This window comes from Malania oleifera, chromosome 1 (assembly GCF_029873635.1).
Source record: "Malania oleifera isolate guangnan ecotype guangnan chromosome 1, ASM2987363v1, whole genome shotgun sequence".
NCBI classification, from domain to species: Eukaryota; Viridiplantae; Streptophyta; class Magnoliopsida; order Santalales; family Ximeniaceae; genus Malania; species Malania oleifera.
Genome location: NC_080417.1, coordinates 150,004,241 through 150,292,598, shown reverse-complemented (window position 1 = coordinate 150,292,598; position 288,358 = coordinate 150,004,241). Strand labels below are relative to the sequence as shown.

At 35.5% G+C, this 288,358-nt stretch overlaps 10 protein-coding genes and 1 long non-coding RNA gene across 24 annotated transcripts; 5 read left to right on the top strand and 6 right to left on the bottom strand.

Moving 5' to 3' along the window:
• The first annotated feature begins 762 nt into the window (after positions 1 to 762).
• LOC131164612 (uncharacterized) lies at positions 763 to 18,927 on the top strand. Of its 2 annotated transcripts, XR_009139296.1 has the most exons (8): positions 763 to 985; positions 1,121 to 1,597; positions 2,894 to 3,275; positions 3,735 to 5,161; positions 5,414 to 5,527; positions 12,223 to 12,377; positions 17,830 to 17,957; positions 18,424 to 18,927. XR_009139296.1 is itself a non-coding variant. In XM_058121925.1 (7 exons), the coding sequence occupies exons 2-7, from the start codon at positions 1,169 to 1,171 to the stop codon at positions 17,876 to 17,878; spliced, it is 2,556 nt and encodes an 851-aa protein (XP_057977908.1). In that variant the 5' UTR covers positions 808 to 985; positions 1,121 to 1,168; the 3' UTR covers positions 17,879 to 18,060. The 2 variants fall into 2 exon arrangements, 1 of the variants encoding a protein (XP_057977908.1); XM_058121925.1 differs by lacking the exon at positions 18,424 to 18,927 and having other exon boundaries at positions 808 to 985; positions 17,830 to 18,060.
• A 32,333-nt stretch (positions 18,928 to 51,260) lies between these two features.
• Positions 51,261 to 54,822, top strand: LOC131164708 (indole-3-acetate O-methyltransferase 1). The gene is made up of 4 exons (XM_058122120.1): positions 51,261 to 51,377; positions 51,825 to 52,238; positions 53,673 to 53,948; positions 54,295 to 54,822. The coding sequence occupies exons 1-4, from the start codon at positions 51,261 to 51,263 to the stop codon at positions 54,646 to 54,648; spliced, it is 1,161 nt and encodes a 386-aa protein (XP_057978103.1). The 3' UTR covers positions 54,649 to 54,822.
• A 41,838-nt stretch (positions 54,823 to 96,660) lies between these two features.
• LOC131164741 (uncharacterized) lies at positions 96,661 to 97,260 on the top strand. Its single transcript, XM_058122176.1, has 2 exons — positions 96,661 to 96,947; positions 97,050 to 97,260. The coding sequence occupies exons 1-2, from the start codon at positions 96,674 to 96,676 to the stop codon at positions 97,226 to 97,228; spliced, it is 453 nt and encodes a 150-aa protein (XP_057978159.1). The 5' UTR covers positions 96,661 to 96,673; the 3' UTR covers positions 97,229 to 97,260.
• Positions 97,261 to 100,099: 2,839 nt separating this feature from the next.
• On the bottom strand, positions 100,100 to 101,900 carry LOC131164776 (uncharacterized). Of its 2 annotated transcripts, XR_009139344.1 has the most exons (3): positions 101,343 to 101,900; positions 100,585 to 100,908; positions 100,100 to 100,419 (listed from the first exon to the last, which is right to left on the bottom strand). It is a non-coding gene; the product is annotated as an uncharacterized LOC131164776 (long non-coding RNA). The 2 variants fall into 2 exon arrangements; XR_009139347.1 differs by lacking the exon at positions 100,585 to 100,908.
• A 2,555-nt stretch (positions 101,901 to 104,455) lies between these two features.
• Positions 104,456 to 186,344, bottom strand: LOC131164696 (protein HOMOLOG OF MAMMALIAN LYST-INTERACTING PROTEIN 5). Of its 2 annotated transcripts, XM_058122108.1 has the most exons (7): positions 186,334 to 186,344; positions 117,534 to 117,654; positions 117,302 to 117,402; positions 116,197 to 116,306; positions 107,300 to 107,375; positions 106,998 to 107,135; positions 104,456 to 105,432 (listed from the first exon to the last, which is right to left on the bottom strand). In XM_058122108.1, the coding sequence occupies exons 2-7, from the start codon at positions 117,625 to 117,627 to the stop codon at positions 104,701 to 104,703; spliced, it is 1,251 nt and encodes a 416-aa protein (XP_057978091.1). In that variant the 5' UTR covers positions 117,628 to 117,654; positions 186,334 to 186,344; the 3' UTR covers positions 104,456 to 104,700. The 2 variants fall into 2 exon arrangements, with proteins under 2 accessions (XP_057978091.1, XP_057978082.1); XM_058122099.1 differs by lacking the exon at positions 186,334 to 186,344 and having other exon boundaries at positions 117,534 to 117,714.
• Positions 119,037 to 124,843, bottom strand: LOC131164641 (65-kDa microtubule-associated protein 1-like). Of its 5 annotated transcripts, none has more exons than XM_058121990.1 (11): positions 124,669 to 124,819; positions 123,514 to 123,614; positions 123,203 to 123,406; positions 122,784 to 123,032; positions 122,306 to 122,521; positions 121,336 to 121,491; positions 120,907 to 121,218; positions 120,574 to 120,661; positions 119,774 to 119,922; positions 119,317 to 119,660; positions 119,037 to 119,119 (listed from the first exon to the last, which is right to left on the bottom strand). In XM_058121990.1, exons 2-10 carry the CDS (start codon positions 123,583 to 123,585, stop codon positions 119,358 to 119,360), a joined length of 1,749 nt encoding a protein of 582 aa, XP_057977973.1. In that variant the 5' UTR covers positions 123,586 to 123,614; positions 124,669 to 124,819; the 3' UTR covers positions 119,037 to 119,119; positions 119,317 to 119,357. The 5 variants fall into 5 exon arrangements, with proteins under 5 accessions (XP_057977973.1, XP_057977982.1, XP_057977991.1 ...); XM_058121999.1 differs by having other exon boundaries at positions 124,449 to 124,681; XM_058122008.1 differs by lacking the exon at positions 124,669 to 124,819 and adding exons at positions 123,781 to 123,846; positions 124,449 to 124,666 and having other exon boundaries at positions 119,037 to 119,660.
• LOC131164671 (phosphatidate cytidylyltransferase 1-like) lies at positions 178,442 to 214,287 on the top strand. Of its 4 annotated transcripts, XM_058122055.1 has the most exons (13): positions 178,672 to 178,761; positions 178,991 to 179,031; positions 183,495 to 183,630; positions 184,046 to 184,299; positions 184,456 to 184,607; positions 184,886 to 185,027; positions 186,849 to 187,005; positions 197,627 to 197,674; positions 197,773 to 197,859; positions 208,198 to 208,326; positions 208,412 to 208,468; positions 213,624 to 213,707; positions 213,878 to 214,287. In XM_058122055.1, exons 3-13 carry the CDS (start codon positions 183,556 to 183,558, stop codon positions 213,965 to 213,967), a joined length of 1,275 nt encoding a protein of 424 aa, XP_057978038.1. In that variant the 5' UTR covers positions 178,672 to 178,761; positions 178,991 to 179,031; positions 183,495 to 183,555; the 3' UTR covers positions 213,968 to 214,287. The 4 variants fall into 4 exon arrangements, with proteins under 4 accessions (XP_057978047.1, XP_057978030.1, XP_057978038.1 ...); XM_058122064.1 differs by lacking the exon at positions 183,495 to 183,630 and having other exon boundaries at positions 178,442 to 178,761; positions 213,861 to 214,287; XM_058122047.1 differs by lacking the exon at positions 183,495 to 183,630 and having other exon boundaries at positions 178,444 to 178,761.
• A 629-nt stretch (positions 214,288 to 214,916) lies between these two features.
• LOC131164619 (trigger factor-like protein TIG, Chloroplastic) lies at positions 214,917 to 238,873 on the bottom strand. 2 transcript variants are annotated; one of them, XM_058121939.1, is made up of 15 exons: positions 238,434 to 238,873; positions 232,814 to 232,897; positions 232,056 to 232,184; positions 231,588 to 231,671; positions 223,147 to 223,272; positions 223,004 to 223,059; positions 220,432 to 220,615; positions 219,503 to 219,593; positions 217,947 to 218,101; positions 217,415 to 217,507; positions 217,237 to 217,329; positions 216,707 to 216,787; positions 216,433 to 216,582; positions 216,088 to 216,183; positions 214,917 to 215,260 (listed from the first exon to the last, which is right to left on the bottom strand). In XM_058121939.1, exons 1-15 carry the CDS (start codon positions 238,734 to 238,736, stop codon positions 215,183 to 215,185), a joined length of 1,803 nt encoding a protein of 600 aa, XP_057977922.1. In that variant the 5' UTR covers positions 238,737 to 238,873; the 3' UTR covers positions 214,917 to 215,182. The 2 variants fall into 2 exon arrangements, with proteins under 2 accessions (XP_057977922.1, XP_057977932.1); XM_058121949.1 differs by lacking the exons at positions 223,004 to 223,059; positions 223,147 to 223,272 and having other exon boundaries at positions 231,583 to 231,671; positions 238,434 to 238,867.
• Positions 238,874 to 240,246: 1,373 nt separating this feature from the next.
• Positions 240,247 to 244,050, top strand: LOC131164601 (uncharacterized). The gene is made up of 3 exons (XM_058121909.1): positions 240,247 to 240,648; positions 241,504 to 241,662; positions 243,588 to 244,050. Exons 1-3 carry the CDS (start codon positions 240,367 to 240,369, stop codon positions 243,717 to 243,719), a joined length of 573 nt encoding a protein of 190 aa, XP_057977892.1. The 5' UTR covers positions 240,247 to 240,366; the 3' UTR covers positions 243,720 to 244,050.
• A 1,831-nt stretch (positions 244,051 to 245,881) lies between these two features.
• Positions 245,882 to 250,942, bottom strand: LOC131164591 (grpE protein homolog 2, mitochondrial-like). 2 transcript variants are annotated; one of them, XM_058121899.1, is made up of 6 exons: positions 250,538 to 250,942; positions 247,464 to 247,716; positions 247,204 to 247,391; positions 246,922 to 247,089; positions 246,678 to 246,806; positions 245,882 to 246,312 (listed from the first exon to the last, which is right to left on the bottom strand). In XM_058121899.1, exons 1-6 carry the CDS (start codon positions 250,679 to 250,681, stop codon positions 246,229 to 246,231), a joined length of 966 nt encoding a protein of 321 aa, XP_057977882.1. In that variant the 5' UTR covers positions 250,682 to 250,942; the 3' UTR covers positions 245,882 to 246,228. The 2 variants fall into 2 exon arrangements, with proteins under 2 accessions (XP_057977882.1, XP_057977875.1); XM_058121892.1 differs by having other exon boundaries at positions 247,204 to 247,716; positions 250,538 to 250,930.
• Positions 250,943 to 257,267: 6,325 nt separating this feature from the next.
• LOC131164576 (mitochondrial pyruvate carrier 4-like) lies at positions 257,268 to 266,169 on the bottom strand. Of its 2 annotated transcripts, none has more exons than XM_058121880.1 (5): positions 265,752 to 266,169; positions 265,030 to 265,128; positions 264,815 to 264,867; positions 257,784 to 257,857; positions 257,268 to 257,533 (listed from the first exon to the last, which is right to left on the bottom strand). In XM_058121880.1, the coding sequence occupies exons 1-5, from the start codon at positions 265,804 to 265,806 to the stop codon at positions 257,488 to 257,490; spliced, it is 327 nt and encodes a 108-aa protein (XP_057977863.1). In that variant the 5' UTR covers positions 265,807 to 266,169; the 3' UTR covers positions 257,268 to 257,487. The 2 variants fall into 2 exon arrangements, with proteins under 2 accessions (XP_057977863.1, XP_057977856.1); XM_058121873.1 differs by having other exon boundaries at positions 265,030 to 265,102; positions 265,752 to 265,986.
• Between the last annotated feature and the right edge of the window lie 22,189 nt (positions 266,170 to 288,358).

Genomic DNA, 288,358 nt, shown 5'->3' with positions numbered 1-288,358 from the left:
GAATCTATATTTTTATATTTGGTTATTAAGGAAAGTGAGAAAGAAAATAAAAAAATATATCAAATTTATAAACAAAAATTTGATTTTATGTATCATTAATATTTAAAATTTTTCTAAATTTATTCATATTAAAATAAAGTTTCATTTTTGATAATATTTAACGGTGAACAAAAATTATGAGGGAAAATGAGTTTCCTCATTGTTTTTCTTTCCTTTTCTTTTTTCAAGCAAAATCCTTAACCAACGAACCATGAAAGAGAAATGAAAAAAAAAGAAAGGAAAAAAATATGAAAATTCAAGATATGCACAATTTTATTATTTATTTAAAATTTTAATAATTATAAAATACCATTTTAAAAGTTTTTTAAACAAATATAGCAAAATAAAAATAATAACAGATGTTTTTTAATTTTACTATATAAATGTGCAAAAAGTGAAAAATAATGTGACAATTTTATCATAATTTAAAATAAAAAAATGATTTGTTTTCTTTACAATTAAATATATCCTTATTATTTTCTCTACTTATTTGCAAAAAGATAAAAACAAAAAACAAAATTCAGACACGTTGCGATTTTTAATTTTTTATTAAAAAAATATTTCTCCTCTTTTCCTTGTTTGTGAATTGTGAACTTAGGGAAGATGAAGAAGGAAGTCGTATTTCCCCCGTGAAACAGTCGAAAGACAACAACCAAGAGATTGGAATCGAAATTCCCATCCATAGCCCGCGTTCCAAACACCAGAGAAGGGAAATTCAAAGTCAAGTCCTTTCCTTTTTCTTTTCCGTCCAGTCCAAAACCCCTTCCCAAACAGACCTTTAAATCCCCCCGCCCCTCTCTCTCTTATACTCCGTCTGCTCAGTCGCGGCCACACCCTCCCCCTCTCTCCCCTCTCTCTTTCTCTAAATCTCTCTCCCACGAACCTCACCGCACACATCACTCACTTATTCTACAAAGCTCCTTCGCTCCAATTACCCGCCAAAAAGGTATATTTTTAACTCATCAAAATTTCATATTTTCAAATTTTCAAACGCTCCTCCCTTCCCTCTCTCTCTCTCCTCTCTCTTCTCTCCCTCTCTAGGGTTCTCTCCCATGGCGCCTGACCCCTCCCCCCCTTGCAGGTCTCCACCGACGCGACGACGTTCATGTGATTTTCTCCGCCAAGGGAGATGGATCCGACGGCTGGCGTTGAAGCCGCGGGGTCCCCGGGGCCGAGATCGGAGGATTTCGAGGGTTCCGAGAAGCGGCCGGCGGAGAACGGCAACGACGGGGACGGTCCCGCCCGTAAGAAGGCTCGCGGGGGTTCGGGCACGGCCGGGAGCATGAAGAGGGTTGCGGAGATCGTGTTGGTGCTCTCGGCCATGGCGGAGATGCGCGGCGGGAGGAGCCCGACGGCGGAAGAGATGGCAATGATGGCGGAGGCGAGGGCGAAGGCGGTGGAGCTGTGCGGAGGGCTCGCTCCGAAGGATGTTGTGCCTAGGGATGCCATTGGGGCGGTTATTGAAGATCTTGGGTTGAATAAGGCTAGGGATCAGAGGCTAGGGTTTCGGCCTCCCAAGATATCTATTGCTGAGAAGTTGTTACTTACCAAGAGAAAGGTGAGGTTTGAATTGAATCTTGTGCTACCCTTGTATATAAATCACATCTTTTTAAGCGTGCTATTTATTTGACACTACTGATTTTGAAACTGTTGATGTACTGTAATGAATGCTCACTCTGATGCTACAATTTGTATTTTAGTTGTGAGCACTTATTCTGAATTTTTATTTAAACTGAAAGAATTAGAATCTGCCAAATACATATTTTATTAGACTGCAAATCTTGTTGCTATAATTTTTGTTTTAGCAACGCAGATTTGTTTCTGAATGCTATTTTGGTTTTACAAATCAAAATGGAAGAAAAGATGACTGTACAAGTGGTCATTGATGCTTGTATGCAATGAAAATGATGATAATTTAATTTGGGTCCAGGAACGTGTTGCTTATTTTACAATATTTTGGTTGACATCATTGTCAGCAGTCAGGTAGGAGAGTAGTGTGTGGCAGTATGCCAACTGCTCTGTGGAATAATGTGTTTTAATGGAAGTTTATAAGAGGCCTGTTGATAAAAAGAAGAAGGATTTTGAACAATTATTAACTCTAAAATCAGTGCAGCCAATCTGGAATTTCTGGATAGTCACCGGGCTACTTGTCAGTAACTTTAGGAAAAAAACCGGGTGAAAGGATTAATTCCTGCTACTTTAAAATATCTGCATATATTAGTGCACTTGAAATTTCCAGTACATCGCTGTTTTTGTTTATTTATTTTTGAGTGGGTTAGGTGAAGATAGTTCTTGTAAATTTAAGCTGCCATTATTACAAGATTGTGTGGGCCATGTCATGGATGCCTAGAAAACAATTCCTAGGATTTTGGCTGAAGTTCTTTGCAAGATTGCTTTCTACTGACAAATGTGAGAGATTTTAACTGCTGTATTATAATGTTGTTTCTTGGACATCAAAGGTTTCCATGTTTGTCAGTTTTAATGAAGCTCCTAAGGGTTTGTTTCTCTGGCTATCAGTCTCTTCGGAAGCTTGTTAGTGTGCTTGTTCTCTGGCGAAGAACATAACTGCACTGTCCAGATATAAGCTTCTGACCAGCAGAGCTCCCTTGCATGTTGATCTTATGTTATCTTTTGATTTCTATGTAAAGTGATGAGACCTCCATAAGAGCATGCTCATTCTGGAACTATTGCATGTGTACTGACGGATGTGTTTTGTCCTGTCCTTTATCAACTGATGTGCGTACTTTATGTAGCATTATTTAAATAAATAATAAAATAAAAAGCAGTATTTGTGTTTGTTTAGATTCTTTTTGTTATTTTTTTTTCTCCTGATCCCCAGAGCTTTTTATTTTAGATGGAAGAATCCAAGGGATTTGGTACACATTCTACTACATATACATCTCAGCGGCCTCAGACAAGCTTTAGTGCATTGGCGGAAAATCGTGGCACATCACAGACTGTTCGCATGTTTCCCTCAGATAAACCAAGTCATCCACCAATCCCTTCTGGAGGCTTACAGCCTGCTTTGCCTTTAGGTCAAGTTTCTGCTGCCACTTCTACATCATTACCACATCAGCTGTCCTCCAATGGATTAAAATCATCAACAGTTTCTAGTGGGTTGCCTAGCAGTCAGCCAGGGAAAGATCCATCTTCGTTGGTGTTACCTAAAGCTGACAAGCCAAATTTCAGGTTGGAGGGAGGATTGAATGGAACATCTTATGCATTGCAATTTCGAGGTAACATTTGCTCCTTATGTTTTAAATAGCGATTAAACAGTTGTTTCAATAAAATTATCCAAAAATTGCCAAGTATGTTTTGTTTGATATAGTTATACAGTATGGATGAGGTTCAGTATATGCTATCTAGTTAATATATTATAAATTATTATGTATAATTTACTTCCATAGGTGTGCAAAATGTTGGAAACCATTGTCAGCTAAGTATCTGCTGAGAGTGGTTTTTTTTTGGTTCCGCTGTTGAAATCATAATTTCTTTAATGACCAAATATGCTAGTTGTTGCATGTTCCTGTCTGTCTGGAAGGTCAGAAAGAATTCCAGCTGTATTTAGTATAATTCAGTTGCAACTTGCAACAATTCCCCATGGACTCCTTCTGCCTTAAATTTGTTCCTTAAATTCCCTTATGCATGTGTGTTTTAAAATATGTAAAGAGTCATCATACATCATATTTCTGCAGCAAATTCTTCTACTGACCACCCACCGGCAAAAGCTCCCATGTGGTCTCTACAACCTCAATCTGCTCCAGCAGGTAGAAGTGGACAAGAAACCAAGATGCCGGATCATACTTCTGCTAAGGTTGAGGTAACTGCTGACAGAAGTGCATCACGAGTGGGTTCTCAAGCATCTAGAGATCAGACCACTACAGCATTTATCACCCAAGCCACGTCTGGAAGTCTACCTCATCAATCTTTGCAGAGCATGAACTATGCTCATACCTCTTCACCTTTTACCAGCCACAGTGAGATTGTTAGATTTGTGCAGAAGTTGCTACAACCACAGCTTCCTGAGCACCCAACATGGACCCCTCCTTCAAGGGATTACATGAATAAGGCATTGACTTGCCTAATATGCAAGCTTACCATTAATGAGGTGGAAAGTGTACTTGTTTGTGATGCATGTGAGAAAGGTTTTCACCTAAAGTGTATTCAGCCAGGCAATCTAAAGGGAATTCCTAGAGGTGAGTGGCACTGTCCCAGGTGTTTGATGTTAAGTAATGGGAAGGCTTTACCTCCTAAATATGGTCGTGTCATGAGAAATATTACCCCACCAAAAATTTCTTCAAGTACAGCTGGAGTCCAGTCTCCTTCAGAGAAGAAATTGGTTACTTCAGAGCAGAAGGTCAATCAGCAGAAAATAATAGCAAATGGAAACTCTGCTCTACATTGTCCTCTTCCTGGTACTGTGGGCAGTAACTGTACTGAGCTGGCATCTGATATAAAGATGCCAAATGCAAGTGAAATGCAGAATGACATTTTTTTATCAAACAGACAGAAAATGGATGACATGCTATTGCCTAGTTCTGAAACTTGCCCAAATAATTTAGTGAGTACCTCAGGGGCAGATTTGCCCCCAAGCGGCACATCTGATGAAAGTTCTAGTCAGCAAATTCAAATTTCCGATTCATCTACACATGAAAAGAGATTAGTTTTTGAAACAAAATCACAGCCTCCAGTAAAGGTAACTGACTCAGTTGTTAATACGTTAGATCATTCTCAAGCTGCACATGGTTTGCAGCATGTTGACCAGAAAGAACTGCCAAACTGTGATGAGGTTCCATTGAAGCAATGTCATGACAACAATCCTATAGCTAAAGATCTAGATAAATCTTATGTAAGAGGAACCATTGATTGTAAGACAACGTGTGGCCAAGACATTGTACAGCCAAGTGTTGTTGGGACTGCTGATGTGGACACTGGGACTAGAGAGGATGCTAGGTTGTCAGTAGATGGGTTGCATACTGTTGATTGGATTGGCAATGCAGTTCAAGTTGTGGGTGAGAAGACATTTTACCAGTCTTGTTTCATCGATGGAGTTACATATAAATTGCAGGATCATGCTCTTTTACGTTCTAGCAATGCTAAATTGACACCTTCTAAACTCCAGGCAAGTTATTTTTTTTTTCTTTCAAAAATTGAGCATACTTATGATTTCACTAATGTTTGGTTTTGTTTATGATGCGAAGCGAATGTTCTTTCAGCCACCCCTTATAGCAGTGAAAATCATGGTCTTGTTCCTTTAGTTGCTTATAGTATTTACATGTCCATTAACTCTGTTGTCTCTGGGAAAAGCAGTTTGCCCATGTTAATGATTATTATTATGTTGTTTCTAATTTAGAGTCCTTTGTTTTCACTGCAGGCCATGTGGGAGGATAGCAAAGCTAGGTCAAAGTGGATTAATGTTAAGCAGTGTTATTTTCCGGGTGATTTGCCGGAGGTTGTTGGCCACCCATGCACCCCTGAAAGCGACGAGGTGAACTGTTATTTTTCTTTTCATTTGGAAGTCTATTGTATTTCTATTATTTATGTGCTTCAGACCTTGGGTCTTTAATGGCAAAAGTTGGACTTGTTTGACCAACTCCTTTTTTACTTGTTGATTTTGGCAACTGTACTGTTTAAAATTTTCTTTTAAAACTAGAAGGATATCATTTTAAATGAAATAGTAACATAAAAAGTTCAGCTTCAACAAGGGTTCGAGACATCTAGTTCAACTACATAACCTAGGCTCTTGAACTTAAGGGGAGAAAATATAACAGAATTTGAAGATAAATTAATAAAATATATTGATTGGATTGTAGAAGATAATGAAGACAAACCCTTTATGGAATAAAATTATTAGTTCTATAAGAAATATAGCAAGAGTGGATTTAGGTAAACGGAAGAGGTATAATTGTTAAGGAGAGTTGGCTGTGGGATCAGGCTCTGTCCAAGAGCAGTTAAAATAAAAAGGAAGTGGCATAAGACATGGCAAAAATGTATTAGGTAGGAAAATCTTTTAAAAATCCGAGGCTAGTAAAGATGTAAGAACAATTGTTAGTGAAGCTAAACTTAAGAGCATTTAATAAATTGTATGCTAGACTAAGCACTGAAGATGGAGGGAGAGATTAAAAAGATGTACAAACTTGATAGGGTTAGAAAAAGAAGAAGTAGAGACGTAGCTAATATCAAATAAATAAAAATGAAGATAATAATGTTAGTTATATAAGAATATATAAAAGAAGACGGCACAATTAAATTTAATTGCCATTTACTTGTTTGTTGAAAACCAAGTATAAGGCATAAACTTAGAATTGCCTAATGAGGAAAGGAAAGGCTTAAAATTTGGGATATATTCTAAAAATTAGACTATGAGAAGTTAAATGCACATTTAAAAAGTTAAACAATGAAAATTATATGACATAATGGCTAATAAAAAGGTCAAGCTAGATGAAAACAACAAATGATCTCGCTCTTGCAAATGAGCTCTCTCTTTCTCTCTCGTGTTTGCATGTAAATCCTCACCCTTTCTTGTCTCTTTTGCAAAAGTGCATTATGGAGGTGGTGGAAGATGAATCAAGTGGCTCACAAATGGTCAATCCAGATCGAAGTTTTCATGTTGGAAGCATGAGTTATTGGATGGTGATTTTAATAATAAAGGTGGGAAAGTTTTTAAGTTAGGGCTTAGATGGAAAGGAAAAAGATTTCTGGTATTTGTTTTAGGCTGATGATCCAAAGGAGAGGGTGGCATTGTTTTGGGTAATTTGGGAAGAATTTTGTGCGTTCGTTAGAGATCTTCTTCATAGTGCTGGTGATGGCAAATGAAAGGAGGGAGGCATTCAATTATGGAGCCAAAATTTGGAAGAGAATGAAGATACAAGTGGTGGAAGATGCCAACAAAACAGCTTGTGGAATAACAATGTGGTGACTGAGAAGAAGCAATATTGTGCTCATTGTGGTGGAAAGATGCAAGTGGAGGGTCTGGGGAAGTCGTCACTGGAGGACTATAATGTTTTGGGGATTAGATCTCTCACAATCTAGGCCGCTAGGGTTTTGGATAGGATGCTTTAGGGTGCTAGAGGCAGCTTGAGTTTCTCTCGTGGAAGATAGGGCGATGAAAGTTGGGTGGAGTGGCCTTGGATATTTGGTAGTTGTCTTGAAGTAGTGGGTTCAGATCTGGGCCAGTACTATAAACAAGCCCAAGACGAGGTTGTTGTGGGTTTGGATCTGGGCTAGGCTATGGATATTGGAAAGGAAGGTCATTCGGATTAATTCTTAGTTGGGCCATATAGGTCAACAAGCTCAAATTCCTAACGTTATTTTTAGAGTCTAAGAGGCTTTTAAGTTAGCTCATGTATCCATGGTTTTAAATAATGGTCATCACATAATGGAATTTCAAGGCCCCAATTCCAATTTGTACCGCTGTAGTGGTGAGGAAAAAAATCATGGCTGTAACAGCCATTACAGTTCTGTAATGGGCTGTAACAGGCATTACACTTCCTTTACAGGCTGTTATGCCCCGTTATGCCACTGTTTCCTGCCGACAACCCTATATTCAAGAAAATACGCCATTTTCCCTGATTTTTTTGAGTTCTGATGCATTTCTCCCTCTCTCCCAGGTCATTAAGCTTACCTACTGGTCTATGGCTGCTAAAAGTCACCATCTGAAGGTGATTTATGGCTTTCCCTTCCCTTTTTCTGAAATTTTATCCATTTGGGAAGAAATTTTTTGTTGTTTGGAATTGATTTGGGTAGATCTGAGTATGAAATCAAGCTAGAAACTTGGGATTTGGGTATTGAAGAGGGTTTGAGGCTTTGAATTTGGAAGAGGGTTTGAAAGTGGGAGGTGCTTCGTGTTCATGAGTTCCTGAGTCCTGACTTTCTGGACTGTCAGCCAGTATGATTAATTCCCTGTACCACCTCTCCATTTTCTCTTTTTCCCACTAAAGCAAGTTAAGTAGCTTATTAGCTTAATTAATTAATTTGCTACTTACAGCTTAAGCTTATGCAATGCTTATAGCTTAATTATTTCCACATAGTACGTAGTTACTTATATTTTTTAATTTGCTAATTTTATATGCTTATAGCTTAACTAATTAATTTGCTTAATGGGCCTAAATTGCCTTAACCCCTAATGGCCTAAATTGCTATGCTTAGTCATTGATATTTTTAATATTAAAATTTGAAAATTTAAACTGTTACAAAATACAAAATAATATGTAACTATTAAGAATTAAGTATTAACTATCAAGTATTTAATACAATGTAACTATTATCTATTTAGTATTAATTTGCTTAATGGGACTCAATTGCCTAACCCCTAATGGCCTAAATTTTTATGCTTGCTTTGTCATTGAATTATTGTTAATGTGAATAGTAAATTTTAAAATTAAATTTCCTAGAGAATATAAATTATATGTAATTATTAAATACAATGATTAGGAATACTATAATCTATTTAGTAGTAATGGCAAAATGATGTGACATGAGTTTATTAGATATGTATTTCCATAGGGGTGGGGAGATGATTGTCAATCCCAATCTTGAACCCAAGGTGGCACTCGAGAGACTATGAAGAGCCTCCATGTCATTTTATATGGTGGTGACCTATGTTGTAATATTGTATTCATGTATTGATTCTGGTAAATTTCATGTGTGTGTGTAATTGTATATTGATTCATTTTTTTATCTCTAATTAATTGGTTCTCAATTTCAGTTACATTTCTAATTTTTTAGTCATTAAGTAGTGAAAAGTATAAAAATTATGACTTTTTCTGTAAACAGCGAACTAAAATTAATATAAAAATCATGTTGCCTATTAAAAAGTGTTTTGGTTGAATAGAAGCAGTTAAAATTCAATAAAATCATGCTTTAAAGGATTCCATGCTTGTTCTTTAGTTTTGGCATGGTTGTGCATGCATGAAAAAAATTCACAGCTGCTGCAGCCGCTTCCTGCTTCTCCGATGTCTTGCCACACCCACAACCATTATGTGATGTTACCTGCAATCACAATTTAAAGCCCATGCATAGATCTAATCAAATGCATAATTTGGGCTCAATTGGAGGTCATGAAGCGTATGGATCTAACCAGAAGGCTAGCCAAGCTCATGGGGGTCTCGATGCTCATGTTCCTGGCCAAAGGATTCATAACAAGGATCATCACAGTTTCCATTGTGCTTCTAATGTTGGGAAGACGTCTCTTACAGAAAAGAATGGGGTAAGAGCAACAGGTTAGCTGGGTCTGACTTTAACTCTGTCAGGTTGGTGTGAGAGATTTCTGTGGAGGAGGCTAAAGGTGGAAGAACCCAAGTAGAGCAGCAGCTTCTTGTTGGAGGGCAGGGTGAGAAGCAAATCTGTAGTGGATTGCGTATGGAGGTGGTTTATTCATTTGTGGGTAGCAAGGATGTTAAGGGATGTAACAAGGCTGAGGATGTCAAGGTGTAAAAGTGTCAGCCAGAGGGGCCAGGTATTGTCAAGGACTTAAAATTTGATTTTGATGGAAATTTTGATGAAAATTTTGATATTGATATAAAGGAATGATGGAAATTTATAGTAATTGATGGAATTTTACAATGGAACTTTAGGAAACATTAAAAACATGCTTATGCAAAATTTGGAGACAAAATAAATTTAGTAAATGCATACATGACAACCTTTTAGTGTGTAGGGTATATAAATTACATATCGTGAAGTAAAAAAAAAACTTTTATAATAATAAGGGTGTATGCTTAGTTTAGGGCTTCAAAACAAGAGTGAGGTGATGACATATGCTTTGTTTAGGGCTTCAAAATTCATTTTTCCTTTCTAGTTATTTTCCATCAAAATAATTGAGTTAGTTATTGTTTTTGGCATGACAAGGGGTAGGGGTAGACCTAAAATAACTTGGAATGAGATAATGAGGAAGAATTTATTAGCACTTAATCTAATAGAGGAAAATGCTCTCGATCAGGTGAATTGGCAGTAAAGGATTTATGTAGCCGACTCCACCTAGTGGGACTTACGGCTGGTTTTTTTTTTTGTTGTTGTAATTATTTTCCATCAAAATTGAGCTACAATGCTGAATTTAACTGAAAATTTGAAATTTCCATTGAAATTTACTGAAAATTTGAATTTTCATAAAAAAATTTTCCAAAATTTTCGTAGTTTCAATTGAAATTTATCAAAACGTAAAAAGTTCTAGTCAAAACTTTGCAAAAACAAATTTGGCATTGAGTTTCGATTCAATATTCTTTGAAACTCGAAATTTCAACCAAAATTTAAGCCCTTGGATTGCAGATATTGTAAAAGAGATTCTGCAGGGAATTTTTTTGTTGAAGAATCTCTAAACTTTTCTTAGTCTTAGAGAAGGATATAGGAAAAAATCATTTTGAAAGGGAAAAGAAATAGGGTGATTTTTCAGCCAATGATTGTGAGCTTAAGAAAGTGGATTATTATTGGATGAACTCAACAGTTACTTTGGTCATGATTCCAACCGTTCTAAAGTTCTTGGGGATCTTTCTTATGTACCTCTCCTCCACTGGAAGGTTTGAAGGATGTTTGTATGGCATGTGATAGGGAGTAATCAATATAGGGTTGGAATTCTCTCTAATCTTATTAAGGAGTTACTGTGAAGGATGTAGAAGCTCAAAAGTTATTGGATTATATGGATTTGGGTTTGGTTGATTCTAGTGGTAATGAAGCTTGCGCTGCAAAAGTAAAAATGAAGAAAGTGTGAATTGACAAATTTATGGAGTTCTTACTTGGAGTTTTTAGGTTCGGTTTTGGTTTTATTTTACTTCATAGAAGTAATAGATTTTGCTATGTTTGATTGATTATGTAGATGAGGGGAAATTGAAAATTGAGAAATGCATAAGGATGGTTAAAATGGAGGAGCTCTTGTAGTGTGGTATGTAAATTTAAAAAAGGGCAGCCTGGTGCGCAAAGCTCCCATGTATGCAAGGTCCAGAGATGGGGCGGGTCACAATGGGTCTATAGTACGCGGCCTTAACTTGAATTTTTACAAGAGGCTGTTTCCCTGCCTTGAACCCGTGACTGGTCACATGGTGACAGCTACCATTGCGCCAAGGCTCCCCTTCTTGTAGTTTGATATGTGATTGTAAAATACTGCTAAAACTGGGAGGAAAATTTGTGGGAATGGTGTAAGATATGTTATACGGATCTAAATATTAGACAACTTTAAAACAATGTATCCAATAAATTTTCATTGTGGAATACTTTGTTTTCCTGCAGTGGTGAGGAATGGGTGGCTCCAAATATTTCATGAATTCATTTCTATACAGTTATGGGGCTTCAGAAGCAAGAGGAAAAAGAAAAGATTTTGGATTTGTGTTGTTTTTACTACATTGTGGACTCTTTGTTGAAAGGAACGCCTGGATTTTTAGAGGCCAGAAGACTTCCATAAATTTGATTTGGGAGAAACCTATGTTTTTGGCTTCCTTTTAGGCTCTCACTCTTTTGGGGTTTTTAAGGGTATTTTGCAGTCTGATATCCAGAGGGATTGGAAGGAAGCATTGATGTAAATCTAATGTTTATTTTATCTTTTGTTTTTGTGAAGGATGTTGCCTTGTTCTATTTTTTCTGTAACTATTTCCTTCTTCTTGCATTAATGAAAATTTTGTTAACCTAGAAAAATAAAAGAATCAAACACATCTGTTGTAAGTTAGTTCTGAAAGAGTAATGCTTGAAGATAATGGAAGGGCAACAGGGATGATGTGGGCGCTTGCAATGTAGATGGGATACTGCTCCAGTAAGAAAAAGCAATTTAGTTGATGTTAGAGGTTATAGGTTGGGGGAGGGTAGACCTGGCTTGCCTGATACAGGAGGAAAAGATTGGCAACACCAACTTTTAGAGGATGTTGCCCTGGACCATGCACAATGGCAGAAAGGGTGCTGATAGTTATCAACACTCAGGGGTACCTAAGGCCTTCTTGTTGTTGTTGTTTTCCTTCTTCTTCTTCTTCTTCGTTGTTGTTGTTGTTTTCCTTCTTCTTTTTCTTCTTCCGATATGACCCATTATATATCCAAATTGGACTGTTTCCATTCCAGTTGATTAGTTGAACAGACATATTCTTAAAAATATTTTTTTCTTTACATAGTTGGATTCAAATTCCTTCCTCTTCGGATTGAAATATAAGTGAAAATACTATGTTAGACATGTTAAAGTTATATGAATTTCTTGTTGCCCTGTTGTAGGTCTACGAATCTAATCGTGATAGAACTGTGATGGCTGGCTTGATTCAAGGTCCTTGTGGAGTTCTTCCTCCAGATAAGTTCAAGGAAGAGTTTGAAAGGAGAACTCAGTTAGGCACTGAGGCAACTGATGTTCTATGTCCTATTTACCTGTGCAAGTATGCCATTCTTTTCTTATATTCCATTTATTTATTGTTATTTGCAAGTGCTTTTCTGGGAAGATTCTTGATATGGAAATGTTCAAGATCTGTGCTTGATGGTGTTTGCTACTAGTATAAAGCACAATGCTGGCAAAATTTTGATTAATTTTATAATTTTATGAATGATTTTGAAAATATTTATTAGTTGAAAATGCACCTGTAAGCTCTTGTACCATCTGTTAAAATGTGTGTATGGATAAATATGCACACAACCTAAAACCACAGACACAACTTCCCTTGTGTGAGGAGTCACAAGACAAGCCACTGGGCCACACTCCCATGCTTACCAAGGGTTATGAATATTACTATATTTTCATTTTTTGATTAGTAAAGTGAGATTTCATTATATGGCACCAAGGGGGTGCCACCCATGTAAAACCAAAGAAAACCGAAAGAATCAAAAGTGTTGAATCAACTATATCAGGGTATCCAATTATTAGAATTGTCTGTGTCTAGCATGTACAGCCCAAGAAACCAACCTGTAAGTTGTAAGCGATCTATTCTTGTGGATTGTGGGAGAAGCAGTTGTTCTTTTAAAAGAGCATTTCTCTATCTCAACGAAAAAAAATAGTGAGTGGGATCAAAGACAAGGCCTTTTACCTTTCTCTGTTCGTAGCTATGCCCTTCCATGCATTTTCTTGTAATTTTATTTTTTTATAACAAAAGAAGATATCATTAATGGAAAGAGAATTTACAAGAGGGAGAATGAGAAATCTTCCGAGAGAAACTGACTCTCCAATACTGAACAAAAAAAATCATCTAGTCAACGTGTTCCTCTAATCTCTTTGCACCTCCTGAAAACTTGCCTCTTTAAAAAATCCATGCCCAACACACCACAGAGGCCCAATATTTTATTTTTTCCCAAACCAACATCTGATTTAATTTTTTCCCAGAAGATATCCTAGAATTACATTTCATCAATGAACCCCATAATATTGAGAAAAAGCCACACTTCCATAAAGTTGCCCTGTTCTTTCTTCTGCCAAAGCCTGCGAAGGATATAACTAGAAGGTGTTCCACTGAGGGAGGACAAACCCAGCTTTCTCCCACAATGCCAAAAATCATATTCCAAATACTCCAAGCAAATTCACAATGCAAAAGAAGGTGAGAAGTTGTCTCAGAGTTCTTGTAACAAAGCACACATACATCGGGAGAGAGAGCCTTCATAGGTCTCCTAATTTGCAACAAGTTATTGGTATTTATCTTATTAAGCACAATCAGCCAAGTAAAGTCCTTTATTTTTGGAGGAACCTTAGCTTTCCAAATAGTGGAGTATAGCAAGAAAGAAGAGTTGGAACCAATCAAAAATTCAAAAAAAGATTTGCAAGAAAACACAACTGACTGGTCCAAAGACCAAGAGTGAACGTCCCTCCCTGAAGACAAATTGCTTCCGTTCAATAAAGATAACAACCATGCCCAGATTTCCTTTCCACAGTTTCAGCAGTGACCCAGTACTGGCCTGTTAGAGCAGTATCTGGATTCCAAAAAATAATGGTTCCTGGAGCTGTGGAGCAGTGAACTTTCCACTGCTTCAGCATCTTCTTTGCATATAAAGCATCTATTGATCGAAGTGAAACCACTGTTTTGAAGATTGTTAAAGTCAGGATCTACCCTGAAGTTGCCTCCAAGCCAAAAAAAAAAAAAGGTAAAAGGTAAAAAAAAAGCCTATGGTTGGCGCATAAGTTTTCTAAATAGCTTTCCAGTGGAAGCCAGATTTCATAGGAAATGTCCAGCTGCCTTGTGGAAGGAACTACTATTTTTGTCGAGTTTCCATGTAGGCACATACAAATTGGTCCAGCTGGGGGCATTTCTGAACCCATAGAAATCAGAAAAAGAGTCAAAGGAGATGTTCCAAACTGTCAATTGACAGAGTGGTCAGCATGCATACTCACCAAAGTATCTTTATTGCATGCTAGATTGAAAATCGTAGGAAATGGGGAACTAAAAGGGCATGAGGAACACGAACTTTCATGCCAAAAGAAAATTTTGCCCCCATTTCCAGCATGGGAGTAGATGAGAGTTGCTTTTGCTTCCCTCTTATGATCCCCCCCCCCCCCTCTCATCATTAGTACATGGATACAGGAAAGGAGAATAGATTGAACATTTAGTCAGCTTTATCAGCTATTCAATTTAATGTGATGGTAATTTTCACAATTTTAGTCCTCACCTTGAAGATATCATGGTAGATAAGAATGTCTGCATAGTCGATTCTGGCTCAGGATAGGGAGGTGTTCATTGCAATTCCAGAAGTAATAGTCTAGTTTTGTGTGTGTGTTTGGAGCCTTTTTTTGGGGTAGAAGGTCCTACTGTTCAGCACAAATGTTTTTTGATAGCAGTTGTTCAGCACAAATGTACTGACTGAAAGCATTGGGTTAGATCGTCCCTTGAGGATTTAGAAAATGGTGATCTTGTTACTTGGCTATTAAGCACCCCTCTGCTGCTTTCCAAGTTTCTCTTCAAGTTTGGATGGTGGTTTTGTGTAGAAGTTTGAATGGTGGATTAAATTATTGGTAGAAAATGGGTTATTCCATATGGATGCTGTACCTGCAAAGAAGGATCAAAGCTGTGGAACCACCCACCTTCAACAACCCCCCCCCCCCCCCCCCCCCAAATTTTGATTTAGCTCTGTAGTTGGGAGATTGCATTATTGCAATGGATGTCTGGGCTTATATATTTTGCATTTTGGAGTTTCTTGCACAATACCTCAGTCCTTGAAGGTCCTTGTGCACTTGCAGGATGAAGGTTTTCTGGCCAAACGTATAACGGTTATGTGGAGATGTGTTTCTTTATGCCTTCTTTTATGGTATATGTAAAATGAAATTGATGGACCTTTGAGGATGATGAATTGTCTGTTTGATAAATTGAGTAGGGGTTACCTTGTGTAAACTGTATGGGCTGTGTTGCCCAATGAATTTGATAATGTATTTGTCTCATCATTCCTAGATTCTCTGAATTTGTAATGGCTGTTGTTTCAGTGCTTCCTCATGCCCTCCTTGTTTTTGGAGAATGGCACTATGGCTTCCATGTACATGACTTATTAGCCTCTCTGCTCATGAGTGGAACTTTTATAATTGCTTCATGAAAACATGAGACCAGGGTACAAGAGATAAAATTAGATATTGAGATTAACATCTGGCACAATGATTTTTTGATATTTAGAGGGGGCTTGGTTTCCCAACCCTTCTACAGAAACTGAACAGAAATAAAAAATCAACAATCAAAAAAGAGAAGTTGAGCCAGTCAGCAAGTGTTGGTGTAAAATTTCCGGAGCTCCCAAAAAAAAATAAAGAAAAAAAAACCAGTGTGGGGCTGTCCTTGTGATCGTCTTCTATTTCTGTCTCCAAATGTTCCACAAAACGTAATTAGGGATTTTCATCTAAACTTTTCTCTGCCACAAAGTCCACTTCTTTCCATCTTCCGAACACATAAGTAGGGTCCCCTACTTTCCATCTCCCAATCAATGTTGAACTATTTCCATAGCCCCCACAGATCTATAGCAAAAAATTTTGTGAATTAAAACATTGTTGGGGATTTCCTCTTTTTGACGTACACATTTAACAACAATCAATATGACCATCTCTTCCATAAGACATCTCCTGTTAGCAATGTTCTAGAAGGCACTATCTAAGCTTGCTCAAGACAAGGTGCGTCGAGGCGCAAAGGGTACTTGGAGCCTAGGCCCAAGGTAAAGGCATGCACTTCATGAAGGTGAGGGCCACATTTATTAAAATTGTGTGTGCAATGCCCTATTTGATGGGTAATTGATATATTATTAGTAATTTTAAAATACCAAAATATTCAATACCAAAACATAAATGCATAGGAATTATGACTACCTAGTACAAGTTCCAAGTGAAACAAGCATAGTTCAACATAAACACACAAGAGTTTAAGCTTCAAACTACAACGGAAATGAATTGTTAACCTAAGGTCCAAAAGCATCAACAAAGTATTTCAATATCAAAAGAGAAGAGTTAAAAAAAGATTCCGAAGCCTGACACCTAATAGTCCTCATCAGTCGTCGTTAACTGAATGTCATTGTCATTAGAAATTTCTTCTCTAACATCTACTTCCTCTCAAATCTCCTCTGCACTAGCCTCTTGGATCTCATCCTCCTCCATAAGTTCAATATTGTTGCCCTAGCAGTGCTAGGTGAAGCTGATCCTCTTGAAGATGATGTCATGTATGCACTTGATTCTTGATCTGGTGCGATGCAGGGATTCATTTTCTCCAGCAGCTCTGGCAACAGCACCCCATCTCAAAGAATTGTCTTCAAACACATGCATTGTCCTCATTGGAATCACTATCCATTCTACCAATCAACAACTCATTACTATCATCAATGTCCTTTAGAAGGATGTGATCAATGGCATCATTATTGTTGTATCGACACCTCAATTTTTGATTATATTTCATAAAAACACCAAATCATTCAAGCATTGTTGGGCAACCTATTGCTCCTTTTGCTATGAAGTTGCAAGATCTAAAAAATAAAATAGTAAATAATGATTTTAGCAAGTGGTAATAAACCAAATATTCTATATTCTTTATCCACAATATTCTCTAGTGACTCACATGTTGGAATATGCTCCAATTTCTTTTGCAACCAGTTGTACTACATGCAAGGCTAAGAATTCTCACTACTAACTTCTGCAAGTTTGGAATTGACGACCTAAATGAGATCCACCATTCTGCTGTTTTTTAAATAAATTTCATACAAATACCTTGTAGCCAAGTAGCTAAATTTATTTTAAGGAGAATGAGGTGCTGACAATGCATAGCATCCATGTGATTTTCAATTTTCAAAGTGTCACTGATGATGTTTTATTTGAACAATTTTACAGAGGAATTGAATGATGCCTGCTAATGTAAATAAAGATTACGAAGATTTGGTGGAATATTGAATTTCGGTGGTAAATACGATTAGAATATTGGTGGACTCAAAGGCCTAGCTTTAAATCTCTTGGGGAGATTTTTTTTGCTATCCAAAAAAAAAAAAAAAATCTTTCGAGGAGATTGTCATTTGTCACTACCAAATTGTCCTTGGATTTGAACGAGAAAAATGTTGCATTTTAGAGTTAACTTCTAGGATCATATCTTTTGGATTGACGACTCTCTCATTGCATGTTTGGTACATAGCAATGGAATTGATGAAATATAATTGAATTTATAACTCGATTTCTTCATTTTCCCTGCTCAAATTTTCATTCGATTCCATTCTGCAAACCAAATGTGATGTCAATGTGCACTCAGGGTTGCGTGTATTGCTTTTGCTTGCGTCCTTGTGGGTTGTTCCTAACACAGCATGCACGCTCAAGTTCATGTTTTTATAATCTATTTTTGATAGTGGATAATTGCTATTGTTATTTTTAGTTATTAATCATGAGAAATACCTTTATTTTTTTTGCAGGTGGTTGTATGATGAATCTAAAGGGGGTTTTGTGTCTGTTTCAAGTTAACTGCAGTCATGCATATATTTTAGGTGACATGATGTTTTCTAGGACTTTGTTGCAGAAATTCCATGCTCTCTTTAATCAGGTATAATTACCTCTTCCAGTTATTTTTTTCCCCTTTAACGATCGAGGGATCTGGATATTTGGACAATGAGAACCATATTTTTAATAATGTGTTTAGGTAGAAATGTCCTCTGACCTCATTCATATAGGTTTAAATTTTGCCTGGTTATTTAGTATAGAATTGTGGTAAAACATCTCGTCATTTTCAATTTGCTGTAGTTTTGTGCAGTTGAATGCTGAAACCTTGCACTCAGCATGTATATTTTCTTGACACAAACCACCTCTTGCCCCCTCCAGCATAACCCCCACTCCCTGACCCACTCAAAAGAAAAGGAAAAAATGAAAGAAAAACTTGGAGAACCAAAATATTTCTTGCCTGGATCAATAAACAAAAAAACAAACATTTAATTTGCTGTTTCTTTTTGGAAGTGTCTTTCATGTTTGTGAATCATTAAAAAAGAATTTATCGTATCTTATGTTCCGAGCAGGTAACATATTCATTGTATTCAAGGTGAGACCACCAGGAGAAGTTTTAAGGAAGTTTAAGCACTCATGTCTTGTACAATATGTTGCTGTAGTCTCAGTCTGTAACATCAGCCTAATAGTAACCAAATGGAATTCTTTCATGCGCCTTATTTGGCTGCTTCAAGCCCATCGTTATATTATCGGCAAGTGAAGTATAGAAAGAATATATACTTTTCTGAAATGTTTGAATTATTCCTCTGACAGGAAAACCAACTTGTTAATTACAGTTGTTCGGATATTGATATCTGTACCTTACTTGGTTTCATAAGCAGAGTAGGATTCCTTGGGGTAACTATAATGTGGAAGTTAATTGTAATAAGGAGGGGAGGGGAGCAACCTGAGGTGCATTGCCTGCTTGCAGGTTTCAGCATCATCTAGGATTTCAGTGGTATTTAAATTGTTGATCTTTGTAAAGTGGATTATTGAGCATTCATCGCCCTTAAAGAATGACCGTTGGTCCTTCCCCATGTATTATTATCGGTGCTTGCTTCTCTATGTTCAAATCGATCAATGTGTTCTAATTCTTCATGATGAGGAATTATTCAGGTATTTTGGTGAACTCTCTCTACCTCCCTGCTTGGATTGCATTTTGAGTTTTGTCTATCTGCATAATTTTCCTTTTTTCCTATTTTACGTGATTCTAATCCGTTCCATTTGTCCCAAGTTCTGAGCATACTAAAGAACAAACCAAATTAAGATGCTGTTGGGATTTTTTTTTCTCTGTTCATTTGGTGCCCCAAGTGTGAGGATTCAGATCTGTTGGGATTTATTATAGAAATTCTTGTTTCTTATTTGAACTCTTCAAACACAGATCTGTTTAACCAAGGATGCCTTTATGGTTTTGTGCAGCAACATATTTTAGAAGACGAGATTATGGATTGTGCATTTTGTGCAGCTCCATCATCTAGGCCTAGTTCTATTGAAAACCCTCTTTGAATTGTCTTGAGAATTACATTACCGGACCTTTTATTGGGAAATTACATGCTTGAGAATTGTTTGCCTCAAAATAATCATTTTCTTAGAAACATCAGAAATGTAAATTTGAAATAATTGAGAGCATGGTAGATATTCAAGAAATTTAATTTAGGTGTTTGCAGTGTAGTTTGCTTGTAATGAAGCATTTCAAGAAATTTTAGATTTTCAATCTCCATTTCCATGAATCATAAAAAAAAAATAAAAAATTATTTCAATTAAAATGACATTAGTTAAGGTGTCAAGAATTGACAATTTCAGTTCCTGTGAAGTAGCAGATGCAAAGCAATCCGATTTCCCCCTTTTCAAATAAGCTAAATGTCAACAGGATTAAGTTGAAGTCTAGTTCTAGATTTGATTAAGGTTGCATGGATTCTTCATGTTTTGTTTAAATTTATACAAATTTAAATTCAAAATTTGAAATGGATAATTGGAGCAGTTTTCTTTGCATAGAATTTGAGCTTTAAATTTAAAGTTGTGTAAAATTTTGATGAAAACCTAATAGTTTATACTTCACTTTCTAAATTAAAAGAATTTCAAATCTAAATTTTGAAATTTATGGTTTCATATCTCATCTTGTTTGAATCCGATAATTCTTATTATGTTAATTTTGTATTTGTGTGGTAATATTTTTGTGTGGTTATAAGTTGAAATCATAAACATATTGCTATCACAATTTTTTGTTCTGGATAAAATATTCACCTCTTCCATGATTTTCAAAAAAGATAGAAACTTTATTTAACGTTTAAATATGATAATATATACACCTTATTTCATTAGTTGATCATCTCTTATAAAGCCCTAAATGTTACTTGATCGTCTAAATTGTGAGAAGATTTGAAGAAACAAGTATATTTGCAAATACTCGGTTAGCTTTTTTTAGTATGTTTTCTTCCCCAAAGGTAGATCTTTTAATGAGGCAACTTTGCATTGATCAATACTTACATTTTCATTAAAACTCATCCAGAAATTGCTCATACTTAAATCTTAGCCTTCTATGCATGAAATTATGACAACATATTCTTCTAACTAGAAAGCATTGCAGGAGGATAATGATTAGGAAGATTTGGAAGGCATTATAGCATCAAGATTTCTAAGGTCTTAAGGCTAAGCTTACGATTCCACTACTTGTATTTGGATTGATATTGTCAACATTTGCCTTAAAGAATCATGATGATACTACTAAGGAATGTCCTTAATAGTATTTCTTACTTCACACCATACAATTAGGGATAATTTTTTGGCAAATTTTTGAAAATATTTTTCGTGTAGCTTGGTAAAGAAATGAGTCATGGGTACATGAACCTTTACATGTGAGAACTTTTGGAGGGATGGGGGTTGGGACTTGGGCATAAGGGTCCTTTTCTTTTTAAGGAAAGGAAATATTAATTAAAAGGCTAGAGGCCATATGTTAAGCCCATATTGTTCTTACAAGTAAACAAAGGTGAGGGATTAAAATCTACAAAGTTTGGAAGGATCTTAGAAGTTGTCTTCGCAATGTAATGTAATGTATAAGGTCAAACTTTTTCGAAATAAACAAATAGAGAATTTGACAAAAGGCTACTCAAATATTTGCCATAATATCCGCAACTTCTCAATATTCCTTGGCCCAATTAAAGATGCCCAAGATATATTTTTTTTAGCATCAGAACATACGAGAATGAAAGCAACCTTACTGTCTCAAACCACATATAAGACCTCTCTTGGAACAAGAGTGCTTATTATACAATAAGTTAGTTAATTTATTTTCAATTAAGCTTGCTTTAGTATTGTTAATTGGTTCTTATATCTTTGCTAGGTCATTGTGCTTTTCTTTTCACCCATGTGTTTAAAGCACAAGATTTTACTAGTTGCTATATATAATACATCATCAATACATTATATGATTCATCATTATATGACTCGCGTGAGCTTTTACTTATGAAATATTATATATATATATATATTATATTGTTAAGAGTTGCCATTTGGAACAATAAAGAATTATAACATCTTATTTATATTGGGGCATCTTATTTTTATGTTTCATACTTTGGGACATTATGTTCGTAATAATATCAAGCTTGCCTTTGGTACCTGGAAATAAAAGATCTTAATTGAACCTACAACAAGGATAAATTTGAAATAAAACATTTAAAAGTTATTTATTTGTTGTATGTTGAATTTATTCTTTTAAGTTTTGTAAATAGACGAGGCTATCTAATTTACTATGGTTAAAAAAGGAAAGAAGAGGAAACAGTGAACAATATATATATATAAACACACACACTAAAATGAGAGGATGATCACGTTTAAAGAAAAAAGAAATATTATGTTCCCACAAGATTGTTTATATAATGTTAAAATCATTGAGACCACCATATATATATATATATATATATATATATATATATATATATATATATATATTCTGAAATTACTAACATTTTATTTTATACATTTTTTAAAAAATGGTAGAGAGTTTAAGGAAGTAATTTGCATCTTTATGTTTGTATGCACATGTTTGTCTATTTATGTATATATGAACAAAGTTTCGGCATACAATTTTAATACTCATATGTGAAAATAGTAATTCAATATTCTTAACAATAAGCTTTAAATGTTTTTTTGTTCAACATGATATTATATTAGGGTTTGTTTGGTATTGTTACTGTTTTCTGTTTTTTGTTTCTCCATAGTGAAGGAATAAATTACAAAAACGCGTTTGTTTATGTTGTCAGTTTTTATTTCTATTATTGATTTTTAATTACTTGCCAAAAATTTGAAAACTAGATTTTATGATTTTCAATTATTTTGACAACTTATTAGAAATTTTAATATCTAGAAATAATTTTATTGGATTAAATTATTCATTTTATGCACTTCTAAATTAAAATCAAAATTAAATGATCATATGAATTTAAATATAATTAAAATAAAAATATACATAAATTTTAAAAAATAATAATAAAGTCAATTACAAAATACTTTCACTATTTTTCAATTGTCATGTCCAATAAAATTTTTATAGTAAAGTAAAGTTTGAAAGTAGAAATATTAAGTAAAATAATTACATTAAATTTTATTTTTATTATAGTAATTTTCTTCTTGGGCAGGAATGGTTAATATTCCATGTTTTGTCCTCAAGGAGGTTGAAAAGAAGTTTACATGTTTCTTCTCGAAGGGCAATGATTTGAACTCCAAGGTATATAAAGTGAGCTAGGTCAATGTTTGTAAACCTGTAACAGAAGGAGGTCTTGGTTTAAAATCTCTTTCAGATTGGAAAACAACCGCGGTTATGAAGTTTTGTTGGTTTATTTATAACTCTAAAACTTTCTTATTGGTGATATGGATACACACATAAAATCAAGGGAGATTTTTTTTTGAGAGTTGCAGATTAGGCCATATGACTCTTGTTGCTAGAAAGAAATCTTGAACCACAGGAAAGACATTTTTAATAAAATCAAATGGTATGTGGGAAATGGTAGCTTCATTTAGATTCTTTTTGATAATTGACACCTTTGTAGCCCTTTAATTGATCACAATGGCTGCCCGCTACAGTACTATGACCTGGAGGTCCAAAGATACACTACCTTACAACACATTATCTCTAGGCCCTCTTGGACCTGGAGAATGAGATCTGGGGGTTGCACTTGATTCAGAAGGTAAGATTTCACCTTCTCAGTAGTACTTTAGGTAAACTAATATAGGAAGGGTGTTTGAATGATGAGTTTAGTTTTAGATCATCTTGGGAAGCCATAAGACAGAGGGGGCAGATTGTGAGCTAGAGCAAAGTAGTTTGGTTTAAGCAAGTTCAACCGAGACATTCTTTTATTTTCTGGTTGGCAACTTTGAGTAGGCTTTCCACCAAGGACAAAATCCTTTCTTAGGGCAACATAATTGACGTAAATTGTGTTCTATATAAGAACCACAAGGAGAATAAAGATCATCTATTCTTCCAATGTTCAGTTAGGAGGACTATTTTGAAAATTCTTTGGAGGAAATACCTCGAATACCACGAGCCATAATTAGGAGGATGTTCTAAAATGGATTGAACGGATGCGTGACAATGTGAGATAAAAGGTCAACACAATATGGACAACCACTATATATTTTATATGAAAACTCAAGAATGAGGTAGTCTTTAGAAGTAATGAGAGTTTAGATAGTTGAATTAACAAGACTATTATAGAGATTAGAAGATATATGGTAGAATAGTGGTGATGTAAAGTTTTGGGTTTGTGTCTGTATAGTTTCCCATTTTGTTTATATGATACTTAACTTTTTCCAAAAAAAAAAAAATCTAATGTGTATTATTGTAATTTTATTATTTTAATCATTTTTTATAATATTTTTTTGATTTAAATATGAAAATAAGCATTTTTTAATTAAGTTTTAAATTTATATTAGTTTTATAAATGTTAATCAAATAGGTTGCTGGTTTCTAGTTTCTAGTTTTCATTTTTAGTTTTTGGTTGTCGCTTCTAACTTTTGTTTCTCTAATTTTTTATAATGATATACCAAACAACCCTTGAATTTATATACAACTATATTAATATTATAGCAAAAGGTGCTTTAGATGCATAATTCCAAACTAACATTCAATAAAAAAAATGATTATAGTTTTTTTTTTGTTAGGATGGGTGATGCTAACTTTTGTTGGCGTTTGAATAACATCAAACATTTTACAATTTAATGGGTCTTCTTTTTAATTTTGAATTTGTTTATTTAATGGTAATTGCACTAAGAAAAGAGAGAGAAAGATACATATAATACAAAATGGAATTAATACATGGAAGTAGAAGGGCGATAAAAGTTATGTCCCCACAAGTTTACAATATATATATATAAAACATAGACACATGTAAATGCAGGTGTACATATTGCTCCCTCAATGCTTTTCTATAATGTTTCAAGAGAAAAGTTATGTCCCCACAAATTTACAATATATATAAAGGCTTTGCCTGCAAGCTTCTTTTTAGTTCAACATGCTGTTGTTCTATGTTTACATACTATATTATGTATATTGTTTTAGTAAAAGGTGCTTTAAATGCACATAATTCCAAGATAAGGTTACATTAAAAGGAAGAAAATTTGAGTTATAGCTTTTTTTTGCATTCTAGGACAGGGTGGTACTTGTCATATCTAGGTTTGGAATTACATTTTATTTGACAGTTTTCTCATCGTTAAATGACATCGCATTATGCTAGGGTAATATTTTAAAAAATAATAGACCTATTTTTTTAAGTTTTAATTTTAATTTTTTAGCCAATTGCGAATTCTCACTGGATTTGAGCTGGATAATAAAACGTCTCATCTTTATTTTATGGCTTTTTTTTTTAATACTTTCAAGTTTATAGAAATTTCAAACTTTAACCACTAAAATGTCCACTAGGAGGAAAATTTTCTATATATTTTTTTAAAAATGGTTAGGAAATTATCTATGGTTTTGAATTCTTTGCATCTTGTTAATGAATATAATATTTTCCGTGTAAATAGTTTATCAATCTGGATATGGATGTTCTTATTCGTGTTATTGGGTTTATGTTTTTAATTTCTTCTCATAAATTGCACAATAAACACTTTCAATTTTTTGGGTGGAGGGGACACTCAGTCACTAGTTGTGACTGAAACTCAGTGAAAATCAATTGCACAATAAACATTTTCAATTTATTTCAAACTGAATTACAGAGGAGAATTAAAATCACTCTCGCTCATTGGTTATTCACCCTCTTTACACCACATAATACATTACATAAACACACATATATTTATAACAAATCATAGAATAGTATAATCAACAATGGTGGGAATTATTCTTCAATGGAGGTGGGTTGGTAGGTGGAGTAGGTTGCCTACCAACTCTAGAAAAATCAATAGCAGAGGGCTTCCAGCCATCTCCAGCAACATCCCCCTTTAAACTTGACTCTCTTGGTTTTGTCATTCCAAGCATTGTCTTCAGTCTTACAAAAATATTATGCCTGAGTGACTTTGTAAAAATGTCAGCATTTTGATCATATGTTTTGCAAGATATCAACTCCACTTCTTTCTTCCTGTAGCCCTTGGAGACAAGTCTTGCTTTGTATCTCTAGACTTCTCCTTGAGTGTTCTTCTTAGTCTTGTAGACCCATTTTACACCAATAGTTTTGCGGCCCTTTGAGAGATTCGTCAGCTCCCAAGTCTTGTTCTTCTCGATGCATTGAATCTCTTCATCTATCGTTTTTCTCCATCTGTTTTCTTCTTTAGCCTCCTCAAAGCTAATCGGGTCGCTAGTCAGCAATAAACAGTATAGAGTAACATACTCTTTTATAGGTTCTGTAGTTTCATATAGATCAGCTAGATTACAGGCTCCTCTAGACCTCATGTTTGAGATTTCATGCTCAATTGGTGATGGAGATTTATTCCTTTGTGGTGAACCGTGTGGAGGTGTTTGCAGCTTAGGAACTTGTGACTTGATAGCCACTTCTCTTGTCTGTGTGGATTCTTTTCCTTCAAGTGTCAATTCCACATCTTTGGAAGATTCAGCCTGGTCTTGAGTCGAGCTGTATGCCATTAGCAACAATGACTCTCCATCTGTCTGTTAGTTTCGACAAGGTTAGCCTCCTCGCTAACCTTTTCTTATTGTCGCCCTAACACTCATTGCTATAGTGTCCGTACTTATGACAGTTGTAGCACTGAATGTTTCTTTTGTCTACGTTCAGGCGGTTATTATATCCCCTTCTTCTTCCTTGTCCTCTACCTTGTGGAATATAGTTTTGTTGATTGGGTCCTCCTCTAGTGGGACCTCTTCCGCCTCTGCGACCTTCTCTGGATTTAAAATTTCTAGAATTTCTTCCACGAGATCCTCGGTCTCATCCTCTTCCTCACTGTGACGTCCCCCCTTTGTCGTATCTATCTGTAGTGAGGGACAACTTCGTTTGGAGGGCTTGCTCTAGTGCTTTATCATCACTCATTCTGTTGACTTTCTACTCATGGGCTTGGAGTGAGCCCACAAGTTTTTCTATGGACATGGTTTCCAGATCTTTTTTTTCTTCCATGGTCACAACTATATAATTAAATTTTGGATCCAAAGAACGCAAAATTTTTTCACAAATTCTTTCATCATTGAGAGTCTCTCCATTTCTTCTTTATTGATTTGATACTACCATAACTCGTGTATAGTAATCAACAATAGATTCAATAGATTTCATTCTTAAAGATTCGAAATCACCTCGCAATGTTTGAAGAAAGATCTTCTTCACTTTGTCTGCACCTTTGTGTGTTCGATGGAGAGAGTCTCAAACTTCTTTAGATGTCTTGGCGGAGGTGATGATTTTGAACGTGGCCTCATCAAGGCCTTGGTAGATTATGGACTTTGCCTTGTAATCCTTCTTTTGATCAGCTTATGAGGTCGTTCTTTGAGCGTCAGAAATAGCTACTTTGGTTTCTTTTGATGAGCTTTCTTTGTACCAATATTCAATGATGTCCATGACATTCTGAGTACCTAGAAGGGCTCTCATTTGAATAAACTAGTTGTCATAATTCTCTCAAGTCAACTTTGGAATGAATGCTTGGGTAGCACTGTTCGCCATTGAATTTAATATATAAAAAAATAGAGAGATGGGGATTGATTTTGGAAAATTTGATGCCACCAATGTGTTTAGAAGGATGAAAAACCTTAGGAATCAGTTTTGGGTTGTAAAGAACCATTCCAAAAGTCATTGAATCAGCCAAAAATTCTGAATCGATTTAAAAAAAAAAAAACGGTTGGACTTAATAGAGATAACGACGTTAAGATTTATTGTTATGGCCACGTGGCGGCATCTGCACGTGCTACGTGTCGGCGACAGGAGGTGGGTTAGATAGCCGGGTTCATACACGCAGGTCTGGAATCGGGTTGCGGGTCGGGTTTCCGAGTCGGATCACGTCAGCTGGGTGTAGAAGACGCATGCGGGCGCGTGACGTCGTTGCTCAATAAAATCGCCGACGTGTGAGGCACGTGTCTTTGACACTGAATTCGTTGGCGGCGCATGGGAGCGCATGCAGGGCCTTCCAAACTCTGTTTGAGACACAATTTTCACCTTTGGAATCGTCTTGACCTGATTTCACAATAGTATGCTCAATTTGGGATTTTGAGCAACCTCCAATCTAGGAAGAAAATTGAATTTCTCCTCTGTTCGCCTCTATTTGGTGAATTCCGGCGTAACTGGACGCTCTGATGCCACTGATGGGTGGAGGGGACACTCAGTCACTGGTTGTGACTGAAACTCAATGAGAATTAATTGCACAATAAATACTTTCAATTTATTTCAAACTGAATTAGAGAGGAGAATTAAAATTACTCTTACTCACTGGTTATTCACACTCTCTACACCATATAATACATTGCACACACACACACATCTATTTATAGAAAATCATAGAACAGTATAATCAACAATGGTGGGAATTAATCTTCAATGGAGGTAGGTTGGTAGGTGGAGTAGGTTGCTTGCAGACTCCAGAAAAATCAACAGCGGTGGGCTACCGGCCATCTCTAGTCAAGTTTAATTTTCAACAGTTTTTAATTTCTTCTTATAAATATTAGCATAAATTGATTGAAACTTTTACTTGGAGCTTGTGAGGGCATGCCTTTTTTGGTTAATTTTTTGAAAGAAGGTAAGAAGAATATGTTAATAATATGAAGAAAAGTATAAGATAAAGGCAAAAGTTCTAAGAAAAAAACAATAAATCAAGTAAGAACAGGCCTATTACAAGAAAGTAAGTGCATATAACTAGTCTTGATGTTTTTTTTTTTTTTAAAAAAAAAAAAAACAATCTTAGAGACTATTGAGTCAACCATATATGAAGGTGGATTCTTACAAAAAAGAAAAAGAAAAAAGAAGTGCATTTATGGCTTATATAAAAGAAGTCCTGATGTGCCCAAAATCTATCAGCTAATAAGAGGAAGTCAACGCCTAGTCATCACTCCCCAAGTCAGACCTTCTGGTGAGAGCAATCAACTCCAACCCAAAAAAGAGGATGAGAGATCCATGCCGGTGCCTTAAATGGTCGGAGTAAGGCACGCTGACACTTTATGACTTGGGAGCGATTCACGCCCCCGCGCCATAAAGATAAATCAACTCAAGGGTCAACTCTAGCCCCTATAAGAAGGGACGCAGGGAAGAGGCCAAGGTAAGTCATTCGACACCCATTCTTACTGTTGCATTTAACCTCTCTAAAGCATTTCCCTTACTTAGGCATCGGAGCGATCCCCCGTAGTACACCCCGAGTCCTCCAAGCCTTTCTTCCTTTCCTTTTTTTAGGTCAACGGAAGTCAAAAGAGCAGTCCTACTGATTTTATCCCGCAATAGTTGGCAGCGTCTATGGGAAACTACTTCGGAGAGGTGATCATCTTGCTCTCAACCTCCGACATTCTAACAATGCCAACCACACGCAGTTCTAGCTCTAATTCTGTCACCGAAAAAGAGTCGCCCCAATCCATTCACTCCACACCCACACAACCATCGGGGGTCATCAGAGAAGAATTCCTTGCTTTTCAAAAGAAAATAAAGGATATGTTCAACTTGCTCTTATAGCAAAAGAGTCAGGAAGGTTATGTCCCCCAACAGCAATAGATGAGTCCCGACGCAACCAAGAAAGTAGATAAGCCAAAGGAGGGTGAGGATAAAACCTACCTCACCAAGAAGGTAGAAGACACGAATAATGTAGGAGTCAACCAACAAAGATCCACGGAGTTGGAAGAAAGGATTAAGAAAATAGACTAAATAGAGAAAATTATGAAAGAAGTCAAGACCAACGCCTTCTACGGGGAAGCATCTCTAAGATCCTTGGAGCCGTCATTCACCAAAGAAGTCATGGAGGTTCCACTACCAAGCAAATTCAAGATGCCAACCTTTGAAAGGTACAAGGGTCTGTCCGATCCAACCGACCATTTGACCACCTTCAGAGTGTTGATGCAGTTGCAAGGCACTTTTGACGCCATCATGTGCCGAGCTTTTGCAGCAACCCTTAAAGTAGTGCCAGGGATTGGTATCGGACCCTACAACCTGGATCGATTGGTTCCTTTTCGGAGATGGAACAACTGTTCATCAGCCACTTCCTCAGTAGTCGAAGAATCATCAGAACATCAGCTCATCTAATAAGCATGGTTCAGGGAGAAAGGGAGACGCTAAAGAAGTTCATGCATCGCTTCAACACTGCGACCCTGGAAATCTGCAATCTAGACATGGGGGTGGCTTTGGCAGCTTTAACCACAATCCTTCAACTCGAAAACTTCTTGTAGTCTCTAGGGAAGAAACTGCCAGCTGATATGGGAAAATTGATGGCTTGAGCACATAAGTACATCAACCTCGAAGAAATGATGGACACTAGGGGAAATCGCATCGAGCTAAAAAGGAAAGGTAATAGTCGGGAGATGGGAGAACCCTCTAGACCCACAAAGAGACAAGAGACTAGTACGCTGCTCGCCAGCTCTAGGTCAAGAGGGTAGTCCAATAAGTTCTCCAACTATACACCTCTAAAAGCACTACGGTCCGATGTGTCGATGCATCTAAGGAAGAAGGACTATATCTCATGGCCCAAACCTATGCGAACCCCTTCATACAAACACAACATGTCCAAGTTCTGTCAATTCCATAGGGACCATGGACATGATACAGAGGAGTGTATTTAGCTAAAGAATGAGATTGAAGCCTTGATCAAAAGAGGATACTTGTCAAGATTCATAAAGAAGGAGGATCAGTATGGGGAACCTTGCAAACAGAAGAGACCCAATGAGGACGAGAAGGAAGAATAAATCATAGGGGAAATCACGGTGATCTTTGGAGGATCCACTAGTGATGGAGATAGCGGAGGTGCTCACAAAAGATATGCTAAGTAGGTACACTCAATGGAGAAAGGGGAACCAAGTAGCAAAAGGAATAAACAAGATGAGGTTATCATATTTGATAGCGGAGATGAAGAAAGAGTGCAGCAACCACACGACGACACACTTGTACTCTGCCTACTGGTGGCAAATTACAAAGTAAGACGTGTATTGATAGATAACGATAGCTCGGCCAACGTTATGTTCTGGTTGGTACTCGAAGGAATGAAGATCAGTAAGGAACGACTCAAACCAATCTCAACCCCCTGGAAGGATTCTGTGGGGACGAAGTTCATCCCATGGGAACAATCACACTACCAGTAACAATGGGGACGACCCCACAACAAGTTACTTCACTAATGGAATTCCTGGTGGTTGACAGGCCATCAGTATACAACATCATACCAGGCTGCCCCTTGCTTAATGTGGTCCAGGCCGTAACATCAACATACCACCTCAAGATAAAATTCCCTACCCCGCACGGGACTGGGATGGTCAAGGGAGATCAAGCGACAGCTTGGAACTACTATGTAATGGCCCTAAAAGGGAAAACTAAAGCCTAGGAGACCTTAACCGTAGAAGACCTGGAGGTGAGGGGGGAATACCCTCAAATAAGCGCGGTGGATGAAGACATCACACGTATACCCCTAAAAGGCAACCAAGAGAGGTGCGTACAGATCGGGAGCCACCTACTTGACACCTTGAGAACAGAATTGGGTTAGCCGAACCGGGTTGGGGTTACCCAGCCGAGCAACAGATACTTCAAAAAAAAAATTCTGATGATAAGGGAGGAACAACTAGTATGTATGAGAAGAGGACACGACAACTTTCAAAATTTCTTCTAGAAATTTGAAACTAAAGGGGAGACAACTGATGTGCCCAAAATATATCAGCTAATAAGAATAAGTCAACGCCTAGTCATCACTCCCAAAGTCAGACCTTTTGACGAGAACAATCAACTCCAACCCAATAAAGAGGAGGAGAGATCCACGTCGGCGCCTTAAACGGTCAGAGTGATGCACGCGGACACTTTATGACCCGGGAGTGATTCACGCCTCCGCGTCATAAAGACAAATCAACTCAAGGGTCAAGTTTGCATATTATTGCACAAACATTGTTTTCTAGAGAAGAAATCCATTGCAACTCATCATCTCAAATAACTTGAGTTTTAGGAAAGGTGCCTAATTAAGGAACTTGTAGCCTTCATGTATGCTTCCCCTATGGAATTACAATAAAAGAACATGTAATTCCACATAGATTGTATGGGGCAAAGATTAGAATCTATCGTATTATCTATCCCTAAGAGTGGATTTTATAAAAAGCAAGAGTCCATCTAGGATTTTTAGCCAACAAATGAAAGATTGTCTACGCATACAGTGTTTGAACCAATAACCAAATGTCAATAGAGAATTCATCATTTTTTGATATGACACAGCTACTTGTTGAATTAGAAGAGAAAAGAATAGAAGATGAGAGAGGTTTCAAATACCTATATCATCAAGAAAATATTATGAGAGAAATCAGGAGAGTTTTAATAGCCACAACTTTAGTGGGTACTCTCCTAGAAAAAGTATCATTCTTGATCGTATTAGCAACAATTTGCAACAAAAGTGGGAGCCCAAACTCAATAACAATACTAGGACGACCATAATGCTATATTAAATGATTATGAGGAAGCTAATTGTCATAAAACATAGAAATTATTATCCTTATTATCAACAATAGTCCAGAAGCAAGAATAAGCGCAATCTCCTTACCTTTCACCATTTTGAGTGGTGGAAAGATAAGTTAGTGATGCTTTTCATTGTGTAAATAAGATTAGTTGGATTACCCACTTTTAATTTTTTAAGTTAATTTGCAGGTTTCTTTATTGTTTTGATAGGTCAAATAGTATCACACTGTGTTCTAGAGCATGAAATTTAAACTTTATAACTAAAATTATATTTATCAATTTTGTATTATATTTTTCAAATCCATATACTTAATTTCAAATCAACTCATGAAATTTATGCTCTCAAATTACATCAGTTCATTGAATTGTTTGTGTCATACAATTCATATAACTTTAGTTTACATTTTTGTGATCGTACTCTAGTAATGTTGCGTAACTATAATTTCAAATCCAACAATATGAACATGGTGCTACCTTAGTGTCCAAGTTTTATTTTTATTTCTTCTTCTTCCTCCTTCCATTTCACTACCACATTGGGAGATGCATGAACTCTGCCCATGTGACCCAATAAACCCTACCACAAGTTTCCTTACTTAATTTAGTGGTAAATTACATGAAAAGTCAGTAGTTAATAAAATAAAACAGAAGGTACAAATAAATATGAATGACATATGAGGCTATCATAAACCCTAGCTAGCTAGTTTTTTAAGTTGTATAAAAATTGGTGTCTCAATCTGAAGCAGTGCAGAAGCCAACTCCCTTCTTGACAAATCCAAAGCCAAGCAGTTTGCAAAATTAGAGGAATGCTGTTTCTGTCTAGGGTTACATGAGAACCCTTATTTTGGGTAAGGTGCCCTCCATCTCACAAAAATGCATATTCTAATATTAGCTATTGTCCTTCTTTAAAAGGTTTAGTATCTAGCGCAAGCAAAAATGAAGAGCAAATAAATAAATAATTTCTCTAATTTTTTTTCTTGTGATGAGAGTTATGTCGTATGCATCAAGAGTCTTTCACGAGTGAATGAATTATGACTTAAACTAAGAGATTAAATGATCGATCTTTAAAACGAGTCATTATATAAATTACTTATCCTTCACTATACTTTCTAATTAATGTAAGATAAATTCTCAAGTAAACTTTCATAACAATTCATTTTAATTGAATTACGTAATTTTTTTTTTATTGAAATGGTATGCATGTGTTGTGCAAAATCAACACGCAGCGAAAAACCCGGATCAGATCGTGCGATACAGCAACCAACGATGAACAACATGCAAAAATGACACAAGAATTAACAATGTGCCTACGTCCATGGGAGCAAGCGGCGGTTGATATTCACTATCACCTCAAAAACCAAGGTTACAACATTGTATATATGCTAACCCTATGATTAGTAAGTTCCCAAAGTACTCCTGTATCAATCCTTGAAGGATTTTCCTCTGAATCCTCAACCTACTGATATTCCCAATTCAAAATTCAAAACCAGCGCCGAGCAAAACCATCGACGTTTTCAGCAAATTGTTGACAGTTTCAGACAAAATGTCGACGGTTTCTTCTCGAGGCTAAACCATTGATGTAACTGTCGACCAAACCGTCGATTATTTCTTCTTGCAGCCCAACTTCCTTGTTTTTCTTTAGCATGCTTTCCTAGTGCATATGTTCCTCTCAATATGAGCCACATGCTCCAACAATATGTTTGTTAGTTTAATCAAATTCTTTTTACGTTATTGGTGAGATTGATTGTTAGTGGATATTTAGTTGACAACATATTTTAACATTTCTAAAAATGTAATGTTTATAACATATCTCATTTTCACATGTATATTTTCTTGTGAATAAATTTCATGAAAATCATATCCCCTTGGGGATGTACCTTATTTTGGTAGAATATTATTGCATATTATTACATTTATAATATTAAATTACTATAATAAAAGTAGAAATCAAGAAAAGAACAATATTTTATGTTATAATAAGAAAACGTAATGGTTGAAAATTTGAACCCAACTCTTCATTACCTTAGTTAATTGGATTATTAACTATTAATTTTTTTCACGGTTGAATTTTTTTTTGGAAATGGATTCAATTTGCTACACATTCAATATACGTTATGGGGCTAAAAATGTAGTTATTCTTTATATTATATATATATACACACACACACACAGGGGTTAGCAGTTATAACGATAATCTCTTTGAAATGCCTTTTAGGACTCCTATAAGCGTTGAACTAAACATTAACATATTTTTAAAAATGTTACAGCGTAAATTAAGCAAAAAAAATTCCAACAATACGAGCATCTCATTCCTAAAAATACAATTTACCAAAAATATCATTACATAAAATATTTTTTATTTCATAAATCAAGCATGATCTTTAGACATGTCCTAAAGATATGCATTGTTAGAAGTCAAATTTAGAATGAGCTACTAAGAAAAAAAAATGGTCTTTTAAAGGATCGGTGCAACTTTCTTGTCCAATTCTCCGTTAAATGAAATTACTATAAATAATGATCTTGTATAAGAGGTCCACATGTAGGCTAATACACCATTTTCTTTAAAGTGAGAGACCCGATAAAGAAATTATGTTAATTGTGACTTTTTAATTTCTTACATTAATTACAACAGAATGGAATGAACCTAATTTTAAATGAATTTTGATTTCAATGAGATTACTATCTATACAGACAATGTCTTTTTTCACCCTTTTTAAGATCCCCCTCAATAACGTTTTAATAAACCATAGTACTTAAATGCAATGCTAGGTCAATCCTTGTCATTGTAGACTAGGCACATGCTATGTGATGATGCACAAAAAATAATGCTAGATTGGCCAATCAGTGGGAGACATTGGACCAATATTAATGGATGTTTATGGAATCAAAGATAACCTTAATGCAGTATTAAATGCAACTTTTGAAATTTTAAGATGTGTTTGGATAAATTATTTTATTTGAAAAAAAAAAAGAAAAAAAATAATGAGGAATTCTTTTATTATATTTTTATTTTATATTAAATTTTATTTAAGATGATAGTTTAATTTTATTTTTTTATATTTTTAAAAATTAAGAAAAATTAAATATTGATGATGTGTAAAATTAAAATTTTATTCATGACATTGGTATATTTTTTATTTTCCTTTTTTAATTTTCTCGATAACCAAGTATGAAAACATGAATTTTTCAATTTTTTTCTTTTCTTTTTCTAATTCTTTCTAAATTTCAAATGGGTCCTGAAGGTTTTTGATATGAGAAATGAGAGGAAAAATATGTTGACGACATATTTTATGTATGGTTGGAATGTGAGATTTATTTGAACACTTAATTAATTATATTATAAATTTTTTCATATGCCCCACTCTCCCCTTTAACCTTTATTTTTATTTCTCTCTCCCATTATTCCTCATCATTCCCTTCCAGCTACCTTACCTTATTCAAACTAATCACACTCAACTATGTTAGGATTTAGCACCTACCAATGTATCAAAACTTTAGTCGAACATCAACCATTTTCTTGTACATGGCAACACAAAGTCACACATGTTGCGGGTGGACCCGAAGAGTTTAAATGCACCAACGGAATGAGTTATCTAACGTTGATATCATGAACTTAGATGATACCATTATTCGAAAACTTGAGTTGAAAATCAACTATCTCCTTATACATGACGGCCCAAAGTCACATATGTTGCAAGTGGACCTAAGGAGTTTAAATGTGCCAGTAGGATGGACCAATTGTCAGCACTAATACCATGGACTTACACGATACCACTATACCAAAACTTGAGCTGAAGATAAACTATTTCCTTATACATGGCAAAATAACATCACATATGTTGCAAGTGGACTTGACGAGTTTACATGCATCAGTAGGACAGATTGTCAAGCACAGATACCATGGACTTACACGATTATAAGATCACTAACATTCCATAAATGTCAACAAATTAATTCCCTACTCACTACGACCCACTACTAGGATAGTGGGTCCATCTTTAACTCCTACTCTTCTCAATTGTTGTAAATCAAATATGAGCATTTGATATCTCCAACATCACATTCCTGAGGATATTCAAGAATTCTGCAAACCAAACACTTTTTATGGATTTTTTTTTTATAGAAATTAACTAGATTAAATTTTCATTTTTCTAAAAATGTAAATTTTTATTGCAATCACTGTTTACATTTATTATTGAATTTGAAAAAACAAACTACAATTAAGGAAGGGAATTAGCTAATTTTTGAGAAAACTTATAACATTACTATAAAGGGGCATGTAGTTGGCAACATCTTTCAAGATTCCTGAAAATATGATGCTCATGACATCTCATTTCCACGATTGTTTGAGTATATGAATCTTACATAATAGGCACGTCGACATTCCTAAAAATGAAAGAATTTGGATGAAACACGAGCATCCTATTCCCACATCCATGATGAATAAGTTTCATTTGAATTTTATTCCTATCGGGATACTACTTTTTAGACCAAACTACCATTATTATCTTTGGTTTTGGACAACAATACCCTTATATAATATAATGTACCACACTCGATTATTATTTAAAATAATAAATTATTACTAATGCAATAACCACAAAAAAGACTATACAAGATTAGTAGGGTGAATCCAAAAAAAAATAAAAATAAATAATTAATTAATTAATTGGATTAAAAAAAAAAGGAAAAAAAATAATTAAAATTTATTTTTATTTTTATTAATAAAATATATTATTATTAATATTAATTAAATTTATTATTATTATTATTATTATTATTATTATTATTATTATTATTATTATCCCTCTTGAAGTAGAAGCTTCGGGAGGTTTCAAAAGTTAAAAAAAGAAGAAGAAGAAGAAGATCCAGAAGCCTGCGCAGCCCCTGAACTCTCTTTCTCTCCCCTCTCATTCTCTCTCCCTCTCTCCTCAATTTCGTGGTGGATTTTCACTCGATCAAAAATCGGAAGATACCGCTGGACTCTATTCTCCACTGCTGTCATTTCTATCAGAACGGATCAGTGGTAGGAGTGACGTAGACATATCCCCTAGGGTAAGTAAATTTCTCCTTTTTCTTTGATTTCTTTCAAATTATAAATTCAATCAATGAACGGACACCACCACGAGAATCTAGGGATGATTCTCTACAAGTCTAGCAGGACGGAATTTTCGTGAGGCCGTCGTGGGCAAAAACCCAAATTTGGGGTACGAGGGTTATTAAATGGCTTATTTTTAATTAATTAGATTTAATTTAAAAATGCTAAAATGTTGAGTATCTAGGGTTGAAGTAGGATTTCTGAAATTTAGGGTCTGCGTGAGTGCCGCGGGTGTAATTTTGGGATCCGCAAGCAAAATTCAAAAAATTAAGTGGGACTGTTAAATAATAGTTTAAATATTAATTTGAAGTATATGGAGCTTAGGGAAGGTTAGATGAGTATTATTTTGAAAAAATAAATTAATTAATATGGGAAAAATGCAAATTGCAAGAGTTGAATTTCAGATGCCAAGGACATAGGATTTTGGGTTCTAGCGAAACTCTCAGTAAGTCAAGTAAGGGGAATAAATTATAACAGTTTTTTTTTTAATTACTATTTAAATTAATATGTGAAAATGAGCATATGATATTTTGTTTGAAAATTATTATGATATAAATATCAGATAGATTGTGTGACATTTGAGTAATTTTAAATTGTAATATTTTGGAGTGTGAAATATAACGATGAGTAATTTTTGAAAAAATATTGAAATGAGAATTATTGATGTGATTAGTGAAAGATAATGAAATATGGTATTTATATGTGAGTATAAATGTTTTACCTGAAAAATGAGATTTTGTGAATTACTGATATTGAAAAATAATGAAATGTAGTATTTATTTGTGAGTGAAAATTATTTGCATGAGAAATGAGTTTGAACAAATTATTGGTATGATTATTTTGGGAAAATGTGAAAATACGTGAAATACAATATATATTATTACGAGATGATGAAATGTGCACAGAAAATGATGAGAATATTTATATTGGACTGAATTATGATATTCTGGAATATGATTGATGAAATGTCAATACCGCATAATGATTGCAAGTATGTGGTAGTAAACCCTATTGGATGGTTATGATATTGAGCACGGTGCCGTTGCTAGTGGTGTTAGTGCAACCACACGGACTCTTAGAGCGTGTGGTGTGATAGTCGACTGTGCCATTTTGTAAGGGCTGTTGGGCCCCCTGAGTCTGGATAAGGGTTTTAGGTTGGCCAATCATACTACAGACGCGATATGTGATATGATATTTGATCTAATCGGGTCGGCCAACCGCGGTTAGATCCAGCCTTCGGGCCGCACAACCTTGACCATAGGGGGAAACATGGCGTAGATAGAAAAATCCTTAGGGTGACCATGAGTTACAAATGCTATGTTGGTATTTGATACCAAAGATACTCAAGAGCCGAAAAGTAAAATGGAAATGAAAAAGTGAAAGAATGAAAAAATTGGTTTAAATGAGAAATGAAAGAATGAATGGAAATTAAGAAATAAAGAATGTTAAATATGAGAAATGAACCGTGTGAGTTAATGACATAAATAATGGAGGCGAAGTCAAACTCTCCGCCTGAGAGCTTACTGAGTAAGATGAGTGCCCTGATGGGTATCAGATGTGACTATACCTGACTACATAACGTGTTTGGGCAGAGGGAAGCTACCTGTATGGGCGGGTAAACTTTCCTATTCTCAGGAACTTTGCGAATAATTATGTGTTGGAAATCGTTAAATTTGATAAATGATTTGAAATCGTTGAATTGTTGATGAAGAATGATTATTTATTTATTATAAAAAAAATTTGTATGAAAATCGGGGCCTCACAACTAAAATAAAAGTAAACATTCTAAATTAGTATAGTTATTAATTATCTTTAAGTAAAAATATACACAAAATAATAATTAAATATATAGATTATTTTAAAGCATTTATTAAAAGTGTAAATATTTATATTAATAAAATTTTAATTGACATTTGCAATTTATCAAATAAAAATATTATTAATGTCTTATTAAATTTTAATCTAATATCTAATATTTAAATGCTATATATATCCTCAATTAAAATGTTAAGTGTTAAGTGTTTTAAATTTATAATTGTAAAAAAATTTAGTATATAGATTTAATTAAGTATGTATTTTTGGTAGATTTTGGGTTAAAAATATAATTATTTTTTCATATATTAGATCCACGTGTAAATGGTAATCCCGGTTTCATAAGCATATTTGAGAATAAGGCCAATTCTTTTAGCGGCCCCACTCTCATGCTCACATAGGTAAAATTTGTCAAGGGTGCTCCTGTAATTCTAACACCCAACTTATAAGAGATACAAATTGTCATTAAGAGTTTTTAAAAAAATCTCAACCTCCTCATTTATAAGATAAATGCACTTACATCATATATAGGGATGTGTTAAAAAATAAGAGTGCATTTCTTACGACCACCATATGATTTGTTCTTCCCATTGAACCCAATTACAGGATCTGTGGTCCTTGAATTGGGTATCCTTATACGTGGTTCATGATTTTACGGGCTTTAGACCCATCCTCCTTGATATATCCTAGACCCTTTCTCTTGCTAAGGCCTTAGTTAATGGATCTGCAAGATTTTCAGAAGATTTTGTATATATAACTCACATTAATGATGCCACTACTCAAATATGATTTTACATTACTGTGTTTTTTTCGTATGGGTCTAGATTTACTGTTATAATAATGGTTATTCACTCTACCAATTGCAGCAGTACTCTCACAATTAATTAGGATAAGTGGTATTGATTTTTTCCAAAATGGAATTCCATACAACATATGTAGTGACCTGAAGAATAATAACATTTTAATAATAAGAGGGAGAGAAAATAGATATAGAAACAGAAGGAGGTCGTAGACTTAGCATTCGTCGACGACATTGCATTTTGGAGATAATATTATGTAGTGACCTAGAAAATAATAGAATTTAAATAATAAGAGGGAGAGAAATAAATACAGAAATAGAAGGAGGTCGTAAACTTAGCGTTCGTCGATGACATTGCATTTTGGAGATAATATTAAATAATCAAAATTTCAGAAAATTGCCCAGCTTTGTCGATGAACATAGGGTCTCGTCGACGAAGGTCTTTAGAATTTCGTTGACGAACATAGGGCTTCGTCAACGAGAAAATACCGAGAGACGGTTCGGGTTGCTCTGAATTTCGTCGACGAGACCCTCGTTGACGAATACAGGGTCTCGTCGATGAATTTTGTGAAGGGCTCGTCAACGAGGTGACGTGTCTCGTCGACGAACCTGGCCCTATAAATAGTGGAAACCCGAGATTTTTACCATTTCTCTCACCGCTCTCTCTCTCCCCTCTCTCTCTCTCTCCTACGACTCCCTCTCCCTTCTCTCTTCGATTCCTGCCCCACCAGTCGCTGGATCGACGATTCGAAGCTACAACGACGCTCATCGGAAAAATAGAGTTGGAATTCATCCCAAATTTAGGGTAAGGACTTTTATCCAGTTTTTGACTTCCTGGTAGTTATAGGAAATGATGTAGGCAGAAAAATACTGATGTTTAGTTCTGACAAATACTATTTTCAGGCTATTGTAAAGGAGGCCCTGCGGGTATCGGGTTAGAGTACAGTAAGGGTTTTTTAAAGTTAAGGTAAGGGAAATATGCTATTTTAGGAAATTTCTAAATATTATACAGTTTATTTATTTACTAAAATTATGTATTTTAGTATGATGTGACTTGTGATTATGTATATGGTACAGGGATATGTTTACGAATTTAGTTTCCTGATTTTATGAATTTCAGTATTATGATTATACGAACTTCAGTATCATGATCTTATGGATTTCAGTACCATGATTTTACGATATTTCAGTACCATGATTTTATGAATCTCAGTACCATGATTTTATGAATTCTAGTATTATGAATATGCAGTTTCATGTTATGATTATTCAAATTTCAGTACGTTATGCAGCATCATGGTTATTTCAGTACTTCAGAATCATGGTAAATCAGTTAGTTATGTATAGAAATATATTATATGATATCAGACCCTGTTAGACTTACAGCTACAGAGCATGATATCGTTGCTACAGATACTATGTTACTTTACGAGTGCAACCACCTATTCAGATATACGTGGTAAAGTCGACTACCTAGGCCCTTGAAGAGGTTAGGCTCCCCATCCAGATATGGGTTGAGGTGGGCAGGTCAACTGATGGAATTCAGTCCTGATTGGCCAGTCAGGGTAAATCCAATCTACAAGCCGCACAACCTTATCATGAGGGGGGCATGTCATGACACAAATAGCCACAGGGAACAGTTTTAGTTATTATTACATACATATGGATTTACGGGTCCGGGGACCCTACTTATGTACACTAGAAGTATTTTGAGTTATAACTTACAATACTGTTATGTTAAGCAACATGGAAAGGGGATGCATTTTCTTACTTACACTGTACTTAACATATCCAGTTATACATGTTTATATGAAATCAGATTTAGCATAATATTGTTAGCTCATTTGTCACACACTAGTAATAGCATATTTCTTCTTACTGAACGTTGGCTCATTCTAGTGTTGAAATATTTTTCAGGTGATCCAGGTAAGCGAGCAGACTAGGCTCGCAAATAGAGGGGCATTTGTAGTGCCCTGTCAAAGAGTAAGTATCATTTTGGGAACGTTTTTGTAAACCCTAGCTAGTTGAGGGTATTTTTGGGAAACAAATACATGTACATATATTGAAAACATGTAGTACTCTGGTATTATATGATATTGTATATAAGGGTTTATGGTTGTGTTTGTATGATTTCTGCTTCCTGCTACTTAGGTGAATACTATGGTACCAGAGTATGTTATTTGCTATTATGGAAAAAAAAAAATCAATTTAATAAGTAGGTCGTTGCATATTAAATAACCATAATTTCAAGAAAATTGCCAAGCTTCGTTGACGAACACAGGGTTTTGTTGACGAAGGTCTTCAGAATTTCGTCGACGAACACAAGGCTTCGTCGACGAGAAAATACCGAGAGACAGTTCAGGCTGCTATGAATTTCGACAACGAACATAGGGCCTCATCAACGAATTTTGTGAAGGGCTCGTCGACGAGGTGACGTGTCTCATCGACAAACCTGGCCCTATAAACAGTGGAAATCCAGGATTTTTACCATTTTTCACCGAGCTCTCTCTCTCCTCTCTCTCTCTCTCTCTCTCTCTCTCTCTCTCTCTCTCTCTCTCTCTACGTCTCCCTCTCCCTTCTCTTTTTGTTTCCAGCCCCACCAGTCGCCGGATCGATGATCCAAAACTACCACGACGCTCCTAGTGGAATTCTTTACAAGTTTGCCGGAGCAGATCGTCGAGAAAACGAAGTTGGATTTCATCCCAAATTCAGGGTAATGTCTTTTATTGAGTTTTTGACTTTCTGACAGTTATAGGAAATGATGTAGACTAGGAAATACTGATATTTTGTTCTGGGATATTGTGTTTTCAGGATGTTGAGTTACGAATCCTGTGGGTATAGAGCCAGATTTTTATAGGGACTTTTCAAAGTTGAGGTAAGAGAAATATGTTATGTTAGGAGTTTTTGTAATGATATTAGAGATTTTATAGATGCATAACTCCACCATTTTACTACATAGAATTTTCAGAATATGAGTTTGAAATAGTATTTATTTTAGAATATAAGTTTAAATGATTGTGTGGCCTAAGTGATTTTCATGAGATGAAGCAATTTATATAACTTTAATAATATATATATATATATATATATATCATACTATACGGAATGCATGGAAGTAGACAGTATGTAAAGTTTATATGGTTTTTCTCAATATATGAAATTATATAGAATATACAGATGTAGATATATATATATATATATATATATATATATATATATATATATATATTCACAGAGATTATATAGAGAATGTACATGCATTTACAGTTTTATAAGAATAGTTTCTTAAAACAGAGATACACACACACACACACACACACACACACACACACACATATATATATATATATATATATATATATATATATATATACACATATACATATACATGTATACAGTATTATTCAGATCGGTATTTATACCACAACTTTATACAGAATTTAGTATACCATGTTTCCTATTACTGTAATGTACAGACAGAGATACAAAGGTAGCATCAAGATGCTACAGATGCAGTATACAGTCTTACAGTATATATATATATATATATAGTACATAAAGATAGCGTTACGGTAATTTTGGAAACATGATGAAACAGTAAAAGAGTATATATGTATATATATAGTATTAGATCCCTAAGGAAAGATACATAGACAGATACAGATTACAGAGCACGGTACCGTTGCTAGATACAGATAGAGTGCAACCACATATCTCAGATAGTATGTGGGTATCGTCAACTGCGCTCGGAGAGTATGCAGCTCCCCAGTACATTGGGTTGAGGGGGCAGATTTGACTAGGTAGTAGCTAGTCCTGAGCTTAGGAGAGGATGCAGTTTGGCCAGGTTGAGGTAGTGTAGAGTATGATGACTTATCTGGAGGGCCGACCAGATAGAGTCCCGCCAACGGGCCGCACAACCCTGTCATGAGGGGTCAAATCATGACGTATAGAGTCCCAGGGATAAAAGCACAGTTATATATATATATATATATATATATATATATATATATATATATGTTTACAATTTTACAGTATATGATGAGTATAGTATGATATTACCAATATGAAAAGTAGAAAAATAGACGATACAATATGTTTTAAATTGTGAAAGAAAGATATGTTTTACAGATGATTTATTACATTGTAGTTCAATTATTATTTTTAAAAGTATCCTTAACTTAGTTGCCACACACTAGTGATAGTATATTTCCACTTACTGAGCGTCAACTCACCCCATTACTCTAACATTTTTCAGGTGAGCCAGTGAGGCGAGCATATCAGGCTCGCAAATAGAGTGTAGCTCAGATCATTGTGGTTATAGGGTGAGTTTTTGTCAGAGTGGTGTATGTTTTTGGATAGATGACACTAGAGGAATATTTTTGTATGGTCTGTATATTCTGGATTCTAGTATTGTACAGTTTATGTATAAATGATTTTATGATTTGTGTTTCCACTACGTAGGAATGTTTATTGTATATATTATATATAAAAAAAAATGATAAGAATTTTGAGGTCGTTACAACATATCTTTCAACCAACTTGCTTCTTCACTAGCTATACTAAAGAAATAAACTCAACTTCCATAGTTGAGGTAGCAATTATTGTTTTTTTTTTAGATTTCCAGCAAATAGCACCACCATCTGAAGTAAAAATATAACTAGTGGTGGAGAGAAAATCACTTGACAAAGTATTTCAATTAACATCACAAAAACTTTCAAGTACAACACTTAGTAAAAAACAAGCCATATTTTTTTGTACCAACTAAATATTGCTTTACACGTTCAAGAACATGTCAATGTTCTTTACCCAACTTGCTCGAAAATTTACTAAGTATTCTTACTCCATATGCAACGCCAAGTCTAGTTAAATCAATTTCATATCTCAAGCCACCAATAATGCTATTATATTTCTTTTAATTAACCACTCCATTTTCATTCTCAATAGGAAATAAGCGATTACCAGAATCAAAAGGAGTAGAAACATGTTTACACTTATCATAGCCATATTTATTTAAAAAATTTTCCAATGTAAACCAATTGATCAAGAAATATACCATCACACGATCTTGTAATTTTTATACCTAAAATAACATTAGTCTCACTTAAATCTCAAAATATTTTTTAAGCATAGTTTTGTTTTATTTATGACATGCAAGTTTGAACCAAAAATGAGCAAATCATCCACATAGAGGCTACTAATAACATGTGAATCTCCTAGTATAATAGTTCTGGGTTCCTTAAAAGGAGTGTTCTCCTTCAACCAAGACTTATCATAACAGACATTTCTATTAGCATCTGAGTTTGAGGACCATATTTATATAAATAAGCATTGCCACAAATGGTTCCTCAGCTATATTAGATTAAGGAATATGTCCATGTTTTCGAAATTTGCAAACTCAAGCATTATGTCCACTTTTGCCACAAACATAACAAACATTGTTATTTTGCTTGTTTTGATTATAAGGGGGCCCTTGGTTCAAATTCTTTAGATTAGGGTTGCCCCTATTCATTTTCTAAGGTCTACTATTATTTTTCATATTTCTCCTTTTAGGTTTTAATTAAGGGATTTTAGGGAAAAAAAAAACCTTTGGACAAAGTATTATATTCAAAAACAATTAAATTTACCTTTGTGGTATTACCATTATTAGTATTACTATTTTATTGCATCTTGCTCTCTTTCCTCCTCGGTGTCATTCAAAAACCTTCTTGCCTTTCCATCTCTTGAAGTGGGCTCCTTTAAATCGAAAAGGCTTGTTGAGATCTCCAACATTTTCATTCGGTTTCTCAACTATAGGCTCTATATTTTGAATCTCCTTAAAATTGTTCGGAAATTTAATAAAATAAAAATAAAAAATATTCAAATTAATTACAAATAAAAATAAAAATATAAACACGATTCACAAATAGGTCAAGACACAGATATCTCGCTCTCTTTAAGGAGATTCAAGTCCTCTGCAGTTATTTGGCTTAACCCACGAACCGGTGCAGTAGAATTCTTCAAGACTTGTCTCCCACAAGATACAACAACTCGATTTGAATTGTACGACTCTCACCAATTCTGCACAAGCAGAGGAGTCCAAAGCTCCACAAAAAACACCTTTCTTTATTTGTCAAACTCTGTAGACTCAAAAGAATGATGATATGATAAGAATGAAGAGAAGAGATTGGTGTGTTGTGCTAATGTCTCAAGGGTCTATTTATAGGTACAAAATGAGCCTTCATTCTCCATGTACTTAATAAATAAGATGTGTATATCAATCTCATATCTCATTTTAGGCATTGGACTCAAAAGATTTCCAGATGAATTTGTTTCTTTATCCAAACTTTGTTTCTTGTGTTACTGTTCAATGCCTCATTAGAATATATTAGACAACATTGTCTCATAGGATTGATAAATATTTGCTCTTGCTTTTATAAGGTAACCCCTTCATTTTGTAAAAAAGAAAAAGAAAAAAGATGCGTATATATTAAATAGATACAAATCTAAATTTAAAGTACATTCATATAATTAATCTTATGCATTTATGAAATACACGAATGAATGACCTAAAGATACATAACTCAATCCAAGATACATACCCCTTTCCAAGATAATAAATAAAATAATAATATTAAAATACACCAACACATAATAATAATAATAATAATAATAATAATAATAATAATAATAATAATAATAATAATAATAACATTCCTTTATATTACAAACTCAATAATAAATCCTAAACAAGAAAGAAGAGCAAAATTTGCAATTCCCATAATCAGCCTACTACCTAATCAGGCCTTACGGGTCACCTATAAATACACCATTCATAATTTGGCAGAGTTACATCAGCAAATCATCTTTCATTCATTCATATCGATCAATTATCAGGTAATGCTTTCTTCTCTTAATTTCTTTCTTTTATTCATACCCATATTAGGATTCTTCATTTGTTTATGTTTTCAGCAGGGCGATTTGGATATCGTTTCTTAAAGGAACCCTGGAGAAATTAATTTCAACGAGATAAGAATTAATCCAATAAATGTTAATATGAAACGTTTGTTTCTACTTCTAACACTTTGATCTCAAATAGTTGCTATTTACTGTTCTTGAAACGATTATACTTGCTCAATTCTTCTTGATCTTCATACTTGTAAATAGTTCATCAACAATTTTTCTTTTCTTTTCTTTTTGCCAATTGCACGCTTTATTAATTATCTTTATTTGTTTTTGTAATTTGTGTTGGGGTTATCCAACATTGGTTATGGAAGGGGCTAATGGTCAGTGATTAAATGTGAGGAAAAGCCTCACCCCATAAGCTAGCATTTGGGGTTGAGAAGGCCCTTGACCGCCCATCATTAGTATCAGAACCATGGTTCAACATTCTCCCCGAGATGCCGGATACGTGGTGCCACCGATTTGGAGCCCAATGTTGTGAGGGGGAGATTATTGGGATTATCCCACATCAGTTGTGGAATGGGCTGATGGTCAGTTATTAAGTGTGAGGGAAAGCTTCACCCTATGAGCTATCTTTTGGAATTGAGAAGACCAAGCCGCCCAACAATTTGTATCATGAGAATCGTTGGTTTGCACTCATATTTAACATGCTTAGTTGATATTTGCTAATTGTTTATCAATTATTTTCTTTTTCTTCTTTTATCCCAACTTGTTTATGTATTCTTATTTCTTAGTTCACTTGGACTCTGATAATACAAACAACCATAATCAATTCTATCAATTATATACTTTCTTTGTTTTGAGTACCACTTTTTCAATCTTTTCTAGAATTAGATTTTTCCATATATTATTTTTTTTTCATTATATTAATTCTATAAGGTTAGGTTTGACATTCCCAAGGAAATTAAAACAAAATTTACTATTTAAAAAAGCTTAACGATCAAGGTGAGTAATTTCGTTGTCCTTTTCAAGACAACGATAGACATTTAACTTTTAGAAAACATAATCATAATTAAATACATATATGCTTATATGTATATATGCGTGGGTGCGCGCGCGTGCGCGTGTGTGTATGTGAGAGACTGTGTTTTTTTATATATATAAGGTGAGGAAAAAAAGAGAGGGAGGGCTCCATCTCCCAATAAAAATCTAAATGGAGGCCATAATAAAGTGGACAAAAAATCCATGACTGCACTTCATTCTTTTTTGACCACTTTCACTTTACCTATTTTTTACTTTCAAGCCCCTTTTCGTTTGAAAAATTTGCACTTCATTCTTTGGTTCGACATTTGACCAATGTCACATTCCACCCATATTCTAAATCTGCAGATCCTACGGCCAGGATCATTCTCAATGGGGCCACCTTCTCCATTTCTTAGGTGAAAATCAAAAGACCACCCCAAAAGTCTCTTTTTTCCTTCTTTCTTGATTAATTTCTTACCTTTGCTTAACCTAATTAGACTACAATTTCTTAATTGTATGAATGATTATATATTTAGTCTGTATTAATGCTCGCAACTAATTTTAGAAATAGATTTTTCACCGGTGATTCATAAGTTTTTCTTAAAACAATTAAAATGTTTTTTTAATTAAAATCAATAATTTTTTTTAAAAAATACACTATTATAAAGTTGGATTTGAGATTATATTTGGGTATTTAAATGGAGAAGAATAGGAGTTAGGACGGCCCATTGTCTTAGTGAATAGTGAATTAGTTAATTTGTCGACATTTATGAGATATAAGTACATAGTGTCGGTGCTCGATGGTCTATCTTGTTAGCACATTTATATGTGCACTGCAAAACTCTTTAGGTCCACTTTTTTACAACATGTGTGACCGGTGCTTGACAACCCATCCTCCTTGCACATCTATATCTGCGCACTGCGAAACTCCTCAGGTCCACCTGCAACATGTGTGACTTTGTGTTGCCACGTATAAGGAATTAAAAATCTAAATGGGGGCCATAAGAACAATGGAGAAGGGTAGAAGTTAAGATGGAACCCATTATACTAGTGAGTAGTGAATTAATTTGTTGACATTTATGGAATGTTAGTGATCTTATTATCGTGTAAGCCCATGGTATTTGTGCTTAAAAGTCCATCCTACTGGCACATTTAAACTCGTCAAGGGTGACTCTATGTTGCCATGTATAAGGAAATAGGTTATCTTCAACTCAAGTTTTGGTATAATGGTATCGGGTAAGTCCATGGTATTGGTGCACACAGTCTGTCCATCTTACTGACACATTTAAACTCCTTAGGTCCACTTACAACATATGTGACTTTGTGTTGTCATAAATAAGGAGATAATTTTTTTTTTTTTTTTAACTCGGGGACTTCAATCACCATTGCACAACTTTGGATACTATAGTGCAGCCCCAAATCCGGATGAGTGAAAATCGTCTGTCCATTGACGTATCCCTGTTAATTCACCGAGATAAACCCATGATGTCATGTAAGTTTAGCTTAAGTTTTGATATAGTGGTATCATGTAAGCCTATGATATCGGCACTAGTCAGCCCATCCTGTTGGCACATTTAAACTCCTCATGTCCACCTGGTGTGACGTTGTGTTGCCATGCGGAAGAAAATGGTTTTCAACTCAAGTTTTGGCAGTGGTAGGTGCTAAACCCTAACATTGATAAGTGTGATTAGTTTGAATAAGGTAAGGTAGTTGAAAGGGAATGATGAGAAAGAATGGGAGAGATAGAAATAAAAATAAAGGTTAAAGGGGAGAGCGGGGCATATGCATGGGAATCGATGATGGGGACGTCGGACGACATGATATCACGGGAAGCGGCGACTATCACGGGGCGTGGGCTCGCCGGCCGGGGCCGGGAGTCCGCCATGAAAGAAAGAGAAACAAACTACGTTCCGGATCTTTGGACTTCAATATTTTTTATCTCTTCTGCTTTGAAATTCTTATGTCATGCATTAAATTTTGGGACCTTGATTAATTGCTCTCAGACACTGAGCCAACACACCCTAGTACTCTACTCAAATTCCTACTTATTAATTAACCTTGAATTGTGGGATAATTTGGCATTTAGTTAATGGGCATCGATCCTTTTCTTCTTCTTCTTCTTCTTCAATATCATTTCCCATGCATTCGATATGAAGAAGAATAAAATTTAACATATATATACAAAAACAGTGTTCCATGGTCATGTGCTTACCCATCTTTTAAGAATTTATATCCATACTAATAGTGGTTATCTAGCTACCTAGCTATACAGCTAATTTAATTTATAGGTCAAATGACATAATATTAATTTACATGGGTAAGGATAATTTTGATATATATATATATATATATATATATTCTTATTTTAAATGTGTTTAATTAGGATTTGTATATATTGCTCAATAAGTATATCCCTTAAAATATATGAATAAATATATCATTTCCTTATTTTCCAAGCTTATTGAGCAATATATACAAATCCTAATTAAACACATTTAAAATTAAGAATATATATATATATATATATATATTTCAAAATTGTCATTACCCATGTAAATTAATATTATGTCATTTGACCTCTAAATTAAATTAGCTTTATATAAGGAAATGGTATCTTTATTCATATATTTTTAAGGATATATAAATAATGTAAGTATGTTGTTTAGTGATATTTTGTTCTCAAAGTTTTGGTAACTTAACATAGTCTCTTATTAACTTTTAATTCTTTGTTTAGGCATGCATTTATAGACTTTGCACTTGTTTAATAAGATTCCCGATTTCACTAGCATCCCTTCATATTAAAATTAAAAATTTTTTTTATAATAATACTAACTAAATATGCTTATACTGTGTTTGAATGAATTTAAATTTGGGTGAATGTGAATAAATTTTAATATAGTTTTATATAATATTTTATCTAAATTCAAAGACTTCTCGGATTAACATTAATTGGCCCCTTAATAATAAAAAAGTATTTTTTGATATCCAATTATTAAATATTTTGCATTTTTCTTTTTCTTCTCTTTCTCATTTGGGCGACTTAAATTGCAAGAACACCATCAAGTTGATTAATTAAAAATTAGAACTAAAGACATATATATATATATATATATATATATATATATATATATTACACACAAATTCATATCACTGTAAATTTCTTTTTGCAGTGTGTGAATAGATGGGGTAAATTGGTGAGGGGGTGGGCAACATAATGATTATGCATAGCCGCAATTAGGGTACAAAAATGGGCCCCAATTAATTTAATTGGCCTGGGATTTTAGGGGTAGGGGTAGGGGTAGGGGTAGGGATGGAAAATAACATGGAATTGTGGCCGGCGGGCCGGCGTCAATCTAGGGCCTTCCCCTCCCTCTTTATCAGTTAGCTGCATGTGAGTCCCATTAATTTGCATGTACTGTGATTTATTTGTACTATGTGAGTTCCCAGGCGCACCCCCCCCCCCCCGGCGGGCCCCATGCATATACCTTTCTCTACATATATATATATATATATATATATATATATATATTAGAGTTTTATTATTGTTATTAATATTCTTCTCCTCTCTTCTTCTTCTTCTTCTTTGAATAATAATAGTATATTAATTCCTTTAATTATAAATTTAAATAATTAATTCATGAAATCTTTGTGGCCTGTGTAGACTGTAGGTATATATAAATTGATAGATAGATAGAAGCTACTATTATTATTTGCAAAGGCTTAATGGCGCCCCAAGGAGACAACGCTACTGTTGCTGTCTCAGACCTTAAGCTTGAGAAGATGTTCGCCATGAAAGGAGGCAGTGGAGAGTCCAGCTACGCCAATAACTCTCAAGCCCAGGTTCATTTATTACTTATTTACTTTACTTTTATATATATTAGTAATTCTATATCAATCTTCCCCTGATAATCATTAATTTCTTCTAAATTTATCCCTTAAGAAGAAGAAGTATTAACTAGTAATTAATTAATTTGCATTCAAAAAAATTATTCACCGCCCTCTACTTTCAAAGATATGTATGTGTGGCCCGTGTTCTATATATATATATATATATAAAACTCCCGGAACCCATTATTGAGACTATCATTAATTATTGATAACTAATTATTTAATCATGCTTAATGATATAATCCTTTACTTATCAAATATAAGCTTGTATGTAAATATTACACCCATTCAGCTTTATTATTATTTTAGTAACCCTTAATTGAGATAATATATTTAGGAATTGATTATCTTTAATTACACTACTAAATTTTATATGCATATGTGTGTATTATAATGCAGGCAAGGCATGCTCGATCGGTGCATCACCTGCTGGAAGAAACCCTAGACCGTGTACGGCTGGAGTCGGCGGCGGGTGGCCCCTTCGTCGTCGCCGACTTGGGGTGTTCCTCCGGCAAGAACACCATCTCCATCGTCGACTCGATCATCAAATACTTGACGAAGCGGTACGAGGCCTCCGGCTACGACAAGCCACCGGAGTTCTCTGCCTTTTTCTCCGACCTCCCTTCCAACGATTTCAACACCCTCTTCCAGATCCTCCCTCCCCACGGCGGCACCATGGAGGAGTGCCTCGCGGCCGACGGCCACCGCTCCTACTTCGCTGCCGCCGTGCCTGGCTCTTTCCACCGCCGCCTCTTCCCCTCCAGATTCGTCCACGTTTTCCACTCTGCGTTCTCACTGCACTGGCTCTCTCAGGTACTGCTACAGTTCTACTGCATGCATGCCCCATGATTGCATGATCGAAAGCCACGTCGACATGTGATATAGGGATGTTCCTTCCACGTGGGTCCCATATCGTGGGGGTCCATTTGTGGGATTCACGGGTAATTAAGTGGATCCTACTATTTAGAGTTACTTAAGTGGATGGAGAGTTTTGATAGTAGCCAACATCGGTGCATGAAAGATCGATATTCCTGTCACGAGGGTCTCATTTATGTCCCAAATGTAGAACTCATCCGTAATTTAGTAGATCTTATTGTTTAAAATGATTTCATGAACGAAAAACTTGACAAAGGACCATACTAGTCTTCTCGAACAATGGTATGGGACCTACATAAAGTTCAATGGAATAAAATTTTAGAAATAAAACGACTTTTAATTTGGAAAATCAAGGGATTGCTCCGACTAATAATACCACTTTGCCTTCGCTCTTAAAAACAACCAAAATGAAAGATTTAGGATTTTCAAGCAATTTAAATAAAATAGGATAACAATTAATTTCTGATATGGAAGAATTTATATGATTTTTTTTTGTAAATAGATATTATTTAAAATAGTTATTACTATTGTTAAATGTGAATGTGTTTGCATTTTAATTACTATTGTTATTACTATTGTTTAGGAAACATGAACAAATTATATTTTATTATTTCTAGTTCCTTTGTTCTCACTAGAGAAAATTTTTAAGTCCATCAGTACTAGTTTTGGAAGACCAAATTTTTTTCTCATGGTAAGTAGTTGTCATAGTCCCACATTCACTGTATATTAAGAAAAATTTGAACTTATAAGGATGGTTGTGTTTCAACTATGTGAGACGTTTTTTATAAGATAAACCTATGAAACTGGTAGACCAAAGCAGACAATTCCTAATTGGAGTTGGCCCAAAGTGTTAGATTAATAATCTACCCTTGATTAAAGTTGAAACCTATCACTTATAAAATATTATACTTGTAGTGGAGGGACAGGTTATAATTCTTTCTCCTAACTTCATAATAAAAGTTTATACAAGAATATATGTTCATATTGTCCATGTTGTTTTTTTGTTTATAACTCGGGTACTTTAATTGCATCATCGCACTACTTCGGACACTATGATGTGACACCAAACTCAAAAAGGTGAAAGTTGTCTTTCCATTGATGGATTCCTGATAATTTACCGGAATAAATTCTTAAGAGAAAATCAAACTCATGACATTGGGGTCACCAAAGTCACATATGGTTCATGAATTTAATAATAAATACGCTCATTTATAGAGGAATATACTTTTTATAAATTCTCATAATTTGTAAAAATATTTTTATATTGTCTTAAATATTTTTCTTGTGTCAAAAAAGTAGGCAAATATTTTTTTTCTTTTCTTTTTGTTCTTTTTCAGTATTTAAAAAATTTATTCTTTGGGTGGGACCCAGGTGCCGGGGAGCGTGGGGGATAAGAGATCGACGGCGTACAACAAAGGGAGGGTGTTCATCCACGGCGCAGGGGAGAGCACGGCAAATGCGTACAGGAGGCAGTTCCAGGATGACGTGGCGGGGTTCCTAAGATCGCGTTCGCAGGAAATGAAGAGCGGTGGGTCCATGTTCCTGGTCTTCCTGGGGCGAACTTCTGTGGACCCCAACGACCAAGGTGGGGTCGGCTATCTCTTCGGGACCCACTTTCAGGACGCCTGGGATGATCTTGTCCAAGAGGTGATCTTCTTTCCTTTATTTATTTATATATTAATTATCTGCAAACTACTGGTTTCTGATTTTCAATATTTACAATCTATAAATTAATTAATATATATATGTATATATATAAATCTGCAAATTATAAAATTAATTTCAATTTTAAAATTTTTTTAAAAATTTTTATCACCCTCACATTTTTAGTTTTAAAATTTTGACTTCTTTTAAAATAAGTAAAAAATGCAATTAATAAAATTAAGAAAGGAGGTGCCGCTCTCTTTTACAAAAAAAAAAGTAAAAAAATAAGAATGCCAAATGTATGCATAACTAATATAATACTTAATAATAATAATTAATTATATTATAGGGGTTGATAACAAGTGAGAAGCGTGACAACTTTAACATCCCATTATATGCATCGAGTCTGCAAGATTTCAAAGAGGTTGTTGAAGCTCACAGCTCATTCATCATCAACAAGCTAGATGTCGTGAAGGGTGGAAGCCCGCTCGTGGTGAGCCGACCCGACGACCCAATTGAGGTGGGTCAGGCCCTAGCCACCACTTGTCGGGTTGTGACTGGGGTCCTCGTGGATGCACACCTTGGAGACCAGCTCAGCAACGAGTTGTTTTCACGAGTCGAGCGTCGAGCCACTAGCCGTGCCAAGGAGTTGCTTGAGAAGTTAGAGTTCTACCATATAGTCGCATCTCTCTCTCTTCCGTAAATTTAAAATATGTTTATACATATTGGGGGGTTATGTCCATAATTCAAGTGCACAGAAACACAAAAGAAGAGAAGAGAAAAAAAGGGTAAAGAAAGAAAATAAAATTAGACGAATAAGGAAGAAAAGGTCATGAAGGAGGAGGAGTGCAGTCTCATTCTCTTATTTTTGCTCGTTTCCTGGGGTTGGTTTTGGGTTTTTAATTAGTTTAGGGTTTTGGGTTGCGTGTAATTTTCTTTCAATCCAAACAAGGTGAATAAGGGTAAAGAAAATCCCATTCATTTCACCAACTTACTTTACACTTTATAGGTAATTATTGTGTCGGGGGGGCATATGTATTTGTATGGATATATGTGATACAGTTCATATAAATTTCTCTCATCATTATGAAATATGAAATGGCCACCTTTTCTTTTTCCCATACTTTTTTTCTTTTCTTTTTGTTGGATATGGAAAGGCTCGTGTCTGGTCAACATTGGTAATTTTCGTTGCTATTTTTTTTTCTTGTATCTCTTAAGTTCAATCTTTCGAAGCTTTCTCAATAAGATTAATTTTAATCTCTTTAAAACAGAATATTTAATAAATAAAATGAAAAATTATACGAGTAGAACAATTAAAACTAATTTTAATCATTAGTGATTCGGATTCGAGTTTTTATTTATAAAAAAAAAAAAGTGAATGTAAATCTGGAACATAAAGTCAACTATCTCTGGTTCTAGAACTCAAATTTACTGGCCATTCAGGTAAAAATATATAACCATTAAAAGAAACTTTGAATTTTAAAACCATTGTTAATGGTTACAAATTGCCAACTCTCTTTAATTGATTAAATTGATAATACAGTAAAATTATAAGTTAGCCCATGTACTATTAAGTAAAATTTATTTTACTCTCAATACTTTTAATTAGTACAATTAAAGATGTGTACTTTTTGATTCCAATTATTTTTACCATCCTAATTAAATCTAAAAATATCAATGAATCTTGATAAATTATTTACATATTGAATTGATATTACATGTTGCATCACTATTATTCTTAAAAAAATTTACTTGTCATTGAGTAATTATGACTTTAAATATATAATTAGTATAAAATAATTCAAAAATATATTTTTTTTTTCGTAACTAATAATATTTGGGTCCCAAATGAGTTGATTTATCTACATAGATGGAAAGGCCTTCCATTAATTTCAACTTTCTAAGTCATAGTCATTACATTAGTTTAAACGATAAATTTAATTGAATAATATTGAAATGCCACATTAAGTTTGATACGCTATATAAGATAAGATTACAAGTTGAAGAATGAATGGAATTTCCCTTCGGACTAAATGATGAAAATTTTTGTAAATTGGAACACAATTTGCAAGCAAGGGTAAATTATTCTATAGGTCTAAAAGTTAAGTAAATTGTACTTAATTAATTATTTAATGTCTTATTTTTAACAATTAGCTCGTATAAGTTTGACATTTAGGTGTGCATAAAAGTTAATTTTAAAACTTTATCGTGGATTTTTGAATTTGAACCAAGAGGAGAAGGATTGAAATTCAATCAACTATCTAATTAACAAAATCAACATATTAAAAAGGGTAATGAGTTTTCATATATTTATTTATTTATTTTCATTATTTTATTTTATTTTATTTTATTGCTGTTTTGAGTCTTTATTTGCCCACAGTGAATAAACCATGACATTGCAGCCATGGTTCAAAGTAAGTTCAGAGATTGGACCTAACTAATGGGGGTAATTCAACTTGAGTCCCTAATGTTTAATGTAATTTCACTTAATTCTTTCTTTTACATTTTATTTTTAACAATCAACTCTTTGAAGTTATTACATTATCTTTAATAAATGGTTCTCACAATGCAAATTGAAATTTTTTTTTGGTGTCAAGGTAGAATATGAGATCATTATGTCAGTTCCCATAAAAGGTTTTTGGATTAAATGTCCTAATTTACAAAGAGTATTCTATAAAATATTGATTGTGAGAAGGGGATCATAAAAGTCAAAGGAATATCGTAGGAGAAGGGAGAAAATTAAGAGGAAGGTGAATAGGCTTAAACTAGAAAAGGGAGAAAGAGATAGGATAAAGGGTAGTTCTGAATGTGTCACATAAGTAACCAGGTCTTCTAGAGCCATAATCACTCCATTTCATTCCTGCAACTCTTCTCCTAGACCCTCATATATGTTCAACCTAGATCGGCTTGACTACGTGTATGAGTAGATATGTAACGACCCGAATATTTAAATGAAATTTAAAAAATCAAGAAAGGAAAATTTGAAAAAGGGAAAAGAATGGAAGCTGCCAAGTTTCGTCGATGAACACAGGGTTTCGTCGACGAAGGCTTTAAAGATTTCGTCGACGAACACAAGGTTTCGTCGACGAGAAAATACCGAGAAGAGTTCTGAGACAGCTTGAATTTCGTCGACGAATACAGGGTCTCGTCGACGAAATTTATGAAGAACTCGTCAACCAAGATCGGGCTCGTTGACGAATTCCGCCGCCTATAAATATGAAAAATCTGATTTTTTATTCATTTTTCATGCTCCTCTCTCTCTCCTCTCTCTCATCTTCGGCCCTCTCACTCTCTCTCTTCGATTTTGGGCTGGTTTTACGCCGGATCGAAGATTTGAGGCTACCACGATGCTCCTGGCGAAGTTCCCTACAAGTTTGCCGGAACGGATCGTTGGGGAAACGAAATTGGAAATCATCCCAAAGTTGAGGTAAGGCTTTTTAAGCCAAATTAGACTTTATGGTAATTATAGAAATTGATGTATGCATGAAAATACAGATGTTTAATACTGGAAATTTTGAGTTTCAAGGTATTGAATAGAAAATCCTACGGGGGTTAGCTTAGGATATTTTGGGGGCTTTCTCAGTAGCCAGGTAAGGGAATAAATTAAAGCAGTAATTTTCCATGCATATTATTATTAATTATTAGCACATTTATTTTCAGAAAAGCCTATGCTATCTTTGTATATTATATCTAAAATGTATGATTGGAAAATACTGCTATTGTGATGAAAATGTATATGTATGTATAAGATGCTAGAAATGATGATTTTAAAATATGAAGTAAGACTTAACAGCACATGTGTGGCATGAACATTATTTTTATGTGAAGCGAATCATGATATGAATGATTTTACGAGCAAAGCATATTTTCAGGTATTTTGAAAGGACGAATTATGCTATACTGAGTTTGATGAATATATATGATAAATGAGTTGTTTTCAGAATATAAATACCTGAAATGATTTTTGGCGCAAGGCCACATGTATGTTATTGGCACGAGGCCTTATTTATGTTTCGACGCGAGGCTGTATTTATTATGTTATCAGCGCGAGGTCGTATTTATTATGATTTTGGCACGAGGCCATATGTATGATTTCGGCACAAGGTCGTATCTATGTTTTTGGCACGAGGCCGTGATGATATTATGTATGTTCATGTATTATATGTTATTACAGTCAGGATGTTAGTTTAGTTCAGTTCAGGGCTCGGTACCGTAGCTATATGTGTAGATCAAATATCTACTTCAAATTAGTTCTAACCGTCCCACGAGGGGATGGGAGATAGATAGTCTATGTGGCTTTCAGTAGAGTGTGGACGTCCACCTGACAGTCTGGACCAGGGTGTGGCGGGCCCATCGTACTTACAGACATATTTGATTCGGTAGTGGTCGGCCAACCATTGTCGAGTCCCGCCTTCGGGCTGCACAATCCGTCATGGGGGGTAATATATGACATTAGCTAACTATTCATCCTGGGTATATTTTCAGTACTACAGTTACAATAGATGTTTTATGTATGTAATTACAATGATAACAGATGCTTATGTATGTTATGATTTATTAACAAATATGAAAGTACATGATCATCCAGTATAATACTATGATTATTTCTAGAGTTATGAAATGTACTGTATATGTATAAGCACTTTAAATATTCATGTTGCCACACAGCTGTATTTAGTTTATTTTCCCTTACTGAGAAGTGTCTCACCCTCAACATTAACATATTTTTCGGGAAACCCAGAGAAACCGGCGGATCAAGGCCACCGTTGAGTGAGTAAAGCTTCCCTACTAGAAGGGTAAGCGTTGAACTATGACTAGGAGATTTTTGTTGTATGGTCCTAGTGTTGTTTTTTATTTTTGGAGATTGTACATATAAACAGTATATTGATGATATAGTAAACTCTGGTATTATGTTTTATGATTGGATGTTGAGATTTATGTTTACTGCTGCTAGGTTTTCCGCTGTGTTTGACAGATATCCCCGCAATCCACGGGTTCGGGTCGACCATTTCATTTATTATGTGATATTTTATATTAAGAAATTGAGGGACGTTACAAGATAGATTATGTCCCTGAAGATAGTGTAATCTCAAATCCAAAATTCCCATATCATAAATTCATACTGTGTCTATGACAAAACCAAGTATCAAAAGAAAGTAAGAGAAGGATAAAGAAGTACTAAACGAGTAGCACTAGAAGAGTTGTGTTATGTGTAAATTTGGTTGAAGGATTCCTCATAATAAAACCCAAACATTAGACCCTCTCCAAGTTAAACTTGGGATTACAAGAAATCCCTTGAAACGAGCTTTTAAATGAGATAAAACTTAAAATGTTCAATAGTTTGCACATAATCCTAACAAAAAATAGACACTCTTTGATTGTTGGCTCTTTATTATAATTAACTTTTACTTCTTTTCTTCTTCTCACGCAAGGCATATTTGGGATATTCATGTGGGAGATCTAAGTGATGCATTTTTGTGCATTTTGAGGTGAGAGATGCATTGCTCATTATAGTCTTTTACCATCTCTGGGTGTTAGGTTCCATTTAATGCATGATGTGTGTCCTATTGGATTTTCTTTGTGTGATTTTTTTTTTTTACTAAAATAGGGCGGCACCTCCATTTATTTATTAATATACCCTCACTTTTGGTGGAGGAATACCGTGATTACATGATAAGCAAAAGGTAGATTACAGAAAAACCCTCCCAAAAAAACAACACCAGCAACCAACCAAACTAGGATAACAAAACTAAACATAACTAACAAAGAAGATAAAAACATAAATACAACCAAAATTAAATCGAAAATACACCAAACAAAACTCTAAAGTTGAACTAACGACAAACGGAAACGAGACCCCACCTATCCATCCGAAGAATACCTTTCAGATAACGTGATAGAAAGTGTTGTTCTTCGTAGATTATATTGTTTCTCATTTCTCCTTCTTTAGTAAGAAAATCAGTCGCACTATTGCCTTCCCTATATTGATGCATCACCATGATGTTCACTCCTTCTAGCTCCACCACGAGCTCCTCCCAAAAATCTCAAAGATTCCACAAAGTACATCTGCCTTTACGAAGTCAATCAACTACAATTCGCAAGTCACTTTCAATAATCACATTAAAATAATGCAAACGTTTACACAAACGAATTCCTTCCCCGATTGCTTTTAATTCCGCACTATTATTCGTACCATTGCCAAAATAACTTGAAAAGTCCGCTTTTACCATGTCATGGCAATCCCGAATAATTCATCCACCTCCTGAAGTACTCGGATTGCCCCTACAACTCCCATCACAATTAAGTTTTATCCACCCTACTGGAGGTTTAACCCACAAAATAATTTTTCCAGACCTGTCGCAAACTCCCTGATGCTTAATTTGAAACTTATTTAAAATCTTAATGTCTGACTTCTTCAATTTTTGAAAAGAATTGGTGCTCTCAGTACTAAAACTAACCCAGAATCAAATACTTCTCCACATCTGATCTACACTTTGATAAACTCCTTTCATTCTTGCTTTACATTTTCGATTCCAGAGGCACCTCATAATCAAACATGGAATCAGGCTGATTAAAATATCTTTAATAGATGATTTTTTAGCATAGTCGAACCAATTTGCCATTTTATTTGTCTAGGGAAGGGATCGTTTGAAAGGAATCCCCAACGCCACACTAGCCTGATGTCAAACCTCTGAAACCACCTCACCTAAAGAAAGAATATGATTAATGTTTTCCTGACTTCTCTGAATGCAGCAATCACAAGTCGAAGCCATTGATATTCCTTTAGTCTAAATTCTATCATCTACAGCCAAGCATCTAAACCAGGCTCTGTATAAATACATTGAGATTCTTCTGGGCAATAAAGAATGTCAAAACCAATCATTCCACACAAAATTATCACTTCTGCTCCTCACTACCTCCGAAGCCGTTTTTGTAGAAAAATTACCGTCTGGAGCAGGTGTAATAACCTAAAAAATGGCTATATAAGATTAGTGGGGTGATTGAAAAAAAAATTTTAATTAAAAAAAATAAAAATTATTAATTAAATTAAATTTATAAATATATATAATAATTAAAATTTATTTTTATTTTTATTAATAATATATATTATTATCAGTATTATTATTATTATTATTATTATTATTATTATTATTATTATATATATATATATGTAAGCTGCCTGAAGCTTCTGGCAAATTGCAGAGAGCCCCACCCCTCTCCCTCTAAATTTCTCTCTCTCACCCCTCATTCTCTCTCCCTCTCTCCATATTTTCGTGACAGATACTCGTCTGATCGGGAATCGGAAGATACCGTTGGACTCCATTTTTCGCTGCCGTCATTTCTACCGGAGCGGATTGGTTGTGGGAGTGGCATAGGTGTATCTCCTAGGGTAAGTTAAATTTTTGCTTTTACCTCAATTTCTTACAAATTTTAAGCTCAATCGACGATCGGACACCACCATGAGAATCTAGGGATAATTCTCTACAAGTCTAGCGAAGCGAATTTCTCGTGGGGTCGTCGTGGACATAACCTCAAATTTGGGATAAGGGGGTTATTAAGGGGCTAATTGTTATTTAAATAATGTTGATTTAGAAACACTAAAATATTGAGCATCTGAGGTTGAAGTAGGATTTTCGAAATCTAGGGCTCGGGTGAGGGTCGCGGGTGTAATTTCAAGACCCGTAGGCATAGTTCAAAAAATTAAGTGAGGGTGTTAAATATTAGTTTAAATGTTAATTTGGGGTATATGGAGCTTAGGGAAGGTTATATGGGTATTATTTTGGGGAAATGAGTTAATTAATCTGGGGAAAATGCGAATTGCAGGATTTGAATTTTGGGCATCAAGGGCGTAGGATTTGGGTTTTAATGAGACTCTCAGTAAGTCAGGTAAGGGGAATAAATTATAGCAGTATTTTTAGAGTTACTGTTTGAATTGATATGTGAAAATGAGCATATGATATTTTACCTGAAAATTATTATGATATAAATATCAGATAAATTGTGTGACATTTGAGTAATATTAAATTATGATATTTTGGAACATGAAATATGATTATAGAAATATTGTCTAAAATAAATGGGGAAATATGAGAATATGATTTGTATTATTGAAAAGTGTGGAAATTCATATATATATATATATATATATATATATATATATATATATATTATTTTAAGGTTGAAATGTGTATATTGAGGTGGGGAATTCTGAAATTGTGAATATTGGAAATGTGAAAATTGTATTGAGAATTCTACAAAGTAAATACTGAAATGTGAAAATGGGAAATATGAATATTGTAATGTAAATGCTGCAATATGAATAGTTAAAACATGAATATTAAAATGGGTATACTGAAATGTAAATATGGCATTGTGAATATTGAGTTGAAATGTAATTATTGAATTGGATATACTGACTGTGAATATTGGGAAAACGTGAACGTTGTAAAGTGCAACTATAAGAACCTGAACCAAGATATATGGATTGAATGTATGAAAGAAGGATAAAGTAGTAATTTGGGCAAGCTTCGTCGACGAAGCCAGAACTCGTCGATGAAGTCCCTTCTGTCCTCGTCAACGAAATTCAGAGGCTCGTCGACGAGGAGAAGCCGCAAGGTTTTGGGAAATTCAAAATATCAGGCTCGTCGATGAGGCCACCATCTCGTCGACGAGGACGTCATCTCTTCGACGAGGTCGACCGAGTCAAAGGCCCTACAAATATCATTTTGGGTTTCTTCTTGGCTAAGATTTGGATATTCTCTCTCTCTCTCTCTCTCTCTCTTCGATTTCTTCACCGTTCGTCGCCTGATTTGTAAATCCAACGAGGATCAGGGAAGGATTGTAATGCCCTAGACCTGCCACGGGGCCTGGAGTGTTATAAGACTGACACGCGTCTCAAATACCATTCTTGTAGCGGAAAATAATAAATAACTTTAACAGAACATATCAGACTGTTGTATTTACATACATCGGTCCACAATAATTACATCCTAATTCTTCATATTACAAAACCAAAATTAATATATTAAACATAAACTAAATACATATCCGATCTGCTATATTTAACTCACAAAAACTACCTCGTCTTGGAGCTAACTAAGCTCGATCACCTGGATAACCTGAAAAGAGTTAACATATGACGAGGTGAGACACCTCTCAGTAAGAAAGAAACAGTTTATTGTTGTGTGTGGCTGAAGTGTTTAATATATATTTAAAAATATTCATCTAAATGCAATCACAATCCATAAACAGCCCAAAATATCATGTTCATAACCGCAGTGAAATCATTGTCTTTATCATTCAATCACATGCCTGCAACCACAAATGTTTTACCAATAATTCCCGAGAATAAGGAATTCTACCCGCTCATACAAATAGATTCCCTCTGCTCTGGTGCTAGCATCAAGGCACTCACCTTTCTTAGTAAGCCCTCAGGTATGTATCCAGGTAAAGTCACCGAGAATAGGGAAGGTCACCCGCCCATACAAGTGGCTTCCCTCTACCCTGGTATCCATAAGTGATTACCAGAGTACTCGCCTTTCTCAGCAAGCCCTTGGGTGGAGTGATATACTTTACCCTAAATACTTAATTAATTATAGTCTCACATAGTCAACCATATACGTTTCAATCATACCCACATAGGGTTCACATCCACAAATCACATAATCGTCCACATAGGACTGGTCCTCACAAGACTGTCAAATACAACATGGTCACACAAGACTATCATTCACACAGCATAAATGTCCACACAGGACAAACCAATCACACAGCATATAGGTCCACACAGGACTGGTCCACACAGAACAAACCAATCAACCTGTTCATAGTAAATAGGTAAACAACCTCCTCATACCACTACCAATGTTTACCTCCCAGCAAAAATGTCCATATAATGACCTCCTCATACCACTGCCAACATTATATGACAGTTATACTAGGTACGATATAACGACCTCCTCATACAACTGCCAATGTTATATCATCATTTACATGAACCATACCACAGATCAATTACACACCTGTCCAATCAACCATGTCCACACAACTACCATAGTATACTCAACCATCCAGTATTTTCAACCAAACAAAGTTCACAATCCAACCAGTGTATCCAACCAGACAAGAATTACAGCCAAATAACATTCACAATCTCAATGATTTCATCATTTCGTTAAGCTCATAATCATTTAATTATCAAAATGGTCTCAACCACACAATTTTTCCCAATATAATACATACATAATTAAAACAGTATTTTCAATACCAGTTTGGTTTAAAAAAATTATACCTGTATATGTAGGATTTTACCCAAAAATAGTCGTTTTAAAATTACGAAAAAGCTATTATAAAATATTTCCCCTTACCTGCTCCTCGAAATTCGACCCAAAACCAACAAAATGAGACGTTGCAATCCAAAATTCCAAATTCCACAAATCTTAATAAAATATCCTTATAATATTCCCTAAGCTCCAAATACCAAGTTTTGTTAAAGAAAATCTGAAATAACTCACTTACCTTGGTTTTGGGATGTTTCCCAAACTTCTTAAATCAAAGATCCACTCCACCTATATTGCAGAGAATCTTCCCAGGAGTCTCGTGGTAGCTTCCGATTGTCGAACCGAGCTAAATCCATCCCGGAATCAAAGAAAGAAGGTGGTAGGGCCGAATTTTAGTGAGAGAAAGAGAAAGCATGCAAGAATTTCATGCTGAAATGAAAGAAATCCCCTATTTATATGCAGGGATTCGTTGACAAGACACGTGGACTCGTTGACGAACCCTGTACAAAACTCGACAATGAAACAGCCAACTCGTCAACGAATTTCAGTCGTGAAAAAAAACCCCTCTCAATAATTCCTTGTCGATGAGACACGTACTGTCACGACCTGCTCCTTTTTCACATTTTTTTTTTTTATCAACATCATAAGATCTATACTACATATCCCACAATCCAGCTCAGCAGGTCACCATCCACTTGGACCCGTGGGTACCAGTGATATAACAAAACATACAGCAGAAGCCTACGTAACCGAAAGTATAAAATTATATACATCTCATCATAATGTGCCCAATACATACCAGAGTACTACAACCACTAACTCTCAGTATATACATCCCAAAAATAAATCTAGGGACAGTTCCCTCAAAAATCTTACTGTCCCTACCAAGACTTACCCTTCGCAGAGGGCAGATAAACAACACTAATTCTGTGGGGCTTTTCCCGCTCTCCTATCCGGGGCTCCTAAAAAGTTAATGAAATTTAGGGGTGAGACACCTCTCAGTAAGGGAAATGAACTAATACTAGTGTATGGCAACATGAGTAATTCGTGTTCAACATATATCATATATATAACACATTTAATACTGTTTCATCAAATCTGGGAAAACATATATATATATATATATATATATATATATATATATAAACCAACATGGCAGAACATACTGCATTTTCATAACATATTTCAACTCATGTCATAATAATAATAATAACAAAAAACAATCCTGGTAGGTTAGCTAGCTGTTGTCATGTATTACCCCCACATGACTCGGTTGTGTGGCCAAAAGGCGGGACTTGACAATGGTTGGCCGACCACTGCCAAGTCAATAGTCTAGTCTGTAGGTCTGATGAGTCTACCCAAACTAGTCGGTACACCAGGGGCAATAACAGCACACTTCTCGAAAATAACCACATCGACCATCCAATCTCACACCACTCCGTACAGTGGCGTTAACACAGATATCATGATCACGAGGATCATGGACACATAGCAACGGTACCGTGCAAGTGCTAACCTAAACCAAGCCAACCAGGTTCTGATATCATATACATATACTGAAACCGTGATACATAAATATCTCATTTCATTTATTTTCATATCAATCATATCATTTCACATATATACATGTATCATAAAAATCATCGGCCCGTACGCCGGTATTTCACATTTTATCATAGCTCGGCTTGTACGCCAACTACACATAGCACAGCCCGTACGCTGGCAAACAGTAATCACATAGCATAGCCAGTACGCCAGCAAATCACATCTCATAGCACGGCCCGTACGCCGGCAATCACAGTCACATAGCACGGCCCGTACGCCGGAAAATCACATAAAAATCTCGGCCCGTACGCCGATTTTCTATCATAAAAATTTCATATCATCCGCATCCCCAAAAAAACATTATTTCACAACATTTTTACTCATGCCACACAATAGATTTTTCCACATATTCAACATACGATCATTTTCACAGTATTTTGTAAATATAAAACATATATATATATATATATATATATATATATATATATATATAAGCATTTTCTCAAAAAGGAAACTAGCTTAGTTTATCCCCTTACCTGATTCGTGGAAAGCTCCTAATAAAACTGCCCCGCACCCGCAGGGTTCCTAACTCAACACCCTGAAAATGAAAAATCCCCAGAATTAAAGTTCAGTATTTCTAAGCGTACAATATTTTCCTCAACTGTCAAAAACCCACATATTGAGTAGAAAGTTTTTACCCAAAAGTATTCAAGTTTAACACCTGAGGGATTTCCTGACCAATACTCCGAAACTGAAAACCCCTAGTATTAAACTTCAGTATTTTCATGCGCACAACATTTCTTATAACTAGCGCAAGACCAAATATGGCTTAAAAAGTCTTACCTCAACTCTGGGATGATTTCCAACTAGCTTTCTCCCACGATCCGCTCCAGCAGATTTGGAGAGAACTCCACCAGGAGCGTCGTGGTGGCTTTGGATCGTTGATCCGATGACCGGTGGGGCCGAAAACGAAGAGAGAAGGGAGAGAGAGTCGTAGAGAGAGAGAGAGGAGAGAGAGAGGCTTCTTAAAAATGATATTTTCCCCGGATTTTTCATACTTATAAAACAGAGGATTTCGTCGACGATGCCGACATTTGTCGATGAGTCCTTCACAAATTTCATCGACGAGACCCTGTATTCGTCGACGAAATTCAGGCTGCCTCAGAACCCCTCTCGGTATTTTCTCTTCGACGAAGCCCTGTGTTCGTCGACGAAATCTTTAAAGCCTTCGTCGACAAAACCCTATGTTCGTCGACGAAACCCTGTGTTCGTCGACGAAACCCTACTGACCCTCCCCTTTTTCCTTTAGTCCTTCCAAAGTTCAATGTCATCGACGAACGCTTTCGATGGCCTCCTTCTGTTTCCGGTCTCTATTTCCCTCTCTTTATTATTTGAATACCATTTTATTCGGGTCATTACACGTACCCTCGTCGACGAGGCCAGTTTGTTCGTTGACGAATGACTGCTGCTCCCCTTTTTTCCAATTTATTCTTCTTTCCCTTTTATCTTCCTTATAATTTCAAATAGTTTAAAATTTCCTGGGTTGTTACAAGGATTATCTATGTTTTTAGCAGATCGGAATCTTGTTTCGAGTATTTTCGGGTTCCAACTCAAAATCGAGGTAAGGCTCGGTTTTCGTTTTTGTTTTGAAATATAAGAAGTAGTAAGGATTGTAAGCATGTTGTGTACTGGGGTTTATAGGTTTTGGAGTCTCGGTTCGTAGTTTTGGGGGCCGTAGAGTTCGTAGTTGGAATTCGGGTTAAGGTAAGGGAATTCTGTAAAAACCCCAAAAAGAGATATAAAAAATTAGTGGATTGATTTCCAAAAAAAAAAAAATTATTATTATTATTATTAATTAATTAATCGGATTTAAAAGAAAAAGGAAAAAAATTATTTAAATTAATTTTTATTTTTATTAATAAAATATATTATTATATTAATTAAATATATTATTATTATTATTATTATTATTATTATTATTATTATTATTATTATTATTATTATTCCTGAAGCTAGAAGCTTCAGGAATTTGGCAGCAGGCCCCCCCCCCCCTTCTTCCTTTCTTCTTCTTTATCTTCTTTTCTTTTCTTTTCTTTTCTTGCACTTTTCCTGCGCGGCCTCTGAACACTCTCTCTCTCTCTCTCCTCTCATTCTCTCTCCCTCTCTCCTTGATTTAGTGATGGATTTTCGCCCGATCGAAAATCCGAAAATACCACTGGACTCCATTCCCCGCTGCTGTCATTTCTACCGGAGCGGATCGGTGGTAGGAGCGACGTAGGCATATGCCCTAGGGTAAGTCATTTTTCCCTTTTTCTTTAATTTCTTAATAAATATAAGTCCAATTGACGAACGGACACCACCACGAGAATCTAGGGATGATTCTCTACAAGTCTAGCAGGACGAAATTCTCGTGGGAGTGTTAAGCCAAAACCCCAAATTTGGGGTGCAGGGGTTATTAAGGGGCTTTTTTTTTAATTAATTAGAATTAATTTAGAAATGCTAAAATATTGAGGATTTGGAGCTGAAATTGGATTTCTAAAATTCAGGAACCGGGTGAGCGCCACGGGTGTAATTTTAGGACCCGCAAGAAAAATTTAGAAAATTAAGTTGGTATTTTAAATAATAGTTTAAATATTAATTTGAGGTATATGGGGCCTAAGGAAGGCTAGATGGGTATTATTTTGGAGAAATAGATTAATTAATTTGGAAAAAATACAAATTGCAGGAGTTAAATTTCGGGCGCCAAGGGTGTGAAATTTTGGAATTCTAGCGAGACTCTCAGTAAGGCAAGTAAGGGGAATAAATTATAGCAGTGTTTTTAGAATTATTATTTGAATGAATATGTGAAACTGAGCATATGATATTTTGTCTGAAAATTATTATGATATAAATATCAGATAAATTGTGTGGCATTTGAGTAATTGTAAATTGTGATATTTTGGAGTGTAAAATATAATAATGTGTAATTTCTGAGAAAATATTGAAATGAGGATTACTGATCTGATTAGTGAAAAATAATGTAATATGGTATTATTATATGAGTAGAAATGTTTTGCCTAGAAAATGGGATTTTGTGAATTATTGATATTGAAAAATAATGAAATGTGGTATTTATTTGTGAGTGGAAATTATTTGCATGAGAAATGAGTATTTTGGGAAAATGTGAAAAATACATGAAATATGATATATGATATTACGAGATGATGAAATGTGCACAGAAAATGATGAAAATATTTATATTGAACTGAATTGTGATATACTGGAATATAATTGATGAAATGTCAATACTACATAATGATTGTGGGTATGTGGTGGTAAACCCTGTTGGATGGTTATGATATTTCGTACGGTACCGTTGCGAGTGGTGTTAGTGCAACCACACGGACTCTTAGAGCGTGTGGCGTGACAGTCGACTGTGCCATTGTGTAGGGTTGTTGGGCCCCCTGAGTCCGGATCAGGGTATTAGGCCGGCCAGTCGTACTACAGACGCGATATGTGATATGATATTTGATCTAACCGGGTCGGCCAACCTCGGTTAGATCCAGCCTTGGGCCGCACAACCTTGACCATGGGGGGAAGCATGGCGTGTATAGAAAGATCCTCAGGGTGGCCATGAGTTACAGACGCGATGTTGGTATTTGATACCAAGGATACTCATGAGCCGGAAAGTAAAGTGGAAATGAAAAGTGAAAGAATGATTAAATTGGCTAAAATGAGGAATGAAAGAAAGAATGAAAATTGAGAAATAAAGAATGATAAAATTGAGAAATGGAATAGTGTGAGTTAATAATATAAATAATTAAGGCGAAGTGAAACTCTTCGCCTGAGGGCTTATTGAGTAAGATGAGTGCCCTGATAGGTATCAGATGTGGCTATACCCGGCTACATAACTTGTTAGGGCAGAGGGAAGCTACCTATATGGGCGGGTAACCTTCCCTATTCTCAGGAACTTCTCGAGTAAATATGTGTTGGAAATCATTGAATTTGATAAATGATTTCAAAGCTTATAAAAGCTTGTGTTGTATATCTATATGATTATGTGTATGTGAATATCAGTATATTTTCTCAGATGAAATGGTGATTTGAAAAGTAAAGTGTATTATAATTGTACTCATTTGGCCACACACTGTAAATAATTTATTCCTTCTTACTGAGATATGTCTCACCTATATTATCTAAATTTTTCAGGGAACAGAGATAGGCCGGGTGATAGAGCTCCGTGATAGTAAGGAGCTGAGACCCTGATACACAGGGTGAGTTTTTGGACTAGGGGAGATGTAATTTCCCTAGAGTTGAGTAGTTATTTTTAGTATGGGAAGGTAGTGTGAATATTTATATGTATGTTGATACTCTGGGTATTGTATTCTAACTGATATGTATATATTGTCTTCCGCTGTTAGGTTAAATATAATAAAATACCTTTTACCCGGTACCCAATGATGGTCGGGTTGTATAAATGGTAGTAGGATTGTTGACGTGGCCGATTTGTGGATGTTGTGGATTTATGACGTGATTATTTATTTATTATAAAAAAAATTGTATGAAAATCAGGGCGTCACAAATTCTGTTTATATCAGTTTTATTTTCAAAATCAGGATCAGTAAGCTTGTAGGCTACAATATTATGTATGTTTTAACTGCTTATTTGGAAAAATCTATCAAATGAAATACGGGATTTTTGGGTTACAATTTTCGGGAAAATTTGGGGATTTTGGGTATCATCTGTGACGCCCCGATTTTTCGTACAATTTTTTTTTTCTCGATAATAAATAATTGCTCACACATCATCCATAACATTTACAAATCGGCCACGTCAACAATCCTACTATCATTTGTATGACCCGACCCGCGTTGGGTACCGGGTAAAAAGTTATTTTATTATACAACCTAACAGTAGAAGACAATATATACATATCAATCAAAATACAATACCCAGAGTATCAATTTACACATATACACAATACTATCTCATATCCAAAAACAATACAACCTTAGGGAATCACACCTCCCTGGTCCAAACTCACCTTGTATATCAGGGTCCCAGCTCCCTATGATCACGGAGCTCTACCACCTGACATATCTCTGTCCCTTGAAAAATTTAGATAATTTGGGTGAGACACATCTCAGTAAGAAGGAATAAATTATTTATGGTGTGTGGCCATATGAGTACAATTATAATACACTTTACTTTTCAAATCACCATTTCATCTGAGAGAATACATTGATATACACATTCTCATAATCGTATAGATATACAACACAAGCTTTTATAAGTTTTAAAACCATTTATCAAATTCAATAATATCCAACACATAATTATCCGCAAAGTTCCTGAGAATAAGGAAGATTACCCGCCCATACAGGTAGCTTCCCTCTACCATAACAAGTCATGTAGCCTGGTATGGCCACATCTGATACCTATCAGGGCACTCACCTTACTCAGTAAACCCTCAGGTGGAGAGTTTCATGTCGCCTTGATTATTTATATTATTAACTCACACAGTTCCATTTCTCAATTTTATCATTCTTTAACTTTTCGTTTCCATTTTACTTTCCGGCTCATGAGTATCCTCAGTATTTAATACCAACATCGCGTCTGTAACTCATGGCCACCCTGAGGATCTTTCTATACACGTCATGCTTCCCCCCATGGTCAAGGTTGTGCTGCCCGAAGGATGGATCTAACCGCGGTTGGCCGACTTGGTTAGATCAAATATCATATCACATATCGTGTCTGTAGTACGACTGGCCGGCCTATAACCCTAATCCGGACTCAGGGGGCCCAACAACCCTACATAATGGCAGAGTCGACTGTCACGCCACACGCTCCAAGAGTCCGTGTGGTTGCACTAACATCACTAGCAACGGTACCGTACTCAATATCATATCCAACAGGGTTTACCACCACATACCCGCAATCATTATTTCTCAAAACACATTTCCATATTTCACATTTCTTCATTTTCTTAGAGAATACATTTCTCGCACATTTCACTTTCATCATTTTCCCACATTTCAATTCTCATATTAAAACACATTTCAATATCACATATTTCACAGGGTAAATCATCTAACTCAATTTAAACATTTCACAATATAAATCATATGCCACATAAATTTAATCTGATATTTATATCGTAATAAATTTCAGGTAAAACAGCATACATCATTTTCACATATTTCTCAACCCATAATTTTCATAAAAAGACTGTTATAATTTATTCCCTTTACCTGACTTACTGAGAGTCTCGCTAGAACCCAAAATCTCACGCCTTGGCGCCCGAAATTTAACTCCTGCAATTTATATTGTCCCTAGATTAATTAATCTATTTCTCTAAAATAATATTCATCTAGTCTTCCCTAGGCTCCATATACCTCAAATTAATATTTAAACTATTATTTAACACCCCCACTTAATTTTCTAAATTTTGCCTGCGGATCCCAAAATTACACCCGCGGTGCTTACCCGGACCCTAAATTTCAGAAATCCTATTTCAGCCCCAGATGCTCAATATTTTAGCATTTTTAAATTAATGCTAATTAATTAAAAATAAGTCTCTTAATAACCCCCGTACCCCAAATTTGAGGTTTTACCCACTACGATCCCACGAGAATTCCGTCCTACTAAACTTGTAGAGAATCATCCCTAGATTCTCATGGTGGTGTCTGTTCGTCAATTAGACTTATATTTTGCAAGAAATTAAAGAAAAAGAGAAAAATGGCTTACCTCAGGGAATACGCCGCTCCTACCACCGATTCGCTCCGATAAAAATGACGACAGCGGCGAATGGAGTCCGGTGGTATCTTCAGATTTTCGATCGGGCGAAAATGAGAGGAGAGAGAAGGAGAAAACTTGCAGAGTTGCGCAGGAGGGAAGAAAAAGAAAAGAAAAGAAAAGAAGAAGAAGAAGAAAAAGGTGGGGGGGGTATCTTGAACCTTCTAGTATATAATAATAATAATAATAATAATTATAACAATAATAATAATAATAATAATAGTTAATTAATATTAATAATAATATATTTTATTAATAAAAATAAAAATAAATTTTTTTTTCTTTTCTTTTTTTTATAAATTCGATTAATTAATTATTTTATTTTATTTTATTTTTTATTTTTATTTTTTTATTTTTGTAATCACTCTACTAATCTTCTATAACCCTTTTTAGGGTTATTACATCATCTCTGCTTTGGTTGGAAAACCGTTTGTTTTGTTTAAACTATATTATTAGATGATTGTTATCCATATTTGTATAAAATTGTATGCTTGAATTGGAAAATGATATGATTTGTCGTAAACCAAATAAGTGTGGAATGTATGGTTGTATGTAATTGTTCCAAGTATTTTGTAAAACAGCTAGTGGTGGCTAATTACCGTACGCTGAAATGTATAGGAGTGTGAGCTCCAAAATGATTCCAGGTTTTGTGAAATCGGCTAGTGGTGGCTAATTACCGTACGCCGAAATAGTTATGTGGCGGCTAATTACTGTACGCTGCGCCATGTATCGGTGTCAAAAATTGTGGGCGAGAGTATCCGACTCTATATCCGAGGGAGTGAAATATTATCTGTGTGTTCCGGCTAGTCACCGATGGGTGTGCGCTACACCGTAGTGGCAACGGTATCGCTATGGGGCTTCGGTTTCCGTAGGGTACTGGGTGCTCGTATTGGCAACGTAATCCTGCGAAGCTTCGAGTTTCATAGAGTAGTTGTGTATTAGTGTGATGATACTGACCGCATGTTTGGGTATCGTATGTACTATAATGGATTTGTGAAAATACTGGAACTGTATAGAATTATATGGAAATGTTTTCGAACTGTATCGTATTGTATGATGTTATGTTTTACGTAAAATAACACTGGTATGCCACACGCCGATATAACTTGCTTTCTTCCTTACTGAGAGGTGTCTCACCCCGAATGTATATACAAATGTTTTTAGATCCTTCAGGTAGCCAAAATTAGCATCCTAGCATCCTAAAGCGAGGGGTGTCATTTAACTGCTTCTAGTTCCTGATTAGGTACGAGTTTTGTAACCGGGTTATCGTAATGGTTTTTGTAGACACCCGGAGTACGTATTGTATTTATGGGGACGTATATCCTAGTATTGTATAGACTTTAGTATGGTGTGTATATGGAAAGTTTAACTAGTTTTTTCGCTGCATATTTGATGAGTATAGATGTATATGTGTACATATATAGGGTTTCTGTATACCCCACGGGGTCGAACCCTCTTCCAGTATTGTATCATGTATGTTTAAATTGATACAGAGACATGTTAGGTTAATAAATTCACACCTGGGACCCATCTGCAGGTTCGAGGCGTGATAGCTTGGTATCAGAGCTAACCAGGTTGTTAGATCTTGTAGACTTGGTTAGGTGTATTTATGTGTACATACTAGAGTATAAGATGTAGAAAATGGGTAAAGTAGGTCGAGGATTGTGTTGTTGCTAGGTAGGGACTCGTTGACGGTGTTTAGTTTTCTTCCTGGAATGACAATTTCAGAAAGATCACGCCAAACCATTGATGGATTCGTGTGCCTAGGAATGTTTATATAGTTATGTATATGTGAAAGTGAACGAATGGAAGTGAAAAGGAATTTTCTAAGGAATTAAGTAAGTAATGAAATGTATTTTCAGTATATCAATGTTAATCATGGGCTGGCTTGTTTTGTAAGAAATATGTATGAATTCTACTGCTAAAATTGTGTGGCATAAGATTCTGTGCAAATATATGTTAGATGTATAAGATGCAGGTTAAGTAAGTAAAACTTATGAATTGAATATGATATAGACAATGTTGCTTGTGTATGTTAAATGTAACCATGTAAATATAAGACAGCTGAAAGACAGCCATGTTAGCAGATTCTAGCGCATTTATATGTGGAAACTAACTATTAGCATATTCTAGCGCATATCTATGTGGAAACTAACTGATGATGGCTAAAGACCAGCTGTAGTACGAAGGAATGAAATAAAAATGTTATGCAACGAAATGACAAAGGAATAACAATGCAATGAAATGAAATGTGAAACGTGAACGATACAAATGGGAAAGAGTCACTTAAAGTGAAACTAAATGCAAAGTTAAGTTATGAACAGGAATGAATGTACATGAATGTATAATGACAAAAAAGAATGATGTATTATGATATTAAAAGTATGTATGTATGTAGAACATGTTATGATTGGGCAAGGCAAACTCTTCGCCTAAGGGCTTACTGAGAAAGGCGAGTGCACTAGTAGCTTCAGATGTGGCAGTAGCTGCATAACCTACTAGGGCAGAGGGAACCTATTTGTATGGGCGGATAGATTTCCCTATCCTTAGGGCCTTTGCCGATAAACTATTTTTGAATGTGTGAGTACGAGATTAATCTAACACTTAAGGGGGCTTACTGAGTAAGGTAAGTGTCCTGGTATGCTTTAGTTGTGACCTTAGGGTTACCTATGTATCAGAGCAGAGGGGTGCTACTTGTATGTGCGGGTAATCACCCATATCCTTAAGTAATCTCATGGGTTAAAACTTTGCATGTGATTGTTTAGGTTTAGAAAACGATTTCAAAGTTATGTTAATGACTTGCAAAAGTTAATAAAATGATATCTATATACCTCATGTTAGCCACACGCTATTTTAATATGTATATTTCTTCCCTTACTGAGATGTGTCTCACTCGAATATGAATATTTCTTTTTCAGAACATCCTCAAGATCGGGCTTGAGGAGCTTGAGGGTATTATTAGCGTTTTTTAGGACTATAAGAAACAGGGTATATGTTGATAATATTTTGGGAATGGAAATGTTTATGTTTTATGTTATTACGTTTTTAGGTTTATTGAGAACGGAATGGTTGTGAACATATTGAATGTTTTGGAGATGTATGAATATATAGAGATTATGATGGTTGGTTTTTATGGATTTCTAGTTAGGATATAGTAAACTCTGGTATATTACGGTATTATGGAATGTTGGTATTATGGTCTATGTTTTATGGAGATTTTGTTTATGTTTTCCGTTGCGTATGTATGTTAATGATTTATGATTTAACAAGATAATATCAGGTATAACGCACTGGACCTGGGTTTAGGGGTTCGGGGCGTTACACCGCATCCCAAGAATCTGCTTTACAGGACCTAAGTCTTTCATATCAAATTCCTCTGACAATTGCTGCTTCAATTTTCTGATCTTTTCTATATCTGATCCTGCGATTAGCATATCGTCAACATATAACAATAGAATAATATAGCTAGTACGATACCTCTTGAAGTAGCAACAGTGGTCGGCATTACACTTCTGAAAATTGTTCATCTACATACAACTATCAAATTTCTTGTACCATTGCCTAGGAGCTTGATTGAGACCATACAAACTCTTCTTCAATTTACATACAAGATTCTCTTTACCTTTAACTGAGAAACCTTCTGGTTGTTGCATATAAATTTCCTCATCAAGATCACCGTGAAGAAATGTCGTCTTCATGTCCAACTGCTCAAGATTTAAACCCTCTAAGGTAACAATACTCAAAACAAATCTGATGGTTGTCAGCTTCACAACTAGTGCAAAAATATCAGCGTAGTCAATTCCTTCCTTCTGTTCGAAACCTTTGACTACTAATCGGGCTTTATACCTCTTGGTTTCATCATGCTCTTCTTTGATCTTGTACACTCATTTGTTGTGAAGAGCCTTCTACCATTGGGCAACTTAGCTAGTTCCCATGTTTTATTGGAGTTAAGAGACTTCATCTCGTCTTTCATTGCAAGCTCTCACTTGCTCGAATCTCCTGCCTGACATGCTTCAACATAGCATTCAGGTTCTCCTCCATCTGTAAGAAGTAAACGATTCACATACCTCCTATTTGGTACATGCTGCCAAGAAGATCTCCTAAGCTCTAGTGCTAGAGTAGGAGGTGGTGGTGCAACAATCTGCTCCATAGGTTCCTCTACCTGAGGATTCTCGGTGTTTCGCTAAGGATTCTTGGTGTTTCGCTGATGTATCCTTACACCTTCTAGAACATCATTCACATCTACAAAGGTTGCTTCAGATTCTGTAGATTCTGTTGTGTGTCTATCTTTGTACATCACCTTTTCATCAAAAATCACATCTCTGCTTCTAATCACCTTTTTGTTTTCATCATCCCAAATGTAATACCCATATTCATCTCCACCATAACCGATGAAAGTGCATTTCCGGGATTTCGAATCCAGCTGCTTATTCCTGACATGATCATTGATATGTACATATGCAACACAACCAAAAACTTTCAAATGTAAAAGTCTTACCTCTTTATTGCTTCATACTTCTTCTGGTATATTATAGTCCAATGATACTGATGGACTCCTGTTAATCAAATAAGCTGCTATGTTGACTGCTTCTGCCCAAAACATCTTTGGCAAGTCTAACTGCATACACATGCTTTTGGCTTTTTCTGTCAACGTTATATTCATTCGCTCAGCTACGTCGTTGTGTTGAGGCATACCTAGTACAGTTCTTTTCTTTCTGATACCATGCTCATAGCAGAATTTTTTAAACTTGGTGTCAACATACTCACCACCGTTATCTGTTCTCAGCTTCTTGATTTTTAAACCAGTTTCATTTTCTACCATTGCTTTCCAAATTTTAAAAGCATCAAAAACATCCGATTTATATTTCAGGAAGTAAACCCATACCTTACGTGAATGATTGTCAATAAATGTTACGAAGTAATGCTTCCCACCTATAGATGAAATGGTTGTTAGTCCTCATACATCTTAATGGACTAACTCAAGTCTCTTTTTCTTTGAGATACTGATGTTTGTCTGGAAACTGACCCTCTTCTTTTTCCCAAATATGCAATCCTCACATGTGTCAATCTTTACCGACTGTAAATCACTCAACATACCCTTTGAGTGCATCTATAATGACTTGCTTATCTTAACATAAAATAAAACATAATAAATAAAATAGTCAATTCGAACCCGTGGGTAGCGAGGGGACCTGTCATACACAGCGGAATCTAGGCAGCAGTAAATGTAAATCATCAACGTCATTACCACAAAATACATAATACCAGAGTTAACTGTAATCCCAAAGCGCAGTATTTATATACAGTCTCCAAAATTTTCCAAAAATACACTCATGTCTAGGGACCTACAATATGACTTTCCCGCCCCTAGATTAGAACTTACCCTCCTAATGGGGTAGTACCACTCTTTCTCAACGGCAGCCTCAATCCGCCGATCTTTCTGGGTTCCCTGAAAATCATTTAATGTTCAAGGGTGAGACACTTCTCAGTAAGGGAAAATAAACTAAATACAGTTGTGTGGCAACATGAATACTTAATGATAATATAGATATACAGTACAATCATCATACTAGAAAACATTCATCATTTAATAACTACAAAAACATATACTTTCATATTTCTAATAAATTATACTAATCATAACTGTCTAGTATAGCTAATAATACTGAAAACATACCCAGGATGAATAGCTAGCCGATGTCATGTAATACCCCTCATGACGGGTTGTGCAGCCTGAAGGTGGGACTCGACAATGGTTAGCCGACCACTGTCGAGTCAAAAATGTCTGTAAGTACGATGGGCCCGCCACACCCTGGTCCGGACTGTTAGGTGAACGTCTACAACTCTACACTGAAAGCCACATCTACTATCCATCTCCCATCCCCTCGTGGGGTGCTTAGCACCAATTTGAACATAGATATCTGATCTATAAGCTACGGTACCATGCTCCTGAACTGAATTAAACTAACATCCGGGTTCTAATAACATATAATACATGATAATATAACATTTAACATAAATGGATTGATAGCATTGTCTATAATTTCATAAATACGGTCTCGTGCCGAATATTTCATAAATATGGTCTCGTTCCAAACATTTCATAAATACGGTCTCGCGCCAAAATCATGCATAAAACATGGCCTCGCGCAGGCTATCAATCACGATCTTGCGCCGAATATCTCATACATATCATTTTGAATAATAAATCATTATCATGTACTTTAAAATCATAATGTATTACATTCTTTCATAATCTCTGAAAAACATACTTCATTCATAACATTGTCATATCATAATACTTCTCACGTAAAGTAATATTCATGTCACACATTTTTTGTATAAAACCGTACATTATATTCTAAAATCATAATTTATGGCATCTCATACATATGTATACATTTCAACATAATAGCAGTATTTTCCCCAAATGTGTATTTCCTTCATAATATACAGATATAATACATGCTTTCCTGAAAATAAATTTACTAATAAATAATAATAATTTGCATGGAAAATAGCTGCTTTAGTTTATTCCCTTACCTGACACTGAAAGAAACCCCCTAAAATTTCTGGTCCTACATTCGCAGGGTTCCTCGTTCAACTCCCTGAAAATAATAATTCTCAGAACTAAATTTTGGTATTTTCACGTGAATATCATTTCCTATAACTATAGTAAGACCAAATTTAGCATAAAAAATCTTACCTCAACTCATGGATGATTTTCAAATCGCTTTCACCAACGATCCGCTCTGACAGATTTGAAGAGAACTTCCCCAGGAGCGTCGTGGTGGCCTCAGCTTGTCGATCTGACGAACGACGGAACTGAAATTGAAGAGAGAAAGGAGAGGAACCGAAGGGAGAGAGAGAGAGAGAGAGAGAGAGAGAGAGAGAGAGAGAGAGAATGATTTTTCTTATTTTCTGCGTTTAAATCCGGGTTTTGGTTTATTTATAGGACTGGATTCGTCGACGAGTCCTATAGAAAGTTCGTCGATGAAACTTGTTCTTCGTCGACGAGGCCCTCTTATACCCTCGTCGACAAATCCCCTGTGTTCGTCGACAAGGACCTGATAAATTTTCTTGGTCATTGCATCCCAAAGTGCAACGTCGTCGACGAACGCTACTGCCAACTTCTGTTCCTGTTTTCATTTCCCTTTCTCTCTATTATTTAAATATCATTATTCTTTGGGTCATTACAACATCACCATGAGTTCCTTCTCACTCAGGTGTCCTAGTCGTTGATGCCACATGTTGCTATCATCATTTCCTGTAACAATTATAATAGACATGCGTGCATTAGGAGTTACATAAAGAGTGCCACTTTTCTTACCTCGTGCAATTGTCAATGCACCCTTCGAAATCTTCCATTCATCACCAATGAAAGTTGTGTTATATCCTTCATCTGCCAGTTGACCAACTAAGATCAAATTCTTCCTCAAGTTTGGAATATATCTAACATCTCTCGGCTTCCATACTGACCCATTCATCTCGATCTTCACTATCCCCTTGCCGACAATGTCTCAAGGTTGATCATTGCCAAGATATACTTTACCAAAATTACCTAATGTATACTCCTCTAGGCAATCTCTGCTGCAAGTGGTATGGAATGAAGCTCTAGAATCTAACACCCAAGACTCCTTTTTGGTCTCCAAAGAGTAGATCAACATATCATCACTTTCTAAAACAACATTTGCTTTTGTCTTCGCCCTCGTCTCATATTCTTTTTTCAAACTTTTGCACTGGTTCTTGTAATGACCAGTTTTTCCACAGTTCTAGCACTCAATAATTTTTGTGCCCTGCGAACCTGTGTCCTGAGAACCTCTGGGATTTCTGGATTTAGACCGCCTGGGCCTAGATTTTTCGTGGTTGTTTAATCATCCATGCATGTTTCATCTGCCTCGACTTTCCATGTTCAAGGCTAAACTCAAAGTGGAGCCATAGTTTGACTGCATTTTGATTTCTTCCATTAAAATCATGTTGGCGATCTCATCGTATATAAGCTTTGATTTCCCTACGAAGCTACTGATTGCAGTAACAACACTATTCCAACTTTCGCTGACTGAGAATCAGTAGGGCACGAATCTCACCCCGACTAAGGCGAGTTGATCCGACAACTCGTTGAAATTATTCAAATATCTGCTAAAACTTTCACCTGCAGATATGATCATAGTAAATAACTTTTTCATAAGATGCACCTTATTAGCGGCTAACGGCTGCTCGTACATATTAGAAAGTGCATCCATTAGAGACTTGGTGAATGATATATGCTTGATATTGAGTGCCACAGACTTTGACAACGTCATTCTGATGGCTCCGAGAGCTTTTCGATCAAGCAACTCCCACTCGTCCTTGTTCATAGATGCTGACTTACCCTTCAATGGTAAGTGCAACTCCTTTCCAAACAAATAATCTTCAATCTGCATCTTTTAGAAATTGAAATTGTTGGCATTGAACATTTCGATCTTTGAGCTCTTTTTGTTCGATATTTCAATTTTCTGATCTAAAGATATAATTAGCTCAAATGGATAGCATAGTTGGATTTGGAACGGTCAAAAACCTAAGAAATGGTTCAAGTCATTCAAAAAACGGACCCAAAACGACTCCGAAAAACTCGGTCAAAGATTGGTCAAAATTGGTCAAATCTAGTCAACGGTGCCGACGTGGCAGTGCTGGCGTGGCAGATGTGGGGCCCACTACTGACGTGGCACTTGTGGGCCCACCTGCTGATTGATGATGTAGGTCCCACTACTGATGCGATGGCTGACGTGTTGCTGGCTCGCTAACGTGGACGGGCCGAGTATGGATCCGGGTTGGGGTTTGGAGCGGGTTTCTAGGTCAGTTCGAGGGTTGCCGAGTCAAGTTGAGGGTTGCTGGGCCGGGTCGAGGGTTGCTGGGACGAGTCGAGGCGGTTGGGCGATGAAGATGCGTGACGCACATGCAGGGCACGTGGCCAGCAAGTCATCGGCGCGTGACGACGCGTGGGAACATGAACCACTCCGTCGAAGCGCGTTTTGGCGCGTGTGCTTCCGTCCGAACTCCTTTCAAGCTTCGACTTGCGCTATTGGCTTCCTATTGGCGAGGTGATCGTGATGATGGCCTCAAAATTTAATTTTGAGCCACTAGACAAAGCTCTGATTTCGGTGAAAAACTTCAATCTGGCCTTTCTGCTTCAACCGAGCTCTGATACCACTTGTTAGGACCCTATGAGCAACCAGAAAAAATTCAGACACCAGAAATTTACGTGGTTCGATCAAGATCGACCTACGTCCACGAAGCACACCACAATTCACTTAAACCGCTAGGAAAGAAATACAATTCTCTCAGACCTCTCTTCTCTCTTCCTCACACTCTCTTCTTCCTCTCTTTTCTTCTCTGTACTTTTCATCTATCCACAACTCCTCTATTTATAGGTAGCTGGTAATCAATCACAATAAATTACAATAAATCAAATTTGAGGAATTACATTCATCTAAATTAAATGGCCACGAATAACATCTCCAGCTTGCAGCTCACGCGTCTCCAGCTCAACTCACGCGTCTCCTAACTCCAACACAACAATCCTCCCACATTCCCTAACTTTGGCATCTAAGTAATGTCCCGAAGTACACATCGGACCCTCCAAGCCTCTCTTGTTTGATTTCTCACAAGTGACCATGATTTGATCAGTCCACATTCTCCCACCAATTTTTTACAACAACAATTTATTTGTATTATTGCGTTGGTCTTAAGAATATAAAAAGATATTGAAAAGAGATTACAAAATAAAGATATTGAAAAGAGATTGCATTGGTCTCACGCATCACTTTAAATCACTTTTCTTTAAAAAAGAAAATAAAATAATTTATTAAAATTAAAAAATCCCCTATTCATCTTCTAAGAAACAAAGTCTCTCTCACATAAAGACAAGGGGTATCTCTCACATAGAGACAAGGGAGCTTTTCTCTTAGAAGAAAATGCACATATAGGTCTCTCTCTTTCTCTCTTTCTTGGGGCGAGCCTCTCGATCTCTATCATTGTGTCTCCTTAAAATTGTTAATCTATTTTCACTTTTCTAAATTTTAAGGACATCTTGGAAATGAGATAAAATCGTTCCCATTATGCATTGCTTAGCTTGCAAAGGTGACTCATAATAAGCATAATAAGCCTAAAATATCATATAGTATGTAAAATTTGATATTCACTTTAATATGAGCTTTTATAAGACTGAAGATAATTCATATAACTCTAATTATGTCCTATACATGTGATAAGCCATCTTTATAAGTCACGTGTGATGCAAATTTTTGTCACTATAAAATTTTCAACTAAAGAAAACTCAAGTTCACTACAAACGATAAATCGACAAGAGGTTTTGATTTTATTTTTTGACCGCTTTACACAATAAAAGATTGCATTCTATAATTGATCATATTTTCCTTTTCTTGGCTAGTTAAATTAATTTGCTTGATTTCCATTCTTATAGTTTGCATTTAAAGAATACATTTTCTATGGTTTAGGTTATTGCATTCACAATGAGACAAGTTTCTTTCACTTGAAATGATGCAAAGTGGGTCAGCAAGTCATTTTAAATATTTTATTTGTCCTTATTTTCATCGATAGGAAATAACATGAAAGGATGAACATTATCCAATCTATATATATATCAATTTTCAATTTTCTCTTGATTAAAGTAGTAAGATTAAAATATCATTGCTGATTTTACATAATACGTGGATTTGTCAGCCTTGACTTCTTTAAGTTTTTTATTTCTTCCTTGCTAAAATAACTTTATTTTTCATATCTAATGTTGAATTTTGGTCACTGTCTCTGGTAATGGCATCACTTGAAAGTGATTGTTACAGTGACTTTGGAGAATATTACTTTCCTAATTAAATAAATGTTCCATAAGTCAGTAGCATCATAAAAAAATAGCTTGAATGAAATTTCCTCTCAGGGAATCTTTAAAAAGGTCTATTTGTGGAAACTAAGCATTTTGAATTTTGCAGAAAGGATATTAAAGCATAAACAAAGCAAATAGGGTTTTGCTTGGGTTTTACTAATTGGGATGTGTTTGGCAATAAATTATTTATAACGAGGGATATAGTAGGACAAAGGCAGAAGGATTGTTCTAGGCTGTATGAATTCTTTGTGCTTTGATTTTTCAATTTTTTAAACTATTTTTTTTTTATTTTTGATAAAATAAACATATTAAAATACTTAGAACTAGAAATAAAATATCTTAGGTATTATGGTATTGATTTGGTCTCTACTTGTTTGATATATTTAGTGTCCTAAATTTGATTCATAGCTAATTTTTCAACAATTTAGCCATAAAATTATGTAATTTAATTTTGAGCAAAGACACAAACCTCCCCAAAACAAATAGAAATGGATCCATCTAAGGTTTCAAAATTTTCATAAACCTCCCTTGAGATTTGTGAAGTGACAAACTTATTGACGTGTATAAGTGTCCCAAAAATCTAATGTCAAAGAAAGTTTGTGAAAGTTTTGAAACCTCGGGGGAGGTGTGAGACATTTCTGAAATGTCGATAAAAGTCCTTATCTTTTTGTCAAATTTCAAGGGACGTAAATATTTTTACCCTTCAAATTTATATGGAATATGAATAAGAAGAGCTATAGGTTTTGAATTTCACTTTATTTTTTTATTATTTTTTTTTATGATTCATTTCCTTTATCATTTCTCATGTGTCAATGAGTCTCCACCAAGAGGTGACACTAATAATTGGTTCGAAGTTTTAGTCTTGATAATCTAGAAGTACGTAATTGAGAGAGGAGAAGTGTCGAGATGCTATGAAAGTCCTAGATATTGCATCAAAAAATGTTATTTTCACCGCCTTCTTTAGGATTTAGTATAGGTTTGCAATTAATGTGGAATATTTTAATCTTATCGAGTAATTTGACTTATATGACTTAGAACATAATTTAACTTTAAAATTTAAATTTATGTGAATTCGAATAAAAGATGCATAAAATTATATTGAATTTAAAAAAAAATCCATACAAACTAAATTCAAGTCCTAAGACTCATAATCCAAAACATTACCTTTAGCCTATGTTTGATCTTTGAAAATGACAAAGAAAATGAAAAGGAAAAGGAAAGGAAAAACAAAGAAAACTAAAATCTCAATATTGTTTGGTTGTTGAGGAAAAGAAGATGGAAAAACAAAAGGGTTCCTAAAAGAAAAAAGAAAAAAAATTTTGGTATTAAGGGAAAAATAAATAGAAATGATATTATTTACTAATGTTATTTATGTCAATTGTGAGTCTTCTTTACAAAATTCATTACTTAATTAAATCCTTAGCGCATGCTAACAACAAAATGCATATATACTATTATATAAAATTAATTACAAAATAAAATACATATACACAACATTATTTTAAAATTTTCACATTTTCAATTAAATAATTATAGTTAACAATAATTATATGCATATCAATTTCAATTAGAAAATTATATTAAAAAATGAAATGCATATACTAAATACTTAAAATTTTCACAATTTCAATAAAAAATCATAGTAATATTTATTTGTAAAGTAATGAAGTTTAATCAGTATTATATGACAAGAATAGTTCACAAACTATCACTCTGTAGAAAGAAAAGAGATGCTCAATTCAACTTATTTACAAAAAAGAATTGGTCTAAAAGATATCACATTATAGGGTAATCCAATAATAAAAGGGGAAACAAAATCATCCTTCCTGTGTTGTGCAAATACTAGGCCTCAAAGAAAGAAGACCCAAATTTTATCGATACCCAAAGATTATGATACTCAATTAGACAAGTTAAGAATGCCCAAGCAGAGATATGTCACTCGTGCCATCAATTTTTACAATCTCATTGAACAATTGTTCTTCATATAGTTTCAAGGATCCAGTGTTGCGGCAACTACATCCAGACTTGCCTTGATTGTCTTCATCTCTTCACTCACAACATCAACAAATCTTAATTTTTTTCTCTTGATCCTTTTACCCAATTTCTATATAGATTTAGAAACAACTCTAGATGAAGATGTAGCATTAGCATTTAAGTCATCCTAAGTGTCAACTCCAATGAAAACCTCTTGCTGTTCACATGACTGGACATGAGTACTATTTACACCAACTCCATTTTATTCCTTAGTCCTCTGAAGTTGCCTTTATTTTGAACCCACAGCGTGACTTCTAATAGCTCTATCTTTCCCAAATATGTCATCCAGTAGTTTAAAATTTCTAGTTATTGCATATGGAAACTGAAAAGCCTTTGGCTTAGCTTGCTAAGAAAAGTATAAAAAATAGCAGTTAATATTGCTGAAATTAATCCTTATTAATTGCATAAAATTAAGCTATAGTTAACATTGCATACGCAATATTAAATTTTTTAAATATAAAGAGAACTCATCGAGGAACATATATGCCTAGGCCAAAAGAAAGAAATGATGATATAATCATGTAACGTTGCATCACTCAGCAATAAAATTTCAATAAATTACATAATGTAGAATGTTAAGAAATTACATATTAAAAAGTTTAAAGTGCTTATCAAAATTTCATGAACTAGTTAGATCATTTCCTATTCGTCCACTGTTAAGCTCGTTATCAACAGCTGCAGCTGCAATTAGTTTTCATTAGGATCAACAACTATAAGATAAATGTGCAAAATGCAGCCAACTAACACAATATCAGCCTGAATATTAGCATCTCAACGTGTCTCTGTCCCACTTGCCAATATAGGAAACCTCTTCTTTAACACCCCAAATGTTCTTTCAATAGCATTTCGTAAAGAAGAATGTCAGAGATTGAAAAGCTTCAGTATTTTCAGGTTGATGAAGACTACTCTTTCAAATGGTAAAGGCTGCTTCGATATGGAGCAAGAAATCTTGTTCTCAAATGAAACCCATCATCAACTAAATAATATTTTCCTACAGACAATAAAAAATCATGTAACTAAAAGTAAGAACTATAATATATGAAAAAAAAATGATAATGACTTATAAATAAATACCCATTACTTCAACAACAATAAGTTGATCAATGTCCCTTGTTAAAACATCATTCAAAATCCTCGAGTCAAACACAAATCCTTCCCAACCAGGAAGAACAAATGTGAATCTTAGATCAAATGAAAGCACAACCAAAACATTTTGAGCTTGGTAACATTTTTGTCCTCGATATCTTTGCATGTCAACATTTGAAAACTTTAACTCGAAAATGTGACCCATCAATTGCACCCAACTTTTTATTTTGATTGCAACTATTTGAATGCATTTGATGTTAACGAGCTTATCATGAAATAAGCAAAATACTTTTGAGTTATTCCTAATATCGAGAGGGGGGCATTCCATTTCATTTGGCTGCTTTAGAAAAATATCATCTAATGATATAATGGTCCTAAGAACTTGATGGAAATGTCCACTAAGCAAAAATGATAGTGATCCAAAAGATTATAAAAATTTGCATTTAACAACACCAAACCCCAAAAAAAGGGGCCAGATACAAAGTTGCCATTCAATACAGTTAATATAGATGCATGGGAAATTTTTAAGAATGCTCAATAATAGAAAAATCTAAAAGATTCTGCAAAGACTTGTATTGCAGAAAATCGTGTAAATAAAAGAGTGCCCTTCTAATGCAAATATCCAAGAAGAGATAGAAAAAAGAATGACAAACATCTGCTTGTACAAAAAGCATGTTCACAATATAAACTACAACTTATTTTGTTGATTTGTGAGTTGTGACTTATATAGTTACATGCAGAAGCTAAAATAATTCTCATGGTAAAACATAGAAAGTTAAAAATAACAAAATCCACTCTAGCCAACAAAAACCTACAAGAGGGGTGATGCACTTCACTACTTCCATGGAGACTTGGCCATATGAAAGATTTAAAACATATTTTGTAGAGGCCTAGTTATATATAAGGTTAAAAACTGATATTGACATCTTACTTACAATACATAAAATGCAAAGTAAACTATTAAAATGCTAAAAATATTCATAATATTCAGCAACTTCCCGATGGCTTCGTAAAGCACACATTCTATTTCTAGCTCAGATGTTTGCTAACTTCACCCAATTCATGAAAATTGCAGTAGTATTGTACTCTCCTTTATAAAGACAGCAACTGTTAATTCAAATAAATCTTTATTAAAAGGACCAGTTAAATTTCTTGGACTTGAGGCATCAATAAATAGATTAGAGCTAGCAAAAGAGATAAAACAAAGTGCTGGCAATATGGATATATTGAAGGTTTTTTCAAAACGAAGAAAGGGATTAGGCAGGGTGATCCTATTTCCCCTTATTTGTTTCTAATGGCAATGGAAGTCTTGTCCAGAATCCTTCGAAGGGCTGCTATGAAAGCAGAATTTAGATTTCATAGTAAATGTAAAGGAATAAATCTTACAAACTAATGTTTTGCAGATGATCTTTTCATTTTATCTCATGGAGATACTAGACATACCAATATCATCAGGAATGCTTTCACCCTTTTTTACTTGCTATCAGAGCTTCAAATCAACACATCTAAACTCTGAACTTTTCTGTTCCACTGTACGAAGTTCTGTAAAATCAAAAATTATTTAGATCCTTGGTTGTTTACCTATAAAGTACTTGGGTCTCCCGTAACCAAAAAGGTCAATAAAGTGGATTGTATAATGCTGCTCAAAAAGACTTTTGCTAGAATCAACAGCTGGACATGTAAATTTCAATCATTTTCCAGAAGAGCACAACTTATTAGATCTGTTTTGCTAAATATTCAAGCCTGTTGGGTTCTATTTTTTGTTTGCAAAAATCTGTTATGGAGGATTTAAATCAAAAGTTGAAGGCCTTCTTATGGAAAGGGAATCACGGCAAAAACACAAGTTGCAAAGTAAAATGGGAAAATGCCCGTCAACCTTACTCCGAAAGAGGAATGTATATACATATATTATAGCTGTATGGGTTGTTATCGTTTATATTAAGTAAAACGGAATGAATTTGGGTCTCTTGCTTATTTGCATAATAAGGTGCTTACTCCTGAGGAATGCGTAAAATCATTAGTTATAGCATTAAATTTTAAAAAATACATAATGTTAAAGAAGACTGATTCAAATGTCAGAACATGCCAAAGGAACTTCTACTATATAAATATACAAAGCTAACTTTGCCTATATATATATATATATATATATATATAAATCCAAAAGCATATGCCACTTATAGGCTAAGCAAGAAATTGCATGCTAAGCATGAAGAAGATGGCAGCCAACACAAGTACTTGCATGCATTGCCCTCTTGGCTATGGCTGCAGATGCCACTTCATCATCTGATTCTTTGAGTAAAGGTCCTCTCTTGGGTACTCAATATCCAATTTCTTCCTTTCTACAACAACAATAACAAGAAGACCAAGCCTTAAGTCCCACTAGGTGCGTTCAATTATATGAATCCTTTTTCGCCAATTTATGTGATCATGGACCATTTTTTTTTAACAGATTCAAGGATATTAAATTCTTACTATCTCCTCTCAAGTTATTTTAGGTCTACCTCTACCCCTTCTACTACCCCCAACAGTAACTAACCCACTCTTCTTCACTAGTGCACTATGCGGCCTACGTTGCAAGTGTTCATACCATCTGAGTTGTCCCTCCCTTATCTTATCTTCTACAAGAGTTACACCTAACTTACCGCAAATATGTTCATTCTTTAATTTATCTTTCAATGTTATACCACTCATCTATCTATAAGCATTCTCATCTCAACAACTTTTATTTTTTGGATATTATGTTTCTTCGTCACCTAACATTTCGATCCATATAGTATAGATGGTCTTGTAACTGTCCTATAAAACTTCCCTTTTAATTTTAAGGGTATTCTACGATCACATAACACACTTGAGGCACTTCTCCATTTTACCCAACCTGTTTTAACTCTATGCATTACATCATCTTCAATTTCTCCTTCAGCTTGTATAATAGATTCAAAATATCGAAATCTATAAGTGCTATTTATTTCTTCATCATCAAGTTTAACTTTGTCTCCAATATTCCTCCTATCATTACTAAAATTACATTTCATATATTGTGTCTTATTTCTACTTATCCTAAAACTTCTACATTTCAAAGCTTCTCTCTATAATTCTAACTCAGTCTCTACTTCGTCCCTAATTTCATCAATTAATACAATATCATTTGCAAACAACATATACCATAGAACCTTCTTTTGAATACTCTTAGTCAATTGGTCCATCACTAAAGCAAAAAAAATAAGGACTCAAAGCAGATCCTTGATGTACACCTATGATGATTGGAAATTCTCTAATATCTCCATCTATAGTCCTTGCACTAGTCATTACTCCATCGTACATATCCTTAATGACATCAGTATAACTACTACATACACCCTTTTTTTCTATAACCCAGTATAGAACTTCCCTAAGTATCCCATCATATGCTTTCTCAAGATCAATAAATATCATATGCAAGTCCTTTTTCTTTTCCCTAAACTTTTCCATTAATCTTCTTAAAAGATATATAGCTTCTGTGGTAGATCTCCCAAGCATAAACCCAAATTAAATTTCTGAAATCTTCTTTTCTAACCTTAATCTTTGTTCAACTACCATTTCTCATTGTTTCATCGTATGACTCATAAGTTTAATTCCACGATAATTATTACAATTTTGAATATCTCCTTTATTTATGTATATAGGTATTAAAGTGTTTTTCCTCCATTCATCTGGCATTCTTAATTTTTATAATTGTATTAAATAAATTAATTAACCATATAATTCCGTTATCACCTAAGCATTTCTAAACTTCAATTGGGATGTTATCTGGTCCCATAACTTTCCCATTTTTCATTTTTTTAGTGCAAACTTAACTTCATTAACTCTAATTTTGCGAACAAATCTCATATTTTTAGTCTTTTCCTCATTTGATAATTCTAAGTTTAAGCCTTCTATTTGGTTTTCATTAAACAACTTATTAAAGTAACTTTGTCATCTTTCTTTAATATCTTCGTCCTTAATCAAGACAATATCATCCTCATTTTTTATACATTTTACATTTCCTAAGTCCTTACTCTTCCTTTCTCTAGCTTTAGCAAGTTTAAATATATCTCTTTCCTCTTTTGTATCTAATCCATTTTACAAACTATTAAATGATCTATATTTAACTTCACTAACAGCCTTTTTTGCATCTTTTCTTGCCTCCTTATACTTTTCAAAATTATCCCTATTTCTACAGTTTTGCCACGTTTGATACCAAATTCTTTTCTTCTTTATGACTTTTTGTACATCTTTATTCCGCCACCAACTTTCTTTACTATTTAAAAATCTTCCCATTGATTCACCTAAAATCTCTTTTGCTATCTTTTTAATAGAGCTAATTAATCTACTCCAAAGAGTATTTGTATCTATCTCATCCTTTATAGTTCAATCCCCATCTTTTTTATTCTCATAAAACATTCACACTTTCTACTTCTTCTCAAAAAGAAGCAACATCTTTTAGATAAGTCATTCAACACCCTCAGTGAAGTGATGCCATGGCTGATGAAATTAAAGCCTTAGAAAATAATAAAACTTGGATTATAACTCACTTACCTCCCAACAAGCAAGTTGTTGGATGTAAGTGGGTTTACAAGATTAAATATAACTCAAATGGTTATGTGGAAAGATACAAGGCCCGATTAGTTGCTAAGGGCTATACACAGCAGGAAGGATTGGACTACTTGGAAACATTTTCACCAGCTGCCAAGTTAGTCACTGTACGAGTTCTATTAGCCATAGCTGCATCCAAGAACTGGTCTTTGCACCAGCTGGATGTCAACAATGCATTTTTGCATAGAGACTTGGAAGAGGTGTAAATGTCTCTACCTCCTGGCTTTCATTGCAATTCGAAGGGATCATCTGCTCAAGGGGGAGTTTCTGCCTTCTACTCAAGCTAATTCCACTAGCTCTCAGTTTGTGTGCAGACTGAATGAGTCTTTGTATGGTCTTAAGCAGGCATCAAGGCAGTGGTTCTCAAAGTTTTCCTCTGCCTTGCTAGCCCATGGTTTTATCCAATCTTCAGCTGATCACACTTTGTTCACTCAACAAAAAAAATAACTATTTCATTGCATTGCTAGTTTATGTAGATGATATCATCATCGCCAGTAATGAGGATGTTATTGTAGCTGATTTAAAGAAGTATCTTCATTCTCAATTTAAGCTCAAAGACTTTGGACCTTTGAAATACTTCCTTCGTCTTGAGATTGCTCGTTCCGCAAAAGGCATTACAATTTCACAAAGAAGGTATGCTCTCGAGGTAATGTCTGATTCAGGGTATTCGGCATGTAAACCAACCTCCTTTCCTATAAACCAGAACTTGAGATTATCCAAAACAGAAGGAAAGCCTCTCTCACATCCAATTTGTTACAGGATATTAGTGGACAGACTTCTCTACTTAACCATTACAAGACCTAACTTATCATTTTTTGTTCAAATATTAAGTTAGTATGTTGCAAATCCCACTAAAGTTCATTTGACAGCTGCTCATCGTGTCCTGAGATACATTAAAAGCAACCCTGATCAAGAGTTATTCTTCCCATCAACAAATGATCTACAATTGAAAGCATTTTGTGATGCAAATTGGGCTGCATGCAGAGACACTATAAAATCCATTACTGGTTTTTGTGTGTTTCTTGGACAGTCCCTCATTTCATGGAAATCCAAGAAGCAAAATATAATGTCTAGGTCTACAGTAGAGGCTGGATACCATGTCATGGAAACAACATGATGTGAAATTACTTGATTATAACACTTGCTGAAAGATTTATTGGCACCACAATACAAACCAACAGTGCTTTTTTTGTGACAATGAGGCTGTCATGGACATAGCAGCCAACCCAGTTTTTCATGAACGTACAAAACATATTGACATTGATTGTCATATTGTTAGGGAAAAACTTTTGGCACGCACTATGAAAACATTACATGTTTCTTTAGTTGGTCAGCTGGCAAATATTTTGACTAAGCCTCTTGGCTACAATCTCTTCTCTAATATTCTTTTCAAGATAGGTGTTATTAACATTTACACTCCATCTTGAGGGGGAGTATTCAATTATAAGTCAAAAATGATACAAATCAGTAGAGTTGCAAGTGAAAAAGTCAATTATGTTAGTTAGCTATCAATGTATGTGTATAAAAAGAGGTCTGAATCGTCTGATTCATGTAAAGACATACTAGAAATCATGGTTTTAAATAACGGCCGTTACGTAACGTAACGGCCGATACGTAACGTAAATCAAGGGCTCCGAAACCGATCCGGGCCGATAATGCGGTTCGGAAAAAATTCACAGCCGTAACGGCCGTTACGTCTCCGTAACGGTCCGTAACAGCCGTTACCCCTACGTTACACTCCGTAACAGTCCGTTACGGACCGTTACATACCGACAACTTGCAGAATCTGCTTTCTGCTGCGCAGCGTTCCTTTCCCCCTTTCCCGAGTCCCAAGCACCCATCTACCATTCAATCTACCTAAATCTAACATTCAAAGAACAAAAATACTTACTTGCAGTTTTGTTGGCCGAGCCGCTGAAGCTATAAGATGGCTTCACGCCTTCACTCCTTTGAAGCCTGAGTTACTCATCTTCGCAGCCTTCGTTTCCTGAATCCTGAACCTAACAAAGTTCTTCGAAGCTTGAGAGTGGCCGAAGGCAGCTTCATCCGCCACCAGCCAGCCCTCTACCAGTCGTCGGCGTCGTCGCACTCGCAGCCACCAGCCAGCCCTCCGCCAGTCGTCGCACGAAGCTTCGAGGCTCCTCCATCCTCCGAGTCGCCTCCCCTCTCTCGGTCTCACTCAGAATCTCAGACTCTCTGCCCTCTGCTCATCTCGCGTATGAGATAAGCTTTATTTCAATAACACTCAACACCCACAACCACATTTTAAATATTTTATTATGTTTTTTTTTTTAATTATAATTTATTGTAAGTAATGTTTGTTAAATTGAATTAAAAAAAAAAAGAGTAATTTAATAGAGTAAAAAGCTTTAAAATTTCAAATTCATTTAATATGCAAATTGGTTCCTAAACAATTTAAGCATGTCATATTCTGTTTTGATTAACATACTTTTATTCATTCTTTACGTATTCTTTCTTTCCTTTTGGTTTCATTGCATATAAAATATATATTATTTTAAAATAAATGACTATGACATGGCATTCCAAAAATATGGAGTGGACAATTTCTCATGTTCTATTTCTATGCTATTTTATATTTGTGAGTAAAACAACATTTTGCATAATTATTTCCCCTAACAGCATTTTTTTGTTGTAAATTATTATATTCATATACAATATCAATTTCATTTATATGGTATCGCATTAACATTTTTTGAAAGCTGACACCGTTAGAAATAGACTAATAGTATTATGGTTACAGACTTCCAAGATACAACATTAGTACAAAAAAATACTCTTTTCTAGTCTTATGCCTTGCCTATAGATGCAGCTCTTGTTTTTTTTTTCTTTTCAAAGATCAGAAATCTCCCACATCTTAAACTTTTTATTATGTTTTTTTTTTAATTATAATTTGTTGTAAATTATGTTTGTTAAATTGAATTAAAAAAAGAGTAATTTAATAGAGTAAAAAATCAAAAAATAGTAATAATTATGTAAAATAAAATTTTCTTAATTTATAAATATTTTAATTGTCTTATATTTTTTGAAAGGTAATTAGGAAAATTTAGTTTTATCACATATTTCCTATTTATAAATATTTTTTAAGTTTTAAAATATCATTTTGACGTTAAATTTAAAATTAGGTAAAATAAATCGTTACATGATCTATTTTTTGTTTTTTCAGTTATCAAATAAAGTAAAAATTGATAACTTAATAAAAAACATTTTAACCTAATAGTTAATATATTAATAATTCAGATTTTTGCTAATTACTAGTTTACTACTGGAATTTGTAGAAAAATTTTATTTTAATCCATAAATTGAGAAAATGCTTAAAAAATTAAATAGAAAATTTATACTGTATGGATCTCTATTAGTGATGCTGTGATGTATATAAAAGTAGAGCAAGTTTTTTCCACCTTTAAAATTACAATGTTAATTTCTTATAGTTATAAATAAAAATAAAATCAAGTTAAAAAATAATGAAAATACCTTTTTAAAGATAAAGGAATATATTTTTTTGTAATAAAATATCTAATATTTTAATCCATATATTGAGAAAATGTTTAAAAAATTAAATAGTCAATTTGTAATGTATGGATCTCTATTTGTGATGCTATGATGTATATGAAAGTAGAGCAAAAATCTTTTTCACCTGTTAATTTCTTATAGTTATAAATGAAAATAAAATCAAGCTATAAAAAATAATGAAAATATCTTTTTAAAGATAAAGGAATATATTTTTTTTGTAATAAAATATCTAATATTTTATAATTTTGTTTATTTATATATAAAAATAATAGACATTACTTATTATTTTTAATCAAATATTATACTTATTTTTACGTAATAAGTATTTAAAATTAGGACTATTTAGTACTTATTATTTAATATTTACTAAATTACTAATTATATTATTCCTGTCATTGTAGGAAGGTTGTAACTTTGTATTTTCTTTATATTTTGTGTAGAGATCATCAAATTAAGTCTATCAATATGTCACGTGATAGAGGAAATGAAAACTTACCTAGTGAAGATATTGGATGGCATTTTGGTACTGCGGTAGACGGTAATAGACATGTTATTATGTGTAAGTTATGTGGGAAGATAATCAAAGGGGGCATTACACGCTTGAAACAACACTTGGCACATAAAAAGGGTCAAGTAGCTGGATGCTCAAATGTGACCACACAAGTAAGAGAACAAATGATGAAACATCTACAACAGTATGCTGAGAAGAAAAGAGATAAACAAAAAAGGCAAGAAGAAGCAGAAGCCCAAATTAGAGGAGATTTTGAGAATTTGAGCGATGAAGAAGACTTGGAAGAAGAAAGTATGAGATTTGCTCGACAAGAAAGCATGCGATCACAACAACAATGGGAAGAGAGACAAAGATTTCGAGCAAGAACAACTGGAAGGGGTAATATTTATGAAGAGGGAGGTGGCTCTGGCAGTGGTGCTACCAGTGGTTTCAATAGAGCAGGAGCTCGATCTTATAGTGGTCGAGAAGCTGGAGGTAGTGGACGACAATGGATCAATCCTGATGCCCCTGAAGCTAGACTAAAGGCAATGGATCCTATTTTAGAAAGAAGCAAGAGTGCGAAACAACCAAAACTCAACACAAAGTTACTGAAAGGTTTAAGAAGTAAATTAGGAAAAGCGGTTGGAAAATTCCTAATTTATAATCGGATTCCAGCGAATGTAGCTGACTCTCCATTTATGCAGCCTATGCTTGATATTGCTGCAGAGGTTGGAAAGGGGGTGAAGGGTCCATCACCCTATGAGATATCTGAAATTTATTTGGAGCAAGAGTATCAAGAAATGAAAATTTATATAGCTTCTTTTGCTGGAATTTGGAAGGAAAGAGGTGTAACACTTATGTGTGATGGTTGGTCAGGACCAACTAGAAAACACATTATAAACTTTTTAGTTTATTGCGATAGAGGCACCGTGTTTCATAAATCAGTTGATGCCTCTGATGTGCCAAGCAGAACAGCTGAATATTATTTCAGGTAATTTTCTAATTTTAATTTTATATGCAAATAGTATTATGGACTTGCATGTTTTTAATTAAATAGTAGTAATTATTGAATTTATAATTTCATTTCAGATTAATGGATGAGGTGGTTGAAGAAATTGGAGAGGAGAATGTTGTCCAAGTAATGACTGATAATGAAGCTGCAATAAAGGCAGGAGGAAAATTATTAATGCAGAAGAGGTCCAATCTCTATTGGACAGCATGTGCAGCTCATTGCATAGACCTTATTCTTGAAGATATTGGTAAGAAAAGTAACGTGAAGAAGGTCTTAGAAGATGCAAGAACAATAACCTCATTTATTTACAACCACACATGGACAGTGAATTTCATGAAAAAATTCACAAATAATAGAGAGTTACTTCGCCCTGCCATCACTCGATTTGCCACAAATTTCATTGCTTTGGAGACTATTGTCAGGCATAAACAAGCACTAAGGGAAATGTTTACATCTGATGCTTAGAAAAACTCAAGGTTTGGAATGGCAAAATCAGGCCCAGCATATGATTCAAAGAAAATTATCTTAGGCAAAGAGTTTTGGCAAAAGGCCTCTGATATAATTAAAGTGCAAGAACCCTTGGTGAAAGTTCTTAAATTGGTTGATGGTGATGAAAAACCAACCATGGGCTTCATATACGAGGCAATTGATAGGGCGAAGTTGGCCATTCAAAAAGATTGCCGGTTTTACAAAGACTATTGGAAAATTATTGACAACCGGTGGAGTTTTCAGTTGCACCAAGATTTGCACGCTGCTGGTAAGTGTAAATCAAATACAATTTCTTATTATTTTAACTTTTAAATTATGCATGGTTGCATTAGAAAACTATTGATTAATATGTTTCTAAATTTAATTGTAGGGTATTTTTTGAACCCACAATTTCTTTATGGTGCCCCACCCTCTCCTGAAGTTGCTAGAGAAGTCATGGATGGAGTTAAAAAAGTGATAACCAAGTTGGTACCCGATATAGATACTCAAATTCGGGCTATTAATCAAGTAAGTATTGGTTCCATTAAATTGAATAATGAATTGTTCTAGTATTTAATAATACTTTTAAGAATAATTATTAATATATCTAATTAATTAATTATATTTCACAATCATCCTTTTTTAGTTGTTGCTATATCGAGATAGGCAGGAGACTTTTGGAACCCCTTTGGCTCAAAGGGCAGTAAAACAAACAAATCCTGGTAAATATGGCTATATAGCTAAATAATAGAGAATTACTCTATTTTCTCTCTTAGTGTTCAAATTTGACTTTTGAAATACGCTATACTAACATAAAACTCCTTTTAATTATTCATGCAGCTGAATGGTGGATTCATTATGGCTTGTGTGCTCCTGAGCTCCAAAGAATAGCAATTAGAGTTCTTAGCCAGACCACATCAGCTTCGAACTGTGAGCGTAATTGGAGCACCTTTAGCCTCATCCATACGAAAATAAGAAATAGATTAAAGTACATGAGACCACAAAAACTTGTTTTCGTACATTACAACATGAGGTTAAAGTTAAGACGTACAATGAGAAGAAGCCAACGAGAAATTGAAGAGGGTTTCAATCCTATCAATTTGGACTACATTTTCGAAAAAGATGATCCTTTAAGTCAATGGTTAGAGGAGAGAGAGACACCACTACTCGACGGTCAGGACAATTCAAATTGGTTAAATGAAGAGGTTGGTGGTACTACAGAAGGAGGTGATCAACCACCAATAAACGCGCATGATGATTCAAGTTCAAGTCCTGAACGCACACAAAGTGATGACAATCTTGGTTTGAGCCCACCAAGTGATGATGATGGTAATAGTGGTGCTGGAGCTGGGGTTGGGGGGGTGGCAGTGGTGGTGGTGGAGGCGGCGGTGTAGAATATAATTATGGATATGATACAGGGACATCATTTGGAAGGGATATATATCCTTCTGATCCTTATGGACTACATGACATACCTGAAAATTATGACTTGGGTATTCCTCCAAGGAACCAATCTTCACAACCCAGGAGAAGGAGTGCTCGTGGTGACCCTAGCGATTCTACTGAAGATTCATATGGTGTGGTTCGTAGTTTTGGCGACTTTGGTTTAGATGGTTCATCATCACAATCATATGGATCTCATCCAGCATATCCACATTATGCATCTCGTGACTCACATTTTTATCCCAGTGGATCAGGAATCTCAGGATCTAATGAGTCTTCTTCTACACACTACCCAGAGCCAGCCCCTGCCCCAACTTATAGACATTATTCAGGAGAATTTTCATCACCAGTACATTTTCAAGAGCAACAACAAAATGACGCAAACTTGGGTTCATTTAACTATGTATTTCCACAAGGATGGGGAGATAATTTCCCATCCCAATCTCAAGATACAGATGCAAATTATGAAGACCCTCCACGTCATTCTTTTTGGTGGTGACATGTGTTATGTTATAAATTTGTAATATTGTATTCATGTATTTTCAACTATTTATTGATATTTGATATTAATCACTTTTTAAATTCATGTATATGTAATCACTGTAATGTGTATATTGAGTATTAAGTCTATTGAGTATTGATTCATTTTTAGTAACTTTATGACTTTAATTAATTGATTCTTACATTTCTACATCTTTTTACTCATTAAACTAATGTAAACTATAAAAAAATATGCTTTTTTTTGTAAACAGCGCACTAAAATTAATATAAAAATCATAATGCCTATTAAAAAGCATTTGTAGGGTGAATGAAAGCCTGCAAAATTCATTAAAAATCATGTATTAATGGATTTCATGCTTATTTTTTAATTTTGGCATGGTTGTGCATGTGTGAAAAAAATTCACGACCGTTACGCCCGCTTCCCGTTACGTAACACCCTCGTCTCCCGCGACCCGCGACACCCGCGACCGTTTCGCGACGTTACCCGCGACTGCGATTTCGAACCATGCTAGAAATACAATACAAGAATCAGATGATGAAGTGGCATCTGCGATATTAGCTAAGTTGCAATGATAAATCTACAAGAAATGATAGATTTTTTGTGAGTTCTAGTGGATTTCCTAATCTTAGGCTATGGAGTAATAGAATTGGGATTTTTTTGAGAAGTAGTTGGGACTGAATTATTTATAGGTTTATTTATGGAGTTGGAAAGAGTATCAATAGGATTTGAAAGAATATTTTGAGTAGTCTGAGTTATAGGAGATGTGAATATATTAATAGGAATGATATCATCTATTTAGGGAACTGGTATGACTACTGACTGAGTGGAAAGATCATGACCAGTTTTGAATGGAAATATAGATTCTCGAAAAATAACATCTCTGGATAAGAAGATGACATTGGTTTCTAAATCATAGAGTTTGTCATATGGATATCCAAGAAAAACAAAAGGATGAGCTCTAGGTGAAAATTTAGAACGATTATGGGATAAAGTGGATACAAAGCAGAGATAGCCAAATACTCTAAAAAGAGAATAATTTGGTGGTTTTGAGAATAACATCTCATATGGTGTTTTATCAAATAGGAGAGGAAAAAGTGTTCTATTGATTAAGTAAGCTTTTGTTAGAACACGTTCACTCTAGAAAATAAGAGGAAAATTGGCATGGAATCTAAGAGATCTTGCCACATTTAATAGATGTTGGTGTTTACGCTCAACTACACCATTTTGTTGAGGTGTAGCAACACATGTTTGTTGATGTAAGACTCCTTTAGAAGAGTGGAATTTGGGCATATCAAACTCAGCCCCTCTATCAGCCCTTCTAGTTTTGATATAAATATCAAATTGTCTCTATGAGCTTAAAAAATGACTGAACTAGTGAGCGAGTGTCAGATTTATTTTTCATTAGATATACCCAAGTACAACGTGAATGATCATCCACAATTGTAAGAAAATATCTAAAACCAGTAATTGACTCAACGGAGAAAGCACCCCAAATGTCACAGTGTATCAAATCAAAAATTTTATTTCTAATGGAATGACTAGTATTGAATGGCAACCTTTTATGTTTTGCCAATGGACAGATATTACAATTGAAATTTGAAAGAGTATGTATATCAGGCAACAACTTCTATAGTGTTTGAATCTTATTGAGAGAACAATGGCCTAGCCTAAAATGCCAAGGATCAAAAGAAGGAAGATTTACAGCAGAAGTGAGATTTACAGCAGAAAATACACTAGAATTCATAACAGATGCTTTCAACAGATATAGTCCAACTACTTGCTTAGCCACTCCAATCGTCTTCCATGAGTGTAAATCCTGTATGAAGGAACACATGTTTTATTTGACAATTTTACTAATATGTTTATAACAGAGGTAATTGTAGTGAGATGCGAAATAGAACTGACCATGTGATTAGTATCACCACTATCAATTATCCAAGAATTTAATTGCTTAGAAACAAAATCAAGTGAATTATCATACCTGATAAACTTAAAGAGTTTGAAACATAAGATGAGTTGTTCATAGCATTCGTGGTTATAGGTTGAGGTGTTTGTGAAGAGGATTGTAGGAAAGAAAGAAAGAATTTGTTGACACTGTTCTTTGGTAAAAGGAAACTGAGGAGTGGAATCTATGGAAGAACAATCTGGGTCATTGGAAGATAATGAAACTTGATACACAGAAGATATTTTGGAAAGCACAAACTGAATATTTTATCTCACTTATATTGAAATTGCAGGAGACACCAACAATGAATGAACATGCTACAAGGATTAATAATCTTCATATCCGAGCACTCTTAATTTACTGCACAAAAATGAATAAAGTTATAATGAATTAATAATGCATTATTCTTTCTAACTATGGACTCAAAATCTGAAATAAAAACGCATTGTGAACATCAAACAAAACATTGCTTAGAACCTAGCATTAAAAATGTATAATAAAACAGGGTGAAATTGCAAACAAATCTGTAAGACTGCAGCAACGGTAGTGTTACAATCGGAGAAATTTGTTAATTAAACACCAACAATCCTATGCCTCAAGACAAATTAATAAATAAATAAACATTTGCATATAATTATTAACAAAGTGCAGAAAATCATATAAATAATTAACTCATGGAGACTTTACAGAAAATCTAATAATCGAAAATTAATCAAATTCCTATATACAGTTAATCCGTATATATATATATATACATGGGCCACAGCAGGATGGAAAACATGACTAATAGATACCTCAATAAAAGCTTCTTTTGCTTCCGTGTCCTCGAGTGAAAGTTGATTAAAAGTCAAATGTCTTAGATCTAAGGTGTTTGGTGGAAGATTTTGACAAAAACCAAACGTTGAAGGCTTCGATGCAAGATTCTGAACATTTTGAAATTCGTTTTTAGAATCTGAAGTTTGTCGATGCTTTTAAGAACTTGGAAGAGGATTTTTTTTTTTTTTTTGTAGATTCGGTGACCGAAATCGCTGCATATTATTCCTTTGCGGCAATGGGTTACTATTACCTATCGGTGGAGGACGATTAGAAGTAGAACCACCATTCGATCTGCCTTGGGAGACCATGGAAGGGGGGAGAGGAAGAGGAAGAATGAAGAGAAAGAGGAAGAGGAAGACGAAAGATAGAAGAGGAAGTGGAAGACGAAAGAGGGAGGGGAGCTACCGGTCGTGTTAGTGCACTGGAGTGAGGGGGGAGCCCAATAAATTTTTCCCTCCTTTAACTTCAATTTCCTTGGGTTTTTTTCGAGGAAATAAAATTTCCCTCCTCCATGTTTATTTTCCCCACCTATTTCCTTTTCCTTGCTTGTTTCCTTTGTGCCAAACATCCTAAAAAAACAATTTTCCTTTCTTCTTTTTTCTTTTTTTTTTTTTTTATTTGCATGGGAACTCTTAACACTCACGAGTCCTTCGAACCCTTCAGTGCGGTACCAAATCCATGTAGCGGCAGCCTTCTCCTAGTTCGCCACCCGAATTAATCAAAATGCGGTCACAATTTCCATGCATCGGTTAGACGTTCGGTCAACTCGAAACCCAGGACACATTGGCCCAAGACAACTTTGACCAAAAAGGCATCAATCGTGATGCGTCTACCGGGGATTAAACCCCCCATACTCCTACTTGAGTGTCAGCATCTTTCCATCGCACAATCTCCGTGGGGGTAATTTTCTTTTTCTCTTGGCTATATTGGAGTTTGAGCTATTTGAACAACTTACAAAGTCAAGTTTGAGTTTCACAAGCCTAATCTTGCTTAATTGAACTTTTATTACTCGAGTATATGTTTTTTGTATTGTGTGAGTGATGTATATATGATATATTTTATATATCTATTAAATATTATTTTTATAATTAAATCAGCTTAATTGAATGAAGGTTAAGTTTTAAGGAATCAAATCCATTCAATTTGAATATAGCAATGAGTATGAGTGTAGTTTCAATTTTAAAATTTTAGAATTGAGTCAAGCTCAAATATTTTATTACATTGATTTGATTCAACTTGACTCCATAATTTGTAATATTATAATTTTTATTTTAACTTTCAAAACAGTTATTTGTAATGTTAATTTTTCTATATTTAAAAAAAATTTAAAAAGTAACGTATTGCACTATCTTTTTTATCAAAAAAATAAGCTTAAATGAAGTAATCTTTACCGTTTATCCCCACTCATAAAACATTTTAAAGTGTATGCTTTAGTATAGTATCTTACTAAACTTGACAAAACGCATCAAGTTGGATAATCCATGGCAGATCAGATAGATTAATGAGTGAAAATACTTCATATTTGTCTCAATTAAGTTGCAAATTTATGACAATTTAGATCAAATAATTCATCATTAACATCTCTAATATAATTTTTTTTGTCATCCAACGAACAATTTATTTTGTAACATAATAATTGAAGTTATTTTTAAAATTATAATTTAATAATTGTTAGAAATTTAATAACCAAGCACAAAATTATAATTTTTAAAATTTTCAAATCATGAATTTAAAGGCTTTTGTTTTTATCACAAGAAAATTGAGTATTTGGGCTTGAATTTGGATGTGACATGGGCCAAACCTAGAAGCGTATACCTTGGTCAATAAAACTTATATTATTTGAATTGATGCCTAATAAGTATGTGCATATGAGATTATTAATGAATTTAGACATTAGTTGCTAGAGGGTAAGCGGATATCTATCAAATAAAATCCTAAATTCGTCAATTGACTCATTTAGAGTCGGATAAAAGAAAATTTAAATCATATTCAATTTATTTAATGTGCGGATCAATAGTGAATTGGTTTAAGCGGGTCTAATTTAGTTCGAATTAATAATTTTCTATTCATTTTGTCAGGTCTAGATTATCTTAAAAATTTAGAGTGTGAATCATAATGTTATAAATGAAACTTCCAATTTGAACTTATAGAATGGGGAGATGTCTAGAGAATTTTTAAAATATTTTTTTCTTCTTTTGATGTTTGACTCTTTAGAAAAATATTTTATAGAAACTTATACCATCACAATGTATTAAATTGTGATGCATTGTTCGTATTAAATATGAAGTTGTCATATAATATGGACCCAGTTCTCCATAGCCAAAATTCTCTAAAGTTAAGAAGCACACCAAACAAATTCCCATCGACATTGCACCGACTAATTGCTAAAATATTCAAGCCTTTCTCATATATGTTAAAAATAGTTCTATCTGTTATTTATAATTTTTTAAAATTATTATACAAAACATTACATTATTTTTCAGTTTTCCATGTGTATAGAGAAGTTTGAAAACATTTTTTTCATCTTATGAATTTCATGCATAAATCCTGAGAAACTAAAAAAAGAAAAATGTATAACTATTTAAATCTGAAAATAAAAAATCAAAACGTGCCCTCCATATTTTTATAATCCCTTTACTGCAACTAAGAAAGCAGCATAAAGTAGTTAACGAGTTAAAATCTGTTTCCTCGAAGCATGGTTGAGGAAGTACATGAAACATGAATATCGAATCCAAATTCGTATTTTGTAAATTTAAACAAAAAGCAATATAATTTGATACTGCACTTCGTCTAAATTCACATAAATCCAAATTTAGAATCTAAATGCTAAGGTCTCAAATACAGGGTAAAGGGCTGATAAATATAGAAATTCATCATACAAATGCATTTCATGGATGAACCAAAGCGCAGCTTGTATGATGCTTCCACTGAAAATACAATTCACGCTTTCAGCAGGCTGCTGGGTTTAACATCGGCAATCTTGAGAGATTGTTGAACTCTGAAAAATAGCCCAAAGGATAGAGAACATCAGATTCATTCACATGCAGTTCATAACGTGACCATTTTTTTCCACATTTTCTTCAAAGTAATATTTGATGCTGCAAAGATTTCGTATGTTATTTCCATTCACACCAACATGTCAATAGGGAAGTTCACAGACCAGCCAACATCCTCAGCACTCCACCACCTCTTTCTTTCTCTACCTTTTTCCTTTTTTGTAATAGATATCCAATGAGCTTTACAAATCAAACCATACAACAATAGAAGAAAATACATAAGTGAAAAAAACATCATCAGAATCCATCCCAGAACACAAGCAAAGAACACACAAGAAGCTCAATGACTAGACGATGGATTTGTCAGCAATTCAAGTGACTTCCTTAAAAACTCCACTGCAACAGACACATCATCAAATGCCAGCGCTCCAACGGCAAACCTCGCAGCCTTGTGGGCCTCGGCAACTTTCTCGGGTGGTGGCTGGTAATTGGGGTCGTGTTGATATGTTTGAGAAGATGGGGGCACAGGCTCTGGAACAGTCCCATTGACATTACTTGAATTGTATTGGACAGCTGATGGATAGTTTGATACTGGTGGTGGCGGAGCTTGAGGCGCCATGTTGGGAGCGTAGGAAGCATCAGAGCCTTGGTAGTAAGAAGAATAATGAGATGGGACAGTTGGGAGGCTGCTCTCTGTAAAACTAGGGTAAGACTGGAAATTGGGATAAGAGTAGGACGGAGGACTTTCATGAGAATGGTAGTTCTGTGGCAGTTGTTGTTGGGGCTCTTGTGGGTAATGTATATGGCGGTGAGGCTGGGAATAAGTAGGATTTTCAGATACATTGGATGGAGGCAGTGGTGGCTGAAAATCATGGGAGGTATAATTGGCAGATGGGTAAGAAGAAGGTGGAGTTGAGTTGTTTGCGAATTGCTGATTGTTTTTATCGTCAAAATGAAGAGATGGTGGAATATTTGTAGATTGCTGATTTGTAACATTACCACTGAAATGAGGTGATGGATCAGATTCCATCCTGGGACTGGTACCTGTATCACTTCCGCTTGGTCCAAGATCCTGAAAAGAGAAAACAGTTGGAAGGTTTCCCAGAATGTCTAGCTTCTCTCTTGTGACTATTTCTAACATGGCACATTCTTCCCTTATATCATTACTTGCCAAACAGTTGGACTCAAATTTTTAAACTTAAGAGAAACCACTAATGAGAGATTTGAAATGCAAGTAAGATTTATTATTGTTTCCAGAGTTCAGTGCATTGAATGCAAAACAAGAATTGCATACAGAATGTCAATTGGAGATAAAACTTGTCAAGCTGTGACTAATTTTCACTCCTAATAACCCACTGCCCCTAAAAATAATCGATAATAATAATAATAATAATGAAAGATTTAGTTCTTTGCCAATGTTAAAACCATTATAACTTTCCTCTTCCCCCCATTACACAAAGGGTTTTTGGTTCATGGCATCAAGAAAATTCCCCATTGAGTGACATTCTCAGAAATCTCATTCAAGAAATGAGATGCCCTCCTCATGGGAATATTTTTATTGGTTCACATTACAAGATTTCCACGAATGTAAACATGATTCCCATGTCATTGTTTGGTTCAGCATGGGAATCTCATTAGGCATTTCAAGAAGACGACCATTATACCCACAACATGTGTGTAACAAACATATGCAAAATAATTATATTTTGAACACAAAAACTACTAAGAATTAGTACTTAATTAAATATGTCCTAAAATTTTTAACAATCATAAATTAAAAAAATTGAACACTTAAATAATCAATTAACCAAAATAATTGAGGACAATAATAATATAGTGTAAATATTAGCTAGAGGGCATCCCCGGGCCACAAGACTCCCCACTTTGCAAGGGTAGGGAAAGAGACGTCACAGTGTTTACCCCTACTTTTGGGCAAAAAGGTTGTTTCCTTAGACTCAAGCGTGTGACCAACCGGTAAAAAAGGAGCAACGAGCAACCTTAACGTTGATCCAAAGCCCACCCTCTATCTAAATATTATATTAAATTATTATAACACAATAATATTTATTATTTTTATTTTATTAATAATTTATTATTTTAAATATAATAATATGGTGTAATAATATATTATAAGGGCATTGCATCGAACCCATCAAAATAGGGAAGGCAATTTGGTCCAAAACATAAAATTCCCATGGGAATGAGAAGAAAAGGATGTCCATGTTTCATGGGAATCTTTTCATTCCCAGGAATGTGAGCATTCCAACCACATCAGGTTCCCATGCTTAAACAAATATGGGAATGAGATGTCATGGGCATCACATTCATAGGAATCCTGATAGACGTTGCAAACCAAATGTCCCCTTAGAAAAGGGAAGAAGTGCAGTATAAACTTGCACCATATTGCTTGGAAAGGGGAAAAATCAAGAAAACATTTTTTTCATCATCAGTTTTATACTTTGAAATTCCTTCTTTAAAAAAAAATAAAAAATAAAAAAAGGAAAGAAAAAAGTGGGAGGTTGAGGCAGGGATTAGGGAAGAACAAAGAGGAAATTTAATTCATTTTCCTCACTGCTTCTACTTGTATCCATGCATCACCTAAACGAAGAAAAACTACTAAGAGGTTTAGAACCATACATATGCACCGCTTGCCATGTTGGATGATATCGATAGATCTTTATCACCAGGGGGGCCTGGTTCCGGCTTCCTTCCTTCTTTCAAAGCTTTCCTTATATCAGCAGCTTTCCATACCGCATACTTCTGCTTCTGCTCAAGCTGTTAAATAATCAAAATAACCACAACTTGACATTCTTAATGTCAACATAAAAAGACAAGAAGAGCTAAAAAAGACCTTTAATATCAGACTTCTACAAAGCCTTAAAGCACAGTGTGTACGTTTTTTTATTACATAAAAACTAATAACATTATTAGCAACTCACATCAGGCTGAAGTTCACCAAACTGGCTAAGAATTTCAAAGAAAATGCTTGCAGCATAAAAAGTTTTTGCAGTACTCCTGCAAAAATATCAAAATATTGATTTCCAAATCATTACAAATAATGGTAAATTTCTAAATAAATAGTTCTTCAACTTCATAAATGACACTAACATGCTCATGGGTACATCATTAAGGGCATCACCATTCAATTAATTCCAATCATTGTATTTGAGAAACTAATAAATGAGGTCATGACAATAATAAGGTTCAGAGTGGAAATGCTATGGACTTGTATCCATAATGAGTATCCATAATGAGAATCCACTGATCCATACACAAAACTAAAAGCGCAATAATACAAAGCTGAAACCAGGAGAAACTCACACAATGCATAACAAGCCATAAAGTTTCAAAGCACCAAAAAAATTGTCCCAGCCAAACTCTAGTTAGATATTGTCTGATTTGACCCACTGGGTTGTGAGATTTTGTCCCATAAAAGTTGTCTGGTTAAGGCTTAAACCTTTCTTATACGGCCAAGGTCTCCCTAGCATACACCAGATGAGGATCATGACAAGCTCCCCAGTCCCATCTTTGTTGCTTTTATCGAAGTAGCCCACACCTTCTATGAGAGCTACACCTTTGTGCAGGATCCACCTAAATGACAGTACCCCTAGGGTGGCCCTCATATCAATGTAAGAGTCTCGTAGCCCAATTCCAATGAGGCATTGTCCACTTTGACCCACAGGACCTCACGACTTTGTCCTGTAAAAGGTACCTTACAAGCTTGAAGCCTAATCATCCCTCTACAGCCAAGATCTTCCTAGTACACACCCAATGTAGGATTGTTACCAAGGCTCCTTATCAAAAACCTGAGTTTGTCATACAGAACTCACCATAACATAGAATGCCACAAAAAGATTGAGAAACATTATACAATGCCTGCTATTAAGCTAATGCTTAGAACATTCTATGCGTCAAATGATAAGAATGTTGGGCCAAAGAAAGGCATAGATTTGATACATTATGTATCAAACACATGTGCCAACACTCCAATTTTGTTGGATAGAGGAAATGGGAAAGAAACTAGTTCCCTCCACTCTCTTTGGTTCAGGAGAGAGTAGAGAGAGATTTAGAGAAAGGAAAAAAGCAAAGTTAGAATTTTCATTTATAAAAATAACCCCACACAAGACCCTTTTTTTATATTATATATAGATTGTCCACAAGGGAGTTCAAACTTTTTTCCCCAATAGTTTCTCTCCATTTCTAATAGAGGAAAATGCTCTCAAACAAGTGAATTGATGGAAAAGGATTCACATAGCCGACCCCATCTAGTGGGACTCAAGGCTTGTTGTTGTTGCAGTCTCTCTCCATTTCTCACAATTTTTTTTTTTTTTGGGGGGGGGGGGGGGGGGGGGCGCTTTCCCCTTCGCTCCACATGTTAATAGTAGTACAAGTGAAAAAATCCATCTTTTTCTCCTGTTCTCTCCACTTCTTTCCAACTAAATGGAAAATACATAAAAAACTTATGAAGGTAAAAAGTAAGTTGCTTAGATGTGCTTTATGTTTTGCATCATAAGAAAGTTCAAGAGAAATTCATACGCTTGAACTTGTTTTCTGTCCAAGTTAATTATTTTTTGAAGGAAAGAATTTTATTTTTTTTCCATTTCTAATAGTTCAAATAATTACAAAAATTCCACCTTTTTTCCCAATTTTCCAAATATTTATAAAAACTTTGGAAAACATATTTTCATTATTTCTCGAAATTTCTAACTCTTACTTTTATGGGAACATGGAATTTGGATCTTGCACTTTAATTTGTGGGGATTATGTAGAAATTCTTGTAAATCCACATATCCAAATTCACATACCAAAATCCATGATTCTCAATATTACCTAAGTTGTGTTTTTTGTGATTATTTTGAAATCTAGAAATACAAAAAAAGAAAAATCATTTTGCACATTTAAATGAACTCTTTATCTTCTAACTTTTTAATATGAATCTAGAAAAATTTTAAAAATAAGCTAATTTTTTTTATAATTCTTTGGAAAACTAAAAATTAGAACATAGAAAATGCTTTCCACAACTAAACAGGCCTTTAGTTTTTCAAAGAAATAGTTGGGGGCCCTAGGGCCAAATTTACTTGTCCTTAGTCCACAAATCTTTTGTGAAGGAAAAACATAATTTTTTTAATCAAAAATTGGGCCAGCTTCAGGTTTCAAAGTTCACTGCACAAAAATAAATACAGGTTAGTCATTCAATTCAAATCAAGCTTACAGTTCCAACCATAACCGCAACAAAAGCAAGAAAATATACATTACTATAGGCCAGTGGTTCAAAAAATCAACATGAGAACATTATAATAAGCATTAAAGGTCAGCCAACAGGCCCAACACAATCTTATCCCACTATTTAACCGCTGGGATAATTGTTCATGCAAAATTTCAAACATAACTAAACAAAGTAACCAATTCACATCATATGCCTTCTGCAAAAGGACTATATGCCCTCAAATTGATGCCACATAACAAGATAATGTACAAAAACATTGGTCACAAGCTGAAAATGAGTTAAAAAGAATATATTTTCAGTGCCTACCATACTGGCGCAATAATAATAATAACAATTCTAGAATTTATTATTAATATTGTTATTGGAAAAGCCTGAACAGAGGCAGAGGTCAAAAATTTTCTATCTACTTGGGAAGCTCTGGAAAAAGGGAAAAACCCATAAAAGGGTCAAAATCTTCCATTGGATCAGTTAAGGAAGGGTCAGAAACTTCCATCAGTCCAGCAAAAAAATAATTGGAGCATTTGAAAGAGACAGCAGAAAGAAGAGACTGTCAGAAGTCGCTGAAGGTACAAGAAGGCAATCTCAATCCCCCTTCGGTAGGGGAAAACCCTACAAGGATGTTGCTCAAAGGGGAATCTGGTCAACTTCCACACTTTGACAAGTAGAGCCTCCACTTCCAGCCAGCTAGCTTTTCTTTCAAATCTCTCAATAAGCAGTCCCACACTGTCTTTGTTTTAAAGATAGCACCTATAGGCATTGCCAAGCACTGAATTGACAGCCAACCCACCCTGCCCCCAGATTAGTTGCTAGCAAGTTACTGCTTCACTTTTTTCACATTCACTCTCAGTCCAGAGACAGCTTCAAGCCATAGGAACACAATGTCTTAAGTACCTCAACTGCACTTTATTGTTCTACACAGAAAATGGAACAACAAAAGAAAATGCCCTTCCAGATTTGAGAACATGCCACTAAAAGACCAACCTTTATTGAAGCAGGTTAGGATCAGGTGGAATAGTAACTGGGTGGAAGGTAACCCCAGCTTCTGTTTGACTAGAAAACTAAAATTACAGAAGGAATACCTAAAGAGGTGGAATAGGGATGTCTTTGGGTTTGGGAGAGAAGAAATCAAATTAAAGAAGTCTTAGGTGAAATTAAGGAGCTGAATAACACCCATGGAAGAGAGACTATAGCAAAGATTTTAATGGTAAAGTGAGTGGCTTGCTCATCAAGGAGGAGATATCCTAGAGACAGAAGTCCAACGCCCTCTGACTAGCTGAAAGAGACAGCAACATTAAACTTCTTCGGCAGAGCAGAAAATCTTTATAGAAGGGACAAACCAATTTGCCAATCTGCACCAGTAAAATAAGCATCAGTAGGAACATTCACAATGAGAAGGAAAGGACTGCAAAGGGATTGCTGATTTTCACAGAAATTTACAACCTGAATCAGCTAGTTGGCTACATAGGCTTGATGGAACTGTTTTAAACTCCATATCAGAAAACAGAGTAAAACTGGAGAGACCATTTATAAATGGGGAAGAGGTGGAAATGGCTCTCAAGTTTTTAACTCACGCCAAGCAGACAAAGCCCCTGGCGGCTGGCCCAGATGGGGTGTCTTTGTCCTTCATTAAACAAAGCAGGGACATTGTCAAAGGATACATATTGGCAACCTCCAACCCATAGTTACCAAAAATGCTTACACCCTAGCAAGCCATGAATTGGTACAAACATTCCAAAATGTGAGGAACATTTTCATTCCAGAACACTAAATCTAGCAATCCGAAGTTATATAATATTTTCCGCATAACTCAATTATTTATCAGTAGAAGAGGAGAATTATTGCATTATGATTCTATTTGACCATTATTAATCCATTTCACAAAAAGAAAAGCTATATAATATTTTCAGCATAACACAATCATTTATCAGTAAAAGTGGAGAATTATTGCATTATGATTCTATTTGACCATTATTAATCTATTTCACAAAAAGAAAATCTCTTCTACCACACCCTCCCGAAAATAAACTAGTGCCACTACATTCTTCACCAACATATCGATATGAGTAATGTCCTTATACATTATAAAAGTGATGTACTGCTATCCTGTTCCAGTTCCACGAACCAAAAAATGGCATTCAAGGTAACATTGAACTGCTGCCAAGAGAGAAATTAGAAGAAATAGAGGAAAGAAGAGAATAAGGAAGAAGAAGAAGAAAGGATGAAATTAGGGGAAAAACACATATTCAATTCTCAATTCAAATTCAATAATATGCACCTCTTATATGGCTCTCACATACCATAGATAAAAGCACTAAACAGATATTCACATTGCCATCCTCATCTAAGTCACTAGGGATTTTTGTTTCAGCTTCAACTACTTGAATGCCATGTTCATCATCTTCTTTTTCTGCAACACCCATGACTTGGTTAGGACATTGTGAAGCTCAATGCCCAAAACCTTTCCATCTAAAGCACTTGATTTATGGTTGTACCTTAGAAGTCCCGGAATACTAAATAGTCTTCCTAGTGGTATTAGTCTCAACTCCTTTACCCGATTGCTCAACTGAGTTCTCTCGCACAATTCCATTAGTACTTTTTGAAACCAAAGGGTTGATGTAGCTCTAGGAGGATTATGCTGCATATCCTCCTTGATCTGAGTGGCAACCAATACTACATTCCCAATTGTAATGAGAACTAGCAGCAAGCTTGGAGGCAATAGCTAGCTTCAACTCTTTCATGTACAAAGCTACGATCACATCCCATTTCCATTCTATGTTGGCGTGAATAGCAAAATGATAGAACCTACTCATGTACATTGTCAATTTATTTCTCCTTGCCTCAAATCAAAAAGTTGTAGATGAGCACATTGTTGGTAATTGGAAGATACAAATTGCTACTACATGGCTTGCTTCACATCCCATGTTGTAATCTCACCAAAACACCTCCTTCTAAAGAACTCGTCTTTTTTAATCCAACAGATTCAAGTAGTTCTCTTCAATTTTGATTCATCCAAATTCAACTTTCTAGCCGCATTCAAGTCATATCATCAAAGATAGTATTCCAAAGGATACACCCAATCATCAAATTTAATAGAAGAGCAATCAACATTAAAATCTGAAACTTCTAGATCAATTCCCCTACTCAAATGATCATTTTGGTGTCCATGCAACTCAAAAGCATGAGAAATGGCAGCTATACCACTTTTTTGTTTGGTGGGAATATTAAAACGCCTCTTAACCAGGCTAGAATCTTGGTAGTTAGCCTTTTCAAAGCATCAGTAATAGTCTCCAAAGAATTCTCAATGTTTTGTACCCTACTGAACAATAATTCCACTTTTGCAGAAAACTCAACAATAGTCACTGTTAGCCCCTTGATCACTTGACAATGCCAAGGCACGTGGTAGTTGAAATGTTTCTCAGCACATGTGGTGCATGCATGTGTGCGATGTATCGTGATTGAGGGCAAATCGTGCACAACATGAAGGTTTGAATTGCAGACCATGTGCACTGTCAATGACGTAGGCCAAATGGTTGACATGTGACCAGATGCAGCAATTACTTGATAGTTTCTTGTAATGGCTGACTTGCACGCCTTTGTTTGAAGGTAATTTCGTGGGTTAACACATGACAACTTCCTAACCATGTAAATGTGGACAGAATTGGTTATTCTTTGTTGGCAATTGCTAGTTGCGTCCAGCACAACCTATGGAGTTGGGTTTGCATCCAACAGAGTCTATACAGCCTATGCAACCCATCCAACCAATGATTGACAGTTGGGGGTTTGGGGGTGTCCACTGGTTTAAATTGACATGTTGCAAGCATGGAACATTACATAATTCCTGTGTGTGTGTTCCTGCATGTGTTTGAGTTAACTTCCTTGTCTTGAATAAAAGATTAAGGTTGGAGGTGTTGCTCCAATAAATTGTTTGGCTTATGTGCATGCTATGCTGCTTCTACATTCGCAAGATAATATACCAACAAATTTGATTGTGGCATTTTGGCTCAAACAAGTGGAACTTGGAGCCTTACCATGGGTAAAAATGTGTGCAAAATTTAGACCCGTGACAGTCACCATGCTGCAAATATTTGTCATCAAGGACCCCGAACACAATCACCCAACAATTCTCAGTCTATTTATACAAAATCACTAACCTTATTCCCAATTCCTCAAGAAATGTCTTCATTTCACTGTTAATCTTGAATCAAGTATCATGCGAAGATTAAATGATTTCACTTAGAAAACTCACAAAATGCAGCAATGAAATCTGATGCTTAATGCTGCCAATGGCAATTTCTAGCTTACCTTAACATAATACTGTGCTTGCTTGCAAAATATCAAGTCCAAAATCAAAATGACATACTACAAACTAAAATCCAAAAAATCGCAACTGAAACCAATTTATTGCTAGTCTGGAAGTTAAGGAGATCTCAATTTGTTTTCCTCACGCATGTTGCAAATGCATGGGGTACATGCAGTGCCTGTGGTGACCTCCTAGCAATGAAATTTGGTGCGAAGATTAGATCAAAGGATGCTAATTACAGTGATGGTGATGGTGTGCAAAAATAATCCCAGGAACTTAAAGATTTCAAAGGGGTGACCAAGGAACTTTGAACGTGGGACCAAACAGCTTGCCAGATGGAGGAGAAATTCGGGAGGGGCTTCTCAGAGACTTCTATTTTGAATGGTGAAATGAAACTTGGATAGTAGTGTTTGAAATTTAGGGGCAGAGGCTGTGATTTCAGATTTTTTTCCCCTGAAATCAGGGGCTTGGAATGGAATATTTGTGGATGAATTGAGAGATTGATAACGAGGGAAAGTAATCAATGGAGAGAATGAAAGAAGAAGAGAGAAGAGAGGTTGCAGCAGTTTAGGATAGAAATTAATTACAGAATGGGAAATAGAGACAGAATCGAGGATAAAACAAAATGAAATAGAAAGAAAATGAAAGAAAAAGAATGATTGGAAGGAATATGGAGGACTTAAAATGAAAGAATGGAGATTGCAATTGGACTCTAATACCAAATGATGCAAGACAGCATAATGGAATTGCTGCCAATGGAGAAACTAAAAGAAATAGGGGAGAGAAAAAGGGGTGGCAGAACAAAAAGAAGGAAGAAGGTATAAGATGACAGGAGGGAGAAGGGGATTCAATTGGATTCTCAATTTAAATTCAACAATAACAACTTCTTACATTGTTTTAACACACTATTTATAAGAAAGCCTAAAATACAGAACATATACCCCTAAAGATACATGAAATTACAAATGATCCCTAAAACACACAAACATTACAAACCAATGTTTAAAAGGTGAAGGTGTAAGGCAAGGCATTTTACCCCAAACAAGGTTAGGCGTAAGCCTTTTGAGAATAATTTTATTTTTTAAAATATATAGAAATAAATTTTATATATTTCAAATAATAATATTTTATAATATAAATTATGAAATCATTTACATAAAATTCTAAGACTTCCATTTCGTATAACTCCAGCTGTCTCTGCACATAAATTGGAAGGCCACAGCCACATGCCTTTCCGAGGAAACACAATTACTAATGGGTTCCAGCCAATAAGAATAAAGCATATTGCTCTTGAAAGTCAAAGAGATGCCAGGATATTTCCCATGACCCAAATTTCAGTAATTCAGCACTTCGCCCTTCTATCAACACTCTTTTTGCGCTTCTCACACACATCATCCTCGAAAGAATCAAGTACAAAGGAATTTTTTAGAACAGATGCAGTTGAGAGAGGGCCAGTTGTTAATAAGAGAAGCTTTTCAGAGGGAGAGGAAGGTTGATAGAGGTCATCTATGAAGATTCATGGATGCGACAATCAATCAAAGAGTGAAGAAGGTGGACACAAACAGATTTGTGTCAAAGGCGAGAGACATCAAAGAAGCTGCAGCTCGTCTCTTCACTTTCTGCAGCAGAATGAATGAATGAAGTCCCTTTAAGCCCTAATCCATTCTTTTGCTTATACCTTCAGACCAGAAATATATCTATGTTCATGTTCCCATTGTGCATACACCTCCTTTGGCAAGGTGTGAAAGGCGCACCTTTTGCTCTTGGATGAGCGCCTATCAGAGAAAAGTGATCACCTTTCAGGACTTGCGCTTTTAGAAAAGCATCTTGATGCATTTTGGCCCCAAAACACCCAGAGGCATACCTCAAGGCCCGCATTGAAAATGCCTTTTAAAACATGGTTACAAACAAACCCTCAAACACATAATTTCTATACAAGAAAACTAAACAACTAATTAACTAACCACATTTGCATCTAGAACCCAACAATCCCCTAACTGTGTTCTTTGAAATTAGCGCCTCTAAATTGGGTCAAAATGATCCATCCAATATCTACTTCCCGTCCTACATCACATTGCTTCAATCACTTTCATGGTGTATTATTTAAAACATATATAAACAAATCAAAACAGAATATTAGTACAATAATCAACAGCTTATTCCCAAGTCATTTTTTCTAAACGTGCTATCGAATTATGACCTATATAATATAATAAAATGCAATTATCACCAAGAGGCAAGCCTCAAGGCATAAGCCTAAAACATCTATGAAAATTATTATCATAGAATATGTAGAAGATTTTTCATACAAATCTGCTCTCCCAGCCCGATCCTGCTTGTCCGCCTTTGCAAATACATTTAAGGCAAATCCCTCCAAATGCAGGCTGTCCTCAGGACCCAACTTCAGCGACTTTTTATCCTGTAGAAGGCTAATAACAATGAGACTTCAATCAGGTAAAAGAATTGCAGAAAGCATATAGATATAAGATGTTTACTAAACATCAATAACTTTGAGATTTCTACTTAACTAGGATCACTGTAAATTACGAGGATAAGAACTCGGGAAAAGCTTGGTTTCCTAAATGTGGAGGAATTCCTAAACTTATGTGTATTCTGAACTCCTTTTCATCATCAACCACAATGAATAACCAGAAAGAAGTCGTGCTATTATAACATATCTCATGAACACAGGCTAACAAAGCTAAATACATGAACTACATTTACAGAACAAATCATCCAATTTTGTCCAAATTCTCATTTGAAATAAATTCTATAAACCCTTGATCTTTTGAAAATACACCAAAAAAATGGCTGACTCAACAATAAATATTCAACTTCACTAAAACAGAGTGCATAAGTAAGAGGTTAAGTATTTGAAATTCTTAGGTTCTGTTTGGAACGTGGAAAACATGAAGGGAAAGGAAGGCAAATAATAATGAGTTCATTTTTTCTTGTTTGGGTCACCAAGGAAGATAGAAATGAACATAAAATATATGGTAGATCAATAACAAAGTTTTAGTTGACATGTACTTTTCAATCATATTGCGATGAAAGAGCACTTGAGAAAGAGAGGAGTTACAAAATAAAGTTAATTTGCTTCTTATTTTCTTTTCCTTTTATTTACTCTCACAAAATCATCCATCGAAATGAAGCCTTGAAGCCCTAAATTTTTCCTCGTTTTGGACCAGAGAAATCAACCCCCACCCCATCCAAAAAAGTTCACTGAGCTGACATAATTATACAACAAATACCCAATTTCATAGAACAATTGACTATGTAATTTCAATTTCCTATTTCTTTCTTTTTTTCAGGAACCAAACAGACCCAGAAGATTTAACAGTATAATGGAAAATACTCATCTTGAACAACTCAAAAACTGCACGTATCCAGAAAATGCTGGAAGAAATTAAATACCTTTTCGAGCTGATTCATGAGAGAGATAAGGAGGGCGTTGGTGGTTTTGGTACGCTCGTTCTGAGGAATCCTCAGCCCTCGTTCCATCGCATACAATCGACCTGAAAAGAACAACAAAAGCCACGAATTGAAGAGCTGCGATTGAAGATTTTTTTTTTGGGGGGGGGGGGGGGGGGGTGTTAGGGTTTAGAGGGAGTTCTTTTATTGGGGCGGGAGAGACAGAGAGAAATACAGTAGTAAGCAACGAGAGGTTCGTGCTTTTGCAACTCGTCTGCTCTTTGGAGGTATGGTAGGAGGAGCTTCGCGGGCTCATTATCGCTCGCCATGGTTGGTTGCTTAGCTCAGAGAGAGAGAGGGAGGGAGCGAGAGAGGGAGGGAGCGAGGCAAGATGAAGATGAGACTGCCAAGGCTGTCAAAGGCAAAGAGAAGTCAGCCACTATTAAGACGGCGTCGTTTTTACGCAGTGATTCCCAAGAATGCCCATCTTGCACAAACACAGCTTTTAGCCTTTGTCATTTTTTATTTTTATTTTGTATCACCAGAAAAATATTATAATATTATCTAAAATTCTTTCATTTTTTGTAAATTTTGGAAAATAAATTTTAAATTTTTAGTTCTCTACGTAAATATTATAAATTTAAAAATAAAATATTTTTTTTGTAATTATTAAAAAATAAATTATTTTGCAAAGCTAAACAAGCATAATCACGGCAAGTTTTGCATATAGTTTGAAAAATATATTTCTCCCCCTCTTTTTGCGACTTTTTTTAAGCAAAAAAAATTTTCAAGATTTTGTCTCTAATTACCATAAATAATAAGGCAAAGGATACTAATCTCCCCTAATATTTCAAGAATTTCACAAACCTCTCCTCTTTTGTCAAAAAAACACTAATCTTCCCTTATATTTTGTTAAAAAACAAGAATTTTAAGAGATACAGGTGTCTCAAAAATTAACTGACAAGGGAGGTATGTAGAAATTTTGAAACCTCAAGAAAAATTCATAAAATTTTAAAATCTTAAAAAGGATCAGTATCTTGTACAAAATCAGAGAATAGGTATCTTTTATCCAAAATAATACACCCTTATAAAAAATTAACTGAGAAAAAATACAAGACAATTCCCTCGGACAATTCTCTCTCTCAAGGTCTCACCAATTCCATTGATTAGATCAGTATTTGCACAACTCGTGCTAATCTTGGATCACGAGATTTCCCAAATGAAAATAAATTTCAATTTTTAATGTCATATTTAAAGCATGAGTTTCAATTCTTGAGATTGAAATTCATGAGTTTCAATTTCATATTGAATGAAAATAAATTTCAACTTTTAATGTCATATTTAAAGCATGAGTTTCAATTCTTGAGATTGAAATTCATGAGTTTCAATTTCATATTCATAAAAATATATACATGGATTCGAAATCCGTCTTCCAAAATTGAAAAAGTAATAGATATTTATACTCATTAGATGAGCCTAAAAATTAGGCACTAGTTTTTTAAACAGAATTATGAGCTAAAGGAGATCAGTAAGAAGTAGCTCACTTTAGACTTTACGCATCTACACCTCAAGGCTATAAGAGGATAGCCATAGGGGAATTTTTTCACTTTCATCTTGGTCCAAGCGCCCATTTACCTCTGGAACTTCAAACTATATGATTATGAGCACTTCCATCAAAACTAAACCATGTTTCTCATTTAGATAGGATAGGAACATAAAGCAATTTGCACCAAAAGGGTTCAGCAATTGAAACGCTCTGGAGGATATTTTATTGACAACTCCTAGCAGGTGAAGGTAGAGCCTGTGCATTCTACATGCAGTCTGACCAAAAGCAAACAAAACAACGAAAATTAAGGGGAAAAAAATAAAATAAAAGGAGCTTTTACCATACAGAAATATAACACAAACAACCAACCCCCCATTATACTCTCTTCAAAGATTAATCCCTAATTCCAGCCACTACTCTATGATAATTAACAACGATGACTATAATAATATCACAAGGGGTGTAAACCTACACATATCGATCTCTCCATTCTCTGCCATCTCCAGTAAACTATCATGGTGATGTGGGAAGGGTCTCAGTCCCCGAAATGTGGGAGGCAGCATCCTCCTTGGATATGGCAACATAGTTCACAGGGGCAACTGGTCTGGCACTTTCCCTCCTCCCGTCTTTACTCGTGGACCTGCTTCCATTTTGATGGGAATTTAGAGATAGTCGACGATTAGGAGTTCCATTGGCACCACCATTTGTGCGAGGGCCCACCACCTTCTTTGTCCCAAGGGGTCGAGCAGGGCTAGGCCTCGAACCAAAAATGGCTTCTTGTTCTGTGTTTAGCTGTTCATGGAACTTTTTCTGATCCTGCAGAGAAGTTCATAAAGATTAGGAGATTAGGGAATGGCATGTGGTGACCAGCTGAGACTGAGCGACACCTCTTATCATCAATTAACAATCCTGTGAAATTTGGAAGTTACCCTCATCCTCCGCTTCTCTTCTTCTCGGTCATGCCTGAGCATGGCATACTCATCTAGCATTGCGAGGAGAGGAACACCATCGTAGGTGAATGATATGCCACGATCTTCTTCCCATGCCCGAGTTTTGGCAACCAAGGTGTCAACCAGACCTACACCAATAGAAAATATCAATCAGTAGGTTTGACTTCTATCTAAACCCCTTTAAATATGCACATCAAATAGAACTATCATGACCATGCATGCACCACAAAGATGCACTCATTATTACATCCATCAATAACGAAATCTATTGTTTAGTTTAATGATCACTTCAAGGCTGTAGTTCCACAAAGATGGAACTCCACAATGTGGCCTCAAAAAGAAAATTAGTTATCATAATTTGAAGTCTCCAATTAGTTAAGAGATAGACTAGCAATTGCCAGGCCAAAACGTGAGTCGTAATGTAATACCCCCTGTGCATTCAACCCCCATGTGATGAATGGGCATTCCCTTGCCACCAAGGCAACTTCCAATGAGATGATTGGAGTGGGAGATAAAGAATTCAGAACAAACCCAAATCAAACATTAATCATATCATCTCCAACACAATGAATTTAGTTGCCAAAAATTATTTTTTATCTGGATAACATGTATATAAAAAAAAAAAAAAATTGTAACTAAAGATCCCACAGACTCAGGAAAAAAAGCATACATACATACATACTATGCCATCCGTAAAAGAGATTGCAATACTTTTGGATATTGAAAAAATTTGCATTTGACACAAGGTTGAGGTAGTAGTCTTCTGATGATACATATACCTGGAATTTTGTTGACCAAAATCCGGGCCTTTTCTGCTCGCTTAAGATTCAAGTGTGCACCCCTGCTGGCATTATATCGGTTCTCATCCTGTTTGAGCAAGAAACTGTCAGTGAAGTAATAATACACTACTGCCACTGTAGTGGGCAAGAAAGGTTTTTTCTTGGGCAAAACAATCCAACAAAAAAGCTGCCTTGCTTTTATACTGAATCATCCTTACTGCACGAAGAGAAGAATTTTTCACCAATCTAGATTTATATAATGAGAAGATTGTCTTCTGTTCAAGCAAACATGAGAGAGAGAGAGAGAGAGAGAGAGAGAGAACTATTAAGTACCCGATTGTAGTCTTCAAGCCAACTCTCTTCTTCACAAGCTGACATCCACTTCTCAACCTTATCCAAAATTTCTTTTCTGCTGAAAGCCTCTTCTCTAGCTTTTACTATTTGATTATCCATATCAGCCAGTAATTCAGATGGCTCAACATTTCCCGAATCAATCAGTGCCATAATCTTTTCTCGTGCAGCCTCTGGGTCTACTTCAATGTGAGCACGAACAAATATCTCCTCAAGCTCAGCTTGCTTCTTAAAGGCAATTTCCTTCATCCTGCTGGCTTTCAGCTGATCAAGCCTCTCAACCTCCACCTCAGCCTAAACAACAGAGAACAAGAAAAAGGGTGAACAGTATGCATGGCCTATCCCATTCATAATTGTCTTTCATTTACAGACAACTTTCCCCACGAATGTTAAGCCACAGACTTCACTTACCTGCTCAATCAAGTCGAGAGCAAGAGCCCCAGGGACTGTCACTTCGTCAACTGAAGCTGAAATATTACAGGTAACATGATCAAACAAGCTGCGCTCTTCTTGGGGGGTATCCATCAGATTCCAAAGATCAATTAGCTGAGTAGACAACTCTTGAAGCTGCGAAGATATTATGCACATGAAAAAATGTAATTCATTAAGGCAAACCATTAATAATTCAACAACAACAACAAAACCAAGCTTTAAGTCCTACTACGTGGAGTCGGCTACATGAATCCTTTTCCGCCATTTATGTGAAAACCATTAATAATTCAAATTTAAAAAAGAAAAAAAAGAAGGATTACTTCTAAGGTGACTGTAATGACCTTAAGCCTGAGAAAAGCATGAGCCATGCGCGACAGTACAATTGACAAAGGCATGTATCCCCCCATTTAACAAATGGCGAGGCAGAAATAAGGCAATCTAGATTGAAATAACTCATAAAGTTGCACCTCCTCAACAAGAAGCACACAAAAGACCCAAACTACCCTCTATAAGGTGGTATACAGCCGCAAAATTTACAGAAGACAGCACAGAACTTTAAAGACCCAAGAGGCATACAAAACTATAGAAAGACAATGCATGTTTGCCGTGCTATGCACGTGTAGCAGTATAAGTACCATATTACTCAAGTTCTGCTCTCACTAAATTAACATATCCAAACAATATTAACAAGTTTCTCCAAGGGAAATAAGCCACCATGATAAATGCAGCATGAAAGAAACAATCTTCAGATGCTATACATGCTATCATTACAAAATTGGAAGTTTGACACTATATTAAAGAAGATAGAACATCTATGATAGATTTTTTACAGGTTATAATAACACAGGTGCACAGAATCATCTATGATTTGTTGCTTCCAGTAGCATCTACTTCCACATTAGTCAAAACATAAAACAAAGAGAAAAATCCAGATGAGCTAAATTTTTACCTTTTGCAATCTCTGTTTCTTATCTTCTTTCAGTACTAAGACTGTCTTCGCTAGCCTAGACAGAGTGTCATTGCTAATACTTTTGGATTGCACACCAGTAGAGTCATTTAAGCTTGGATGAACTTCAGTAACAGTACCGAAGAAGTCCATCCCAAGAACAGCACATAGATCATGCACTGTGCTTACAAATTCAAGGACCTTGTGCAACCTCTCACTCTGCAAATTGAATAAGCAATTCATGAAATCTGCTTGAAGAAGAAGAAGAAGAAGAAGAAGCAGAAGAACAACAGTAACAACAACAACAACAAAAACAAAATAATAATAACAGCAGCAGCAGCAGCAAAAAAGAAAGCCTTAAGCACCACTACATGGGGGGCTTCATTCTGCTTGATCCAGGACAACAAAGCTTTTAACTAGCACCACATTTGTAAGCTAGCCTAAATGCTATTAACTAATAAACTGGTTATTGAGATATTACCTTTTCCCTCTGAAGTTCCTGGAGTTGAACATGAAATTCATCTAACTTCTTTAAGGATAAATCAGTCTCATCAACAATGGGACTCCCTACTTGCTCACTAGACCCAGCAATTTCCCCACACATCTTTTGGATCTGTGACTGAACATCAGAAAACTCCTTTATCCTCTCTTCTTTCTGTTTCCATAGCTGTTCTAGTGCCGGTGCTATAGCTTCAAGTTGTTCCTTGATTGTTCCTGAAGCTTTCTCAGGCTACAAATTGAAGAAAACAAGTCACAAATACCCATTTATACTAGCACCTAATATACACTTAGGGAAGCTGAAATTATATCCATTAAAATATACACACATAAAAGGCGTATAAAGCATTCATATTAGTGGTAACAATTTAAAAGTCACAATTCCAATAACTTAAAACTCACAATTCCAACAAGAGATTTTTCTCCAAGAGCTGATAGAAGGTTGGAGAGTTCAACTTTCGCATCTGCCAAGGCCTGGAGAAGGTGTGCCCTCGACTTAGCAGCCTGATCAACCTTCCTCTTGTACACATCCAAACATTCCTGTTCCAACTGAAGAAGCATCTTGTCCCGCTCTTCATCACTTTCACCAACCTCATCCCAAATTTGCTGCAGTGAAGCACACGCTATTTCATTAGCTCATTGCCTCATGCTTTGTGTGATAACATGAGCAATGTAACAAAGATCAGAAATCCACAAAGTTTAAAATTAATTGCCTGTAATTGCTGCAGCAAAGAACCACAGGTGGTTTCTCCAATAAGAGGGTTTTGAACTTCTGCTGCTGCCATTCACGTCTATACAATCACAACCTCCTAACCTGTATTGCAATGAGTGTTAGAAGACATTATTTCGTTTCTCAATTGACATGAAATGATGTTGTTTCAAAAGTTGTGGTGTTTATATGCCAAAATCTTAAAAATTAGAAATAAGAGAAACAAACAAAAACAAGAAAATGAGCAAACATATTTTAGCATGTTACAGGCCTGCAAGGGATGAAAACCAAGTGGTACAACACGCATCGGCCAGATCAGACAGCAAATTGCTAGCTGCTATGAAGGATCAGTGATAAACATTATTAATAAATTTCAGAATAAACTGGCAATGGAAACTAAAGCTGGAAAGTGTACAAAAATTTAAAGAATTCAACATTCTGATGTTGATAATCACAGGGCATACTATTAGCCTTGCAATCTTGAGTGCCATAAAATGCATATAGATTTGACTTAGTAGTGCAATGATAGCCTGATAGGTGTAGATCTGGACTTCAATAGGATCCAAAGATGACACTTTTCATATTGGTACTAAATTTGGCGCATGAATAAGATCTCCATTTCAGATCTTAAGCATCATTTGCTTCAATTAACACTAAAGAATCCCACGTCTTAAATTGCATTATAATATTTTAACTTCATTAGGACCTAAACCTCACTTCATTTCTACTCAAACCCACTTAATGACCCATATTGCAACTAAAAATATTAAACTAAAGCGTCATTACCAAAAACTTGGTACGGCAGCAAGATCTCGAGCTCAATAAACAGCTCACCACCACCACAATTATGATCGCAAGCAATTCTCTTCAGTAAGACAGTGTAAATGACCAACTTTAAGCACTAAAACAAAATTATAATTTCTACAAAAAAATGCCTACCAACACCAATTATAAACCCCACGGACCACCACAATCAAGCTTCAAAGCACTCAGATCTCTCTACATCCCGAATCAAACGCATTCCGATTCGAAACTCAAGCGATGCACAACAAGAAATCACCCAAAATAAATAATAAAGCTACTTCGAAGACCACGCAAGTAAATATACCACATTCGTTATAAGATAGGAAACAGGAGGTGAGTAGCAGCAAATGCTTACCGAGATCGTCCTTGAAGCTAGGGTTTTGTGAGCTCTGCGGTTCAGATCTACTCCTGCTGGTCTCAGTGTTCTTCGTCCACACTGAAGAAAGAGAGGGAACTAAGGACATGGGTGTCGCGGTGTGGGCCCTTATATAATTCATGTCAGAAATCAGAAATCCATATCGGAAAGTCTTGATACTTTCAGGCCTTACGTTTGGTTTTATTACGAGAAAGACACTGGGGGCGGAGGCTGTTTTACGAATTTGCCCCTAATGTTGACTGGACAGTCAACAGTTCGATAGCGGCTGTTAAGAGTTGAGAGCGGGGGGAAATATGGGGCCCATATCACTTTTGAAGCGCCTCATTGGCTGTTGATGTCACGGGTCCACAGTCCATACACTATTTTATTTTTCAAAATCTTTTGGGGGTAAATCTATGGTCCAAGACAATCAAGCATTCAACCAATCAACTAGTGAAGATAGATAAATGATTTGGGGTAATTGTGAAATATGAAAGTTTTTAGGGTCTTTTTGGTATTTAAACAGAAAATAATAAAAGACAATAATCATTCTTAAAAATACTATCCTGTAGGTGTATTTTTAGTAATAAAATAAGACATAATGATGGATATTTTCTGGAAAATGAATATGCACCTTTCAATTTAATTTTTTCAAAATTCATTAATAAAAATATTAAATTCATAAATTACTCTGAATAAAATATATTTTATATTAATTAACTATTGTATTAGAAAAAGATTTTAGGAGCCTAAAAAAACATAAATAGACTCATTAATATTTGCAACATCTAATAACTCTCCTTTTTAAATAATTTTTATTAATGGAACTTTCAACTCCTTTATATGTGCAAAAATTTGATAATAGTTGTGCATTTCAATCGGATTGTTATGGACGCTTGTAATGTAAGTCACATTGTGCGCAAATGAGGCAGAGAAAATTAAACGAGTAGTAGAAGGGGTAGAGGTAGACCTAAAATAACTGGGAAGAGAGATAATGAGTAAAAATTTAATACCCCTTAATATATTAAAATAAATGGCTGATGATCGCATAAATTGGTAAAAAATAATTCATATAACCGAAATCACCTAGCGGGACTAAAAACTTGATTTTATTATTATTGTTGTTGTATCGGATTATAAGTTAAATATAAACTATGAGCAAAAGTTCTTCACCTTGACTTAGCTCAAAAGACCCGAATCTCCATAATATGGTAATACTTTCACATCTTAGCCTATTTAATTTCTTTTTTTTATTGATATCTTTTATCACTAATCTTTATACATAAGTTTTACTATATGTGGAGTGATAAATTTACTAAAATGCCACACTTGTTGTGGTATTTGCTTTATATGATATTTTTTTAGAAAAATTATTAACTTTGTGCTTGGAATTTGAACCTTTGTTTTGAATTTATATGGATTTAATTAGAAATAATTGCTTTGAGTTATTTTTGCTTTCACACAAATTTAATCCAAATCCTGAAATACATACTCCAAAACACTATTTAAGAAAATTTATAGTTAATATATTAAAATAACTAAAACAAAAAATGGCATGAAAGAGAGGTAGTCGGGACATGCAATAAATAAGTTATAATATTTTTACAGAACAAAATACATCTCAATAATAAATATTTAGCTTAGTATAAATGGGTTAAATTATTGAATTTGGTTTTTGGCCCAACAGTTTGTAGCTTTAACCTAAATGAGAATTGGTTAGATCAAGGATTGTTGGGATTTAGTTAATAGTTTATCATGTATCTAATATTAATTAGCTATGACTATGTGCATTTGAATTTTATTCATAACATTTGTGTAATTTAGGGATTTATTTGTATTTTCATGTAGTATTAGAAGTATATGTTAAAAACTTCAAATGGATCATCCATTTCAAATGACTTTAAACTCAACAATACTAATTTCTATGTGTGTGAAAAATTTTACCCAATATGTAATAAGGCTAATCTTATCTCGATAAATACTAGTAAGTAATGGTTCTTCCAAATAGGGTTTAGCATCCACCAATTGCAAGCTATATTAATATTTGAATCCATGAATTCATATCATTAGAACTCATTCAAACTATATATTTTTACTCGTTAATCCAACTGTCCAAGTGTTGCTTAGCATTCTGCAATTAATGGAATTCCAAATTCCATGTAAAGGAATCATTTCTTACGAGTATTTATCACCTTGATCCTAGGACCGGCTATTCACAATATGGGGTCTTAGGTGAATGATTTAATTAGGGTTCATTAATATTTTATTTAATTTTTATTTTTATTTAAAATTAATTTTTCTAACTTTTTGAGATGCAAAATCACTAATTAAAGTGTTATATTCAAGATTTTCAAGTATATTTTTTTTTTATTGATAACATAGTCAATCAATTTAATTTTTCTCATGACATAGTTGATCGCAAATATTTTTTTATGAGTTGAAGTTTTGAAAAACTTATTTTTGCAGAAGCTATTGTCGCAGGTATTATTAATAAAATTTTATAAACAATAAATGCATTTAGAAAAAAATCTATCTTTTTTATAAATACATTGAGACTTGAAAAAAAAAATTAAATTGCATTTACTTTACATTTTAAAATACAATTTCATTTACTTGATAGTGTGAAAGTCAATGTGTGAGAAGATAACACCATAAATAATGTTAATATTATTATATTAAAAAAAAAATTTGGAGGCCCCAAAAATAGGCAAACACCTCAACTGCCTTAAGGTCAAGATTGCACTGCTTGATCCATATCAATAAGATCTCTCAACATTACATTATACTAATAAGATTTTATTTTTTTTTACTAAAAGAAGGCGGCACTTTCATTTTTTTATTAATATACCCTCACTTTTAGCAGAGGAATACCTTGGTTACAAGATAAAACAAAAGGAATAATACAGAAAAAACCTCAAAAAAAAACCAACACCAGTGTTAAAATAAATAAATTGTATTATTCCATTGATTAAAGTTATCTTTACAATGGTATTTATACTAGTATATGAAATGAAAAATACAACTGACATAATAACAAACAAAGTAACAACTAAACTAATTAACAGATTAACAACAAAATTAACAATTCTAATATGCCCCCTTAAGATGGAGATGGTGAATAAAGATTTCACATCGCCATCTTGCGGTAAAAAGATGATGAAAAAAAAACTCATTAATGTGAAGCATGACAGCAGCAGAGAAGGCAACGGCGACCGAGAAGATCCGTAGGAGAAGATGCCGATGCATAAAGCAAGAAGACGTGCCGGCGAAGACAAAAATTGCTGCAAAGTGAATACCAAAAATATGGCCCAAAACGAAGGAAAAATCTGTAAAAATTTCCTTCAAAATCAAGAAACTCCAAGAGATCAACTGTCTCTGCGAAGGAGTGACGAAACATGGCATAGCCAAGAATGGCTGACCAGCAGATCAGACCCAATACAAGTGAGCTGAAGACGAGACGGAGACAACGACATGAACTGGCAGATCAAACCAAAAATGAGAGTGGAGAGCTGCGAAGTCACTATAAGGTGCGAAGCTCCTGACCGGCAATCACTGCAATTAAAAAAAAATCAAAGAAAACAAATATACTGAGTCGCATTCTAACGCGAGTGCCGAAACAAGGACACCGGAGCCGAAGAAGTGGCTAGAAAACCCAAGGTCACGAGAGGACCCAAGATGAGTGGTGAAGGCGAAGATACTTGAAGGCTCTGCGAGTTGACTTTCTCAACAAGTTAAAGAAAGCACTTCTTGGAACTGAGAGAGAGCGGAAAATGCACATTGGAGAATCTGAACTAGTGACATGGTGAGTAAACAGAGCTCCAGTTGCAAAAACCTCAAGGAGTTTAATCTTTATCCATCCTGTTTGAAATACATTTTTTTTTTTAATAGGAAAAACGACTGAGATATGCAAGTGAATCGCAAGACTGGAACTTCCACCTGTTCTTGCTGAATTAGGATATGCTAAGAAGGAAGCCATCAGACAAGATCAATCTCGTGGTGCTGCACAAGATAAAAATGCAAAGAATCCTAATGGAGGGGCAGAGAAGAAGGAGAATGGCCCTGGGGAGAACAAAAATTCCAAAAAGAAGAAAAAGAAGTATAAATCCTTAAAAGAGATTGGAATAATCAATAGAGCCTGGTGAGCAGTGCTCTGATAGGCAAGGCCACTAAAGGATCGAACGAGGCAAAGGAAGATCTCGATTTGCATTGCAAGCCAAGACGAGCTCGCAAGGGGTACGATTCCGATCTGACTCGACAGTAAGTCTGGAATGGAGAAATGAGTTGGTCACCATAAAGTTTGCAGTTCTCGGCGATTGCAACATATTTGAACGCGAGGGGCGAACCGGTGGCGGCGGCCATGAGAGCTCCGTTGAAACTCTAAACGGCGATGACCGAAGGAAATGAAGACAAGGATGAGCTGAAGAGTGTCACCGGAAATGAAAAAGATCTGAGTAGAGCAGATGCGGAGATCGATCGTGGCGAGTCTCTTGAGGTGCTCCTTCAGAAGCCGCTTGGAATCATACTCTCTACTCTATAAATCCCTTCTTCGATCTTAGATAGGGAATAGTTCGAGCAAAGAATCCGCACGAGAAATGATTGCACCTCGCTGGAAGAATGAGACTGCTACCGATCACCGGCAAGAACGAGTCCATCAAAGGGGAGATCTCAGCGAGGGGGAATTAGAGGAGAGCGTGAGCCGAGAGAGCAAAGAGTGTTTTGATACAATGTTAAAATAAATAAATTGTATTATTCCATTGATTAAAGTTATCTTTGCAGTGGTATTTATACTAGTATATGAAATGAAAAATTCAACTGAAATAATAACTAACAAATTAACAACTAAACTAATTAACATATTAACAACAAAATTAACAATTCTAATAACCAGTAACCAACCAAAAGAAGACAACAAAACTCAACATAACTAAATAAAGAAGATAAAAATATAAACACAATTAAAATCAAAACAAAATACACCAAACGAAACTCTAGAGTTGAACTAACATTAGCGATTAAAATATAACTTTATATTGTTGCAGGTTTTAGATTTCAATCCTTAAGTGGATGTAAAAAGAAATGTGATAGGAGACAAATTACTTTCTACTTTACAGCTTAATTTAAAGATATCTCCCTCATTAAAAAAAGTAAAGTAAGAACAAAACAGAAAAATAAAGGGATAGACATAATGAAGAAAAGGGGATGAAATGAATGTCATTTTCTTTCCTTTCAATTGTTTGCATTAATTATGTTAAAGTAGATTAAAATGAAAAAGTTTCTTCTCCTTTTATCTGCTTTTATAAAAAATTGATGTTAGAGGAAAAAAGGAAGTTTTCTTTTCTTTTTTGAGAAATTGATGTTAGAGGGAAAAGAGAGGTTTAAATTTCTCTCACCATTTCTTTTCTTTTGTTTTTCTTTTTTTGGATTTATTTTAGCAATACAACATTAATGAAAGTAAAATCCAATATCCTAAGTCTTAAAGCATTCCATTTTGTCCTAATTTGTTATTTTTAAAAGTAAAAATAAGTTGAATGTATTTGGTAAATAATTTTTTATTTTTTTAGAAGTCAACTTTTAACTCTTTTTGTTTTTGTGAACTTTTAAAAGTCATAAATTTGAAATATTGGTCTTTAAAATTTTTGAAATCTCATACGAGATTAATGTATTTTTATCAAATCTCAGCAGAGATCATCTTTTGTCCTTTACTTATTTATGACAATATTGATAGATGATTTTATTTATGAGCATTATGAATGTTACACTATTAAAATGTGAATGGAGAGACGTGGCACACCATGTCACTAATAGATATGAAAACTTCAACCCATCAGCCCTCCCCACCACCCACCACTCCAAACTTTAAAGTGGGTTTTGATTTGATTCCCTCCCATGCTACATTATTTGGTAGGTATATCATAAAATGACCCCAATTTTAGTTCCCCCTTCCCTGTCAACCTAACATTTTGGTTCATTACATATAGTGCATTATATTTTGAATTGTTTGTTGACATGGAGAAAGTTGGTAGTTTTTAACTATTCCATTGTTAGCACTGCCTTTCTCTAAGTAAAAAATTTCTCAAATTATTTAAATATTGAACTTTGTTCATTTTTTTTCTCTAAGAGAATACATTCAATTGCTTGATAATGTATTTATAAGGTGATTTGAACTATATTTACACAAAGGAGACTACAAAAATGAATTGTATGACCTAAAGTTAAGTAAATTACTTATACAGTCTTAAATTGACCATTTTACTATGTATTATTCACGAAGGAGAAAAATCACAAAATCAAATCAAAAAAACTAGTTAACTATTTATTTGATTTGATTTCAATTCAAACTTCTAAATTTTTTTATCATCAGTTTGATTTTGATTTGACTCATTCAATAACCACAATTAATTGAACCAAACCAATATATTATAAATATATATATAAAAATATAAAAATATATTATATATAATATCTCAATAATTTAAATTTTACAAAAGTTATATTGCACTAATATTAATGATGGATATTTAAAATTTACATGTTGGTCATTGTGAAAAAAAAAATCAATAACTTTCAAATTTTAAGTTATACTTAACAGTTTAGTTTGATTAACCATTAGATATTAGTTTAAAAATCGACTAACCAATTTGTGGTTGATTGTTTTAGACAACTCAATTTTAGTTCACACTTTTTAGGGAATGAAACTTTGGTTCAATTAACAATTTATGAGATATGGTTCAATTAACCAAACCATGCTCATCCTTGTATACTCTGACTTGATTTTTGCACGTTAATTTTTATAATATTTTCTATTTTTTATATTTTTGTGAACTTTTTTTTCTGTTTCATTAAAGCTGCATTTGCTTTGGTGATTTGGTTAAGTTATAGCATGTGTCAAGCCTCTTTAGTTTACATTTGAATATTATAATCCAAATATGGAATGCAATAACTATCATACCAGATATGGAATATGATAACCAACATACCAAAATGAAGTTCGATAACTATCATACAAATCTGGTTTTGCGTCGTCTAATGAGCTTTAATCACGGAAGCATATACACCACGAAGGTCCACATCAAACTTATACTATATTGTGTAAAATAGCTCATCTCTATTCACATAGACTTTTTATCTCTCCTACGATTTCAATTGAGATTTCTAATATAGGTATAGAAGTTTCGAGTTTTAACTATTCCTCATACAACTCCTTTCCGAAGACTAAATATAACATAAAATTTATTTTGCTTCTAACTTATTAACTACATGTGATCATTAAATTAAGTGTATAAAATGAACTTATTTTGTCACCATTTTGGCACATTTTTTCATTAACTTTTTTAACTCATTTCATTTTAGATTCATTCATTTTATAAATTAAAAAATTATTACATTCATGACATATTAATGAACTTTGAGTCTTACTCGAAAACAATGGTCAATTTATAAAAAAAAATTAAAATATTCTATGTTTCGAAAAATATGCAATATTTTTTAATAGAATTTTTAAATATAATTTGGGGTCTTTTTGTACAACAACAACAATAACAAAACCAAGTCTAAAGTCCTACTAAGTGGGGTCGACTAAAAAATTATAGAAAATCATAAATGAAAATAAAAAACTAGAAATAGAAACTAAAAATTAGAAATCAGCAGCCTATTTGGTTAACATTTATATAAAAAAAATACAAATTAAAATTTTAATTAAAAAAACTCATTTTCATATTTAAATCAAATAATATTATAAAAATATGATAAAAATACTAAAATAATATAAATTATTATAATTATTTTACTTAATTGTTATATTTTCAAAATTTACATTACAAAAAAAAAATTACTAGACATGACAATTGATAAATAGTAAAAATATTATGTAATTAATTTTATTATTATTTTTTAAAATTTATATATATTTATTTTAATTATATTTAAATTTATATGATCATTTTATGTTAATTTTAATTTTAGAAAGTGTTTAAAATGAAATATTTAATTTGAAAAAAAAAACTATTTTTGGATATGAAAATTTCTAACGATATGTTGTTAAAACAACTAAAAGTTATAAAATATGATTTTTAATTTTTCACAAGCAACTAAAATCGACAAAATAAATAGCAAACATACAATATAAACAATGTGTTTTTATAATCTATTCATTCATTGTACCAAAAAAAAAAAAGCTCAATCTTCCACGAGTCAATTTAAAATTTTGTGATCTTATGTATAGGTAATATATTCATATTTATTATGATGGTATTATGAGATATGTGATAAAACAACGCCTACCATTACTCCTCCAATTAAGTTGTCAATCACTCCCCAAGTCAAGCCTCCATTATCTCATTGAATCTTGGCTGAGATTACTTTGAACTTACTATATGTAGCTCTCGCATCTATTACTAACCATGTATAAAACATGTATAGCAATGTATCATTAAATAGGAAATATACAAATTAATATTCTCTTTATGGTATTAGAGCCCGATGATTCCTGAAATCAACAAGCCACATGCGCCTCTCACTCTATCTCTTCTCCACTCCACACACAATCGCAGCTCAAACTCAGATTTGCTTCTTCATCACAGCCTATAGCCATCACAAGACATCTGAAAACCTCTTCTCTATGCGTGAAACTGCAACAATGCTTCTACTTTGGTCATTTACTATGATAACGTGAGTGCTACTTATGTTTGTGCCAATCTAGTCTTTCATTATAGTATGAAACATATCGCTATCGACTTCCACTTTGTTCGTGGTCAAGTTGTTACAGGTTGCCTATGTGTTTCCTATGTTTATACTTCTGATCAACTAGCTAACTCTCTTACCAAGCCGCTGCCTTGGTTCTTCTTTCTTACTCATCGAACCAAGATTGGTGTCCTCCACGGCCAGTCAATCTTGTCAGGGTATGATAAGTCAACACCTACCATTGCTCTTCCAATCAAACCATCAATCACTCCTCCGGTCAAACCTTCATTATCTCCTTAAATCTTGACTGAGATTACTCTGAATTTACTGTGTATAGCTCCCGCATCAATTACTAACCATATATAAAGTCATGTATAGCAATGTATCATTAAGTAAGAAATATACAAATTAATATTCTCTTTAATATGAGTATATATTTGATGTTGGAAATATGAGTCATGGAGCAATAGGCAACAGGGCATTTGCCTATACCGAAAATTGTATGGGAGCAATGGCTCTCACGTGCATTTTTTAGTTGTGCATTGACCTTTAGCTTTTGGGCTTTTGGCCATAATAATTAAAAGAACGAAAAGGCATAATAATACCTCATCTTACTTTTTGTATTATATAATTTATATACATACATGATGTCTATATATATATATATATATGTAAAAAAAAATATTTGTCTCATGTCGTACTTATTTTCCATCAATTTTCTTTCCTTAAATAGATTTTAAATCAACCTTACTAAACATAAAATTAGAAATTTTGAAAAATATTAAAAGTTTGAGAAGATATCAAAAAATGGATGGTAATTGTCTTTATGCAATACTATGATAGCTAAAGCATGAAATTTTCATATTAATGGTTTTGGAATGGGAGATGAATTGTGCAATTCGACCTAATGGAATAAACATGTTTAGATGAGTAGTACAATATTGAAAGATAAATTAAGGAATAAACATATTCGTAACAAGTTAGGTGTAAACCTTATACAAGATAAGATAAGGGAAGGACAACTCAGATGGTATGAACACTTTCAACGTAGGCTACATAGTGCGCTAGTAAGGAAGGGTGAGTTAATTACTATGGGGGCCACCAGTAGAAGGGATAAGATAGATATAATATAACTTGAAATGAGATAGATAGTAAGGGTTTAATAGTTCAGAATATGTCAAAAAAAATTGTCCATTATCGTATAAATTGGCGTAAAATGATTCATATAACCAATCCCACCTAATAAGACTTATAACTTGATTTTGTTGTTTTTATTGTTGTTGTATTATAAAATTTTAATTTATACATATGGTTTTGATGCATATTATCTCGTCTCTCTTTTGGAAAAAGTGTACTTAGGTCAATTATTTTTAAAGTATTTTAAAAAATAGACTTAGAGTCATAGATTTAGAATTGTACCAATTTAGACAAAACTAAACATAATTTTATTTTATATTTTGTTCGATTCTAACTAAATTCAATTTTAATGCATAAATTTCGAGTTCTTAACATGATTTTAATGTATTTTTAAAACAAAAATATGTGTTGTGTTTATATTTTAATTAGCAAGGGCAAAAAAATAATAATAAAGAGTAACACGGAATATATATTTTTCTTTGGGCATAAATTGCGTATATTCCTTGATCAGCATCTCGTTTCATTTGGGAACCATAATCTGCGGAGCAGAAACAAACAGCAAATATGATAATTTAAAAAAAAGTAAAATTAGATAAAAATGTCTAAGCCCGGGTTCGAACCGGGGAACCTTAGTGCGTGAGGCTAGCGTGATAACCAACAACCCCACCCAGACAGCTCAAAATTGGGACACTGGGTACACTTTTTATTAAACTAAAGTTCAATTACAAGCTCTCTCCTACTCTTATCGTTCGCACATCAACCATTTTTCTCCACACACCTCAATGAAAACTAAATAAAATATATTGTTAGAATCTTTTCAATAAATATCAAGGCTATTTAGTTGTAGAAAACATTTTCTATTTTACAACTTTTAGTTTTTAAATAACTAAAATTTATTTTATTTTAAATTTCTAAAGATTCATATTAGAAAGAGAGTAAAAAAGGAGTTTGTTCAATTGTGTAAAATAATTTTTTTATTATATTTCAAAATAATCACAAAGAGACAACTTATTTTATAATTTTTTAAACTTTATAGGAGGTAATATTTATTAAATAAGATAACTCAGAGATTAGAGCTATCATTGGTCAATCAACATGTGGTGATTGACTTGGCTAATTTCCCTCAAATAGTTTCCTTTCATGATTGTTGATTTCTTTCTAATGGTTTCCTTTCATTATTGTATCTCCTTATTTAGAATGTGCCTGTAACTAGCATGCTATCGCGTTTAAAGTCTTTCCTTGTATATAAAATTTTCTTATATATTTTTTACAATTCTATAAATAAACATGTAAAGAATAGTGTAGGCATCGATTGCTACACCGTGTTTGTACAATCTTTCATGATATCAGAGCCTACAGGCTAACGCCCTTTCCTACGTACATGTACACTTCTACAAAAATATCTTCCTCATCCATCACTTTTAACCTCCCGACTATCGAACAACTGATTTCAGTACAAATGGATGGAACGAACTACCTAAATTGGGCTTCCTGATTAGTTCCGATTTTACAGAGTAATGGTTTGCTTGGTTTCATGGATGGTACTGAACCGTGCCCAGCTAAACATCTTCCAGTCACTGGAAACATTGGAACCTCCACTCCTGAAATTAATCTGAATTTTCTCCTATGGACAAAGAAGGAACAATTTGTTCTCAGCTGGATGAATGCCACTTTAGATGAGAAGGTTTTGTCAGTAACCTTTGGTATTGATACTGCTTGTGCAGTCTGACTTGCCTTAGCCAACAAGTATGCCTCACAGTCCTGTTCCCACATCAATTACTTGAAGCGCCAGTTGTAGTTTTTAAATTAGGAAGGGGAAAGTTGCGGGGAATATCTTCAGGATGCAAAGTCATGGGCAGATCAACTGGTTGCAGCCAATCAACCTATAGAGGATGATGATTTAATTCATCATGTTCTCGGTGGTTTGAATTCCTCCTTTTCATCTTCCTCTTTTTCATCATTTTCAATCTCCATGGGTGCTATTTTGAGTGACAAATCAATAAGTTTTGATGATTTTTCCTCTGAGCTATTGTCGTGTGAAATACAAATTCAAAGCCAGCGACCTATGCACGTCCCACAACTGCATGATGAGAGAACTTTTGCTATGATAGCTCATCGTCTTGAATGCCAAAAGAAGCAGAACAAACCATTTCAACCCAGGTTTCTCAATCCTCCTGGATAGAATCAAAATCAAGGCCCTCCTCGATTCCAATGTAATAATAATAAACACAAGAACAATCAATTTCAATTTCAAGGGAATTTTTAGCCATTCAGAAACAATCAAAACCCGAATAGTGTTATTTTTAATCCCTATGCCTGTCAAATTTTTCAAAAGTAGAACCACACTTCCTTGGATTGCTTTCATAGATTCGACTATAGCTACCAAGGTCAGCATTCACCAACTCAACTTGCTGCCATGGTAGCTAACTCGAACTCTCTGCTGGCAGATAATACTTGGTTGGCTGATAGCAATGCAAATAGGCACATCACCAATGATAGTGGTGATATGGCTTCTCTAGCCCCTCATAGTGGCTCAAACACAGTTGCCATGGGTAATGGTAATGATTTGCAAATTTCCAGCACAAATTCCTTTACCTTAAATGTAAAAACCCCAAAAAGAGATATAAAAGATTAATAGAATGATTCCAAAAAATAAATAAATAAATAAATAATAAATAATAAAAAAATAAAAAAAAATTAAATTAAATTAAATTAATTTTTTTTAAAAAATAAATATTAATTAATTAATTAATTAAACGAATTTAAAAAGAAAAAAATTAATTAATTAAAATTAATTTTTTTATTAAAAAAAATATTATTAATATTAATTAAATATTATTATTATTATTATTATTATCCTCCTGAAGCTTCAACAAGCTTCAGGAGATTCAAGTATTATTATTATTATTATTAGTATTCTTCTTCTTCTTCTTCTTCTTCTTCTTCTTTTCTTTTCTTTTCTCTGTGACTCTCTGCATCTCTCTCTCTCTCCTCACTTTCTCTCTCCCTCTCTCCTCGATTTCGTGATGGATTTTCGCCCAATCAAAAATTCAAAAATACCACTAGACTCCATTCGCCGCTGCCGTCATTTCTATCGGAGCGGATCGGTGGTAGGAGCGGCGTAAGCGTATTCCCTGGGGTAAGTCATTTCCCCCTTTTTCTTTAATCTCTTGCAAAATATAAGCCCAATTGACGAACGGATACCACCACGAGAATCTAGGGATGATTCTCTACAAGTCTAGTGGGACGGAATTCTCGTGGGGGTGTCGGGTCAAAACTCCAAATTTGGGGTGCGGCGATTATTAAGGGGCTTATTTTTAATTAATTAGCATTAATTTAGAAATGCTAAAATATTGAGCATTTTGGGTTGAAGTAGGATTTCTGGAATTTTGGGCCCGGGTGAGCGCCGCGGGTGTAATTTTGGGATCCGCAGGCAAAATTTAGAAAATTAAGTGGGGGTGTTAAATAATAGTTTAAATATTAATTTGAGGTATATAGAGTCTAGGGAAGGCTAGATGGGTATTATTTTGGAGAAATAGATTAATTAATTTTGGGAAAATGTAAATTGCAGGAGTTGAATTTCAGACGCCAAGGGCGTAGAATTTGGGATTCTAGGGAGACTCTCAGGAAGTCAGGTAAGGGGAATAAATTATAGTAGTGTTTTTGGAATTATTATTTGAATGAATATGTGAAATTGAGCATATGATATTTTGTCTGAAAATTATTATGATATAAATATCAGATAAATTGTGTGGCATTTGAGTAATTGTAAATTGTGATATTTTGGAGTGTAAAATATAATAATGTGTAATTTCTGAGAAAATATTGAAATGAGAATTATTGATCTGATTAGTGAAAAATAATGTAATATGGTATTATTATATGAGTAGAAATGTTTTGCCTGGAAAATGGGATTTTGTGAATTATTGATATTGAAAAATAATGAAATGTGGTATTTATTTGTGAGTGGAAATTATTTGCATGAGAAATGAGTATTTTTGGAAAAATGTGAAAAATACATGAAATATGATATATGATATTACGAGATGATGAAAAGTGCATAGAAAATGATAAGAATATTTATATTGAACTGAATTGTGATATACTGGAATATAATTGATAAATGCCAATACCGCATAATGATTGCGGGTATATGGTGGTAAACCCTGTTGGATGGTTATGATATTCAGCACGGTACCGTTGCAAGTGGTGTTAGTGCAACCATACGGACTCTTGGAGCGTGTGGCGTGACAGTCGACTGTGCCATTGTGTAGGGTTGTTGGGCCTCCTGAGTCCGGATTAGGGTATTAGGCCGGCCAGTCGTACTACAAACGCGATATGTGATATGATATTTGATCTAACCGGGTCGGCCAACAGCGGTTAGATCCAGCCTTCGGGCCGCACAACCTTGACCATGGGGGGAAGCATGGCGTGTATAGAAAGATCCTTAGGGTGGCCATGAGTTACAGACGCGATGTTGGTATTTGATACTGAGGATACTCATAAGCCGGAAAGTAAAATGGAAATGAAAAGTGAAAGAATGATAAAATTGGCTAAAATGAGAAATGAAAGAAAGAATGGAAATTAAGAAATAAAGAATGATAAAATTGAGAAATGGAACAGTGTGAGTTAATAATATAAATAATTAAAGCGAAGTGAAACTCTCCGCCTGAGGGCTTACTGAGTAAGGTGAGTGCATACCCGGCTGCATAACGTGTTAGGGCAGAGGGAAGCTACCTGTATGGGCAGGTAATCTTCCCTATTCTCAGGAACTTCGCGTGTAAATATGTGTTAGAAATCATTAAATTTGATAAATGATTTTTAAGCTTATAAAAGCTTGTGTTGTATATTTATATGATTATGTGTTTGTGAATATCAGTATATTTTCTCAAATGAAATGGTGATTCGAAAAGTAAAGTGTATTATAATTTTACTCATTTGGCCACACACTGTAAATAATCTATTCCTTCTTACTGAGATGTGTCTCACCCAAATTATCTAAATTTTTCAGGGAACAGAGATAGGCCAGGTGGTAGAGCTCCGTGATCATAGGGAGCTGGGACCCTGAGATATAGGGTGAGTTTTGACTAGGGAGGTGTGATTTCCTAGGATTGTATTATTTTTGGGTATGAGATAGTGTTGTGTATTTATGTATGTTGATACTCTGGGTATTGTATTCTGACTTATGTGTATATACTGGCTTCTGCTGTTAGGTTGTTTAATAAAATACTTTTTACCCGGTATCCAATGCGGGTCGGGTCGTATGAATGGTACTAGGATTGTTGACGTGGCCGATTTGTGGATGTTGTGGATTTATGACGTGATTATTTATTTATTAAAAGAAAAAAAAAATTGTACGAAAATTGGGGCGTCACATTAAATATTCGTAGCTCAAAACTTTCTCTCAATCGTGTCTTACATTGTCTCGATGTTCTAACCAAATTGATGTATGTTAACCAATTATGTGTCGATAATGATTTCTATTTTATCCTAACCAGTTCCTCTTATTGTGTGAAGGATCGCAGAATGGAACACACACTACTAGAAGGGCTGAGTGAAGAAGGACTATATCCCATTCGTTTGTCTTCTAATTGTGCAAATAAAACCCAACCTCTTGTTGCATTTGTAAGAATTAAAACTTTTGTTGATGTTTGGCATGCTCTTCTTAGCCATCTATCCCTACAAGTCACCAAGAGCGTCATCAATTCCTTTGATCTTCCCATTACTGGCACTACTCAATGCGACTTTGTTTGCTCGTCTTGTAGGCTGGGCAAGAGCACTCAGTTGCCCTTTGTTCTCTCGGATAGGGTTTTTGAATTTCCTCTTGATCTCGTCTACCCCGACATATGGGTATCACCGGTTGTGTCTAATAGTGGGTGTCGGTATTATGTTTCCTTCATTTACGACTGTTCTAGATTCACTTGGTTGTATCCCATTGCTAATAAATTTGAAGTATTCTTTTGCTTCATTCGTTTTAAACTGCTTGTTGAAAATTTACTTTATTGCAAAATCAAACAAATTCAAACTAATAATGGGGGAGAGTACAAATCTGGGCAGTTTAAAAATTTATTAACTTCAAATGGAATTCATCATCGACTCACGCGTCCTCATACTTCCCAACAAAATGGTATTGCTGAAAGAAAGCATAGACATATAATGGACATAGGTGTAACGCTCCAAAAATAATTATTACAGGAGGATGTGGTGATTCCAAAAAAATATTATTAATTAATCAATAAATTAATTAGTTAATTGATTAATTAAATAAATTAATAAAATAGATTAATTAAAAATAATAATAATTAAAAAATAAAGTGAATAGTATTAAAATGAAAAAAATTAATTAAATGGGAATAAAGATATATATATATATATATATAATATTATTATAATAGTATATAATTCCTTCAAGTTGTATCGTGAAGGAAATCAATTTCCTTCCATCCACCAGAAAACAAAACCTGCACCTAGGTTCTCTCGCCAATCTCGTCTCTCTCTTCTCGATTTTCTCAACCCAACAAGTATTGATCGAAAAACGGAAAATACCACTGAGTTCCTATCTCAGTCACCAACACTTTAACCGGAGTGGATTAGTGATTAGGACACCACTTCTATGTAGGGTAAACTCTCACTCTCTCCTCAATTTTTCCTTAAATCTTTAGTCAAATCGACGATCGAACACTACCACGGGATCTTAGCTCCGACCCTCGTTATTTTAATCGGAACAAATTTTCAATTTGAATTTCCTAGGCACCACTCATAGTCTGGGGAGAGGATAGTGGAATTATATCCGTTAATTATTTTTAAAGTTTAATTAGTATTGGGAATGTGTGGGCTTAGGAAATATTAAAATAATTCTTGTTATGGGAATTTAATTGATTGATTTGGGGGGAAATGTGAATTTCAATTTTTAGTTTTGAACGCCGCGGGTGTTGGATTGGGTATTTTAGCAGACCTCTCAGTAAGTTAGGTAAAAGGAATAAATTATAACAATTATTATTTTGAAAACTATTGGTTGAGTAAATATGTGAAAATGAGATTATGATATATTCACTGTGATAATTATAATATGAATATCAGGTGAAAAATTGTGTGGCATGAGGAATTTTGAAATAATAAATTTATATTGGAAAAGTGTTAGAAATTGAGAAATGTGTTTTGTACTAAGAAATGATACTATGTTATAGTATGAAAATGTTTTACGCGAATGTGAAAATACGAGAAACCCAGTATTATTATAATATATATATATATACACGTGAATTTTATTGAAAAATGATAAAAGTATTATACTAATGAGTATTTTTTGAGAAAAGATGAATTGTGAAACAGAGGTGTATTTTATTGGGCAATGATAAATGTGTTATACGAGTATGTTTTCATTGAAATATGTGAAATGAGATATATATACTATTATGAGAATGGATTATGTACTGATGAGAATGAAACATAAAATGATGAGACTATTACTGATGTGATAAGATGAATGAATATATCGAAATGTGATTATTGAATTGTGAATACTAAATTGTGAATATTGAAATGTGAATATGGAAATGTGGGAAATAAGAACCCTAATGGATTGTTGTTGATAGAGAGTACGATATCGTTGCTGGTAAGGTGAAAAGTGCAACCACACAGTCTCACGGAGAGTGTGGAGTGACAGTTGATTGAGCCAGTGAGAAGGGTAGTTTTGCCAGCTGGCGTCCAGACTAGGAGTGGGCTGGCCAATTATACTACAGATGGACAGATAGATTCCTTATTTTGATCTAACCAAGCAGGCCAACCGTGGTTTAGATCCAGCCTTCTGATCGTTGGATCATCTAATTAAAAATAATTCGTCTATTTCAGCACTAGAATGTCGTTCTGCCCAACAAACTTGTCAATGAATGTCTATACCAGTCGACGAATGTCCTTCAGTTACTCGTTGACAAGAACAGGGGATTCGGCGATGAGTGGATTGTCTGAGAAAATAAAGTCTTAGTATTTTCTCATTGACAAGATGACTCACTAGTCGACAAGTGTACTACACTCGCTCGTCGATGACTCCATGTGGCTAGTCAACAAGTGCCCTGTTTTTTAGCCCTATAATCCTTCTAAAATGAAAATCCACCCTATGACAAATGCATGTGAATATCTTATGAAACATGCAAATACAATCAAACATAATGCAAATTACAACTGAAAATCTGAATTGTCTTTATCCTTTTACTCTTCTACTTCCATGGATTAAGCCAAGTCGTATGAGCTTCAAATTCCTCATGACTTCCATTTTTCCTTTATCATGTGTGCATCCTTGAAGTACAAACCTTTTCAAGTACTAAATGTAGATATGAGATATTTGTGTTTTGTCATTATCAAAACGGGATCGGACTCAAAAAATCAACAAATTTTTCTGAGACATTTAGTCCTGTTATAAAGCCAACTACAGTCCGAATTGTGTTGACACTTGCAGTGCATTTTGGGTGGCATGTTAAGCAATTAGATGTTTCTAATGCTTTTCTCAATGGAATTTTACAAGAGGAAGTGTATGTTAAGCAACCACAAGGCTTTCAAAGCTCAGAGTTTCTAGATCATGTTTGTTGCCTTCCAAAGGCACTCTACGGCCTTAAATTAACCATCGTACCTGCTTCTATTACAGAGCTTACTACAATTGGGTTTTGTTGCCTCAAAAGTGGATACATCTTTGTTCACCTATCACAAGAATAACATACACATCTACTTTCTCATCTATGTAGATGATTTGCTTGTCACTGAAAATAATTTTGTCTTCATTGAGGCTCTTGTCACCAAACTTCAGGCTAAATTCAAAGTTAACGACCTGGGTTCCCTCAGTTATTTTTTGGGAATAGAGGCAAGTCGAGATAATACGAGTTTGCATTTGAGGCAAACTAAGTATATCTTAGAAATTTTGCATCGCCGTAGGATGGTGGGGTTGAAGCCTTGTAATACCCCAAGTGTCTCTAGTCGCAAGTTGTCCATCGTATCAAGTGATCCTCTTCATGACATTATTCAGTATCAACAACTTGTAGGAGCACTTTAGTATTTTACACTAACTAGGCCAGACATTGCGTACACCGTGGATTAATTGTGCCAACAACTTCATACTCCAACTTCTGAACATTTGAATGCAACGAAATGGGTTCTTCGATATCTAAAGGGCACGATTGATCATGGATTATATTTCACCCGTGGTGCACTTGATCTTCGTGCCTTTTATGATGTTGATTGGGCCGAAAACCCAAACTATCGAATATAAACTACGAGGTGTGGCGTTTTCCTTTGTCTGTGTTTAATTTCGTGGTCTGCCAAAAAATAAACTGTGGTGTCTCGGTCTGGTGCAAAGGTAGAATACCGTGCTCTCGCAATGGTAGTTGCTGAGTTATATTGGATTAGACCGATGTTATGTGATTTACAAATTGTTCCCCCTAAGTCTCCTGCTATATGGTGTGACAATGAAAGTGCCCTTGCTCTTGCTGCTAATCTAGTATTCCATGCCTGCACAAAACACATCAAGGTTGACTATCATTTTATTCGTGAAAAGGTGGTCAATCAAGATGTTAACTTCACTACATAACATCCAAAGATCAGATTGGCGACATTTTCACTAAGGTTCTCACCTCGAATCACTTCCAGTTTCTCAAGTCCAAGCTCATGGTGTGTGAACCCCCCTTTCACTTGCAGGGGAGTGTAAAACAAGACAATTAAGAGATTGGAGCTATCACTAGTCAATCAACGTGTGGTGATTGACTCGGCTAAGTTCCCTCCATTGGTTTCCATTCATGATTGCTAATTTCTCTCCAATAGTTTCCTTTCATTATTATATCTCCTTATTTAGAATGTATCTATAGCTAGCATACTATTGTGTTTAAAGTCTTTCATTGTATATAAAACTTCCTTGTATATTTTTTGCAATTCTATAAATAAACATGTAAAGAATGGTGTGGGCATCGATTGCTACATTGTGTTTGTACATTTTTTCAACATTTAGAGTCATGAATTTGGGAGTTTGAATTTGAATTTGAATACATTTAAAATAAACTTTATAAATAATCTATACAAATCAAAATCAAAAATCTGAATTCCATGCTCCTATAAGTAAACTAAGAGCTATAAATTTATGAAAAAATGAAAAGACATTTTTTAAAAATTTTTATATGTAAATTTAAAAAATTGAAAAATAATGTGTCAATTTTGTAGTTATTTGGAAAAATAGAAATAAAAAATAAAATTATTTTCACAAGCAAATAGTGACAAAATTGTTAATTGTAATTCATTTATTTCATACAAATTTTGTAAAAATGAAGAATTATCTAAAAGTTATCATAATTTTTTAAAAAAATCAAAATAAAAAATTATTATTATTTTTTCACAACTAAATGAGCAATAACATTTTGTTTTATTTTTGTAAAATATAAAATATAAAGAAATTAAATGAAAAATATTATTGCATCCCTTATTTTATCCCTTTCATATATGCCACAGCAGTGTAGGAAGAGGAAAATCTTAAAATATAAGTATTTATTGCAAAAAGTTTTTTTTTTCAAAACTTTATTTTTGGATGTGAAATGAGTTTTTTTTTTCAAATTTTTTTTAGAAGTAGCAAATATTATGATTGGTTCAAAATAGCTGCTATTCAAGGCAGCTATAAATTTTTAAATTTGAACAACTTATAGCCATGACATACGTTTTATTAATTAAAGTTATAAAAATTATTAAATGAATAATATAACTAAACAAATAATAACATTTTTTAATCAACAAATAATAATCATGGTTTGTTTTATTTAATAGAAAACATTTAAAAAGCTAATTAAAATGTCAAGTCAACAAAAATATTAATTATTTTCATCAATTAGAAAATATTTAAAATGTTATTGATGATATTAATTATATAAAATTTTAATTTAAAAGTTAAGTAGTTTTTTAATTAAAAAATATATAAAATTTTAATTGATAATTTTAAGTAAAATCATAATTCATGTTTTTATTAGAAAATATTAAAATTCGCAATTCAAATGTTAATGAACAATTTTTTGAGTAACTTAGATGAGTTGATTTCAATTTTTCTATAATATTATTTGTAAGTCTAATCAAACTTTATTGAACTTTTGTCATTTTAATATTTTATATTATATGTATGGTTTTATTATATAGACAAAAGCTTTCAAAACAAGGTAGGCGTTACTTTTGATCTCCCTAATGCATTCTAGGAGAGAGAAATATATAATAAGTTTACCCTATGAAAAATATTTTCAAAAAAAAATCTCAATCAAACGTAAACCAATGCAAATGTCTAAAGAAGTTATAGATTATTGTGAAAAGGAAATTCAAAGGAAATTCAATATCTTTTTGACAAAAATGCTTATTAGAAACTCAACGTCCCCGTGGAACGGTTTGGTTTTCTATGTTCAAAAAACATTGGAACTTTTAAGAGGAGATTTGAGAGGCTTGTGACGAGTGGTGAGATCTTTTGAAATTACTCTACCGTGAATTGTTTGCTTCTCCGCCATTCATAGATGAGATAATTTTTTCTCAAACAATTGTCACCGATTTATTGACATTTTCTTCTTTTGATATCAACTGTTCTTTTTGTTCTTACTTTAAATCTTGTCAGATACCTTCACTTTATTTAGTGTCAGACATCTTTACTTTATCTTTATGTGTTCATTATGCAACTTTATAGGCTAGCGAATTGTCGTTTTGTTCCAACGGTATTACTCAAGAAAAAAATTAATTTTGTAGCAATCATCTTCGTTGTCATTAAGATAATTGGACTATGAGGTGTTATATCACTTATATCGGTAGACACGGACTCATTCAAAATATGGATTAATTTTTCTTTAGTGCCTTTTGTCATTAGAAATTCTGTTTGGTTATGAGATTTATTTAGATGAGGATTTTGCTCAAAACATTTCATCATAGCAGACTTTGTCAAATTACTTGGCTTAAGGTAGCTCAACCACTTTAACATAACTTGTCTTCCAAACTGAACTTTGTTTTTGGTTTTTTTTTTTGAGAATTAGCCAATGTGTTGACTTTTTGAGTTGAATCCCTATTTTGATAATGACAAACCATAGTATCCCACTTGTGTAATTGAGTGTGAACAGGTTTATATTTCTGTAAGCACAAGTGATGAATGCAAAATGGAAGTCATAAAGAGCACTGAGAAGAACACCAATCGGCATATTCCATGGAGCATTGAGAAGCAGAAGACATGAAAACTTTATTTATTTTCTAGGTTGTAATAGTAATTAGGGTTGAATGTGCATGCATCTTACATGATTTAAAATTGAAGCTCTACCTGATCTTAGATTAACCATAGGACCTCCAAATAACATGAAAAACTCTTTTCATAAAAGGCCTAACTTATGCAAAGGTTCTTAAATGGTTTTAAAGTTAAAAAAAGGCAAAAACTAAATTTTTCAAAGGGGTCGGTCAACCGGTTAGTCGACCGAATGTTAGAAATAAGAAATTTTCTCACTCAATTTGATCTCATATCAAACCATGTTCAACATGAAAATTGTGTCATTTTTCCATATATTGAGTTTGATACCAAGAACGTCCAAATTGGAGTTACACAGAAAAAGTTATGCCCAAAACACTGAAACATGTCCGTAAGAGAAAAACTCCCTTCATGTTTCTTCCGTCTCATTGATGGACATTTTTCTCAAACCAAAAGTAATTATCTTAAAATGTGTTCAACATGAAAGTTGTGGTATTTTATCTTACCTTTCTATTGATATTAAGAACATCCAATTTGTAGTTGTATAGAAAAAGTTATGGCCAAAACACTAAACAGTGTCTGCGTAGAAAAGTAGAGGCCGGTTGACCGAACCTTCACTACGGTCGATCGAAACTCGTTGATTTTAAGCCTCAGTCGACTGTACCTTGATCCTGGTCGACCGACCTTCTTGGAAAAGTGTCCCAATGGCCGAAAAACGGTTAGTTTTCAAAATACAAATATATTTTAAGGTCCCAACGGCTATATAACGGTCACAAGGGATTTTTGCTTATAAATACAACCCCAAAACACTTGAAAATTGTTGGAGAATCCCTTTGTTAATTTAGTTTATCATTCTTTGATTCTCCCACACTTCTATACCCCATTTGGTCTTTAAATTCTTATTTTTCTCCTACTCTTCTTTTATTTGAAAATCATTTTGGGAGAAAATATTCTTGGGGGTTTTATGCGAAGAGGCTTGAGCATATATCATATACATATATATTGCTTGATGGTCTTCTTCTTTCATTTGTGATATATTTTTAAAGATTAAAATGTCTCCCATTTTCTTCTTTTGAAAACCATTTTTGGGGAAAATATTTTTGGGGTTATATTTGAAGAGGCTTGAGCATATAACATTCTTCATATGTATATTGCTTGAAGGCCTTTCTATTTTTCATGTTTTTCAAAGATTAAATTTTTCTCATATTCTTTTAATTGGAAAAATATTTTTTGGAGAAATTTATTGTGAAAAATGTCTTGAAGGCTTGCGGTAATATTCTCGCTCATATATTTTGTTTGAATGTCTTCTTGGGATTAATTTTACTAAGGTCAATCATTTTGAAGAAAACCCTAATATTCTCCTACTCTTATCTTGAAATACATTTGTTGGAGAATTTATTTGAGTTATACAAGAGGGAGCCTTGAGCATATATCAAATTAATATATACTTGCTTAAGAGGCTTCTCCTTTTATTTTATAAAGGTCAATCATTCTAGAAAATAAAATCTTTTTCCAAACTCTCAAGTTTTACTTGAAAAATATTTTGAGAGAAAACCCATACTCTACATGAGCTTCATTTCAAAATCATATGAGAATGCATATTAGATTTTAATGTTGTACATCCCTGCTTAGTTTAGAAGCATATTTTATGTACAAAATGATTTTCATGTAACGGTTCGGTTCAGCTTGTTAATTGAACTGGAGAGTCTCAGCCCCGCAAGTGAGACCGGTTCGGTTCAGCCCGGAATTGAACTGGGGAGTCTCAGCCCCACAAGTGACACTAGTTTGGCTTAGCCTAGTAATTGAGCTGGGGTTTTCCTTGCCCCGTAAGGAGAGGATGTAAAAGGCTTTTGCTCCGCTCGGTTAAGTGAGCAGGTATAGTGGAATCCTTGAGGGTAAGCCCAAGGCGGGGATGTAGGCTGATTTGGCTGAACCTTGATAACAAATCTGGTGTCACTCTTTCTATTTTATTTAAATTCCTGCACTTTAATTTCAGCATGTGTATGAATGTTTATTTAATGTCAAAATTATTCTCATGCACACATTTGATTTAAATAAGATACTGCACATGTGTATGTTTGCTTTTATTGTTAAACTCACTTTACATACACGTATACATGTTGAATGGGATATGATCCTGTAATGAATCGGCGAATTGTTTAAATTAGCCAAAAAGTTTTTAAAACCCAATTCACTTCCCCTCTTTGGATCAAACCAATTCCAACACAATGGATACTTATGATTGGTTATAAATAGCTACTATTTAAGGCTGTGATAAATTTGTAAATTTAAACATCTTATAGTCATGATGTTCATTTTATTAATTAAAATTATTAAAAAGGATTAAATTGATAATATTATAACTTAAAACAAATAATAACATTTTTTAATCAAAAAATAATAATCATAATTTGTTTTATTTAATAGAAAACATTTGAAAAGCTAATTAAAATGTCAAACCGACAAAAACTCTTAATTATTGTCTTCAATTATAAAATATTTAGATTGTTAATTGATGATATTAACTATATAAAGTTTTAATTTAAAAGTTAAGTAATTCGTTTATTATAAAATATGTAAAATTTTAATTGATAATTTTAATCAAAGATTATAATTCATGTTTTAATTAGAAAATATTAAAAATTTCAATTAGAATGATAATGATTAATTTGTTGAGTAACTTAGATGAGTTGATTTCAATTTTTCTATAATATTATTTGTAAGTCTAAATAAACTTTATTGGACTTTTGTCATTTTAATATTTTATATCAAACGAATGGTTCTATTATATAGGTAAAATCTTTCAAAAAAAAAAGTATAAGCCATTAAAACTCAAACAAGTAAAGAAATATGTCTTGATCTCCCTAATACATTTTGGAAAAGAAAGAAATATATAATAAATTTATCCTATGATAAAAATTTTCCAAAAAAAAAATATCTTGACTAAAGTTAGATTAATACAAATGTCTAAAGAAGTTCTAAATTATTATAAAAAGAAATTTCAAGAATCTTATTGACAAGAAAAACTTATTATAAAGTCAAAGTTTCCATTGAGCTGTATCGCTTTCTATGTCCAAAAACATCAAAACTTGAAAGAGCATATTTAAGAGGCTTGTGAGGAGTGTTGAGATATTCTAAAATCGCTCTGTCCCGAATGATTTGCTTCACCACCATTTTATAGATGAGATAACTTATTCTTACTGTTCCTCTAACCTTTCTTTTTCCCTATCTCAACTATTCTTTTTGCTTTTATTTTAAATTTTGTCAGACACTTCACTTTATCCCTTGTCAAGTATCTTTATTTTATCTTTATGTCTTGCTCATGCAACTTTATAAGCTAGCAAATTGTCATCTTATACCGACGGTAATATTCTTGAAATAAATTATTTCTGCAACAGTCATCTTCATTGTCCTGAAGGTAATTTGACTGGGAGGCATTGTTATCACTGATATTGGTAAACATTGTCTCGTTCAAAGTATGGATCAATTTTTTCAGAGGTTTTTGTCATTATAAATTCTATTTGGTCATGAGATTGTTTAGCTATGGATCTTACTCAAAAAACTTTGTCATGTCGTATGTCGCAATGTCCTAGAGAAGGGTCCAGAATGGCGAAAAATAATAATATTGAAAGTTTGATATAGTCGTCACTAACCTGTTATTTACCTAGGTGTGGTTAGTTCACCTAATTAATACTCATTGATCAACCTATAGACTAATCATAAGGTCAATGAATTAGTAGTCTTAGTCTACTTTTACCATAATTGGGATTGGGAGTTCAGTTATACGAGAGAAAAATACTAACACCCCCTACACACCTATTTTACGAATGGTACCTAATTAACCATGAATTATCCCTAAACTGAATTTAATGGTTTTTAATTAACTCCTTGAAAATAACTAAATTTTAAAATTTTAATATATATATATATATATATATATATATATATATATAAAATAAGATACGATTTATGAATGTTTGTAGATAAATATCATCAGAACTAATATAGGTGAGACCTGAAATATAACGATCCGAAAATTTAACTGCTAAAAAAAATATAATAAATGCTTTGATACCATAAATATTGTAACCCGCCCTAACTAGGGAATCCTGGGTGCACTCGTCATTATTCAAATTAAAATCATATAGCGGAAAATACTAAAATCAAAATACTTTACCAAAGTTCTAACTGTTTCCAAATACATACATACAACTACCTGTCTATATAATACAACCTAACAAAATAACAAAATGTAACAATTGGTGGCTCACCAGCTCTGTCTATCACCCCCAAAAGTCTAATCCTTGCCCCGTAGAAAGTTAGGCATGGTTCCCTGAAGGACCTGAAAAATGATTTGTATAATGGGGTGAGACACTTCTCAGTAAGACGAATTATATTATTATCAGTGTGTGGCTAGCATGAGTTTCCATGTGAATATAATCTTCCATTATTTAACTGTATATGAAACGACATTTAAAACTGTACTGCACTATATATATGAAAATACATAATTTTAGAATAATAAACTATCGACTCAATATAGCTCATTTTATAGTAAATTTGTCCATATATGCATAAAAGATACAACTTGGACTGCTGAATTAGTGTCGTCACACTTTCACATACTCATACAACATGCTTCCCCCCCATAACGGGTTGTGTGGCTTGAAGGTTGGACTCAGTATGTGGTCGATTGACCATAACTGAGTTAGAAAAGGTAGTAAGTATGATTGTGTCTACCCTTAACCCGGAATTGCATTGTTAAGGGTCACCCAGAACTACTTCAGATAGGGCGCCCAAAACGGCCTTGAGGTAGTACTGTACCCAGGTCTCCAATCGACTATCCCATATCACACTTCCATCCCTGTGTGATTACACCACCTCCCAAATCTAGCTACGGTACCGTGCTCATAATACAACATCTTATATCCATAGGGGTCTAAAATCATATGTGACAATTTACATAATAATACTAAAATCATAATTTATTTTTCTTAATATATATAAAACATAAGTTGTTCATAATTTTGTCATTTTTTGTCTCGATATAAAGTCGGCATATCAAATATCAGCATCTAACTGTCATATCAAATCTTGGCTTATAGCATCACATCACATCTTGGCTTATATTCGTTACATCATACTGTGTAATATCAGTTAAAACATTGTGTTCATATATGCCATTTAAAACTGTTCTCATGCCACACAATTTTTACTTAATAAACCATAAATAAAATAAACTGACTGGGAAATATACAAGTTGCTAAAAACAGTGGTATAAGCATCTCCAGGGTTTTATTTAACTCAAACTACATATTTTATTGAAAATAGGAGATGTTCAAACCTTTCGCGTTAGTTTTCCCAAAAAACGTATAAAAGTCAAAACAACCATTTCCATATACCCAATTCGTTCAGAAAAACATATATATTGTTTCTGTAAACATAAACTGCAATTTAATTGTTCCATATTTCAAAAATAACTAACATAATATAATCCCCTTACCTGTTTCTAAAGAAGAAGCCTAAAACCTTCAAAACCACCGAAAACCCTAATCACTCGAACCTGCCGAATATCGTAGGCCTACATGCCGGGAGAAGGGAGAGAGAGTCGAAGAGCACTTGCAAAGAGTTCCTGAGACTAAAGAGAGAGTGAAAGTCAAAGCCCTAATTTGAGAGAGAGAGAGAGAGAGAGTTGAGAGAGAGTTATGAAAACTAAACATAACTTAGCCCTTAAGTAAGCAGGCCCGCAAGAAAATTGTTGACGGTTTTTCTGGGCTTGACAAAATCGTCGACGGTTTGGCCCTTCAACAACTCTTAGTAGTTTACGTGCTGGAAAACTGTCAATGGTTTCTCTGATCCTCACAAAACTAGTGACGGTTTGGTTCTGACCAAACCACTTTCCTCTTTTTCCTTTTTCTTTTCTTTTATTTATTTCTTTATTTTCTTGGTTCGGGTTACTACATGAAATACCTCTTTACCCTTTATTTAATCATTGGAATGCACACACATACAAATAATATATATATATATATATAATTTAATAAATTCATAAAATTTGATCAAAAAAAGTATTTAAAAACATTCACAAATTTTCCCAAAAAAAAAAAAGAAATTTTTGAAAAATTTTCAACATTTTTCTACAATTTTATGAGATTTTTAAAGACTTGTTTCTTCATTTTTGATATTTTTATTTTTCCATATTTTTGTTATCTAAATCAAAATAAGTCAAATGATTTTTTTTCTGATTTTAAATATTTTCCCTATTTTTATAAATTAAAAATCAAATTAAAATTAAATAAAATAAACTGGCGATTTGAAAAAGTCAGATCAGTCTAACCCACAATGGGTCAACCGAATTTGACCCGATTAGGGAAGAGTGGCAACGTGTCAACCATCGGAAGCGACACGTGCACCGCTTTTTTTTTTTTTTTTTATATATATAAAAAAAAAATTATACCAACGTCACCCACCACATGGCATAACGTGGTTCATTATTGGAACTTATTGTATTAAATCGAATGCACAGCGGAATAATACAAGCATATATCGCACCACTTCAATGGTGAAATTACAAAACAACACAATCACTCAGATTATATCAAAGCAATAACAAAAGAGACACAAAGGATTACATGGTTGTGTTGCTATGTATTTTCACCATTGAAGTGTTGCGATATATGCTTGTATTATTCCACTATGCATTTGATTTTATATAACAAATTGGTATTAGAGCATTGTTGCAATGACCTCTGGAACTTCGTATGCAAATTTTGATATTGTCAAGTTTAATGGAACCGAAAACTTCAGTTTATGGTAGAGAATGGTGAAGGACTTGTTAGTGCTGCCAGGTATGGTGAAGGCCTTATATAGAGTTCAACTAGAAGGCATGGATGAGGCAAGTTAGAATGAATTGGAAGCGAAGGCAGTGACTACTGTCAGATTGTGTTTGGCCAATAACGTGTTGTATCACGTTATGGAAGAAGATTCTCCTATGGATGTTTGGAAGAAACTTGAAAGTCGATATATGTCTAAATCTTTTGCGAATAAGTTATTTCTTAAGCGAAAATTTATATTGGCTTAAGATGGTTGACAGTTCGAATTTGAACCAACACATCAATGCATTCAATCAAATCATAGGTGATTTAATGCAGGTTGATGTGGAATTCAAGAAGGATGATAAGGTGTTGAAGTTATTGAATTCTCTACCAGTGTCTCACGCATATGAAAACTTGGTTACGACTCTAACATGGGGTAAAGAAACCTTGAATTTGGAAGAGTTAATAAGCGCATCACTGGGATTTCACCAAAGAATGAAAGTCAGCGATGAAATTTCACAAGGTGAAAGGTTTGTGGTGAAGGGTAACCATGAACGTGGGAGAGGAAAATTCAAAAATAAATCAAATTACAATAAGTCTCGATCACAATTAAAGAAGAATAAGAATATCCGATGTTTTAAGTTCGAGGAAAAGGAGCATATAAAACTGGAGTGTCTAGAATGGAAGAAAGGGAATTCTGAAAATAAAGATGGCTCATCAAAATTAGCAAATATAATTGAAGAATGAAACTCAGAAAGCAGCGACAGTGATATGCTTTCAGTTTCATCGGGGTTGGATCGCCTCATGGACTCTTGGGTCCTAGATTCAGCATGTTCCTATCACATGATACTAAATAAAGAATGGTTTAGCACTTACAGATCAATTAATTTTGGTTTTGTTCTAATGGGCAATGGTGCTTCATGCAAAATAACTGGAGTATGAAATGTAAAAATTAAGATGTTTGATGGTGTTGTGATAACTTTATGTGATGTAAGGCACATACCGGACCTAAGGAAAACTCTAATTTCATTAGGCACTTTAGATTGTAACGGGTATAGTTATAAGTTTGAAAGTGGGTTATGAAAGTGTGTAAAGGTGCTCTAATGGTGATGAAAGGGCTGAAGTTAGATAGAAATATCTATGAATTGTTGGGCACTACAGTTGTAGGGGGAGCTGCAGCCGTAGATTCTGAGTTTGATGAAACTGTTTTGTGGCATATGTGATTAGGGCATATGGGAGAATATGGAATGAAGGAACTTCATAAAAGGAATCTATTAAAGGGTATGAAAACATGCAGGCTGGATTTCTACAAGTTTTGTGTTCTTGAAAAATAGAGTAGGGTGTAGTTCAAAACAACCATTCACAAAACGGAAGGTATTATTGACTATATTCACTCAGATGTTTGGGTGCTGGTGAGAGTAGCATCACGGGGTGTACATATGTATTTTGTGAGTTTAATTAATGATTACTCATGGAAGATCTGGGTGTACTTCATGCAGCACAAGTCAGAAACGTTTGCCAGATTTAAGCTATGGAAAGTTGAGGTGTAAAACCAGACCGGGAGGAGAATTAAATGCCTCGAATTAAACAATGGGACTGAGTACGCTGATTCAAGGTTCGTGGAGTTTTGTGAGCAACAGGGCATAAAGAGACATTTCACAGTTCGCTAGACACCATAGCAAAATAGTGTGGCATAAAGAATGAATCGAACTCTAACTGAGAGAACTCGATGTCTCAAGTTGAATGTAGAGCTAGCTAAGAACTTATGGGCCGAAATAGTGAGTATGACGTGTTTCTTGGTTAACCGATCACCAAGGGAATCACTAGAGGGGAAATTTGTAGAGGGGGTTTGGATAGGTAATGCGGTAGGCTACTCTGGTTTAAGAGTATTCGATTGTCTAGCATATACACACATTTCTAGTGAGGAGAGATTTAAGCTTGATGCAAAGTCTAGAAGTTGCATTTTTCTAGGGTATTAGAAAGGTATGAAATGGTTCAGGTTGTGGGATCCAATAGCAAACAAAGTGGTGATCAATAGAGCTGTAGTTTTCAATGAGAAACCTACGGTGAAGCGTACTCAAGAAGAAGATAAAGAGAAGCAGAACCCAAAAACTGGAACAGAGATCTGCATGTTTAGGGCAATGGTCATGGTCCCCATATTGCAAGAAGTTCTTGCTTGGAAAATCAGCAAGTTGACAGTGTTCCTATACGAAGATCCAAACGCACTATGAGGCCACTGGCCAATTATGGATTTAATGATCTGGTATCTTATGCTTTCATTACTAGTTGTAATGATCCAACTACATTTCAAGAGGCAGTGCACGACCAAGAAAAAGGTAGGTGTATGGGTGCTATGGTGGAGGAAATAAAGTCATTGCATAAGAATCAGACATGCGATTTGGTGGAGCTTCTAGATTGGAAAAGGGCGATAGGTTGCAAGTACGTGTATAGGAAGAAGGAAACGGTATCAGAAAAGGAAGGAGAGAAGTTCAAGGCACGGTTAGTTGCAAAAGGATACTCACAGAAGAATGGAGTGGATTATGATGAAATCTTCTCACCTGTGGTCAGACACACTTCCATTAGGGTAGTTTTGGGTTTAGTGACACACTATGATATGCATTTGGAGCAAATGGATGTGAAGACAGCATTTCTCCATGGTGACTTGGAGGAGTAGATTTATATGGTACAAGTAGAAGGATTTAGTAAACCTTGGCATGAGCATTTGGTTTGTAAGTTGAAGAAATCACTCTATTGGCTGAAATAGTCTTCGAGGCAATGATGTTGGCTTTATGGGAAGTCAACAATCAACCCTGTTGCAAGGGATCATAGTAGTGGGCCCCAGCTCGACAGTGCTTAGCATGCCAGCCCGTTGGCACCCTTGTTTGGAATTGGTGCTGCCCCTCATGTCCACCCGACACTTCGAGCGGGGCTCTGCGCTGCTGTTTAAAGGAAAAAGTTGTGCCCCTTCTACCACCAATTGGTTTTAGAAGAACCGGTAGTGCTTGATCCTGACAAGTGATATCAGAGTGAGGTCACGGGTTCGAGCACTCCCAGGGTAGCTGCTGGAGGGGTGATTGTTGGCTTTATGGGAAGTCAACAGTCAACCCTGTTGCAAGGGGTTGCAGCAGTGGGCCCCAGCTCGACAGTGCTTAGCGTGCCAGCCCGTCGGCACCCCTGCTTGGAATTGGTGTAGCCCCTCATGTCAACCTGATGCTTAGAGCAGGGCTCTACACTGCCGTTTAAAGGAAAAAGTTGCTCCCCTTCTACCACCAATTGGTTTTAGAAGAACCGGTAGCGCTTGATCCTGACAAATGGTACAAACATTTTGACTCTTGCATGATTCAGATAGGCTACAAGAGGTATGAGTATGATTGTTGCATGTATGTTAAAAGTTTTGATGACGGTTCTCTCATTTTTCTATTACTTTATGTTGATGATATGCCAGTTGTTGCGAATGACATAACTGAGGTAAATCAGTTGAAGATTCTGTTGAATAAAGAGTTTGACATAAAAGATCTTGGTGCACCTAAGAAGATGCTTAGGATGGAGATTCACTGAGACAGAATCGTAGGGAGATTATGGTTATCTCAAGGCGGTTATGTGGATAAGGTGTTGGAAAAGTTTAGCATGGCTGATGTAAAATCGGTAAGTACACCTTTAGTGAATCACTTTAATTTGTTTACTACTCAATGCCCACGGAGAGATGATGATATCCAGGTTGTGTCAAAGATCCCCTATGCTAGTATTGTGGGGTGTTTAATGTATGCTATGGTATGTACAAGACCGGACCTGGCACATGCAGTTAGTGTGGTGAGAAAGTTTCTTTCAAATCCGAGTATGCAACATTGGGATGCTATCAAGTGGATTTTCAGATACTTGCGGGGTACTTCTAACTATGACATCATGTTTGGCAAGTGATAGAGTGATTTGTCAATTGTGGGATTTGTTGATGCAAATTATACAGGGGATCTTGATGACATGAGGTCTACAACAAGGTATGTGTTCATCCTTGTGGGAGGACTTATTTGTTGGAGGTCTATGGTATAATCTCTGGTGGCATTATCGACAACTGAGTCAGAATACATGGTAAATTCCGAAGTTGCTAAGGAAGCGTTGTGGCTTACAAGTTTAGTCAAGAAGCTGGGTGTACAATAAGGTGGAGTTCAGCTGCATTGTGATAGTCAGAGTGCCATTTATTTGGCAAAGAATCATGTGTATCATGCGAGAACTAAACATATAGGTGTGAGATTCCATAGGATCCGAGAGTTGATTTCTTCTGGTGAACTTGTGCTTGAGAAAGTTCACACTTATGAGAACGTAGCAGATATCTTGACAAAGCCAGTTACACAGATAAGTTCAAGCATTGCTTGGACTTGCTCAATGTCTCCAGTTGCTAGAAGGGAGAAGGTCCCAACCTAATGTCCCAAGGTCAAGTTGGAGCAGTAGGTTTATGTTTTTAATTTCTCCTAAGGGGCGTATGTTCGCCAATGTAGAGATTGTTGTGATATGTGGCTCACATACTGAGTGGAAAACATGCACAAAGGGAAAGCATAAAGGAAATCAAGATGTAGCAGGGAAATCGTTGATGGTTGCCCTTTAACCATCAACGGTTTGGAGCAGTGTCTAAAAGTTTTTGCTCTCTACATGAAACCATTGATGGTATGGCACAAACTGTCGACGATTTGGCTTAGGAAACCCAATGTAGATTTCAAATTTTGAATAAGGACGTTAAGTTGGTTGGGGTTTGGAGGTAAAGTGTCTAAGAACTCTATTTATATGTCATTTGTGATGTGCTTGTTATGGTTATTCGTGTCTTTGACACAAGATAGTAAGAATATTTCCAATTGCTCCCGTGGATGTAGGCATTGTCAAACCACGTAATCCTTTGTGTCTCTTTTGTTATTGCTTTCATATAATATGAGTGATTGTATTGTAATGTATTTTAACCATTAAGTGCTGCGATATATGCTTGTATTATTCTGTTGTGGATTTGATTTTACACAACATAACTTGATACAAATTGCCTATGTGACAGCGATCCGAAAGTCTATACAAAACACATATTGGACGGTCAGGATTATGTCACGTCGCTCTTCAAACGCATAGTCTTGAGCGTGCCATGTGTCATCGTCCGTGTGGTGCCATGTGTCCCACTAATATATATATAAACTTTCTCTCTCTCTCTCTCTCTCTCTCTCTCTCTCACACACACACACACACACACACACATTTCTCTTTCTCTCCACTTATGCTATTTCTCTCTCCTTCTCTATTCTCTCCCCTTCTGCTTTCCCTAAACCTCTATGTTTCCTCCCTCTTTATCTCACATGACTCTCTCTCTCTTATCTGTCTTGTAACACCCCAAACCCAAAAGTGGGGACTGGGGTGTTATGTGTTCCATTCACAGATCTCTGATACCATAAATATCATCCAAGCAGTGGAAAATAATTAAACATCCTCAAATAAAATACTAGAGTACTATACTATGCATCCAAAAAGGTGTATCCATTCAACCATACTACATAACCAAGACTTTAAAATATAAACTTAAATACTTCAAGTTCTTACAACCACTCACACTATTCTACACTATCCAACCCTGCCCTGCAGCTGGCTAAGCTCGATCACCAGAAGGTCTTGAAAAATGAGTTGTATAATTGTAACGACTTGCTTATTAAATTGATTTTTTTTTTCATAATAGCAAATAACATACTCTGATACCATAGTATTAACCTAAGCAGCAAGAAGTAGAAATCATACAAACACAACCATAAACCATTATATACAATACCACATAATACTAGAGTACTACATGTTTCCAAAATATGTACATGTATTTGTTTCCCAAAAATACCCTCAGTTAGCTAGGGTTTACAAAAATGTTCCCAAAATGATACTCACTCTCTCTGACAAGGCACTACAGATGCCGTTCTATTTGTGAGCCTGGTCTGCTCGCCTACCTAGATCACTTGAAAAATATTTCAACACTGGGATGAGCCAACGCTCAGTAAGAAGAAATATGTTATTACTAGTGTGTGGCAAATGAGCTACTATATATATATATATATATATATATATATATATATATATCATGAAATCTGTTTTCATATAAACATGAATAACTGAATACGAAAGTACCATACAAATAATAAAATACACCACCCCTTTTCCCTATTGCTTGACATATCAGTATTATGATTATAATTCAAAATACTTCTAATGTATATAAGTAGGATCCCCGTTTCTGTAAATCAATATACGTAAGTAATAGTATCTGAAACTGTTCCCTATGACTATCTGTGTCATAACATGCCCCTCATGACGAGGTTGTGCAGCCTGTAGGCTGGATTTACCCTGACTGGCCAACCAGGAATAAATCACTGAACTCCGTCAGTCGACCTGCCCACCTCAACCCATATCTAGATGGGGAGCCTAATCTTTTCAAGGGCGTAAGTGGTCGACCGTGCCACGTATTATCTGAATAGGTGGTTGCACTCATATAGTAACATAGTATCTATAGCAACGGTACCATGCTCTGTAGCTGCAAGTCCAATAGGGTCTGATCTCATATAATATTTTTCTATACATATTTATTTGATTTTCCATGATTATGAAATAATCATAATAACCATGATGCTGCAAAACGTATTGAAATCTGAATAATCATAACATGGAACTGCATATTCGTAATACTAGAATTCGTATAATTATGGTATTGAGATTCGTATAATCATGGTACTAAAATCCGTAAAATCATGGTATTGAAGTTCACATAATCATAGTACTTAAGTCCGTAAAATTATGGTACTGAAATTCATAAAAATCATGAAACTACAATTCGTAAAACATATTCCCGTACTACATACATATTCACAAGCCACACCATACTTTAATACATAATTTTCGTAAATAAATACACTGTATAATATTTAGAATTTTCCTAGCATAGCATATTTCCCTTACCTTAACTTTGAAAAGCCCCTACGGAATACAAGCCTAACACCCATAGGGCCTTCTACACAACACCCTGAAACCAACATATGCTAGAACATAACATCAGTATTTTTCCGCCTATATCATTTCCTATAACTGGCAGGAAGTCAAAAACTGGATAAAAGACCTTACCCTGAATTTGGGATGAAATCCAACTCTGTTTTCCCGACGATCCGCTTCGGAAGATTCGCAGAGAACTTCGCCAGGAGCGTCGTGGTAGCCTTGGATTGTCAATCCGGTGACTGGTGGGACCAGAATTGAAGAGAGAAGGGAGAGGGAGTCGTACGAGAGAGAGAGAGCGGCGAGAGAAATGAAAATTATCCTGGGTTTCCACTATTTATAGGGTCAGGTTCATCCACGAGACACGTCACCTCGTCGACGAGCCCTTCACAAATTTCATCGACGAGACCCTGTGTTCGTTGATGAAATTCAGAGCAGCCCAAACCATATCTCGGTATTTTCTCATCGACGAAGCCCTGTGTTCATCAACGAAATTCTGAAGACCTTCATCGACGAGATCTTGTGTTCATTGACGAAGCTGGGCAATTTCCTGAATTTATGATTATTTAATATTATCTCCAAAATGTATTGTCGTCGACGAAGTCTATTGCCTCCTTCTGTTTCTGTTTCTATTTTCTCTCCTTTTTTAATACTTAAAATGCTATTATTCTTCGGGTCACTACAATAATGGGGTGAGACATTTCTCAGTAAGGTGGAATAGATTATTACTAGTGTGTGGCTAACATGAGTTTTAGTGTATACAAAACATTACCGTTTGTTAATCAACTACAACTGTAAGGACACTCATAAACTGTACTCACACATACATCATCAATCATACCACAAAAATATGCATACACGTATTATACGTAATACCATAACACATCCACAATCACAATACATTTAATTCACATACATGTACTCACACCCACAAAGAATAATGCAGAAATACTCCGCTTCCCGTGGTTCTTAGGGCATCCCTCCCCATCATTCCCTCTATGTACTGAGCATCCCTCCCCATTGTTCTCAACATGTACTTCACAACAGACATCCACTATTACACTTTCACAATGAACTATTCATAATAAATCAGTAAAACGAACTCCTCAGGTCTGCCAACATTTTACCCCATTTATATAAATGACAATATAACGAACTCCTCATATCCTGCAAACGTTATATAGCGATTTATATCAAGGACAATATAATGAGCTCCTCAGGCCTGCCAACATTTTATTGTGAAATACACGAATAACCATACATCACCCAAAAATATAAGTTTATCCACCACAATAATCACAACCGGTTTATAATGAAGAATTAATCTCACATCACACGATTTAAGTGTTAACCATACTGTAATATACTGCTTGTATAAAATATACCATAATATGCTTGAATACATTATTCTTGAAAATAAGGATATGACCATCTCCACAGTTTATAATAACCTAAGAATTTATATTTAAAAGAGAACGAATATGATCAACCCTACTCACTTTAATCCTTTACAAAACATGTTTAATAACTCAAACTAATAATTTTAACCATTCAAATCGTTCAAAAAATCTCTTACTTTAACCCTACAATCTTATACTTTTGTTTAATCGGTTCAAATTTAATAAAAAAAATAACATAATCTATTCCCCTTACCTTATCCTAGAAGTGGTGCCTATAACGCCCAAATGACGAACCCACTCCGGTTAAAATGTTGGTGTTCGAATTTGAAACCCAAAGGTATTTTGCATTCTTCAATCGGCGCAAGATTCGCCGAATAAATTGAGAGAGAAAGGGGTTGAGGAGAGAGGGAGAGGGAGGGAGGGAGAGAGAGAGAGAGAGAGAGAGAGAGAGAGAGAGAGAGAGAGAGAGAGAGAGAGAGAGAGAGAGCTTTATTTCATAAGAAGATATTTGTGTGTGTGTGTGTATATATCATAAGATCATAATCTTATATCCTTATATTAAATTATATTATATTAATATATCATTTTACTATATTATATTATTAACTCAATATTCATTATTATTATTATTTTCCGGGTTACTACATGTTTTCCTTTACTCTGTCTGTTTTCTCTCTTGATCCCTTCGGCCTGCATGGCCGGTGTCTCCTCTAGTGACCTCTGCCACATACAACGAAGATAGGTTAAGATCCCTTCCCCTCTTTTGATTTATTCCTTTTTCTTCTTGGATCTCTCTCTAATCTCTCTCCATTTTTATTTTGCAGGTGGAACAAGACTCGCGAGAGCAAAGAGCTTCAAGCTCTTTGCCTCGCTATCTATGTCAAGCCTCAGATTTTACCAAAAGAAAGAAACCTTATTCTTTTATTTTCAATTATTTTGTTCATTATGATTTGTTTTTTTTAATTGCATGAAATTTCTGAATATTTTCTTGCATTTCTTACGAGCCAAACAAAGGATTGGGGGGTTGATTGACGTGGGTTCTAACCTAGGTTAAGTTATGACTTTGGTTTGGGTTAAGGTTAGGGTTTGGAGAAGGTTAGAGTTAGGTTGGGTCGGCTGGTTTAGTTTTGTTGGGCTCAAGTAAATTGGGACTAGGTTTGGGCTGGTATTGATTAATGGGTCACGAGACTTGGGCTCTGACTATGGTTGAATTGGGTTAAGAAGATGGGCTTGGGCCATGGGTTTAGAACTTGAACTCGGATTGAAGCAAATACCAATTGGGCCTTAGGGGTATTTAGGCTTTGGGTTATGGTTGGTCTTAGATTAGACATTGATCTTTTAGAGATTGGGCTTAAGTAGATTAATGGGTTGGACCCGGTTAATTGGACCCGGGCTCGCGTTAAGTTGACCTAGGTATATGAGTATTCGAGTATGGGTATTTGGATATAGGGATTTAGGGTAATCATGTATGGGTATTAGGATATAGCGTAATCGAATATGGCTCAACATTCAGGTCGATTGACTTAGACCATGGTCAAGTTAACCCGGGTTTTTGGATTAGATTTGGGTCAACACCCAAGCCTGAATATTTTGAACTGGGGTCAAATACCTGAATTATGTTTGATATATTTTAAGAAAATTATTAATTTATGTTATGTTTGAATTTAACTCTAATTATAAAATCAAAATTCAGCATTGCCAAAAGTTGAATTAAGAATTAAACACAAAATAAACAGGCACCTTTCTCTGCTTCTGAATTCTCTACTTTGCAATCTTCTCCTCATTTTGCCCTAGTCTCTAGAATTCTTTATGCAAAACTTATGCAATCTAATCCCTCTTTTCCTTTTGTTTCTCTTCCTCTTCCGATCTCAATCACTCAAACTCTCAGTCTTTATTCTCACAACTCTTCCCAAAATTTTCAATGAATCAATTCCTTTCTTCCTTTTTTTGTTTCTCTGTATTTGTCAATCTCTTTGTTGTATGTCATTGTCCTTCTAAAGTTCTTTACTTATTGGTCTGATTTGATCAATCGGGATTTAATTTACCAATCAAAATTAAATTGAATTGATAAATTTATACTTGCATTAAACTATGATTCCACCCACATATTATTTATGTAAATTCCCACACGTCCGATTTTCATTTTTTTCTTTTGTGCTTGCAGGTTTAAAGATGAAGATGCTGACCCACTTTGCTTCTTTTTTCTGCTTTTATTTTTATTGTATCATTTTTTCCCATTTTTCCATGTATTTAGTTTTTCCCATTTTTTTTCTTGTATTTTTCCATTTTAATGCATTAATCATTTTTGCCAAATTTTGTGTTATATAAGCCCCAGACAAAATGGGGTGTCTACAACGAACTTTGTCGAATTACTCAGGTTCATGTTGCGCCACCATTTTATCTTAATTTGCCTTCCAAACGGAACTTCGAGTTTTTATTTTTTGAGAAGTAGTCAATGAATATTTAAGACTGTTTATAAATCACTACTATTCAAGGTGGTGATAAAGTTGTAAATTTAAACAACTTATAGCCATGACATTCATTTTATTAATAAAAACTATAAAAAATGATTCAATTAATAATATTATAAGCTAAACAAGTAATAACATTCTTTAATGAGCAAATAATAATCATGATTTGTTTTATTTAATTGAAAACATTTAAAAAGCTAATAAAAATGTAAAATCAACAAAAATATTAATTATTTCCATCAATTAGAAAATATTTAGAATGTTCATTGATGATATTAATTATATAAAGTTTTAATTTAAAAGTTAAATAATTTTTTAATTATAAAATATTAATGTAGCGCCCCAAACCCGAAAGTGGGGTCCAAAGTGCCACGTAGGAAAAACATATTGCTCTATACCACACTTGTGACGCCCTAAAAAATAATCATTACATATATCCATAATTAATACAAAAATGACATCATCATATGATCACCCTGATACCACTTTTGTAACAACTTGAGACCAACATGAGGTCCTAGGTACATTCATTCTATAACATAATTTTAAACACATATAACATAAGCAAAAAGACCTTCCCTTCCATATGTACTAGACTACTAACTCACAATCATTGCATCTACCATACCCAAAATTCATATTACAACCCAGAAAACTCAAAATATCTATATAAACAAACTAGGGTCCCACTAACACTCACCCTCAGCGAGATCGCCTAAGTCCCGCTTTGGAGCTCTTAAGCTCGATTTCATGTAGAACCTGAAAAGTTGATATATATATTTATTTGGGTGAGACACTTTTCAATAAGACGGAATAAATTATTATCAGTGTGTGACTAATATGAGTTTCAGTGAAATTAAGCACAATCATTTATTTACTTTATTCTAGACAAGTATGACATTTGCAAAATATAACTCACACCTATACAGTTGAAAATACACATTTTCCTTTACATTATAATAGTTCAACTCAATAAATAATACCAGTTACATAAATTTACACATATGCGTAGAAGAACCACCCTTTTGGACTAACAACATCATCGTCATGTGTAAACACTCATGATCGGGTTGTGTGGTCCAAAAACTGGACTTAGCATTAACTGACCTACCACCAAGTTAAGTCAAAATTCTTTGTCTGCAGTACGATTTGTCTACCGTAGCCTAGTCTGGACTCCAGGGGCGATCCACAACACTTCACAAGCCAAATCGACTTCCATTACCAACACTTCGCAGTACAGTGTGGTTGCACTAATTTATCTTGTCTATAGCTACGATACTGTGCTTTTATTACAACTAGTCTTCACGGTTCTTAAACCATATAATGCAATTTAAGTAATAAAAACAGTATCATAATCTTATTTTCTTATCATACATCTCATATCAGTATTTCCAACCATTCACAATCTGGTATGAAATCGTTGTCGCGACGTCCCGGAACGCGGGTGCCCCGGGGTGGCGAAATAAAAATTGTGGTTTAATTTTTGAGAAAAATGGTGTAATGGAGTCGTCACGAACCTTTTAGTGTGGTTAGAACACATGATTACTACCCAATTAAGGGTAGAATCGGTCTGCGTTACTAAAGTCGAGATCGGGAGTTTGTTTTGGCGAAGGGAAGGTACGAGCACCCCCTACACGTCCGTTCTTACGAACGATACCTAATTGATTATAAAATTATCCCAAAGTAAATTTAAAAATCTTTTAGGTTACTCCTTTTGGGAATTTACAAATACAAATGCAACATAAATAAAAAAGTAAATAAATGCATCATACAAAAATATACATAATATATATATATATATATATTCCCTCAGAACTGAGGTACGTGAAGTTTTAAAAAGCTTGTACCCTTTTTATTGCAATCATAGGAATGAAAATCGAGAAAATACTTTACAAAATACACTCCCAAATTTTAAAAATCTTATAGGGTTTTTCTAAGTATGAAAATACTAGTTTGGGAGGTCTTTGGAACTCAAATGGTGTCAAAAAATGATTTACAAATCTCATAATATTTTTCTTGACTTTTATTTTTCTGATTTTTATATTTTTCCACATTTTGCTAAATTTTGAAATAACAAAAAGACAATTAATGAAAATCAAATCAAAAATATTTTTAGAATTTTTTCCTAATTTTTTGTTTTTTATGATTTTTTGTATTTTACCAAAATTTCAAATAGCTAATAAAGAAAATAGTATAATACTAATACTATATATCATAATACGTAAATATTATATATCCAAACCTCAATAATACAACCCAAGTATTAACAATCAATCCAACCTTAATAATATACCCTGGTATGGAAATAATTAAATCTCACGTAAATCATATATAATTTACACAAAAAGAATGAAGTTATGGAAACAATTCAAATCATGAATCTAATTATTAAATATACACAAAAAAAGTAATATGCCATAAGATGGAATCCCTAAAAATAAGTATGGAAATAAATTGAATTCAATCAAGTAATATTCAATAATATGGAAATCTTAAAAGTTAACATACATTATATGGAAACCCTAAAAACCAATATACAATAATATGGAATTCCTAAAATTAATACACAAGCTATATGAAAGTAATTAAACCCTAAACATGCCAACCAACCAACACCCTAAACATAATACACATAAATATAGGCATGAAACCGTTACAACGTGCCAACAATGAGGTGCAAACCAACCAACGCCCTAAACATAATACACATAAATATAGGCATGGAACCGTTACAACGTGCCAACAATGAGGTGCAAACCATGACTAAAACAATACCACAAAAATGTTGAACACAATAAAATACAATAACCGGAATTTGAACTATCAAACATTAAAAATCCTACTACAATAATTTTAATATGCATAATAGACACGACTAGAATTCAAACTTTAAATGTTAACACAAACTCCAAAAAAATTCCACAATAATAATAATACTTTAATAAATACAAACCAAAAATAAAAAATAAAAACGTGAACATCCCCTGAACAAATATTATAACATGAGAAATCCCAAAACAATATCAAGAAATCAACTTTTAAATATTAACACAAACTCAGAAAAATCCACCATAATAATAATAATCATTCACTAATAAATACTACAAAAAAACACAAACTTGAATACTAAATACAAATGGCAAGATAAATGTTAATCATTTAATATACCTATGATGAATACAACCTAAGTAAGGATATTAGACCTACCTGCATAATAAAGACACAAACATTAGAATAAATCAACACAAACAAAAAAAAATGAAAAAAAAATAAACAAAATAGAAATAAGAAAGAAGGAAAGAAAAAAAAAATGATACGTGCACGTGTGTGTAGGGAGGTGTAAGTGGCAGTGTGTGCATGAGGGTGTGAGTGGGTGCATGCGAGTGTGGATAAGTGTAGGCATGCAGAAGCTCACCTGGGTAGCCTGGGCAGAGGTGAGTCGTCGGAGCTATGGCGACGAACAGCGTGGGCGGCAACGTTGGGGACAGAGGAGCCTGAAGAGGGGAGATACCCGAGAAACGATATTGATGGCGGTAGGGAGATCGGGGATTGCTACGGCCGTCGGCGGTGACGGTGAGAATGGAGGTTGCTGTGGAAGACAAAGGGGGGTTAGCAGGAGATCCTGGAGGGTGCCGATGGTGGCTCGTCTTGGCTGTGGTTGAGGCTGCAGCAGGAGGTGGCCGGGTGTCTCTCGGGTCCTTGGCAGTAGGGATGCACGGCACCGCTGCTGGGAATTGCAGCAAAGATGGCAGCTGACGGCCCAACGATGGCAGCAGCTGGAGAGGGACGGAGGGCTAGCTACAGCAAGGAGGAATAGAGAGAGGAAAGGAGAAGGGAAAGGAAAGCGAAAAGGAGGGAGAAAGGAAAGGGAGCCCGGGGCACCGGGGGCTTGCGGGGGTGTCTGTCCGTGTCGGAGAGGCTGGGTGCGTGTGTTTTTATAGAGTAATAGCGGGGAGAGGAGGAACTAGGGTTTCCGCTCCCCTAGTTTCTTATCTTCTTCTTTTTTATTTATTTATCTTTATAATAATAATAATAATAATAATAATAATAGCAATAATAAACATAATAATAATAGCAATAATAATAATAATATTAAAAAATAATAATAATAAAGTAATAATAACAATAATATTTAAAAATAATGATAATAATAATAATAATAATAATAATAATACGAATAGTAATGGTAATAATAATAGTAAAAAAATAATAATAATAATAAAATAATATTTAATAAGAATAATAGTAAAATAATAATAATAAAGTAATAATAATAATATTTAGAAATAATGATAACATTGATAATACCAATAAGAATGATAGGCATAATAATAATAGAAGAGTAATAATAATAATAATAAAGTAATAATAAAAATAATGATAATATTAATAATGATAATAATAATAATAATAACTTTTGTTATATTGGGTCTGGGTAAAAATGGGGTGTCTACAACCGTCATTTCACATTTCACATCTTGGTATAAAATCGTCATTTCACATTTCCACCGCATTCACAATTTTTCCATAAATCAGTATAAAACACATTCTTATTGTATAATTTCATAAAAATTCTCATATTCAACTATGTAATAAAAATAAAACAAACTCATGCCACACAATTTGAATGTTAAATTGCAATACGATAAACTACTCGGAAAAATATATTTTTGTTGAAAACTATGTTTGATCATCTCTAATATTTTATTTAACTAAATATATATATTTTTCAGGAAATGAAGATGATTAACTTACTCGCTTTGATTTTCCCCCAAATACATATAATAATTAAAACCGTCAATTTCATATGCCTAATTCATACAAAAAATCATATATAACATTTACGATTCCATATATACAAGTTTAATTAGTTCAAATTTAAGAAAAAATTGGCATAATCTATTCCTCTTACCTTATCCCAGAAGTAGTGCTTACGCCGTCCAACCCATGAAATCTTCCCAATTAAAACGTTGGTGGCCGAAATTGGAACCCAAAGATATTTTTTGAGTTTTTCCCGATTTATCTTTTTTTTTTTTAAATATATTAAATAATACATTTTTTGAAAAAATAATTCCTAGAATAACTCTGACGTAATCTCTGAAGTAGCGAGATTTGCCACATGTCAAGATTAGATTAATTTATTTTTCAAGAAAATCTCATTAGATGATCCAGCGAAATTTATACGGCATGTCTGCTCCCAACCTTAAACCTCTCTTATTAATTGGCTGGAACGGATGAATGGATGGATGGACGGTTTACAACCTATTATTACATGCACATGTATGGCATATGACAATGGATACGTAGAGGGTAGGAGTGGAAGTGGGACCCATTTTCTTAATAATTAATTAACAATTCTTCCTACAGCTCTCAGAGAGAGAGACGTTAAATATTAAATTTATATATACATTTTAAATTTATAATGTACAAAGAGCTCAGCTTTAACACTAAGAATTTTTTTATTTTTTTTCCATTTCAAGTAACTGAATTAAATGTTTTAGAATTTTTTTTACATAAACCCAATATCAGTTATATGAAAATTGTGTCAAGACTACTAATATTTTTATTGTATTAAAATTTATAATCAATTATTTTAGTATGCTTCTCCAAAAACACGGTCACTTTATTGAAAAAAAAAAATTATAAGTGTCACGACCTGCCCATTTTCCGACTTTTAAAAAAAAAAAAATCAATATCACATATCTCATGATCCAGCTCAACACATCATAATCCACCTGGACCCATGGGTACTAGGGATACATCAGAACACAATCGGAAGCCTAAGCAGCAGGAAATATATATATATATATATATATATTCACAATATTGTAAATACAAAACATCCATCATTTAACAACAAATGTCAGAGTCACTATATCCACCGTATTTCCATACATACATCTCAAAAAATAATACCTAGGCACATTTCCCCAAAAGTCTAACTGTCCCTACAAAACTTACCCTTCAAAAAGGGCAGATACGCAGCACTAGTTCAGCGGGGCTTTTTCTGCTCTCCTATCTGGGGCTCCTGAAAAGTTTATGAAATTTAGGGGTGAGACACCTCTCAGTAAGGGAAATTAACTAATACCAGTGTGTGGCAACATGAGTATTCTGTGTTCTACATATATCATATATAACATATTCAGTACTGTTTATCAAATCTGGGAAAACATATGTATATCAAAACATGGCAGAACATACTGCATTTCATAAGCATATCTCATCTCCTATCATAGTAATAACATACAACATTCCTGGTAGGTTAGTTGGCTATTGTCATGTATTTCCCCCACATGACTGGGTTGTGTGGCTCGAAGGCTGGACCTGACAATGGTTGGTCGACCACTGCCAAGTCAAACAGTAGTGTCACGACCTGCTCATTTTTCACATTTTTTTAAAATAATATCATCATAAAATCAATACCACACGTCTCACATTCCAACTCAGCCGGTCACAATCCTCCCGGACCCATGGGTACTAGGGATACATTAGAACATACAGCAGAAGCCCACGCAATAGAAAATGTACAATCATATTCATACCATCATATCATACATCACAATGTATCAAAGTTACTACAATCACTGTACTTCCATATATACATCCCAAAAAATGAAATCTAAGGACAATTCCCACAAAACCATACTATCTCTACCAAAAACTTACCCTTCAAAAAGGGCAGATAAACCACTCTAGATTAGCGGGGCTTTTCCCGCTCTCCTATCAGGGACTCCTGAAAAGTTTATAAGATTTAGTGGTGAGATACCTCTCAGAAAAGGAAATAAACTAATACTAGTGTGTGGTAACATGAGTATTCTATGTTCAACATATATCATACATAACATGTTCAGTACTGTTTATCAAATTTGGGAAAATATACATATACCATCATAACATGGCAGAACATACTGCATTTTTCATAATCATATTTCATCTCATAATAATAATAATAATAACATAAAACATTCTTGGTAGGTTAGCTCGTTGTTATCATGTATTACCCCCATATGACTGGGTTGTGTGCCCGAAGGCGGGACCTGACAATGGTTGGCTGATCACTACCAAGTCAAATAGTAGTCTGTAGGTCCGATGGGTTTGCCAGACCTGGTCCGTACACCAGGGGTGATCAGCACACTTCTTATAAACCATATCGACCATCCAATCTCACACCACTCCGTACAGCGGCGTTAACACAAATATCATGATCATGAAGACCATGGACACATAGTAACGGTACCGTGCAAGTGTTAGCCTAGACTAAGTCAACCAAGTTATGATACTATATAACATATGTTAAAACTATGATACAGGGATATCTCATATCGATAATTAACAGATTAATCATATCATTTTGCATATATACATATATCATGAAAATCATCGGTCCGTACGCCGGTATTACACATTTTATCATAGCTCGACCCATACGCCGGCAATCACATCATAGCATAGCCCGTACGCTAGCAAATCACAACATAGCATGGCCCGTACGTCGGCAAACCACATCATAGCACAGCCTGTACGTTGGCAAATCACAACATAGCATGGCCCGTACGCCGGTTTTCCCATTGTAAAACCCATATCATAATCCCATTCCAGAAAACAGTATTTCACAACATTTTATACTCATGCCACACTGAACAAGTTTTCTATATTCAACATACATTCATATTCAACAATATTTCCCAAATATAAATCATATATCATATATATATATATATATATATATATATATATATTTATTTATTTTCCAAGAATCAAATGCTATATATATATATTCTCAAAAAGAACTAGCTTAGTTTATCCCCTTACCTGACTACTGTAAAGCTCCTAAGAAAATCTTCCCCGCACCCGCAAGGTTCCTAACTCAACACCCTGAAAATGAAAACTCCCAGTATTAAATTTCAATATTTTTACATGCATAACATTTCTCATAACTACTGTTAAGCCAAATTCGGCTTAAAAAGTCTTACCTCAACTTAGGGATGATTTCCAACGTTCCAAATTCAACACCCCTGAAAATGGAAATTTTCAGTATTTCTAAGTGTATAACACTTTTCTCAACTCTCATAAATCCAAATATTGAGTAAAAAGTCTTACCCTGGATTTGGGGTGAAACCTAACTTCGTTTCCCTGACTATCCGCTCCAGCAGACTTGTAGAGAATCTCGCTAGGAGCGTCGTGGTGACTTCGGATTGTCGATCTGGCGTAAAACTGACCCGGAATCGAAGAGAGAGAGAGAGAGAGAGTCGTAGGAGAGAGAGAGAGAGAGAACAATAGGGCTTCCTAGGGAGGCTTGTACAATTATATATATTAATATTATAATAATTTACTAATTGAAGCAAAGCTTTTTGGAGAAGTTTGTACAACTTTATATATATATTAATATTATAATAATTTACTAATTGAAGCAAAGCTTCTTGGAGAAGCTTGTACAACTTTTTATATATTACATATATATCATAATAACTTACTTATATATATATATATATATATATATATATATATTCCTTATCATACTATTCATTTTACTTGTTAATTTAATTAATTAATTTTATTATTATTATTATTATTATTATTTTTAATTTTATTTTTCCCGGTTACTACAAGTAGTCTGTAGGTCCGATGAGTTTGCCAGACTTGGTCCGTGCACCAGGGGCGATAACGGCACACTTATTTAATAACCACATCGACCATCCAATCTCACACCACTCCGTACAGCGGCATTAACACAAATATCATGATCATGAAGACCATGGACACATAGCAACGGTACTGTGCAAGTGCTAGCCTAGACTAAGCCAACCAGGTTCTGATATCATATAGCATATACAAAAACTGTGATACATAGATATTTCATATCATTTATTTCCACATCAATTATATCATTTTGCATATATACATATATCATGAAAATCATCGGCCCGTACGCCGGTGTTGCACATTTTATCATATCACAACTTGTACGTCAGCAATCACATTATAGCACAGCCCATACGCCGGCAAATCACAACATAGCACGGCCCGTACGCCGGCAAATCACAACATAGCACAACCCGTACGCCGGCAACCACATATATAAAATCTCGGCCCATACGCTGATTTTTCCATTATAAAACCCATATCATAATCTCATTCCAGAAAACAATATTTCACAACATTTATACTCATGCCACACTGAACAGATTTTCCGCATATTCAACGTATCGTTATTTCAACAGTATTTTCCAAAAAAACATAATCATAGATTCATATAAACATATTTATTTTTTCAGAAATCAGATGCTATACATATATACATACATTTTCTCAAAAGGACTAGTTTAGTTTATCCCCTTACCTGATTTCTGGAAAGCCCCTAATAAAACTGCCCCGCACCCACAGGATTCCTAACTCAACACCCTAAAAATGAAAACTCCCAATATTAAACTTCAATATTTCTACGTGCATAACACTTCTTATAACTACCGTTAAGTCAAATTCGGCTTAAAAAGCCTTACCTCAACTTAGGGATAATTTCCAACATTCCCAATTCAACACCCTTGGAAATGAAAACTTCCAGTATTAAAGTTCAGTATTTCTAAGCGTATAACACTTTTCTCAACTGTCACAAATCCAAATATTGAGTAAAAAGCCTTACCCTGGATTTGGAATGGTTTCCACCTAACTTTCACCAACAATCCGCTCCAGTAGATTTGAAGAGAACTTCGCCAAGAGCGTCGTGGTAGCCTCAAATCTTCGATTTAGTGAGAAACGAGCCCAAAATCGAAGAGAGAGAGAGAGAGAGAGAAAATCGAAGAGGAGAGAGAGAGAGGAGAGATAGCTTCTTTAGAAAGTTAAAATCCGGATTTTCATATTTATAGAACAGAGGATTTCGTCGATGAGCCACGTCATTCGTCGACGAATCTTTCAGTAATTTTTTCGACGAAATTCAGTCCTCATTGACGAAATTCGATTGACTCAAAATGCCTCTCTGTATTTCTTCGTCGACGAAATTCAGTCTTTGTCGACGAATTTTCTTAAGCCTTCGTCGACAAATACAGGGGATTTGTCTGGATTTTTCGACGAAGTCCTGATAATCCCCTTTTGTTTTCCCTTCTAAAATCCAATGTTGTTGACGAACGCGAATTCGGTTTCCATTTCCCATCCTCTATATCATTTAAATTCCATTTTATTCGGGTCGTTACAATAAGCCCCTCCTTTTTTTAATTAAAAAATTAATTAATTGAAAAATAATTTTAAAAATTATAAGCCCATCCAAAAATACGGTCTCTCTCTCTCTCTCTCGGCGTTGTTTAGCAGCTTATATAATATTTTCTGTTAGGCTAGTATTTGTTTAGTTCTAAGATTTCTCTCTCTCTCTCTCTCGGCTGCTAGACATGCATTAATTTACGTATGTGTAATTTATTTAAAACATAAATATTTCTCCCTAAAAGTTTATAAGAAGAGGTAAATTTGACTTAATAATTCCTAAATAATTTATTAAAAATAAGTACCTGTACTTGTTATACTGTCAATTAAGGGTGTTCAACAAAAAGTAAATTTAACTGTAAATACTAAAAAGTATTATGCGATTTTGTGAATTGAAATTGAACTAAACTTATTAAATAAGTCATATCAATTTTTAGTTATTTAATTCGAATTGATTCTTGCAATATTGCACTTAAAATTAATCATGTGTGCTATTTTTTGTTATTTCGGAACACATTTTATATTATTTATAACCATATCTACATATGTACATTATAAATTTAATGTGTATATATAAATTTAATATTTAAGGTCTCTCTCTCTCTTTGAGCTGAGGAGGAATTGTTAATTAATTATTAAAAAAATGGTTCCCACTCCCACTTCCTCTCCCACGCTCCACGTACCCACTGTCATATGCTATGCCAAATATGTTGCATGTAATAAGAGGTTGTATACTCACGCCCATTCATCCATCAATCCATCCATCTATCCATCAGAGATGGTTAAGGTTGGGAGACGTGCTGTGCAAATCTTGCTGGACTTGACACGTGACAAATCTCGCTACTTGGTCTAGTGAGATTTGTTTAAATCTCGCTGGACCAAGTAGCGAGATTACGTTAGAGTCATTATGGGAAATACTTCCCAGAATAAGGTATTATTTAATATATTTAAAAAAAAAAAGATAAATCGGGAAAAAACTCGATATTTTTCGTTCTTTAATCGGCATAGGTTTTGTCGAGAAAATTGAGAACAGAAAGAGAGAGTTTGAGGAGAGAGAGACAATAGAGACGGTGAGAGAGAGAGAGTTTGAGTGAGCGGAGAGAGAGGGGGTCTCGGGATTCTAATTGAAATCCTAAAGCTTCTTTTAGCTTCAGGATACTTTACTTATCCATATATATTATAATATTATTGTAACGACTCGAAGAATAATGATATTTAAATAATAAGAGGGAGGGAAATGGAAACAAAAACAGAAGGAGGCAGCAGACTTCGTCGACGAATGTGACATTGCATTTTGGAATGTAATAATCCAAGAATTTTCCTAGGGACTCGTCGACGAACACAGGGGATTCGTCGACGAGGGTACATGAGAACCTCGTCGACGAGGAAGCATTTCGTCAACGAGAAAATACCGAGCAGTTGTTTTTTCGAATTCTAAATTTCGTCGACGAGAAGGTGGTATTCATCGACAAACCTCCTTCTGGACCTCGTCGACGAGATGACGTGGCTCGTCGACGAAGGTCGCAGTATAAATAGCCCTAAACTTGGTTTAATCGCAGAAATTCAACGCAAACCTTCCACCCTCTCTCTCTCTCTCTCTCCTGCGGTCACTCCTCCATCTCTCTTCAATTTCGGCCCTATTGTTCACCCGATCAACGATCTGAGGCCACCACGACGCTTTTGGCGGAATTCTCTTCAAGTCTGTTGGGGCGAATCGTTGGTGGGATCGAGTCAAATTTCTCCCCAGAATCAGGGTAAGACCTTTTATTCAGTTTTTTGCTTTCTGGCAGTTGTAGGAAATGACGGAGACAAAGAAATAATGATATTCTGTTCTAGCGAATGTTGTTTCAAGGTGTTGAGTAGGAAGCCCTGTGGGTGTTGGATCAGTATACAATAGGGGCTTTTCAATAATCAAGTAAGAGAAACATGCTATGCTAGGCAACCATATATAATTTCAGTACAAGTTATATACTTGTATTAACTTATGATTCAAATTATATATACAGTTTTCAGAGCCTGATAATATTAATATCTATTAATGTGGCATGAGTTATTCATATAATAGTACTATACTAATATGTATTATGAACACTATGTTTATAGTTTACTAACAGAAATACCATGGAAATATTCATTCTCAGTGGTTCCAGAATATTATGTTTAACAGTACCATAATGCCCTGAAATTTAGTTATTCAGACAGTAGTTCAGATATATATATATATATATATATATATATATATATATATATATTAAATCAGAATATCAGACAGTTTATCTAGATTTTCAGTTACACTTACAGGGTTATGGTTATTTTATAAACCATAATAAAAGCAGTATATTACAGATATCAGTTGCCTATATAGTATCAGACCCTGATGGATAAGACAGTAGAGCACGGTACTGTAGCTATAGGCATTCAATTCAGAGTGCATTTACTTTACTCAGACAGTAAATGGTATGAGGTTGATTGTACCCATGTTAGGACATACTCTCCATCAAATATGGATTGAGGGGGCCGATCAGACTGTCGGAGTTAAGTTGACTTACCTTGGTCGGCTAGCCAGGATAGGTCCCGCCTTTAGGCCACACAACCCTATTATGAGGGGTTAAATCATGACATACCCAGAGAAACTTTCTCAGATATTATAAGTATAAGTAGATTTCCAGAAATAGTAGTAGTATAGTAAATTTATATAGTTTTAATATATGTTATTTATACAACATTTAAAATTTCAGTTATCCATGATATTATTTTAAAATCAGATTATTTATACAGAAATTTAACTCAGTAACCACACTAGTAATAACATGTTTCGTCTTACTGAGCGTCGTCTCACCCCAGTATTGAATTATTTTTTCAGGTGAACTAATTAGGCGAGCGGATCAAGCTCGCAGGTAGAAGGACTATTAGTTTGCCTTGTTAAGGGTGAGTAGTATTTTTTTGTATGCCCCGACTTCAGTATGGAATAGTTTTGAGGAGAACATTGATTTATATATAATCTATGAGATATTTAGACGCTTTGGTATTGTAATTTATGTGGTTATGTTTATGTATGTGACTTCCTGCTGTTTAGGTTAATGTTTTGATGTTAAAATAGGGGAAAAATTTTTATTAGCAGGACGTTACAATTATATTATATTATTTAATTAATAATAATAATTAACTAATTAATTTTAATTTTTTTTGGAATCGCTACAATTAAAATTTTCAATTAAAATGTTAATTTGTTGAGTAACTTAGATGAGTTGATTTTAGTTTCCTAATAATATTACTTGTAAGCCTAATCAAACTTTATTGAACTTTTGTTATTTTAATATTTTATATTATATGAATGACTTTATTATACATTCAATACATTTATTTAGAATTTAAGATTTTAAATATTATATATTTGATATTTTCTGATAACAAAATTGAACTTCAGCGAGTCTAAAATTTTAGAAATTTGTATTTTACTAAATACAAGTTTGACAATTATAATATGGAGTCAATTAAATATATACATATATACACACACATTGTCGTGATTTGAATTAATCAAATGCTCAACATCTTACTAAAATACATGCGAGATAAATGAAAAATACAAAAAATAAAATTTGACGTAGGAAATATTGTTGTGATAAATTTATTTTATTTTTTTTGATTTCATTCTGTTATTATGTATAAAACACAATACCAAGGTTTTATTAATTTTTTTTAAAATAAAAATAAATGTGTTAGCCTTTTTATTTTTGTGAAAAATTTGAAATGTAAGAAATTGAAATTGGACCGTCCCCTTAAACCATGAACCGAATAAAACAGAAGGGCGAGTGGCCCGCCGGTGGCTCATCCATTTCTCAGTCTGTTTGGGAAGCCGGAAAATTGGGGCCTGCGAAAAGAAATTGCCTTTTCTGGGGGACCCCATCTACGTGTCAGTGCAGGGGGTTTCTCTTAGGCCATAGACGCTCCAAGAAGACACGAAAACTGGGGCCATTTCGTAGTTTCGCTATTGTTTTGGCCTGAAATGTAAAAACATAAACTCATTCTCTGATTCTCTTCCCGATTCATTTTTTGGTTTCTCTGAATCGACGACAGCGAGCGCATGAAGAAGAAGAAGAAGAAGAAGAAGAAGAAGAAGAGTCACCTATCTCACACTTACCTCATTCGTTTTCTCCACTCTCAATCTCTCCCAATCAGTACTCTCTCTCTCTCTCTCTACATATGTATATATGTATATATATGTCATTATACATGTATATGTGTCTCTGTATATATTTAGATATATGTTTAATATTTTATGCTTGTGTGGATATATATACATACGTATGATGATACATCTGCATATGTATCTGTGTATATATTTAAATTTTATGCGTGTTTGGGTACATTTCGGTCTCACGCTATCTTGTTCAATGTTCATGGCAGTTTCAAATTTCAGAAGGCAGCGACGAGTTGCAGGTTCAAAGGTAGGAGCCCCTCTCGTGCTATAAATTTGCGTTTTTCTGGTTGCCGTATTATTATTATAATAATTATTATATATTTCCTAATCTGCGCGCTTGATTTCCTGATGCAATTAGTTTAGCTTCCCTTTAATTTCTGCGAGTTGTTTCACGAATCACACTGAGTTTGGGAATATGAGCGGCAGGGAATGAAAACGCTTTTTCAAGAAAATGGAAGGGGGGTAAGGTGGTTAGGCTCTTCTTGATTGGATGTTTTATTAAACCACTGGAGGAAATTTGTAAACCATGCCAAAAGTAAGTATAACGCGGGGAATCCTCTTCCTAGTAGCGGAGAAGTAAATGAAGGAGCCAACCTTAAGCTTCCTCAAATGGACAAAGCCATTTCAATTGCTGATGGTGAAACCAATGCAACCATGAAGCAATCAAGCCATCAAGATGTTGCATGCCGTATCTTCTCTTCAAGTTCACCACGGTGGAGGGCTGTCTACACTTCTAGTTGCTCAAGTAGGGATGTCAATATTGCCAGCTCATGAGCTTAGCTTCACCCTGCAACCGAGTAGGTGGTTTTTTAGCAAAAAATGTAGGTTGTTGGGTTGGATGTGTAAATAAGTGCAATTGCTTGAAGAATGAAGTGTGTCCTGGGTGTGGTTGGGTGCATATGTTCTCATACCAAATCCAACCCATGTTTCATTGACTTCCCATCATTATTTTTTTCCCTAAAATTTTGAAACTATATTTTTGTATGCGTTGGTCTTAACCATGTAGTGTTTAGGTTGTTTTGCCCTCATTTTTGCAGGCTCTTTCTTAATTGTTTTTTAGGCCTGTTGCTACCTAGTGGGAGCTGCTGTCTGTTGCTATTCTGGTGTGCTTCGTTGGTTTATGGTGCTGTCCTGGCACCCTTTTAATTTTATGACCCGTAACTCCAACTTAGGCGAGCCCTTTGGACTCGCACAGGTGGCACCAATCTGGGAAAATGAAAACATGTGCCATGGCTCCAGCTTAACTTCCTCCTATTTGCCCTGTTCCTTTCCCCATGTACCATGGCTCCACTTCGTCCACAACAGCTCCATGGCTACACACTCCACCTGCCATCTTACTCTCTCTCCTCTTATTTGGGCAACTAACTTTTTCCTTCTTTGTTTCTTGTAATTTTTTTTGTTTGGCCATGACCTATTTTTGGGATTCAAATATCCCAGGCTTGTTTTATGCTTAAATTTTTTTTTTCCCCTAGGAAATATCTTGGATTCATTTTCCCATTTCATAGCAGGCATAAGAATGTTAAGATGGATGGAAGACACAACTTTAGAAGATGGTAAGGACTAAATACTACCTTATAAGTTAGATGTAGCACTTGTAGAATATGAGGTGAAGGAAGGACAACTGAGATGGTTTGACACTTAAATCATAGGCCAAATATTGCTCTAGTGAGAGAGAATGATTTAGTTGATTCAGGCTGCAGGAAGGGGGGGGGGGGGGGGAGATAGGCTTGGAATAACTTAGACTAAGTAAATTAGGGTGTGGAAGCATTCCAACCTTTTGAGGATATACTCTACATTGCATGGAAAGGTAGAAAAGGATACATATAGTTGAGCTGTGGGACTTGAAGCTTGGTTGTTGTTGTAGTTTTTCACTCGGATTTGATTTAATGAGTTTGTTTTAGAAGATTAAGGGCCCTTCTGGAATCCAAAAAACGTGTTTCTCTATTATTGTTTTCGAAAATGTAAACAAGGGATTGCATCTTGTATTTTTTATACTGAAAAAATGTGTTTGGTTAGTTGTTTTCGAAATTATTTCCAGAAATGAAAACAGTGGAACTGTGTCCAATTAAAGGTTGATTGGAGTCACATTTGATAATATAATATGATGATAATTGTTGTTGTTATTATTCTTATTACTATTATTATTGAAAAGTGGCTTATATTCCATACCTCATTTTCTGAACACAGGAGACACCTTAAAATCTTTTTTTGAAAAAACATATATTCTTTAGGGGAGTTTTTAGATATGTTTTCGAAAACAATTTTTTTGAAACTCTTAAGCAAACATGATTTTGTGTATTCTTTCTATCCTGTATTTTTCAGGATACGGTAAGGTTGTCGCCGTGTGACCTAGAGGTCACGGGTTAGAGGCGTGGAAACGGCCTCTTGCAAAAATGCAAGGTAAGGCTGCATATTATAGACCCATTGTGGTTCGCCCCTTCCCCGGACCCCGCATACGCAGGAGCTTTGTGCACCGGGCTGCCCTTTTGTATGCTGCATTTTTGGATATTGTATTCAAAACCTTGAACAAATGGGCCCTAAGCTACTATTTTGATGTTGGGGTTTTTCTCTTCAAGAGAAGACAAACAAGATGCCAGTTTCTGAAAAGGGGGAGTTACCCTTGCTGTTGTTGAGACTTTTCCATTATAATGTAAAATAAATATTATGGAAAGGGCTTTACGAAATTTTTTTTGGGGAGGGCGGGAGTTGGGGTGCAATTGTGGGGATAGTCGGAGAATTTAATTATTGACTCAAGTCTAATGTGGACTGCATGGTTATAGGGCAGGGGCGGTGGCTGGGCATGGTTAGTTGACCTCTATAAACATGTTTACATCCCGATGCTCAGGCTCTAAATTACCCCATGACAACTAAACCAAGCAAGGCGTGAATAAAGCGTGCTTCATGATTTGTGAGAAAATATCATTGGAGTCCACACCTTGAACCTGAATATAGCTTTATGCAACCACACATGCTGTGTATCTAGCATCTTTTAATGCATGATCTACCTTGCTTGTTCTTGAAAATGCAATTACAACCAACAATCTTCTTTTTTCAAAATGGCTTCACTAACCCCCATGTATTGTTCTTAAGGAAAAATTCAACTTCTTCTTACGTAGCAATTAGCCACTGGGCTGAATCAACACAAATAGAATGTATAGAAAGCTCATAAATGCAATCCGTCTCCTTTGCCATTGCCAAAGCGTAAGTTAACACTACCATGTATTTGAGGTGATTTGATATCTCTCCTTTGCTGGAGTCTAGCAATGGAATAATAGTAATTTTATGGTGGTTCTTCAAATTCTATAGAGCTAGGGATGAACTGGGCTGACCAGAATCAGACAGCGATGATGGGCTAGGCCTATGGGAAAGATGCTATGGTGAGGATATAGTTTGGAAGTCTTCAACTTCATCTGTGCGATTGACTTCTTCACTCATGCGGCAGTCATGGCTATGAAGGACCCAACCTAACTCAAATGAAATAGCGGCTCATAAAAGACGGGTTTGGGTTATTGGGTCCCATTCCCACTATAGTCCTCATTGAAAAATTCCTACTCAAGTCTCTTCTGCAAATTTATATGATAAGCTAAGTCAAGCATGGTATTGAATTTGAGGAACACTCGGCACAAGATGTGATTACTTGTTTTATACATATACATATTGAATAACAATTCATTTTATCTATTCTATAAAAAGGTTAAAAAAACCTATGTGGTTGAGTTCTTTGCACCAGTTCATAAAAGAAGTTAGAAAGACTCCTAACTGAATTTGAAGTTGAAGTTTATCATTTAAAATGAGAACACTTAGGCCTGTTGCACTTTGTTCTCTGTGTTTGTGCAAACTAAACCCATTCAAGTTCAATATGTTCACATTTTCATGTGGCAGAGGGGGTTGCACCTAAAGGATAGTGTTGGATAGGTTGAAATACAGTGTTGGCCCAACCAACTAATAGCTTAAGCTTTTATCCAGTGGTTGTTTAGCAACTGTTTGATAGCATAATATTCTTTTTTCTTACTATACTATATTTTAGATAGCAAAAGAAATTGATCACATGATATTCTTAAAGAAAGATGCTTTGATTTCACGGTTTAGCTTAATTATGCAGGCTTTGACGATGATATCCATATAGAACACCACTGTCTGAGATAATGAGCATAATACCCTTCTTAACTGAGACAATGACTTTAATACTGATTTCACTTAATGTTTGGTTCACGGAATATCTATTCCTCAGAATGAGATGGAATACAATGAGAAATTTGGGTATTGAGGTAATGGATATTCCTTGTATAATTCTTATTATTTCATCCAACATGCAATAAGAAAGGAATAGACATTCCCATGGTGAAATTTGAGAATAGTTATTCCTTGTCTATTCCTTTATGGATTCATAAAAGGTTCACATTGTTATTTGTTTTATGGTAACAACATATTTTTTTATATAAGCTATCAAAATTTTATATTATAACTAAATATATTCCTAGCTGATGTTGTCCATCTAGAGAGCTCATTTGATATTTTTTTTTTAAAATAAAAAAGCTAATTTTCAGTTACTTGATTTGTTTAGATATAGCATAACATATTCATTATGTTGGTTGTAATTGTCATACGTGATTTTGAATTTTTATTTTGTGTTTGTTTTGAAGTTTATAGTTTCCCAGGGAAACTTGCGTTTTCCTAATTTATTAACATCTTGCTAATTTGATGTCTCAGGGAATTGTGTCATATATATATCATTTGCATATTATTAGGAGTTAAGAATACATCTAGAGCAATGCAAATGGATCATGATACTGGTTCACCACCGACACCTACATGTCGAGTTCGGCACCGTCGACGTTCAAATGAGGTTGATATTGAATGAAGAAATTGCGGTCCCCCACCTCTTCCTTTTCTTTTGCCCTGTATTTGTGTGCATAGATGGCCAATTCAAAGTCTGTAACATGGGCTTACTTGCATTTAAATATGGAAGAAAAAGTCAGTTCTCATGGTTAAGGATTAGATTAATTTTCTAATATTATCCAACAATAACTATTGATCCTTTTGACTTTTTTTTTTTGTTGATTGGTATTGGAACAAGTATTTTTTTTCCCAGTTCTCTTTGTTTTGAGGCTCGTAATGCTATTTCATCTTTTGAGGTGGGGGTCCTATTCGTCAAAGCTCTTCCTTTAGCTTGGTCATTGAAAATAAGATGGCATGAATTTTATAGAATGTTGGCTTCTTTTTGAAATCCTAGGAGTTTAATGCTTGTGCTTTTCTATCAGGTTCCTCCTGAAGTAAGCAGATCAAATGAGGGCCATTTACTTGTCAATGATCATAATAAATATAGATCAATGTGGATCCGTGCATATTCATCTATATGGATGATTGGAGGCTTTGCGTTGATTATCTACATGGGTCATCTCTATATATCGGCTATGGTTGTTATTATCCAAATATTCATGGCAAAAGAGCTGTTCAATCTACTGAGAAGAGCTCGTGAAGATAGACATCTCCCCGGATTCAGGCTCTTGAATTGGTAGGAAACTAGCTAGCTATGATTAATTTTGGCTGTAAGCCTGCACAGTTTCTGTTAGAAAGCCTTGGCAGATGCAAAATAATGAAGATTACTAAAACAAGTTTATGGCATTTAAATATCTGATAGGTTCGTATGATTTCTGTTGTGTTGCTCCAGGCATTTTTTCTTCACTGCAATGCTGTTTGTATATGGTCGCATTCTCAGTCAGCAGCTCGTAAATAATGGGTCTTCTGATAAATTCGTGTATAAGCTTGTGAACGGCCTCATCAAGTATCAAATGGTTATTTGTTATTTCTTATATATTGCAGGTTGCTAATAATTCCCTTTTATGCTACATTTGTTACATAGGAAATGTCAGACCATATTTTGTTTCATGCTTTAAATGTACTGGATTTAATATTCTGTTTTGCATAGTTTCTAATCCTTAAAGAATTGGAGATAAAATTTCATTTGTGATTTCAATCTACTGTTTGGTTGTTATATGCTAGTTCGCTATTCAGCTAGCTCAGTGACCTACCATGTATTATTATTACGTATTGCTGAAATTTTCTTTTTTTAACAAAAAATAAATTTGTGTTTATTTTAGGTTTCGTATGGTTCATTCTTACATTAAAGAAGAAGATGTACAAGTACCAATTCGGCCAGTATGCGTGGACGCACATGATTCTTTTTGTGGTGTTTGTGCAGTCTGCATTCACTGTAGTCAATATTTTCGAAGGGATTTTCTGGTAACTTGCCTTCCAAAATGTTCTTCCTTGTCTGGTTGATAATTTGACCTACATTCACACAATCTAACTTATATGTGCCACTTTTAAGTGTTGTTACTATGATTTTCTTCCTCTATGGTCTATTTATTTTTTCCCCATTTTTTTTAATCTTAATTTTCCAAATATAAAAAATGATGCAGAATCAACCTGATGTTTGATGGTGAACAAATGATCATAACTGCCATATTCTATACTCCTATTGATACAGTTTCTTTTCAACTTAGTTACTTACTACTTACTAGTAAGAGTGTAGTTAGAATCTAGGTTTTAAGTATTCATTATTGGACTTATTTAAAATAGCTAGGGTATTCAAGATTCATTGTTTTTATTCGTCCTGATTATTTAAAATAGCTAGAGTATTAAAGATTTATTGTTTTTATTCGTCTTGATGTGTTTTTAGGTGTGAAATTCTAGGATTTTATTTACTGAGTGTTATCACTTGTATATAGAGATGGTAGGCTATTTTTGTTGTTAGTCCCCCCCTTCTATCACTTTCTCTCTCTTGCATGCGCACACGCACACACACAGATATGTTTGTGCCATCATTCATAATATACTGTAGGTCCCCTTGCTCCACGACCTTGTATCCTTCTCCCCACTGCTCAATTAATTCACTGTCATGTCTTCTCATTTTCCAGTAATGAAAGATTTTTGGTAGCGTTTTTGATTTTGTCAGTTATCAACTTTTGCATAGTTTTAGTGTTCATTTGTTGATACTTGATATCAGTGTTTTTAAAGGCATTCCTGATCGGTGCCTTGAGGCTTTATGGGGTTAAAATGCACCGAGGCAAAATTTAAAAGGTGCAAGTCCTGCAATGTGTACGCTTTTGGGATAGGGGTGTGTGCCTCGGGTGTAAAGGCACATCTTTTACACCTCAAAATGGAAGGGTACGCCTTTCGGCTCCAGAAAACAAATTATTTTAATGATATAGAAGTATCAAAGAAACTACAATAAAACATATTAGGGCAAGGATTCCCTTTTCCTCGTGCATCCCTGCGACGAATAGAGCCTCTCCCTCCCTTTGAAAAAAAGCTGACAGATCGTCTTTGGCAAGCTCCCTCGAGAGGATAGGGAAGAGATAAACTACCCTGACCCACCCTTTCGACTCTTAGATGGCTGCATGCAAGCAGCTCCTCCAACAACCTCTCTTGGCCTTTCTATTTCTTTGGCCAGCTTCTTTGACCCCTGACATATAATGGTTACTGATCTTGATGAGCCCTTCGTACTTTCACATTTGATTCTTTGAGATGATGTGAGTCAGAAGAGCAAGAGAGGGAGTCAAGAGAGACAAGGGCTGAAATCTAGGTTAGGGGAGTCATGTTGGACGTTCTAAACAAGCATTGTGCGTGTTCTTTTCTTTATTTGTTTATTTATTTTACTGGCTGGAACTGGAAGGTTATCAAGGTGCTAATTTTTGTTTCTTGGAGAGGCACTGGCTGTAAGCCTATAGCTTTGCAGTTCATGGGCAAAGACAGCTAGAGTTAGGCGAATTTGAAGTGTTAGAATTTTATAATTTTAAATAACTGATTTATAAATTATTTAATACAAATTATATTATATATAATACATATAGTTTATTTCTATATATATTTAAATTAAAATTAAATTCTTAAAAAGCTTAGGCCTCAACGCCTTGAGGCTTACGCTTCATCGGGGGTAAAACACTTTGCCTTATGCCTTCGATTTTTAAAGCACTGCTTGATATATCTATTTCCTTGTTGCTTATTAATTTGCTGTAGTTCTTCACTCTTGATTTTTAGTATGGTTGGATATTTGTGCAGGTTTCTGCTCCCAGCATCACTTATTGTTATCAATGACATTGCTGCTTATTTCTTTGGTTTCTTTTTTGGGAGAACACCTTTGATCAAGCTATCACCAAAGAAAACATGGGAAGGTTTTATTGGAGCATTGGTTGCAACTATTATCTCAGCATTTGTAGTGAGTATCATTTAATTCTTCAAATCCAGTGCACACACTTTTTGCTGTTCTCTCTGTCTTTGTAATGAGTATGTGCATGTATGCATGTATGTATGTATGAATGTATGAATGTATGCATGCATATATTGAGTTCTGAAGTAGTGAAGCATCAATTAATATCCCCTAGGAAGTCAGTCCGCCCTTTGCCTTGTAAATTTCAATAATCTTTATTAATTACTGCTATCTAGGTATCATTATTATGGTCTAGACTCTAGTCAAGTGTGTCATTTCCTTAGTCCAAGTTTATTATTTTTACGAAGTTCCATTTAGGACTCAGATTTCAAAGTTTATGAGGTCTTTTGAGTCTAGAGAAGTCAAAAACAGCTGTAGTAGTCAGGAATAGTAATTTTCATAGCATTTTTAGTGTACAAGGCTGTCATTTACTTGTATAGTTGTATTTATGTTAGTCTAGATAATGAAGATGTTGGTACATAATTCTCTCTTTTCATTTTTGCTTATCAATTGTAATCAACCCAGAGGTTTCCTGAGATCTAGAGGATTGGGTTGAGGATTCACCCAGTGACACCTTTCATAGCGTCTGCGACTTTTTTGTTCAAGAGGATTTCTTTTTGCTACCAAAGATTCCTGTAATTCATCCTAAGCTGCCATATTTCAAGTCTAATGGGCCTGGCGGTCTTTCCACCTCACATGGTATAGGTTCCCTCTACAATTTGCGCACATTCTCAACTTGACCATGTATCACAGGCCAAGCTTGTTTAGGGCATGCCTGTGATCGCTTGTCTTGTGTGCATAGGGTGGATAACCATCATGTAAATAGTAGTGTGGGTTTTATTTTTTTGAGTAGGATAATGCCTTAGTGACGGAGGACTGCTTGCAAATTATTCTGGGCAACCATATTTTGTTTGAAGATTAAAAAAATCAAGGATTTTGTTTTAAATTAGTAAATTTAGATATTTAAGAAGTTTGGTTACTTCCCTATTAATGAAATAGTCTTTTGCTATGAAAAATAGTAGTTTAGTTACTTTGGGTTTATTTGTGTATTTTAAGTACTGTTGGGTTATTTTGCAATTATGTGTTAAGTTGGGGTTAATTTGTAAATGTGTTAGTAGTAGTGGATATAAGTGCTGGGCTTGTAAGTTACTGAACAGGTATTTGAAATTAGAATTGCTGCAGTTTCTCTCTCTCTCTCTCTCTCTCTCCCCACTGCAGGTTCTCCTTCTGCCATCTTCTTCTTCCTCCACTACCTCTGTTCTGTTTTGCTCTTTCTCTTTCTTGTTCTCCTCTCTTTGCTTTTATTCTGTTTTGGTTCTGTCTTCTTCTTCTAATCCTCTCTCCTAATTCTCTCAATTCTCTCTCTGTCTCTGAATTCTATTGCTTGTCTTACATCAAATTGGCATCAGAGCAAACCACAATCACCTTGTGGCCATCCAAAGTTCAAGAATTGCAGGAACTGAAACACTGTTCACTTGCAACTTCTTCCATAAATTACAGTTGTGCCACTGGTTCAAAGCCCTAATCTCCAGCATCCATTTTACTACACCCACACCATCAATATCAGAATCCTCTGAAATACCACCCTGTGAAATTTCATCGCTGTATGACCACTGGAGAGTTCCCATGCACTGACTGAAAATATCCCCAGCCGATTATCCCTCTGAATCCCTAACTTCAGTTTCCTTGTTACACTGCCACCCTTACTAAAACCACCATCCCTTGATCTGCCACCAGCTGGAGAATTATTGCTAGCAGCACATGCATTCCACACGCTGGTGACCTACGAGTGGAAATTTTCAATGTTTTCTTGCTTCCAAATTCGTGAGAAGTTGAGAACTGTCTCCAGCTGCAATAAATTGGGTTTTCCTTTGAGATCTTGATTCAGAATTGAATAAAATTCAAGTGCTAGTGCAAGTTACATTGTTTGGAGGATAATTTCAGTACTGGCACTGGATTCAGACATCATTTGCTGCATTTTGTCGGCTTTTATTTTGTGGAGACTTGAGAAGTTGGGAAGTTAGCTTAATCTTGGGTTGCCAACTCAAATTTCTGAATTTTGCAACCTACCTGCATTTAAATTGAGGTTTGGCTGCTGCTTTTTTGTTTTCATCAGTGAAAAAAAAAAAATATATATATATATATATATATTAGCAAGGAATCAAGGGGATGGCAACCCGTGGATAAATTTTTTTTGTTTTCCTTTGTGAAATGTTAATGTTGGTTTGAATAAATCCAACTTGGATTATTTGACATATATTTGAAGGATAAATTCAGCACTGTCACACTAAATTTGAGGTGGGGAGGGGTTCGCGGACTTGTTTTTAGAAAGACCCATGGCTTGGGAATGCTTCTTTTTCCGCATCTTTCCCTCATCTTTTTAGATTGAGCTCGGAGCAAAATAGAGTCGTTTTTTTCTTTGTTGGAAATTTGAGTAGTCCTTTGGTTTCTTGGAATCTCTACTTCAAGAGACCTCTTAAAAATAGGGAGATGGCGGAGTTGTCATCCTTTTTCTCCTTATTGAATTATAGTAACCTGTCCTTGGGGAGGGATGTTCTTTCATGGTCTTTGGATCAATTGGAGGTGTTTTCTTGCAAATCATTCTTTGAATTCTTGACCCGTTTCAGCTCTTCATTTCCTCCCTATCCTATTATTTGGAAGGCCAAAGCTCCCCCCCAAATTAAGGCTTTTACCTGGTTGGTTGTGCTTAATAAAATTAATACTAGTGACTTGTTGCAGATCATGAGACCTTTGAAGGCTCTCTCTCTCCAAGTGTTTGTGTGCTCTGTTATAGGAATTCCGAGACACTCATCTTCTTTTGCATTGCAAATTTTCTTGGAGGATTTGGAACAAGCTTTTTGGTATCATGGATGAGAGTTGGGTTTGTCCTCCTTCGGTTTGTTAATCACATTATTTGCAGGTCTTGGAAGAAGGAAGGATAGGGCAGTATTGTGGAAGTGTGGCATATTTGTAGTCTTATGGGGTTTATGGTTGGAGCGTAATGCATGAATCTTTTCTGGGAAAAAATTAAACTGGTTGTTGATGTGGGAAACGATTCAGTACGTAGCTTCTCTGTGGTGTGTTGGGTTTGGGTTAGGTGTGCTAGTTTTATAGTTTTACAAAGAGATTGGAGGAACTTGCTGGCTTGATGATTTTTTCTCTTTGTTGTTCTTAGTTCTTTTTTCCTGGGTTGTTCCTGATTTTTATCAGGAGCTGTCTTGTCCTTCCTCTTGTAAATTCTTTCCCTATTAATGAAATTCTTTTGCTATAAACAAAAAAAAAAGTCAGGTTTAGTTTTGAATCTTTTGGAATTTATGAAAAACCTCCATTATTGTTGATAAATTGGAGAACCAACAATCAGGAAACCATTTTGAATATTATGCATGATATATGAGTTTGAGAAATATAACATGGGCTTCTATGCTTTGTTTTGAGGAGATATTCTGTGTTTCAATCGTAATTTTTCCAAAAGAGAATTCATAGGATGGCCTGTTTTGTCTTGATATTTATTTTGAATACAATGACACACCCAAAACAAGAAGGGAGGATTCGCATCTTAGAAGCTTGTTGGTTATGCGGCCGAGTGGTGGTATAGAATACAATACCACCAAAGACGACAAGATAAAACTCAAACCTTCTTTTTTGAAAAAATGAAAAGTTTGTTGTTATCTGAATTCTGCCTCGACTATTATCATGAGATCATTTTCCATCTCAACAAAGAAAGAGTTTTTGTTTTGAGCAATATGATCTTCCAATCTCAAAATGGCCTATGAAGGATGAAACAAAAATTGTTGTTGTCATGGACAGATGGACTCCACATATGATCACAAAAAAGAGGAAATTGCAAATGAACTTGAATTCTCTAAACAACCTATCAAAGAAAAAATGGAAGTTTTTGTTATGGACTACAAGTCTATGCCTATGATCACAAGATTCACAACAATGAAGAATTTAAAAGTGACCCTGAATTCATGGTTGTTATGGATTATCAATGTGAAAATGAAAACGCTCCATTAATTACGTAGATGGTAGACAACACAATGCCATCCTTGAAGGGCAAGCAAAAGCAACACAACACGTTCAAGTTGTAGTTGTAGAAGAGTACGAGGAGTTGGCAACAAAATTTAATGTTAAAACTGGGAATTCAATTGGGCACAATGATTTTTTAAAGGATGAAATTGTTGAATATTGTGAGAAGCTTGTGACACATTGACTCCAAGACTTGAATCATGTGTGAAACTTCTCCTCCTATTGACTTCATCGGGATTGGGAACCTTGAGGAGAATTGCAATAATTGCTGTTCATGTTTGCATGTTGGTTGAAAATGGACAATGTGAAATTACAAGCTGAATGGCTCATCGATACATGTTGTGAATAAACTCGGTTTTTGCACAGCGGAAATTAAGCGCAGCAACCAATGAAGAACAAATATGGAACACACACGCAGTATATATGAAAGCAAGAACAACAATGCAAAGAATTACGTGGTTCGGCAATGCCTACATCCATGGGAGCAATCGGCAAAGTTTCACTATAAATGTCAAAGGACACAATACAATACTTCTTACAATGATCTTCTCTCTTTGATAATACACTCAGAATGATGTATATATAAACACTGCGGAGGTTTCCCTCCAAACACCCAACCAACTTAATGTTCACATTCAAATTTTGAAAATCAGCGCTAGGTTCCCGAGCCAAACTATCGACGGATTGGGCCAAACTGCCGACGATTTAAGACAGTATGCAAATTGTTTGAAATCTGCTGCCAAACCGTTGACGGTTTAGCCAAACGATCGACGGTTTCCCTGCTGCTCTTCAACACTTGTGATTTTCCACTATGTCTTCTTCCTTGTTTATGCATCCCATCTCTACTAAACCGTCGACGGTTTCCCTGCTGCTCCTCAGCACTTGTGATTTTCCACTATGTCTTCTTCCTTGTTTATGCATCCCATCTCTACTGTTTTGCACCTTGCAAAACTCAGGTCTATTTCTTTGAGTTTGATGGAGGATCACTTGCAAACTATTCTAGGCAACCATATTTTGTTTGAAGATTTAGAAATCAAGGATTTGTTTTTAAATTAGTAAATTTAGATATTTGAGAAGCTTAGTTACTTTGGAATTTGGGTTTTATTTGTGTATTTTAAATACTTTCAAGATATTGTGTAATTACGTATTTAGTTGGGGTTATTTTGTAAATAGGTGGTAGTAGTAGTGGCTATAAGTGTTTTGTAATTATGTAGTTGGGGTTATTTTTGTAATATGTGGTTTTAGTAATGGGTATAAGTGCTAGACGCGTAAGTTATTGTACTGTTTTCATTTGAAATCAGAATTGCTGCGGCTTTACTCTCTCTCTCTCTCTCTCTCCCCCCCCCCCCTTGCACATTCTCATTTTGCCGCCTCCTCTCTTTCTTCTTCCTCATGCATCTCTATTATGTTCTTCCTCTTTCTATTCTTCTGCCTCTTCTTCTTCTTCTTCCTCCCCTATATTTTTTATGTTCTTCCTTTGTTTGTCCTTCTCTCTTTGCTACTTCTTACTTAATCTCTCTTTATCTTTGAATTCTAATGCTTCTTCTAGATCACTTAGTCATAAAAGGGAGTATGACTTGCTTAGTTTGATGTTTCATAGTGCTAGAGCGAGAATAACATAGAAATATTTTTAGGAGAGGGTGAATATCTATTAATTATTGTAAAGCTCACCAACTATAGCAAACATGTTTAGCCTACTTGGCTCTCTCGCCAAACACACCTTGTCTATGGAGGTGTATGGAGGTGTGAATAATGAATTGTGTTGCGTTATGGTTTACCGTGCAACTCGTGTTTACATACATGCTTGTTTATTGCTTCCATTGACTATGTATTCGATGGTTGTGAATTTGAGATTTATTTGCAGAATTAGAGTTACTTAAGTTTAGTTTGCAATTACAAAGATGAAAAACGGAAAAGCTATAGCACTAGATACCCCATTTGAAGTTTGGAAATGCCTAGGTGATTATGGAATTATGTTGTTAACTAGTTTATTTAACACAATTATATAAGCTAAGAAAATGCTTGACAAATGGTGGAAAAACATTATAATATTTATATACAAAAATAAAGGAGATATTCAAAATTGTAATTGCTCTCGTGGAATCAAACTTGTGAGTCATACAACAAAATTATGAGAAAAAGAAATTGAAAATAGATTATGGTTGGAAACGAGGATCTTAGAAATTCAGATTTGGTTTTATGCCTGAGAGATCAATTATAGAAGCTATATACTTTTTTTAGAAGATTAATGAAAAAATGTAGGGGTAAAAATGATTAATAGAAGACTTAAACTTAGAATTGTCAAATGAGGTAAAAACTAAAAATATGAGATTTATTCACAAAATTAGAGTTAATGAAGTTAAGTTTGCACTAAAAAAGATGAAAAATGGGAAAGCTATGAGACTAGATGACATCCTAATTGAAGTTTGGAAATGCTTAGGTGATAACGGAATTATATAGTTTACTAATTTAATTAATACAATTGTAAAAACTAAGAAAATACCAGATGAATGGAGAAAAAGCACTTTGATACCTATATTCAAAAATAAAGGAGATATTCAAAATTGTAATAACTATCGTGGAATTAAACTTATGAGTCATATGATGAAACTATGGGAAAGGGTAGTTGAAAAAAGATTAAGGTTAGAAACGAAGGTATCAGAAAATCAATTTGGTTTTATGTCTGGGAGATCTACCACAAAAGCTATTTATCTTTTAAGAAGATTAATGGAAAAGTTTAGGGAAAAGAAGAGGGAATTGCATATGATATTTATTGACCTTGATAAAGCATATGATAGGATACCTAGGGAAGTCCTATGGTGGGTTTTAGAAAAAAAATAGTGTATGTGGTAGGTATACTGATGTCATTAAGGATATGTACGATGGAGTAATGACTAGTGTAAGGACTATAGATGGAGAAACTAGAGAATTTCCAATCACCATAGGTGTACATCAAGGATCTGCTTTGAGTCCTTATCTTTTTACTTTAGTGATGGACCAATTGACTAAGAGTATTCAAAAGGAGGTTCCATGATGTATGTTGTTTGTAGATGATATTGTATTAATTGACGAAACTAGGGATGGAGTAGAGGCTGAGTTAGAATTATGGAGAGAAGTTTTGGAATCTAGAGGCTTTAGGATAAGTAGAAATAAGACAGAATATATTAAATGTAATTTTAGTAATGATAGGAAGAATATTGGAGACAAAGTTAAACTTGATGATGAAAAAATAAATAGCATTTGTAGATTTTGATACCTTGGATCTATTATGCAAGCTGAAGGAGAAATTGAAGATGATGTAATGCATAGAGTTAAAGCAGGTTGGATAAAATGGAGAAGTGCTTTAAGTGTGCTCTGTGATCGTAGAATACCCTTAAAATTGAAAGGAAAGTTTTATAGGACAGCTATAAGACCAGCTATGCTATATGGATCAGAATGTTGGGGGACGAAGAAACATAATATTCAAAAGTAAAAGTTGTCAAGATGGGAATGCTTAGATGGATAAGTGGTATAACATTGAACGTATTCGTGGTAAGTTAGGTGTAGCTCCTATAGAAGATAAGATAAGGGAGGGACGACTCAGATGGTATGAACACTTGCAACGTAGGCCACGTAGTGCTCCTGCGAGGAAGAGTGACTTAGTTACTGTGGGGGGCAGTAGAAGGGGTAGGGATAGACCTAAAATAACTTGGGAGAAGATAGTGAGTAAAGATTTAATATCCTTGAATCTATCAAAAGAAATGGTCCATACAACAACAAAAAAACCAAGCCTTAGTCCCACTAAGTGGGGTCGGCAATATGAATCCTTTTCCACCAATTTATGCGATTATGGGACTAAGGCTTGGTTTTGTTGTTGTTGTAATGGAAAAGTTTAGGGGAAAGAAGAGGGATTTGAATGTGTTTTTTATTGACTTCAAAAAAGCCCATGATAGGGTAGCTAGAGAAGTTTTACGTTGGGTTTTAAATAAAAAGGGTGTATGTAGTAGGGATATTGGTGTCTCATTAAGGGTACATACGATGGTATAATGATTAGCGCTAGGACTACAAATGGAGAGTCTAGGAATTTCCATCACAATAGGTGTGCGGCAAGGGTTTGCTTTGAGCCCTCATCTTTTTTACATTATTGATGGATGAACTTACTAGGAGTATCCAAAATGAGGTCCCATAGTGTATGTTGTTTTCAAATGATATTGTCTTAATTGATAAAACTAGGGGCGGAGTAGGATCTATAAAAGCTTTAGAATCTAAAGGGGTGTTTGCGACATAAAAAATATTCCCATGGAATGACATTCCCAGGAATCTCGTTCCTAGGAATAGGATGTCTTCTGCATGAGAATATTTTTGTTTGGTTCACATTGTAAGACTTTTAGAAATGCACGAAGGATTCTCATGTCAATGTTTGGTTTAACATGGGAATCCTTGTAGGCATTTTAAGAAGATGACCATTATACCCTTACATGTGTGGAATGAATATATTTGAACAATTGTATTTTTCAATGTAAAGACCTACTAAGAATGTGTACTTAACTAAATCAATATCATAACATTTTCAACAACTATAAATTTAAAACATTTAACCAATTAATCGAAATAATTGAGGGCAGTGTAGTGTCTAAATATGAACTATAATATTAAATTTTTATAAAACAATAATAATATTACTTTTATTTAATAAATTAAAATTAAAATTAATATAAATATTAACACTTTTAATAGACATTTTAAATCTTTTCTAATAAAAAATTAGTTAAGATTTTTTATTAATATTTGTAATTTTAACATTTGTAATATTTCTAATAAAAAATTAACTTAAATTAATGTTAATTGATATTTTTAATTGTCATTTTAATATTTTATAATTAAATTTTATTTATTTACTAATTTAAAAGTGATTAAAATATATTTTAAATTTATAATTAATATCTTTAATTAACATTTTATGTATATTTTCTAATTAAAATATTTAATATTTATGCTAATTTAAAATTTTTACTAAATTTTATTTGTAATTTGTTATTTTAAATCTAATAATAGAGTTATTATATCATATTATAGGGGCATTGTTGTCCAAAAGCCAAAATAGTGAGGGCAATTTGCTCCAAAAGCAGGATTCGTATAGGAATAGAATCCTATGAAATTTATGCATGGGGGGATGTGGGAATTGGATGCCTATGTTTCACGTGAATCCTTACATTCTTAGGTATGTGAGTATGCCCGCCCCACATCAGATTCCCATGCTCAAACAAACATGGGAATGAGATGTCATTGGCATCACATTCCCGAGAATCTTGAAGATGCTGCGAAACAAATGCCCCCTAAAGGTTTTAGGATAAGTAGAAGTAAGACAAAATATATGAAATGTGATTTCAGTCATCATAGGAGGAATATTGGAGAAAATATTAAACTTGATGGTCAAGGAATAGGAATTAATAGCACTACTAGATTAGATACCTTGGATCTATTATGCAAATCGAAGAAGAAATTGAAGATGTTATGCCTAGAGTTAAAGAGGGTGGGTAAAATAGAGAAGTGTTTCAGGTTTGTTGTGTGATCATAGAATACTCTTAAAATTAAAAAGAAAGTTTTATAAGATGGTTATATGACCAACTGTGTTATCTGGATCAGAATGTTGGGCAACTAAAAAACAACATATCTAAAAAGTAATAGTTGTTGAAATGAGAATGCTAATGTGGATGAGTGGTATAATGTTAAAAGATAAATTAAGGAATGAACATATAAGTTAGGTATAGCACCTGTAGAAGATAAGATAAAGGAGGGGTGATTTAGATGGTTTGAGCGCTTGAAATGTTAGCCAAATAGTGCACTCATTAGGAGATGTGAGCTAGTTACTGTTAATGGTAGTAAAAGGGTAGGAGTAGACATAAAGTAGGGGTAGACATAAAATAACTTGGAATGAGATAGTAAGGATTTAATTCCCTTGTAGATCCTATATGAAGAAGAAATGTTGTCTTGAGGGAGTTACACTCCGTTGAATTTAAAATGTTTTCTTGTATTGAAGAGTGCTCAGTTGAGAATATGATAAATAGTGTTGAAGTATCCCATATGGTGTGAAGCTTGATATGCCAATTGCTTTGTGGTTTATAATTTTTTCAGACACAATGCTCCTTTGTTTATGCTTATGTATATGTATGGTCATTTCATAAACTTAGGCATAGATTTTAAATTAAGATTGACCAATGATTGGTAGCAAGCTTGGGTGAATAAGTATATTCAAGCACAGTTTTAGCTCAATTGGTATATTTATTAAAAATTTAACCAATGAGCTTGAGGACAGTAAAGCTCAAATTAACTGAACCATCTCAGACTCAATTGGTACTTTAATGAAAAGCTTGAACAAGTATATTCAAGCTGAACTCATCTTGAGTGCAATTTTAAATATTTAATGAACAAGTTTAAACATGGTAAAGCTGGCTGCAGCTCATTGGCAGCCCTACTGATAATGCTTTCTGTAAGCCTTTTTTCTTCGTATTTCTTGAAAATGCACCAATTCATTGAGTGAATATACATTAATTGTGGGGAAGTGATTTTTTCTTTTCCGTTTTCTTTTTGCATGATATTTTAACTTCTAACTTCTGTACAGCTTGCAGATATCCTGGGCCGTTTCCAGTGGCTGACATGCCCAAGGAAGGTAACTATCTTTTGAGTGCAATCAATGATATTTTTCAAAACATGCCACCACTATTTCCTTATATCAAACAAATTCTTGTTCTGGGAAAATATTTGCAGGATTTATCAACTGGTTGGCTTCATTGTGATCCTGGTCCACTTTTCAAGCCAGAGTATTACTCTTTGAGAGGATTGGCCCCTCAATGGGTGAGTGAGACATTCGATACTTTATGCAGTACCCTCTTTTTTTTTTTTCTCCTGGGTGCAATTCTTTCTCAGAGAACCATTAAAGGAAAATTGTAATTGAAGCTGTCATTCTGTCTATGATGAAATCATTCCTTTTAGTAAGTGCAATAAATCTATAGGCCCTCAATATGACCTTTAGGAGGCACTACTATCCTTATGAAGAAAGGGAGAAAAAACTTTTGGTGATGTTTGTCTTTGTTTCTGTTGATAAATGAAATTTCGTTCACAATTTTCAATAACATAGTCTCTCCTATTCATCTCATTTGTGGAGGTGAATTAAGTTTCATGTGCACTATAAGCTCCACAAGTGCAGTCAAGTTACAAAACTGAGGTGTATGTGCATCAAATGTTGGCTAATTGCTAAAATTTTTAATTCGACCATAACTTTAATCTAAATTTCAGCATATTTGAACCATTGTTATCTTGTTACACATGCATGTAACAGTTTCTGCTGGCTGGAAATTTTTAAAATTTTGTTTTTTGGATGTTTTATCATGCGCTGCTGCAGCTCGCTGTAGTTGAACTTCCATGATAAGAGTTAAGCTGGCTAAATTGAGAACCAAACAAGGCATTGTTATTTAGCAGCAGGTTTTTTGGGTTTATTGAGCTAGGATATGTTCAAATGGATCTAACTTGTTAATTGGTCTATGATCATGTCATGATTTTCAGGGGCTTTAATATCATGTTCAAACTCCTAGAAAGCTTGGACACCTGATGCTGTTTTATATTTTGAATAATTGGGTAAAATGGAAGGCCTAAACTCAAAGATAGGTCTCTCCCTTTATTTATAATATATGGCAAGTACAATTGGAATGACCATAATACCCTTACTAACTTGCACTTATTACAAACCAAACTCTAACAATAAATAATAATGCTAAATGACTAAATAACCATTAACACTCCCCCTCAAGCTAGAGCATATTTATATATATATATATATATATATATATATATATCATATGCTCCTAGCTTGTTACAAATGAATTTCACACAGCACCTCCCAAGGCTTTAGTGAACAAATCTGTAAGCTGAAACTTGGACTTCACATGAGTGGTTGTAATGAGCTTTTGTACAAGTTTCTTTCGAATAAAATGACAATCAACTTCAATGTACTTTGTCCGCTCATGGAAGACAGGGTTGGAGGCAATATGAATAGCATCTCGATTATCACACGTAAACTCCACAAGCTGAGAATGTGGAAAACCTAGTTCTTTCAACATGTTCTTCAGCCAAACAAGTTCACATGTAGTGTGCGCCATAGCCCTATATTTTGACTTAGCACTCGACCTGGTCATTACAATTTGTTTCTTACTTAAAAGACACCAAATTACCACTGACAAAGATATATATATTTGGTTGTGTATCTTCGGTTGGAAGGCGACCCGACCCAATCTCCATCTGCATATCCCTAGATATGAGTGTGACATTGATCCTGATATAAAAGATCTCTCCTTGGTGCACCTTTGAGATATCTCAAAATGCGAATTACTGCATCCTAGTGACTTATTCTCAGGGAATGGAGAAATTGACTCGCAACACTTGTTGCGAAGGATATATTTGGTCGGGTGACTGTGAGATAATTCAACTTTCCAACAAGTCTCCTATACCGATCTGGGTTAGGCAAAAAATCATCCATATTTGACAATAACTTACTATTGGGATCCATGGGTGTATCAACAAGTTTGGATCCCAACTGCCCCATCTCATCTAAAAGACCAAGAACATACTTTCTTTGTGACAATACAGTTCCCGTACGAGATTTTGATACTTCTATACCCAAGAAGTACTTCAATGGTCCCAAGTCCTTGGTATGAAACTTACTCTGTGGGAAAAACTTTAGGTCTTGGATACCTTGATCATCATCATCAGTGATCACAGTGTCATCCACATACACAATAAGCAAAATCTTGCCAGATGGAGTATGATGATAAAAATTAGAGTGATCTACTGCACACTGATGGAAGGCAAAACTCAAGTACTACAACACTAAATTGGCCAAACCATGCCCTTGGAGATTCTTTGAATCCATACAATGATTTCTTAAGTCGACATACTTAGCCTGACTCCCCTTGAGCAACAAACCCAGGTGGTTGCTCCATATATACCTCCTCATAAAGATCACCATGTAGAAAAGCATTCTTCACATCTAATTGATGTAGAGGCCTATGACAAGTGGTGGCTAAAGAAATGAACAAACGTACTGAGGCAAGTTTAGCGACCAAAGAGAATGCGTCTGAATAATCCAAACCATACGCCTGAGTATACCCCTTAGCAAGGAGGTGGGCCTTCAAATGAGTCATAGAACCATCAGGATTGACTTTCACAGTGTACACCTAGCGATAACCAACCATAGACTTTTCAGGAGGAAGAGGTACCAAATCCCAAGTATCATTATCATGTAGCGCACACATCTCGTCAATCATTGTTGTCCTCCACCTAGAATGGGATAGGGCTTCATAAATAGATTTTGAAAGAGCAATGGATGACTAAGTACTAACAAAACAGTAATAAGAGGGTGACAAGAAATCATAACAAACAAAATTAGAGATTGGATGTTGAGTACAAGTGCGTTTACCTTTTTGAATAGCTACAGGAGGATCAACATCATGGGAAATAAGATCATCCGACGAGGGAACTAGAGACATAGTAGTAGAAGTTGAAGAAGGGACTTCCCCTTTGAGTCGCCGTGTGTATACCTGCAAATTGGGATGATCCGAGCGACAAGAAGGACCCAAACTGGATGAAGATGTACGAGGATTGGGCATAGATACTAGGTTTGGATCTAGAAGGCAAGGCAGAGGAAGAGATTCATTAAGGTCAACAAAACTCAAGGAATTAGAGTTAGACTCAAAGAAGGTGACATCAACAGAGACAAAAAATCAATGTAAAGTTGGACTAATAATATCGATATCCTTTTTGAGTATAGGAATAGCCCAAAAAGATACATTTGATAGTACGAGGATCCAACTTGTCCATTCCTGGAGTTAACTGAATGACAAAGGACACACAACCGAATATACGAGGAGGAAGGGAGAACAAAGGAGCCTTAGGGAAGAAAACTGAATATGGGATTTTGCCGCGAAGGACAGAGGATGACATTTTATTGATGAGGGAGCAAGCTGTGAGCACAACAACACTCCAAAAAACTTTGGGGACATCCATTTGATGCAATAGGGCATGCGTGACTTCAAGAATATGTCTGTTTTTCTGCTCTGCAACCCCATTTAGTTGTGGAGTGTGAGCCCAAAAGGACTGATGGATCATACCACGGCTAGTTATATAAGTACCGAATTGGGTACTAAAGTACTCCTTAGCATTATCACTAAGAACTATCCTAACTGGCATATCAAATTGAGTCTTTATTTGGGAACAGAAGGCAAAAAAGATATCATACAACTCGGAATGATCTTTCATTAAATATAACCCAGTCATCCTAAAGTAGTCATCAACAAATGTAACAAAGTACTGAAACCCCAACTTTGATGTGACATGATTGGGATGTCAAATATCGGAATGGACTAGCATGAAAGTACTAACCACTCGTTTGTCGACCTAGGAAGCAAAGGGAACATGATGATGCTTGCCCAATTGACAAGATTCACAATCAAGATTAGACGCAAAACTCAATGTAGGAACCAGCTGTTTCAACTTGGTTAAGGAAGGATGACCAAGGCGACAATGGATTTGAAGTGGTGTAGCTGCGACTGTGCAGGCAATGGGTGGACAAGGCGACTCAAAGTAGTAAAGTCCACGAGCCTCACGTGTTGGTGCCAATTGTCTTTCTTGTCTTTAGATCCTGAATAACAACAGAATCATGAATGTGATAGAACAATTTAGTGACTTTGTAAGCTTACTAATTGACATGTGATTGAAAGGAGATTCGAGAATGTATAAAGCAAAAGAAAGCACGATTTACTATTTTTTACTTCCTATACCCTTAACAGCAATAGTGGACCCATCAGCAAGGGTAAGTTGAGATAGATTTTTAGGATACTGGAGATTAGAAAAGAAGTTGGTTGCACTTCTTATATGATCAGTGGCAGCAGAATCGATAACCCAAGTGCTAGTAGGAAGGATAACAGATGACGTACTGACTGTAGGATTACCTTTCTAGGCAAAAGACGCAATGTGAGAAGATGTTTGTTGAGACGACTGATACTGTAGAAACCTTGAATACTCCTCCTTTGGTATAGTCATAGTATGTGGTTCACTTGAACAAGTGATTAACAAAGGAACCATACTTTTGGTATTTGCAAACTCCATCCCAACATTCACAAACTCAGATCAATGACCATAAGATTAATTGTTGGAACAATTGGAACAACCACGAACAAGGTGACCAACCATGAACAAGTCACAAATAAATCAGTACAAGACTGTCACAGCGCCAATAAACTCAAACACAGCCCCAAGAAAGCAACTCACAGCATTGAAACAATTTGAGAAGTGAACCACTGAAACTACCATGGAGAAATCACCAACTAACTTATATAACACTGCCATAGCCTCACAAAAAACAGCTTATGAGCACTGTTACTGCTCCAAGAAAGTCACCAATGAATGTTACTAATACCGAACAACAACTGATGAATTACCACGAGTGCATGGTTAAACAAAGATTGGATCTTTGAGCAAAACACATGTCCAGCTGCTTGATATTTTGATATATGGAAGGAATTAGATCATTGAATAAAAAAACACAGCAAATCCCACTGTTTCAGACCCACTAAACTCAATAACCATTGATAAACTGCTTCACGAAGCATCAAACAACCATTCCTTGGGTGCCGCACTTGAGCAATTAAAAAAAGTTGAGATCTTTGTGCAAAAAACATCATGAAAAACCCCAAAAACATGTTAATAGAGAGATTGGATCACTGCTGGATTATTTCAGGTCAAAACCATGCCTGAAAGTGGCTTCACGTGTCGGCGCATGTCACGGTCCGCCTTTTTCACACCGTTGTGAAGGGCCGTGCGGCGCTAGCTAAAGCACTCTTGCTTAACTAGCCAGCCTTTTGTTTACCAACATTTATCCACGAGGCACTTTCATTAACATTTAATCAGATAGCAGCGGAAATAATAATCAATTCATGAAAGCCGTGGCAACCAAGCAGTAAATATTGAAGCAAACGTAATTCATTAACAAATCCTCCGTTGACATGTTGTACTTAGCGAGGGAGGCAAGTAGGCTAAGCACGTTGACAATTGCTAGTGAGTTTTACAATGATTGATGAACACTCACCCTCCCCTAAAGAGCTTTCTAGGCCATTCTCACTCTAGCACTAGGAAACATCAAAGTGACCGAGGAGTCATACTGCCTTATTTGGCTTACAATGAAATAAATACTAGAAAATAACCCTACACTAGTATTTACATGATGGAAACCCATCCCAAACACACGAGATAAGCGGTCATAGGCAAGCATAATGCCCTGAACAAGCTTAGCCCGTGACATTCTCCCCCACTTATGCGGTCGACGTCCTTGTAGACTTTTGGCGATAGGTACACTTCAACTTTGTCCACGAATGGCTTCCAATCTTCCGCAGAAATCCAGCTGATTTCTTTATCATCAAGGCACTTCCACTTCACTAGGAACTTCTGCCGCTTCTTCCTTGAGGATAGGAACTTTCAGTCTGCAAGGATCTCTTCAACATCATGTCTGTCAGGTTGCACTGTCTTCAACTCTGCGCTGTTTGACTGACTTCTGCTCAGGTCGTTGATGTTGGCGTTGAATGGCTCGAGGCAATTGACATGAAATTGCGGTTTTCTCTACAGATCTGCCCACTTCTTCATCTGCTTAGAAGCTTTCTCCAGATAGGCTTGGGTAAACTCTACATTCTGTCCTCCTTCACTGGTGAAGATGTACGCCCTGGGACTCTTTCGTCTGTACGGCTCGCCCACTGTGTGAGGTAACAGTGGCAGCTAGTCTGTAACAAGCTCAATAGGGCTCTTGTTGGTAGTTGAGCGCCTTTGGGCGTTGCCACAGAATGGAGCCACATCAAGTAGTTGCACGCCATTCTTCTGGTTGTCGTTGACAAAATGGCACAAGTACTCATCTAGCAGCTCTCTGAATCTCTTCATTTGTTCGTCTGTCTGTCGATGATAACTCGAAGAGATGTCAAGGTGTGACCTGAATATCCTGAAAAACTCTATCAAGAAGTTGTCAGTGAACATTAAATCTTGGTCACAAAGAATAACTTGGGGAAAACCCCAAAGTTTCACAATAGTCACAAGGAACAATTGTGTCGTCCCCTTTGCCGAACAGTACTTTGGTGCGGCCATGAAAGTACCATACTTCTTCCGCTCCCCCTTGTCTTGTTGGCAAGTGAGACAAGTTTTGGTATAATCAACCACATCATCCCGCGTGTGCGGCCAATAATACCTCCCCAGTAGTCCTGTCATTGGAGTCATTCTCCGCGAATACCCCTTAACGAACTTCCTGTAGAAACTAGTAAGGCCAAGAAAGGAACGCAACTCCTTCACTGTCGTGGGGATCTTCCGTTCTTGAATCATCCTTACCTTCTCTATACCCCTCCGGATACGATCTTGTTCAACGACTTGACCAAGGAATTTGTTGCTTCGCCGAGCGAAAGAGAAATTCTCCTTCTTCAAATTCAGACTGTTTCCCTTCAGCCTGTCGAACACCTTCCGTAGATGCTCTTCATGTTTCCTCTGAAACGACACCGATGCTCCCAACGGTGTTTTGGAAGGGCGAACACATCCCGCTTCCACTTCATCAAGTTGCTTCCCCAACTCTACTATCTCTCTAGGCGCAATCCAACATGGCCTTTTAGCAGGTGGTTTCACTCCTGATAACAACTCGATCTCTTGCTCCACAGTCCGTCGTGAAGGCAAATTTTGAGGCAGCTTATCCGGCAACACCTCCTTATCCTCATCCAACACCGCTTGGATGGTCGTAGGCTCCAGCTCTTGGCCTACTTCTTTGTCTACCACCACCGTGGCTAGACGTGTCTGCTCACCCTGACCCAATCCTTCATTGAGTTGTATGGCTGAAAGGGACTTCCCTTCGTCTCCTTTCGTTGCAACGACTTGTACCATGCACGAGTGATCTCCCATCAGACACAGGGAACCAGCCGAAGGCATCAGCACTGCCCTCGTCCCCATTAGGAACTCCATTCCTAGAATGACTGGATAGTCATCCAATGGTACCGCTGTGAAATTCGCATGACCTTCCCACTGTCCAAGCTTTATAACCACTTGCTTGGCTACTCCCAGAGTAGGCTGGGCTACAGAGTTAACTGCTTTCACGCGTCCTGTATCCTTCTCTAAGGATAAGTTGAGTCTTCCTGCTTCCAACTGCGAAACAAAATTATGAGTAGCTCCCGTATCCACCATAGCGCGAGTACTCTTCCCATTTATCCTCAAGTCCACAAACATTAACCCTTTTGCTTGTGTAACTTTCGGTGTTTTCGCCTGCTTTTTCAATGCGTTCACCAACCGCACCGAACCCACCCTCGGGGCATCATCCTCTTCCCCATCATCTTCCACTGCCTGCTCTGCAATAGAAGCCTGTAAGGCATTAAGTGATGCTTTGTGAGGGCACTCAAAAACTCTATGAGGACCTCGACACAAGAAACACTCAATTCTACTTTTCCCCTTTCCATTGGGTGTGTTGAACCCTTGAGACGACGAAGCTTCCTGTGAGGTTGATGATTTAGAGTCGGCTCCCCCACTCTTGGGTTTGCCATTCTTGAAAGACTTTCCACCGTTTCCCTCTTCGCCAAACCGTTTGGACGAAGCGGTCTCATCACCAGCGTAGTCTGTCAAGCGCTCTGCAGCCGCTTGTGCAGTTGACAAGTCTTGAACCCTTTGCCTATGAAGTTCAGTTCTTGCCCACGGTTTCATCCCCTCTAGAAAATAGAACAACTTGTCCTTCTCCGACATATCCTGAATATCCAACATTAAAGCAGAAAATTGTTTCACATATTCACTGATTGACCCCGTATGCTTGAGATCTCTCTGTTTTCTCCTTGCATTATACTCAACATTCTCAGGAAAGAATTGGGCCTTGAGCTCTCTCCTCAAGTCTGCCCAACTATCAATCACACAGTTTCCATTTTCAATTTCTCTGTACTTGGTACGCCACCACAGTTTGGCATCACCAACGAAGTACATGGTCGCAGTATCCACCTTTGCCTGTTCTGAGGCCATCCTCACAACGCGAAAGTACTGCTCCACATCAAACAAGAAGTTCTCTAACTCCTTGGCATCTCGGGCACCCCCATACGTCCTGGGTTCTGGCACCTTGGTCTTGCTAACTCCCGGAGTGTTGGAGTTCCCCATAGCAAGAACCATCACATTTACCTTTGCATCCAGATCTGCCATCCGGGCTTGCAAAGTTTCCACAGTGTGGCGAAAGTCCTCTGACATGTCGCCTATCAAACCTGCTTGATGTTTTTGTGATCCCCTCACTTCATCAACAAGTTCTCTCATCTGGGCCACCTCCGCGGCCATAGTGTTGGTTGACTCTTCAACTTGTGCTTCCAGCACGCTGATCCTCTCAGCATTGTTTGGTGCCATGGTCACTTACCAAAGCTTTCCAAACCCAACAACGAAGGTAATCGAATTCACGTAGCAACTCAACCTGGGGCTCTCACCAAGTGTCACTGACTTGGCTCTGATACCAAATGTCACGGTCCGCCTTTTTCACACCGTTGTGAAGGGCCGTGCGGCGCTAGCTAAAGCACTCTTGCTTAACTAGCCAGCCTTTTGTTTACCAACATTCATCCACGAGGCACTTTCATTAACATTTAATCAGATAGCAGCGGAAATAATAATCAATTCATGAAAGCCGTGGCAACCAAGCAGTAAATATTGAAGCAAACGTAATTCATTAACAAATCCTCCGTTGACATGTTGTACTTAGCGAGGGAGGCAAGTAGGCTAAGCACGTTGACAATTGCTAGTGAGTTTTACAATGATTGATGAACACTTACCCTCCCCTAAAGAGCTTTCTAGGCCATTCTCATTCTAGCACTAGGAAACATCAAAGTGACCGAGGAGTCATACTGCCTTATTTGGCTTACAATGAAATAAATACTAGAAAATAACCCTACACTAGTATTTACATGATGGAAACCCATCCCAAACACACGAGATAAGCGGTCATAGGCAAGCATAATGCCCTGAACAAGCTTAGCCCGTGACACATGGGGTCGGCCCTGGCAGCCTTTGTCTGGCATGTGAGGGTGCGTGGGACACTGCTTGGAGGTGGGATTTCAGTGGGGGCAGATCGGCAGTGTCTGTGGGTGACTATGGTGTTGGTTTTGACAAATCTATAGTGGATTTGATGTTCTTGATCTGGCAGTGTTGCTCAGAAAATTCCAGCGACTGGTCTGAATTTATGCTGCTGCTGGCCATTTTCTGGGGTTATAGTATCGCTGAAAAATCTTCTATGATGATAGACATGCAGCGGATTTTAGGTTTCGGGCTTCGGTTTGATGGTGGTGGTAACACTTAGGGTTTTAGCTTTCAGAATCATGCTCTGACACCTTGTTGAATAATTGGGTAAAATGGAAGACCAAAACTCAGTGATAGGTCTCGCCCTATTTATAATATATGTCAAGTACAAACTTAATGACCATAATACCCTTACTAACTTACACTTATTACAAATCAAATTCTTACAATTAATAATAATGCTAAACGACTAAATAATCATTAACAATATATTCTTATGTGTTGATAGTAATATAATTCTCCCAAGAGTTCATATCCTGGCAAAATATTGCTGAGTACTGATTTCGATTGGCTTGAACAATAATAATGTGGGGACATCATCATTGACAAATAACTGTTAGTAATAATTTTGGCAGTATGTCATTGAACTTATGATGATGTATCCATTCACTTCTCCAAGAATAAAATAATTTGACTAAATGTGCATGAAGAAATTTCATAATGTCACGACTAGGTGTTTTTTTTTTCCCTCTTCTAGGTAGCGAGTGCATTGTCTTGGTGTAAATAATGTGTGATTCATGAAGAATGATGCACTTGGATAAATACTTGAGATTACGATTTATAATTTCATATATTAGATCTTTTGAGGGCCAGCCTTGACCCAATGGTAAGGTAAGGTTGTTGCAGTCAAAACCTAAAGGTCTCAGGTTCAAGTCAAGGAAATAGTCTCTCTAAAGGCGGAGGTAAGGCTGTGTTCATCAAACCCTCCCTAGACCCCACTATGTCGGTAGAGCTTTGTGAACTGAGTGTTGCACTCTTTTTGTCTCATAATTTTTTTAGTTGTCATAATAATTTTTTATTAGTAATATGTTGCAGTTTCCTTGGAAAGATATATCAGTTTTGCCGGTGCAGTGGCATGCTTTATGCCTGGGTTTATTTGCATCGATTATTGCACCTTTTGGAGGTTATTTTGCTAGCGGTTTCAAGAGAGCTTTTAAAATTAAGGTGTTTCCTTAATTCATTATTTGGTTGCTTATAAGTTACACGTCTGTAAGTAATTGATTCTATTCCCTTCCTCCTCTTATCACAGGATTTTGGGGATAGTATTCCTGGACATGGTGGAATTACCGACAGAATGGATTGCCAGGTAAGCTGATGACATTGGATATGCTTTCAAGATTTATTCATGAGAATCCATTTTCTGCATTGAATAGATATGCTGGAATATGTATATCTATAATTAATAAGTTAGTTTATGCCTGTCACCTCGTGTCTTCCTTCTTTTTGCCTTGTTGCATGCAGTTTTTCTTTTCCTTTTATCTTTCTCCTTTTGCTACAAAGGGTTAAAATTAGGCCTCTGCTTGTCGTGATGGTTGCGTTTGTTTTGGGGGCCAAGGTTTATTTATCTCTTTATTTCTCCAGTGCTTGGATTGCCATGTATATAGGATAGGCTAATCATTCAGAAGGCCAAAATGCCCTTAATGAGAAGAATACCATGGCAACAAAAAGAATTAAAAAAGAAAAGGAAAAAACAAAGGGTTGTCCAGTCCTTTTGGTTTGTGAGATTGCTTAGCCACTGGCCTTCCTTCTTGGCCAGTCCGATCCCACACCTGTGTTGGTGCTTAGCTAGCCTAGCCTAGCCCAGGTACCAAAACAAATGCACCCTGTTGTGATAATTATTTCGTCTGAGCCTTGAAGGGTATTATCCCTTCTCCCTCTCTGCTGCATGCATGCATGCCCACATACAGAAAAGACTTTATAGCTAAACCAGTCGTCGAAGAAAACTAGCTAAGGAACAATCAAAAGCCAAAGGCAGCAGAGAAAAACTAGACAACTATAAAATGATAGCTAAGTTTGAAAAGTCCAAATAGCACAGACTAGCCATGGAGCTTGGATATGGTTTCCCAATCAGAGATCCGTGGATCACAGACAGCATCTCTCCATGGCCTTTCACCTTTGAAAGTGTCCTTCCTTTTCAATGCCCAGGCATACATTCAATCCATTATTTTCAATCTTTTACCTATGGAGCAGTACACTGAACACCAACCCAATCTCGAAAAAAAAAGTAGAGGTTTTTGAAATGTCTTGCAGATGATTGAGCAGCCTTTCCTGGCTAGAAAGTTAGCCTTACCATTTTCTAAATAGGGCATCAAGAGAAGAAGCTTCTGACCTGTGATTACATGTCATTAATCTCTTCCATTTATTGCCAGGATAAAAAATGTTATTGAGCACCATGTTGGTCCATGAAACTTTTGGCTATCAAATTATCAAGCCCACTTGAATTCAGCTTGAATGTTTTGATCAAATATAAGATAACTTGAAGACAACAAATATGCCATTGTAATATTTGAAAATGCTATCTATGTGGAAAAGGGTTTTTTTTGGGGGGGGGGGGGGGGGGGGGGGGGTTGTTTGGATTTATGAAGTTGAAAAGGTTGAAAGAAACACTGAAGCTGTGGAATAGGGAGGTGTTTGGAGATATTAGGTTTAAAAATTCTATTATTCTAGGAGATTTGCAAGGGTTAGACAGAAAGGAAGAAGGCTAAAAGGGTTTCTTTGAAGAACAAATTGGAAGAGCTGATCTTTAAGGAAATGAGAAGCTGGAGACAGAAGACGAAGTTTAAATGGGTTAGAGTTGGCGGTTGCAATTCTAAATTTTTTCATAGGATAGCCAATGGAAAAATGAGAAAGAATTTGATAAGGGAGATGGAGGTGGATTAGGGGGGGGGGGGGGTTTATTCTCTTGGATCCAAGTAGAATTGCCTCTAAGATAATGTTTTTTATTATAATTTGTATACTGAGGAGGATGAGAGTAGACTGATGGTGGAAGGATTAGAGGGGGATCTTTGCCTATTGATAGGATAACCTGGTTAGAGAGACCTTTTGAGGAAGAGGAAGTCGGGGCTACAATTTTTGGGATGGAGAGGGACAAGGCTTCTAGGCCAGATGGTTTTAATTTAGCTTTTTATCAAGATTGTTGGGCAGAGGTGAAGAATGACCTGATGAAGGTTTTCAATGAATTCTATTTTAATGGGGTTTTAAGTAAGAGTGTTAATTCTACTTTTATCAATTTGGTGCCAAAGAGAAGTGAATCTATCAAGATTTTTTATTGCAGGCCTATTGGCCTAGTTTCTAGTGTTTATAAAATAATCACTGAAGTGCTAGCTAATAGGTTAAGTATGGTGCTTGATAAGACTATTTCTAAGGCCCAAAGTGCTTTTGGGTGGGGAAGACAGACAGTGGATGCAGTCCTGATTGCGAATGAAACAATTGAGGATATTGGGAGGAGGAGAAGAAGGGGCTTGTTTTTAAGTTGGATTTGAAAAAGCTTATGATAGAGTGAGCTAGAACTTCACGGATAAGATTTTTGTAAGGGTTTGGAGAGAGATGGTGTAAATGGATGCAAGGTTGTATGTCTAATGTGAATTTTGCCGTAATAGTGAATGGCCTAAATCTTGGTTTAGGGTCATGAGGAGGATTAGACAAGGGGATCCTCTTTCTTTGTTTTTGTTTGTGTTATTGGTTGATGTTTTGAGTAGGATGGTTGATAGGGTGGTGGATAGAGGTCTAGTGAAAGGTCTAGGAGTGGGTAGGGAGGAGATCATGGTGTCACACCTTTAGTTTGTGGATGATACTATCTTTTTCCTGGAGGATCATAAGCCTTCTTTCCTAAATATATTGGGGCTTCTTCAAATTTTTGGAAGGGTCTCGGGGATGAAGATTAATATGGGAAAGATTGGTATTGTGACTATTAATGTGCCTGTAGGGAGTGCTAGGGAATTAACCTTGGAAGTTGGATATGCTGAGTTGGGGTAGCTGTTGTCCTATCTAGGGGTTCCTTTGGGCGGGTCATGCTAATTCTGCAATTTTTTGGGCTTAGGTGGTGGAGACAAGTGTTTAGATGGGTGAAAGGGAGCCCTTTTTTCTTTGGAAGGGAGGATTACTCTAAATCATGCTTGTCTTTCTAGTATTCCATTGTATTTTCTTTCTATTTTTATAATTCCAATGGTGTCGCTAGTAAGATTGAGAAAATTATGAGAAATTTTCTTTGGTCCAGAGTAGGGGATTTTAGGAATCATTTGGCGCGTTAGGAGGTGGTTTGTAGCACTAAAAGGGAGGGTGATTTGGGTCTTGGAAATTTGGTGTCTAAAAACATGACTCTTTTGGCTAAATGGCTTTGGCAGTTCCTCCTAGAGGTTTCTTCCTTGTGGCATAAAGTTATCAAAAGTAAATTTGGACTTGAGGGGAATGGGTCGGATACTAATTTGGGTTCTAGATGTTCTTTGGAAAGCCCGTGGAAAGCTATTTCCCAGATTTACCCTCTCTTTATTCCCCATACCAAATTTCTTTTGGGTAAGGGCTGGAATATCTGTTTTTGGAAAGCCTTTGGATGGGGAATGTCGTTTTGTCAACCTCTTCTCCTTGCCTATTTCGCTTGAGCTCAAGGCAAAATGATCCCATTTCATCTTTTAGTGTAGTTCCGGGCGGTTCTTTACCTTCTTCGTATTTTCACTTTAGGAGAGCCTTGAATGATATGGAAACTATTGTGTTATCTTCTTTGTTGGTTATGTTGTGCAATTGTAGGGTTTCTTCCGAAGATGATAGTCGATAGCGGTTGTTGGATTATTTGGGTGTTTTTTCTTGTAAATCTTTCTGTGAATTCTTGGTTGGTACCAAAGATATTTGGAAGGTCAAAATCCCCCCTAAAGTCAAAGCGTTTCTTTGGTTGGTTGCGCTTTATAGGATAAATACTAATGACTTGCTGCATATGAGGAGGCCTTTAAAGGCTCTCTCTCCTTATATATATATATATGCTTTGTTTTGATTGTTTAGAATCTGTTTCACATATTTTCTTGCATTGCGATTTTGCATGGAGGTTTGGAACAAGCTATTCAATTATTTTGGTGAAAGCGAGGTTTGTCCTAGGACAGTGGAGGAGTTCTTGGCAATACATTTTGTGGGGTTTGGTAGGAAGAAGAAAGAAAATGCATTATGGAATTGTGCTTTATTTGCAGTGTTCTGGGGCTTGTGGTAGCAGTGTAACTTGCTTATATCTTCAGGAAGAAGTTGCCATATTAGTTGGTGTGGTAAAAGGTTCTTTTTATTGCTTCTTTATGGTGTGGGTAATGGAAATTTCAAGGGGATGTGTTTCAAATGTTTAGTGTGATTGGCAGTCTCTTCTCAGGGCGTGCTGATTTTCTTTTGCTGTCTTTTACATTGTGCGTGTGGGGTTTTTTTTTTTTTTAGGTGATTTCCAGATTTCATTGAGGAGATGTCATCTCTCCTGATTGTACATTCTTTCTCTTATCTAATGAATTTCTTTTTCTATAAAAAAAAAAAAAAAACCCTTAATTTTACCCTTTGGAGCCTTTCAAATTGGAGGTGGTTTTTCCCTAGTAATAAATGGTATTGAGAAACTGCAGGGCCTGTTCACTGTGGAAAACAATTTATTTTTATTTTCAGTTCTTCAGAGAACTAAAAAAATGCCACTTTGTTTCCAACAAATGTTGCTTCGATCCCATCTGGATATTACCCATGTAACATGTGGCATTTAACATAACATCTCCAGTGTTTGCTTGGGTTGTTTTATGTTCCTTACTGATATTTGATTGCTATTTGGAAGTCCATGCCAGTAGGCTTATATGAATTGATTTGTTTGAATATTTGGTTGCCATAAGCAAATGGAATATGTTTAAAAATTTTAGTACGATTATGCTATTATTATATCCCTTGAATTATGTTACACTGGTCAGATGAAACCCTGCTCAGTATATTGTCATAAACTAAGCAGAATGGCTTTAGTATCTGTAAGTGACTAATAGAATGTTAAAGAGGAGTGAATTGGTGTTGCAAATTAAGCATCTCCTTCTTTTATTATAATGCTTTTTTTTTTGTCTTGGTTTTATTTATTTTTATTTTTATTTTTTTTTATGCTGCATATTAATTATTTGCATAATTTGGCTTTTAAATTGTTGCTGTGGTACAACATCCGTAACAGATTTGTATAAACTCAACTTGAGGTTACTGTCATTCTAAAATCTTGGATTTTCTTAATGGATCTGTTTCACTATTTCTTGATCCAAGACCGAGTTTATCCTCAGTAATTAAACTGATCTGATTCAATATTTGTTGTCCCAACACTTTTCTCACTCTTGAACGCATTTCTCAGATTTACTTTCCCTTATGTGAGGCTATGCAAGTCATGTATATACTCACATTTACGTCTCATCACTAATTAATCAGAATGCTAATGTGATTAATTTGTGTAGGGTTGTAACTAAAAGGTTTTGCATTTTCTGCAGATGGTGATGGCTGTTTTTGCCTACATCTATCACCAGTCCTTCATTGTTCCTCAGAGCCATCCCGTTGAGATGATTTTGGAGCAGGTAAGCTTGTGGATAGACAGGACATTCTTTTATTTTGTTTTGTTTCATTTTTTTTTTTCCAAAAGTGAAGTAGAATGAACGATTTGACTATTGTGTGGTTTTAAACAATCGAATGCTACCAGATATATACTATTTGGAATATGATGTGGGTAGTTATTGTGATGGTGCAGATTTTAAGAAACCTTAGTTTCGAGGAGCAGCAAGCTCTGTACATGAAGCTTCGGCAGATATTCCATGAGAGGCAGTTTGGACTATCTTGAAGCTGCACGCCATATGTGTAACATAATCCAGCATGCTTTGCTGTGGGGTGTGTTTTTGGGGGTGTCATTCTCCATTTGAGATATTAGAGTCTGTATATGGTGCTTTGCTTAATTATTCATCATCTGGGGTTTGGTTCTTTGGGGGAGACAAGTTGTGCTGTGTTTTTTTTTCCTCAACATGACCTAGCTGAAATGTCTTGTTTGCAGTGCCTTCACATTTCCACTATTCTTGTATTTGCGGATTGGAGTTGGTCATGTAATCCTATTGGAGCAAAATAGTTCTTGTAAATTTGATAAGCAATGAAGGCAATTTAGCAAAATTAAAGTAGTAAACCAAGAATCAAATTGGAGGCTTGGCTGGAATATCAGATTTGAAGTAAATGTCCGAGAATTGCTGTAGGAATCCGTTGGAAAAACTAAGAAATGTGTTTTGAGAGGGAGCATGCAAGCTCTATGCTTTGGCTAAATTTATGATGTTTTTGAAACATATTCCAAGCACTAAAGGTAGACATCTTTCAATTCATGGTGGGGAAAAAAAAAAAAAACATAATGATGGTTACTGTATTTTGAATCATATGGTGGATGACATAATTTATTCTCAAAGGTGACACTCGGCAACTGGAAGTATTACATTAGTAGGATCATTTGGCGGAGGCATATCAGTTGTGAGATTAAAAGCCAACCAAAATGACACCAAACGAGTGAATTGCAATATAAAAAGATTATTTTTAATATTTGTTCTCATCAAATTGGCCAAATGGGAATGAACTTGAACATGTTCCAGTGGCAACTGCTTTAACATAGAACCTCATTAGTCCAGTAGGTTCGCTAGCTGCTCTCCAGATTTTGTCGTCTCCCACTGATCGTAAAAATTGAAAAGTGATCAAATGCCAACCTTCCTAGAGAAGAACAAAATCTTGTGATTTTTCATTTTACATGTTGACTATTAAGATCTGAAGCTAACATGCATTCTTTTTTCCCCAAGATGAGTTTACATCAAAATTTACAACTCTATGATACAGATTCCCGTTAGTCCGTTGCTAATTTTTTTTTGTTTGTTTCCCCTCCATCAATGGCGTCAAATATACAACTTTTTGGAATATCATATAGCAAGAAAAAAAAAATAAATTCCAAACATGAAAGAGTGGCTCTGATGCATTTCCTAGCTTCCCACTATAAGGCCTAATGAACAATACTTCCTCCTGTGCTTTCTCCTCACCTGGTTATGTACTGAATCTCTGCACGTTCTCTCAACCATTCAAGCACCTTTGCTCCTTCTAGTATCTCTTGCACCTGCACAGAATTCAAGTTGAAGCACCAAAAATAATTAGCAATATTTAGTAGTTTGAAAATTGAGAAATTAGGCAGGACACCAGACTTTGCAGGTCATTTATTGTGCCTAAAAAAGAACAACAGGGCACACTTTGATTAACATGCACATGATATGCTAATCATTTGGTTCAAAGATGACAGTGCAGAGGGTCAAAGATGCCCTTCAAGTAGCCATTTGGTTTATGGAATCTTTTGAGTATTTCCAGGAATAAGGGCTGTAAATCCTTGATGTCTATTTCTGTGTCTTGGAATCTTACATAGTGGACGTTTGGGATTACCTGAGAATCCATTACAACAATATATGCCCACAAAACAGGTCCATCTATTGATAATCGAGATTCTCATGAGAATTACATCCTATTCTCAGACATAGGATTCCCAGGCATGTAATTCCCTATACCAAATGCCTAGTTCAGTTGGTCATAGGTAGCTGTTATACACACTACTGTCTATTTGACAAACATCTATGTTTTCATTTACTAGGCATTTGATTCAGGAAATCACGTGCATGGGAATCCTATGCTTGAGAATAGTATACCAGTCCCATGGGAATCTGGATTACCAAAAAAATAAGCAGGAATATTTTGTGAGCGTAACGGACTTCCAGGGAATCCTTGATGCCTCCCATCCAGAATTCCTAGAATGAGCCAAACATGAGTATCAAGAATTCCCAAATCACATTCTTGAAAATTGTTGATTTCTCGAACCAAACAACCAGAAAGGGATTGGCAGTAAAAAAAGAATACACAGTACCAATCCAGCTCTTTAACAGAGTGGAAGATACTAACCTGTTCTTTCACTCGCTCTTCATCATATTCTTGATTATGGCGTTTGAATTCGGCAATGGAATTCTCAACCTCTCTGACAAGCTCATCTGTTGAAAACTGTAATACAATCCAACAAAAGTGTTTATCACTGTAGGGATGTGATTACTTGATAAGGAGAATGTATGATGCTCACATTCTTTATGTAACAGCTGACAATCATGAAGATGATCAGAAACAGCCAGTTCTCAACATATCGAATTGAATTATTGAATAACCAAATGAAAATTCTTGAGGAACAAGCAAATGCAAGTCATCGGTAAGCACCCCCATTGATGCTCAGAGAATATTTGAAAGGCAGATGTTTACCTGCAAATTTTCACGCTTAAATATATCTCCGACAGCCAGATTCTGTTTTATCACACTTGTTATATTCTCTTCCTGGTTTTGTAGGAACTCAGCTACTGCCCTTGGACTAGATAGAGATGCCATCTGCTGTTCATTTAATTGCATATTTGCCTGCACAGATAACAAAATCATATGAGAAACAGAAGACACAAACTGCAAACTGCAAACTGCAATCAATGTAAAGCCCTGAACAACCCATTCCCCCAAAGAACACCGGGATTTTGTAAGTGCTGACCTGTATCTGAAGAAGTTTAGCTCCATAAAGCTGCCTGCCTTGTTCTTCAAACAACGAAAGAGGAATATCAACTTCAATCATCTGAAATTAAAAAGAAAAACACCCGAGTGCTGAAAAAGAGATGCAAAACAAAAAGAAGAGGAAATATGATCCGTTTCGGCAACAGATTATTCTGTTGACAGCTGTGTGTGTGAGAGAGAGAGAGAGAGAAAGAGAGAGAGATCTCTTCGAATAATTTGTAGATTTGATAACTGACTATCAGATAATACTGAGATTTGTAATGAGGATTTACTATTTGGATCGTGTCCAGGCATAAGTCTAGCCACCAACACTTAAGCAAATGCTTAGTGTAACAACATTGAGTTGGGAGATCCATATGCCTAATCGGCAATTCTAACAAATTTCTCCATGATAATAATACATGGAATTTGCATGCAAGAAGGAAACAACGTGCAATTCCTTGCAGTATTGCTTGGGCAGGGATAAAAAATAGAAACCCAAAATACTTCTATTTAAGAACCAAAAGGTACCTCCCTGAGCTGATCTAGAATTGCATTATCTGTTGCTTGTTCTCTAGCAGTTTGCTCCACTTCCAGGCATTTTTGCAATAGCAAATTCTCGACCTATAGATTCAGTTCGTCAGTCAATATTGATTTTAGTTTTAAAACAAAAACTATATCAGAAGTCCTGAGAGCATGTAGTGTTTACCTGCCCCAGGGTTGTGCATCCAGGTAAAAGGCTATCAGAAAGCGAGTCATCCAGCTCTGGCAAGTCTCTATAGAATAGTTCTTTGCATTCAACCTAATAAAAAATGAAGGAGAGAAAAAGAAAGAGAAATAAATTTGATTGCTATTCACGAAAATTTTATGAAGATTTTTATGTTCAGAATTACATTGTCTTTTGTAGAAGTGGAATTTCCAAAAAAGTTGAGGAACAAATACAAAATCACAAAATTGAGAGAGGCTGGACAGAAAAATAAAACATTCAAAATTCCTACTTGTTGAGCAATCTGAAAAAAACATCAGAAGCGTGGCTAAAAAAAAAGTGCCCATTTATCAGCATATAAAAATGCCTGACAAAAATATTTAGAAAGAGTATTTACGAAAAAGGAAAAACAAAACAATCACAATCACAATCACTACACATTCAATCCATAAATGCCTTCAATTTCCATTTTTTTTTAAAAAATAAAAAAGAACACGTGGCTATGTGGATTTCTTCATCTCAAAAAGGAACTCACAGTAAATTGTGCATGAACACCACGGAGATTTTCTTGTTTCCATGATTCAGGAAATACGAGTGGAAAGGAATTTGTTTCACCTCGTTGAATTCCAATTATCGAGTCAAGAAAACCAGGAAGAAGTTTATTACCATCTTCTGTATCAAAGTGAAACCCTGCAAAGAAAAGAAACAAAGCCAGAAACAGTTCAAATACATTAATCATTAACCAAACATGGAGGGGGAACAAAAGGTATGAATTTAGTGTATTAAAAGAATTCATCTTGGTTAGTGTATTATGTTTGCTTGTGATTGCTTGTCTTATGTGCATGTGATGAGTAACCATCTAGGTTTTATGTTTTGAGCACTATAATGCCTTTGTCAAAAAGGAGAATGTTTCCTCAGTTATTTTAATGTTTCCATGTGCCAAAGCTAGAATGTAGAAAGCTCTATAGAGGAGGTGAGAGCTCATCAATCATTGTAAAGCTCATTAGCTATTGTAAACGTGTTTATCCTACTTGCCCCCATTTATAAACACACGTTGCCTACAGATGTAAGTCCCACTAGGTGCTCATTTGCATTCAATGGTTGTGAATTTGTTCATGTGGTGAAATCGTGGTATCCTTTCAGTTGACTAGTTAAGTTAGTGTGCTATAACTAGAACCACACGGCGCTTCACAAGGTGTGAAGTGTTTGGCCCGTGACATCTTGACACAAGGCTAACATGAAACTCATGCATTTATTTCAAGTTAGTGAAGAAAGAAAAATTAGAGAGCAAAGAGCAACAAGGGCAAGTGGGGGCAACATAAGCAAAAAAAGAGCTGAAAGCAGTCACACTTCTGAGACATGATGAAAGAGTGAAACAATATCTTCTGGTTCATGTCTCATTGCTGTAAAATTACCAGAACTTTCTTTTCAGAACAGATGCCATTGCGTTCCTATTCCATGCATAAGATATTCTATGGCACCAAAGGCTCATCAAATGAAATGTCCCACAAGGTCATTGCAAAGTTGACTACCATTCAAAGAAAAAATATTAATCACATAGCAAGACACTTTATATGATTCAGTTGGTTAGGGTATTTCTAAAATTCATAAACTGAAGGTTTGTTAATTTGTATCCATGCATTTAAAACAGATATAAGCCCGAAAAAGGATAGTTTCTTTAGTGTCAACTAAGTATTTGGTATCCTCGTCACAATATACTATCCCCAACCATCTGTAAGACTATAGGCCATCATTCAATGAAGCCCATATTGTTCTATTTCATTGGGAATACATCCTTTTGCTGGCTTACATCCTTTTGAAAACATCATTCAATGACTATAGGCCACTTGTCATTGTTAGTCCCACACCCTAGGTTTTTGGAAGTTCAGACACAACACATCCATATGTCATAAACTACTCCTCTAGTCTCTTTATCCCAGTTGCATGAATTCTGTGGATCCATTATGGTAGATGCTGCACACTAAGTCACTTAGAATGTAATATAAGGAACAGATATTATACTTGAAGAAAGAATATACTTGATGCAATCCAAAATAAACAGTGAAAAGCAAATAATCCTGATAGGCAAACCTTTGCTCTCTGCAGATGGAATTTTTTGAACATTTGATTCATCTTGATCAATTGTTGTAGCTGATATATCAAGGACTGCAACATCACCGATCTGGGAAAGTTTCAAGTTCTTATAAGTTACTAAATTCAAATAGTTCGGGTCCTTGATACAGAGAATTCAGTTTGGCATTTTCTTGTATAGAAAGCTTAATGAATATATAAATTTGATTGTGGTCAGTACAACGTGTTAAGCACAGGTCAATCAAAAGGGAAGAAGCAAAACGGGGCTGACGCTGGCAGAGGCCAAGGCCCCAATTCATTCTACCCACCACGAAAACCTGCTTCATCCTGGTGAATGAGGAATGAAAAGGAATCTTCTAGACATCCAGTTGAATGGAAATATTGAATGCTGTAAGTATAACATTGATTTTAATATCTGCTGACATGTATCTTTTCTTGCATTGAAAATTTTTTTTTTTTTTTTTTATATTATGTTTAAATATTGGCTTCATCCTTATGAATCAAGAATGAAAAAGGAAGTTTGTAGACATTGCATTTAATGAAAATGGTGAATGCTCAAAGGAGAAAAATTGATGGTAATATTTTCCAACTAGATGGACAAAAATTCCCTTTAGTGACATTACAGAAAGAAATATGACAAGGAGTTTCATATTATAGGGGGATTTATTGAACTACCCACTCTCTATGTCATTTAATTGGTAGGAGGCAGCCCTAAACAAACTTTTTATCTTCTGTTAAAAGATATGATGACTCCCCCACCCCAACCCCACGTCTAATATTTGCCCTGATCACATCCAATCATTCCTTCCTCTAGAATAGATTTGGTTATGAAGATCAAAATAATTAAAAAATTTGAAGAACAAATAATATCAGAAAAGAAAGGAAAAAAAAAACTTGCATCTGATTCAAGTAGCTTAAACACGATTCACCTGTAGTCCTCTGTTCGTTACAATCCTAAGCGATCCTAGAGACTTATAACGACGTCTTAATTCTTGCTCAGAAGCTCTCTTGGCATCTATATCTCTGTCTAGCTCAACAAAAACCTTCAAGTTCTTGTATCCATTCTCAGGAATCCATTTGATTTCTGGTGTTACATCAACAATGACATCGTACCTGAACCACAGAGTAAATATGTGAGCACAATCCACAAAAATGCAAGCAAGAACACACTGCATCACGCCTCCTTTTTCCTTACTTTTAAGGTTAACATAACATAGAATTCATTGAAATTTCATCCAGGAGAACAGGCTGAGCAACAAAGCAGACACAGTGAACAAGGCTCCTGAATTCTATTTTATGGCTGAGAGGATGAGTTGGCTTTTCCAGTATCTATAGAATGAGCACTGTGAACTATCTGCTTCATACCTTCCCGCTGTGTGTAGCCTTTGGCCACTAGTCGTGCAGCGCTCTATCGAACCATCAGCACGCTCCTTAATTTTAAGGTGGCATGACCTTTGTTTATGTATCAAGATATTCTTCTGTCATTTGCTAGGGAATACTTCTTGAAACGTTTGTGTTCAGGCAGTATGAACTAGGTGGTCAACTAGTATCCCAGCATGATTTCCAGGTTTCCCCTTAAATCACATTGATCAAGCAGTTGCCTAATGTTCAGTCATTAGACAAACCACATATTTAGATAATATTTTATAGAAATGAATACAAATACATTATTTATACCTTGAAAATGGTAACATGCTTTCAACAAAGGCCAAATTCAGACAAATCTTCCTTCTCTCTACAGAAGTTGATTATGTTGATCATGGATATCTGAGATGATTGTAGTTGGTCACAGCAACAAAAACGTTGGCTCTTTAATAAATTGGTTGTTGGCAATTGAGATTGATGAGTTCAAAGGAAAGGGTGTCCCCGAGCCACAAGGCTCCCCATTTTGCAAGGGTAGGGGGAGGGTTATCACAGTGTACGCAGCCTTACCTCTGCTTTTATTCAGAGAGGCTGTTTCCACGGACTCGAACCTGTGACCAACTAGTTACAAAGGAGCAACCTTATCATTGATCCAAGGCCCAACCTAAGATCGCTGAGTTCAAAGACTAAGTGAAAATCCCTTGCTGTTACTGTAACGACCCGACCCTTTACACGGACTCAGGTGTCACTCACATACATCAAATACCTATACCTGTTCAAGATATGGAAACAACCCGCCCTAAACAGGGACATACAGGTGTAAAACATACATAATCATGATGTAAATGTCGCGGAAAAACATAAACATCCATTGGGATTACTACTAGCCTTATACCATAGTTCACTAATACATCCATAATTTACATACATTCGGACTTAGAGTAATCGTCATATTACAACCCTCCAAAAAGGACTTTCATCAAGTTTAGTACAAAAATTTAGATGCTTACGTAAGCTAACCAAAATAACCTCCCTAGTCCTTTTATCTACTAGGACCGACGCACGGATGGACCTGAAAACAAAGGTTGTAAGATAGGGTGAGACACCTCTCAGTAAGGAAGAAGGAGTTACAACAGTGTGTGACTGCATACATGCATATTTTCATTCAATATCTGGAATATAAATCAAATATTTTCAATACAGTAATGCATCAGGTATATTATTATTCATATTACAAAATTCCCACATCTGTCTTTTGACCATTTAATGATTTATCAGATGACCAACAACAAAATATCCCTATAACCAGTTTTACCCCGTGGCTCGGGTTGTGCATTGATACTCGTCCAATGCCCTGTTCGTGCAGGCATTGTCGAGTACCTACACACGATCCGACTGCCTCCATTGGCCCAATATCAGCCAATGGTTTCACCTTGCTAGCCGACCATCTTGGTACCCACATCGTTTAGTACGTGTGGTTGCACGTGTACATCTAGCTACGATATCGTGCCGTATCATATAACAGTGGTTTCATTTCACTCTGTAAGAAAGTATTTTTCAACCTTCCCGGGACTCTCAAGCTGTGGATCCGTGTATCATAAATTCAATTTATACAAATATGATTTTATCTCCCATAATCTATATCAATAGTATAGAAATAATTCCAGCGGGTTCAAACCGGCGTCTTTCCACCTGGTTTACCCCTCTTTGTTTACTGATGCGGCTCGGTGTATCACCAGCCTCTGTTTATCACATTGTCAGTATAACAAATTGAAATTTCATTCCTATATTCTATATCAGTAGTATAGAAAATACATTCATTTCCATTTCAACATATATCACACAAGTTTAATACAAAAACCCGCTAAATGATAGAAATTTAATATACATAGTTTAACTGAATAAATAAAGGATTCGAGCCTCTCCTACTATAGTATAAACACAAATAAACAATATTTGTAAAATTTGGAGATCACACGTCGAAATCCTCGTTTTTACCAAAAACCGTAAAATCGTCAAACTGGCATTTCTACTCGGTAGAATTTCACAAATAAGCAGTTAAATCATACATAATAACATAAACTAGCGTTTTAGCGGTTTAGTTTTCCAAAATAACTGTTGTAATCAAATTCCCCTTACCTTATATTCGAAATGAAACTTCGTACGAAAACGGTCCAAAACAACAACTCGAGATCCTGAAAACCTAAAACCACAGAACATAACCTTACTATGTTTTCTACTGCTATCCAAATATCCAATCAAAATTAGGATCAGATTCCTACCTCGATTCTTGGGAAAACCCGAAACTCTCCGAAACGACGATCCGATCCACTAAAAGTGTAGAGTTTCCTCTTCTGATCCACGCAGTACCCTCCGTTTTTGGAAACGGATGATGAACGGCGAAGGATCTTAGAGAGAGAGAGAGAGAAAATGAGTGTGAGAGAGAGAGAGAGAGAGAGAGAGAGAGAGAGAATGAGAGAATGAGAGAGGATAAGAGAATTTATAGAATAAATCCTTGAGAGAGAGAGAGAGAGAGAGAGAGAGAGAGAGAATGAGAGAATGAGAGAGGATAAGAGAATTTATAGAATAAGTCCTTACTTAGCCCTTAAGTAATCTAAATAAATATCTCCTCCAAGATATTTATATAAAAATATCTAAAAATATCTCTTTTCAAAATATCTTCTCCAAAATATATATATATATATATTTTTTAGGGTCGGGTTACTACAATCTCCCCTCCTTATAAGAATTTTCGTCCCCGAAATTCACCAACTGATACCAAACATACTCTACCTTACGTCAGAGACCTACAGAAGAGTCGGCAGCCACCCTCAAAGCAGCTCAGGCGTGAAGTTATTATCTACCCTCGCTTATGACGGAGAAATACCGTGGTTACAATGTGATGCTTCGGAAGATTACACACACAAAACTCTCCCGAAGACCATACCACCTATACTACTATACATAATTACGTACCATCCGAAAATAACTGCGGGAACTTCTGGTGTATTTCTGACTCTAACTCCCATGAAGCTTCCTCCACTGTATGGTTACGCCATAATACATTCACTAGTGGTATTTCCCTAGTCTGTAACTGCTGAACTTTCCGATCTAATATCAGTACTGGTACCTCCTCATATGATAAAGTCTCACTAATCTCTAGAGGTTCGTAATTCAGTACATGCGATGGATCTGGTATGTACTTCCTCAGTACAGACACGTGAAATACATCATGAACTCGGGATAATGTTGGAGGTAAAGCTACGTCGATAAAGCCACCAAACCTATCCTTTCAGGATTTCAAAGGCCCGCATACCGAGGACCTAGCTTCCCCTTTTTCCCGAATCTCATCACCCCTTTCATTGGAGCGATTCTCAATAATACCAATCTCCTACTTTCAAATTTCCAACTCTCGCCGCCGAGTATCGCATAAACTCTTTTGTCGACTCTGAGCTGCTTTAAATTCTTTCCCTGATCAATGCGACCTTTGCAGAGTCTGCTGAAATCAGTTCTGGACCTAGTATCTGCCGCTCCCTACCTTATCCCCAGTACAACGGAGATTCGACACCGACGACACGTACAAAGCTCATAAGGTGCCATCTCTATCTCGCCTGTAAATGTTGTTATATGCAATTGCAACAAGCGGTTTATCGTATCCCAATTTACCAAAATCTAGTATACAAGCCTGCAACATATCTTCTAACGTTTGAATGTTCTCCTTTCGACTGTCCATCCGTTTGTGGGGTGAAAGACTTACTGACATCAATCGCGTCCAAGGCATCCATTAACTTTTCCCAGAAACGATATTTAAAACCGATCTCGTCTGAAACAATAAATATAGTAACTCCATGGAGTCGTACCCCTCCCTGCACTAAATTCTGCCGCTTATTCAGAGGTAGCTGACTCTGATTGGAATGAAGTGTGCGTCTTCGTCAAACCGATCTACTATAACCCCATATGGCATTCTGCCCAGCTTTGCCGCCGGTAAACCCGTCACAAAATCCACGAGACATGTTCCCCACTTCGCCACTCAAGGTGACGTCGAGTGGTTGAAGTGGTCCTGCCGGCTTCTGATGTTCTGCTTGTAATTCTGTTGGACATGTCAAGCACTGTTCTACAATCGGCTATCTCTCTTTTCATTTAGACCACCAAAAGATTCCCTCAAATTCTCGGTACATTTTCGACTATACCAGGATGTACAAGTGGTGAGCTAATCGGTGTGCCCTCCTCTAGAATACCCGTTTAATCACGGCATCATTCGGAACGCAAGCCCTGCTGGGAATCTCAGTATCCCATCACCAGAAATACTGAGTCCTGGCTTTAAAACCATTCCAACTCCGTCTATAACCTTCAACTAACTTTGGAATCCTCTTTTGCGCTGCGGATCCTCTCTTGTAAGGTCGTTGCAACCCCAGGCTGGCAATGACAGCCTAAGATTTTCTTTTATACCACTTCCAAGCCACTTTCTAAGTCCATATACAATTTGGTGCTGAACTCTAATCGCTGAAACATACGTATCATCAACTTCCGACTCAGAGCATCAGCTACCACATAGCCTTGCCTGGGTGATAGCTAAATCACCAGTCTAGTCTTTATCACTCTAACCACTGCGTTTTCTCCATTTTCACTCCTTCTGGGTTTGCAAAAGTAATTTACGACTTTTATTGTCAGTAAAAATCTCGCACTTTTCACCTACAAGTAATGCCCCTCCAAATTTTTAAATGCAAATACTAAACAGCTGCTAATTCTATATCATGTGTCGGGTATTCTTCTCGTAACTCTTTAAGTGACATATAAAGCGTAAGCATTAAACTCTTCTCTGCTGCTTAGACACAACCATACCGCTTCTTAGAGGCGTCACTATAAATAACTAATCACCATCCCTGAAGGAATGGTCAGGATTAGAGCAGTAATCAGTCGCCGTTTCAGCTCCTGGAAACTCAACTCACATTCCTCAGTCCAAACGTACCTCACGTTCTTCCTCGTGAGTCGCGTCAAAGGACCTGCTAAACTGGAGAACCCTTCTACAAAACGACGTAGTAACCTGCAAGACCTAAAAAAGCTTCTTACTTCCTGAAACATTCTTTGGTCTTGCCCAGTTCACTACTGCTTCAATCTTACTCGGGTCCACGGATACACCTTCCTTGGACCGACGTGACCAAGAGAAACGCAATCTGCTCTATTCAAAACTCACACTTCTTCAATTTAGCATACAGTTTCTTATTCCTAAGCATTTGCAAGACAAGCCTCAAATGCCCCTCATGCTCTGCAGCGCTCCTAGAATACACTAAGGATGTCTTCGATAAATACCACGACGAACCGGGTCTAAATATTCGTGAAAGACCCTGTTCATCAAATCCATAAACGCTGCAGGTGCATTAATCAAACCAAAAGGCATAACCATAAATTCATAATGGCCATACCGAGTTCGAAATGCCGTCTTAGGAATGTCTTCCACTTCACCCTTCAGCTGGTGATACCCAGATCGTAGATCAATCTAGAGTAGATCTGCGTGCCTTGAAGCTGGTCAAACAGATCATCGATGCGGGTAGCGGATATTTATTCTTTACCGTCACCTTGTTCAGTTCTCTGTAGTCGATGCACATCCTCATCGACCCATCCTTCTTCTTAACAAACAAAACGGGGCGCTCCCCAAGGAGAAATACTACGACGAATGTACCCCTTGTCTAGGAGCTCCTGAAGTTGTTCCTTCAGTTCTTTCAATTCAGCTGGAGCCATACGGTACGGAGCTTTCGATATCGGCGCCGTACCTGGAACTAGCTCTATCGCGAATTCCACTTCCTTGTCCGGAGGTAACCCTGGCAAGTCCTCTGGAAACACGTCAGGGAACTCGCACACTACAACAATTGTTTCCAACTTATTTTCTTCAACCGGCGTATCTTTCACAAACGCTAGATACCCTTGGCAGCCATCTAGGAGTAGCCTCCTAGCTTGCAAAGATGAAAGGATTCGTGGTGTAGAACGCACACACGACCCTTGGAATTTGAATTCCTGCTCCCCTGGTGGTTTAAACAACACCTCTCGCCTGCGGCAATCAATACTAGCACAACTGGCCGACAACCAGTCCATCTCAAGGATGATATCAAAACCATGCATGTCATAGACCACTAGGTTAACTGGTAGTATTCTTCCCTGAATTTCCACAGGGAAGTTATGGACTAACTTACTACACCCGACTGTAGACCCAGACGGCGTAGTCACTACCAGTTCATAATCCAACAGTTGCACCTCCAAACCACATAATTTAACAAAATTACGGGAAATAAAAGAATGCGTAGCTCCAGAATCAAAAAGTACTATAGCTTAATGAAAAAACACATAAATAGTACCTGTGACCACGTCACCAGCGTTCTCAGCGTCACCAGGAGTCAGAGAATATACCCTAACCTGGGCAGTACCCCCCTGCTGACCGCCACGCTGTGTCGGAGCATTCCCTCTGTATTGCTTCTGTGTGACTCCATCATTCCTCTGCCTCGGACAGTCTCTCATCTGATGTCCTTGTCTACCACACCGCATACAGGCTCCCGTAGACAACCAACACTGCCCCTGGTGTTTCTTACCACATAAAGAGCAATGTGGAACACTTGCGGCATTCTGGGACGTGCCGCCACTATTTTTTCTTCCATTTACTCTGTCCTGCCCCAGATGAATAATTAGGAGGCGCTGGCTTCTTCTTGGTAACCTGAACCTCTGCATCCTCCGGTAAACACTCCTCTGCTACCGTGGCTTTATCAACCAACGTAGCAAAATCCTGCAACTGCAGAATCGCCGTCTGCTTACGGATCTTGCTCCTCAGACCCCTCTGAAACTTCCAAGCCTTCTTTGCTTCATCAGGAATCACGAATGGAGCAAATCGAGACAGCTCCTGGAACTTGGCAGCGTATTGCTGCACTGTCAGTGAACCCTGCGTCAAATTCATAAATTCCTCCATTTTCGCATTTCTCATTGTGGCCGGAAAATAACGTTCAAAGAAGAGCTCTTTGAATCGGGCCCATGTCAACACTATCGGTATCGGTCGGTGCTCCTCCATCTGCTTTACTGACCCTCACCATCTCTCAGCCTCCCCTGCCAACTTGAACGTGGCGAAGGTGACTTTCTGCTTTTCAGTGCAGTTTAACACACCTAAGATCTTCTCGATCTCCTGGATCCAATTCTCAGCACGAACTGGATCTGTACCGCCCACAAAAGCAGAGGGCTTCAATCTGGTGAATTGCTCAATGGAGCAACCCAACTCAGTCATAGGACGATCCTGCCCTCTATTCGTACGCACTACCTCAGCCATAAGCTGCTGTGCCAATTCACGTAACACACTAGTAGAGTCGTTACTAGCCTCGGGGCCGGCACTATCACTACTACTGCCACCTATATTGGCAGTGATATCCCTGGATTCCATCTTGAAAACATTTACGAGAATTCATTAGAAGGTAATAGCCTAAGCATCAACTAACACTATCATACTATAGACTCAGTTCCTTAAATCCACATCCTGAATATCGATGTACTCCATTAATTTAACATCATCATTCTAACTCAAGTTCTGCTCTTCCACTTGGAAACAACACCATCAATAGATTGCCATGATTTTCTGAACCCTTCGAATGATCCAGAAAAACACAGAAGTCTGCCAATTGTTTTCATCTCCAGGTATACAAAACAAAACTCAAGGTCATATCCATGTCCTATACCCTGGTATATTCTAGACTGTAACAACTAGCAACTTCTTAGTTTAGCACATATCCCTAACCAGGCAGCATGAATCAAATCATACTTCCGACTGGCTACGGGCTCTGATACCAACTGTAACGACCCGACCCTTTACACGGACTCAGGTGTCACTCACATACATCAAATACCTATACCTGTTCAAGATATGGAAACAACCCGCCCTAAACAGGGACATACAGGTGTAAAACATACATAATCATGATGTAAATGTCGCGGAAAAACATAAACATCCATTGGGATTACTACTAGCCTTATACCAGAGTTCACTAATACATCCATAATTTACATACATTCGGACTTAGAGTAATCGTCATATTACAAACCCTCCAAAAAGGACTTTCATCAAGTTTAGTACAAAAATTTAGATGCTTACGTAAGCTAACCAAAATAACCTCCCTAGTCCTTTTATCTACTAGGACCGACGCACGGATGGACCTGAAAACAAAGGTTGTAAGATAGGGTGAGACACCTCTCAGTAAGGAAGAAGGAGTTACAACAGTGTATGACTGCATACATGCATATTTTCATTCAACATCTGGAATATAAATCAAATATTTTCAATACAGTAATGCATCAGGTATATCATTATTCATATTACAAAATTCCCACATCTGTCTTTCGACCATTTAATGATTTATCAGATGACCAACAGCAAAATATCCCTATAACGAGTTTTACCCCGTGGCTCGGGTTGTGCATTGATACTCGTCCAATGCCCTGTTCGTGCAGGCATTGTCGAGTACCTACATACGATCCGACTGCCTCCATTGGCCCAATATCAGCCAATGGTTTCACCCTGCTAGCCGACCATCTTGGTACCCACATCGTTTAGTACGTGTGGTTGCACGTGTACATCTAGCTACGATATCGTGCCGTATCATATAACAGTGGTTTCATTTCACTCTGTAAAGAAAGTATTTTTCAACCTTCCCGGGACTCTCAAGCTGTGGTTCCGTGTATCATAAATTCAATTTATACAAATATGATTTTATCTCCCATAATCTATATCAATAGTATAGAAATAATTCCAGCGGGTTCAAACCGGCGTCTTTCCACCTGGTTTACCCCTCTTTGTTTACTGATGCGGCTCGGTGTATCACCAGCCTCTGTTTATCACATTGTCAGTATAACAAATTGAAATTTCATTCCTATATTCTATATCAGTAGTATAGAAAATACATTCATTTCCATTTCAACATATATCACACAAGTTTAATACAAAAACCCGCTAAATGATAGAAATTCAATATACATAGTTTAACTGAATAAATAAAGGATTCGAGCCTCTCCTACTATAGTATAAACACAAATAAACAATATTTGTAAAATTTGGAGATCACACGTCGAAATCCTCGTTTTTACCAAAAACCGTAAAATCGTCAAACCGGCATTTCTACTCGGTAGAATTTCACAAATAAGCAGTTAAATCATACATAATAACATAAACTAGCGTTTTAGCGGTTTAGTTTTCCAAAATAACTGTTGTAATCAAATTCCCCTTACCTTATATTCGAAAATGAAACTTCGTACGAAAACGGTCCAAAACGACTAACGTCGAGATCCTGAAAACTAAAACCACAGAACAAACCTTACTACTGTTTCTACTGCTATCCAAAATATCCAATCAAATTAGGATCAGATTCCTTCCCATCGATTCTAGGGAAAACCCAAACTCTCCGAAACGACGATCTCGATCCACTAAAAGTGTAGAGTTTCCTCTTCTGATCCACGCAGTACCCTCCGTTTTGGAAAACGGATGATGAACGGCGTAAGGATCTTAGAGAGAGAGAGAGAGAAAATGAGTGTGAGAGAGAGAGAGAGAGAGAGAGAGAGAGAGAGAGAGAATGAGAGAATGAGAGAGGATAAGAGAATTTATAGAATAAATCCTTGAGAGAGAGAGAGAGAGAGAGAGAGAGAGAGAGAATGAGAGAATGAGAGAGGATAAGAGAATTTATAGAATAAGTCCTTACTTAGCCCTTAAGTAATCTAAATAAATATCTCCTCCAAGATATTTATATATAAATATCTAAAAATATCTCTTTTCAAAATATCTTCTCCAAAATATATATATTTTTTTTTCAGGGTCGGGTTACTACAGTTACACTCTGACTGGTCAAAATTTTTTCAATAAGAGAGAATTGTTTGAATTTTCAATCAATATTTAATTGACTTCATAATTAATGGATCAACATCTAAATTTACACATCAAAATGGAAATAATATGGCTACATTAGATTCATATATCTTTAATAGAGAATCTAGAGATGATTCTAATTTTGGGCTTTATCACTTTCTGTTTAATTTTAAAATTAATGCTCAAAAAATTGTCTCTACTTATTCTATGTTTTGGTGCAAAAATATCAAAGCACCAAAGAGCTTCTACATGCGCAGTTATTGACTAATTCTGCAATGACAATGTATTGTAACACATTATATAGGATACGTTTTAAATCCCCACTTGACCTAAAAGCTTAAGCTGTTAGGTTGTAGGCTAACCATATACATCAAGCCTTAACATTCCAGGCACATGTGGTCAAGTCTTATGCGGAGGGGTAGATAAACATTAAATAACACCCATTATGGGAATACCAAATCCAAATTGGACAAGTTCAAAAGTAAATGACAACTAGCAATAAGAATTGGACCCAGGAGCATTGGGCAACCATGGCTGCATATGGTGCTACCCAACTTCATGATTTTAGAGTTTAAGCAGATTGGCAGCAAGCCAATCATTTACATCAAGAGTAAATAATATGTTGTTTTTTATGCATCTGCATGCATGTGTGTGACCAATATTAAACTTCCCAGATAGCCTTAGTACTCTACAGCCTTAACTGGGCATGTTGACAACAATATATTGAAGTTATATCATCTATAACCAAGTGACAGTCACATTTATTCCTATAATGTAAACTTGCCAGAAGTAAAATCATGCAAGTGCACAATAACTTAAAAGGTTTAAATTTGCAAACCTTACAGAGTTGAAAGAAGAATAGCTCTCTTCCATATCAGAAAATTTGGTTACAATGCGGACAGAGTCTTTCAAAGCCCTTCCAGTCACCTTCAACATAACAACACGTCAAGAGAATAGTTAAGATGCCAATGCAAATGGTGACTAATATGAGGCACTATCTGACCTTGAAAATACACAAGGTAACAATGAAATTTTTGATTTTCTTGGTATGGTGGAATGGTCTTCTTTGTAGACAACCAAAAACTATCACTAAAACATTAGTTAATATTTAAATATTCATAAGAACTGTAAATAGTATGTCTTACATAGGGTGGTGAAAGCTTCAAACTTGTCATTACTTAAAAAAAAAAAAAAACAGAATGAAAACTATTTTGTCTAAGCAACAACACAAGCACAACTATTTAATCTAAACAACACCTATTAGTGTTAAATAGCTATTCGCAAGGACAACCAAATACGAAAATAACATACTGAAGACATGGCATGTGGAAGGGTCCTCTTCAAAATAGATTCAATTGTAGCCTTTCGAACATTTTGCTTGCCGGCATAGCTTATAAGAAGACTTTCTGGAACTTTCTTCCCAGGCCGAAATCCAGGGATCTGGGAATATAAACCAATTTGCAACATCAAGCCACTTCATTTTTTTCAGAAGCAAAATACCATGAGCAAATAATTAAGTGGAAATCCCTAAGCAATCTATTTTTTATTTTATAAATTGATTTATTTGCACAATTGCACTACACTTTATTTGTGTTTGGCTATATAATTTTTAGCTAGGGTGGACCACACATCTGTTGACATAAAAAATGAATAAGATGACACCAATATGGGTGTGGCAGGGTGCCATTGTCAGATAAAAAACCTTAACAAAATAAGCTGCAATAAATGTCGGTACATGAAATGGCATCCAATGCAACAATAATGTTAAGATAAGATGTTTTATGTCACGAGAAGTTGTGATGCCAACACTAGATATCAAATCAATTTATTCTACTAAGAAAATAAAGATGAATTTCTCTCATCATATAGTTGCCGCTCAGGTCTCAGCTAGACGGTGGGTGTGGGTGGACATAAACTAGTTCAAAGTTGTATGCCTCACAAAACTATAGTCTATCAAGACTCAAGATCAACAAATTAGCCACTATATTCAATTTCTAGACTAGTTTTATGCCGTCAATCCAGTGGTGATTCTAACAAGTTCTGCAAACAAAATTGCAGCTGTAAATCACCTTTGCCAGCTTCATAAACTCATTGATGACCCTTTTGTAGCAGTCCTCGCATACAACTGAGGGAACCTGCACAGTCAACCTAACCTGCAGAAGAAACACACAAAAATATAAATCATGGAAACAACCACTGCACGCTAATGAAACAGTTTAAGGGTCTAGTATTAAATCTGCTCTCTTCAGCCATGAAACTTGCCAAACAAGTTAAAATTGACATTATATCCGGCCAACTCTAAATAAAAGGCCAAACAGGTCAACGAAAAGTGCATTGCACACACATCAATATGTGTGAGAAAGATCCAACCTTTTTCAATCGTATGAACGTGGCAGTTTGTTGGTCTCTGTTCAATACTATTAAGAGGATCAGTTGGTCCCTTGGACAGTGGCAGTGTGTGCACTGTGTCAGCTAATTTTTGGGGGTTGAGGCAGTGCCATCCCCATTTGTTGGTGACTTGTCAGTGGTTGAGTAAGGGGTTAGCCTTATTTGTGATTGTTCCAGTTGCTCCGGAGGTTCATCTTGTTTGTCATTAGTTTCGTTTGTGAACATTGGCATGGAGCTGAATCGTTTCGGTATGTTCCCTTCATCACTGCCACAGACAACAACCAAGTTGGATGGACGGAATTATGTTCAATGGTCTAAGGCTGTTAAGATCTATTTGACATGCTTAGGTAAACTTGAACACTTGTTCCTATCTAGGCCTTCTAACGATAAAAAGAAGAAGCCTAGATTTAGGACGATGCACTTATTGTTTCCCTCTTGTGGAACTTGATGGAACCTCACAATGCCTAGATGTGCATGCATCTAGATGTATGCAAGGATATTTGGGATTATGTCAAGATCTTGTACTCCAGTAATATAACACGTATGTACAATCTATCCCTACAGTACTGTCAATTACAACAGGAGATAGGAGTGTCATGGAGTACTTTGTTGAGATGTCGCATATCTGTGAGGAGCTTAGCATCGTGCAACCTATAACTGCCAATGTTCGTTAGATGTAGAAGCAGAGGGAGTAGATGAAAGTTCTTTAGGTCCTAACGGGTTTGAAACCCAAGTTTGAAATAGCTTGCTCCCAAATACTTGGTAGTGCAAAGTTTCCATCCTTTGCTGATGTTTATTCTTGCGTCCTTTGTGCTTCCTCTAGCTCACATTCTCCCACCCTTGTATCTGATGTTTTAACCCGTGGCCCTGAGAGGACTACTTTCATCACACAGGGTCATTCTCGTTTTCAACCAAGGGGATGTAGGAATTCTCGAGGTAGAGGTACTCCTGGCAAGTGCGCTCATTGTGGATAAGGAGGTCATACTATTGAGCAATGTTGCCATCTCCATGGTAAATCTCTTCATGTCACTGATGCAGCCACCACGAATTCCATACTTTGGAGCCCAAATGGAGAGCAGTGTACTATATGTCAAAGAAAGAATATTCCAAATTCCAGCAGTATCAAGCATCCTAGCAGGCGTCCCTTCCCATTGCATCCCTTGCTTAAACATGTAACCCCACAGCTTGCCTGTTGCCAGTACATCTCGTCCTAGTCCTTGGGTTATAGATTCTGCTACCATTGATTGTATATAACAAGCTTACCTAATTTCTTCCCTACTCTTCAGTATCTTGAAAACTTACCTCATGTTATTCTTGCTGATGGATCCACCACCATCGTTAAGGGAATAGGAACCGTAAATCCCACTTCCCTCTACTTCTCTTCCTTTGGTTTTGTCTATTTCCAAGTTTCCTTTTCAATCTTATATTAATTAGCAAGATTATCAAATCTATGAAAATTTTCAATTCCCTAATTCTATGGTCATTTGTGATTTCAAGACATGGAATACAACAGGTGTGCAGCAGGTGGACTTTATCACTTTGAGTCGCTATCCCCTTCTATTGCCTGCATTGTTGCTATCACACCACTCCAAATCCATTGTCACCTTGGTCATCCTTCGCTGGAAAAGTTAAAACTACCAGTTCCTACTTTGAGTTCTGTGTCTAGTATTGAGTATCAATCTTGTCAATTAGGAAAGCATCATTGCATCTCTTTTGCTTCTTGAGTCCATAAACAGTTCAAGCCCTTTTATGTTAGTTCATTTTGATGTTTAGGGTCCTAGTCAGGTTGTGTCTACGTTGTTTCCGATACTTTGTGACCTTTGTTAATGATTATTCAAGGATGACTTGGCTCTATTTTATAAAAAAACGTTATGAGTTATTTCATATATTTTGTCCCTTTTGTTCTAAAATAAAGACTCAATTTGGTTTGCTAGTTTGAAAACTTCAGAGTGATAATGCTAAAGAGTACTTCAATACTCAATTCACTACTTATATGACTCAGTTAAATATTGTTCGTTAGTCATCACGTGCCCACACTCCTCAACAAAATAGGGTTGTAGATAGGAAAAATAAACATATCCTTGAAGTCACTTGCACCTTACTTTATCAAATTTATGTTCCTAAAGTGTTTTGGAGTGCTGTTGTACTCATTGCTTGCTATCTTATCAATAGGGTGCCATCCTCTATTCTTAGTAGTCAAATTCCCCACTTTGTACTCTTTCCCAATTCTCCTATGTTTTCTTTACCTCCTCCTATATTTGGGCGTGTGTCCTTTGTTCATTAGCTAACCCTTTGGTGGATAGGTTGGATTCTCATACTATAAAATGTGTCTTTCTACGCTACTCGTGCACTTAAAAGGATATTGTTGTTATAGTCTTACTTTGCATCGGTTTTTTGTTTCTGATGATGTTACTTTCTTTAAGTCTACACATATTGCTCTCAAACCCCAAGTACTTTTGAGATGCGTCTCTTCCTCTGCCTAATCTTCCAGTTCAAGTTTGTTGTTCTTATCCCCAGTCATCCACCAAAATCTCCATGTAGTTTGAGTCCTTCTCACTGTCTTGATTGTTCTACTTTGCAAGTATATTCAAGACGCATCTCCAAGGAAGAGAGTCCCCTCTAGGTTCTACTGCTATGACTTTGGTTTCCTCATCTAATGATCATATTTCCATGATGTTGATCCTTCCATTGATGTCTGGAAAGGTAAATGCACATGTACACAACATCCCATCTCCAACTTTGTTTTCTATGACTTCTTGTCACCCTTCTATCATTGTGTTGTACAATAGCATCCTCTATTATCCTTCTTAAATATGTTTCTAAAGCCTCAGCCCACTTTGGCTAGAGGAATGCAATGGTTGAAGAGATAAGTGAATTACAGGACAATGATAGTTGGGAATTGGTATCTCTTCCTCTTGATAAATCCATGGTTGGTTATGGCTAGGTATATACTATGAAAGTCAACCTTGATGGTTCTGCAGCTCGTTTGAAGACACGTCTTGTTGCTAAGAGATATATTCAAGTGTATAGTCTGGATATTCAGACGCATTCTCTCTAGTTGCCAAGCTTACTTCAGTACATTTGTTCATCTCCTTGGTCACCACTTGTCAATGGCCTCTATATCAATTAGATGTGACGAATTCCATCCTGCATGCGGAACTTGAGAAGGAGGTCCATATGAAGCAACCACTTGGGTTTGTTGCTCAAGGGGTTCAAGCTTAGTGGTGTTGACTCAAGAAAGCATTGCATGTTTTATTGTCTCTTAATTGTGTATGTGAATCATACTATAATTATAGGTGATGATAGTTAAGGTATTTAGGGCCTAAAACTTTATATACCAAGTTTTAGACCAAATATTTGGGAACATTGAATAACTTCTTGTGTATAGAAGCATCTAGATCTTGTATGGGAACGGTTTTTTCACAAAGGAAGTATGTTCTTGATCTTTTGGATAAGATTGGGCTATTCAAATCCAAACTTGTTGAGGCACTCATGGATCTTAATAGCAAGTTAGTGCCAAATATGGGTGATTTGTTGCTTGTCATAGGGCGGTATTGGACACTTGTTAGAAAGTTGAATTATCTCATAGTCACTCGACCGAATATATCTTTTGCAGCAAGTCTTGTGAGTCAATTTCTAGATTCTTTGAGGACAAGACATTTGGATGCAGTAATTTGCATCTTGAGATATCTCAAAGGTGCATCTGAGAGAGGTCTCTTATATTGAGATTAGGGCTGCACTTATATTTAGGGATATACTAATACAGATTGGGCCGAAACACATTTAGACAAAAGATCCACAATCAGGTACTTTATCTTTGTTGGTGGTAATTTGGTTTCCTATAACAGTAAGAAATAAATTGTAGTGGCCATGTCAAGTGGTAACTCAGAGTATAGGGTAAGGGCTCGCACTACAGGTAAGCTTTTTTGGTTGAAAAACATGTTGGAAGAATTGGGTTTTCCGCAGTCTCCGTTTATAGAGTTGATGTGTGATAATCAAGATGCTATTCATATTGCCTCCAACCTAGTCTTCCACAAGCGGACAAAACACATTAAAGTTGATTGTTACTTTGTTTGGGAGAAATTTCTGTAGAAGCTCATTACAACCACTCATGGGAAGTCCAATATGAAACTTGTTGACTTGTTTACTAAAGCTTTGGAGGCTGCTCATGTTAAGTCATTCGTAATAAGGTAGGAGCATATGATATTTATGCTCCAACTTGAGGTGGAGTGCTAATGGTTATTTTAGTCATTTAGCATTATTAGTATGGTTAATGTTATGTTAAGAAGTAAGAGTTAGAATAGGGTATTATGGTCATCGTATGTACTCGACATATATTATGAATAGAGGGAGCCACCTATCATTGTGTTAAGTCTTCCATTTTACCTCAAATCTCAACGGTCATATATAGAGTCCTTGCATATGCTAAGTAGTTCTCCAAAGAAGACAACTATAACATATCAACTGAATTAGGGGGGTAGGGAAGCATAACTAGATTTAAATAAGGATATATAAGAAAAACCAGGGTGAGCAATGAGTTAAGGATATTTTATAATAATATGAACTGAATTAGGGCGGAAGGAGGCATAACTAGGTTCTAATATATATAAGGGAAAAAAGAAAAAAAAAAATGATGGATGATGATTTTAAGGGGGGTTTGACTATAATATAGCAGAAGTTCTTCAAACGAAAATCAAACTATACACTTGTTGTTTGAACCTGCAAAATAATCAAATGGACCCAATAGGTTTACTTATCGAACACACACACAACCATCAAAGATGAACCAAGTAATGAGAAAAAAGTTTATAGCGAATAAGAGTGGTATTAACGATGATATCTATATCTTCTATACATTTAAAAAAAAGAAGGAATTTTCCTACTCTAGTGTCTATTTTTTATTTTTTAAAATATTGACTGAATAATAAAACTAATAAATAGATAAGAAAATAATAGGTATCCTGCAACTAAGCCATAACTGATTATAAGTAAGACAAAATATCTCATAATTAACCTATAATTATCAATTACTCTTCGTTTTATGTCGATTTTTTAACATCCTAAAATAGTCTTCTACAAATCTTAGGTTTTAATGAAAATTACAATATTTTCCCAACAACTTACAATAATCATATCAATAAGAAATTAATGTCAAAAAAATAACAGAAATGTGATTAGATTCTGAAAAAAAAGACCAAAAGTAATAAAAGAGGGTAAAAAAGTCTTATAAAAAAGGAAAAACGGAGGCGTGTTACACGCATTGCAGATTCGACTGCTAGTGATACTTAAAGGAAGACTCACACTTGAATTGGGCTCTTCGGTTTCGGCAACTTCGATGTCGGCCGGTAATCGGTCCTTTTCGGGGTTGACGGTTGTCGGAGACGCCGAAGCTGCGAAGCGACTACTCCATTTTCCGGTAGATGGGTGTTGAGGGCGGGCGAATTGGAGAGGAGAAGGGGAAAACTTGTGAGAATTAAAGGTTCCTCTTTTGCTGGGTTGAATTAAAGAAGCAGAGGTTGTAGGAGAGAGAAGATAAGGACGAAGCCGAGAGCGAGATGGCTTGAATTGAAGAACCGTTGCAGTTATAGAGCCACAGAGCTCCATTTCTGCTCTGGGGTAAGCACGGCCACAGCTGTTGAAGAAGACTGGAAGCTGCGAACTGCAAAAGATGAAGATAATGCGTTTCGAAGGAATGGGTACTTGGCAAGAAGAAGGAGCGAAAACGTATTTCACACACACAATTTCAAGTTTTTTCCGGAGTCGCAATTTCTGCTTTACTGTTATTTTGGGGCAAGATGAATTTATTATTATTTTAATATATAATTATTTTAAAAATTTTGAACCCTTTTTTGTTACATAATTGGCAAGTGATCATTTAACTACGAGAAAATAAATGAATCTATTGAATAAATGATGATTGAATTAAATAACATTAGGTCAAAGCAATTGCTGAAAGAATATAATTGTTTCTTTTAAAATAGGTAAAAACATTTACCTTCTAATTTATTAAAAAGAATGCTTACATCTTTTGGGTTTTAAAAATTTCAAAAATCTCCTTCTAGTTTTAAAAATTTTAAAAAACTCCCTTGTAACTTTTAGAATTTCAAAGACCTCTAATGAGATCTATCAAAAAGTCACAAACATTCTCTTATATTTTGTAAGAAGATAAGTCTTTTGAAAACATGTTTGTATATTTTTTGTTAAACGTCAAGGGATTTATGGGACATTTTTGAAACATCATGGTAGATCAATGGAATTTTTGAAACATTAGGAGATGTTCTTATCTTTTTTATTAAATTTCAAACGAGGTTAGTGACTTTTATCCTTTAAAATAGTATTTAAAATTATGTCGTACTTCTAGATTTTTATTTATTGTCACCATAAAAAATATATAGAACTTTCCCATTAATACAATTGATAAAAAAAATTGCAAATGCAAATGTGTTTATCCAAGAAAAAATTGAAGTATTTTTTTTTTTTCATTTAATGGAAGATGTCCCCAGAGTAATGTCGAAGAACATATGAAACTAATAATGGCACAAATTGTCTAAGTACAATTAACAAGTTAATTAAAATTTAAGCTACATAATATAAAAAGTTTTGAAAATAATCATTATGTACACCAAATGTATTGATATTAAGTGTATAAATTTATAAATATCGGTATTGAATAAAATATTTAAGATTTGAGTTGATTTTGAAAGTTTGGAATAATAGTGAATATGAGTAGTTTGTAAGAATTCAAAAGGACAAGTAGGAAGAGCCAAAGCTATTTGAGCTTAGATAAAAATTTTAAAAAAAATTAATTAATTATATATTTCAAATTCATTCAAACTTGCTATAGCAAGATAATAAAATTTAATCCTCATCTTAAATTCATTATATATTTAAAGATAAATTTTTTGAGTTGAATACATCAAAAGATTATTATAATTTCAAATAAACCAAGGCAAATTTTACTCCACCAAAATCTTGTTAATTAGTATGAAAAATTACCTAAAATAGAAATATCATGCCAAAATTATAATATATTAAATTTCATCACGTTGCTTCCTGTTTGATGTTGGGCTGTCAATTTCTTGAGGGGTAAAACGTCGTCGTTTAAGCCTTTAGAAGAGCCTGCAGTGCTGTTGTCACTCTAGCTCTCACTCTTATCTCCACCCGTTTCCTCGACGAACAAAAACCTCCGCAATCTCGCCGATAAGCCGCAGAAAATCGAGGCAGCGGCCGAGAAATGGAGGGGGCAGGGTCGCGACTGGGGCGGGCCTCGTCCCGGTACGGTACAGCTACGACCGTATTCAGTGGCCCAGTTCGGAGGTGGAAGAAGAAGTGGGTCCACGTCTCACCATCATCAGCAGCAACCGTCACTTGCCACAGCTCTCAGTCCAACAGCGCCGACTCCTGCCGTCTTCTCCTCTGTAGGTGGACCCCAATCTCTTCAAGCTCCCCTGCCGAAGACGAGAGGAGCTCCGCGGAGCCGGAGGAGCCGCCCCGACGGAAGTTCCGTTACACCCCGGTGAGACGCTGTCTCCCACCCCCCCCCCCCCCCGGGCGCATGTTTAAATTATCGTTATTGAATTTTGATTTTTTTTCTTTCAATTAGGGTTCATGGGTTTTGTGATTGATCAGATTTGTGTGAATTTTGGTAGGATATCAGTATTTCATCAAACTGTGTGTGTGTGTGTGTGTTTTTTTTTTTAAATATATATTTCTAGGGCTTTGTGGGTGGTTTTTCGTTGCTCAAGGATTTTTGGAGATTTTGGGGGTTTAGAAAAGGTTTTGGCACGGAGATAATTCAACCAAAAACAAACTAAAAAAACACTGCCTCGCCTTCCTTGGTTTAAAAAAAAAAAATCATTTCATTTTCCAGAAAACAAACATCAAACCATTTGAAAACCAGGATAAAACTCATCACAATTTATTGTAATAATAAAAATCATCCCTTGGGGTCCATAAAAGAGGTTCAAAATTTCAAAGAAAAAGGCTTCTGGGGTTATGAGATATATCTCCAGTAGCTGAGAAGGTAATATCTATGTAACATAACAGCTATGAATGATTTAAAATTTTTTTAGGGGCTACAAAAGTGTGTCCTTCCAAAGGCATAGCAATCTTGTGATGAGTTCCCAATTTCCCACAATATACTACATAAGTAGTATGGAGAAATACTGTAAGCAAATGTGCATTTTTCATGAGAGAATTTTCAAAGCATTTATTTTTTGTTTTTTCCTTGTATTTTACTTAATTGCGTGCATGCATGCATTATGTGTGTTTTTTACAGTGTTCCTGTTGAGAGCAGCAGAAAAGGGTATGGATACTGTTTTCTTTTATTATTATTTATTATAAAATGATCTTGGTTAATTTAATCATGTAGATTGCCCTAATAGAGGAACAGAAAAAGGCGATTAGGAAACAGGCTGATGATGAAACTAAAACTAGTGAGCCAGCCCAATCTACACCAACGCTAACATCAATGAGTGATGATTTATATGAAAAATCCAACAGCAGTGAACTTCAAATGGAAGCAGCACAGGTTCTCATTTAACTCCTCCCTCCTTTCATGGTTGTCAATTCCATCTACAGTTTCATCTTTCTTATTATGATTCTCCCATTGTTGTGTTTGGCTTTAGGCTTCTGATTAGGTAAGTTTTTTAATTAAATTTTTTCTTTCTTCCATGAAACTGAGCTTAAATGAAATGATTAAATAAAAGCAAATGGAAATTGGAATCTGGTGCATTTGCAGTAGATGTGATTTTAAGACTTAAGACGGCTATGATAAAATTTTTTAGATTTTCATTTTTCTTGGAGGGAAGTTTTGTTTGATAATGAAACTAGAAAAATGAGAAAAATATGTATATATATATATAGCAGCTTTCATCTGCACATCATGGCCATTAGAATTTCCTGCGCACTCCATTCAGCTCCAGACACGCACACCATCCAACCATGCCATGGCTTAGCTTTCCTCCAAGCACACATCTACCATCATTTCAGGTGAACAGCAAGACCTCTAACTCCATTTTTTTTCCATCCAATCGACATCCCGCACCCAAATTCCACCTTTCCATTATTTCCGGAAAACAGCAAGACCCCCCTCCATATTTTCTGGCCATTAATCTACAACCTACACCCAAAATCCCCCCTTTCCATCATCTCCAGTGAACATCAAGAGCCCTAAACTCCATATTTTCTGGTTGGTGGGTGGTGGGTTGCAGCAGAGGCAGAGGGTGCAGCGGAGGGTGGCACTGCTGGTGGCGGGTTGTGACAGAGGCGGACGGTGGCGCTGTGGTGAAGGTGTGATGAATTCAGGCTAGGTTGGATGGTGAAGTGATTGTGTTGGGTTGTGCGTCAACGCAGGGAACTGCTTTTTGGGTGAAGATAAGATGCATGTCTGGAGCGGAATGGAGAGCATGGAAGATTCTAAAATGCGCAGCGCGCAGAGGAAAGCTGCTGCTGCTGCTGCTGTGTGTGTGTGTGTGTATAGTTTTCCTTTATTAAAATGCTGCTCAAGGGGATGGTTGCATTGGTAATGCCTGTGATTTATTAGTGAAGGCCTAAATTGTACAATTTTCAATTATTGCTTTAGAAAATCAAAATAACAGGACTCATGGGCAAGGCAATATATTTTGTCTCATGATATAAGGTTTTTGTTGGATAACCTTGATTCACGCATCACATCACAAATTACAAAACCTTACATATTAGGCCCATTCATGATTCAAGTATTATGTTATGTACCTAATTTATGGATGAAGAAATAAAATTTATGTCCATGCAGCAGAGATGTTTGGTTCAATTCCCATAACCGGAATATATGACTTATTAATTCCTGAAGTAAATTATTAGGGCTTGTGCCTGCAAAATCCAGAAAATTCCACATATGGATGAGTGGGGTTCTCAAATTCAAACTGCCTAATTTCTTTGGAGGGAACGTTTTTGGATTCCTAGTGGTGGAAGAAATATACATAAATTGCATATGACTCGAGTCATTTATTGTAAAGATACTAATTTAATCTTGTGGGACAGTGTACACCGGAAATCTTTCATGGACAGCCAACCGCTCTTTTATCAAGTAGTCTGGCTTCTCAAATCAGGATTCTTAAGTGAATCTCAACTTTGGCATGTCTGAACAATGCTGGCGTAGTTTGTCAATTTTCCTATCAAGTCCGTTATATTATGTACAAACATGTGAGTGGTAATATCCTTGGGGGTTTGGTACCTGTGGCTCAGGATCAAATCCTGACACTTTTCAGAATTTAAGGGTTATGAGTTTGGGGAAGGGGCATTCCTTCCCTATTGTGTTACCCATAAAACTATGCCAAGACATTTTACCATTTTTGATGAATGAGATATCCTTTATCATCCATTAATTATGGAATATTTGAGGCCATTCTGCTTAGGGTTCTTGTCCATGTTTATCCTAGTCACCAATGTAAATTTGATTGTTTTGTATTGCAGGTGTCAGACAAGAATCAATTGTCTCTGCAGGATTCATATTCGTGTGAAAACTACTTGGATTTGGGTTTGTGCCTGAAACGCCAAGATGACAGCCACAACTTGGATGGCCAGGACGAAAGCACTCCTGTTTGAGAGTGGTCTTAAGCGTGCGTTGGGCCATAGTAATAGCTTATTTTGAGTGTATAGGAAACCAGGTATGCTGAAATGAAGTATCATGGAGTTAAGACTTTGCATGATTTGGTGAATCCTGATGCTCATACAGACTCAAATTAGAAGAATGTAGTCTTTAATCCTGTAATCAAGTTGTAGTCTTGGTTTCTAGCTGCTCTAAATATATATTTGCTTCTAATTTTGTGACCAAAGGTTTTTTTTTAATTCTACTGTAAATCTTTGGGTGTTGGTTGCTCGGACAGTTGGACAAACATGAAAGAAAATGGTGTTCCCATTTTGTGGAGTTCTGATCTGATACTATGGTTTTTGATTGTTAGCATTTATGCAAGAAATAGAGTGGTTTTGTATGGAAAGATTCTGAAGAAATCAAATCATAGGAGATGAAAATAATGGATCTTCAACTGTAAATAGTGCTGGTATCATATGGGATAAGTTTTTCATTCATACACAACTGAGAGCTCTGGATCGTGCAGCTAAGTCGGTGTCCTACACCTTAGCTCAGTGGGCTCATCATGCTCCCATAGGGTTGATTCATGGGAGGGAGCTCCTTGCTGTTTCTCTCCCCTGCTTGTTTCTGATGTTGTTTTCCTTCTTTTGCTTTGCCCGTGTTTCATCATCTTGTCAAGCGCCAAAATCCACTCAAAAAAAAAAAAAAGCACAGAAAGCACTAGTAAAGGAGCCTGAGAGGAAAGCAAAGCATAATATAGAAATTTGTTTTGCTGGGTTCTAGCCAAAGCCTGTTATAGGAAGCTTTCAACTGTAGTGTTAATGGTGAGTATGAGTGAATTAATGGGTATGAATTACAATTGCCGGTCACTACATTCTTAACACAAACACGCCATCTGCTTAACTTGTCGTATCCCCTTACCCGAGTCTGACCGACCATTCTTAGCACAAACACGCCATCTGCCTCGAGTATAAATGAATATATAATAAAAAAGAATAAGTTCCTTATTTTCTGTTATATTTTTTTCCCCAAATAAAAATCTTTATCCTACTATCCAAATATCGTGGCAGTCCAAGTTGGAAGGTCTTTTTCTTATTTGCTTTTTTTTAATGTTGACTTATTATGCGTTTAAATTTCAAATTCAGTTTTTTAACCCAGTTAATTAAATATATGGACCTCTTCAAATTGTGATGTTCCCAGTTTTTACCCTCAGAAATGAAATGTTAATGGTTCCAACATTTCGAATGAGATGATAAAACAAGAACCAAAGAAAATACAAGCAAATGCTAACATTTGATCAAACCTAACGTCAGACAAAGTCACCAATTTCTTCAAGGTTTTGTAAACATAATAGTCAGAATAGAGCATGTTAAAATAAACACGTGGAAGATATCGTTACCTCTGGTCATTGTACACAACTTGTGAAACTAGAAGACTAGATATCTTCTTGTCTCCGAACCCCAAAAGAAAACTACTATTTTGTGAAGTGTCTTCTAGCCTTTTACTTGGATTTTATCAAATCGGGGGAGGTGATTATTTTTTGCCCTTTCATTTAGAACTATGTTAAAACAGTGCTCTTTTGAATTTCAATTTTTCAGAGTAATACACAAAAATCACCTCATTTTTTAGTTTTCTAATATACAAATTATTATTTCCAAGTCTTTTCTTTACAATTAAAATACACGATGACATTTTTTATAATAAGGCCAATTCAAATCAGGATTTGTTTTTTAAGATGAAAAATTATTTTCTACTATTTTTTCTTGTTAACAAATTATCAATAAAATTTTTTTTTAAAAGATGATTACAAATTAAAAAAAATATTAAAGATATGTAAAATTAAAATTTCATTCATCAATCCAATATATACTTTTATTTTCTTACACCAAACATGAAAACGTATAATCCTTCTATTTTTCTTTCCTTTTTCCAATATTTTATAACTTCCAAATGAATCGTAAGGAAAACTTAAAATGATGAATAAAACTAATGAACAGTTCCTTTATTTCTTTTTTCATTTTTATTGATAAGATAAAGTGAATCTCGAATTTTCCATTTATTTTCATGTGTGCTCCAAATTCCAAACTAAGGCTATGCAACATCACATGAAAAGCATACATAACCAACAGTCAGCGGCTAAAAAATACAGGCGCTCAAGCAAAGAGCAAGAAGAAGAAAAATACAGGCAGCCAGTACTTTTTAAGTCCTCCAAGGCCTCTGAGGTTCTTGTTTACAGTGCCCAAATAAAACTCAAAACTGTGTTTTTAAGTTTTGAAAGATTTAAGATGTACCAGAACCCTCCTTGCTTTGTTGCATCTTCATTTAGAAGATAAAATGATTAATAAAAAAAACTCAATATAAGTGAGGGAGAAAAAAAAATGTTATATGCTTTATGCAAGACAAGAAACACAGGTCCTACAACTCATCTACTCTTACAACTCTCATCTCAAGCAGTTGGCAAAAATTTTTGATGGAATGCATCTGCAGTTCTTCCAAACCCTAGTCCTCCAAAGCTTCAGAGCCCTAGTTGGCCTCTTCCGAATCAACTTCTCGGGTTACACCAACTTCAGCTGGCCGGATAACTCGGTCATACAGCATGTAACCCGACTGCAGCACAAAACAAAAGGATATCACTTAATGATTTAGTCTAACACTACTAATTAACATTGCTAATAAACTCATGTTATTAACAGCACAAAAAATTCTTAATAAATGTAGAACAATAAAAAGAACAAAAATCCATAACCACCAAAATAAGACAAATGTTGGGAAGTGAGGGATGGGAGGAGAATGAGCCTCCCAATGGATCCAGAAAAAAGAATGCAAGCAAATGGGTGTTCCATACTTGGGCATACTGATCAAAGAGGGAGGATGATTCCTTTTTTTTTTTTTTTTTGGGGTGGCATCAGAAATAATCACTGGAAGGACATCCAATTTAAGTAAATTAAGATAACAGTCGACCCATTGAGTACCTTCAGAACAGAGGCCACAACGCCAGGAGGCTTAGAGCCATCAGGAATTTGAAAGACCGCATTATGCCTGTGTGGATCAAACTGCTCATTTGTAGGATCAAATTTCTCCACTCCAAACTTCCGAAACACCTGAAAGCATGAAAACATCAATAAGCAGAGTGAAAATAAGTCTTGACACAATTCCTCCTATGAAAGACCACGAGGTGGTGCCAGCAGGCATTTTTCTTAGTTAAGCATATGTTACCTCTGCAAGCTGTTTATCAGTCATTTCAACACCTTCCAGGAGTGTCCTTAACAGTGGTACTGCTCCAGCAGTGTCATTAGATGCATCAATCTTTGAAAAACTCTCTTTTACAACTGAAGATGCTCTTTGAAGATTGTCTGCAACATCCAATAAACTCTTCGCAAAACTCTGCAGCATATTTCCAAATGAACAAAACAGTAAAACTTAGACAAGATCTAACAATTGAGAAGATAAGAGTTCAAAATGGAAGTAGGTAGTCAATATCAGGAAGAACAGCCAAACCTGCACAGCAAATTTCTTTGAGTTCTCTGCTTCACGTCTTGTTCGATCCATAACATTTTCCATCTCTGCATAACTACGAAGAACTTTATCTTGCATTTTCTCAATCTCCTTATGCTTCATTTTCAGAAGCTCTTCCTTCTCTGCCACTAGTTTCACCAGGTCGTCCATAGAAAGTTCATCTTCCGAATCTGAATCAGAAAATGCAGTTCGTTTAGTACTTGGCCGCCTCCTTTTTGTAGACTGGGATTTTAAATTAGAACCTGATTCTTTTGCTTGATCAGAAGCCTCCACATCATCAGAACCTGAATCTTTCGTTGGATCAGGAATTTTTGCGTCTTCACTTGTTTTTGAATGCTTGCCATTTCTCTCTGCATTACTACCTTGTTCATTTCCAGACTGGACAGTTTCCTTTTCAGATGGTTGAGGGGATGCAGATGAAGAGATTCCACATCTTTGAAATGCAAAGTTCTTGAGTGCCAAATGATGCAATAGAGACAGCTGGCTTCCAACCAACTGGGGCAGAAAAAGTGCACATATAACCAACATCTTTCACCCTCAAAATTCAAAATAAGAATGTATGATAAAATTCACAAGAAAATAATTGAACGAGTTACTAATTACAGATGATTTTCATAAAGCTATAAAAAATAAAATTCATTGTGCCTCCTCAAATGAGGACGTAAGGCAGCATACACCATGCCCTTCTCAAACCCCAAAAATGGTGAACTAGGAGTTGATTTTGTGTTTATATAATATATATACAGATATTCAAAATATTTAGGGGCTGATGCACCAACAAACTTAAATTTAAAACATTGTGCAAATCAAATTAACTTTTGAAAGAGAATTTTAGAGTCCTAAAGTTTATAGCAGGCACAACCTTTAAATTAAGTCCAAAATTGTAATTTGGTTTTGAAAAAATTCCATCTATACTCATTTATAATGAAAAAAAGAAAAAGAAAAGATACCACAACCTAACATGAGAAATCAGCATTGCTGCACAAACCTCAAATAGATATAGAGAACAATTGTGTATAGAAGGGCGTCCCAGGGTCCCGAGGCTCCCCACTTTGCGGGGTTGTCACAGTGTACATAGCCTTACCCCTGTTTTTATGCAGAGAGGCTGTTCCTTGGACTCTAATCTATGACGAACCAGTCACAAAGAAGCAATCTTACCGTTGATCTAAGGCTTGCCCTAAGAAAACAATTTTTTATAATAACCAAAATAAAAAAATAAAAAATGGAATTCTAATTACCAAGGATGATACAAGAAGTAATATAAAAATGTACTCATAGTGAATCTAATTGATATTTCATTTTTCTTCACTCAAAAGCTAGGAAGTAAGGGGCCATGTGATTCCACTCTCAATGAAAAAGAAAACTAGAAACAAAAGCTAAAGATTGAAAACTAGCAATGAGTTTGGTCAATATTCCCAAAACTAAAAAAAATTAAAATTTTGATTGAACATGTTGGTTTTTGTCTTTGATCAAATAATAATTAATAAATATTACTAGAATAATAAAAAATTAAAAAAAAAAAAAAAAACAAACTTGAAGATATTATAAAAAAAATGAAAGTTAATTATAATTATTTTACTTATTACTTTCTGTATTCCAAGGATAATTCTTATATACATAATATGAAGAATTAAAATTGCTGAAAATTATTTTATGACTTTCATTTTTTTCAATTTTTTTTTATACAATTTAAGGACATTAATTTAAATTTTTTCATTAAAAAAAAGTGCATACAATAATTTAATATAAAAAATATAATTTTCAATATTAAAGTATTGACAACAAGTCATGCCAACAAATGAAAATGAAAAAGAAAAATTTTGGGGAACATTTGGCATCCTAATAAAAAGTTATGGATAAAAAAATCAAAAACAAAAACTAAAAACTAGAAACTTGTTTGGTTAATATTTTCAAAGCTAAAACAAATTAAAAACCTAACTAAAAGTATGTTCATTTTTTCTTTGAATAATATTATAAAATAGTGAAAACACAAGAATATAAATTAAAAATATATATTATAATAAATAAATTTTAATTATAATTATTTACATAATTATTATATTTTAATAATTTTAGAGCTGTAAGAAGTAAGAACAATTGTATTATACATGAGTCATGCGACAACTGAATGGAAAAAATATTTTTTGAACGACTCTTATTCTTTTCTCAAAAATTTTAGAAATTTTATGCATGTTATATTTGAATTTACATGGCAATTTTAATTTATTTTTTATTTAAAAGTGTGTATAGAATGAAATAATTCATATTAAAAATGAATTTCAATATTAAAGTATTGTCAACTGTGACAAGACAAATCCATAGGTATAAAGTCTAGTTTTTAGTTTTTGCAACAATAGCTCAAATACTAACAGTAGAAACAATAACACTAGCAACATGAACAAACACGCTGCAATCACTTGTTTTTTCCTTGTACAGCAACAAAATAGTAAAAAAAAAACTAAAGGGGAATGACACCAAACAGCCCCTAAGTTTTCACTCGTTGTCACAATAACTACAAACCAACAGCAGAAATAGAAACAGACAAACATGTTTTAGTTGTTTTTTTGGTAGCTGCATCTAGCGGATATGATACAAGTTAACCATCTGAAGAAGATTTTATAATGCTAATATTGAAAAACAAATCGACCAAAACCATGCATTAAAGAATAAAATTTTACAACACCTTCAGACAATATTCTCATCTGTACAAGTTAATCTGTCTGAATGTCGCATGTGCCCTTGTAATCATATACAAATATCTTGAAAATCATTATCAATCATCCATTTCAATTTATAAAAAAGAATATTGAAATTCCGAGAAACTAGAACAAGGGTAAAAACAAAGAAAAAGGAGGAAGCTAATTGAAATTTAAAAAGTTTCTGATGAATATCTCGATGAGTGTTCAAATCTAATCACATTTGTTATGATCCCCAATAACTCCTAACACCCAATTTCGTCCCTACAGCTAGGATTGATAAAAAAATTTACAACAAATGGCGCCATCACCACAAATCCATTGACTAGTGCGCTAAATCTTCAACAAAAAGAGAAACCAATTAATTGAGCAAGGCAGAAAAGCAGAATGAAATCGTTCTAAATGATCAGCTGGAACTCAAATCAAATGTACAAAGCCTGAATGAGCTAAAACCCCAATTTAAACAAGAACCACTTTAGGTCAGGGAACGCGAAATTTAATTAATAGAGCACGGAATACATCATTTGTCGAAAGAAAAAAACCAAAAAGATTAAATTTTATGGAGAACACAAAACCCTAACTAAACCCAGGAGGGAAAACACGTGATTTAGAGAACGCACCGTGTCTGAAGATTGACGGAGGGAGTGAAAATGATTGGAGAGTATAGAGGAGTGCTGGTGCGGTCGAGGACAGATGAAAACGGCGCTCCGGCACTGCACCAAGAGGGTCCGAGGAACCCGAGACAAAACCCTAGACACTACCATGTCTGTGACGGCTCAGAAGGGCAAAACAGGAAATCGAAATCGATGAAAGGAACGAAGGTGGGCTTAGAAGGGCAAAACGGTAGAGGGAAGCTGGGAGCAATACAAGAGGCGGCCAGCGTGCGTGGAGGGGAAGAAGGAACGAAGGTGGACTTCCGTTTTTGGTGACGGAACTAACCCTCCATTGAGGATTGGGGACGACGTCGTTTAGTGAAGCAGCCAAGCGGGCGTTCATATAAAAAATCTGTTGATGGGTAGATTTGTTCGGAAAGTATGAGTAAGGTTTAGCCTTGGAAGCATCCAGAAGCTTTAGGACAGTGACACGTAGATGGTCTTGGGATAAATGTTTTCAAATATTTTGTTGGGTGTTCGGAAAAAACAACCTCTTGAAATTTTATATTTGAAAAAAAATATGTTGTCTTTATGAAAGTTTAGATCATAAAAACATTTTATAGGCATAATAAATTTCCACAAAATTTCAAACTTTTGCTGTATAAAATTTTAAAACCAAACTAAAAATATGTAGATTGCAAATCACATTTTTTACAATTTTCAAAAATTCTTTAGATAAAATTATTAGTTTGAACTTATAATATATGCAAATATTACTATTTTAGAAAAAAAACTTAGACTAAAATTACATATTCGAGGATTTAAATATAAACAATTTCATTTCATTATTCAATTACGACAAAAACTCAAGTTTCTTGACAATTCTCCCATGTCAATGTGTCACAATTTTTGCACTCTAAAATTTCCCATTGTAATCCTTATTGCACAGCGAAAATTCCTCTTTTTTTTTTTTTGATGAGTTAATGGTAAATAGTTTGATCAAAATGGATATGCACAATATACACTGAGCATACCCAGGCAAGGGGAAGCCAAGCTCCCAATCAGAAGATCAAATCAAAACCAAACAATGGCTAGATACAGATCAACCTGGGCATACCCAGGAACCAAGAGGCCAAAAGAAACAGAACAACCAAAAGCAAAAACAAGTAATCTGAAACTCAATCCAAGGAGTCCAAATTTATCATAAACGACTCTATAAGTATGACTCTGAATCACCTTAAACAGCCTCTTTAATTTAATTGATTTGCCTTCAAACTTTTTTTTGTTCCTAAAATGCCAGAGGAAGTACACAATAACAGCCAAACAAATTTTTTTTCCAATAGATTGAATTCCTATGCCCTTTGCCTCCTTATGCAACCACTTCAGAGCAGCTTTCAGGGATGACATAACTCTAGTGAACCCCATCCCGTGTCGGACAAGATCCCACACAATTTTAGAAAATTTACATCTAAAAAAGATATGGTCAATAGTTTCAGTATTAGTTTTGCAAAATACATAGTTTTGGTCAACTCCTTCAACAAGCAGTTTATTGCTTGTAAAGAGTTTCCCTTTTATTTCCAACCACAATATGAACGCATGTTTAGGCAAGCTATCACATTTTCAAACCTCTTTGTGCCACGAGACTTTGTTACTCTTGTTCCTCCAGCAGTTGTAAATTTCTAAAGAACAAATATGACCATCTACAACCCACCGATTAAATAAACTGTCTGCAACCACATGACCCCTATATTTCTGTAAGATCTGATTTTTAATCTCAATCATCCTCTTGAATAAAGGGGAGTCTTCATGTTTTGAAAAAAATATCCCAAAAATTAGCACCCTTCAAGTAAATTTGGTGAACCCATTTTGACTATAAAGAGTTTTTTTTTTTTTTTTTTTGCCCTAGACGTTCCACAAGGCTCTAGTGAGAAGGGCTTTGTTCCAAGCTTTAATATCAAAAACTCCCAAGCCTCCTTCAACTTTAGGGAGGCAGACCTCCTTCCAAGCCACAAGGGGCCTCTTCCTTCCATCCCACAGAAACACTTTATAAAGTTTTACAACATGATCCAACACAGAATTTGGGATAGGGAAAATAGCCAACCAAAAACACTCCACACCTTGAATAACGGATTTAATCAGTTCCAACTTACTTGCATAAGAGATTGTGCTGGTCATCCACTAAGAAGGCTAGTGATCCTGTTTATCAAAGGTGAATAGTGCATGAAATTCAATCTTGAAGCTGCCTGAGGTATCCTTAAGTAACGAAAAGGAAATTCCCCTTCATTGAACTCTGTAATTCTTTTAATCTCATCCAAGTCTTCACTTCTCACACCAGTTAAAAACAAGTTGGATTTAAGGCAGTTAGCAATCAACCTTGAGTACTGAGTAAAGTAACCAAGGCAATCCAGAAGAAGCTTCACTGAATTAAAATTCCCTCTTGAGAACAAAATCAAATCATTTGCAAAAGTAAGGTGGGTGATTTTAAGATGTTCACATCTAGGATAGAAATTAAAATTTGAATTTTCCTCAAGAGATTTCAAAAGCCTAGAAAGGTACTCAAAGTAGATCATAAAGAGCAAAAGGGAAAGGGGATCCCCTTGTCTAAGCCCTTTCCTCCCTTCAAAGAATCCAAAGTAGCATCCATTCAAAGAGATAAAGTAGGATATAGTAGACACACATTCCATGATCAAATTAACCATGGTTTGAAGAAAATTAAGTTGTACCAACATCTCATTCAAGAACTTCCAAGATATTGAATCATAAGCTTTCTTGAGGTCTATTTTCAACATGCATCTGGGAGACACCCTTTATCTAGCATATTTCCTCACAAGTTCTTGGACAAGGTATATGTTCTCCACCATACTCCTGTGTTTAACAAAAGCTGATTGAGTTGGGTTAACAATCTCCTCAAGACAAGGCTTGATCCTTGCAACTATGCTCTTTGCAATGACTTTATACATTAGCCACCTGCATTTGGGAGTTTGTTTGTTCTCCATTGTTCTTCATAACAGTTGAAATATGATTCCTGCTGGTGTGCCTTCTCATAAGGGCATGAAAGAAAGACGTACTCTTGTCACATTCTTTTAAGTACTTCCCCTTAGCTAATTAAGCCAGAAACATTTTGTTCGCTTCTCCAAGTCTGGAAGCCACATTCTTCTTCTTAACCATCCTCTTCTGAATATCAATATTATAAGGATTGTCATGCAAAAGTTGTTGTAGGTCCTTCAATTTAGCATTGACTTTATATCCTCTAGCTAAAATATGGGAAAAATGCACAACATTAAGATTTCTCAAAGGTTTCTTTAAAGCATGCAGCTTCTTAACAAATCTGAACTGGTTGTGGCCCTTGATTCTGAACTCCCAACCCTCCTTGACCACTTCCTGGTAGTCACAATGCATAGTCTATATATTGAAGAACTTAAAGGGTCTTCTCTCTAACACTTCCTCCTCAAAAATTGAAACAATACAAGCTAAGTGATCAGAGGAGTGCCCTAGTAACTGGAAGACTGCATGAGCATTGTAGCCAACCAACAACCAGTTAGAGTTCACCAAAGCCCTACCTAGCTTGCACCAAACCTTACCATTAGACCACGTAAGGTGACAACCAGTAGACCTCAAATCTGAGAGCCCTGGATCAAAAAAACATTCCTTGTTGTCCTTCATTTCATAAGCAAAAATAGGTTGCCCATTCCTCTTCTCATCAGCAGACAAAACACAATTAAATCCCCCAAGAGCAGCCATGACCCTACATTTCGATTACTAGTCTAAACTAGATCCTACCGTAGTGATCTCCTAGCCACAATGGAGTTAAAACCATAAACAAAGCTCACAGTAAAACTTTTTGCAGAAACTGAACATTTAATAGGAGAATGAATTACTTGAGCATTCATATCAATAACCTGCAGCTAGACTTTCTGGGAATTCTAGAGCACCAGAATCCCTCCAGCCCTGTGATGGTTAAAGTTGATCACTTGTTCCCACATTCTAAATTTTTTATTCAGCAAACCCTCCAAACTGTTTGTTGAAAGTTTTGTTTCTAGCAAACAAAGCATATCTATTAAAGCCCTTTATGTTCTATGTAGAGATCTTCATGGGGTAAGTTGGAGGCATGAGCCTCCCTTCCTGACTACTTGCTTAGAAACCATACCCATCTTTGTTTTATTTTTGCTCTTCACTTGCACAAATCCCTTTTCCATGGCCCTTCCCTTCTCTTTTAGAGCCTTTGAGTCTTTAGTCGTGATATTACCCTTGTCTATTATGGGACTCTTTGCAATTCCATTTCTGGATGACCCTAGTGGGACAACTACAATAGAAACCTCCACCAAGTTGTCCTCCTTGAATGACATCCTAGCTACAACAGAAACCTCCTTACTTTTATCTGTTGTAGAAGCCTTTATTCCTTGATTCAGAACACCACCTAGTCCCTCATCTATTTTAGTCAGAACCACAAGGGGAGGAGCATCAGAGATATTCATGTTTCTTTTAGCAACATCAACTTTTGCCACTTCTTCAGTCTAAACACCAGCATTCTAAGGGAGACCCTCCTACTGATTACATGCAGCATCATCAACTTTAGTATTAACTTTCCTTGAATTAACCTTAGGAACAAAACCTTTTCCATTGTTTTTAGCTCTCAAAGTTCCCTCATTTTCTTTCCTGGGTTTGAAGAAACCCTCTGAGTGGCCGATAGCTTTGTAACTTTTGCAGTATCTAGGCAGACTCTCTTACACCACCTCCTGAGTTATTGACATATCATCAGGGAGCCACACCTTGATATTGTGTTTAACTTCCTTAGCAATGTCAACTTCAACAAGAATTTGAGCATATGAAAGCCTATCCTTATTTGTTGTTAGTTTGTCTGCAAATAGTGGTTTTTCAATCTTTGAATAGATTCTCCCTAAGGCCATTGGAGTCCACAACTCTGATGGAAAACTCTTCAATTGAACCCACACAGGTAATGTAGTCCTCTGTTCGGAATCATATTGAAAATACTTGGGCATCTTCTTCAAGAGCAATGACCTTCCATAAATCATGTATGGACCATTTTCCAGCACATTACAAAGGTCCACTTCATTTTGAAACTTAAAGATAATCCACCCCTACTTATGTTGGATAGCTTCTACCTGCACTTTCCAGGAACTAACCAACAAATTTAAAGCAGACTTACCTAGGTGTTTACTTGTAGTGACCCAGAAAAATTCTAATATTTAAATAATAAAAGAAGGGGGAAAAAGGGAAAAGGAAAACAGGGTCTCGTTGACGAATTCAGGGGGCTCGTCGACGAGAGAGCATTTCGTCAACAAGAAAGTACCGAGAGGATGTTTTGGGCGACTCTGAATTTCGTCGATAAGGGGGAGAGTTCGTCGACGAGTTGCCTTCTAGACCTCGTCGACGAGGTGATGTGGCTCATCGATGAAGGTCATAGTATAAGTAGCCCTAAACGCGACTTTTCAGCCATTTTTGGCCGCATGAATTTTCTCTCTCTCTCTCTCTCTCTCTCTCTCTCTCTCTCTCACCTTTCGATTTTCCCTCCTCTCTCTAGGATTTCGGGCCGATCTTTTGCCGGTTCGACAATTGGAGGCTATTACGACACTCTTGGGAAAGTTCTCTACAAATCTACTGGAGTGGATTGTCGGTGGGACGAATTTGAAATTCATCCCAAACCCAGGGTAAGACTTTCTACTCAGTTTTTGACTTTACAACAGTTGTAGAAAGCGTAGTACGCGTAGAAATACTGAAATTTAGTTATGAGAAATATCATTTTCAGGGTGTTGAACGGGGAACTCTGTGGGTGCGTGACTATTATTTTAGGAGCTTCTTAGGAATTAGGTAAGGGGATAAACTAAACTAGTTGTTTTATGAAAATTATGAGTAAAATTGTATAGCATTTGATTTCATGAAAATATATGTATATATATATATATACATATGAGTATTATGTTGGAAATACTGCTAAAAATAATGATATGTTCTAGATATATATAATACCCATGTTATGTGGCATGAGTAGATTTTATGATGAATTACTGTTTTCTGGGAACATGATAATATTATGAATTTTATAATGAAAAATCGGCGTGCGGACCAAGAATTTTATATGATTTGCCGATGTGCGGGTCAAACTATGGATATGATTTATCGGCGTATGGGTCGAGCTATGGATATGTTTTGCCGGCATACTGGCCGAGCTATTAATATGTTTTGCCAGCGTACGGATTGAGCTATGGTAAAATATGAAATGCCGGCGTACGGGCCGATGATTTTTCATGATGTATATATATATATATATATATATATATATATATATATATATATATATATATATATATATGCAAAATGATGTGATGGTATTAACTTGACAATTATTAATATGAAATATTCATATATCACAGTTTGATTATATGTTATATGTTATCAGAACCTGTTTGGTTTGGTCTAGGCTAGCACTTGCACGGTACCGCTGCTATGTGTTCATGATCATCATGATATTGTGTTAACGCTGCTGTACGAAGTAGCGTGAGGACGAATAATCGATGTGGTTTTAAGAAGTGTGGATGCCCCTGGTGTACGGGCTACGTCTGGCAAACCCATCGGACCCAACAATTCATAATTTTAACACAAAACCAACTTGCATCCCACAAATTGATAAATGAAGTTTAAGAGAATAGATTACCAGCAAACCAGTGGAGCAACAAAATATAAAAAAAAAAAGATATTCGCAAAACAAAACTAATGACGCAAAGCAGTCCAATCGATCTACATCGGTAACTGTGTGCCATTCCATTTATAAAATTTGTAGTTAAATTAACAAGCATGGACACAAATGAATTATTCACATTCAAAGCTATTTCATTTGTTTGTTTGTTTGTTTGCGCGTGCTCAAGTCTTTTATACATATGTTATTTCAATAATATTTTTTGGTACCAAATAACAAGGCAACATAAGGCCACACAAGTTAATTCATCTAAAAATTTCTGTCATTGTTCTTTCGCCACAGCTCCTTCAGCACTAGAGTAGTCATGCCTGCAATGAATAGATAAGTGATTCGAAGTCTACATGCATTGTCAAAAAAAAAAAGGATACAGTTGAGGGCCAGGGGTGCCATCATGTGGAATGAATCCTGATTGGTTGTAGAGCCCTTTATATTGGGTGTCAAGACTAATCAGGGAACACCACATCAACCCATAATGCAGTGACTTGCTTGAAAAATTACACTAGTGTTGTGATATTATGATATAGAAGCAAAATTATCAGATATGAAGTCTAGACTCACCAAAGTTTGCGAGCTACTTGGTACAAGCCTGTCCCAGCCATTGCAACATTGACACTTAAAAGGTTCAAGTTTCTCTGAAATCAAAAAATCATGATTTGCAGAGAATTTAGAATCAACAACAAGCAGCTCTGTTAATTGGAATAGGGTTTCTTCTAAACCACTCACTAAATGAGGTTGTACACCTCAACAAGCTTATCTACCATGTATAAATTGGTAAGAGTTTAAAATCTCTAAGAGATTTGATATGAAAGAAATGTAGCAATACTGCAATAGAAACTTCCTTAAAGCATTAGAGGTGTCAAGTTTACATGACTAAATGATTGGTGGATTGATTGATTTGCAAGTTAGAGAAACCAAGTATAGTAATTGATAATGAGTGAATGACCAAATGAAATGCAACTGTTTATGTCAATAATATATGCCTCATAATGTGTACCTTTCAAAAGTTTATAGTCTATCAGTCTATTTTCCTCCAGTAAACCTGAGTCCCTAGGGGCTAATGGAGCTTCAAGTTCATCAAGATGATAAAAGACTTAAAACCATTAGTCAGGTTTAAATGGTGCATTTCATGGCAAAGACACATAATTTGGATGATTAGGGGGGAACAAGTGACATATATTGTGTCTTCGCAATCTGTTAACAAAGATAATTCAGGCAATTAGGCTGTAAATAATGGGCTGTAAATAATGCAGATTAGGCTGTAAATAATGCTAAAAATCTGGCAACATTTAAATGCTAAAAATCAGGCAACAAATGTGTAAATCACTTCTAAATAATGAAAGCAAACTTGATGGAAAGGGCATTCAGACCAAAATTAACATGATATCAGAGCCCCTCTTCTGATTCCTCGTTTTGGCCTTAATCACTAGGTGCGATTCTCATCGCTATTTTTTTTTTCTTAGTTTCAGCAAGTTCTTTCTTGCTTTTTGTGGGCATCAGCCTTCTCTTTGGTGTCCACTTTGGTCGTTCTGAGTTTTGTTTGGGGCTATTAGAATTTTTTTTTAGTTGCGCACGCTGTCCTTCATTGCGGGCTACTCATCTCGGTGTTTTTATCATGGTGGCTACGCATCTTTGTGGCTGTCGACAATTTTGTGTGGTTAGCAACTTTGACTCCTCTTGGTGTAATACCCCATGGATGAAAGACTTAAAAGATTAGATGTTACTACTCATATCAACAAGGTGCACCTTTCTTTTCGGGAGTTTTCCCACAAGAACTCCATAGTTAAGCGTGCTTGGCTTAGAGCAATCTTGGGATGGGTGACCACTTGGGAAGTTTTCTCAGAAAGTGTGTGACTGAGGACAAAACACACTGAAAAGGACACGTGTTAGTTTGTGGGGCTAGTCATTAGTCCGATAAGGCCCGCCTCCTGTTGTTTGGTCCAGGTGGAGGAGGAGAGACACAGTGCTCCCTGGCAAACTTAGGTTGGGGCGTTACACCTAGTGTGATCGACGAAGGTGCTGTGTTTCTTCCTCTGCTGTGTCGTTTTTCACACAGGGCAGGTATTTCGAGTTAGACTTCCGTGTTTGATCTGGGCCTTCCGTGTTTGATCCAAGTTTTTTATTTCTTCTAGCCTTTTGTAATCTGGTTGTGTTTGGATTTGGACCTGATTTGAGTTAGGCTTGCCGCTTATTTGGTTGATTGTTTGGGATTTTTTCTTTTTTCTTTTTTCTTTTTTTCTTTTTTAGTGCCTTCAATCATGTCTATTTAAAAGACTATTATTAGCTTTATTGGAAAGAATTTCTCTACGTGGGAATTCAAATTTAAAATGCTCTTGAAAGGGAATGAATTATCAAATCATATTGATAGTTTTGCTCAAGTTCCCACTAATGAAAAGGAACTTGCACAATGGGAGGTCAAGGATGCAAAGGTGATCTCTTGGCTGTTGGGGGCGATTGAGTCTCACCTTGTGACCAATCTTCGCTGTTTTACTACCACTCAGGCTATATGGGATTATCTCCACCGTATTTACCACCAAGATCATAGTGCTCAAAAGTTCCAATTGGAGTTGGAAATTAGTAATTACAATCAAGGTAATTTACCTATTGAACAATTTTATTTTGATTTTATTAATCTTTGGAGCGAGTATTTTGCTATTGGTCATGCTAAGGTTCTCCTTACGACACTCGCGACTCTTCAAGCAGTTCATGCTTAGAGTCAACACGATTAGTTTTTGATGAAATTTCGACCTGAATTTGAGCCTATTCGAGCCAATTTATTGAGCTGTAATCCAGTTCCTTCTTTGGATATTTGTTTGGGAGATTTATTGCGTGAAGAACAATGGTTATCCACTCAAATGGGTATGACTTTTGAGAAGGTATTTTCTGAGGCTGTGAATGTAGCATATGCAGCACAAGGGAGAGGGAAAAACAAGCTGCAGTGTTTCAGTTGCATGGAGTTTGGTCATATTGCTCGTGACTGTCCTAAGAAAGTTTGTAACTATTTGCAAGAAAGAAGGCCATATCATCAAAGACTGTCAAATGCAGCCTCAAAATCGCCAATCCCAAGCTTTTCAGGCTGTTGTTCAGTCCTCTTCTTCTTCTTCTATGCCACCCATTGTAAGCTCTGAATCGTTTGTTCTCATACCAACAATGGTCCAATAGATGATTGTGTCTGCTTTTACGGCCTTAGGCCTACAAGGTGGGACTACTAACTTAACTTCTTGGATTGTTGATTCGGGCGTTTCTAATCATATGACTGGTAATATGATGGGTCTCCATGGTGTTCGTAAGTATAGAGGCACACAAAATATTCAGATTGCTGATGGTAGTACTCTCCCAATCATTGTTGTTGGTAATTTAGGCTCTTTATTTTGCGATGTTTTTGTCTCTCTTGGATTGTCTATCAATTTGATTTTTGTTGGACAATTGGTAGATAATAACTGGGATGTTCATTTTTCTCATGGTGGTTGCCTTGTGTAGGATCAGGTTTCAGGACGGTGATTGCGATGGGGCCTAAAGTGGGGCATTTATTCCCTTTACAATTTTCTATTCCTAATTTTGTTTCTGTGGGTTGTACGGCTACTGCCAAAAATAATGAAGTTTGGAATAAGAAATTGGGTCATCCTAATTTTGTTGTCTTGGCTCATCTTATGAAACATGGTTTTTTGGGCAATAAAGATTCCTTTTCTTCTTCTCCTGTATCTTTTGATTGTGCTACTTGTCATCTTGGTAAAAGTAAAACTTTACCTTTTCCTGCTCATGGTAGTCGTGCTTCTAATTGCTTTGAGATTATGCATACTGATGTTTGGGTGTGAGTCCTGTTATTTCTCATGGTCAATATAATTATTTTGTGATGTTTATTGATGATTATAGTTGATTCACTTGGATATATTTTCTCCGCTCTAAAGATGACGTGTTTTCTGCCTTTCAAAAATTTGTTGCTTTTGTCGGGACACAATTTAGTACTTGTATCAAAACTTTACGCTCCGACTCAAGGGGGGAGTACATGATGGTTATAGTCGATTCTCTTGGATATATTTTCTCCATTCTAAAGCTGACATGTTTTCTGTCTTTCAAAAATTTGTTGTGTTTGTCGGGACACAGTTCAGTACTTGTATCAAAACTTTACGCTCTGACTCAAGGGGGGAGTACATGATGATTATAGTTGATTCACTTGGATATGCTCTAAAGCTGGCATGTTTTCTGTCTTTCAAAAATCTATTGCGTTTGTTGAGACACAATTCAGTATTTGTATCAAAACTTTATACTTCGACTCAGAAGGGGAGTACATGTCTCATTCTTTTCAAACTTTTCTTTAGCAAAAGGGGATCATTTCCCAAGGTTCTTGTCCTTATACCCCTCAACAAAATGGAGTTGCTAAGCATAAGAATTGTCATCTCTTAGATGTTGTTCGTACTTTTTTGATTGATTATTCTGTACCTTCTAAGTTATGGGTAGAAGCTTTATCTATTGCTGTCTATTTGATCAATTGTTTGCCTAGTGCCACTCTAAATTATGATTCTCCCTATTTTTGATTATTTGACATATCTCTTGAGTATCAATCCTTTCATACTTTTGGGTGTGTTTGTTTTGTTCATCTACCACCTGTTCTATGTCACAAGCTTGCTGCCCAGTTTGTCACGTGTGCCTTTATGGGATATAGCAATACTCATAAAGGATTTGTTTGTTATGATGCTCATGCAAACAAATTTCGGATCTCCCAGAATGTGATTTTCTTCAAAAATCAATATTTCTTTCAGCCTCAGGTTATTTATGATACTCCTATAACTCTTCTTCCCTCTTTTGATAATGTGTCTTCTTCTATTGAGCGATTTAAACTAGGTGTGGTGTATCATCGACGTCCTCCTCCTTCTTCAATGCCCTTTTCTAGAAACTAATCCATCATCTGATTCTACAATTCCTTGGCGCTCCACCCGGGTTACATATCTACCGAATAGGTATGGTTTTCCTCATACCTTGCTTACTACCACTCTCCACATTGTTTCTGTTCCTCACTCATATACCCAGGCAACCTCCCAAGCATGTTGGCAACATGCAAGAAGAAATCCAAGCTCTTCAAGATAATCACACTCGGGATCTTGTGACTTGTCCCTCTAGTGTCAAACCTATTGATTGTAAATGGGTGTACTCAGTCAAGCTTTGGTCTAATGGGTCACTAAAAAAATATAAGGTCCGTCTCATGGCTCTTGGGAACTGGCGGGAGTATGGTATTGATTATGAAAAGACCTTTGCACCTATTGCTAAAATGACTACTGTGCGGATTATCTTGGCACTATCGCAGGGGTGGTCTCTTTGACAAATGGATGTGAAGAATGTTTTTCTACATGGGGATTTGAAGGAAGAAATCTATATGTCTCCACCTCCCGACATGTTTGCCACACCTTCCTCAAAGGTTTGTCAGCTACGCCGATCTATGTATGAATTGAAACAGGCTCCGTGTGCATGGTTTGATAAATTTCGCTCTACCCCGCTTGCTTTTCATTTTACTCAGAGTTAGTTTATTCCTCTCTTTTTCTTTGCAAGACTTCTGGGGGAATTGTATTGCTTCTGGTATATGTTGATGACATTGTAATTATTGGCTTTGATAATAAGTTAATTAAGCAATTACAACAGCATCTCAAGGCCTTTTTTCACATAAAAGATTTTGGTCTCCTACAGTACTTTCTTGGCCTTCAGGTGTAGCTTACTTCGACTGGTATGTTGTTACACCAACACAAATACACACAAGAAGTGATTTCATTGGCTGGTCTCCAATTGGGTAATTCTGTTCTTACTCCCTGGGAGGTAAATCTTAAGCTTTGTCAAGAGGAAGGCAAGTTTCTATCAGATCCATCTTTGTATTGGCAACTTGTTGAGAGTTTGAACTACTTAACGATTACTCGTCCTGATATTTCTTTTGCTGTGCAACAAGTTAGTCAATTTATGCAGGCTCCCCGACATCTTCATTTAGCCGTTGTCTACCACATTATCCGATATCTAAAGGGCACCTCTACACGTAGGTTGTTCTTTCCTAAGGAATCTCCCTCTTACAATTGGTGGGGTATAATGATGTTGATTGGGCTGGATGTGCGGATACTCGTTGCTCTGTTATTGGCTGGTGCATGTTCTTAGGCAATGCACTCATTTCTTGGAAGAGTAAGAAGCAAGACAGAGTTTCCAAGTCCGCCACTAAGTCTAAGTATCGTGCTATGTCTTCCACATGCTCTGAGATCACATGGCTTCATGGGTTATTAGGTGAACTTGGTTTTTCTCAGCTTCATTCCACTCCTCTTCATGCTGATAATACTAGTGCTATTCAGATTGCTGCTAATCCCATCTTCCATGAGCATATGAAATATATTGAAGTCGATTGCCATTCCATACGTGAATCCTTTGATGAACGAGTGATTACTCTTCCTCACATTTCCACCGAACGTCAAACTACAGACATATTCACTAAAGCTCTTTCTCGGCACCGACATCAGTTCTTGGTTGACAAATTGATGCTTCTTGATTTACCAGCATCAATTTGAGGTGGGATGTTTACGGAGATAATTCAGGCAATTAGGTTGTAAATAATGGGCTATAAATAATGCTGATTAGGCTATAAATAATGCTGAAAATCTGACAGCATTTAAGTGCTGAAAATCAGGCAACATCTATGTAAATCTCTTTTATATAATGAAAACAAATTTGATGGAAAGGGCACTTAGACCAAAATTAACACAATCCTCCTAGTAACGAAGTTTGTTTCTTAAAATTAAATTTTGAAGGCTTAAAGGCCCTGTATACACAAATTTCTATGTCAAACTCCCAAAAAGTGTACCTCATTCTTTTCTTTGAATACATCACTATTCAAGGACCCTATAGCTAAGGACCTCATAAAGTGGTTAATAACATATCAGAAATTGATCATTTAGGTGTCTAGGGAAGTAAATTCTGAGATTCCAAGCAAGTTAGAAGCAGACCAGGTCATCTGAATGATGGTCATTTTACCTCCGCCCAATTTTCAGCAAAGCAGAGTGTACAATCTAGTAGCCAGGGAAACTCCAATAGGAGTGTTGATATTAACAAATGAATGTGCAAAATTATCAGATAAACAGATAAATAAGCAGAGAAGATACTGTATCAGTGAAATCATGTAGAAAAAAGGATAAGCTTTAGAATAGCTTGAAAAAAAGGCCTTGCTGATAAGTGCCACTAGAGTACTTGCTAAGGGAATAATTAACGAGTTACGGAGTAACTCATGTGGCCACCGGCTAAACTCCTAAAAGAGAATTCAATGGCTATAAAATCCTAAAGCTGCGTTTGGGAGCATGGTTTTCGAGCCTTAGATTTGAATTTGTGTAAATTTAGAAAAATTCAATACAATTTTGCATTACACTTGGTTCAAATCCACACATATCCAAACCCAAGGCCTCCCCAAGCGCAAGGTAAGTCAACTCCTAATAATTGAAAAAAGACTAGCTGCTTTAAATCCCAAGCTCCCAACACCCAACTTGAATGAATGGTAAAAATAAAGACAACTCATCAGTGCATCAATTACACATTGACAAACCTAATATTTCTCAAAAACTCGACATCAACATTACCGGGGTAATTATTGTGCTGTAGCGTGACCAAATAACTCCAGAGCATGCAACAGCTGCAAAGCATAACACAGAGAGGTGGTAATCAGCCTAGTTCAACCATATGGAACAAAAGTTGGGAGAAAACAATTTATACCAACAAGTCATGAATTTTTGAAACAAATAGAGTGCATGTAAAGATCCCACCATCCCAGCATAAGTTTTGGGAATTAACATACCCATTTGCTGAGGATAGGAGAGCTTTTCGGGTGGCTTTGAGAAGTCGGCAGCATTTGCTATGATGATACCCCACTTAAATGTGGGAGCCCAGAAGTGAACTGCAGTAATTAATTAGGTGATGCACAAAACAGTATGTGTGCAAAGTGCTTACTGAAATTAATACAAACATTGATATGTCAAGATTCAAGAATCAAGTAGAGGATCAAAGGCGTGATGCACGCGAGTGTTCCTGTCAGTGGCTCAATCCATAGAGCTTTAAGCATAGAATTCATACAACAAACAATAATTTTAACGAATAACAAATTCGAAAGAATAAGCCTGTTAAGAGCTAACTCAACACAATCCTCCTTCATCCAAGCTTGAGATTGGAAAGTGGCAATCGCACAGATTCACCGACCCAACTTAATCCATGGCCAACCCAGAAGAGTGGAGATAAGGATTGAATAGCAACAATTGAGGTGTAGCAATTTCAAAAAGAAGATTGCTAGATTCTGGTACCTCAAAGCCCCTGCTAAGCTTTTTATCAAACATGGTACATGGAGTATACAGTTTTTATCAAGAACACCCACTTCTCAATCAAAAAATCTGGGTCCTGACTAGAGCAACACACGAATATCCCCCGATTCAGGTCTCAAATTTCCACACACTATCAACCAAAAACTGAAACAAAATCATAACAAGAAGACAATGAAAATTTAGAAGGAAAAAAGAGGGAACGAACTGGTTTTGGGGCCAACTGGGTGGTTCCAGAGCGCCTGAAGCTTCGACTTCGCCATGAAATGGATGAGCTATTTCTATTTGTAAAGTTGAAACTTGAAACAGGGATGACCCAAAAGGGGTCGCGATGATATCCAGATTCCGAGCATATGAGCATTATTGACGTACCAAATATAGGATTAGCTTGCCAGATGAGGAGGATGGGTGAGCTGAACGAACAAGAAAACTGAGACAATGATGAGTGTAAAATTATTTATTTTAACTTTCATAATATATTATTTTTGTTTTGCTAAAAAATAAATAATTATATTATTTGAGTTAAAATATTTAATAACTTTATAGTAATTGCTAAGGCTAATTGTTTGAAGATTTTATTCATTTGTGAAAAAACAATATTCGTGGCTAATTTTTTGAATAGCGTCATTTGATTTCAAAATTCATATGTTATTGAAATATATTTTAGTTGAAATTATTGGTACAAAAGATATTGTTAAAAAAGATTTTTTTTTTGTGAAATTAAAAGAATCTCTAAATTACAGTTAATTTTTATTGTTGTGAAAAAATAATAATTACATTAGTTTTGATAAAACTTAATTTGATTTGAAATTACCTACTTAGTAAATATATATATATATATATATATATGTTATGGTGATGGGTTAATAAATGCCCGGATTAATAAAAAATTAGAGGTTGTTGATATGGTGATGGATTAATAAATGACTGGTGCTGAGTGATGGAAGTATAATAATGAAAAAAAAGGTGAGGTACAGTATAATATTAAAATAATTAATAAAAAATTAGGGTTGGGGAGCTGCGGCAGTGGAGCAATGGCCGTGATGGAGCCGCGTCTTCTGGTCTAGCAGATCTCTCGTTCTGATCTTCTCTTCTTTTTTTTTTATAAAATAAATTCAGGCTAATCGGCGAGATAAAACTAAAAGGCACGTTACTCACGGGCGATGTGAGGTCACGAAACAATTGCCCTCTGCAGCACTGATTTACTCCACTTCTTCTGTATGAATTTTTTTTTCACCTCACTTTGTCTTTTAGAAATTTTTTATTTAAAAATTTTGATGCATTCATCATTACATTTAAATTCAACCATTTAACCACCTATTTATTTTCAATCTCCTAACATCCAACCACATTTTTATTACTAATCTCCTAACATCCCATTTAATTCTAACAGGCAACCACCTTTTGTATTTATTTATAGTGTATTGTACATCATTTTTTATTTTTTTTTTGTATTTTTCTGCTCTATTTTCTTTTTTCTTTTTGTATTTTTCTATTGTTGTAAATGTATAAAAATAAAAAAATATCTTTTCTTGTTATATTTGGCCCTTAGACAAAATAGGGTGTCTACAGTTACTTATTTTTATAGGTGCGTTGCTTAAGATGACAAGAAGAATGATTTTTTTGTTATCTTATAGTAACAAATCTATAAAGATAAAAGACGTAAATTTTGGACTGCGCCAAATATAACAAGAGAAATTAATGCGTGAACTTACAAAAATGCATGGAATTTCAGGTCAACTTGATGAACCTGCTGAGTATAGTGAAAGCAACGAGTGTTCAAGCCTGCGAACAAAAACTACTCACCTAATCAGAACATTTTGAATGCAACCACTCAAATTAACACGATAGTCACGCCAACTTGAGGTGTCAGTGGTTAGTACAACTAGAATGTGACTATATGGAGAAATAGCCAAGTCAACTTGGAGTGTTAGTGGTCAGTACAATATTGGAGTATTAGAGGTTAGTGAAATCTTGGAGTGTTAGCGGTCAATACAATGTTGGAGTGTTAGTGGTTAATGCAATTTTGGAGTGTTAGTGGTCAGTTCAACTTGGATGTGACTATTTAGAGAAATAGTCAATGCAACTTTGGAATGTTAGTTGTTAGTACAATATTGGAGTGTTAGTTGTTAGTACAATCTTGGAGTGTTAGTGGTTAGTGCAATTTTGAATGTGACTACTTGGATTTGGGAACTATCAATTCCATATGCCTTCGAGATAACCAAGATAACTTGGATGAGACTACTCAAATTTGGGAACTATCAATGCCACATGCCTCTAAGATGACCAAAATACTTGGAAGGTGACTACTCAGATTTTGGAACTATCAATGCCACATGCCTCTGAGGTAGCTAAAATACTTTGGAAGGTGACCACTCAGATTTGGGAGCTATCAATGTCACATGCCTCTGAGATGGCCAAAATACTTGGAAGGTGACTACTCAGATTTGGAACTATCAATGTCACATGCCTCCAAGGTAGCCAAAATACTTAGAAGGTGATCACTCAGATTTGGAAACTATCAATGTCACATGCCTCTAAGATGGCTATAACAACTTAGATGAAACAACTCGAATGAACGAGATAGTCAGGACAATTTGGATGAGACTACTCGAATGAACGAGATAGTCAGGACAACTTGAATGAGATCACTCGAATGAGCGAGATAGTCAAAGTAACTTAGAATTGGCCATTTGAATTTTGGAGGCGTAATGCCCTAATATCCAAAAAGCAATTTGGAAAGAACTACTTGAATGTGAGGATCACTGCCTTAGGCCTAAAGTAGACAAAACAATTTTTTGGAAAGAAACCATTTTAAAAGAACTACTTGGATTTAAGGACTGATGCCCTAGTATTTGAAAAATATTTTCATAAGAACCACTTGGATCTGAGGATTGATGCCCCATCCCCAAAATAAACAAAACAATTTTTTGGAAAGAAACAATTTTGAAATAACTACTTGAATTTAAGGACCGATGCCCCAGCATTTGAAAAAACATTTTCGCAAGAACCACTTGGATCTAAGGACCCATGCCCTAGTATTTGAAAAATATTTTCGCAAGAACTACTTGGATCTAAGGACCGATGCCCTATGCCCAAAGTAGACAAAACAATTTTGAAAGAACCACTTGGATTTTAGGGCTAATGCCCCAAACCCACAGCTGACAAAACAATTTTAGAAGGAAACAATTTTGAAAGAACTACTTGGATTTCAGGACTAATGCCCCTTGCCCAAAGCAGACAAATTTTTTTTGGAAAGAAACAAATTTGAAAAACTACTTGGATTTGAGGACTAATGCCATATGCCCAAAGCAGACAAAATAATTTGGAAAGTAACAAATTGGAAAGAACTACTGGGATTTAAGGACTGATGCCCCCGTATTTGAAAAACATTTTCGTGAGAACCACTTGGATTTGAGAACCTATGCCCCAGTATTTGAAAAACATTTTCACAAGAACTACTTGGATTTGAGGACCGAAGCCCCATGCCCAAATTAGACAAAACAATTTGGAAAGAAACAATTTTGAAAGAACCACTTGGATTTGAAGACTAATGCCCCAAGCCCAAAGCAGACAAAACAATTTGGAAAGAACTACTGGGATTTGAGGACCGATGCCCCATTTCCAAAAGTAAAACTCCTACCATTTGTATTCTTAGAAAATAACATTTAAACGTGCGAGAAAAATTGGTATGCAAAACTTATGCACAAAAACATGCATGTCATGGATGTGTGAGTGCATGTCATGATGATATGTATCCATGTTGCTTCCTATCATTTCTGATACAATGCATGACAACCTTTTCTGTCTTAAGAAACCGACACTTGGAGAACGAAACTTTATAATTCCAGCCCAGCAGTATTTTGAAAACTCAATCTTTACTATTGATGCCCTAGTTTATGAAGTGATGATCCCATGCTGAAAATATCAATTTTTTTTTTGGGATGTGAATGCCTTTGAATTTTGCTGCCTTCATGCTGGCATGTTATTTGCTTGGGGCTTCTTGTGACCAAACTGTAACGCCCCAAAAATTCTGCTATATTTTTTTTTCACATAATAATAATAATAGTAATAGTAATAATAATAATAATAATAATAATAATAATAATAATAATAATAATAATAACTCTGACATCATAAAACATAAACTAAATCAACCCAGACCCCAAAGGAAACTGCGATTATACCTGTCCATACATACATGACAACTATGCAGCGGAAACCATGACTTATTCTGTAACGACCCAAACAATAATGTTATTTAAATAATAAAGAGAAAGGGAAATGGGAACAAGAACAGAAGGAGGCAGCAAACTTCGTCGACGACATCGCATTTTGGGTATAATAACTCAAGAAATTTTTCTCGGCCTCGTCGACCAACACAGGGGTTTCGTCGACGAGGGTTCTTCAGGACCTCGTCAGCGAGGTCTCGTCTCGTCGACGAGAAGATACCGAGAGAGGATTTTTGGGAAGTCTGAAATTCATTGACCAGAGTGCAGATTCGTCAACGAACTTTCTACAAGACTCGTCGACGAGGTGATGTTGCTCGTCAACGAATCCCGCAGTATAAATAGCCCTAAACTCAGTTTAATCACAGAAAATTCAACGTAACTCTCTCTCTCTCTCTCTCTCTCGCCTACGGTCTCTCCTCCGTCCCTCTTCGATTTCGGCCCCGTCAGTCGCCGGATCGATTATCTAAGGCCACCATGACGCTCCTGGAGAAATTCTTTCCAAGTTTACTGGAGCAGATCGTCGATGGAATCGAGTTGAATTTCTTCCCAGAATCAGGGTAAGGTCTTTTAGTCAGTTTTTGACCTTCTGGCAATTGTAGGAAATGAAGTAGCAAAGAAATAATGATATTTTGTTATGACGAATGTTGTGTTCAGGGTGTTGAGTAGGAAGTCCTGCGGGTATTAGACCAGTATACCACAAGGGATTTCCAGTAGTCAAGTAAGGGAAACATGCTATGTTAGGAAACTCTTTTATGATTTCAGCATGAATTATATATTTTTATCAAATTATTATTTAGGTTATATATATATTACAGTTTCTAGAACTTGATAATATTAGTATGTAATTGTGTGGCTTGAGTCGATAACAGAAACAATATTATATTTACAGAATTTGTGAATACTATGTTTATAGTCATTAACAGAAATACCACGATATTTGCACGATATAGAATGACGAATTTTTCAGTGAACAATATACTCAGAAATATGCATTTTCAGTAATTCTAGAATAATATGTTTATCAGTATCATAACGCCCCAACATACAAATATTCAGACAACAGTTCAATTATACAGAAAACATATTTTCAGTCAATTTATTTAGAATTTCAGATAAATTTTATGGGGTTATGGTTGTTTCAGTAAATATAGTATATTACAGATATCAATTACCTATATAGTATCAGACCTTGATGGATCAAACAGTAGAGCACGGTACCATAACTACAGATATTCAGTTTAGAGTGCAACCGCTTTACTCAGATAGTAAGTGGTATGAGGTTGATCGTACCCACGTCGGGATAGGCTCTCCATCAAATATGGATTGAGGGGGCCGATCAAACTGTCGAAGTTCAGTTGACTTACTCTGGTCGGCCAGTCAGGATAGGTCCCGCCTTTGGGCTGCACAACCCTGTCATGAGGGGTTAAATCATGACATACAACCATCCGGGGGAATTTTCTCAGATATTATAAGTATAAGTAGATTTTTCAGAAATAGTAGTATTAATACGAAAAGTAGTTTCATACAGATTGGTATGTTAAATAATATAGTTAATGGTTTTATTATACGTTATGTAATATCAGCATTTCCAGATTCAATTATTCATATTATTCCTAAATCAGATTATTTTTACTGACTATAGCTTGGTGGCCACACACTAGTAATAGCATGTTTCGTCTTTTTGAGCGTTGGCTCATCCCAGTATTGAATTGTTTTTTAGGTGAACCAACTAGATGAGCGGAGCAGGCTCGCAGGTAGAGGGGCTGTTGTATTGCCCTATTTGAGAGTGAGTATTACTTTTTGGGTGGCATGTTTTGTAAACCCTTGGTATTAGAAAGGGTAGTTTCAAGAGAAACAGTGTTGTTTGTATATCATGGAATGATTTGACGCTCTAATATTGTATTATATGTGGATTTTTTTTTTATGATTAGCCTTCCGCTATTTAGGTTATTGTTGGATATTAAAATAAGGGAAAAGAATTTTATTTTATTAGCAGGTCGTTTCATATTCAACCTTATATACAATACTAGAGTTTCACTATACCAAAATACACATATACATCCCAAAAAAAGAACCAAAAATACCCTGGGTCATACTCCCAAAAATTCATCCTGAATTCAACCCAACTACTTACCCTTCAACTAGGGTAGCACTATTAGTTTCCTCTATCTCGGGGGTCGGTCCGCTCATCTATCGGGGTTTCTTGAAATGTTTGTATTGCTGGGGTGAGACGCCTCTCGATAAGGGAAATAGACTAATATCAGTGTGTGGTAACATGAGTATTATTGTGTTATAAACATATACTGTACATGATAAATTGTATCTGATAAGTAAGGAAAATTTGTACATAGCATAACATACAGTTCTGTATTATTCTGAATACTCGTAAATCAACTTAACATATTGTATCATTCTAAATTTCTGTATACATATAAAAACATCTCCTATAACTGTATATTACTGAAATTATGCCCTAGATAGATAACTGTATATCATGAATTAACCTCGCATGATTAGGATAGTGCGGCTCGTGGGCTGGACTTAACTCTAGCTGGCCTACTAGGTTAAGTCAAACATGACATATCAACGCGCGATTGCCTACCCAACCTAGTCCACCCATCCTACTTTCTGCAACACTTATCAGGTCGGCACACAGTGGGTATCTTGCCCTCCGCAATACTTCGGGGCTAATCGGCCACCGACCCAACACTTTCGGAATAATGTGGTTGCACTGTTGGCTATTACCAATTTAGTCCGCCCATCCTACTCTCTGCAACACTTCTCAGGTCAACACACAGGGGTTACACTATCTGATCTGGCTAACTAGCTGCGGTACCATGCTCTGTAATTTGTTTTGGTCCATCAGGGATTCTGATATCATATAGTACATTTCATATAATATATAACTGAAACATATCTCATTTCATATTTCTACATAAAATCTGTCATATCATAATTTCTGGATAAACAGTTATATGCATATAAATCTGTTCACGACATTTGGGTCGGCTGAATAATCACGACATCTGCGCCGATTGAAAATTACGGCATCTACGCTGGCTAAATATCATAATATACTAAAAATATAATTTTCTGTGCAATTTATAGATTTTCTAAAAACTGTCGTCATTACATGCTTGTACTATGAATTCATAAAGTATTCTGACATGCTATCATTTACAATAAAATTTATGCTCATGCCACACAAGTGAGTACTCCTCTGTACTATATCATCTGCCTGGAAAAATCATATTTGGCTAAAAAATAACATTAAATCTGTTTTTAGGGTTTTCTCAATTCAAACATCAGTATTCCCAAAACTACATTATTTCACATATAGAATTTCTTGATCATATACTGCATAAAATAAACGTTAAATTTTTTAAAAATACCTGACTTAATTTATCCCCTTACCTGACTTATTGAGAAGCCTGTTGACAACCCTAAATCCACGCCCCACGGCGTTCAAAGCTCAAAACGCTGAAATTACATTTTTCCCAAATTAATCAACTCATCCCTCACAATATTTCTCATCTAGCATTTCCTAGGCCCCATATACTCCAAATTAACAATTAAACCCAAAAATACCTTACTTACCCTGGTGCCCCGAAATTCCAACTCAACAATCCGCTCTAGTCAACTTGCAGATAATCATCCCTAGATCATCGTGATAGCTTCAGATCGTCAAAACGAGCTATATCGGAGCGAAAATGAAGAGATATGGGGGTTAGGGCCGTAGGGTTTAGAGAGAGCAAGAGAGAAACTTTGTTTTTAACAAAATGCTTGTGGGTTCCCTTTTAAAATCAGCTCTGCCGAGAAAACTGTTGACGATTTTCTTAGACTCCCAAAAAAGGATCGCCAATTTTGTCTTTAACCATACCGGTTTCACTATTTACCCTTTTACTCGGCTGCGGTAAAAATATATAACCATCGACGGTTTTCTTAACACTTCAGAAAACTATCGCCGGTTTTCTCCTCTCCAGACCATTTTCCTCTTTTCTTCTATTTTTCATATCATTTCTATTTTCCGGGTTTTTACACAAACAATTTTTGTTGGACTTATTTATCTTGAGAATGTGGAAAATGATTTTCATTGAATTTTTTTAATCATGACATTCTTTTTAGGACCGCACCTTTATTTTTTAAATAATTTTGAATTAAAATGAATAAATATGCTATCAGATAATGTGATCTCATTATGAATGAAAATGAAAGGTAAAACCCTCTCTCTTTTCTTGGTTCTCTGCTTGTTTGAAGGAAATGACTTTATCGGTATTTTGATGTCGTGTAACTTTGATGCCCACTTTAGAGAACTAATCAAAAAGTGACCAACTCGATATTTCCCTCCATCTTGATGACCTGGACTGATTTTGCTCATCTACTACCCAACTTTGATGTAAATTTGATGTCATCCTCCGATGATGTTCTTATTTCAACCCTTTTATTCGAATTGTGTTAAGTGTCTTTTTAGTGTCCATATCTTAGGGTGGACTTTCAAACATGGGACGAAACGTAGGCCAAGGATAGGGTTTTTTCAGAAGAAGAGGGAAACCAAGACTCAAACACCCTTTTCCCTAAATAACATTCTTTGCCCCAGTTGGTGCAAAGGAGTGACCAAACTTGTTCTTTGAACAAGATGCCTATGTACCTCGTTATGATCAGGTCATAACATAGTTTAGACTCAACAATAAGTCTGGCAACTCATTTGACACAACAATATATGCTAATCTAGTCAAGACTTTTATTTGGACTGTAATGTAAGCTGAGGGTATTGGCTAAAGAAGAAGAAGATTTAATAAGACACAAAATCATCAATTCTGTCAAAGGTAATATTTGGCCAAAGATCATCTATGAAGCATGCCCCTAATTATTTTATTTTTTCTCTTTTCCTTTTACACTTTCCTCCTTTTACTACCCTCTTATGTTTTTTTTTCTTGTGAGGGGGCTTGGTTCATTCATTTTTTATTTTATTTTTGTAATTAACTTAAAGCTTCATGTTAATCTTTCTATCATTGCCCCAGGATGGGTGATGATTCTTGGATGGTTTATTTAAGAAATAAATTTTTTAAGCTCAACAGGATTGTCAGGAGATTTCTTCTTTTATTCTCTTTTTGTGTAGCAGAAAAATGGTCTACCATCCTTTTGACTGATAATTGTTTCCTCAAATGAATTATCAAACACTAAAGGACCCAAAACCCCGGTTAAAAAATTTGAAAAATTGATTTTAATAAAGAGCTGGTTTAAATTCAGGCCCAGATGAGTTAACAAGTGGTAACTCATTATTGGATTCTCTTTGGATACACTGGTTGCCCAAAGATGGTCACCCATTATTTGATTGGAATACGATTGTAATTTCCATAAGACACCATCAACAATTTCGTAATAAAAAGTGAAGAAATTTTATTGATCTCATCGAGAGGTCAACACTATAGTAGGAAAAATATCTTTTTTCAGCGTCAGAACTGATCAGGTGCAGTAGATCTTTCCCGTCCATATCAGCCAATTGTAATGCTCCTCCTGAGAAGGTCTTCTTCAAAAAAAGAATGTCCTTCATAGTCCTTTTTTTTTTTTTTTTTGCGAGGATCACTATAGATTGTTGACATACTCTTTCAGCTCCACCAATCAGGATTTTTTTTCATCCCATTGAAATGGATTCTCAAAACCAATTATCGGTTTCAAGTCTTCTATACTAGCAAAACCATTTTCTGTATCAGTGCACGAAAACACAAGCAAAAACAGACAAAATTCTGCGAAAGGTGAAAGACCAAGGATAATGTAAAGAGATAAGATTGAGATGCATTTTATTTCATTTAAATTCAAAATAAACTGAAAAAAAAAATAATTTCTAGAAATTGTCCTTTTTAAGAATGAGGGATTTCACTAGGTATTCAAACACATGCTCAGTTTTCCACCATTACTCCCAGTATAGAATTTTATCAAATGAGCATCCCTTTCTTTCTAACCTTGTTCCAAGCCCATCAATCGATTTTCTAACTGTTCCCCATGATCTTAGTCTTTCGTCTGGTATTATAGGGATGTAAAAAGATTGTCTTATTCTGCTTAATGTTGGAACACCAGATTTTAGTTCAACACCCTGGCACACTGCTGTTGGTGGGCAATTAGAATATGAGCAAGGACCCATTGGCTATGACTATGCATGCATGATTAGACATGAAATGCATAAATGTAATGCAACCTAAAATGAATGCTTTGCTAGAATTCTTGGAAAAACCTCATCACCTTATGAAAACTCCCAAATCAACCCAGCTCTTGATATTTAATTCTCAATTTAAAACTCAAGTTGTATTTCCCAACTTGCAGACAAATTTCTTTTCTTCCAAGAATTTTCTTGTCTATTGAGCATTCCACTCTAGACAGATCTTTCCTACCTTTCCTTTTAGCCATATTGTTTCTTTGAACCTCCATTTCTGTTAAGGCAAGACCAGACATCTAAATAGTGGGAATTTCTTGAAGACACAATGGTTGGAATTTTGGGAGGATTAATTCACTTAACATCCCAACTTGACCAGATTGCCCCTCAATCACTTCAATTTCTTCAATTCGACTACTTTTCTGATGATTCTGTTGAACTTCAAAGTACCGTTGTCATCTGGTTTAACCTAGACATTAATTTTTAAATACCCAATTCACCCCCCTCTTGGGTATACACCAATTCCAACAATTCAATTTTCTAACTATTCCCCATGATCTTGATCTTTCGTCTGGTATTATAGGGATGTAGAAAGATTGTCTTATTCTTCTTAATGTTGGAACCCTAAATTTTAGTTCAACACCCTGGCACACTGCTGTTGTTGGGCAATTAGAACATGAGCAAGGACCCATTGGCTATGACTGTGCATGCATGATTATACATGAAATGCAAGAATGTAATGCAACCTAAAATAATTTTTTTTTCCAGAATTCTTGGAAAAACCTCATCACCTTATGAAAACTCCCAAATCAACCCACCTCTTGATATTTAATTCTGAATTTAAGACTCAAGTTGTATTTCCCAACTTGTAGACAAAATTCTTTTCTTTTTGAGTCCTATGTCGTTTTGATTATGACAAATACAAAGTATCTTACTTGTGCATTGAGCATGTGAGCAGGATTATCACTTTACATGCACATATAGTAAGGATAACAAAGAAGCCATGAGGAGCTGAAATTCAACATCACTTGGCGCATGGCATGGTTATACGAAGTGCAAAAGGAATGAAGACAAATCTTTCAAATTGTAATTGCATTTAGTTTATTTGGGTCTGTAATATTAATATGGTCTGTAATAATGCATCTGCATGCATGATAGGGTTTTAATGCTCAATGGACCATAGATTGACTCATAGGAACCAATACCCTTAGGATAAAATGTCACAGCTTACTCACACAAGGTTGAACAAGCTCAAGGGCCAAAATGGATTTAACAAAGACTTCGGTTGATAGACGCTAGATTTTTAGGCTTAAATTAAAAGCCTAATCGACCGAACAGACCGTAGGCCAAAAAGTCAACATTTTACTAAGTCTCGGTCGACCGACCGATCTGCGTTATAAACGCTTCAATTGACCGAATAGGTAGAAGTCAAATATTTGACTTGGCTCGATCGACCAACCCATTTTTGAACTAAGCTTCCTCGATCGACCAAACTTCAAAAGTACCTTTTTCCACCTTCCTCTTGATATTTAATTCTCAATTTAAGTCTCAAGTTGTATTTCCCAACTTGTAGAGAAATTTCTTTTCTTCTAAGAATTTTCCCATCTACTAAGCATTCCACTCTAGACAGATCTTTCCTACCTTTCCTTATGACCATATTATTTCTTTGAACCTCCATTTCTATTAAGGCAACACTTGACATCTGAATAGTGGGAATTTCTTGAAGACACAATGGTTGGAATTTTGGGAGGATTAATTCACTTAATGTAACATCCTCAAATTCTTGCCATTATATATATTTGTGTATCTACATCCATACCTAAGCAGCGGGAACATATATCATATAACCATTTATATATTTATATACTATACAATACCAGAATCCAGTATATACAGACCATAGCCATACAAAAATATCCCTTCCAGCATCATCTACCCAAAAAGAAACATACACAACTCTGTCAAAACTCACCCTCTAACCAGGGTACTCAAACTATCCTCTATCCACGAGCCTGATCTGCTCGCCTAACTGGCTCACCTGAAAAATGTTAAAGTAATGGGGTGAGTCGACGCTCAGTAAGAGGAAATATGCTATTACTAGTGTGTGGCGACCGAGTCATGAAATTATAATAATAATATTTAAAATTGCATCATTTGGAAAATCTATAAAACACATGTATAAAAGCTTAAGCATCTGTATCATCTGAGCTTTCTATTATTCATACTATTATAATAACTATACACAATGAAAACTATAAATCTGTATATGTGTTCTTTCCCTGCGACTCTGTATGTCATGATTTGACCCCTTATGACAGGGTTGTGTGGCCCGTAGGCGGGACTTAACCTGGTCGGCCCTCCAGGTAAGTCATCATACTCTACTCTACCTCAGCCAGGCCAAACTGCATCGTCTCTTAAGCGCGGGATTGGCTGCTACCTCATCTAACCGGCCCCCTCTACCCAGTGAACTGGGGAGCTGCATCCTCTCCGAACATGGTTAGACGGTACCCACATACTATCTGAGATTTGTGGTTGCACTCTATCTGTATATAGCAACGGTACCGTGCTCTGTAAACTGTATCTATCTATAGTATTTCCACAGGGATCTGATACTATATAAGTACATATATATATATATATATATATATCTATATACCTTTGTTGTTTTCATTATGTTTCCAAAATAACCATAACGCTATAATTCTGTACAGTAAATACTGAAAAATCTGAATAACTGTAGCATCTTAATGCTATAACTGTATAATCTATCTTTATAAACTGTGTGTTATGGTATTCAGGAAAACATAACATTCTGTGAAACTATAATATACTAAACTGAATAAAATCTATATACATCTGTATGTTAATCGTCTGTGAATAACCATATATACATGCTATATAACATATCATGCTGAAATACTGTACAAACTTTACATCAGATAAATATCTACTCAGGCCACACAACGTTAAAACGTTCGTTCTATAAATTGCATAATAACTTGTATATATGTATCTATGAAACTTTTGTTAATATTCTTAAAATCCTAGTATAACATATTTCCCTTACCTTAACTTTGAAAAGCCCTTATGAAACTTTTGCTCTATACCCGTAGGATTTCTAGCCCAACATCCTGAAACAGAATCCTCCAGAACAAAACATCAGTATTTTCTTACCTACAACATTTCTTATAACTGGGGAAAAGGCAAATACTAAATAAAATGTCTTACCCTGAGATTAGGACAAAATCCAACCCAACTTTTCCAGCGATCAGCTCTGGCAAACTTGTAGAGAATCTTGCCAGAAGCGTCGTGGTAGCCTCAGATCTTCGATCCAGCGAGAAACGGGCTCGGAAATGAAGAGAGAAGTGAGAGAGAGTCGTAGAGAGAGAGAGGAGAGAGAGAGGGACGCTGAAAATGAAAAAATATCCCGGTTTTTCACTATTTATACTTCCAGATTTGTCGACAACACACGTCACCTCGTCGACGAATATTTCAATAAATTCGTTGACGAGTCCCTGTATTCGTCGATGAAATTCAGGCTGCTCCATAACCCCTCTCGGTATTTTCTCTTCGATGATGCCCTGTATTCGTCGACGAATTTCCTATGTATTCATCGACGAAGCCCTGCATTTGTCGATGAGTTTCCTTATGCACTCATCGACGAACGTCGACGAGGCCTTGTATTCGTTGACGAGTTCTGGAAATTCCTTGAAATTATTATTTTCTCCAAAATGCGATGTCGTCAATGAACGTGGAGCGTTCGTCGACGAAACCTACTGCCTTTTTATGTTTCTGTTTCCGTTTTTCTCTCTCTTAATATTTGAATATCAATATTTTCTGGGTTGTTACACTTAACGCCCCAACTTGACCAGATTGCCCCTCAATCACTTCAATTTCTTCAATTCGAATACTTTTCTTATGATTCTGTTGGACTTCAAAACACTGATGAATCTCTATTTCTTCTTCACCGAATACCACAACTTGATTGTCCATAAGGTGATTTGGGCTTTTCAGAATGTTGATCAAGCAGTATGCTTGTCTAAAATGGATGCAGAATGTAGGAAACAACACAAAGTAACTCGAAATACTAGACTAAATTATGTGGAGAAGGATAAAACTCCTGTCCCAACCCCGGGTGGATTTATCACTTAAAGTTTTCACCAAGGCTCTATCTTAAGGAGGAAAGGTATAGTTAAACATGTGTGGTTCAAGCTCTAATCCTTTTTGGCAAAAGGTTCCAACATGTCCTCTATCCTTACCCAATGAGATCAAACAAAGTACAAACTAAGCAGAGTGGTTCATGCCCCCCCCCCCCCCAAAAGACCTTGTCTCATGAGAACTAATTGTACTACACCCCTATCTAATTTTGGAAGGTAAAGCCCGGAGTAAGAGTGTAACGACCTGCTATTTAACTGAGCTTTTATTTTTTATTTTTTTTAATACTATAACATTTATAATGCTCTGATACCACACTAGATTAAACCCAACCATCAACCTAAGCTGTGAGAAGCAGAAATCAAATAAACATATCCATATATAACTATATACAATACCAGAGTGCTAACATGTTTCCCAAAATATACATATATGACTACTCCCCAAATATCCTCAACTGGTGAGGGCTATACAAAAATACTCCCAAAAATATACTCACTCTTTACTGACAGGGCAGTACTATGACCCCTCTATCTGCGAGTCTGGTCTGCTCGCCTAGCTGGTTCACCTGAAAACCAATTCAACACTGGGATGAGCCAACGCTCAGTAAGACGAAACATGCTATTACTAGTGTGTGGCCACAGAGCTATAGTTGGTAAAAATAATCAAATTTAGGAATAACATGAATAATTGAATCTGAAAATGCTGATATTACATAACGTATAATAAAACCATTAACTATATTATTTAACATGCTAATCCATATGAAACTATTTTTCATATTAATACTACTATTTTTGAAACAATCTACTTATACTTATAATATCTAAGAAAATTTTCCTGGATGGCTATATGTCATGATTTAAACCCTCATGATAGGATTGTGCAACCCGAAGGAGGGACCTATCCTGGCTGGCCGACCAAGGTAAGTCAACTGAACTCCGACAGTCTGATTGGCCCCCTTAATTCATATCTGATGGAGAGTCTGTCTCGACGTGGGCACGATCAACCTCATACCACTTACTATCTGAGTAAAGTGGTTGCACTATGAACTGAATATCTGCAGCTACGGTACCGTGCTTTACTGTCTGATCCATTAGGGTCTGATACTATATAGGTAAATGATATCTATAATATACTGTTTTTACTATGGTTTCTAAAATAACATAGAATTTATCTGAAATTCTAAATAAATTGACTGAAAATCTATTTTTTGTATAACTGAACTGCTGTCTAAATATCTGTATATTGGGGTGTTATGGTACTGATGAACATATTATTCTAAAATTACTAAAAATGCATATTTCTGAGTATATTGTTCACTGAAAAATTCGTCATTCTATATCGTGCAAATATCATGGTATTTCTATTAATGACTATAAACATAGTATTCACAAATTCTGTAAATATAGTACTGTTTATGTTATCGACCCAAGCCACACAACTACATACTAATATTATCAAGTTCGAGAAAATGTAATATATATATAACCTGAATAATAATTTGATAAAAATATATAATTCATGTTGAAATCATAAAAGAGTTTCCTAACATAACATGTTTCCCTTACCTGACTATTGGAAAGCCCCTATGGTATACTGGCCTAATACCCGCAAGGCTTCCTACTCAACACCCTGAAAACAACATTCGTCAGAACAGAATATCAATATTTATTGGCCTACATCATTTCCTACAACTGCTAGAAGGTCAAAAATTGGCTAAAAAACCTCACCCTGATTTTGGGAAGAAATTTGACTTGATCCCACCGACGATCCACCCTAGCAGGCTTGAGGAGAACTCCGCCAGGAGCGTCGTGGTGGCATCAGATCGTCGATCCGATGACTGACGGAGCCGAAATCGAAGAGAGAAGGAGGAGGAGCCGTAGAGGAGAGAGAAAGAGGGTTTCAACTGAAATTTTCTGCGTAAAATCCGAGTTTAATACTATTTATACTACGGGATTCGTCGACGAGCCACGTCATCTCGTCGACGAGTCCTTCATTAATTTCGTCAACGAACCTTTCCTCCTCGTCGACGAATTTCAGACTGTCTAAAATCCCTCCTCGGTATTTTCTCGTCGACGAAGCTTGCCTTTGTCGACGAGGTCTTGCTGTACCCTCGTCGACGAGGTCCTAATAAATTTATTGGGATATTTTTTCCAAAGTGCGATGTCATCGATTGCTTCCATCTATTATTGTTTTCATTTCTCTCCCTCTTTATTATTTAAATAATATTATTATTCGGGTCATTATATTCTCCCCTCCTTATAAAATTTCGTCCTCGAAATTTACTATTTGTATTACCTTCTACCATCCCATAAAAACAAATGGTCTACTTATTTTATTACCTACTCTCACTTATAGTGGAGGAATACCGTGGTTATATGGGTAGTTTTGGGAGATTACAAATATAAAAGAAAATTTTCCCCCAAAACCAAAATACTACCTATTCTATACACTACATTACAATTCCACTATACTAAACAAAATAAAATTACTATTACTTTAATCATACATCACTGCTATAACCCATTAGACAGATGGGGATATTTCTGTTCAATCTCGCTTTCAAGCTCTCACGAAACTTCTTCTATTGCGTGATTCCTCCACAGAACTTTTACTAATGGTATCTTCTTATTGCGCAATTCCTGTTCTTTTCTATCTAGGATCTGTACTGGAGCTTCCTCATATACTAGATCACCACTGAGTTCTAATTTCGCATAACTGATGATATGGGAAGGATCTGTGATGTATTTCCTTAACATTGAAACGTGAAACATGTCGTGAATCCTGAATAGAGATGGCGATAAAGCAAGCCGATAGGCAACTGACCTAATTTTCTCGAGTATCTTGAATGGACCAATGAACTTAGGGCTCAACTTACCCTTCTTCCCAAATCTCATGATTCCCTTCAATGGTGCGATTTTTAGAAATATATGATCACCTACTCCAAATTCCAGTTCCCGGCGACGAGTATTTGAGTAGCTTTTCTACCAATTCTATGATGCACTAATCCTGTCTCGAATAAGTCGGACTTTATCACACGCTTGCTGAATTATCTTTGGTCCCAAAACTCGCCTTTCACCTACTTCATCCCAGAAAAGAGGAGATCGACATCTCCTACCATATAATGCCTCGTAGGGTGCCATGCCGATACTAGTCTAATAACTGTTATTATAAGAAAATTCAACTAGCGGCAAGAACTGAATCCAACTACCTCCAAAGTCTAGCACACAAGCACGAAGCATATATTCTAATACCTGGATTGTTCTCTTAGTTTGACCATCGATTTGAGGGTGGAAAGCAGTGCTAAATGCTAGTTGAGTCCACAATGCCTCCTGCAAACTCCTCTAGAACTGTGATGTTAAACGTGGATCACGATCCAAGACTATGGTATCGGCACTCCTGTAGGTAAATCTCTGCTAACTTGTTCATAGGATAACTAACCTTAATAGGCAGAAAGTGCGCTGTCTTCGTCAATCTATCAACTATTACCTAGATGACATTCTTACCATGCGGCGTCGGCGGTAGCCCTGTAACAAAATCCATAGATACATGGTTCCACTTCCATTCAGGAATGAAAAGTGGCTGCAACTGACCAGCCGGTCTCTGGTGCTCAACCTTAATCTGCTGGCATGTCAAACACTGCTGCACAAATTTTGCTATTTCCCTTTTCATGCCACTCCATCAGAAATACTCCCGCAAATCCCTATACATCTTCGTACTATTAGGATGAACAGTGTATAGAGATATGTGTGCCTCTTCTAGAATCGTCCTCCTGATACTGTCATTTGTAGGCACACATAATCTGGTACGAAATCTCAGAGCTCCATCATCGGAAATGCTGAATTCCTCTCCCTGACCATCTTGAACTCTGGCTAGCATCTCCACTAAGTCGACTACTTCCTTCTGTTACTGTTTCCATTTCTCTCCCTTTTTATTATTTAAATAATATTATTATTCGGGTTGTTACAAGGAGGCTCATGAAAGTGTGTGCTCACATATTTAGCCTATCCCCCTGAACCCCACATGCCATCAATCTTTACACATGCTTATTCAAACATATATACCAATAAATATTCACAATTCTATAAAAAATATTCACAAATCGTCGTGGAGTAATTAAAATACTCATTAAATTCACATTTGGGATAAATCCTAATTAATTAATGGCTCAACTCTCTAAAATTTCTAATAGAGTTATCAAGCTATCGCAACGTCCCGAAGCGGGGCCCGGGAACATGAGGGAATAAATATGATATTGAAAATTTTGTATTTAGAGTTGCCACTAACCTATTTTTCCTTGATACAGTTAGAACATTTAATTACTACTCATTTGATTGGTCATTAGACAAAACCTAGGCCAATAAATCAATAGTCTCGGTCTACTTATACCAGAATCGAGATTGGCAGTTCAGTTATGCGAGGGAAAGGTACTAACACCCCTACACACCCGTTCTACAAATAGTACTTAATTAATTATGAATTATCCCCAAAATGAATTTAATAACCTTTAATTAATTCATTTTAAATTAAACAGATAAATACATAAATATATAACTAAATAAATGAACAAAATTAAAAGGAGATTATAAATCTCGGTGCGAATTAGGAATGTATAATATGACCTCTAAATGAGGGGATCTCATTAGATAACCCCCCCCCCCCCCGCGGAGCTAATACATGTCAGGTGTAAAATTCTTCATTGCCATTTTCTAAATCATAGGGACACCCACACCAATACATAGTACACAATTTCATATATATATATAGAAAATATGGTGATGGGTTAATAAATGGAGTTTTTTCCTTTTTTGATTTTATTTTATATAAAAATATGTAATAAAGGTACGAAGGGAACTTATTTCACACTTTGATGCTTCTTAAAATTCGTTGGATGGTCCAACGATTTTTAAGCAAAAGACGCTGGACCATCCGATGTTTTTTTAAAATAAAAATGTTGGATGGTCCAACAACTTTTGCATGGGAGATATGGTTAGGGACGAGAGAGAGGGAAGAGAAATTACCCTGCCTCAAATGCCCATGAGTATAATAATACTTATAGCTATAGCCCATAGCCCATAGGGTGGCCTATGTGCAACTATCTTTTAATCATTTTTTTCTTTTTCCTTTTTTTATAAAAAGACTTTTTTTATAAAAAGAACAACTCTTTTTTACTCCAAAAACAAACAATTAATCAATAATTAATGTAGAATTTATTAATTTAATATAAGCACCCATGTTCATTTTTGAAATTTATTTTAGTTTTTAACCTTTTAAAATATAATTACAAAATTTTAGAAAAATTATTAAAAAAAAAATTCTTCATATGAGTTAATTTAATTGTAGAAATTTTTTTAAACAATACTAGAATGTGTTCTTTTTATTATTTTTTATAAAATTTTTAAAAACTAAAAAATAATGTGACATTTTTGTCTTCTTTAGGAAATTGAAGTAGAAAAAAATATGTTTTTCTATTGGACTTGCCTTTTTTAATTTTTTTATTCAAAATATGTTTTTTTTTTTAAATATTTTGCAAAGATGTAATTATATTTTCCTTTTTTTTTTTTTGCAAAAAAAAATTTTAATCTTTGAAAAAAATACTAAAATATATTTTAGTATTCTCTTCACATCTTTGCAAAATATTTAAAAAAAAAAAAAACATATTTGCAATAACTTTTTTTAATAAAAGGCAAGTCCAATAGAGAAAAATATTTTTTTCTATTTCAGTTTCCTAAAGAATACAAAAATGTCACACTATTTTTTAGTTTTCAAAAATTTTATAAAAGAAAAATACACATTTTAGTATTTTTTTTATAAAAAAATTATAAAATTAAATTAACTAATATGAAGAAATTTTTTTTAATAATTTTCTAAAATTTTGTAATTATATTTTAAAGGTTAAAAATTAAAATAAATTTCATAGATGAACATGGGTGCTTATATTAAATTAATAAATTCTACGTTAATTAAAAGAGTTGTTCTTTTTTTAAAAAAAAAAAAGTTGAAAAATAGTTGCACATAGGCTAAAATCCTATAGGCTATAGGCTATTATTCTCATGGGCATTTGCTGCTGGGTAATTCTCTTCCTCGGAAAACCAAATTCTACTCTTTCTCTCTCTCTCTCTCTCACCGTATCGCCATGCAAAAGTTGTTGGACCATCTATCGTCTTTTGTTTAAAACGCTTGATGGTTCAATGTCTTTTGCTTAAAAATCGTTGGACCATCTAACGAGTTTTAGGAAGCATCAAAGTGGGAAATAGAGTTCCCTCCGTACCTTTATTAAATATTCTTACATAAAATTAAACCAAAAAAGGAAAAAACTCTTGATAAATGACCGATAATGGTTGATGGAGATATAATAATGAAAAAAAGGTGGGGTATAGTATAATATTAAAAACAGGTGGGGAGGTGCGGTAGTGGAGCAACAACTGTGACGGAGCGGCGTCTTCTGGTCTAGCAGATCTCCCCCTCTGTTCTTCTTATTTTTATTTTTTTTAAATTCGTACTAATCGGTGAGATAAAAAAAAAAGTTACTGAAGGACGATGTGAGGCCGCAAATAAGATAAATGAAGCGACAATTGTTGTCATTGCCACTGTCGTTGCCACCGGTAGCGATAATGGTAACATCAGCGATGTGCTAACCTTCTTCCTCTACAGCACCGATGTACTCCACTTCTTCTTTATAAATTTTTTTTTCACCCCCCCACCCCCTTCTTTTCTTCAATAGCATTTATTTATAGGCTTGGATGCATTGATCATGACACTTAAATTCAACCATCCAACCACTTATTTATTGTCAATCTTCCAACAGCCAACCACCTTTTTATTTGTATTTCTTTCTGTTGTATTGTCCTTTATTTTTATTTAATTTTTTTGCTGCATTTTTTTTTTAATTTTTATGTTGCTATAATTGTATAAAAATAGAAAATATCTTTTCTTATTATATTTGGCCCTAGACAAAACAGGGTGTCTACAACTTCTTCTTGTAGGAGCAAATGATGAGGGAAATTCAACTATTTTACTGTTGTCCAAGGTGTTCGACTAGACTGGCCTCTTGCATCGTCGATCATATAGATCATTCCAGACAAGGCCCATCGCTCAGTTCATAGGGGTGCCCTTGCACAGCAGCCATTAGTGCAGGATGATGATAGAGACGATGTCACAACCGATGATGATACCACAAATGTTCAGTGGCCACCACACAAAAGAGGTTGTGTTGGGCCTCGACGGAGGCGAGGGGGTCGCACTGGAGGACATGGTGGAGGACCTGTCGAGTCATCGTAGTTTCAAAAGAAGGATGATCTAGTTAGTCACATGCTTTGAAGGTTAGGATGTTAGGAGTGATCAGACATGATCACTCTTACAACAATCGTACAATTGTGTTTTATCGATCAAGGTTAGAATGCTAGGAGTGATACAATATCATCTTGAATTTTTATTGACGGTAGTTTATTTAGAAGAAGAAACGAGAAGAAGCTATGTAATTTTTGCATGGAGACCAGGATATGCAATCTACAAAAATCAAATTTCCAAATGTTAGTTCGCCCAATTACATAAGCCTACGTGACCTTTGCATGGGCAGTGGTGCATTGTATGGAAACTAACTTCTTCATGATAGTCAATTTTATGTAGGCCTTGCATGAAGGTTGCATGAACGTGCATGTAAAATGTCATGCAAAATATAAACTAACTTTTGAAATTGTATTAGTTGACATGGACATTGCATGCGAGAGATCACCCCTTTTATTCATTATATTTGTTGTATGTATTTCTCAAATACTTTAAATGTAAGTTAAACTATTTTAAGAAATTGAGGGAATGAGGTCATCGAATTTTGAAAAGTCAATGAAGGATTAACATAAAATTTGTATGCAAAGATTCTCACAATATTGAATAGTCGGGTTTGTTTTTATGAACCGACTTTTCAAAATATTGGCAAGCCTACATAAATTGTTGCATAACTTTGCATGGGGGGCACGTAAAAGCATGTAGGCTAAACAAACCAACTTTTCGATAGCAGATTTTTACTGCATAAGCTAACTTTCCAAAAGTTAGTAAGTTTACGTATAATCGTCACGTCAACCCATACATGCTTAAAAGAAAATGACTTTTGGATAGTCGGATTATGTAGTGAAAATTGACTATCCAAAATTTGGTTTCACTTTAGCACATTTCTGTAATTATTTCCTAAAAAAATTTTATAATAGTGTTTTTTATTAAAAAAAAATTATTATTTTCGTAAAAAAAATTTGTTCTTTTATGCAACTCCTATTTGTT

Coding starts and splice junctions, on each gene's coding strand:
- LOC131164741 (XM_058122176.1), top strand. CDS start 96,674: ATGGCAAAATCAGGCCCAGCATATGATTCAAAGAAAATTATCTTAGGC. Junction 96,948..97,049: donor CCAAGATTTGCACGCTGCTG/GTAAGTGTAAAT, acceptor ATTTAATTGTAG/GGTATTTTTTGAACCCACAA.
- LOC131164576 (XM_058121873.1), bottom strand. CDS start 265,904: ATGCTCATATGCTCGGAATCTGGATATCATCGCGACCCCTTTTGGGTC. Junction 265,103..265,751: donor CCCAGTTGGCCCCAAAACCA/GTTCGTTCCCTC, acceptor CCCACATTTAAG/TGGGGTATCATCATAGCAAA. Junction 264,868..265,029: donor CTCCTATCCTCAGCAAATGG/GTATGTTAATTC, acceptor TATGCTTTGCAG/CTGTTGCATGCTCTGGAGTT.
- LOC131164591 (XM_058121892.1), bottom strand. CDS start 250,681: ATGGTAGTGTCTAGGGTTTTGTCTCGGGTTCCTCGGACCCTCTTGGTG. Junction 247,090..247,203: donor CAAAGAAATTTGCTGTGCAG/GTTTGGCTGTTC, acceptor AATATGCTGCAG/AGTTTTGCGAAGAGTTTATT. Junction 246,807..246,921: donor CTGATAAACAGCTTGCAGAG/GTAACATATGCT, acceptor TCATGCTTTCAG/GTGTTTCGGAAGTTTGGAGT.
- LOC131164671 (XM_058122047.1), top strand. CDS start 178,668: ATGAAGAAGAAGAAGAAGAAGAAGAAGAAGAAGAAGAGTCACCTATCT. Junction 208,327..208,411: donor AGAGAGCTTTTAAAATTAAG/GTGTTTCCTTAA, acceptor CTCTTATCACAG/GATTTTGGGGATAGTATTCC. Junction 213,708..213,877: donor TTGAGATGATTTTGGAGCAG/GTAAGCTTGTGG, acceptor GTGATGGTGCAG/ATTTTAAGAAACCTTAGTTT.
- LOC131164612 (XM_058121925.1), top strand. CDS start 1,169: ATGGATCCGACGGCTGGCGTTGAAGCCGCGGGGTCCCCGGGGCCGAGA. Junction 3,276..3,734: donor TTATGCATTGCAATTTCGAG/GTAACATTTGCT, acceptor ATATTTCTGCAG/CAAATTCTTCTACTGACCAC. Junction 12,378..17,829: donor TGTCCTATTTACCTGTGCAA/GTATGCCATTCT, acceptor TTTTTTTTGCAG/GTGGTTGTATGATGAATCTA.
- LOC131164708 (XM_058122120.1), top strand. CDS start 51,261: ATGGCGCCCCAAGGAGACAACGCTACTGTTGCTGTCTCAGACCTTAAG. Junction 51,378..51,824: donor CCAATAACTCTCAAGCCCAG/GTTCATTTATTA, acceptor ATTATAATGCAG/GCAAGGCATGCTCGATCGGT. Junction 53,949..54,294: donor GGGATGATCTTGTCCAAGAG/GTGATCTTCTTT, acceptor ATTATATTATAG/GGGTTGATAACAAGTGAGAA.
- LOC131164641 (XM_058122003.1), bottom strand. CDS start 123,585: ATGGCAGCAGCAGAAGTTCAAAACCCTCTTATTGGAGAAACCACCTGT. Junction 120,662..120,906: donor GGCTTGAAGACTACAATCGG/GTACTTAATAGT, acceptor TTGCTCAAACAG/GATGAGAACCGATATAATGC. Junction 119,661..119,773: donor AAGAGAAGCGGAGGATGAGG/GTAACTTCCAAA, acceptor ACTTCTCTGCAG/GATCAGAAAAAGTTCCATGA.
- LOC131164619 (XM_058121939.1), bottom strand. CDS start 238,736: ATGGAGCTCTGTGGCTCTATAACTGCAACGGTTCTTCAATTCAAGCCA. Junction 219,594..220,431: donor TAACGAACAGAGGACTACAG/GTGAATCGTGTT, acceptor AAACTTTCCCAG/ATCGGTGATGTTGCAGTCCT. Junction 216,583..216,706: donor CTAAACTTCTTCAGATACAG/GTCAGCACTTAC, acceptor TTATCTGTGCAG/GCAAATATGCAATTAAATGA.
- LOC131164696 (XM_058122108.1), bottom strand. CDS start 117,627: ATGGCGAGCGATAATGAGCCCGCGAAGCTCCTCCTACCATACCTCCAA. Junction 116,307..117,301: donor TCATGAATCAGCTCGAAAAG/GTATTTAATTTC, acceptor AGCCTTCTACAG/GATAAAAAGTCGCTGAAGTT. Junction 107,136..107,299: donor TTGGTGAACTTCAGCCTGAT/GTGAGTTGCTAA, acceptor ATTATTTAACAG/CTTGAGCAGAAGCAGAAGTA.
- LOC131164601 (XM_058121909.1), top strand. CDS start 240,367: ATGGAGGGGGCAGGGTCGCGACTGGGGCGGGCCTCGTCCCGGTACGGT. Junction 240,649..241,503: donor GGAAGTTCCGTTACACCCCG/GTGAGACGCTGT, acceptor TTAATCATGTAG/ATTGCCCTAATAGAGGAACA. Junction 241,663..243,587: donor TTCAAATGGAAGCAGCACAG/GTTCTCATTTAA, acceptor TTTGTATTGCAG/GTGTCAGACAAGAATCAATT.